The 288358-nt window shown below is 45.6% G+C and overlaps 4 protein-coding genes across 10 annotated transcripts in view; 2 read left to right on the top strand and 2 right to left on the bottom strand.

The window, feature by feature from the left end:
• Positions 1–33329, bottom strand: part of LOC136591074 (uncharacterized) — a 38135-nt gene extending 4806 nt beyond the window's left edge. The window contains exons 1-2 of one of the 4 annotated variants that reach the window (XM_066588472.1): positions 33216–33329; positions 833–1877 (exon numbers count right to left, since the gene is read on the bottom strand). In XM_066588472.1, coding sequence (XP_066444569.1) covers positions 833–1693 — 861 coding nt within the window. In that variant the 5' untranslated portion in view covers positions 1694–1877; positions 33216–33329. Of the gene's footprint in view, positions 1–832; positions 1878–6397; positions 6520–29067; positions 29172–32248; positions 32378–33215 lie in introns of those variants that run through there. The other 3 variants (XM_066588471.1, XM_066588470.1, XM_066588473.1) reach the window with 3 other exon arrangements.
• Positions 33330–51991: 18662 nt separating this feature from the next.
• LOC136591285 (ecto-ADP-ribosyltransferase 5-like) lies at positions 51992–74116 on the top strand. Of its 3 annotated transcripts, none has more exons than XM_066588509.1 (5): positions 51992–52229; positions 54300–54358; positions 66164–66869; positions 68202–68234; positions 73583–74116. In XM_066588509.1, exons 2-5 carry the CDS (start codon positions 54314–54316, stop codon positions 73657–73659), a joined length of 861 nt encoding a protein of 286 aa, XP_066444606.1. In that variant the 5' UTR covers positions 51992–52229; positions 54300–54313; the 3' UTR covers positions 73660–74116. The 3 variants fall into 3 exon arrangements, with proteins under 3 accessions (XP_066444606.1, XP_066444605.1, XP_066444607.1); XM_066588508.1 differs by having other exon boundaries at positions 51993–52193; XM_066588510.1 differs by lacking the exons at positions 51992–52229; positions 54300–54358 and adding an exon at positions 61214–61298.
• A 21497-nt stretch (positions 74117–95613) lies between these two features.
• On the top strand, positions 95614–112054 carry LOC136590991 (ligand-dependent nuclear receptor-interacting factor 1-like). Its single transcript, XM_066588459.1, has 4 exons — positions 95614–95752; positions 99830–101159; positions 104411–104554; positions 106843–112054. The coding sequence occupies exons 1-4, from the start codon at positions 95718–95720 to the stop codon at positions 107263–107265; spliced, it is 1932 nt and encodes a 643-aa protein (XP_066444556.1). The 5' UTR covers positions 95614–95717; the 3' UTR covers positions 107266–112054.
• A 10361-nt stretch (positions 112055–122415) lies between these two features.
• On the bottom strand, positions 122416–260753 carry LOC136590896 (short transient receptor potential channel 2-like). 2 transcript variants are annotated; one of them, XM_066588420.1, is made up of 13 exons: positions 260683–260753; positions 174757–175449; positions 146621–146824; positions 145396–145560; positions 142363–142537; positions 138800–139000; positions 138341–138503; positions 135471–135563; positions 134592–134784; positions 133827–133954; positions 130293–130362; positions 130091–130220; positions 122416–122996 (listed from the first exon to the last, which is right to left on the bottom strand). In XM_066588420.1, the coding sequence occupies exons 1-13, from the start codon at positions 260695–260697 to the stop codon at positions 122659–122661; spliced, it is 2568 nt and encodes an 855-aa protein (XP_066444517.1). In that variant the 5' UTR covers positions 260698–260753; the 3' UTR covers positions 122416–122658. The 2 variants fall into 2 exon arrangements, 1 of the variants encoding a protein (XP_066444517.1); XR_010787778.1 differs by having other exon boundaries at positions 122894–122996; positions 130091–130210.
• Between the last annotated feature and the right edge of the window lie 27605 nt (positions 260754–288358).

Raw genomic sequence — 288358 nt, 5'->3', positions numbered from 1 at the left:
CAGAGGAGTCCTTCTTCCCCGCCAGCCCAATTGAGAACAATGAGTTTTCTCTGCACTGCGAGGCACTTGCTCCCGCATCGCTACAAAAAGTATCGCTAGTGGGTAGTCACCCTTGTCTCTAGCATACCTCTAAAGAGTGCAGCACCATATAATACCAGCTCTACAAAGTGATAGTGATTGCAGTGCAGTTATCTCCAGTAATCACAGGTGACATTTTTTTGATTAGAGTGTCTCATTTTTGTCTTTTTCTTTATCTTGTCCCAGACCGCCATGAAGACTTCCTCCAGCCAGGACTTGTCTCTGCACATGCTTCGTCTCCTGCTGCTCCTTTGCCCCTCAAAGTTATAGTGCCCTCACTGTGTGCCCCAACCCGGTTTTGGACAGATGCAGCAGCCAAACGCTCTAATGCAAAGTACTGTTGGATGCCACATGGCTCCGTGCGGTACACAGCCTCACTCCTCCCCCTTTTACTCTTTATACATTAAAGTGTCAGAGAGTGGGAGGAGTTGGCTATCATTGTACAGATCCGCATGGTGTCTAACAGTACTGTATGTTAATAGTGACCCCCATAGTGGCTCCAGTAGTAACAATGTCCCCATAGTGTTGCAGTAGTAAGTGTCCCCCATAGCTGCCCCAGTAGTAATAGTGCCCCCTATAGTCTCCCCATCAGCAATAGTGACCCTCATATTGGAGCCAGTAGTAATAACAGCCCCAGTCTCAGGTCTCCTCATAGTCGGGGGGCTCCTGAAGCTGGTTCTTTCTTGCACAGCCTGACGCAGTATGTTAGGACATGAACAGTCAGTGCCGTGATGGGAAGTGGTTGGTAACTTACCTGTAGATCGTTCTCAGTTCGAGGACTTGTAGATGGACGGGCACTGCTGGAATTCATTCCTGCTGGTAGATCCCATCGGTCTTCATCCCAAAGTTTCACAAGAGTTGCGCCAACGTCTAATCTGCCACTTTGCTGCTGCAGGCATGGGTTCCTGCTTTGTGCTGTGCCGCCTCGGGCGTCGTGCCTCGGCTCCATATTTGTGCCCCTTTCTTCCATCTTTGACGAGACTATTTCCTGTTTCGTTTTTCCATCTCCGCATTGGCATCCAGCGGTTTCTGATTGCTCACCTTCTTCCCGTTCTTCCTCACTCCTGGTTGTGTTGTTGCTCTCAGGCAGTAAATACATCATGTTGTTGTACATGCACAGAGCTGAAGCGTTCATCTTGATCGCCTGTAGGCCGAGGATGAGGGAGTCACTGAAGGTTTGCAATTCCCCCTCAAGACTCACCGTGTCCTCGTTGCTCACTCGGGACAGTTGTAGTATGGTCAGGGCAGTGTCTTTGCAACATTTCACAGGAACCACCTTAGTGCCATGGTCTTGCCCCGCCGATTTGTTGGCTTTACCAGTAGACCTTCCATCGGATGACTGGTTCTCCAGCTTAGGTTGAGAATGTTCTGCCGCTGTTTGGGTCGCTGTCATTTTGGTTTTGTGGCTATTGGGTAAGTTTTGTATAATAATGGGAGACACGACTATGACATCAGGAGTTTTGGTGTGGCCATCCAGGCGGGATATTCTTTGCTGGACTGAAGAGGACAACATGGAGATCGGGACTCTCTTCACTTCTGCTTTTTCAGGTATCTGAAGATAGTAACCAAGAAGTTCGGGCTTTTGGGGTGGGATATTCTGAGAAGCGGCTGCCATATTCCTGTAGGGTTCTAGTGCTCTTCTGCTACTCTCATATATTCCAGTCAATGTAGAGCTTCATGATATCTCAGCATGCTAGGACTCACTGTAGGTACACTCGTATTGAGAAGATGAACCAAGATGAATGTCAAGGTGCGTTCATGGGATGATTAGATCCACAGGGAACCAGCCATGTTCATGCCTAAGAACGATAGAAGATATAAATACAAGCTTGTAATTCGCAGTGTGGTATAGCTGCACTCTAACATCAGGAGAACATTGGTGCGCTCCGTGAGCTGGGGCTCCCGAGATCCCAATGTAGGGGCCCAGAGTTAATGGGTGCCCTCCAGGATGCTTGATGTTTGTCTTGTTTGTGGGATGCATCAGGTTTATGTGCATTGGATGTCTGCAGGACTGAAAGGGTTAATGTCTGGTATGTTCTGTCCTGTTTGAAAATTGTATGGTTTTGTCTGTTCGTGGATTGGTTGTTGACCAAGTGATATATGTTGGATTTATGCGGTTGAATAGGAAATCCAGAAGGAAAATCACAGAGAGAGAAAGGGGAGACGAGAGACAGAGTGCAGAGTGAGCAGTCAGGGGAGACGAGAGAAGGAGCATGGAAGAGTCAGAGAGGTGGGCTGTTGTTCCCGCCCGGGCCTAGCCTTAGCCACCATCTCCAAAGAAGCGAATGTTCCTAGACTGAGAAGAACGCGTCCGGAGAGAGGGAAAAGAACCGCTAACAAGCGAGAAGTGTGATTGACTGGCAGGAGCGAGTGAAGGAGAGTCACCGGGAGAGTCAAATGCCTACAGATAACTGGGACTGTAGAGATCCGAATACCCCGTGAATCCTCCCTGCGTCACCATTCTAAGAACTGTTTGGACTGTTAATTGGACGTCAGATAACAATGGTTACTACCCCTGTGGTCTCCCCCAGCAGTAACAGGGTTGGGTCCCTGCTACCCTTAGGGAGGAGATGGTGGAGCCCTGTGACAAGGTTAATATCTCTACCCCGCTGTCTCCTCGGCTTAGGGCCTGCTTCTTGAACGCTACACCAGGATGACCCTACATTTTGGGGGTTGGATGAAGATTGCGCCCACACACTTACAGTAGCTGTCTGACTTCCCTATGCACATGTACGCTTGACATGTGTTTTCAATGGGGACAGGAATAAGTTGCTGTCAGACCTCCTCAGTTCTCCCCTAGACTCCTCTGTCCCCCTCTAGACTGCTCTGTTACAACCCAGATTCCTCTGTCTCCTACAGGCCCCTGTATCCTCCTCCAGATCTGTTTGTTCTTTACTGACTCCTCTGTCTTTCTCCAGACCCCCTGACCCTCCAGATGCCTTTATCCTCCTCCAAATCCTTTTGTCCTCCTGCAGAGCCTTCAGTCCTCTTCAGATCCCTCTGTTCTTTACCAACTCCTCTGTCTTCCTCCAGACTCATCTGACCCTTCTATACTCTTCTGTTTCCTCAGACTCCTGTGCCTTATCCAAACCTCTCTATCCTCCTCCAAACTCTTCTGACCTTCCAGAAGCCCCCATCCTCCACCAGATTCCTCTGTCTCCCTAAAGATCTCACTGTCCTCTCCAGACTCCCAGGGGCGTAGCTAAAGGCTCATGGGCCTGGGTGCAGAAGTTTATCTTGGGGTCCCCCAACTTCTCTTAACCCCTTAACACAGAGGTGTAACTTGAAGCTCCTGGGCCCCAATGCAAAACCTGTAACAGGGCCCCCAACTATAATGCTTTATTCATAGTACTGGGCTCCTTAATAGGGGGAAGAGAGGCCTTATTGGCCCTGGGGCCGGGTGCAACCGCATCCCCTATAGCTACACCCCCGCCTCTGTCCCTCTCCAGACTCCTCTGTCTCGCTAGACCCCTCTATCTTCTTTCAGACCGCTCTAAATAAAAAAAAAAGTTACGATATTTTGAACGTGGGGAGGAAAAAGTGAAAGTGAAAAAACAAAAAACATCTGTCATGGAAGGGATCAAAAGTGTTTCTGGTTTTATGTAAATGAACTTAAGGGGGTTTTCCAGGACCTAAAAAAAAATTACATTTTCATTCAGCATAAAATCCATCAATTGGCAGAAGAGCTGATAAGAAGAACCGCACGCTGTGTTCTGCCCGGGAGCGCTGATTACATTGTCTTAGCTGTCAGCCATGCAGCAGAACAAAGGGAATGTATTCAGAGAACAGACCACCCGCTGTTCTCTGAATACAGCTCCCGGCGGCTCACACGCTACATTGGTACCAATTAGGAGTTTATAGAAAACGATCGCTCAAAAGCCATCTTTAAGCAATCATCTTTGTGTGTGAATGGGCCTTAAGTCTGGAGTCCAGGCTATTTAGCTCACAGAGCATTGTCTACACTGCATACAGTTGTATCCACTTCTCGGCTGACAGCAGGACTGGCTGTGTACTCAGTTACTGCTGACAGCAAGCAGAGATCTTTAAAACAGTGAAGAATGTAAAGGGAGTCATTTTATAGGAACGGTGTGTGGGGTCCTAATATGATTTCCACGGGTGCAAGTTGTGCCCAATGTGTGAAGAGGCGCTCAGCCTGGTGACTAAAGAGGTTACATTAAAAAGGTGATTGGAGGCAAATTAATATTGAGAGGAAACAATGACGTTGTAATTAGTATTCTTATTATGTGGGGACACAAAGGGCTGTTAGTGTGCGAGCGCCCAATACCTGAGGGGCACCAAGAGGAGCATTGTTACTGTCTGGAGCACGATTACAAGGCGGTGCGCTACTGCCCTCTGTGGGGTGACATGGAACTACATCGGGTGGGCACCTCTTGCAGGCAGTATGCACACAGCAGGCACAGTAACCGGGCAGATAGGGCGGCAACAGGCATATCACCGGGAGAGCAGCTCATGTACCGTAGGTCGGACAAGGCTTAGTGCGCAGCCGGAAAAGTGGACAGCCGAACATGCTGGTGGTGTAAAACAGAGACATGTCACGACTAGAAGATATATTGTATATACACTCCTTCTAGAGGGGGGATGTTACTGACAATGAGTATATATATATATATATACTCCTTCTAGAGGAGGGATGTTACTGACAATGACTATATATATATATATATACTCCTTCTAGGGGAGGGATGTTACTTTACTGACAATGACTATATATATATATACTCCTTCTAGGGGAGGGATGTTACTGACAATGACTATATATATATATATATATACTCCTTCTAGAGGGGGGATGTTACTGACAATGACTATATATATATATATATACTCCTTCTAGGGGAGGGATGTTACTTTACTGACAATGACTATATATATATATATACTCCTTCTAGGGGAGGGATGTTACTTTACTGACAATGACTATATATATATATATACTCCTTCTAGCGGAGGGATGTTACTGACAATGACTATATATATATATATATATACTCCTTCTAGGGGAGGGATGTTACTTTACTGACAATGACTATATATATATATATATATATACTCCTTCTAGCGGAGGGATGTTACTGACAATGACTATATATATATATATATACTCCTTCTAGAGGGGGGATGTTACTGACAATGACTATATATATATATATACTCCTTCTAGAGGGGGGATGTTACTGACAATGACTATATATATATATATACTCCTTCTAGCGGAGGGATGTTACTGACAATGACTATATATATATATATACTCCTTCTAGAGGGGGGATGTTACTGACAATGACTATATATATATATATACTCCTTCTAGGGGAGGGATGTTACTTTACTGACAATGACTATATATATATATATATATATACTCCTTCTAGGGGAGGGATGTTACTTTACTGACAATGACTATATATATATATATACTCCTTCTAGCGGAGGGATGTTACTGACAATGACTATATATATATATATATATATATATACTCCTTCTAGGGGAGGGATGTTACTTTACTGACAATGACTATATATATATATATATACTCCTTCTAGCGGAGGGATGTTACTGACAATGACTATATATATATATATACTCCTTCTAGAGGGGGGATGTTACTGACAATGACTATATATATATATATATATATACTCCTTCTAGGGGAGGGATGTTACTTTACTGACAATGACTATATATATATATATACTCCTTCTAGCGGAGGGATGTTACTGACAATGACTATATATATATATATATACTCCTTCTAGAGGGGGGATGTTACTGACAATGACTATATATATATATATATATACTCCTTCTAGAGGGGGGATGTTTCTGACAATGACTATATATATATATATATATATACACTCCTTCTAGCGGAGGGATGTTACTGACAATGACTATATATATATATACTCCTTCTAGCGGAGGGATGTTACTGACAATGACTATATATATATATATATATATATATACTCCTTCTAGGGGAGGGATGTTACTGACAATGACTATATATATATATATACTCCTTCTAGCGGAGGGATGTTACTGACAATGACTATATATATATATATACTCCTTCTAGCGGAGGGATGTTACTGACAATGACTATATATATATATATATATATATATATATACTCCTTCTAGGGGGGGGATGTTACTGACAATGACTATATATATATATACACTCCTTCTAGGAGAGGGATGTTACTGACAATGACTATATATATATACTCCTTCTAGTGAAGGGATGTTACTGACAGTGTGTATATAAAGTACATCGTCGTCCACTAAGCTCACATACCCCTTCAGTCGTCCAGCAGGTAGGTGTTTTGGCGGTTGGTAAGTCTTCACAGCCCGGTATTGTGATTAACTGTCACTTTCTCTTTGACTGTTAGCCTATAAGATGGTCCATGACGGACGTGGACGCCATAGTAACCATGGTAACGGTAACGCCGTAGCCTGCGGTGGGGATTGGCGAGCCCCCCTCTGTGAACCATAGACTGGAGACCACCATCCAGTGAAGGGTATTCAACGGACACTAAAAAGAGTTTCAATAGAAGGATCCTCCCAGCACTTCCTTAGGTCATTGGGCCAAACTCAAGCAGGGGGTCAGCATTGTAGACTCTCTCCTAACGCCATCTTTAAGGTCTCACCACGGGGGTCTTTAGTGCTCCCCCAAAGGGGTACTAAGTGCTCTCACCACGGGGGTCCTCAGTGCTCCCCCACAGGGGTACTAAGTGTTCTCACCACGGGGGTCTTTAGTGCTCCCCCACAGGGGTACTAAGTGCTCTTACCACGGGGGTCCTCAGTGCTCCCCCACAGGGGTACTAAGTGCTCTTACCACGGGGGTCCTCAGTGCTCCCCCACAGGGGTACTAAGTGCTCTCACCACGGTGGTCTTCAGTGCTCCCCCACAGGGGTACTAAGTGCTCTCACCACGGAGGTCCTCAGTGCTCCCCCACAGGGGTACTAAGTGCTCTCACCATGGGGGTCCTCAGTGCTCCCCCACAGGGGTACTAAGTGCTCCCACCACAGGGGTCCTCAGTGCTCCCCCACAGGGGTACTAAGTGCTCTCACCACGGGGGTCCTCAGTGCTCCCCCACAGGGGTCCTCAGTGCTCCCACCACAGGGGTACTAAGTGCTCTCACCACGGGGGTCCTCAGTGCTCCCCCACAGGGGTACTAAGTGTTCTCATCACGGGGGTCCTCAGTGCTCCCCCACAGGGGTACTAAGTGCTCTCACCACGGGGGTCCTCAGTGCTCCTCCACAGAGGTACTAAGTGCTCTCACCACGGGGGTCCTCAGTGCTCCCCCACAGGGGTACTAAGTGCTCTCATCATGGGGGTCCTCAGTGCTCCCCCACAGGAGTTCTAAGTGCTCTCATCATGGGGGTCCTCAGTGCCCCCCACAGGGGTACTAAGTGCTCTCATCATGGGGGTCCTCAGTGCCCCCCACAGGGGTACTAAGTGCTCTCACCACGGGGGTCCTAAGTGCTCCCCCACAGGGGTTCTAAGTGCTCTCATCATGGGGGTCCTCAGTGCTCCCCCACAGGGGTTTTAAGTGCTCTCACCATGGGGGTCCTCAGTGCTCCCCCACAGGGGTTCTAAGTGCTCTCATCATGGGGGTCCTCAGTGCTCTCACCACGGGGGTCCTCAGTGCTCCCCCACAGGGGTTTTAAGTGCTCTCACCACGGGGGTCCTCAGTGCTCCCCCACAGGGGTACTAAGTGTTCTCATCATGGGGGTCCTCAGTGCTCCCCCACAGGGGTAATAAGTGTTCTCATCACGGGGGTCCTCAGTGCTCCCCCACAGGGGTACTAAGTGCTCTCATCACGGGGGTCCTCAGTGCTCTCACCACGGGGGTCCTCAGTGCTCTCACCACAGGGGTCTTCAGTGCTCCCCCACAGGGGTACTAAGTGCTCTCATCACGGGGGTCCTCAGTGCTCCCCCACAGGGGTACTAAGTGCTCTCACCACGGGGGTCTTCAGTGCTCCCCCACAGGGGTACTAAGTGCTCTCACCACGGGGGTCCTCAGTGCTCCCCCACAGGGGTACTAAGTGCTCTCATCACGGGGGTCCTCAGTGCTCCCCCACAGGGGTACTAAGTGCTCTCACCACGGGGGTCTTCAGTGCTCCCCCACAGGGGTACTAAGTGCTCTCACCACGGGGGTCCTCAGTGCTCCCCCACAGGGGTACTAAGTGCTCTCACCACGGGGGTCTTCAGTGCTCCCCCACAGGGGTACTAAGTGCTCTCACCACGGGGGTCTTTAGTGCTCCCCCACAGGGGTACTAAGTGCTCTCATCATGGGGGTCCTCAGTGCCCCCCACAGGGGTACTAAGTGCTCTCACCACGGGGGTCTTTAGTGCTCCCCCACAGGGGTACTAAGTGCTCTCACCACGGGGGTCTTTAGTGCTCCCCCACAGGGGTACTAAGTGCTCTCATCATGGGGGTCCTCAGTGCCCCCCACAGGGGTACTAAGTGCTCTCACCACGGGGGTCTTTAGTGCTCCCCCACAGGGGTACTAAGTGTTCTCACCACGGGGGTCCTCAGTGCCCCCCACAGATGGGTGATTTCAAGCTCATTTTAATATTATTCATCACGCTGCGGTTTGAAGTTTATTTTCTATGAGCTTTTTTGGTAGTTAATTCCACCATTGTCCAATATGTAGGTTACTGATGAGTTCAAGGAACTGCAATATACAGGCAACCGGGCTCAATATACAGGCAACCGGGCTCAATATACAGGCAACCGGGCTCCATATACAGGCAACCAGGCTCCATATACAGGCAACCAGGCTCCATATACAGGCAACCGGGCTCCATATACAGGCAACCAGGCTCCATATACAGGCAACCAGGCTCCATATACAGGCAACCGGGCTCCATATACAGGCAACCGGGCTCCATATACAGGCAACCGGGCTCCATATACAGGCAACCGGGCTCCATATACAGGCAACCGGGCTCCATATACAGGCAACCAGGCTCCATATACAGGCAACCAGGCTCCATATACAGACAACCGGGCTCCATATACAGGCAACCGGGCTCCATATACAGGCAACCGGGCTCCATATACAGGCAACCGACTCAATATACAGGCAACCGACTCAATATACAGGCAACCGACTCAATATACAGGCAACTGACTCAATATACAGACAACCGGGCTCAATATACAGGCCACTGGGCTGCAAATACAGGCAACCGACTCAATATACAGGCAACCGACTCAATATACAGACAACCGGTTTCAATATACAGGCAACCGACTCAATATACAGACAACCGGGCTCAGTATACAGGCAACAGGGCTCAATATACAGACAACCGGGCTCAATATACAGACAACAGGGCTCAATACACAGGCAACCGACTCAATACACAGGCAACCGGGCTCAATACACAGGCAACCGGGCTCAATACACAGGCAACCGGGCTCAATATACAGGCAACCGGGCTCAATACACAGGCAACCGGGCTCAATACACAGGCAACAGGGCTCAATACACAGGCAACAGGGCTCAATACACAGGCAACAGGGCTCAATACACAGGCAACCGGGCTCAATACACAGGCAACAGGGCTCAATATACAGGCAACCAGGCTCAATATACAGGCAACCGGGCTCAATATACAGGCAAGCGGGCTCAACATACAGACATCTGGGCTGTATATACAGAAAACCGGGCTCAACATACAGACAAACGGGCTCCATATACAGGCAACCGGGCTCAATATACAGGCAACCTGGCTCAATATACAGGCAACCGGGCTCAATATACAGGCAACCGGGCTCAATACACAGGCAACCGGGCTCAATACACAGGCAACCGGGCTCAATACACAGGCAACCGGGCTGCATATATAGACAACCGGGCTCAACATACAGACAAACGGGCTCCATATACAGACAACCGGGCTCCATATACAGGCAACCGGGCTCAATACACAGGCAACTGGGGTACTAAGTGTTCTCATCACGGGGGTCCTCAGTGCTCCCACACAGGGGTTCTAAGTGCTCTCATCACGGGGGTCCTCAGTGCTCCCACACAGGGGTTCTAAGTGCTCTCATCATGGGGGTCCTCAGTGCTCCCCCACAGGGGTTTTAAGTGCTGGGCTCAGTACGCAGACAACCGGGCTCAATACACAGGCAACCGACTCAATACACAGGCAACCGGGCTCAATACATAGGCAACCGGGCTCAATACATAGGCAACCGGGCTCCATACACAGGCAACCGGGCTCAATACACAGGCAACCGGGCTCAATACATAGGCAACAGGGCTCAATATACAGGCAACAGGGCTCAACACACAGGCAACAGGGCTCAATACACAGGCAACAGGGCTCAATATACAGGCAACAGGGCTCAATATACAGGCAACTGGGCTCAACATACAGACAACTGGGCTCAACATACAGACAACTGGGCTCAACATACAGATAACTGGGCTCAACATACAGACAAACGGGCTCCATATACAGGCAACCGGGCTCAATATACAGGCAACCGGGCTCAATACACAGGCAACCGGGCTCAATACACAGGCAACCGGGCTCAATACACAGGCAACCGACTCAATACACAGGCAACCGATTCAATACACAGGCAACCGACTCAATATACAGGCAACCGGGCTCAATATACAGGCAACCGGGCTCAATATACAGGCAACCGGGCTCAATATACAGGCAACCGGGCTCAGTATACTGGCAACCGGGCTCAGTATACTGGCAACCGGGCTCAATATACAGACAACCGGGCTCAATATACAGACAACCGGGCTCAGTATACAGACAACCGGGCTCAGTATACAGGCAACTGGGCTCCATATACAGGCAACCGGGCTCAATATGCAGGCAACCGGGCTCAATATGCAGGCAACCGGGCTCAATATACAGGCAACCGGGCTCAATATACAGGCAACCGGGCTCAATATACAGGCAACCGGGCTCAGTATACTGGCAACCGGGCTCAATATACAGACAACCGGGCTCAATATACAGACAACCGGGCTCAGTATACAGGCAACTGGGCTCCATATACAGGCAACCGGGCTCAATATGCAGGCAACCGGGCTCCATATACAGGCAACCGGGCTCAATATGCAGGCAACCGGGCTCAATATGCAGGCAACCGGGCTCAATATACAGGCAACCGGGCTCAATATACAGGCAACCGGGCTCAATATACAGGCAACCGGGCTCAATATACAGGCAACCGGGCTCAGTATACTGGCAACCGGGCTCAATATACAGGCAACCGGGCTCAATATACAGGCAACCGGGCTCAGTATACTGGCAACCGGGCTCAATATACAGACAACCGGGCTCAATATACAGACAACCGGGCTCAATATACAGACAACCGGGCTCAATATACAGACAACCGGGCTCAGTATACAGGCAACTGGGCTCCATATACAGGCAACCGGGCTCAATATGCAGGCAACCGGGCTCAATATGCAGGCAACCGGGCTCAATATACAGGCAACCGGGCTCAATATACAGGCAACCGGGCTCAATATACAGGCAACCGGGCTCAGTATACTGGCAACCGGGCTCAATATACAGACAACCGGGCTCAATATACAGACAACCGGGCTCAGTATACAGGCAACTGGGCTCCATATACAGGCAACCGGGCTCAATATGCAGGCAACTGGGCTCAATATGCAGGCAACTGGGCTCAATACGCAGACAACCGGGCTCAATACACAGGCAACCGACTCAATACATAGGCATCCGGGCTCAATACATAGGCAACCGGGCTCAATACACAGGCAACAGGGCTCAATACACAGGCAACAGGGCTCAATACACAGGCAACAGGGCTCAATACACAGGCAACCGGGCTCAATACACAGGCAACCGGGCTCAATACACAGGCAACCGGGCTCAATATACAGGCAACTGGGCTCAATACACAGGCAACAGGGCTCAATACACAGGCAACAGGGCTCAATACACAGGCAACTGGGCTCAATACACAGGCAACTGGGCTCAATACACAGGCAACTGGGCTCAATACACAGGCAACCGGGCTCAATATACAGGCAACCGGGCTCAATATACAGGCAACCGGGCTCAATATACAGGCAACCGGGCTCAACATACAGACAACTGGGCTGTATATACAGACAACCGGGCTCAACATACAGACAAACGGGCTCCATATACAGACAACCGGGCTCCATATACAGGCAACAGGGCTCAATACACAGGCAACAGGGCTCAATACACAGGCAACAGGGCTCAATATACAGGCAACAGGGCTCAATACACAGGCAACCGGGCTCAATACACAGGCAACCGGGCTCAATATACAGGCAACCGGGCTCAATATACAGGCAACTGGGCACAATACACAGGCAACAGGGCTCAATACACAGGCAACAGGGCTCAATACACAGGCAACAGGGCTCAATACACAGGCAACTGGGCTGAATACACAGGCAACTGGGCTCAATACACAGGCAACCGGGCTCAATATACAGGCAACCGGGCTCAATATACAGGCAACCGGGCTCAATATACAGGCAACCGGGCTCAACATACAGACAACTGGGCTGTATATACAGACAACCGGGCTCAACATACAGACAAACGGGCTCCATATACAGACAACCGGGCTCCATATACAGGCAACAGGGCTCAATACACAGGCAACTGGGGTACTAAGTGTTCTCATCACGGGGGTCCTCAGTGCTCCCACACAGGGGTTCTAAGTGCTCTCATCATGGGGGTCCTCAGTGCTCCCCCACAGGGGTTTTAAGTGCTGGGCTCAGTACGCAGACAACCGGGCTCAATACACAGGCAACCGACTCAATACACAGGCAACCGGGCTCAATACATAGGCAACCGGGCTCAATACATAGGCAACCGGTTTCAATACACAGGCAACAGGGCTCAATACACAGGCAACAGGGCTCAATACACAGGCAACAGGGCTCAATACACAGGCAACAGGGCTCAATATACAGGCAACAGGGCTCAATATACAGGCAACAGGGCTCAATATACAGGCAACAGGGCTCAATATACAGGCAACAGGGCTCAATATACAGGCAACAGGACTCAATATACAGGCAACAGGACTCAATATACAGGCAACAGGACTCAATACACAGGCAACTGGGCTCAATATACAGGCAACAGGGCTCAATACACAGGCAACTGGGCTCAATATACAGGTAACCGGGCTCAATATACAGGCAACCGGGCTCAATATACAGGCAACCGGGCTCAATATACAGGCAACCGGGCTCAATACACAGGCAACCGGGCTCAATACACAGGCAACTGGGCTCAATACACAGGCAACCGGGCTCAATACACAGGCAACCGGGCTCAATACACAGGCAACCGGGCTCAATACACAGGCAACCGGGCTCAATACACAGGCAACAGGGCTCAATACACAGGCAACAGGGCTCAATACACAGGCAACAGGGCTCAATATACAGGCAACAGGGCTCAATATACAGGCAACAGGGCTCAATATACAGGCAACAGGGCTCAATATACAGGCAACAGGGCTCAATATACAGGCAACAGGACTCAATACACAGGCAACTGGGCTCAATATACAGGCAACAGGGCTCAATACACAGGCAACTGGGCTCAATATACAGGTAACCGGGCTCAATATACAGGCAACCGGGCTCAATATACAGGCAACCAGGCTCAATACACAGGCAACTGGGCTCAATACACAGGCAACTGGGCTCAATACACAGGCAACCGGGCTCAATACACAGGCAACCGGGCTCAACATACAGGCAACTGGGCTCAACATACAGGCAACTGGGCTCAACATACAGACAACCGGGCTCAACATACAGGCAACTGGGCTCAACATACAGACAACCGGGCTCAACATACAGACAACCGGGCTCAATATACAGGTAACTGGGCTCAATACACAGGCAACCGGGCTCAATACACAGGCAACTGGGCTGTATATACAGACAACTGGGCTCAACATACAGGCAACCGGGCTCAACACACAGACAAACGGGCTCCATATACAGACAACCGGGCTCAATATACAGACAACCGGGCTCAATATACAGGTAACCGGGCTCAATACACAGGCAACCGGGCTCAATACACAGGCAACCGGGCTCAATACACAGGCAACTGGGCTGTATATACAGACAACTGGGCTCAACATACAGACAACCGGGCTCAACATACAGACAACCGGGCTCAATATACAGGTAACCGGGCTCAATACACAGGCAACCGGGCTCAATACACAGGCAACCGGGCTCAATACACAGGCAACCGGGCTGTATATACAGACAACTGGGCTCAACATACAGACAACTGGGCTCAACATACAGACAAACGGGCTCAACATACAGACAAACGGGCTCCATATACAGACAACCGGGCTCCATATACAGGTAACCGGGCTCAATATACAGGTAACCGGGCTCAATACACAGGCAACCGGGCTCAATACACAGGCAAGCAGGCTCAATACACAGGCAACTGGGCTGTATATACAGACAACTGGGCTCAACATACAGACAACCGGGCTCAACATACAGACAAACGGGCTCCATATACAGGCAACCGGGCTCAATATACAGGCAACCGGGCTCAATACACAGGCAACCGACTCAATACACAGGCAACCGACTCAATACACAGGCAACCGACTCAATACACAGGCAACCGACTCAATATACAGGCAACCGACTCAATATACAGGCAACCGACTCAATATACAGGCAACCGACTCAATATACAGGCAACTGACTCAATATACAGGCCACTGGGCTCCAAATACAGACAATCGGGCTCCATAGACAGGCAACCGGGCTCCCTATACAGTCCACCGGGATCGATGTACAGACAACCGGGCTCCATATATAGGCAACCGGGCTCCATATACAGGCAACCGGGCTCCATATACAGGCAACCGGGCTCCATACACAGGCAACCAGGCTCCATAGACAGGCAACCGGGCTCCATAGACAGGCAACCGGGCTCCATATACAGGCAAGCGGGCTCAAACCCTCAGGGGTTCTTATCTTATAGACAAGGTTGTAGTGCAGTGATAAAACCGTATATTTATGCTCTTATCACAGGGACAAGGATATAAAGAGATAATGAGCTGACAGAGTGAGTCAATCACCCGACCTCCGATCGATCGCCTCCGATCATTGTGTCTCCAGGGCTGCTCCCGGCTGATGGACCGCCCCTCCTACAGGAAGATCTCCTGGTTTACACTCCAACAGTTGTTCCCCAAATTTCCATTAGTCTTGCCCCGTGACAGACGTGACCTGTAGTTCGGGGACCTCGTGTTGAAGTCACGGCATCACGTACAGCAGCGGTATAAGAGGACATCAGTGATCGCACCGCTATAAGCGCGCAGTGTAATCCTTGGCTATAAACTCCTTGAGCGAGTATTATACCCCTGCGATAAGATACTGTCACCCAGTGTTACCCCCCTCCCTATGATATCAGATACAGTCACCCCCCCTCCCTATGATATCAGACACTGTCAGCCAGTGTCACCCCCCTCCATATGATATCAGATAGTCACCCAGTGTCACCCCCCCCTCCATATGATATCAGATACTGTCACCCCCCCTCCATATGATATCAGATACTGTCACCCCCGCTCCATATCATATCAGATACTGTCACCCAGTGTCACCCCCCCACACCCCTCCATATGATATCAGATACTATCACCCAGTGTCACCACCCCCACCTCCATATGATATCAGATACTGTCACCCCCCCTCCATATCATATCAGATACTGTCACCCAGTGTCACCCCCCCATATGATATCAGATACTGTCACCCAGTGTCACCCCCCCCCCCTCCATATGATACCAGATACTGTCACCCCCCCTCCATATGATATCAGATACTATCACCCAGTGTCACCACCCCCACCTCCATATGATATCAGATACTGTCACCCAGTGTCAACCCCCCCCTCCATATGATATCAGATACTGTCACCCAGTGTCAACCCCCCCTCCATATGATATCAGATACTGTCACCCAGTGCCAGCCCCCCTGCATATGATATCAGATACTATCACCCAGTGTCACCCGCCCTCCATATGCTATCAGATACTGTCACCCAGTGTCACCCCCCTCCATATGATATCAGATACTGTCACCGAGTGTCACCCCCCCTCCATATGATATCAGATACTGTCACCGAGTGTCACCCCCCCTCCATATGATATCAGATACTGTCACCCAGTGTCAACCTCCCCCCTCCATATAATATCAGATACTGTCACCCAGTGTCACCCCCCCTCCATATGATATCAGATACTGTCACCCAGTGTCAACCCCCCCTTCATATGATATCAGATACTGTCACCCAGTGTCACTCCCCCCTCCGTATGATATCAGATATTGTCAGCCAGTGTCACCCCCCCCATATGATATCTGATACTATTACCCAGTGTCACCCCCCCTCCACATGATATCAGATACTGTCAGCCAGTGTCACCCCCCCTCCATATGATATCAGATACTGTCAGCCAGTGTCACCCCACCTCAATATGCTATCAGATACTGTCACCCAGTGTCACCCCCCACTCCATATGATATCAGATACTGTCACCCAGTGTCACCCCCCCCTCCATATGATATCACATACTGTCACCCAGTGTCACCCCCCCTTCATATATCAGATACTGTCACCCAGTGTCACCCCCCCCCTCCATATGCTATCAGACACAGTCAGACAGTGTCACCCCCCCTCCATATGATATCAGATACTGTCAGCCAGTGTCACCCCCCCTCCATATGCTATCAGATACTATCCCCCAGTGTCACCCCCCCTCCATATGATATCAGATACTGTCACCGAGTGTCACCCCCCCTCCATATGATATCAGATACTGTCACCCAGTGTCACCCCTCCTCCATATGATATCAGATACTATCACCCAGTGTCACCCCTCCTCCATATGATATCAGATACTATCCCCCAGTGTCACCCCCCTCCATATGCTATCAGATACTGTCACCCAGTGTCACCCCTCCTCCATATGATATCAGATACTATCACCCAGTGTCACCCCTCCTCCATATGATATCAGATACTATCCCCCAGTGTCACCCCCCCTCCATATGATATCAGATACTGTCACCCAGTGTCACCCCTCCTCCATATGATATCAGATACTATCACCCAGTGTCACCCCTCCTCCATATGATATCAGATACTGTCACCGAGTGTCACCCCCCCCTCCATATGATATCAGATACTATCACCCAGTGTCACCCCCCCCTCCATATGATATCAGATACTATCACCCAGTGTCACCCCCCCCCTCCATATGATATCAGATACTGTCACTCAGTGTCACCCCCCCTCCATATGATATCAGATACTATCACCCAGTGTCACCCTCCCCCCTCCATATGATATCAGATACTCTGACCCAGTGTCACCCCCCCTCCATATGATATCAGATACTGTGACCCAGTGTCACCCCCCCTCCATATGCTATCAGATACTGTCACCCAGTGTCACCCCTCCTCCATATGATATCAGATACTGTCACCGAGTGTCACCCCCCTCCCTCCATATGATATCAGATACTATCACCCAGTGTCACCCCTCCTCCATATGATATCAGATACTGTCACCGAGTGTCACCCCCCCTCCATATAATATCAGATACTGTCACCCCCCTTCTCCATATGATATCAGATACTGTCACCCAGTGTCAACCCCCCCTCCATTTGATATCAAATACTGTAACCCAGTATCACCCCCCCCCCCCCCCCTCCATATGATATCTCAGCTGGGAACCAGCGGAGGGGACACACATGGACATCTGGGGGAGACCTTGGGGGGCCCCACAAGGCATCACTTTACACCCAAACCGGAGATATACGAGTCACTTTTGGGTGGTTATTTTTGGTTTTGAGCTCAGAATAATCTTATGTAGTTTTTAAAGAACATTAATAAAGTTTATTATTTTTCTTCTCTTCCTGCGGATCAGACCCGGATACACAATGCCCCAATCTACCGGGCCGCTCGTTACGGATCAGACCCGGATACACAGTGCCCCAATCTACCGGGCCGCTCGTTACGGATCAGACCCGGATACACAGGGCCCCAATGTACCGGACCGCTCGTTATGGATCAGACCCGGATACACAGTGCCCCAATCTACCGGGCCGCTCGTTATAGATCAGACCCGGATACACAGTGCCCCAATCTACCGGGCCGCTCGTTATGGATCAGACCCGGATACACAGTGCCCCAATCTACCGGGCCGCTCGTTACGGATCAGACCCAGATACACAGTGCCCCAATGTACCGGACCGCTCGTTACGGATCAGACCCGGAAACACAGTGCCCCAATGTACCGGACCGCTCGTTATGGATCAGACCCAGATACACAGTGCCCCAATCTACCGGGCCGCTCGTTACGGATCAGACCCGGATACACAGTGCCCCAATGTACCGGACCGCTCGTTATGGATCAGACCCGGATACACAGTGCCCCAATCTACCGGGCCGCTCGTTATGGATCAGACCCGGATACACAGTGCCCCAATCTACTAGACCGCTCGTTACGGATCAGACCCAGATACACAGTGCCCCAATCTACCGGGCCGCTCGTTACGGATCAGACCCGGATACACAGTGCCCCAATCTACCGGGCCGCTCGTTACGGATCAGACCCGGATACACAGTGCTCCAATCTACCGGGCCGCTCGTTACGGATCAGACCCAGATACACAGTGCCCCAATCTACCAGGCCGCTCGTTACGGATCAGACCCGGATACACAGTGCCCCAATCTACCGGGCCGCTCGTTACGGATCAGACCCGGATACACAGTGCCCCAATCTACCGGGCCGCTCGTTACGGATCAGACCCAGATACACAGTGCCCCAATCTACCGGGCCGCTCGTTACGGATCAGACACGGATACACAGTGCCCCAATCTACTAGACCGCTCGTTACGGATCAGACACGGATACACAGTGCCCCAATCTACCGGGCCGCTCGTTACGGATCAGACACGGATACACAGTGCCCCAATCTACCGGGCCGCTCGTTACGGATCAGACCCGGATACACAGTGCCCCAATCTACCGGACCGCTCGTTATGGATCAGACCCAGATACACAGTGCCCCAATCTACCGGGCCGCTCGTTACGGATCAGACCCGGATACACAGTGCCCCAATCTACCGGGCCGCTCGTTATGGATCAGACCCAGATACACAGTGCCCCAATCTACCGGGCCGCTCGTTACGGATCAGACCCGGATACACAGTGCCCCAATCTACCGGGCCGCTCGTTACGGATCAGACCCGGATACACAGTGCCCCAATCTACCGGGCCGCTCGTTACGGATCAGACCCAGATACACAGTGCCCCAATCTACCGGACCGCTCGTTACGGATCAGACCCAGATACACAGTGCCCCGATATACTAGACCGCTCGTTACGGACCAGACCCGGATACACAGTGCCCCAATCTACCAGGCCGCTCGTTACAGATCAGACCCGGATACACAGTGCCCCAATCTACCAGGCCGCTCGTTACAGATCAGACCCGGAAACACAGTGCCCCAATCTACTAGACCGCTCGTTATGGATCAGACCCAGATACACAGTGCCCCAATCTACCTGGCCGCTCGTTACGGATCAGACCCGGATACACAGTGCTCCAATCTACCGTGCCGCTCGTTACGGATCAGACCCGGATACACAGTGCCCCAATCTACCGGAACACTGGTTACGGATCAGACCCGGATACACAGTGCCCCGATCTACCGGGCCGCTCGTTACGGATCAGACCCAGATACACAGTGCCCCAATCTACCGGGCCGCTCATTACGGATCAGACCCGGATACACAGTGCCCCAATCTACCGGGCCGCTCATTACGGATCAGACCCGGATACACAGTGCCCCAATCTACCGGGCCGCTCATTACGGATCAGACCCGGATACACAGTGCCCCAATCTACTAGACCGCTCGTTACGGATCAGACCCGGATACACAGTGCCCCAATCTACTAGACCGCTCGTTACGGATTAGACCCGGATACACAGTGCCCCAATCTACCGGGCCGCTCGTTACGGATCAGACCCGGATACACAGTGCCCCAATCTACAAGGCCGCTCGTTACAGATCAGACCCGGATACACAGTGCCCCAATCTACCGGACCACTCATTACGTATGAGACCCGGATACACAGTGCCCCAATCTACCGGGCCGCTCATTACGGATCAGACCCGGATACACAGTGCCCCAATCTACTAGACCGCTCGTTACGGATCAGACCCGGATACACAGTGCCCCAATCTACCAGGCCGCTCGTTACAGATCAGACCCGGATACACAGTGCCCCAATCTACTAGACCGCTCGTTATGGATCAGACCCAGATACACAGTGCCCCAATCTACCTGGCCGCTCGTTACGGATCAGACCCGGATACACAGTGCTCCAATCTACCGGGCCGCTCGTTACGGATCAGACCCGGATACACAGTGCCCCAATCTACCGGAACACTGGTTACGGATCAGACCCGGATACACAGTGCCCCAATCTACCGGACCGCTCGTTACGGATCAGACCCAGATACACAGTGCCCCGATCTACCGGGCCGCTCGTTACGGATCAGACCCGGATACACAGTGCCCCGATCTACCGGGCCGCTCGTTACGGATCAGACCCAGATACACAGTGCCCCGATCTACCGGGCCGCTCGTTACGGATCAGACCCAGATACACAGTGTCCCAATCTACCGGACCGCTCGTTACGGATCAGACCCGGATACACAGTGCCCCAATCTACTAGACCGCTCGTTACGGATCAGACCCGGATACACAGTGCCCCAATATACCGGACCGCTCGTTATGGATCAGACCCGGATACACAGTGTCCCAATCTACCGGACCGCTCGTTACGGATCAGACCCGGATACACAGTGCCCCAATCTACCGGGCCGCTCATTACGGATCAGACCCGGATACACAGTGCCCCAATCTACCGGGCCGCTCATTACGGATCAGACCCGGATACACAGTGCCCCAATCTACTAGACCGCTCGTTACGGATCAGACCCGGATACACAGTGCCCCAATCTACCGGGCCGCTCGTTACGGATCAGACCCGGATACACAGTGCCCCAATCTACCGGACCGCTCATTACGGATCAGACCCGGATACACAGTGCCCCAATCTACCAGGCCGCTCGTTACAGATCAGACCCGGATACACAGTGCCCCAATCTACCGGACCGCTCATTACGTATCAGACCCGGATACACAGTGCCCCAATCTACCAGGCCGCTCGTTACAGATCAGACCCGGATACACAGTGCCCCAATCTACTAGACCGCTCGTTATGGATCAGACCCAGATACACAGTGCCCCAATCTACCGGACCACTGGTTACGGATCAGACCCGGATACACAGTGCCCCAATCTACTAGACCGCTCGTTACAGATCAGACCCGGATACACAGTGTCCCAATCTACCGGGCCGCTCATTACGGATCAGACCCGGATACACAGTGCCCCAATCTACTAGACCGCTCGTTACGGATCAGACCCGGATACACAGTGCCCCAATATACCGGACCGCTCGTTATGGATCAGACCCGGATACACAGTGTCCCAATCTACCGGACCGCTCGTTACGGATCAGACCCGGATACACAGTGCCCCAATCTACCGGGCCGCTCATTACGGATCAGACCCGGATACACAGTGCCCCAATCTACTAGACCGCTCGTTACGGATCAGACCCGGATACACAGTGCCCCAATCTACCGGGCCGCTCGTTACGGATCAGACCCGGATACACAGTGCCCCAATCTACCGGACCGCTCATTACGGATCAGACCCGGATACACAGTGCCCCAATCTACCAGGCCGCTCGTTACAGATCAGACCCGGATACACAGTGCCCCAATCTACCGGACCGCTCATTACGTATCAGACCCGGATACACAGTGCCCCAATCTACCGGGCCGCTCGTTACGGATCAGACCCGGATACACAGGGCCCCAATCTACCGGGCCGCTCGTTACAGATCAGACCCGGATACACAGTGCCCCAATCTACTAGACCGCTCGTTATGGATCAGACCCAGATACACAGTGCCCCAATCTACCGGACCACTGGTTACGGATCAGACCCGGATACACAGTGCCCCAATCTACTAGACCGCTCGTTACGGATCAGACCCGGATACACAGTGCCCCAATCTACCGGGCCGCTCGTTATGGATCAGACCCGGATACACAGTGCCCCCATCTACCGGGCCGCTCGTTACAGATCAGACCCGGATACACAGTGCCCCAATCTACCAGGCCGCTCGTTACAGATCAGACCCGGATACACAGTGCCCCAATCTACCGGACCACTGGTTACGGATCAGACCCGGATACACAGTGCCCCGATCTACCGGGCCGCTCGTTACGGATCAGACCCAGATACACAGTGTCCCAATCTACCGGACCGCTCGTTACGGATCAGACCCGGATACACAGTGCCCCAATCTACCGGGCCGCTCGTTACGGATCAGACCCGGATACACAGTGCCCCAATCTACCGGGCCGCTCGTTACGGATCAGACCCGGATACACAGTGCCCCAATCTACCGGGCCACTCGTTACGGATCAGACCCGGATACACAGTGCCCCAATCTACTAGACCGCTTGTTACGGATCAGACCCAGATACACAGTGCCCCAATGTACCGGACCGGTCGTTATGGATCAGACCCGGATACACAGTGCCCCAATCTACCGGGCCGCTCGTTACGGATCAGACCCGGATACACAGTGCCCCAATCTACCGGACCGCTCATTACGGATCAGACCCGGATACACAGTGCCCCAATCTACCGGGCCGCTCGTTACGGATCAGACCCGGATACACAGTGCCCCAATCTACCGGACCGCTCGTTACGGATCAGACCCGGATACACAGTGCCCCAATCTACTAGACCGCTCGTTATGGATCAGACCCAGATACACAGTGCCCCAATCTACCGGACCACTGGTTACGGATCAGACCCGGATACACAGTGCCCCAATCTACTAGACCGCTCGTTACGGATCAGACCCGGATACACAGTGCCCCAATCTACCGGGCCGCTCGTTATGGATCAGACCCGGATACACAGTGCCCCCATCTACCGGGCCGCTCGTTACAGATCAGACCCGGATACACAGTGCCCCAATCTACCAGGCCGCTCGTTACAGATCAGACCCGGATACACAGTGCCCCAATCTACCGGACCACTGGTTACGGATCAGACCCGGATACACAGTGCCCCGATCTACCGGGCCGCTCGTTACGGATCAGACCCAGATACACAGTGTCCCAATCTACCGGACCGCTCGTTACGGATCAGACCCGGATACACAGTGCCCCAATCTACCGGACCGCTCATTACGGATCAGACCCGGATACACAGTGCCCCAATCTACCGGGCCGCTCGTTACGGATCAGACCCGGATACACAGTGCCCCAATCTACTGGGCCACTCGTTACGGATCAGACCCGGATACACAGTGCCCCAATCTACTAGACCGCTTGTTACGGATCAGACCCAGATACACAGTGCCCCAATGTACCGGACCGGTCGTTATGGATCAGACCCGGATACACAGTGCCCCAATCTACCGGGCCGCTCGTTACGGATCAGACCCGGATACACAGTGCCCCAATCTACCGGGCCGCTCGTTACGGATCAGACCCGGATACACAGTGCCCCAATCTACCGGGCCGCTCGTTACGGATCAGACCCGGATACACAGTGCCCCAATCTACCGGGCCGCTCGTTACAGATCAGACCCGGATACACAGTGCCCCAATCTACCGGGCCGCTCGTACGGATCAGACCCAGATACACAGTGCCCCAATCTACCGGGCCGCTCGTTACGGATCAGACCCGGATACACAGTGCCCCAATCTACCGGGCCGCTCGTTACAGATCAGACCCAGATACACAGTGCCCCAATCTACTAGACCGCTCGTTACGGATCAGACCCGGATACACAGTGCCCCAATCTACTAGACCGCTCGTTACGGAACAGACCCGGATACACAGTGCCCCAATCTACCGGGCCGCTCGTTACGGATCAGACCGGGATACACAGTACCCCAATCTACCGGGCCGCTCGTTACGGATCAGACAGGGGTACACAGTGCCCCAATCTACCGGACCGCTCGTTACGGATCAGACCCTGATACACAGTGCCCCCATCTACCGAACCGCTCGTTACGGATCAGACCCGGATACACAGTGCCCCAATGTACCGGACCGGTCGTTACGGATCAGACCCGGATACACAGTGCCCCAATCTACCGGGCCGCTCGTTACGGATCAGACCCGGATACACAGTGCCCCAATCTACCGGGCCGCTCGTTACGGATCAGACCCGGATACACAGGGCCCCAATCTACCGGACCGCTCGTTACGTATCAGACCCGGATACACAGTGCCCCAAGCTACCGGGCCGCTCGTTACGGATCAGACCCGGATACACAGTGCCCCAATCTACCGGGCCGCTCGTTACTGATCAGACCCGGATACACAGTGCCCCAATCTACCAGGCCGCTCGTTACGGATCAGACCCGGATACACAGTGCCTCAATCTACCGGACCGCTCGTTACGGATCAGACCCGGATACACAGTGCCCCAATCTACCAGGCCGCTCGTTACGGATCAGACCCGGATACACAGGGCGCCAATCTACCGGGCCGCTCGTTACGGATCAGACCCAGATACACAGTGCCCCAATGTACCGGACCGGTCGTTACGGATCAGACCCGGATACACAGTGCCCCAATCTACCGGGCCGCTCGTTACTGATCAGACCCGGATACACAGTGCCCCAATCTACCGGGCCGCTCGTTACGGATCAGACCCGGATACACAGGGCCCCAATCTACCGGGCCGCTCGTTACGGATCAGACCCGGATACACAGTGCCCCAATCTACCGGGCCGCTCGTTATGGATCAGACCCGGATACACAGTGCCCCAATCTACCGGGCCGCTCGTTACGGATCAGACCCGGATACACAGTGCCCCAATCTACCGGGCCGCTCGTTACAGATCAGACCGGGATACACAGTACCCCAATCTACCAGGCCGCTCGTTACGGATCAGACCCGGATACACAGTGCCCCAATCTACCGGACCGCTCGTTACGGATAAGACCCGGATACACAGTGCCCCAATCTACCGGGCCGATCGTTACGGATCAGACCCGGATACACAGTGCCCCGATCTACCGGGCCGCTCGTTACGGATCAGACCCGGATACACAGTGCCCCAATCTACTGGGCCGCTCGTTACGGATCAGACCCGGATACACAGTGCCCCAATCTACCGGGCCGCTCGTTACGGATCAGACCCGGATACACAGTGCCCCAATCTACTGGGCCGCTCGTTACGGATCAGACCCAGATACACAGTGCCCCAATCTACCGGGCTGCTCGTTACGTATCAGACCTGGATACACAGTGCCCCAATCTACCGGGCCGCTCGTTACGGATCAGACCTGGATATACAGTGCCCCAATCTACCGGGCCGCTCGTTACAGATCAGACCCGGATACACAGGGCCCCAATCTACCGGGCCGCTCGTTACGGATCAGACCCGGATACACAGTGCCCCAATCTACCGGACCGCTCGTTACGGATCAGACCCTGATACACAGTGCCCCAATCTACCGGGCCGCTCATTACGGATCAGACCCAGATACACAGTGCCCCAATCTACCGGACCGCTCGTTACGTATCAGACCCGGATACACAGTGCCCCAAGCTACCGGGCCGCTCGTTACGGATCAGACCCGGATACACAGTGCCCCAATCTACCGGGCCGCTCGTTACTGATCAGACCCGGATACACAGTGCCTCAATCTACCGGACCGCTCGTTACGGATCAGACCCGGATACACAGTGCCCCAATCTACCAGGCCGCTCGTTACGGATCAGACCCGGATACACAGTGCCCCAAGCTACCGGGCCGCTCGTTACTGATCAGACCCGGATACACAGTGCCCCAATCTACCGGGCCGCTCGTTACGGATCAGACCCGGATACACAGGGCCCCAATCTACCGGGCCGCTCGTTACGGATCAGACCCGGATACACAGTGCCCCAATCTACCGGGCCGCTCGTTATGGATCAGACCCGGATACACAGTGCCCCAATCTACCGGGCCGCTCGTTACGGATCAGACCCGGATACACAGTGCCCCAATGTACCGGACCGCTCGTTACGGATCAGACCCGGATACACAGTGCCCCAATCTACCGGGCCGCTCGTTACGGATCAGACCCGGATACACAGTGCCCCAATCTACCGGGCCGCTCGTTACTGATCAGACCCGGATACACAGTGCCCCAATCTACCGGACCGCTCGTTACGGATCAGACCCGGATACACAGTGCCCCAATCTACCGGGCCGATCGTTACGGATCAGACCCGGATACACAGTGCCCCAATATACCGGACCGGTCGTTACGGATCAGACCCGGATACACAGTGCCCCAATCTACCAGGCCGCTCGTTACGGATCAGACCCGGATACACAGGGCGCCAATCTACCGGGCCGCTCGTTACGGATCAGACCCAGATACACAGTGCCCCAATGTACCGGACCGGTCGTTACGGATCAGACCCGGATACACAGTGCCCCAATCTACCGGGCCGCTCGTTACTGATCAGACCCGGATACACAGTGCCCCAATCTACCGGGCCGCTCGTTACGGATCAGACCCGGATACACAGGGCCCCAATCTACCGGGCCGCTCGTTACGGATCAGACCCGGATACACAGTGCCCCAATCTACCGGGCCGCTCGTTATGGATCAGACCCGGATACACAGTGCCCCAATCTACCGGGCCGCTCGTTACGGATCAGACCCGGATACACAGTGCCCCAATCTACCGGGCCGCTCGTTACAGATCAGACCGGGATACACAGTACCCCAATCTACCAGGCCGCTCGTTACGGATCAGACCCGGATACACAGTGCCCCAATCTACCGGACCGCTCGTTACGGATAAGACCCGGATACACAGTGCCCCAATCTACCGGGCCGATCGTTACGGATCAGACCCGGATACACAGTGCCCCGATCTACCGGGCCGCTCGTTACGGATCAGACCCGGATACACAGTGCCCCAATCTACTGGGCCGCTCGTTACGGATCAGACCCGGATACACAGTGCCCCAATCTACCGGGCCGCTCGTTACGGATCAGACCCGGATACACAGTGCCCCAATCTACTGGGCCGCTCGTTACGGATCAGACCCAGATACACAGTGCCCCAATCTACCGGGCTGCTCGTTACGTATCAGACCTGGATACACAGTGCCCCAATCTACCGGGCCGCTCGTTACGGATCAGACCTGGATATACAGTGCCCCAATCTACCGGGCCGCTCGTTACAGATCAGACCCGGATACACAGGGCCCCAATCTACCGGGCCGCTCGTTACGGATCAGACCCGGATACACAGTGCCCCAATCTACCGGACCGCTCGTTACGGATCAGACCCTGATACACAGTGCCCCAATCTACCGGGCCGCTCATTACGGATCAGACCCAGATACACAGTGCCCCAATCTACCGGACCGCTCGTTACGTATCAGACCCGGATACACAGTGCCCCAAGCTACCGGGCCGCTCGTTACGGATCAGACCCGGATACACAGTGCCCCAATCTACCGGGCCGCTCGTTACTGATCAGACCCGGATACACAGTGCCTCAATCTACCGGACCGCTCGTTACGGATCAGACCCGGATACACAGTGCCCCAATCTACCAGGCCGCTCGTTACGGATCAGACCCGGATACACAGTGCCCCAAGCTACCGGGCCGCTCGTTACTGATCAGACCCGGATACACAGTGCCCCAATCTACCGGGCCGCTCGTTACGGATCAGACCCGGATACACAGGGCCCCAATCTACCGGGCCGCTCGTTACGGATCAGACCCGGATACACAGTGCCCCAATCTACCGGGCCGCTCGTTATGGATCAGACCCGGATACACAGTGCCCCAATCTACCGGGCCGCTCGTTACGGATCAGACCTGGATACACAGTGCCCCAATGTACCGGACCGCTCGTTACGGATCAGACCCGGATACACAGTGCCCCAATCTACCGGGCCGCTCGTTACGGATCAGACCCGGATACACAGTGCCCCAATCTACCGGGCCGCTCGTTACTGATCAGACCCGGATACACAGTGCCCCAATCTACCGGACCGCTCGTTACGGATCAGACCCGGATACACAGGGCCCCAATCTACCGGGCCGATCGTTACGGATCAGACCCGGATACACAGTGCCCCAATATACCGGACCGGTCGTTACGGATCAGACCCGGATACACAGTGCCCCAATCTACCGGACCGCTCGTTACGGATCAGACCCGGATACAAAGTGCCCCCATCTACCGGACCGCTCGTTATGGATCAGACCCGGATACACAGTGCCCCAATCTACCGGGTCGCTCGTTATGGATGCGGCCATGCCAAACATGCTTTTGTTCTTTTAAACAAATTGGGGGAAAATGCAAAAATGAAGAGTTTTTTTATTACTTTTTTAGTTTTTTATAGCACACCCCACTATACCCGCATGTGCCAGACTGCCCCAGGAAGGGCAATGAAGGAGCAAGAAGGGGGTATGTAAGGGGAGGCAGTGGCCCCGCCCCCGGTACCTGCGGACAGGTGAGCACTCCATGCAGGCGCCGGTCCAGCCATCGCTGTAGCACTGTGCAGGCGAGGAGGCATAGGGCAGGGCGCCATGCTGAAGACCCGGCCGGGACATTCTGCCTCCTGGTGGCTCCCAATAGCCGGAGCCTCCCCGTGACCCGCGCGGAGGGCCCCAATGCTGAGGGCGGCTCCTGACCCGCCGGCGCCCCCGGCCCTCCATGGCCACATATGGTAACAGAGGGATGACTGACCTGCGGGCCGCCATGTGCGGGTATAGCGCCGTGTGATGGCCGCCTCCTCCTCCGCCGCATCACACCAGTCCGTCCGGTTTGGGACTCACTGCACCAGGCAGAGGATTCCCCCGACACCCGCCGCCCTGACAACTCGGGGAGCCCGGCAACCGGCTCCAACAACACGCCCGCCCCTCTCGGGAATGCCATGTATTGCTCGCTGTTATCAGCCATATAAGCCGGGAGGGGCGGCTGTAGGACAGGTGAACACATGGGGCTTATTTACTAAAGCAGGACCTGAAGCCCATGCCCTCTGTGCCCCATCACTAACGCCGCCGCCATCGCCGGGGATCCGCAGACCTCCGCAGGTTAGGGTTACCGTAAGCCAAAAAATGCAACAAATCTTTGGCGCAATTCCTGGCAATTTGGTGCGATTGTTGGCGCAACTCACAGCGCCCCATTTTTGGACGAGTTGTGGAAACTTTGAGCGCTCTGCAGGCCAATGAATCACAGGAGGCGGGACCATCGAGTCCAGAGCCTAATTAGCATAAACATCCGCCATTCACACGATGGGGAGCTGCGTGTGGCGGAAAAACTGCGCTGCTGTTCGGGCGCGAGAGAGATCGCAGCCACCCTAAGGCCGGCTGTCCACGAATGGATTTTCCGCTGCGTTGCCCGCAGCTTTTAGGTTCTATTGAGCCCAATAGCTCAGGGCACACAGCGCGGTATTCCGCACTGTGAATTCACCCGTCCTCACCCGCGGCATGCTCTATTTGCCGCGGGTGTACGCACGGACGGCTTCCATTACAGTCAATGGAAGCCATCCGTTCACGCTATCTCCCGCTGTAACACAGCGGAAGATAGCATGAAAACGCTTTCCTGCCTACCGCCGTCGCGTCATATGACGGTGGGCGGGGAAGCGTCATGTGGAAGCGAAAACACCGGATCCGCTGGTAAGTTTGGGGTCTCTGGGGGGCGCCGCGACGGAATATTCCGCGGCAGAGCCCGTCACGCTCGTGTGAAGCTCTGCCGCGGGAGCTGCTGACGAATCAGCGCCAATCAGCCCTATCTAATAGACAGGCTGACCGCGAAGAATCGGCCGCCGCAAGTGGAGAGTCGCAGTGATTCGTGGACCGGGGCCTAAAGTCCTAGTTGGGCTGAACAGCAAGCTTTAAATGTCCTGATGTAAGCTCCTGTTAGTCCCTGTGGGGATGAAGGGATTCCCCAGGGGTTTCCTTCATTGCTGGGGACACCCTTCGTCTTAGCAGGGCTGGAGGGAATCCCAAGGGATTCCTGCATAGCCTGAAGAGAGAGAGGGCGGGGCTAGAGGGACATCACAGGGATTCCCCCATAGCAGGGAGAGGGTGGGGCTAGAGAGAGGGCGGAGCTAGAGGGAACACCCCCAAGAGATTCCTCCATTGCAGTGAAAAAGAGAGAGTGGGGCTAGAGAGAATGCCCCAAGGGATTCCCCCATAGCAGATAGGGTGGGACTAGAGGAACACCACAGGGATTCCCCAATAGCAGGGTGGGGGTGGGACTCCATGCTGTGGAGAGAAGGGTTACCTGTGGGATGTAATTACACTGACTGTATTATGCCGCTACTGGGTAGTTTAAGGGCTAAAAGGCACAATGAGAGTCGGTGTACTTACCTCCCGCAGGTAACCCTCCTGCTACAGGGAATCCCTCGTTCTCCATTTGCGGTCCGGCTGGCATCGCCTCCCTAGGCGTCTATGGCTACTCCTGCGGGTCCGCTCCTTTCTTTCTGCGCAGCGGGGATTTCAGCTGCTGACTTCCAGGTCTTGTTCTTCGGAGGTGCGACTTTTGTGCGCAGCTAGAATCCCTTCATTGGTTCTAATAGCCACGATATTTTGGCGCGCCAACATCGCAACGCAAGGACGCTCGTGTGGATAAACCCTAAGAGCGCCCACAAGCACAGAGAGGACTCGTTCCCACGGCGTGAGCACAGGTGAGGCCACAACGCTCTGACGCACATTCCGCGGCTCCTGCGTGTTCGTGCTGCCACAACGCTCTTACATTCCGCGGCTCCTGCGTGTTCGTGCACCCGTGTATCACGTGTTCGCGCACGCAAGAAAATTACTCCCAATCACATTGATTTTGCGCATTTATGTGCAGCACACACGGTTTTTCTGCAGATGTTGTGCGCATTTAGGCCCAATGTCCACGGGCGGATTTGATTTGCGGATGCCACACGGGAAAAAAGAAATCGCAGCACGCTGCATTTTTTTCGCTTGCACATGCATTGCGGATCTGTAGGCGGATCCTGGCAGGGAGGAGGAGGAAGGCGGGCACTTTGGGCGTGCGTTTTTTTTTCCGCGTGGACGATCCACAGTGCATCCGCAGAAATTCCGCTTAGGCAGCAAAACCGCTGACCAGTTTGTGATTGCACTTATTGTTGCGCAGTATGTGCGTTTTTTCCGCGGGATGACGAGCGTTTAAATCCACGGCGCTTTTTAAGTATTTCCGGCGTGTTCAGATGCGTTTTTTGCTGCATACATGGAGGCCTATGGACAGAAAAAGGCGCGGAAACGTGCAAAGAATTGACATGCTGCGTCTTTAAAAACCGCGCCGCAACAACATGTCCGCACTGTGAGAACTTTTTGCCTAAACACATTACCCTTAGCCCCCACTGTAAACGCAGCGGTTTGTCCGTCCGCGGCAAATCCGTGATGAATCGGCCGTGTGAACGCAGCCTTAGGGCTACTTCAGATTTGCGCATTCGCAACTATGCTCGCCGTTATGTAGTGTAGTTGCACATAGAAAAAGAGGGGGGTCGGACTATTCAACGCGAGTTTGAAAAAAAAGGCGGGGCGATGGGTCCTGCGGTAACTCCACGTAATATCAGCGGGCGAGAACGGCGCTAGTGAAAACGAAAGCTCCGAAGCAATGGTTTTGGTTCGCCCCGCTGTGCGGCCGTGATTATCGCGCCTGTGTGCCGACGCCCTCGGATATACGCACCAACAAAGGCTTTGGGGATTGAACATATGTGGCAAATACGTCTGTCCGTGCGTATCTGCTGTGTACTGCGCATCTTACACGCCTGAGCAGAGACGTGGGCGGCGCGGGCATCCAACAACGGGCACAGGACCGACACAGATCGGTCTTCATCTACTAGAGAAAGCCGACTCTGGGAACGGCTCCGACTACCGAGCAGCAGCTTCCGATATCAGAACCAGCGGCTCACCTGCGTGCAGCGGGCGCTCCTGCCGCCAGTCCGTGAAGCACGTGCGGAGCTGCTGGTCCTGGCAGCAGACAATAGACTTCAAGAAGAGGGGGGATAGCAGCTTCTTCACACAACTTCCTGTATTACAACGAGACCCGCGGTGAACCGCCCCGTCCGCAGCGGCCGCTCCGGCAACAACTTCTGCTTTTGTCAAAGCTGACTGCAACAAGGAAACACAATGCAGAAGCAGAGCATCCGGACGCCCCTGGCCGCCGCCATCACCATCAGCCAAGTGTCCGCTCGAGGGTTAAAGTCCTGAACGACCTTCAGCAGATTGTGGATCTCCAGGAACAAACAGAAGTGAAGAACAAACCCCCAACTACTGCGAATCTAAGGAAAAACAGCAGTTAGAACTGAACGCGGTAATGGGAAACAGGAAGGTAGTCAGTAAGAGATCAGACAAGGGGGGTAAGACAGCGGCGCTGGATGTCAACTGCCCCTCCATGTGCTGAACGACGACCTGAGCGCGAGCCCACCGGCCCAGGGCAAGCAAAATAAAGCATGTTATTACAGGAGCGTGGAGTCATCTCCGAGGCGCGTTATCTACGCTCTGTGGTTCCGCCCGCAGTATCAGCGATGGCCTCCTTGCATGAGAGGCCGAGCGCCGGGGGGTAACGCTCATCAGGGCGGATATTTTTTTGTTGAAACATTATTTTTTTTCTACAGATTCCTGGAGCCGCGATGGGGTCCGACCTCACCCCCGGATAACTTGTATATAGCATACCTCATGACCCGCCATACGGGGAGCGGTCGGGGCTCGGCATTATCTGGCCAATGGTGGAACTAGTTGTTGATTATCTCACGGCATAATCTGCGTTTGCAGCCCCTTAAAGGGGCGGTCCCACCGCGGAAAGCCAATTTTTCCCATTAATGCGCTGCAGAGTAACAGCATCACAAACTACAGTGTTAGAATCCATATTCTGCTCACCTTCTTATTCCTTATCTTCTCCTTGTAAAGCTGACCTGAAGAATATTTCAAAGCTGTCTCCGCTGGGTAGTTCCCATGATGCACTGCTCTCCCTTTCCTCAGCGTGCGCGCTCCCGATGACGCCGGTCACATGACTGGAAGACCAACATCATTATAGAGACGCACGCTGTGATGAGGAGAGCGATATCGGGCTGTGGGTGACGGCTGACATCGCTCTCTCCCTCTGCGAGTCCCGTAATCTCACTGCTTTCAATGGAGCCGGCAGCCGCCCCGCCCGTTCACAGCAATGAGAGGGCAGTGTGATCTCCTGCTAGAGCTGTGACAGCTGTGGTGGGAGATTCCTTCATGTCCCCTCATCACTGAACACTGGGACACCGCTGTCACATCATTGTCACATCACATCACCAATAATTGCCCCAGCAGTAATAGTGACCCCCCAATAATTGCCCCAGTAATAATAATAACCCCCAATAATTGCCCCAGTAATAATATTAACCCCCAATAATTGCCCCAGTAGTAATAGTGACCCCCCAATAATTGCCCCAGTAATAATAACCCCCAATAGTTGCCCCAGCAGTAATAGGAACACCCAAATAGCTGCCCCAGTAATAATAACCCCCAATAGTTGCCCCAGTAGTAATGGTGACATCCCCTCCCTGACACCCCACCTCCCAGCTGGAGTAGTAATGGTGACAGCCCCGGTATTATTGTATCTTGATGCCACCGGAAGCTAGGGGTTTGACAGGGCTTCCATGCAGGAATGCCCCTGTCACGCCCCTAGCTCCTGATTGGTTGCATTCCGCAAGGACCTGGAAGCTGCGCGTCAACATACAATAATAGCCATACAGGCGGCCGGCGCTTGCAATAATGTCCTGGGCCATGCAGCGGCTCTGAGCGGTGTGCGTGGCCCACCACCAGCGCTGACGTGGGGACGGCCGGCTGTCTCCAGTGGCTTCTGCCACACAGCTTGAGGAGCCGCATGGAGCCTACCAGCGCTCGTCTGCCGACCGCCGGCTGTGTGTACTGCCTTGTAAAGAGGCACAACACCGACAGTGCCCCACTTACAAGCACAGCAAGTGGGACGTTACAGCCGGCGGGGGAGAAGAAGAAGCTGCAGCAGGGAACCTGTGGAGCCTGGGAGAGGAGCCGGGAGTGCATACCTATAGACGGATGCCAGCGGGGATGACGAGCAGCTGCTGCAAAGCACCGACCACACACAGCTGCATCGGGAACCACACAGAACCGCCGGGGAGCTTGCCACAGTAATGGCAGCAGAGAGCAGCTTCAATCACGGCCCGGAGGCACGAATTCACAAAGATACTCTGCTGCCAGGACCTGCAGGGGAGCCGTTGCTGCAGCCAATCAGCATCAGGGGGCGTCACCCCCTGTCAGTCTTGACTCCACCAGGACTTCCTGGTAGCGTCAAGATACAATAATACCGACAGCCCCCCTCCTCCTCCCCCGGTGCGACAAATTACTGTGACAGCCCCGCCGCCCAAGTGACAAATTACTGTGACAGCCCCGCCGCCCAAGTGACAAATTACTTTGACAGCCCCCCACCAACCCAGTGCGACAAAACATAAACAGTCACATACATAGGCCCCCCATCAGGGGCGTAACTATAGAGGATGCAGGGGATGCAGTTGCACCCGGGCCCAGGACCTTAGGGGGCCCATATGGTCTCTCTCCTCCATATAGGGAGCCCAGTACTATGAGTAAAGCATTATAGTTGGGGGCCCCGTTACAGGTTTTGCACTGGGGTCCGGGAGCTTCAAGTTACGCCTCTGCCCCCATCCCAAACTTACCCTTCAGCTGAGGACGGTCGGCAGGTGGAAGCCACTGTTCTTCTTCCTCTTTCAGGTTGGAACAGTCAGGAAGAGCCGTGGGGTGAGCAGACTGCGCATGCGCGCTCCAAAGAGGCGCATTTACGGGGCCCGAAGAGCAGGCAAACGATACTGCGCCTGCGCGAGAAGAAGAGGAGCCACTGCTGGATTTGTCGTATCCAAGGACGGCGGACAGGTAAATACAGGGGGTGGGGCACCCGATCAGGTGAGTATATATCTTTACACAGCAGACAGTATATTACACAGTGCTCTGTCATGGCCTACAGAGGTATATAGATGCACTTATCACCGACGGACAACCCTTTAAAATAACATTCAGATTCCGTTTGTAGACTTGTGATTGAGAGGGGGGAGGGGCATATATTAATTTCTCTATATAGGAAACTCAATTTGGGTAACAGCATCTGACGTGCCAACAGTTGCCATCCCATGCAAACAATCAGAGCCATGCCTGTGGGGGCGCTAGTGAGAGCCAAACGTTCCTGCACTGAGGGAAGACTATAGAGTCTCAGAAAGTGAAAGAATGGAGGAAAGAAGGTATAAGAGATGGATGCTGGAAAGAGCAAGGAGAAGGGTCCGATCAGCGAATAGAACCGACCGATCAGGGGACCAACAGGCCAATAAACAATTGGGTAGACAGTTTTTCTTCGGCATACAGAGTTCAGAAGAATTGAAAAAATATTTTTTCCATACCTCCCCATCTGGAAACAAGATAAAGACGTTACAGTCTATCATAGAGGGGGGTGCACAGTGCGTGCGGAGCGTGGGGGGGGGGCGATATGGAGCGTGGGGGCTGGGGGGGCGATGTGGAGCGTGGGGGCTGCTAAAAAAGCTACATGGAACGGAAAGAAAAACTGTAACACTAAGAATGTTATCTACAATATCGTATGCCCGCAGTGCGCCAAAGTTTATACAGGGTGTACCGCGAGGAAACTAAAAACCAGGATCATGGAACATATTAGAGATACCGGTAATAAAAACAGTAACAGCTCGGCACGGACAGACACTTCTTGGTTCGCCATGATGGTGATCTCGATTCATGCATGTTCCAGGGGGTAGAGGTGGTGAGAGGTATAAGAAGAAAGTCCTAAAGAGAGAGGCATGCTGGATCCTCAAGTATCCTAGAGGCATGAAGAAGAAAACTGATCTATTGTGTATATATTAGAAGGAGGGAGAGAAAGGAAGGAAGAGGAGAAGAAGGAGAAGGGAAGGAAGGAAGAGGAGAAGAAGGAGAAGGGAAGGAAGGAAGAGGAGAAGAAGGAGAAGGGAAGGAAGGAAGAGGAGAAGAAGGAGAAGGGAAGGAAGAGGAGAAGAAGGAGAAGGGAAGGAAGGAAGAGGAGAAGAAGGGAAGGAAGGAAGAGGAGAAGAAGGGAAGGAAGGAAGAGGAGAAGAAGGAGAAGGGAAGGAAGGAAGAGGAGAAGAAGGAGAAGGGAAGGAAGGAAGAGGAGAAGGGAAGGAAGGAAGAGGAGAAGAAGGAGAAGGGAAGGAAGGAAGAGGAGAAGAAGGAGAAGGGAAGGAAGGAAGAGGAGAAGAAGGAGAAGGGAAGGAAGGAAGAGGAGAAGAAGGAGAAGGGAAGGAAGGAAGAGGAGAAGAAGGAGAAGGGAAGGAAGGAAGAGGAGAAGAAGGAGAAGGGAAGGAAGGAAGAGGAGAAGAAGGAGAAGGGAAGGAAGGAAGAGGAGAAGAAGGAGAAGGGAAGGAAGGAAGAGGAGAAGAAGGAGAAGGGAAGGAAGGAAGAGGAGAAAAAGGAGAAGGGAAGGAAGGAAGAGGAGAAAAAGGAGAAGGGAAGGAAGGAAGAAGAGAAAAAGGAGAAGGGAAGGAAGGAATAGGAGAAAAAGGAGAAGGGAAGGAAGGAAGAGGAGAAAAAGGAAAGGAAGAAGAGAAAAGGGAGAAGGAAATGAAGGAAGAGGAGAAGAAGGAGAAGGGGAGAGAAAGGGAAAGGAGAAAAAGGAGAAGGGAAGAGAAAGGAGAAAAAGAAAAATAATTTTTTGTTGCGTTTTTGCAGTGGTATGATGGTGTCATTTCCTCCTGGTAGCGGCGGGATGCCGTGGACTGGCCTGTTACACCAATGAGGTCTTATATTGGTCCAATTAGGGGAAATCACCTTTCTATACTTATTCAAGATAATGGCAGGTTTTAGGCTGTTTCGTATAGATGCTTATGCAGAAGAGGTGTCTCCATGAGGAAAGGGAAGTGTCTGACACGGCCGGTCACTATCAACAACCAAAGACATTCAGCTGGTTTTATTCTTTTGTAGTCAGCTTTGACAAAGGCAGAAGTCGCTGCGGACGAGGCGGTTACCTTTATGTCTTCTGTTCTGAGCATGAATTTATAGTAAAGAAAGAAGTTGTGTGAAGAAGCCGGCAACTCATTCCTTTTCTTGAAGTATACCGAACAATATCCCTCAGTCCGCACGCAAGCAAGATCCTTCTCAAAATCATACACGACAGACTGAGATCAGTAGTTGAAGCGGCGCCCCCTGCTGCGCAGGCAGGAGTCCGGTGAGGACGCGGCACCCGACGCCATATTGTAAACCTGCGATGGACCATGGAAAAAGCAGGAGCATACCAAAAGAATATCTACATGTGCTTCATCGGCCATGACAAGCTATGGCGCCCCCTACAAGAGCTGGGCTATCGGCACATCTAGTCAGGCTGATAAAATCACTTTATACCAATCAGGAAGCCCCTGTGAGAACACAGTATGGGGACACAGATTGGTTTGGGATCGGCAGAGGCCTCCGACAGGGCTGCATTCTCTTAACCTGCTTGTTTAGCTTATATGCGGAAGTGATCATGTGGAAAATGGACCGAGACGGATTGGAAACCGGGGTGAGAATAGGTGGCAGAAACATCAACAATCTCCGTTATGCGGATGGCTCAACTCTGCTGGCAGAAACAGAAGCCGGTCTGAAGCCGCTGATATAGAAGATTAAAGCTGAAAGTGATAAAATGGGCCTCTGCCTGAGTGTAAGGAAGACGAAAATTATGGCAACTGCAAAAAATGGCCAAATTCAAATCAGAATGGACCAGGATGGATAATCTATGCCAGAGATAAAACATAGGAGAGCACTGGGGCGAAGTGCGAGTCTAAACATGGACAAATCTGTAAAAGTAGGGATATCAGTATAACAACTAAACACAGCCCGGTAACCGGTCTCAGGTTCTCTCTCTCTCTCTCTCTCTTTATTTGGGGCTCACTCCTCTCTCATCTCTGGAACATACACTCTCAGGGAACCTCTCTTCTTCCTCCATTCTTCACCACATGAGGGTTGAAGGTACCCCCATGTGGCTGGCACTCTCTCTCTCCAGAACCCAGAAGAAATGGAGTCTGAGAACTCTGCAGAATGGACTCCTTTCCCACTCTCACACACTCCTATTTATATCCACACTCCTACTACGTGACAAGGCAAATTGATATATTGCAAGCATCACCCACACTTTTGCAGACACTTAACTCCTCACTTGCTGCAGCTGTGTAATACACAAGGTAATGCAGCAAAAAGACAAGACACATTTGCACAGCTCACCAACACAAGACATTACATGTATGACAGGAGGGGGCCAGGAGTAGATGTACTGGGCCACTACAGTTCCCCCTACTTAAAAATAAGCCAACCCCGGCGACTCCGAAACAGAGTGTAAGATCCAGAGTCAGACTATCTTCAGTGTGTAACTTTCATTTCCCTTGTGGGGCCTTTGCGCAGTCACGAAGTGTGCAAGGCAAAACCCATAAACACCACTGAGACTAACGGTGAATGGCGCTTTCTGAGTCAGCCAAAAAAGAAATATGGGCTCCCCTCACCAGCAGTATCTCCCAGTGTTGCAGGGAGATCTGAAATTCAACAGGAGCTCCGTCCTCAAACCGCCGACGGCAAACGGCTAAATTGCATATAAAGAAAAATAGGAGTGGAGGGGAGCTGCTACCGCTAAAAAAATGTCATTCTTTATTGAGTAAAAAAAAGCATCCAGCTCACAGGTTCGCGCTGAACGTGTTTCGGCTATAGTAGCCTTTATCAACAGCTATGAGGTATGGAATACACAAGACATTTATCGACCAAATACAAATTAAAATCAAAGGAGCAATACCTGTGTGTGCCAGCTTGTCAGGAGGAGAGATGGCTGAGGATGGTGTGGAGGGTGTGTTCAGGAGTTAATTACACCACATGTTGGAACCAGCATGCAGAGATTTGTTACAAAAAGGTTTAAAACAGACAAACAGAGGAACAGAATGTATGTGGATATCTGGAAAATGGTAATTGAGTACATCTATACAGTGAGAAATAAGTGAGAAATTTAAAGGGAAAAGGAATCTGGGAGGCAAAAATTCCAACAAAGCAAAAGTTCATAAAAAAATAAATAAATTTTTTTTTTTTTTAATACATACTCTTAGATCTCATAGATATATAGTTACATAAATTATATCTGTATAATAATAAAACGATTGCAGGATATATGAGTTCACCAAAATCTACAGAGCAGAAGTCAAGAAAAAATAAAGAAATAAAAAAAATTTTTTTGAATACATCCTCTTAGATCTCATAGATATATAGTTACATAAATTGTCTCTGCATAGTAATAAAACGATTTCTGAGTCTAGCTTTTTTGATTATGACAACATGTAAGGAATAGGACTTGCCAGTACATTTAGGATTTTCTACTAGGCTGAACAGATATCAGGAACACTAGTATAGCTATGGAGCACATATATGACTCTTCTCTCCACAGACAAAAGGAATGAGACAAGTGGAATGACCATCACTTTCTCGGTAAAGAACTGAAACATTCTGCTACTAAACCACAGAATAGAGACGGGTGACTGGCAGGAAAATCAAGATACGAGTGGAATGACCATCACTCTCCCTGAAAAAGTAGTAGTCTATGGTATAGTCAGTAGCTTACATCTATACCCCTATCCGTGACCAAAGAACAAGGTGAAAGGAAGGCTCCACCTACTGGGACAGACTAGACGAAGGGCAAACACTGAGACAGCACGTGGGGACACGAGACCTCCTGTCATACACATAAATCATGCATACCATGCACACAGTTTGACTCACACGGGGCATATTTGAATTAAGCATCACTTTATACTAAGACTATTAGAGCAGAACATAACAAACGCAGTGAAATAAACTTCCTCCTGCACAGAACCTGAGCATTGCAAACAATATATGAAAAACATTAAGTGCATGACTATGTAAAAGGGAAATAACTTTGGATCCTTTTATAAGTAGGGGGCTTAACTGGGAAAAACAGCAACAGTCTCTTACAAAAAAGGACGAGGGTCTATTACTCATGGGTACTTGCACCACGGAGCCTTCTGACGAACTGTGCCGCTGAATTTGGCTGACTTCCTCGTCACCCTCAGATGTTGCAAAACTGGTGGTGCAAGAAGAGACTTGTACGGAACTCCCTTCTGAGGATGAGGTGTCTTGAACAGTGATCGAGGACGTAGCGGGTCTCCTCAGAGGTGGCTGCAGGGATGGGCTGGGAACAGCCTGACGTTCTCCCATCAAGTGAAAAGCAAAGTTGTAGTCTCATGAAGGACCTTAAAAGTTCATGATGTAGTTCCTCACCACTGAATTACGATTGTGGATAAGTATCAACGGAGGGTATTCCGCCTGGGTGGTACCATTGTCTCTCCTGAAAAGGTAGAGGGGATGCGAGGATTCTGTAGCATCCCCGATGGCCACGTCAGGTAGCGGAACAGTAGTAGACAACCTTATAAGCTGGGGATCCTCTTTCCAGTATAAAGGTTGACTCCTAGAAGACCGTCCGGCTGCAACATCTGAGGTATGGCAGAGCCGTAGGTGTCTGCGCACTGGATCCATCTTGTCCAGGTGAAGTCTGGTGACTGATTTACATAAGAAGTCTGCAGCCGCAGTTAACTCCTCCCCTTGGGGGCGGTCTTCAGGTTGGCATCAAGTCCTGCTGATGGGAGTAGTCCTCCCCCCCTACTTCGCGCTCAATCAGGGCGCGGTCCTTTTGGCGCTAAATGTCTGGCGGGCAAATTCTGGCGGGAATGGGGGAGAGAGACAAGAGTAATGGCCAATGGGCGCCATTTTCAGCAGTTTTGGCGGGAACATGAAGCACAAACATTTGTAATTTTCTGGAACGCTATCCAACTATGCACATTTTCTTTTTGGGTAGTACCTCAGCGGTATCGCAGGCAGGAGGTTGCGGCACAGAGGATGCTATCCTATTCGTGATGCAAAGAAGTATGCTACTGCAGTGTTGAGGAGCTGGGAGGGTAGAGTGGTCATTTGACACGGCGGCACTTACCAGGCTCCCTCCTGGAGGGACACACGTAGTCTCAGCCAGAGCAGCACTGGGCCTCTTCCGCACACCCCTAGGAGAGGGATGCCCAATAAACTGGAGAATAGGGATAGCGAATGTCACGGGTGACACCACTGTTCCGTTACCCACTGGTATGACCCACGGCAGTAAATAAATGGAAGTAACGTACCTCCGGTCCCTGGCAACAGTCAGGGCCTGCCAAAAACTTTACTGGAACAACTTCTTGTATACAAGGCACAAATGATAATGATTTGCAGAGCAGATATTAGACAGACTTGAGAGTACCTCCACCTGGTGATCCCAAACTTCAGGACAGCCGGATGTGAAAATCAAATGGGTGTACCTCTACGAGGTGATCCCCGACTTCAGGATGGCTACGTAGGAAAAGATGAGTAAAGAGTACCTCTGCACTAGGCCTTTGAAGTGGCACCTGCTTCCACGTTGTAGTTTTAGTAGAACACTCAGTTCAGCAGCCTTTTATTGCAGCAATTCAGCACTATTCACACTGTTGTAAGAGGCATCACAGGGTATATGCCAAAACAATACCTGGCGGTCTGGCCACTAAAGCCCCATTTAGACGGAACGAATGTCAGGCAAATGATGCTTGACACTTGTCCCTGCATACACTCGCTGTGGCCAGCAGGGGAGCGAGGAGGCTGCAGGAGATATCTATCCTCGCTCTCCCCTGCCCCTCTCCATTGACTTAACACAACAACCGTTCAGTACTGACCGACTGCTATGTACACTGAGCGATCAGTTCATCGCCCATCGTATATGCAGCAAAAACAATGGACGATGATCTGATCGCTCAGTGTACATAGCAGCCATTCAGTACTGAATGGTCGCTATCTTAAGTCAATGGAGAGGGGCTGGGTAACGCAAGGATAGAAATCTCCTGCAGCCGCCCCGCCCCCTGCTGGTCGCTCTGTGAGCCAGCCACCGACACTAGCTCCTCTGCAGGAGCACCAAAGCAAGTATGTGCGGGACGAGTGTCGGGCATCGTTTGCCCAGCACTCATCCTGTCTAAGTGGACCATTAATAACACAGGATCTTCGATCCCAGCTATCAGGCCTCTTGCTATGGGCGCTTTCACACGACAGTTTTTATGTTCAGATTTTCTCTCCACTTCTGCTTTTGGCTCACAAAAAACTGAACATAAAAAATGTTGTGTGAAAGCACCCTAATGCATCAACATATCAAACTCCATTACATTGCAGGATTTTCCTGTCGAGATCTAACCTGCCCTCATCCCAGAGTCTCTTCCAGGCTTGAGGGGGTCAGCAGCCATGAATGTGGCAGGAATCAGTCGTTTTCTTTTCTTCTTACTTCGCCCACACAGGTGTTCTCTCTAATTAGTTTAGTACAGAGGTTCCCAAACTATGCTCTGCGGAGTGTTTAGGGCTCCGCAAGCGATAGTCAGGTGCTCCGACCAAGGGTCTACGTGGTGAGCAGATGACGGCTGCTCACGACTGTACTGATTACCAGCGGGGTGCCGCAGCTCCCCGCTGGTAATCACGCTGTGACGCTGATTCCGGTGCACACTTTGATGTCAGTGTGCAGCCAGGATCCTCCTCCCCTGAGTCCTGTTCTCCTTAGTTACAAAGCAGGAGACAAGGGAGAAAACATTTCAGGCACACACACTGATGTCAGTGTACGCCCGGGATCAGCGCTGAGCTGAGGAAGAGCGGCGCTGGCTACAAGGAGGGGGTAAGTATATGGGTTGGGGGGGGGGATAATATTACTGGAGCATTGTGGGGGTTAATATTACTGAAGAGGTTAATATTACTGAGGCTACTGTGGGGTTAATATTACTGAGGGGGATTAATATTACTGTGGCTACTGTGGGGTTAATATTACTGTGGGGTTAATATTACTGAGGGGGATTAATATTACTGTGGGGTTAATATTACTGTAGGGTTATTATTATTACTTAGGCCACTGTGGGGAGTCACTATTACTACTGGGACCACTGTGGGGGGTCACTATTACTACTGGGACCACTGTGGGGAATGCTATTATTACTGGGGACACTGTGGGGGTCACTATTACTACTGGGGCTCATGTGGGGGGTCACTATTACTACTGGGGCCACTGTGGGGAATGCTATTACCACTGGGGCCACTGTGGGGGTCACAATTACTACTGAGGCCACTGTGGGGAATGCTATTACTACTGGAGCCACTGTGTGGGTCACTATTACTTCTGGGGCCACTGTGGGGTTCACTATTACTGCTGAGGCCACTGTGGGGGTCACTATTACAACTGGGGCCACTGTGGGGGTCACTATTAATACTAAGGCCACTGTGGGAGGTCACTATTAATACTGAGGCCACTGTGGAGGTCACTATTACTACTGGGGCCACTGTGGGAGGTCACTATTACTGCTGGTGCCACTGTGGGGTCACTATTAGTACTAAGGCCACTGTGGGGTCATTATTACTACTGGGGCCACTGTAGGGGTCACTATTACTACTCGGTCCACTGTAGGAGGTCACTATTACTACTGGGGCCACTGTGGGGTCACTATTACTACTAGGGCCACTGTAAGGGTTACTATTACTACTGAGGCCGCAATAGGGGTCACTCTCACTACTGAGGCCGCAATACGGGTCATTCGGGGCAGATTTGCTGTGGAATTCACAGTAGCTGTAGCAGCAAAGTGGAAGAGATTTTGAAAATGTTGGGGGTCACTATTACTACTGAGGCCACAATAGGGGTCAATATTACTACTGAGGCCGCAATAGGGGTCAATATTACTACTGAGGCCACAATAATGGTCAATATTACTACTGAGGCCGCAATAGGGGGTCACTCTTACTACTGAGACCACTGTGGGGGGTCACTATTACTACTGAGGCCACTGTGGGGGACACTTTTACTACTGGGGCCACTGTGAGGCACACTATTACTACTGAGGAGGCAATAGGGGTCACTATTACTACTGGGGCCACCAATATAGAGAGTCACTATTACTACACGGGGCAGATTTGCTGTGGAATTCACAGTAGCTGTAGCAGCAAAGTGGATGAGATTTTGAAAATGTGGGTGGTCACTATTACTACTCAGGCCACTGAAGGGGACACAATTACTACTGGGGCCACTGTGAGGCACACTATTACTACTGAGGCCGCAAAAGGGGTCGCTATTACTACTGAGGCCGCAATAGGGGTCACTATTACTACTGGGGCCACTGTGGGGAATGCTATTACACTGGGGCCACTGTGGGGGTCACTATTACTACTGGGGCCCATGTGGGGGGTCACTATTACTACTGGGGTCACTGTGGGGAATGCCATTACCACTGGGGTCACTATTACTACTGAGGCCACTGTGGGGGACACTATTACTACTCGGGCCACTGTAAGGCACACTATTACTACTGGGGCCACAATAGGGGTCACTATTACTACTGGGGACCATGTAGGGGGTCACTATTACTACTGGGGTCACTGTGGGGAACGCTATTACCACTGGGGCCACTGTGGGGTCAAGTGGCACCTGCTTCCACGTTGTAGTTTTAGTAGAACACTCAATTCAGCAGCCTTTTATTGCAGCAATTCAGCACTATTCATACTGTTGTAAGAGGCATCACAGGGTATATGCCAAAACAATACCTGGCAGTCTGGCCACTAAAGCCCCATTTAGACGGAACGAATGTCAGGCACATGATGCTTGACACTTGTCCCTGCATACACTCGCTGTGGCCAGCAGGGGAGCGAGGAGGCTGCAGGAGATATCTATCCTCGCTCTCCCCTGCCCCTCTCCATTGACTTAACACAAAAACCGTTCAGTACTGACCGACTGCTATTTACACTGAGCGATCAGTTCATCGCCCATCGTATATGCAGCAAAAACAATGGACGATGATCTGATCGCTGATCGCTCAGTGTACATAGCAGCCATTCAGTACTGAATGGTCGCTATCTTAAGTCAATGGAGAGGGGCTGGGTAACGCAAGGATAGAAATCTCCTGCAGCCGCCCCGCCCCCTGCTGGCCGCTCTGTGAGCCAGCCAGTGACACTAGCTCCTCTGCAGGAGCACTGCAGCAAGTATGTGCGGGACGAGTGTCGGGCATCGTTTGCCCAGCACTCATCCTGTCTAAGTGGACCATTAATAACACAGGATCTTCGATCCCAGCTATCAGGCCTCTTACTAAGGGCGCCTTCACACGACAGTTTTTATGTTCAGATTTTCTCTCCACTTCTGCTTTTGGCTCACAAAAAACTGAACATAAAAAATGTTGTGTGAAAGCACCCTAATGCATCAACATATCAAACTCCATTACATTGCAGGATTTTCCTGTCGAGATCTAACCTGCCCTCATCCCAGAGTCTCTTCCAGGCTTGAGGGAGTCAGCAGCCATGAGTGTGGCAGGAATCAGTCGTTTTCTTTTCTTCTTACTTCGCCCACACAGGTGTTCTCTCTAATTAGTTTAGTACAGAGGTTCCCAAACTATGCTCTGCGGAGTGTTTAGGGCTCCGCAAGCGATAGTCAGGTGCTCCGACCAAGGGTCTACGTGGTGAGCAGATGACGGCTGCTCACGACTGTACTGATTACCAGCGGGGTGCCGCAGCTCCCCGCTGGTAATCACGCTGTGACGCTGATTCCGGTGCACACTTTGATGTCAGTGTGCAGCCAGGATCCTCCTCCCCTGAGTCCTGTTCTCCTTAGTTACAAAGCAGGAGACAAGGGAGAAAACATTTCAGGCACACACACTGATGTCAGTGCACGCCCGGGATCAGCGCTGAGCTGAGGAAGAGCGGCGCTGGCTACAAGGAGGGGGTAAGTATATGGGTTGGGGGGGGGATAATATTACTGGAGCATTGTGGGGGTTAATATTACTGAAGAGGTTAATATTACTAAGGCTACTGTAGGGTTAATATTACTGAGGGGGATTAATATTACTGTGGCTACTGTGGGGTTAATATTACTGTGGGGTTAATATTACTGAGGGGGATTAATATTACTGTGGGGTTAATATTACTGTAGGGTTATTATTATTACTTAGGCCACTGTGGGGAGTCACTATTACTACTGGGGCCACTGTGGGGGGTCACTATTACTACTGGGACCACTGTGGGGAATGCTATTATTACTGGGGACACTGTGGGGGTCACTATTACTACTGGGGCTCATGTGGGGGGTCACTATTACTACTGGGGCCACTGTGGGGAATGCTATTACCACTGGGGCCACTGTGGGGGTCACAATTACTACTGAGGCCACTGTGGGGAATGCTATTACTACTGGAGCCACTGTGTGGGTCACTATTACTTCTGGGGCCACTGTGGGGTTCACTATTACTGCTGAGGCCACTGTGGGGGTCACTATTACAACTGGGGCCACTGTGGGGGTCACTATTAATACTAAGGCCACTGTGGGAGGTCACTATTAATACTGAGGCCACTGTGGAGGTCACTATTACTACTGGGGCCACTGTGGGAGGTCACTATTACTGCTGGTGCCACTGTGGGGTCACTATTAGTACTAAGGCCACTGTGGGGTCATTATTACTACTGGGGCCACTGTAGGGGTCACTATTACTACTCGGTCCACTGTAGGAGGTCACTATTACTACTGGGGCCACTGTGGGGTCACTATTACTACTAGGGCCACTGTAAGGGTTACTATTACTACTGAGGCCGCAATAGGGGTCACTCTCACTACTGAGGCCGCAATACGGGTCATTCGGGGCAGATTTGCTGTGGAATTCACAGTAGCTGTAGCAGCAAAGTGGAAGAGATTTTGAAAATGTTGGGGGTCACTATTACTACTGAGGCCACTGAGGAGGACACTATTACTACTGAGGCAGCAATAGAGGTCACTAATATTACTGAGGCCGCAATAGGGGTCATTATTACTACTGGGGCCACTGTGGGGAATGCTATTACCACTGGTGCCACTGTGGGGGTCACTATTACTACTGGGGCCACTGTGGGGAAGGCTGTTACTACTGGAGCCACTGTGTGGGTCACTATTACTGCTGAGGCCACTGTGGGTGTCACTGTTACTACTGGGGCCACTGTGGGATATGCTATTACTACTGGAGCCACTGTGGGGACACTTACTACTGGGGCCACTGTGGAGGACACTATTACTACTGGGGGCCACTGTGGGGACACTATTGCTACTGGGGCCACTGTGGGGAATGCTATTACTACTTGGGCCACTGTGGGGGTCACTATTAATACCTAGGCCACTGTAGGGGACACTATTATTACTGGGGCCACTGTGGGAGGTCACTATTACTACTGGAGCATCTGTAAGGGTCACTGATACTACTCGGGCCACTGTGGGGGACACTATTACTACTAAGGCTACTGTAGGGGACACTATTACTACTGAGGACGCAATAGGGGTCAATATTACTACTGAGGCCACAATAGGGGTCAATATTACTACTGAGGCCGCAATAGGGGTCAATATTACTACTGATGCCACAATAATGGTCAATATTACTACTGAGGCCGCAATAGGGGGTCACTCTTACTACTGAGACCACTGTGGGGGGTCACTATTACTACTGAGGCCACTGTGGGGGACACTTTTACTACTGGGGCCACTGTGAGGCACACTATTACTACTGAGGAGGCAATAGGGGTCACTATTACTACTGGGGCCACCAATATAGAGAGTCACTATTACTACACGGGGCAGATTTGCTGTGGAATTCACAGTAGCTGTAGCAGCAAAGTGGATGAGATTTTGAAAATGTGGGTGGTCACTATTACTACTGAGGCCACTGAAGGGGACACAATTACTACTGGGGCCACTGTGAGGCACACTATTACTACTGAGGCCGCAAAAGGGGTCGCTATTACTACTGAGGCCGCAATACGGGTCACTATTACTACTGGGGCCACTGTGGGGAATGCTATTACACTGGGGCCACTGTGGGGGTCACTATTACTACTGGGGCCCATGTGGGGGGTCACTATTACTACTGGGGTCACTGTGGGGAATGCCATTACCACTGGGGCCACTGTAGGGGCCACTATTACTACTCGGGCCACTGCGGGGAATGCTATTACTACTGCTGCCACTGTGTGGGTCACTATTACTGCTGAGGCCACTGTGGGGGTCACTATTACTACTGGGGCATCTGTAGGGGTCAATAATAGTACTCGGGTCACTGTGGGGGTCACTCTCACTACTGAAACTACTGTGGGGGGGGGGGTCACTATTACTACTGAGGCCACTGTGGTGGGCACTATTACTACTGGGGCCACTGTGAGGCACACTATTACTACTGAGGCCGCAATACGGGTCACTATTACTACTGAATCCGCAATAGGGGTCACTATTACTACTGGGGCCACCAATATAGAGAGTCACTATTACTACATGGGGCAGATTTGCTGTGGAATTCACAGTAGCTGTAGCAGCAAAGTGGATGAGATTTTGAAATTGTGTGGGGTCACTATTACTACTGAGGCCACTGTGGGGGACACTATTACTACTCGGGCCACTGTAAGGCACACTATTACTACTGAGGCCACAATATGGGTCACTATTACTACTGAAGCCGCAATAGGGGTCACTCTTACTACTGAGACCACTGTGGGGAGTCCCCATTACTACTGAGGCCACGGGGCAGATTTGCTGTGGAATTCACAGTAGCTGTAGCAGCAAAGTGGATGATATTTGAAAATCACCTACATGCTGTAGAAAAAATCTGCACAAAACCCGTATGAATACGATTTTTTTTAATGTCCCTGTCCTTTTTATAACGACAAAGGTAAAAATTATATGTCATGATAAACCACGCCTCTAATCCCTCCCCCGACACCAAAAAGGGCTCTCTGGCTAAAAAAGTTTGGGAACCACTGGTTTAGCAGAATGACCACCTTAGAGGCTTCTGCTGGCCACTCTGCTAACTGCACTGTCACAATATCTGTCTCTCCCCTGTTTCTGTGGGAGGGATGTCACTGACAATGACTATATCTATATATATATATATATATATATATATATATATATATATATATATATGTACATACACACACATATACATACACACTCCTAGGGGAGGGATATGACTGAAATAAGTATGTGTGTATATAAATATATATATATATATATATATATATATATATACACATGGGTCTTCGGATCTATTTCACTTAAGCCTGAAGAAGAACCCTGAGAGGTTGGAAAGCTCGCTATAACATCATGTATTTTTGTTAACCATTAAAGGGTCTTATATCTAAAAGATTACTTGGTTTCTCTTGCTTAAACCCCCCCCCCCCCTCCTCCATAGAGGTCAGCAACACACTTTACTGTAGAACACGTGGTAGAACGTTTCACCCCAGCAATGGTGGTTGCCCGCACACAGCCTGAAAGTAACACAAGTGTTGGCCAATATCTTGTCTGACACTGATGGATGAATATGTATTCCTCGGATGTCGGTTCAAGCTTACATATTTGTAACTTGCAGGCCTGTCTGTGTGCACATGTTCGGCCATTCCTGAGGACCCACCTCACTTACATATTTCCAGCGTGTTTGGTGCTGTAATGTAGGTGACGTGTCTTTTGGTATCTGTTGTGGGTACCCCAACTCGCAGAGAGGAGGACAATGTGACTCCTTTGTAGTAGTCTCTATAGCCGAAGTACCTGCAGCTTTGTTTTCTCAGTGATGTCGGTTCTAGTATGTTATGGATCTGTGTCACTGTCCCTCTCTAACAGGCACAGAGTTTCGAGGACACGTCTCAAGCTGTCTCCTCACTCTTTTGTCGTCTTCCTCTCCTGGCAATGCAGTCTCTCTTAAGGCTCAGTACCACTGGTATGGCTCTCCAGCTTGCAGCTCTCTATGATCTCAGGTCTTCCAGATCTCCCAACTGATCTCTGCAGCCAATAGGGAGTAACATACAACACTCCAAAGAAAAATACCCAAACTGCAGTAATGTATGACGGCCAGTAGAGGTCACCCTTATACCACCCAAATTACATAACTGTAGGAACCATAACGGAGCTCATTACAGCACAAACTCAAACCTGGGCTCCCTCCTTGCAAGAACCATAACAATAATGTTTAGAGTCAGACTGAGGAGCCAGGGGACTGCAGTTGAAGTGTTCAGGGCTCCCTGATGGTATTAGGGACCCCAGGATGGTTCAAGGATGAATGGTCTGAGGAGGGTGCAGGATTGTCCAGCCAGATGGGAGCAGGCTATAAGTTCCTGCCACCACCGGGTACCTCTTGGTCACAGTGGGTTTTGCTGGGCCGGTACATAGAGGCAGACATGGCTTGGGTTGGCTGTCAATGAACCCCCGGAATGTGTAGTTTGGAGTTCAGACTTAATTCTGGTGCCACAACTAGGCTTTAAATTAATTTCTTACTTCCTGTGTGCAGTGCTCTCTCGTTGAGGCGGAGTAGTGTGGAGCAGAAGAACCTGTGGATTCTGCCAGACGCCTTAGCAGTGTGCCCATCTTACGGGGTTACTCGGACACATCCAGTATCGGTTCAGGCATGCCGCCTCCTCTTAGAGGGAAAGCAAAATAAAACATCAGGTGGCAGCAACCGTAACGGAAACACATGTACGCTATTCGCACCGGCTATCATTATTGAACATAGCTATAGGAACGATAGGGGGCCCCACTGTATCACCGAAGCTGCAGAATTACAGATATGCATAGGTTATAGAACAAAACTTACACTGAATAACCCCTTTATTGGAGCCCTTGCCCCTTTTATAGAGTCCCCAACCCTTAATTAGAATGGCGTGATCGAAGAAAACCTCCAGCGAAAGAGGATCCTGTCGACGGAAACAACTCATCACTGAAAGGGGTCGGAGGAGGATGTCAGGAATCGTTCTGACCAACAGGCTGCACAGTCAGCTGAATACAACGCTGGGGCTCCAACTAACGTGTCTGAACGCACAACTCGCCGTTCCTCCGCACGGATGGTATAACAGCAGACGACCAGTTCCAGCGCCATTGTGTCTAAGAGGAACAGAAAGACCCCAGCGGGTAAAAGAGCGCAAAACTTGTATCACTGAGCAGCGGAGAAACATCTCCTGGTCAGATGATCCAGATTTGTGTTGCTGATGGGAGGTCAGAATTTGGCACAAGCAGCATAAATCGCTGACCCCTTCCTGTCAGCTGGTCAGAACATGTCAGCACCGCCATCTAATCTGCAGCGACTACAAGAAGCTTCCTGTCCGCAGGGGCCGATATTCCTGCAGGACGATTCAATCACTTGCTGCGGTTCTGAAGGCTGAAACAGGTCCAACATTCTACCAGTTGAGGGGTAATAAAGGGGCCGTCATGAATGCACTTGGGCTCTTCTACTTGCTAAAACTGAAATATAAGAACCTTCTTGTTATACTTTTGTGTCACATCAGAATGGGAACATCAGAAGACAAAAACAAAGTTCAGTGGGGGTCCGGAGAAACGCGTGGAGGTCTGGAGGAGCTCATAGGGGTCCGGAGGAACTCGTCGGGGTCTGGAGGAGTTTGGTGGGGGTCCGGAGGAGTCCTGTCCTCTATGAGTCTACAAAGTCCTCTTTATACTTGTACGTTACTCTTGATGACCCCTCTGCTGCTCGCGCCACCACCGTTGCCCCCTTATGGGACTTTGGTGACACAATAGGAAATGTTATTTCTCTTTCGGATGATTATGGTTTTGTGAGGTTTTCATTTCTTCGTCTTTCGCTTCCTGTAATTCTCATGTGAAGTGACTCCAGGCTGACCGGTCGGGCTACGACAGCGCCAGCTGCTACACGGGGGCTAATTATAGCGGCTGCCAGGAGGAAAGTTCACTCATTGTTAGTGCAGCTTGTCCCAAGACCCAGCAGCCAAGGAAGGGGGAGCGGAGACGCCGGGCATCGGGGCACAGACAGGGTGAGTGGAGACGCCGGGCAGCGGGGCACAGGCGGGGTGAGTGGAGAGACCACCGGCAGATCTTATCCTTCTCTACTGTCTCTACTCCCTCCTGTCTCTAATTTAAGGGCTCCCACCCACTAGCGTTTTTTTACTGCGAAATTCGCAGCGTTTTTTTTTTTTCTGCAGGGGTCTTTGGGCTATGGGAGTTGTAAAGCTAAAATCGCGATTGCGCAAAATCGCGATTTCGTGGTAAATTGCGATTTTGCGCGATCGCGATTTTAGCTTTACAACTCCCATAGACCTCCTGTAGAAAAAAAAAACGTGCGAATTTCGCAGTGAAAAAAAACGCTAGTGGGTGGGAGCCCTAACTCTGAGGTCTCTTAAGATCCCTGTTATGTCTGTTCCCGCGTATGTCTCTTCTTGTCCCCACGTCTGTCTCTTTTCTTGTCTCCGAGTCTGTCTCTTCTTGCTCCTGCATCTGTCTCTTCTTGTCCCCACATCTGTCTCTTCTTGTCCCTATGCCTGTCTCTTTTTGTCCCCACGCCTCTCTTCTTGTCCCTGCATCTGTCTCTTCATGCTCCCATGTCTGTCTCTTCTTGTTCCCACGTATGTCTCTTCTTGTCCCTGCGCCTGTCTCTTCTTGTCCCCGCGCCTGTCTCTTCTTGTCCCCGCGCCTGTCTCTTCTTGTCCCCGTGTGTCTCTTCTTGCTCCCGCGTCTGTCTCTTCATGCTCCCATGTCGGTCTCTTCTTGTCCCCATGTCTGTCTCTTCCTGTCCCCGCTGCTGTCTCTTCCTGTCCCCGCGGCTGTCTCTTCTTGTCCCTGTGTCTGCTCTTCTTGTCCCCGCGGCTGTCTCTTCCTGTCCCCGCGTCTGTCTTTTCCTGTCCCCGCGGCTGTCTCTTCCTGTCCCCGCGGCTGTCTCTTCTTGTCCCCGCGTCTGTCTCTTCCTGTCCCCATGTCTGTCTCTTCCTGTCCCCACAGCTGTCTCTTCTTGTCCCCGCGTCTGTCTCTTCCTGTCCCCATGTCTGTCTCTTCTTGTCCCCACAGTTGTCTCTTCTTGTCCCCGCGGCTGTCTCTTCTTGTCCCCGTGTCTGCTCTTCTTGTCCCCGTGTCTGCTCTTCTTCTCCCCGCGTCTGTCTCTTCCTGTCCCCGCGGCTGTCTCTTCTTGTCCCCGTGTCTGCTCTTCTTGTCCCGGCGTCTGTCTCTTCTTGTCCCCGCGGCTATCTCTTCTTGTCCCCGCATCTGTCTCTTCTTGCTCCCGTGTCTGTCTCTTCATGCTCCCATGTCTGTCTCTTCTTGTTCCCACGTATGTCTCTTCTTGTCCCTGCGCCTGTCTCTTCTTGTCCCCGCGCCTGTCTCTTCTTGTCCCCGCGCCTGTCTCTTCTTGTCCCCGTGTGTCTCTTCTTGCTCCCGCGTCTGTCTCTTCATGCTCCCATGTCGGTCTCTTCTTGTCCCCATGTCTGTCTCTTCCTGTCCCCGCTGCTGTCTCTTCCTGTCCCCGCGGCTGTCTCTTCTTGTCCCTGTGTCTGCTCTTCTTGTCCCCGCGGCTGTCTCTTCCTGTCCCCGCGTCTGTCTTTTCCTGTCCCCGCGGCTGTCTCTTCCTGTCCCCGCGGCTGTCTCTTCTTGTCCCCGCGTCTGTCTCTTCCTGTCCCCATGTCTGTCTCTTCCTGTCCCCACAGCTGTCTCTTCTTGTCCCCGCGTCTGTCTCTTCCTGTCCCCATGTCTGTCTCTTCTTGTCCCCACAGTTGTCTCTTCTTGTCCCCGCGGCTGTCTCTTCTTGTCCCCGTGTCTGCTCTTCTTGTCCCCGTGTCTGCTCTTCTTCTCCCCGCGTCTGTCTCTTCCTGTCCCCGCGGCTGTCTCTTCTTGTCCCCGTGTCTGCTCTTCTTGTCCCGGCGTCTGTCTCTTCTTGTCCCCGCGGCTATCTCTTCTTGTCCCCGCATCTGTCTCTTCTTGCTCCCGTGTCTGTCTCTTCATGCTCCCGTGTCGGTCTCTTCTTGCTCCCGCGTCTGTCTCTTCATGCTCCCATGTCTGTCTCTTCCTGTCCCCGCGGCTGTCTCTTCCTGTCCCCTGTGTCTCTCCCCCGTCTCTCTAGTATTACTTTGGGTGACTCCTGGTGTTTCCTGCAGGTTCTCCTCCGGCAATGACTGGGCGGCTCTTCTGGTTGGTCTTCCTGCTGGCACAACAGGTACACATCTACCATTGCTTCCATCAGTAATGGATGGACATGAGGGGTCCGGTGGCACCGAGGGGAAAAGCTCAATCGATGCGAGAACAAGAAATGTAAAAAGGAACTTTTATTACAAACATATTTTAAAAATGGCGTATTCGGGCCGCAGACGCCACGCAGCAGGACAGGTCAGATTGTGCCGCGCTGCCGTGCCATCGGCGCCCTTAGCCATAGCAAAAAGTTACAACAGAACGAATGTAAAACCCAAACTTGAATCCCAGCTGATATCACTAATTAGGGGTCACATGATCTGAAAACAGGAGGGGCATCAACACTCCTTAAGGGGAGCATCTAGAACACATGTGTCAAACACAAGGCCCGCGGGCCGAATCCGGCCCGCTGCCTCATGTTATGTGGCCCGCGGCATGCCGACGGCCGCTCACCACTGTAGTGATTACCAGCTGGGGTGCCGCAGCTCCCCACTTGTAATCACACTGACAGCGCTGGTCCCTTCTCCCCTGAGTCCCCTGCTCTTCAGTTCCGCAGGAGAGGACTCAGGGAGGAAGCGTGCCGTGCTGCTCACTGTGCACTCGGGCGCATAGGAACTTTTTCCACAAGACTTTTGCACTATTGAGCAATTCCAGCAACGTGATTGGTTGGCTGATTCACAGTGATTGGTTGTCTGGGTTGGCTGATTCACAGTGATTGGTTGTCTGGGTTGGCTGATTCACAGTGATTGGTTGTCTGGGTTCGCTGATTCACCAAGCAACCAATCAGGTTGCTGGAATTGCTCAATAGTGCAGAAGTCTTGTGGAAAAAGATAATATGCCACCCGGGCTCAGCACGATCCGAGGAGGAGCGGCGCTGACCGAAGGAGGAGGTAAGCATATGGCTGGGGAAGGGGGAAGTCAATATTGCTGCTGGGGGGTGGGGAGTTAATATTGTTGTTGCTGGGAGGAGGTTAATATTGCTGCCGGGGGTGAGAGGGTTAATATTGCTGGTGTGTTTGGGGGGGGGGGGGTATTTTGCTGCTGGGAGGGGGTTAATATTGCTGTGGAGGTGGGGTGGTAATATTGCTGGTGGGGGTTAATATTGCTGCTGGGTGGGTGGGGGTTAATATTGGTGCGGGGGGAAGGGGTTAATATTGCTGGTGGGGGTTATATTGCTGCTGGGAGGAGGTTAATATTACTGTGGGGGTCGCTATTACTACTGGGGCCACTGTGGGGTACCCTGTTAATACTGGGGCCACTGTGGGGGTCAATATTTTTACTGGGGCCACTATGAGAGTCACTATGACTACTGTGACCACTATAGGGGTCACTATTTTCACTGGGGCCACTATAGGGGTCACTATGACTACTGCGACCACTATAGGGGTCACTATGACTACTGTGACCACTATAGGGGTCACTATGACTACTGCGACCACTATAGGGGTCACTTATCACTGCGACCACTATAGGGGTCACTATTAGGGTTCATTCACACGGACGTAATTGCATTTCGGTCGCACAAATGCGCTACGTATTTGCGCAATCGAAAATCGCTTATACCTACGTATTTGGGCATGCAGAAAAGAACCCAGACGGGCCCACTGAGATGGTGCGCTAATATGCAGTGAATACATCGGTTTCCTGCGTGGCCCATTCACTTCAATGGCCTATTGCGGAGCATAGTACGCAACAAAATAGGTCATGCTGTGTGACAATATACATCATGGGAATGAAATCACTGAAACCAATGGCTTCTATTCACTGCATATTATGTACGCAAATACGCTTGTGTGAGCCGGCCCTTACTGTGCTGTCTTACAATCGGCCCTTTGAAGGTCACCATAAGCCCGATGTGGTCCTCGGTGAAAATGAGTTTGACACCCCTGATCTAGAAGGAAAGTGAGGAGACTTATAAGGCCCGGCGGCTCCTCTGGGAAATATGCAAATAACTACTGAAAACTACAACTCGACTACAAGCCCTCCGACAGCGCCGGCGATCAGTGAGAGAGTGGGAGGAGAAACTGAAACCGAAAATGGAAAAAAGGGGCGTCCACTAACACCTACGTAGTTACTCACCTCTCTGACTGTCCTCCACCGCCGGCTCCAGTCTCCACTGTCTACTTACAGGGAGCTGTGACACCCCGTAAACCCGCTAGAGCAGGTAATGGCAGCGCTGAGCCCTGAGCGCTGTCATGGGCTGCTGCAGCTTGTTTGTAGCTTCTCCTTTCCCAGCTACATATGACTCAATGAGCTCTATATACTAGAAAGTGAAAGCATTATTTCCATGACGCGATCATGTGACCGCTGGGTGCCCCTAGCACAGCAGAGCTGCAGGGTCCCAGCAGACCCCGATCAGCTCTGGTAGTGACTGATGTCACTGTAGGGGGATGTTTTCCTATGGATGCATGTGACTGACCCCCAGAGGTCTCATATAAATGATGCCATGGGGGTCATAGATGGTAAAAAAAAGTTACAAAAATATGTTAAAAAAATTACAGAATAAATTAAAAACATACATAAAAAATAAAATGACGCACGGCTGCCAAAAACCAGAGCGCTCGCCGCGTGCGCCCTGTAGTCCGAAGCTGTAGATATATATATCAAAATGTCCAAACTGAATGAGCAGCCCGACCCCCTGCTTTACTTCAGCTTAAATATATACTAATTTAAAAAAAAACAACTAGAATTTTTTTTTAATCTTTTTTTAATGTGTACATTTATGGATTTATTTTTTGCGACAGTTTTTGACATTAATTAAACATTAACCCCTTAGTGACCAAGCCTGTTTGTGCCTTAGTGATGCAGCCAAATTTTGGAAATCTGCCAAGTGTCACTTTTTACATAGAATAACTCCGTAAAGGTTTTACATATCCCAGTGATTCTGACATGTTTTTTCGCCACATGTTGGACTTCATTTAGGTGGAAAAAATAGACCAATAGAATTTGTGAATATTTATTAAAAGCGCCAAAATTGGGAACATTTTGAAAAAATTGTCATTTTTTTCACATTTTCAACTGTAATATCTCAAATATGTGCGAACGTACTGCACACATTTTGCTAAGATATATATTTCCATCTGTTTACTTTATTCTGGAAGCACGTTTGAAGAGCTGTCAGTTTTTTAACTATTTAGGAGACGTACAAATTTAACATTACTTTTCAGCATTTTGAGGAACACTTTGTTTTCCGGCACCAAGCCAAGATTGGAAAGGCTCATGAGTGTCAGAATGATAGATACCCCCACAAATTACCCTGTTTTACAAACTACACCCCGTAATTTACTCACTGAGGGGTCAGGAGGATTTTGACCCCACAGTTTATTTTCAGGAATTAATGCAATTTAGAGGAGAAAAAATAAAATTTCATATTTTCACAGGATTTTTTTCTACAGTGCACATAAAAATGAGGATTGAAACCCCAAAATGGATCCCCCCGTTTCTCCCGTGTTCAGAGATATACCCATTGTGGCCCTAATCTTATGTCTGGATGCACAACGGGGCCCAAAATGAGAGGAGCAGCCGGGGGCTTTCAGAACAGACATTTTGCTTGATGGTGATTTAGGCCCCATTACCCACTTGTAGAGCCATTGAGCGGCCAAAACGATAGAGGACCCCCACAAATGACCCCATTTTGAAAACTAGACCCCTTAGCGAATCCCTCTAGGGGTGTACTGTGTATTTTAACCCTACAATTTTTGAATGAATCTGAGCAAAGCAGAATGAAAAAAATTACAATTTTCATTTTTTTGGCAATTGTGTAAATTTAAAAACAGTTTCTTTGTACAGCACACACATGAATGAAGACTTGCACCCCAAAATGGATCCCCATGTTTGTGCCGTATTCAGAAACATACCCATTGTGGCCCTAATCTACTTACAGGACACATGGCTCGGCCTCTAATGGAAGGAGCACCCGTTGGATTTCAGGGCACAGCGGAATTAATTCCAGGCCCCATTACCCACTACTTGCAGAGCCATTGAGCGGCCAAAACAATGGAGCGCCCCCACAAATGAACTCGCTTTGAAAACTAGACCCCTTAACAAATTCATCTAGGGGTGTACTGCGTATTTTGACCCCACAGTATTTAAATGAATCTAAGCAAAGCAGAAGGAAAAAATTACGATTTTCATTTTTTGGGGCAATTGTGTCATTTTAAAAACTGTTTTTTTTTGTACAGTGTACACAGGAATGAAGACATTCACCCCAAAATGGATACCCCCGTTTGTCCCGTGTTCACAAACATCCCCCTTGTGGCCCTAATCTACTTACAGGACACATGGCTAGACCTATAATGGAAGAGCACCCGTTGGATTGCAGGGCACAACTGAATACATTCCAGGCCCCATTGCCCACTGGTCCGGGAAAAAAATTGACTCCTTAATCCCCCCCTCCCTCGCCCCCCCCCACACACACACACTTTCGACGTTCCCCAAATCTTAGATAAAAGTAAAAGTAAACTGTGTGTTTTTTTCGAAGACAGGGGTAATTACGGAGGCTGGTTGGGATGGGCACATGGGGCAATAACATCGGGTATCCCCCTCCTGTCATGCTTTTTGGGGGGTATTTCTTGCCCTCAGTGGCAGGGACGGGGTGTAAAGTGGCGCTCTGTGAGTCTCTGTAAGCTCGCTGAGGTGCGGCGGTCTGACACAGAAGACGCTCAACAAGCTGCTACTGGAACTGCAGGAAGGCGAGCGTTCCCGGGGCTTCTTGTAAATTACAGGTAGCGGTCTGAATAACGCCGGGCTCACACGGCCGTATGCAGAATCCGCTTGCAGAGGCCCGCAGCGGATCCCAGCTGTGAGCCAGACATGGCGCTGTGTATTACCGCGGATCAGACGCATGCGGAATCTAATTCCTATCCGGTCATGTGAGACCGGCCTGGGTAGATCGCTTTTTTTTTATCATGTGACCGGGGACCGCTCAACGAGATCACTGCTCCAGGCTCTCGGTGACCGTTGGCGCTTGGGGCAAAGAGATTTCAAGTTTCCTGGGCTCCCCGCCTCCTGCGCATGTGTACGGTGTTTTGCCGGCGGTCGCATGCGCAGAATTTATGGAAGGTCCATGGAGGAGGAACCCGTCAGGGTTCAAATATGGAGGCCTCCGGTAAAAAGTTTCTTCTCCTCTTACCGATCGCATCGATGAGGGGAGATGAAACTTCAACAGTTTTTTTTACTTTTTTCGTGATCGCCATTATCCATTGGATAACAGCGAACACGGGGTCAGGAACCGCTCACCACGGTCCCCGTGAAATCTCCAGGCTCTCAGCTAAGTTTTGTAGGCAGGAGCAGGAAGATTTTAAATTACCCTGGCAATCCACAGCTTTTGAGCATGCATTTGCTATCTCGGCGAGGGGCGCGTGCGCAGAAGCTGGGGTCTGCAGATAAATCCGGGCTTCTTAGGTATGTACTTTCATCCTCCCTCACGGATATGGGGGGAGATGAAACGTAAGCTTTTTAAACTTTTTCAAACTTTTTTTTTTTTTACTTTTTTACACTTTTTTTTTACTTTACATGATTACTGTTATCCATTGGATAACAGTGATCACATGCTGGGTGACATCCCTCTGCTTCTGACTACACATGGCAGCCAGGAGCAGAGGGATTTTAAATTTCTTGGGGCTCGAGCTCCTCTGTGCACTCGCCCGATGATTGACGTTGGGCGCACATGCGCAGAAGGGGACTTCAGGTCCCGGAAAACTGGGACATCACTGAGGACTGGGGGTGAGTATTTTCACCTCTCTTCATAGATACGATCCATGAGGGGAGGTGAAACTAACTTTTATTTCAACTTTTTCATGATCGCCGCTATCCATTGGGATAGCGGTGATCACGGGCCCAGGGACCGCTCACCGCGGTCCCCGGTGACATCTTCTGGTTCCCGGTTACCTTCAGGTGCTGAGAGCCAGGAGATTTTAAATTTGCCGGGGCCCCCGGCCTTCTGCGCATGCGCGTGATGTCATTCGTCTGGCGCCCATGCGTAGAACAGCGGAGACGGGTCCCTGAGGACCCCTTCACCGCGGGACACCACGGATAAGACAGGTGAGCAATTTCAGCTTCCCTGATGGATCCGATCCATCAGGGCAGCTGAATCTTTAACTTTTATTAACTTTTTTTTCACTGCCGGGGTGGACTGCCCACAGCCCAGGATGACAGCTCCATGTTGTTAGCTATCTGCGGGCACCGACAGCATGGAGCTGTCACGTCCTCAGCCAAGAGGGCTTTAATCCAAAGGGGATGTTTTTACGTCCTCTAGGATTAAAACCCACTTAGTTAGGGTATAAAAAAACAATGGGGCCACCACTAAGGGGTTAAAATCTGCCAGTCTGGAACAGCCACACCCCCTCCCAACAAGCCCCACGCACTTTTCAGAAAAGTGATGGTACCTAATGGACTCAAGACGACACAACTGGACTTCATCGACAGTAGCTGCCTTTCCTGGGTACTGATGGGGTCTCCCAGCATGTAGATATTCCCGGAATTTACAGCTGAGCCAAATTACATGATAGCCAGCAGTCTGGAGCAATAATATGAAACACGTATCAACACTAGCAGGTAACAAAGATGCAGGAATATGAGTTCACCAATAGGTCATAGTGCGGTCTTGTAACCAGAGGATGGTGGTGATGGCAGCCAGATAATGATGGTGAACAGATAGTAAAAACAAACCGACAGCAACAGAGCCTAATGTTAGCTCTCACTAAGGCTTTCCCTAATCAATCCCTTTCAGTGACCCAAACACCAGCCACCGCTGTCCCTGGTTATCCCCAATGGAAACCCTATCTGAAACACTGATTCTGGCACAAAGAATTAGAGGGCACTAAGACCCAGAGACAAGAAAAGCAAGTGGAGCAGAATTAAACTGAAAAGCAAGAAAAGTAGACGTGCAAACAGGGAAAAGAAAGCGAATTACAAGGCTAAGAAGCAAGGACTGAACTAGAAATAGCCACAAGAGCAAAATTACACTGGTAAGAAACAAAGCTAGTCTAGGAGCAAGATATTAGGAGTATACAGGGAATGCTGGATACAAATTCACATAGCTTACACTATAACCAGCAACACACTGCAAAATCAGGAATAATTAAACAGAGGCTAACCAATCAACAACACCTCTGAAAACCAAGGAAGGCTGCAGCAGTGTGGTCAGCTGACCCACTCCACTCCAAGACAGTTACATAGGAAGCAAGCATTGTGCAGTTTCTTTGGAGACGGACAGCGGGTAAGTGAGTATGACAGACACATCCCGGGACTCAGCACCGCTTCTTCTATCAGCCCATAGTTTAGTTTACGGAGCTTATAGGACCTGACAACTCCCTTTTAGGTACCACACTTTCACACTGAAAATGTTGGCGTCATAAGCAGTGTAAACAGCGAAATCATCCCCCAACTGGTTAAAAGACTCTGTAAGGGCGCTGCTATACGAGTACCGTTAATGCTTCCATAATAGCGGTAATTGCCGGCCCGCACCACACTTACAGGTACAGCTGGCATTATCGGGAAACCCCGGGTGCTTGTGGCACTTGCCAGCGCTCGTCTAAAGGGTCTCTAAAGGAGTTTATTCACACAAAGTGCTATAAAAGTGAAGTAAGTAACAGATTAGATCCTTTCGAAACTCCGCCTCCATCACCCAACTGAAGCTTCTTTGGGGGGACATAACCTCTGATGTTACAGGAATCAAAGTATCTAAGTGATTAGATAATGCATTGGATCAAGTGAAGATTATGTCCCCCTGATTGAAAGGGCTCTTTCTTTGAAGAGTCACACATCTAGCCGTCACTAAAGTGCTGATCCTGGGGGCAGAGTTATTACCTATGAGGTACCACTGCAGTACAAGGGGCCACAATTCAGTTGGGGCCAACAGGATTCATCTAGCTCCCCAGAGCCTCTTTATCTGCAGGGTGTCCGGGGGTCTTTCCCTTATTTGCGCTGCTTTTTCCATGTACAATGTGATTATCAGATGCCATCACACTGGGGGTTGGCACCAAAATTAATGCTGTGACCCTGGGGATGTTGGCAGCCATTCACCGCAGGTCCATTCAGTTACTGCTATGGGGTTTTTGTGCTTCCCTTGGAGTGTTGAAGGTGACAGTGAATGGCGCGGCGGTGAGGAGCGCCCCCTGTTGTCTTTGCAGGTTTTCCTCTTTTTGTATTTGCAAGATTACGCTGATGTTGGAAATAACTCCAACTCATCTTCCCTCCTCTGATTCCGCCCTTCAGCTACTCATCTGGTACCATCCGGTAGGAGTGAATGCGGCTGAGCAGTTACACGATCTTTCCCTTAATGTACATCAGTCAATTTAGCTATTACTAAGAATATTGGCAGGGGCCATATACTTTGTATCAAGTGAAATTTATGTCCTGGGGGATCTGTAAGGGCCAGCTGCGACAATTTGTATGTTTGTGCAAACATATATTTGCTTGAGTGAATGTTGTCTCACCAAAACGAAGCTCCATGCCTGAAATTGGCGCAAACTTCCTGAGGACGGGGAACATGAGAGAGAAGCACTTTAGAGAGCAGAGAGAGCTGCCAAGGACTTTGTGTAGCTGTCCAAGGGTAGGGGCAGCTTAGAGACTCAGTGGGCTTCCTACTGTTGTGGGGGCAGCACTGTACTAGGAAGGATTGCTGAGCCTGTACTGCAGGAGTTCGTACTGCGGAACCACAAAGGTCTCATCCAGAGAGACACTGTGGAGCCATTACAGAGACTGACGCTTCCTTTTACAGCTTATCGGAGACCAGGAGTGGACATTCGAGATTTCTTCACCCCCATCACAGTACAGAGGACACTAGAGTTTGTAAGTGAGGAAGTACCTCAGTAAAAACTAAGTGTGTGCACACAACCAGAGTCAGATAGTAAGCAGGCCTGCAGGTAGGGACTCAGACAAACCACATTATTTAGCTAGAACCTTGCTGAGTCTTGGGGTCAGAAGTTATCATCTTTGTTGTTGTGTACAAGTTCTCAGATGACTCCTTTGCCAAATACAGACTGTGTGCGGTAATCGGCCGTGTTCAAGTTCTAGCTTTCTTTAGGAACATTGCTTCCTGATTGTACAGGTGCTTTTCTGTAAAGGTGTGCGCCAACTCTACATCGCTTACTGTATGCACTAAGTGTTGTGATTATTAGATAGTGATTCTCAGGCCCGACTACTGAAAACGTTAGAGTGTTGCATAACAGTTACTCATCCAAAAATAATAATCATCACTTGTCATCAGCAGTTATAATAAGAATCTCTACTTCTGTAAGTCTGATGTCCGCCTTGTATCCTGAACCCTGGTCACCGGCCACCCACCGCAGCATGTGCACATCACATAATCACAGCATGAAAAACCCACAAGGAAAAACATCAAATCCCCACAATAAATAATACAGTAAAAAGCAAATTAGGAAACATAAAAACAAAGATGCTGCGATCTCTGCTGCTTTTTGGGTGAACATTGTGTTAAACGCTCCCTACATCTACGCTGGCGCCTTGGTATATAGCAGAGGGCACTTTGCCCCCTCAGACACCAGAGCCCAGGGGCGCCGACCCCTCTGCCCCCCCTCCCCCCAGGTCTGCCTCCTCTGTACAGTGTAGGCCGGGTGATATTACAGACGACAAGGAGTTATGGGCTCCATATCCATCAGTCTGACTCCATCACAAGGACCCCTTTGTCTTTGCCAGTAATGCACTTCGGTGACCTTTCTGTATTGTTTACTGCAAAATGTCAGCCGATACATAAAGCAGCATGAAATGTAGAGAATATCACCGTCAGTCTCAGAACAAATGAAGAGCTCCAGAATTCTATATGTGTCCCAGTAGATCAGCCATGAAGCTCGGTCTAGCTGTATGGCATTTGGTTGCAGCAGGAGCCCTGCCCCACGGCCCTACTGTTCAGCTCACGTGCCGTGTAGCAAGTAATCAGCCATACCACCACTGAGCTTGGGGATTGGCTGCAGGGAACATGTGATCGTGGTGCCTGGAAATGAGTGCGGGACTGAAGCAGCATGGGCTGTCCGGCGGGAGAATTGATAGCGGAATGTAGATCATTTTATAAATGTTACTGTGTGAAAGGGGGCATTACTGTTATTGTGCAGGGGCACTAATACTGTGAGAGGGACACTAAGGGGTATTATTACTGTGAGGGGCACATTGTTAATGTGAGAGGAACACTAAGGGGCACTATTACTGTGCAGAAGGTCACTGCAGTGCGTTATTACTTTTAGGGGTCTCTTAGGGGCACTATTACTGTGCGAAGGACACTAAGGGGCACTATTACTGTAAGGGGGTCACTGAGGGGCACTATTACTGTGCGAAGGACACTAAGGGGCATTATTACTGTAAGGGGGTCACTGAGGGGCACTATTACTGTGCGAAGGACACTAAGGGGCACTATTACTGTAAGGGGGTCACTGAGGGGCACTATTACTGTGCGAAGGACACTAAGGGGCACTATTACTGTAAGGGGGTCACTGAGGGGCACTATTACTGTGCGAAGGACACTAAGGGGCACTATTACTGTAAGGGGGTCACTGAGGGGCACTATTACTGTAAGGGGGTCACTGAGGGGCACTATTACTGTGCGAAGGACACTAAGGGGCACTATTACTGTAAGGGGGTCACTGAGGGGCACTATTACTGTAAGGGGGTCACTGAGGGGCACTATTACTGTGCGAAGGACACTAAGGGGCACTATTACTGTAAGGGGGTCACTGAGGGGCACTATTACTGTGTGAAGGACACTAAGGGGCACTATTACTGTAAGGGGGTCACTGAGGGGCACTATTACTGTGTGAAGGACACTAAGGGGCACTATTATTGTAAGGGGGTCACTGAGAGGCACTATTATTGTGAAGAGGTCACTGAAGGGCACTATTTTATGGGGTCGTTAATAGGTATGATAACAGTGAGGGGATCACTAAGCAGCATTCTTACTATGAGGGGGTCACCGAGAGGCACAGATACTGTGAGAGGGTCAATTAGGAGAACTATTGCTGTGAGGGGTCAACGAGGAGCAGTATCACTGTGAGAGGATCACTGAGGAGCACTATTACTGTTAGGGGTGACTTAGGGGCAGTATCATTGTGAGAGGTACACTAAGGGGCACTATTGCCATGAGAGGATCACTGAGGGGCACTATTACTATTAGGGATCACTTAAGGGCACTGATGCTATAATAGGGACACTAAGGGGCACTATTATAAGTGGGCTGTGTGGAAACAGCCTTACTGTGAGGCAACAGAAAGGGAGCGGCCTAAAATAAAAAAAGACGATAAAAGATTGGAAAGTATTTGCTGCAGTTCTGGGCTTGTATTTTGGCTTGTATTGCCAGGTTCAGGGAGCTCAAACACAGGTCTGAAGAGCAATGTGGTCAAAGCATGCAAACAGGGTAGCAAAAGGGTCAGGAAGCAACAGGTGTTTTGAAAGGAGCATTGGATGGCCACAGTATGGCATTATTGGGGTACTCTATGGCACAAAATTAGATTTTTAACTCTATCCGTGTGTGCAAAATCTTAACCCCCCCCCCCCCCCCAATCATGTGCCATGTGTAATACTGGTGTTTCCTTATTTGACAGAAGGGCCTTTGAGCCGCCTCTGCCACCAAGTCCCGGCTGTGACTGCTACCTCTCCACCACCTATAGCTGTGCCTTTAAGCCCCCTCTGCCACCAAGACCCGGCTGTGAAGGCTACCTCTCCACCACCTGGCTATCTCTGTTAATGGGGGCTGCTCTAATGACCCTGTAACATTGATGGCGTGTTGGTTTTGTGATGGTGTGGCCATGGCACCACCTTGTTATGTTACTTCTTCATGGGACATTTTCTCTGCTGACCACCACTCCTTTTCCTGTTTTCTAAGGTCTTCTGCCTCCGTGTGCAGCTGGAGATGTACGAGGATTCATTTGACGATCAGTACATTGGATGTGTGGATGAAATGGAGTCAATCGCTCCCGAGTTACTGAGGAAGGAGCGGGCGCAGAGACCAGACCTGGACGCGGCGTGGAACGTCAACTCTGCAGCATGGGAAGAGAAGAAGTCTTTGGCCGGACTCCTTCCCGATAATTTCAGGGATGAATATGGGATAGCGTTATTATTATATACCTATATGGATGTCCCCATGTACAAAGACTTCAACTATGCCGTCCGGGAATATGGACAACATCCCGACTCCTTCATGTTCCACTCATGGCATTTCTATCTTACCAGAGCTCTGTGTTTGCTCCAAGCCGGCTATGATAGGAAACCATGGTCCACATACAGAGGAGCCAGTAGGGTCCAGTTTGAGCCGCCGTCCGACCCTCAGGCCACCATAAGACTGGGCCAGTTTGCTTCCACCTCCACCAACATCAGGCAGGCACAGCAATTTGGCAACGCATCGTTCTTCAATATCACCACGTGCTTCGGGGTGGACATAGAGAAGTTCTCCCACTACCCATCCCAGAAGGAGGTGCTCATACCCACTGGTGAAGTGTTCCATGTCACTAAGTACATTAAGGAGGGGAACAGGCTTGTTCTGCAGACCACCAATAGGAGATGTAGTTACTACAACTGTGCCTACCTGGGGGGTAAGTCAGCAAGACAGCGCCATGTTTAACAATATATTATGTGAGACCCAAAATGGTGGCATTAAAAGAAATACAACTTAGAGCTAAACGATAACATTCTGCCTGCCTGCAGTCACCACTAGGGGCCGCTCATAAGATTACTGTATACTGAGTTATTTTTAATTCTGTATATACTGACTACTACCCCTTTATTAGGACCACGGCTCTTTATTGCAGCTTCTGTCCCCTTTATTACAGCCCCCGGCCCTCTCACGATTGGCGCCCTCTGTACGGTAATTTTCCCTGTGACCTTGGAGTGCAGCATAAAGTTACGTGACAAGTTTTCCGTGGATCAGTTTCAGTGTGAATCCACGTTAGATGGAAAAATCCAGCGATCGGAGTGACTTCTAATGAGGCCGGTCATCGGTGCTAGACTAGCCGGGGTCTCACCGCCAATTGTGGGCGGTTTCTCATGTAACGGTGTGGAGAGTATACAGAGAATGGCGCGTTCGAGGAAAACATCCAGCGAGAGGGGATCCTGTGGACGGAAACAACTCATCACTGAAAGGGGTCGGAGGAGGATGTCAGGAATCGCTCTGACCAACAGGCTGCACAGTCAGCTGAACACAACGCTGGAGCTCCAACTAACGTGTCCGAACACACAACTCGCCGTTCCTCCGCACGGATGGTATAACAGCAGACGGCCAGTTCCAGCGCCATTGTGTCTAAGAGGAACAGAAAGACTCCAGCGGGCAAAAGAGCGAAAAACTTGTATCACTGAGCAGCAGGAAAATATCGCCTGGTCAGATGGAGCCGGATTTATGTTGCTGATGGGAGGGCAGAATTTGGCACAAGCAGCATGAATCGCTGACCCCTTCCTGTCAGCCGGTCAGAACATGTCAGCACCGCCATCTAATCTACAGGGACTACAAGAAGCTTCCTGTCCGCAGGGGCCGATATTTCTGTAGAACAATTCCATTACTTGCTGCGGTTCTGAAGGCTGAAAGAGGTCCAACGTGCTGCTAGATGGGGGTCTCTAATAAAGAGGCCATTTAGTGTATACACTATGCAGTGAGCTCCTCCTAGTGGTGGATGCAGGCGGTGCCAGAAGAACTGATCAAACTGCAATAATTATGTATATGGACTTAATCAGCACAGAACTGAGTCTATATACAAAACAAGACGGCATTCAGGTAGCTTTCACTTTAAGCTCAGTCTGCAAAACTATAAGATAATTTTATACCTCCTGCTACCCCAGCCGCACCTCCTGTCAGACACCTCCTCACTTCTTCTAATAGTGCAAGGGTTCTTAATGAATGTAATGAATGAAATCCGTTTCTTTTGTGTTTTCAGGTAGCAAACGGCAAAGCTGCACCTATAACTCAGGTGAGGAAGTACCTCTATGCACGCAGGTGTGGGTCTACCTGTATGTTCTCATGCATGTATCAGGATGTAGCTGTGTTTTCAGCTGAGGATATACATCCTCAGGTGAGGTCGTACCTTTATGTTCTCATGTGAAGATGCATCTCTGTGTCCTCAGGTAAGAATATACCTGTTAGCTCAGGTGAGGATATACTTCTGTATCTTTAAGTGAAGATGTATCTCTATATCCTCAGGTGAAGATATTCCAGTATATTGTCAGGTGAGGATGTGTCTGGGTCCTTAGGTGAGGATGTACCTTTATGTTCTCATGTGAGGATCTACCTCTGTGTCCTCAGGTGAGGATATAACTGTGGGTATTATTGTATCTTGTCACCACCATGAAGAATGGATGGAGACAAGATGAACGTCCCCCAAGCGACGCCCACAATTTATTGGCTGGCCTGGAGAATAGGTGGGCATTATCTCCCCTCCAGCCTTGTGTCACTCAGCCCTCCAGCACTCTGCCTTGTGCCCTGTAACCGGCTTCTGCACTGTGTATGCCTGCGCTCCTGTCCCCCGCTGACAGCTGTCTGTGCCGCTGTCTCATCTGCACTCCCGCGGACAGCTGTGTATGGCCGCCTGCAGATGAGCGGGTTGGATCCGGCAGCGAGAATTCTCGCCGCGGGACCCGACCCGAGAGCCTGCAGTGACGAGCGCGCACTCACCCGCGCCTGGCGGCCCCGGCTCTTTCATGTGCCGGCTGCGGCGCAGCCGGCGCATGCGCAGACCGGAGCCGGCGGCCGGGTGAGTGCGTGCCCCGCACAAAAATAGGACATGCCGCGGTTTGTTTGCCGCGCGAGATTTCGCGCGGCCAAACCGCGGCCGTCTGCATAGGAGTGCGTATTGTAATGCACTCCTATGCAAACTTTCAGTGGCGGAAATCCCGCGGGAAATAATGCCCGTTTCCGCCCGTTCAGTAATGCCCATTGTGTCTGGCTGCGCTGCCATCCAGGAGCCGCCGCAGCGTCACTGCTAGAGCTGCATCCAGGAGCTGTCCTAGCAGGAGCGGCCGCAGCGGGGCTGCCGGAACCACTTCCAGGAACTTGCTTCGTTGCAGAAGTGGGGGGAGTGCTGGAAGGCTGAGTGACACGAGGCTGGAGGGGAGATGATGCCCACCCATTCTCCAGGCCAGCCAATAAAATTGTGGGCGTTGCTTGGGGGCATTCCTCTTGTCTCCACCCATTCTTCATGGTGACGACTAGATACAATAATACCATAACTGTGTCCTCAGGTATGGATGTACATCTATGTTCTCATTTGAGGTTTTACCTGTGACCTTAGGTGAGGATTGCCACGGGTCAATATATATATATACAAAGGATATACAGAAAGATTGTTACACAGGAGTATAAGGGTACACAGGTATACACAGCAAGACAGTATTTTAAGACAAACAGCAAGGTACCAGATTCAGGATATCTGGCCCTGTGACTGTGCAGAGTCACTGAAGCAATGGGAACAGCCTTAGGCCTCGGTCACACGGGCGTTTTTTCGCTCGATTTGCGGATCGCATGACGGATGCGCATCTGCAAATCGCGTGACCAGGGCTGACGATTCGCCGAAAAATCTGCAGCTAGCAGCATTTTCGGCGAAACGGCCGAGCGCTGCCCGCTATCCTCTGCCACAGCTGTACCACAGCTGTGGCAGAGGAGAACGATGTTCGCCCATTGAATTCAATGGAGCCGGTAATACAGCTGGCTCCATTGAAAGCAATGGGCTGCCGGCGTGCGCGGGATGAATTGTCGGTAAGGGCTTAAAAATATAAGCCCTTCCCTGAAAAGCATCCTGCAAATGTGTAAAAATTAAAAAAAAAATTATACTCACCTTTTCCCTGCAGACGGAGTTCAGCCGCGGCCGTCCGGCAGTTCTCCTGAACTGCTCTGTGTAGTATTCAGCAGGCGGGGATTTAAAATCCCCGCCTGCTGAATGGGCTGCCTCTGATTGGTCACAGCCCTGAGAGCTGCCTCTGATTGGTCACAGCCCTGAGAGCTGCCTCTGATTGGTCACAGCCCTGAGAGCTGCCTCTGATTGGTCACAGCCCTGAGAGCTGCCTCTGATTGGTGAGCTATCTGCGTTGTGTCCTATAATTTATTGCACATCCGCATAAAAAGCGGACATGTGACCAATCCCATTGCGAAGCATTGGGTGTATATATGCGCGGATCGCATGCGCAAATTGCGTGAAAAAACGCCCATCTGACCGAGGCCTCTACGCTGAGGCGTACCTCTGAAGTCTGACCATCGTTCTTTCTGATGCCCCCTCTGATGTCATTCAGGAGGGTTGGGGTGCGCATGTATCCCTTGTGGAAAAATCCTAATTCACCATTGTTCTCTGCAAGCGATCCTCCGATTGGGAATATATGCTGGTCATGATTTCATCTATTCAGCGATACCAAGCATGACACGTAAATGATGCCTGGGTACGCGGATACGAAATTTAGGGGTGTTCTGGGCCTGGCACCCCAATGTGTTTAGGTGCGTTTTGTTCATCTGGCCCGCCCGATTCTGAAAACATAATTCATTTCGGGCTCGGACCGTCACACAACCAATAACTCTTATTAAACGATTTTTCCCTAATCTGACTTTCGGCTCCGGCGCCTGCGAGAAGCCATCTGCCAGGTGAATGATTCTTCTAAGACCTCATTAACAAGTACAGGGACACACAATGGGGCTCACGCATGCTAATCCTACACCTACAGATACAGGTGGGAATAGAGGAAAAGGGGTTATTGACCCGCTTACAGCTCTTGTCCGGGGGAATGTCAGGTAACTGTGAATATCTAGAGGCAGGAGTGAGTAATAAGTGGAGGGGGAGAGCTGGACACTTATACTGCAGTCTCACCACTTAAGGCCTGAATGAGATAACAGTGGCACAACATGGGTAATGATATGGATTTCACTGAGTCCAGAGGTAAGGATATACCTTGCTGTCCTCAGGTGAGGATGTAGCTATGTATTCTCAGGTGAGGGTGTACCTATGTATGCTCAGGTGAGGATGTACCTATGTATGCTCAGGTGTGGATGTACCTATGTATTCTCAGGTGTGGATGTACCTATGTATTCTCAGGTGTGGATGTACCTATGTATCCTCAGGTGTGGATGTACCTATGTATTCTCAGGTGTGGATGTACCTATGTATCCTCAGGTGAGGGTGTACCTATGTATTCTCAGGTGTGGATGTACCTATGTATTCTCAGGTGTGGATGTACCTATGTATCCTCAGGTGTGGATGTACCTATGTATTCTCAGGTGTGGATGTACCTATGTATCCTCAGGTGTGGATGTACCTATGTATCCTCAGGTGAGGGTGTACCTATGTATTCTCAGGTGTGGATGTACCTATGTATCCTCAGGTGTGGGTGTACCTATGTATCCTCAGGTGTGGATGTACCTATGTATGCTCAGGTGTGGATGTACCAATGTATGCTCAGGTGTGGATGTACCTATGTATCCTCAGGTGTGGGTGTACCTATGTATCCTCAGGTGTGGATGTACCTATGTATGCTCAGGTGTGGATGTACCAATGTATGCTCAGGTGTGGATGTACCAATGTATGCTCAGGTGTGGATGTACCAATGTATTCTCAGGTGTGGATGTACCTATGTATTCTCAGGTGTGGATGTACCTATGTATTCTCAGGTGAGGGTGTACCTATGTATCTTCAGGTGTGGATGTACCTATGTATCCTCAGGTGTGGATGTACCTATGTATCCTCAGGTGGGGATGTACCTATGTATGCTCAGGTGTGGATGTACCTATGTATGCTCAGGTGTGGATGTACCAATGTATGCTCAGGTGTGGATGTACCTATGTATCCTCAGGTGTGGATGTACCTATGTATCCTCAGGTGTGGGTGTACCTATGTATCCTCAGGTGTGGATGTACCTATGTATTCTCAGGTGTGGATGTACCTATGTATCCTCAGGTGAGGGTGTACCTATGTATTCTCAGGTGTGGATGTACCTATGTATCCTCAGGTGTGGGTGTACCTATGTATCCTCAGGTGTGGATGTACCTATGTATGCTCAGGTGTGGATGTACCAATGTATGCTCAGGTGTGGATGTACCTATGTATCCTCAGGTGTGGGTGTACCTATGTATCCTCAGGTGTGGATGTACCTATGTATGCTCAGGTGTGGATGTACCAATGTATGCTCAGGTGTGGATGTACCAATGTATGCTCAGGTGTGGATGTACCAATGTATTCTCAGGTGTGGATGTACCTATGTATTCTCAGGTGTGGATGTACCTATGTATTCTCAGGTGAGGGTGTACCTATGTATCTTCAGGTGTGGATGTACCTATGTATCCTCAGGTGTGGATGTACCTATGTATCCTCAGGTGGGGATGTACCTATGTATGCTCAGGTGTGGATGTACCTATGTATGCTCAGGTGTGGATGTACCAATGTATGCTCAGGTGTGGATGTACCTATGTATCCTCAGGTGTGGATGTACCTATGTATCCTCAGGTGTGGGTGTACCTATGTATCCTCAGGTGTGGATGTACCTATGTATGCTCAGGTGTGGATGTACCAATGTATGCTCAGGTGTGGATGTACCAATGTATGCTCAGGTGTGGATGTACCAATGTATTCTCAGGTGTGGATGTACCTATGTATTCTCAGGTGTGGATGTACCTATGTATTCTCAGGTGTGGATGTACCTATGTATTCTCAGGTGAGGGTGTACCTATGTATCTTCAGGTGTGGATGTACCTATGTATCCTCAGGTGTGGATGTACCTATGTATCCTCAGGTGGGGATGTACCTATGTATGCTCAGGTGTGGATGTACCTATGTATGCTCAGGTGTGGATGTACCTATGTATCCTCAGGTGAGGGTGTACCTATGTATCCTCAGGTGTGGATGTACCTATGTATCCTCAGGTGTGGATGTACCTATGTATCCTCAGGTGAGGGTGTACCTATGTATCCTCAGGTGTGGATCTACCTATGTATGCTCAGGTGTGGATGTACCTATGTATTCTCAGGTGAGGATGTACCTATGTATATTTAGGTGTGGATGTACCTATGTATCCCCAGGTGTAGATGTACCTATGGATCCTCAGGTAAGGGTGAACTTTTGTCCTTATTTGAGGGTGTACCTCTATATCTGTAACCATAAGAAGATCTGAGGATCTTTAGGACAATATGTTAAGAATGCACAATATGCGTCTGTTAGGGCATGCTGGAAGTTGTAGTCTCCCTGCAGCTGAAGACTACTATGCAGACTACAAATGGAATATCGTTATGGAGCGGGGAATTGTCCTAAAAAATCATATTCTGATACTTTTGTTTTTTCCTATTTCTCAGCTCCAGCCATACTAACGCCCCTGCTGGTGATGATGAGTATTGTAGTCATCTCAGCTACAAGGTTTCTGATCAGCTGAAGCCTCCGATTGGGATTCGCCAATCATCAAGTTGAAGGATGCTCCATGATAGAACCTGCGATCTGTGAAGAATATTCCCCCCCCCCCCCCTGTTTTCCCCATAATGGTGCTGCGCATATCCACTATGGAGATGTAGATGTCCAGATGCTCGGGACCTCGGGGGCGGGGCTGCATATAATACCACGGTACTCCTTACTGCCAGGCTGACTGGTACTCAACTTGTCCATGGATAGGGGGAGAGCGGGATGAAAAAGATGGACGTCCTGAAGGTGTTTTACCCGGGATAAATGGACTCTCAGCTGCATTACAATGTATTATGGTGTATTATTGCTACACAAGGCACATACCGGGGAGGGACGAGTTTTGTGCCGTTGGTGCTTCGCCAGGTCTTGTAGAGGTGGAGCTTACACGGTTCTTTACACGCTAAATAGAAACACGAACGTCTGCTTTCACCAAAGTTTTGATGTGAGATTAAGTAGAAACATGCTCCCCCCATGCGGATCGGCCCGTGATCTCGGTTCACTTTAATCCCCCGATATTGGAGGATGAGACTCCTTGATCTAAGTTCAATTGCTGAAATCCAAGATGGCAGACTAGGCTGATAACCCGGGATTCCTGGGTAGTGAAATTACACCCACATTTGCTGCTGGTAGCGGCCATGATTTTACTGTTGCAATGAATGCTGGGAAGATCACCTGACTACAGTCCCCAATCACTTAGATCAAAAGGTGTTGGTGCAACTAGCCCTTAATCAGGTTCATGTACTAGTTGGCGCAGAGATCACCTGTTTCCATGTATGTAAGTAGATAAAAGGTTAAAGGGATGGTCTATCTTTAGGCAGGGCTCCGTCACCTGGGATCCCCTTCAAATAGATGAGTGCTAGGCTGTGGAACTTGTGTTCTGAGCTGATTTCTGCAGGAAGCGGACAGCTCTGTTCTTACTGCAGTGTCCAGGCTTGGTATTGCAAGCTAAGCTTTCAGTGAAATGAATGCTGTAATACCAGGTTTGGCCACTACAGTTAGTATGGAGCTGTCTGCATCCAGCAGAAATCAACTCAGTGAGTGCACAAACATGCCAGACCAGTGAACAGCTGATCAGTGGGTGTCTCGAGCGACAGCCCTCTGCCAATCTACTACCGATGACCTATCCTACGAATAGGCCATTGATTCTTTACAGTAGGACAACCCCTCTAAGGGCGGATTGCATGAACCATGCTGTTGATCCAAGCTGAGTTAAACTGTGATCAGCTGCTGAATTTGGTTTAAAGGAAGTCTGTTACCTAAACTCGGCCTGTTCCCCCAATATACTGTTCTGTAGGAGCCCCCGTTACCCTCATCTTCTGCTATGTGAAGATATCGGCCAATAAGTTTTTCCTACGCCGTATGCAAATGAGCCCCATCCGATGGGCGGAGATCACCTGTGTGCTGCAGGTACAGAGGAGGTTAGAGAGAAGAATACAAGGTGAAGAGATCACCAGCTTACTGACTGTTTCCAGCCTCCATCCAGGGAGCATTTACACAAGCTTCCCACTTGGTCTCTCTGCATTGTGAGATGTAAAAGAATTAGAGATGAGCGAGCACCAAAATGCTCGGGTGCTCGTTACTCGAGACGAAATTATCGCGATGCTCGAGGGTTCGTTTCGAGTAACGAACCCCATTGAAGTCAATGGGCGACCCGAGCATTTTTGTATATCGCCGATGCTCGCTAAGGTTTTCATTTGTGAAAATCGGGGCAATTCAAGAAAGTGATGGGAACGACACAGTGACGGATAGGGCAGGCGAGGGGCTACATGTTGGGCTGCATCTCAAGTTCACAGGTCCCACTATTAAGCCACAATACCGGCAAGAGTGCCCCCCCCCCCCCAACAACTTTTACTTCTGAAAAACCCTCATTAGCAGTGCATACCTTAGCTAAGCACCACACTACCTCCAACTAAGCACAATCACTGCCTGCATGACACTCCGCTGCCACTTCTCCTGGGTTACATGCTGCCCAACCGCCCCCCCTCCCCCCCACAGCGCACACCAAAGTGTCCCTGCGCAGCCTGCAGCTGCCCTCATGCCACACCACCCTCATGTCTATTTATAAGTGCGTCTGCCATGAGGAGGAACCGCAGGCACACACTGCAGAGGGTTGGCACGGCTAGGCAGCGACCCTCTTTAAAAGGGGCGGGGTGAAAGCCCACAATGCTGTACAGAAGCAATGAGAAATATAATCCTGTGCCACCGCCATCAGGAGCTGCACACGTGGGCATAGCAATGGGGAACCTATGTGCCACACACTATTCATTCTGTCAAGGTGTCTGCATGCCCCAGTCAGACCGCGGTTTTTTATAAATAGTCACAGGCAGGTACAACTCCGCAATGGTAATTCCGTGTGCACCCACAGCATGGGTGGCTCCCTGGAACCCACCGGCGGTACATAAATATATCCCATTGCAGTGCCCAGCACAGCTGATGTAACGTCAGCTTTAATGCAGGTGGGCAAAAAATTAATTTGATTACACTGTAGGCGAGGGCCCCCAAAAAATTGGTGTACCAACAGTACTAATGTACCTCAGAAAAATTGCCCATGCCCAACCAAGAGGGCAGGTGAAACCCATTAATCGCTTTGGTTAATGTGGCTTAAAGGGGTTGTCCCGCGCCGAAACGGGTTTTTTTTTTTTTTTAACCCCCCCCCCCGTTCGGCGCGAGACAACCCCGATGCAGGGGTTAAAAAAACAACCCGCACAGCGCTTACCTGAATCCCGGCGGTCCGGCGTCTTCATACTTACCTGCTGAAGATGGCCGCCGGGATCCTCTGTCTCCGTGGACCGCAGGGCTTCTGTGCGGTCCATTGCCGATTCCAGCCTCCTGATTGGCTGGAATCGGCACGTGACGGGGCGGAGCTACACGGAGCCGGCATTCTACACGAGCGGCCCCATAGAAGACTGCAGAAGACCCGGACTGCGCAAGCGCGGCTAATTTGGCCATCGGAGGGCGAAAATTAGTCGGCTCCATGGGAACGAGGACGCCAGCAACGGAGCAGGTAAGTATAAAACTTTTTATAACTTCTGTATGGCTCATAATTAATGCACAATGTACATTACAAAGTGCATTAATATGGCCATACAGAAGTGTATACCCCCACTTGCTGCCGCGGGACAACCCCTTTAAGTGGTAACTAGGCCTGGAGGCAGCCCAGTTAAAATAAAAATTGGTTCAGGTGAAAGTTTCAACGCTTTAATGAGAATTGAAACGTATAAAAATTGTTTACAAAAATTATATGACTGAGCCTTGTGGGCCTAAGAAAAATTGACTGTTCGGCGTGATTACGTGAGGTTTCAGGAGGAGGAGGAGGATGAATATTATACACAGATTGATGAAGCTAAAAGGTCCACGTTTTGGATGGTGATAGAGAACGATGCTTCCATCCGCGGGTGCAGCCTACGTATTGCTTAGGTATCGCTGCTGTCCGCTGGTGGAGAAGAGAAGTCTGGGGAAATCCAGGCTTTGTTCATCTTGATCCCAGGCTCTGACTCTGTCCCAGCCTCCACTAAATTCACCCAATGTGCCGTCAGGGAGATATAGTGGCCCTGCCCGCCTGTGCTTGTACACGTGTCCGTTGTTAAGTGGACCGTGGCAGTAACCGCGTTGGTGAGGGCGCGTACAATGTTGCGGGAGACGTGGTCGTGCAGGGCTGGGACGGCACATCGGGAAAAGTAGTGGCGACTGGGAACTGAGTAGCGCGGGGCCGCCGCCGCCATCATACCTTTGAAAGCCTCCATTTCCACAACCCTATACGGCAGCATCTCCAGGCTGATAAATTTGGCTATGTGGACGTTTAACGCTTGAGCGTGCGGGTGCGTGGCGGCGTACTTGCGCTTGCGCTCCAACACTTGCGCTAGCGACGGCTGGACGGTGCGTTGAGAGACATTGGTGGATGGGGCCGGGCACAGCGGAGGTGAGGGTATGGGTGCAGGCCAGGAGACGGTAGTGCCTGTGTCCTGAGAGGGGGGTTGGATCTCAGTGGCAGGTTGGGGCACAGGGGGAGAGGCAGGGGTGCAAACCGGAGGCGGTGAACGGCCTTCGTCCCACCTTGTGGGGTGCTTGGCCATCATATGCCTGCGCATGCTGGTGGTGGTAAGGCTTGTGGTGGTGGCTCCCCGGCTGATCTTGGCGCGACAAAGGTTGCACACCACTGTTCGTCGGTCGTCTGCACTCTCAGTGAAAAACTGCCAGAACTTTGAGCACCTCGGCCTCTGCAGGGTGGCATGGCGCGAGGGGGCGCTTTGGGAAATAGTTGGTGGATTATTCGGTCTGGCCCTGCCTCTACCCCTGGCCACCGCACTGCCTCTTCCAACCTGCCCTGCTGCTGCACTTGCCTCCCCCTCTGAAGACCTGTCCTCAGTAGGCGTAGCAAATCAGGTGGGGTCAGTCACCTCATCGTCCTGCTGCTCTTCCTCCGAATCCTCGGTGCGCTCCTCCCTCGCACTTACTGCCCTTACTACTACCTCACTGCAAGACAACTGTGTCTCATCGTCATCGTCCTCCTCACCCACTGAAAGGTCTTGAGACAGTTGCCGGAAGTCCCCAGCCTCATCCCCCGGACCCCGGGAACTTTCCAATGGTTGGGCATCAACAACTAACTAAACTAAAACTGAGGGTCCCTTCTTCTGTGAGACGAAATGAAAAGAGAGAGAAAAATAATTCTGCAGATACAACAATCTCCACTATTGCTAAAACGCTACGGACTTCAAAGTACAAATAGACTACAGACTAGTTCCTGGGTGACCTATTGGTGCGCTTATCACGGTCAGTGGTCCGTGACGGCAAATCCGAAGCCCACGAGTTACCATGTAGAACTCTTAACCCAACCCGTCCGGTCACAAAACACAGATAGTCCCTCCTGCTGCAAGACTCTCAGTGTAAAACACAACATAAATATATGCCAGTCTTACCTGGAGTTCTGTGAGTTGATCAGGCTCGGTTTGCAGCAGGACGGCTTCCCCGTGGCGTGGATCCGGGTGGACTGCGCTGCACAGCTCCGGTTTTACCGCCCCACCTTGTTGGGCGCCATTTGTCAGGGAAATCTCTGCGTACAGCACCAATCAGGCCCACCCCAATGCCCCGCTGCCGGCGGTAAAGAAGAGACACCACACACGGAGGTCTGGTATAGTTCCTCACACGGGGACATAACTGCGCACTTTATTACAGATTACATGGGATCTTATACCCTTTGGTCTCATCACTAGGAATGGGTGATGGTCTCATTGGCTCAAATCCACCGCATAACCATATATGGGAAGTCCGGATTTCCGCCTGAGACAGTGAAAATCATATACGTAGTTAAACAGTCGTTATCTAGATACGGCGCTTCTGGGAAAACAGCCAAGCACACGGCCTTCGTATCCGGTTCTTCCTTGCGGTGTTTAAGATACATTTTGTCTTCGCCTTGCAAGGCTTTTGGAATATCTGATGTAAGGCGACAGATTAAGTTTTTCTCATTTTAGCATTGAATAGGACTTGCATACAGGTATAAAAGCATAAAAAAACATATGGCAATATATACATATACCCTCACACTTTGACTGCCAATTCCATCGCATCATTGAGTGTCATGAGTAGATCCTTGACCACATCAGAAAGACCCAACAAAAACACATCTTTAAGGGGGCCATCGTTCCAAGAGGTTTTACCTGCATACTGTCTAAATTTAGAGCAATAGTCCTCTACCCACTGCTGCCCCTGACATAGAGACATGAGATGAGATACCGCCAACCCCGCATGGTGCGGCTCATCAAAAATACCTCCAAGATCCTTAAAAAACAAATCAACTGACTGCAGGCAAGCCGAACTCTCGGGTAAGGAGTAGGCCCATGTCTGGGGGGGGACCCCGAAATAAGGACATAATCAATCCAACTTTCTGGGATTCTGAGCCGGAGAATCGGTGCCGCATCTGAAAATACAGGCTACGCGCCTACTCTCCCCTGAAAATACCTCAGGAAGCAGACACTTGGGCTCGGGAATAGAAGGGGCGGTAGAAGCATGCACTAACTCTCGCTGCTCCTGGGCCACCATACGACCGGACAGGTCTTGGATCACGACCAGTAAATCCTGCAACTGACTTGTGAGGGTACTCATGGCCTCCATTGGAGAGCAATTTTAAGGGCCAGTTATTATGTTACAGTATACTACCCTTGATACGCCAGCCCAGGTGCCCTGGATCTCACCCACAACCCCTGTCCCTGCCTACTTGCCTCCACTCCTGGCTAACCCCAGGCGGGCAACTGGGCGGCGGTCCCTACTCTCACTAGGGACCAAAAAAAGGGATGCTGGTGTACCTGGATGGAAAGGGTAGAACACCAACAGAACAGGCAGATGTAAATAACCAACACGAACAATACTAAGCAGAACTGAGGCAAATGGGAAAAACCTGGCAGATGATAGCAAGGTATTGTGGATATATATATATATATATATATATGTCTATTCAAGGTGAAATGTCTATTTCACTATCTGAGCCAGTAGAATAGAATGGAACGTGCCGACACATCCTGTACTGCTAACCATTATCAGAATATGCAGCTTGATAGAAACACACGCTCATAACCTCAGGGCACACTTTTTACCTCTCACTTTTAACCCTCAGGCGTCATTTGACGACACATTGCTCATTCCCGCCCCTGCCCCCTCCATCAAACTCAGAAAGATGGCGGTGGCTCATCTGAAAACACGTGATGTCCGACGTCCACGACGACAGCAACTCACGCAGGACCGGATACAAAAAGACCATATTTGGACCACCCAATCCCATACTTTGATTTCCAACCACAAATTGCTTCCTGCTGCCCATAAAGGGCAATTAACCCTTAATGCTATAAAAGATGCTTTACGCCTACTAATAAACAGAGTCCAGGAAGACTTTCTACACTGACAGTCTTGTCTCCTTGTGATCTCTTCCTTTGGAAGCACAATCTCTGAACGTAAATCTGGAAGGGTGCAAACATTCCTATTGATTACACTGTGGACCCCAAAATAAATCCACAACAGTATAGCAGACAAGCTGACAGAGGCAGGAGACCAACAGAGGCAAACTAGCTAGCACACTGAGGGAAACCAATAACTGGCAGTGATTGCCAGTCTCTGCCCGACCTTTAAACAAAAGCCTCCGCCCAGGGGTGGAGAGAGGGAGACAGCCAACTCCCAACAGAACATAATAAAAGGGAGCTCGTGCATGACAGCTGCACTCACAGGTGCACGCTCGCCACCAGCGCCACATGGCCAGGCACCCACGCCCCTTGTCACGGGGGACGCGCCCAGGCCGCCGTATACCACCTCCCCAGGAGGACCAGCAACTGCCGTATGGTATCACCCTTGCTGTAGAGATCCCCCTGGGCTCGGTCCTCAGCCGCCTCCCTCCTCTTCCCCTTGCTGTAGAGATCCCCCTGGGCTCGGCCCCCTCCCTCCTCTTCCCCTTGCTGTAGAGATCCCCCTGGGTGCGGTCCTTGGCCCCCTCCCTCCCCTTCCCCTTGCTGTAGAGATCCCCCAGAGCTCGGTCCTCGGCCCCCTCCTTCCTCTTCCCCTTGCTGTAGAGATTCTCATGGGCTCAGTCCTCAGCCCACTTCTTCCTCTTCCCCTTGCTGTAGAGATCCCCCTGGGCTCGGCCCCCTTCCTCCCCTTCCCCTTGCTGTAGAGATCCCCCAGAGCTCGGTCCTCGCCCCCCTCCTTCCTCTTCCCCTTGCTGTAGAGATCCCCCTGGGCTCGATCCTCGGCCCACTCCCTCCTCTTCCCCTTGCTGTTGGGGTACCCCAGGGCTTGGTCCTTGGACCCCTTCTCTTCTCTATCTATACTGCCCCAATTGGACAAACCATCCGCAAATTCGTCCTCCAATACCATCTCTACGCTGACGACACCCAACTATACACCTCCTCTCGTGGGCTCTATGGACCATTCCTCCAAAATATCACCAACTGTCTGTCCGCTCTAACACTATGTCCTCCCTTTTTCTCAAACTAAACCTCTATAAAACTGACCTCCTTGCCTTTCCACCTTCCAACCGACCTCCCCTCAACATCTCCATTCCAGTGACTGGCACCATCATAACCCCCAGATGGCATGTCCGATTCCTTGGGGTCACACTGGACTCTGACCTCTCCTTTGCCCCCCATATCCAATCTCTGGCCGAACATGCCACATGCACCTCAAGAATATTGCTAAAATCTGTCCGTTCCTCACCAGGCATGCTAAAGACACTCGTGGTTGCCCTCATCCACTCCCGGCTTGACTACTGCAACTCGCTACTCATTGGCCTCCCCCGCACTAGACTCGCTCTGCTCCAATCCATACTATATGCGGCAACTAGGCTCATTTTTCTATCCAGTCGTTACTCAGACGCCTCTGCATTATGCCAGTCGCTGCATTGGCTGCCCATCCACTGCAGAACTAAATTTAAACTCCTCTACCTCACTCACAAAGCTCTGCATGGCGCTGCGCCACCATACATCGCCTCCCTACTGTCCGTACACCACCATACATCGCCTCCCTACTGTCAGTACACCACCCAGCCCGCTCACTCCGATCGGCTAACACACTTAGACTAAACACCCCTGTAATACGAACCTCACATGCTCGCCTACAGGACTTAACCAGAGCAGCACCCATCCTCTGGAATGCTCTACCCCAAGGCATCCGGACAATCCCTGATGGACTGAACTTCAAACGCGCCTTAAAAATGCACCTCTTCAGGGAGGCACACCATAACCCCTGACCTAGTCCCCCGCCCCTCCCTATGGCTCCCCACACCTTCCACCCTGCACATAAGACCTCTAGCCCTGCACCTCCTTACCGCCCCACACCGTTTGCCTCCTAATAACTGATTTCCACATGAAATCCCCTACTGCCTGTGTCCCCTGCCTCGCTCCCTCCCCCCTTGTACCTCCTGTACCACCCCCACCCAATTGTGTTAAGCTGATTGTATATCACAAGTAATTGTTGTATTGTTTTGCATTTATCCATGCCTGAAAGCGCTGCGGAATAAGTTGGCGCCATACAAATAAAGATTATTATTTATTACACTCATTGTCAGCAACATCCCTCCCTAGGAGTATATATATCTATATATTTAAAGACGAAAGCCCTCACTGACTGACTGACTGACTGTCTCACCACTAATTCTCCAACTTCCCGATGTCGTAGAAACATGAAATTTGGCACGAGCATAGATTATCTCCAAAATAGGAAAAGCTAATGGGTCCCACCTTGATTATTCAATTCTAGCGCAAAAGAATTAGCGTCCACATTTTACGTACGAAATCTAATTCTCTCACTTCCCAATGTCATAGAAACTTGAAATTTGGCAGGAGCATTGATTATGTCATAAATAGGAAAAGTTAATGGGTCCCAACTCGATTATTCAATTCTATGTGCAAAAGAATTGGCGTCCAAATTTTACGTACGGAATCTAATTCTCTCACTTCCTGATGTCATCTATATATATAAAAATGAATGTATGTCAGTCTGTCTATCTGTCTGTGTGTCTGTCTGTTTGTCCTTTATGCATTACTACACCATTCATCCGATCGCCATGAGACTTTGGGAAGTTGCTGAGTACACTCCTGGGAAGATTATAGGCATAGTACATCTATCCTACAATAGGTGGCGCACGTGCGAGCGTCGTCGACAGTTATGCCCCCCAGACAAAGATCGTTTGATTTCCATCTCAAGCACGAAAGCAAAAGGCATTACGAGCAACGGGAGGCGTGTTCAACTACAAAATGATGCATCCGCCAAACGTATCACAAGACAATTGCTGGATATTGAGAATGCTGAGGTAACATGAAAGCTGTGCTGTGATTGGTTGTTATATATTATACTGCTGAGGTAACATGAAAGCTGCGCTGTGATTGGTTGTTATATATTATACTGCTGAGGTAACATGAAAGCTGTGCTGTGATTGGTTGTTATATATTATACTGCTGAGGTAACATGAAAGCTGTGCTGTGATTGGTTGTTATATATTATACTGAGGTAACATGAAAGCTGCGCTGTGATTGGTTGTTATATATTATACTGCTGAGGTAACATGAAAGCTGTGCTGTGATTGGTTGTTATATATTATACTGCTGAGGTAACATGAAAGCTGTGCTGTGATTGGTTGTTATATATTATACTGAGGTAACATGAAAGCTGTGCTGTGATTGGTTGTTATATATTATACTGCTGAGGTAACATGAAAGCTGTGCTGTGATTGGTTGTTATATATTATACTGCTGAGGTAACATGAAAGCTGCGCTGTGATTGGTTGTTATATATTATACTGCTGAGGTAACATGAAAGCTGCGCTGTGATTGGTTGTTATATATTATACTGCTGAGGTAACATGAAAGCTGCGCTGTGATTGGTTGTTATATATTATACTGAGGTAACATGAAAGCTGCGCTGTAATTGGTTGTTATATATTATACTGCTGAGGTAACATGAAAGCTGCGCTGTGATTGGTTGTTATATATTATACTGAGGTAACATGAAAGCTGCGCTGTGATTGGTTGTTATATATTATACTGCTGAGGTAACATGAAAGCTGTACTGTGATTGGTTGTTATATATTATACTGAGGTAACATGAAAGCTGTGCTGTGATTGGTTGTTATATATTATACTGAGGTAACATCAAAGCTGCGCTGTGATTGGTTGTTATATATTATACTGCTGAGGTAAAATGAAAGCTGCGCTGTGATTGGTTGCTATATATTATACTGAGGTAACATGAAAGCTGCACTGTGATTGGTTGTTATATATTATACTGAAGTAACATGAAAGCTGTGCTGTGATTGGTTGTTATATATTATACTGCTGAGGTAACATGAAAGCTGCGCTGTGATTGGTTGTTATATATTATACTGCTGAGGTAACATGAAAGCTGCGCTGTGATTGGTTGTTATATATTATACTGCTGAGGTAACATGAAAGCTGCGCTGTGATTGGTTGTTATATATTATACTGCTGAGGAAACATGAAAGCTGTGCTGTGATTGGTTGTTATATATTATACTGCTGAGGTAACATGAAAGCTGCGCTGTGATTGGTTGTTATATATTATACTGCTGAGGTAACATGAAAGCTGCGCTGTGATTGGTTGTTATATATTATACTGCTGAGGTAACATGAAAGCTGTACTGTGATTGGTTGTTATATATTATACTGAGGTAACATGAAAGCTGTGCTGTGATTGGTTGTTATATATTATACTGCTGAGATAACATGAAAGCTGCGCTGTGATTGGTTGCTATATATTATACTGCTGAGGTAAAATGAAAGCTGTGCTGTGATTGGTTGTTATATATTATACTGCTGAGGTAACATGAAAGCTGCGCTGTGATTGGTTGTTATATATTATACTGCTGAGGTAACATGAAAGCTGCGCTGTGATTGGTTGTTATATATTATACTGCTGAGGTAACATGAAAGCTGTGCTGTGATTGGTTGTTATATATTATACTGAGGTAACATGAAAGCTGCGCTGTGATTGGTTGCTATATATTATACTGCTGAGGTAAAATGAAAGCTGCGCTGTGATTGGTTGCTATATATTATACTGCTAAGGTAACATGAAAGCTGTGCTGTGATTGGTTGTTATATATTATACTGCTGAGGTAACATGAAAGCTGTGCTGTGATTGGTTGTTATATATTATACTGCTGAGGTAACATGAAAGCTGTGCTGTGATTGGTTGTTATATATTATACTGAGGTAACATGAAAGCTGCGCTGTGATTGGTTGCTATATATTATACTGCTGAGGTAAAATGAAAGCTGCGCTGTGATTGGTTGCTATATATTATACTGAGGTAACATGAAAGCTGCACTGTGATTGGTTGTTATATATTATACTGAGGTAACATGAAAGCTGCGCTGTGATTGGTTGTTATATATTATACTGCTGAGGTAACATGAAAGCTGTGCTGTGATTGGTTGTTATATATTATACTGCTGAGGTAACATGAAAGCTGCGCTGTGATTGGTTGTTATATATTATACTGCTGAGGTAACATGAAAGCTGCGCTGTGATTGGTTGTTATATATTATACTGCTGAGGTAACATGAAAGCTGTGCTGTGATTGGTTGTTATATATTATACTGCTGAGGTAACATGAAAGCTGTGCTGTGATTGGTTGTTATATATTATACTGCTGAGGTAACATGAAAGCTGTGCTGTGATTGGTTGTTATATATTATACTGAGGTAACATGAAAGCTGCGCTGTGATTGGTTGTTATATATTATACTGCTGAGGTAACATGAAAGCTGTGCTGTGATTGGTTGTTATATATTATACTGAGGTAACATGAAAGCTGCGCTGTGATTGGTTGTTATATATTATACTGCTGAGGTAACATGAAAGCTGTGCTGTGATTGGTTGTTATATATTATACTGAGGTAACATGAAAGCTGCGCTGTGATTGGTTGTTATTAGAGATGAGCGAACGTGTCCGTAACGGACACATCCGCACCCGGACACCGGCTTTAGCGAACACTGGAGTGTTCGCGCGTAAGTGTCCGGGTGCCGCCGGGGGGCGGGGAGATGCGCGGCGGCGCGGGCGGCAGTAGCGGGGAACAGGGGGGAGCCCTCTCTCTCTCCCTCTCCCCCCCACTCCCCGCCGCACCCCCCCGCGCTGCCACGGCGGCCCCCGAACTTTTTCGCCCGAACACCGGGGTGTTCGCAAAGTTCGGTGTTCGGGCGAAAAAGGGGCGGGGCCGAACGTGTTCGCTCATCTCTAGTTGTTATATATTATACTGAGGTAACATGAAAGCTGCGCTGTAATTGGTTGTTATATATTATACTGCTGAGGTAACATGAAAGCTGCGCTGTGATTGGTTGTTATATATTATACTGAGGTAACATGAAAGCTGCGCTGTGATTGGTTGTTATATATTATACTGCTGAGGTAACATGAAAGCTGTACTGTGATTGGTTGTTATATATTATACTGAGGTAACATGAAAGCTGTGCTGTGATTGGTTGTTATATATTATACTGAGGTAACATGAAAGCTGCGCTGTGATTGGTTGTTATATATTATACTGCTGAGGTAAAATGAAAGCTGCGCTGTGATTGGTTGCTATATATTATACTGAGGTAACATGAAAGCTGCACTGTGATTGGTTGTTATATATTATACTGAAGTAACATGAAAGCTGTGCTGTGATTGGTTGTTATATATTATACTGCTGAGGTAACATGAAAGCTGCGCTGTGATTGGTTGTTATATATTATACTGCTGAGGTAACATGAAAGCTGCGCTGTGATTGGTTGTTATATATTATACTGCTGAGGTAACATGAAAGCTGCGCTGTGATTGGTTGTTATATATTATACTGCTGAGGAAACATGAAAGCTGTGCTGTGATTGGTTGTTATATATTATACTGCTGAGGTAACATGAAAGCTGCGCTGTGATTGGTTGTTATATATTATACTGCTGAGGTAACATGAAAGCTGCGCTGTGATTGGTTGTTATATATTATACTGCTGAGGTAACATGAAAGCTGTACTGTGATTGGTTGTTATATATTATACTGAGGTAACATGAAAGCTGTGCTGTGATTGGTTGTTATATATTATACTGCTGAGATAACATGAAAGCTGCGCTGTGATTGGTTGCTATATATTATACTGCTGAGGTAAAATGAAAGCTGTGCTGTGATTGGTTGTTATATATTATACTGCTGAGGTAACATGAAAGCTGTGCTGTGATTGGTTGTTACATATTATACTGCTGAGGTAACATGAAAGCTGCGCTGTGATTGGTTGTTATATATTATACTGCTGAGGTAACATGAAAGCTGCGCTGTGATTGGTTGTTATATATTATACTGCTGAGGTAACATGAAAGCTGTGCTGTGATTGGTTGTTATATATTATACTGAGGTAACATGAAAGCTGCGCTGTGATTGGTTGCTATATATTATACTGCTGAGGTAAAATGAAAGCTGCGCTGTGATTGGTTGCTATATATTATACTGCTAAGGTAACATGAAAGCTGTGCTGTGATTGGTTGTTATATATTATACTGCTGAGGTAACATGAAAGCTGTGCTGTGATTGGTTGTTATATATTATACTGCTGAGGTAACATGAAAGCTGTGCTGTGATTGGTTGTTATATATTATACTGAGGTAACATGAAAGCTGCGCTGTGATTGGTTGCTATATATTATACTGCTGAGGTAAAATGAAAGCTGCGCTGTGATTGGTTGCTATATATTATACTGAGGTAACATGAAAGCTGCACTGTGATTGGTTGTTATATATTATACTGAGGTAACATGAAAGCTGCGCTGTGATTGGTTGTTATATATTATACTGCTGAGGTAACATGAAAGCTGTGCTGTGATTGGTTGTTATATATTATACTGCTGAGGTAACATGAAAGCTGCGCTGTGATTGGTTGTTATATATTATACTGCTGAGGTAACATGAAAGCTGCGCTGTGATTGGTTGTTATATATTATACTGCTGAGGTAACATGAAAGCTGTGCTGTGATTGGTTGTTATATATTATACTGCTGAGGTAACATGAAAGCTGTGCTGTGATTGGTTGTTATATATTATACTGCTGAGGTAACATGAAAGCTGTGCTGTGATTGGTTGTTATATATTATACTGAGGTAACATGAAAGCTGCGCTGTGATTGGTTGTTATATATTATACTGCTGAGGTAACATGAAAGCTGTGCTGTGATTGGTTGTTATATATTATACTGAGGTAACATGAAAGCTGCGCTGTGATTGGTTGTTATATATTATACTGCTGAGGTAACATGAAAGCTGTGCTGTGATTGGTTGTTATATATTATACTGAGGTAACATGAAAGCTGCGCTGTGATTGGTTGTTATTAGAGATGAGCGAACGTGTCCGTAACGGACACATCCGCACCCGGACACCGGCTTTAGCGAACACTGGAGTGTTCGCGCGTAAGTGTCCGGGTGCCGCCGGGGGGCGGGGAGATGCGCGGCGGCGCGGGCGGCAGTAGCGGGGAACAGGGGGGAGCCCTCTCTCTCTCCCTCTCCCCCCCACTCCCCGCCGCACCCCCCCGCGCTGCCACGGCGGCCCCCGAACTTTTTCGCCCGAACACCGGGGTGTTCGCAAAGTTCGGTGTTCGGGCGAAAAAGGGGCGGGGCCGAACGTGTTCGCTCATCTCTAGTTGTTATATATTATACTGCTGAGGTAACATGAAAGCTGCGCTGTGATTGGTTGTTATATATTATACTGCTGAGGTAACATGAAAGCTGCGCTGTGATTGGTTGTTATATATTATACTGAGGTAACATGAAAGCTGCGCTGTGATTGGTTGTTATATATTATACTGAGGTAACATGAAAGCTGCGCTGTGATTGGTTGTTATATATTATACTGCTGAGGTAACATGAAAGCTGCGCTGTGATTGGTTGTTATATATTATACTGCTGAGGTAACATGAAAGCTGTGCTGTGATTGGTTGTTATATATTATACTGAGGTAACATGAAAGCTGCGCTGTGATTGGTTGTTATATATTATACTGCTGAGGTAACATGAAAGCTGCGCTGTGATTGGTTGTTATATATTATACTGCTGAGGTAACATGAAAGCTGTGCTGTGATTGGTTGTTATATATTATACTGCTGAGGTAACATGAAAGCTGTGCTGTGATTGGTTGTTATATATTATTCTGAGGTAACATGAAAGCTGCGCTGTGATTGGTTGTTATATATTATACTGAGGTAACATGAAAGCTGTGCTGTGATTGGTTGTTATATATTATACTGCTGAGGTAACATGAAAGCTGTGCTGTGATTGGTTGTTATATATTATACTGCTGAGGTAACATGAAAGCTGCGCTGTGATTGGTTGTTATATATTATACTGCTGAGGTAACATGAAAGCTGCGCTGTGATTGGTTGTTATATATTATACTGCTGAGGTAACATGAAAGCTGCGCTGTGATTGGTTGTTATATATTATACTGAGGTAACATGAAAGCTGCGCTGTAATTGGTTGTTATATATTATACTGCTGAGGTAACATGAAAGCTGCGCTGTGATTGGTTGTTATATATTATACTGCTGAGGTAACATGAAAGCTGCGCTGTGATTGGTTGTTACATATTATACTGCTGAGGTAACATGAAAGCTGCGCTGTGATTGGTTGTTATATATTATACTGCTGAGGTAACATGAAAGCTGTGCTGTGATTGGTTGTTATATATTATACTGCTGAGGTAACATGAAAGCTGCGCTGTGATTTGTTGTTATATATTATACTGCTGAGGTAACATGAAAGCTGTACTGTGATTGGTTGTTATATATTATACTGAGGTAACATGAAAGCTGTGCTGTGATTGGTTGTTATATATTATACTGTTGAGGTAACATGAAAGCTGCGCTGTGATTGGTTGCTATATATTATACTGCTGAGGTAAAATGAAAGCTGCGCTGTGATTGGTTGCGATATATTATACTGAGGTAACATGAAAGCTGCACTGTGATTGGTTGTTATATATTATATTGAAGTAACATGAAAGCTGTGCTGTAATTGGTTGTTATATATTATACTGCTGAGGTAACATGAAAGCTGCGCTGTGATTGGTTGTTATATATTATACTGCTGAGGTAACATGAAAGCTGCGCTGTGATTGGTTGTTATATATTATACTGCTGAGGTAACATGAAAGCTGTACTGTGATTGGTTGTTATATATTATACTGAGGTAACATGAAAGCTGTGCTGTGATTGGTTGTTATATATTATACTGCTGAGATAACATGAAAGCTGCGCTGTGATTGGTTGCTATATATTATACTGCTGAGGTAAAATGAAAGCTGCGCTGTGATTGGTTGTTATATATTATACTGAGGTAACATGAAAGCTGCGCTGTGATTGGTTGCTATATATTATACTGCTGAGGTAACATGAAAGCTGCGCTGTGATTGGTTGTTATATATTATACTGCTGAGGTAACATGAAAGCTGTGCTGTGATTGGTTGTTATATATTATACTGCTGAGGTAACATGAAAGCTGTGCTGTGATTGGTTGTTACATATTATACTGCTGAGGTAACATGAAAGCTGCGCTGTGATTGGTTGTTATATATTATACTGCTGAGGTAACATGAAAGCTGTGCTGTGATTGGTTGTTACATATTATACTGCTGAGGTAACATGAAAGCTGCGCTGTGATTGGTTGTTATATATTATACTGCTGAGGTAACATGAAAGCTGTGCTGTGATTGGTTGTTACATATTATACTGCTGAGGTAACATGAAAGCTGCGCTGTGATTGGTTGCTATATATTATACTGCTGAGGTAACATGAAAGCTGTGCTGTGATTGGTTGTTATATATTATACTGCTGAGGTAACATGAAAGCTGTGCTGTGATTGGTTGTTATATATTATACAGCTGAGGTAACATGAAAGCTGTGCTGTGATTGGTTGTTATATATTATACTGAGGTAACATGAAAGCTGCGCTGTGATTGGTTGCTATATATTATACTGCTGAGGTAAAATGAAAGCTGCGCTGTGATTGGTTGCTATATATTATACTGAGGTAACATGAAAGCTGCACTGTGATTGGTTGTTATATATTATACTGAGGTAACATGAAAGCTGCGCTGTGATTGGTTGTTATATATTATACTGCTGAGGTAACATGAAAGCTGTGCTGTGATTGGTTGTTATATATTATACTGCTGAGGTAACATGAAAGCTGCGCTGTGATTGGTTGTTATATATTATACTGCTGAGGTAACATGAAAGCTGCGCTGTGATTGGTTGTTATATATTATACTGCTGAGGTAACATGAAAGCTGTGCTGTGATTGGTTGCTATATATTATACTGCTGAGGTAACATGAAAGCTGTGCTGTGATTGGTTGTTATATATTATACTGCTGAGGTAACATGAAAGCTGTGCTGTGATTGGTTGTTATATATTATACTGAGGTAACATGAAAGCTGCGCTGTGATTGGTTGTTATATATTATACTGCTGAGGTAACATGAAAGCTGCGCTGTGATTGGTTGTTATATATTATACTGCTGAGGTAACATGAAAGCTGCGCTGTGATTGGTTGTTATATATTATACTGAGGTAACATGAAAGCTGCGCTGTAATTGGTTGTTATATATTATACTGCTGAGGTAACATGAAAGCTGCGCTGTGATTGGTTGTTATATATTATACTGCTGAGGTAACATGAAAGCTGCGCTGTGATTGGTTGTTATATATTATACTGAGGTAACATGAAAGCTGCGCTGTAATTGGTTGTTATATATTATACTGCTGAGGTAACATGAAAGCTGCGCTGTGATTGGTTGTTATATATTATACTGCTGAGGTAACATGAAAGCTGCGCTGTGATTGGTTGTTACATATTATACTGCTGAGGTAACATGAAAGCTGCGCTGTGATTGGTTGTTATATATTATACTGCTGAGGTAACATGAAAGCTGCGCTGTGATTGGTTGCGATATATTATACTGAGGTAACATGAAAGCTGCACTGTGATTGGTTGTTATATATTATACTGCTGAGGTAACATGAAAGCTGTACTGTGATTGGTTGTTATATATTATACTGAGGTAACATGAAAGCTGTGCTGTGATTGGTTGTTATATATTATACTGAGGTAACATGAAAGCTGCGCTGTGATTGGTTGCTATATATTATACTGCTGAGGTAAAATGAAAGCTGCGCTGTGATTGGTTGCTATATATTATACTGAGGTAACATGAAAGCTGCACTGTGATTGGTTGTTATATATTATACTGAAGTAACATGAAAGCTGTGCTGTGATTGGTTGTTATATATTATACTGCTGAGGTAACATGAAAGCTGCGCTGTGATTGGTTGTTATATATTATACTGCTGAGGTAACATGAAAGCTGCGCTGTGATTGGTTGTTATATATTATACTGCTGAGGTAACATGAAAGCTGTACTGTGATTGGTTGTTATATATTATACTGAGGTAACATGAAAGCTGTGCTGTGATTGGTTGTTATATATTATACTGCTGAGATAACATGAAAGCTGCGCTGTGATTGGTTGCTATATATTATACTGCTGAGGTAAAATGAAAGCTGTGCTGTGATTGGTTGTTATATATTATACTGCTGAGGTAACATGAAAGCTGTGCTGTGATTGGTTGTTACATATTATACTGCTGAGGTAACATGAAAGCTGCGCTGTGATTGGTTGTTATATATTATACTGCTGAGGTAACATGAAAGCTGTGCTGTGATTGGTTGTTACATATTATACTGCTGAGGTAACATGAAAGCTGTGCTGTGATTGGTTGTTATATATTATACTGCTGAGGTAACATGAAAGCTGCGCTGTGATTGGTTGTTATATATTATACTGCTGAGGTAACATGAAAGCTGCGCTGTGATTGGTTGTTATATATTATACTGCTGAGGTAACATGAAAGCTGTGCTGTGATTGGTTGTTATATATTATACTGAGGTAACATGAAAGCTGCGCTGTGATTGGTTGTTATATATTATACTGCTGAGGTAACATGAAAGCTGTGCTGTGATTGGTTGTTATGTATTATACTGAGGTAACATGAAAGCTGCGCTGTGATTGGTTGTTATATATTACACTGCTGAGGTAACATGAAAGCTGTGCTGTGATTGGTTGTTATATATTATACTGAGGTAACATGAAAGCTGCGCTGTGATTGGTTGCTATATATTATACTGCTGAGGTAAAATGAAAACTGCGCTGTGATTGGTTGCTATATATTATACTGCTGAGGTAACATGAAAGCTGTGCTGTGATTGGTTGTTATATATTATACTGCTGAGGTAACATGAAAGCTGTGCTGTGATTGGTTGTTATATATTATACTGCTGAGGTAACATGAAAGCTGTGCTGTGATTGGTTGTTATATATTATACTGAGGTAACATGAAAGCTGCGCTGTGATTGGTTGCTATATATTATACTGCTGAGGTAAAATGAAAGCTGCGCTGTGATTGGTTGCTATATATTATACTGAGGTAACATGAAAGCTGCACTGTGATTGGTTGTTATATATTATACTGAGGTAACATGAAAGCTGCGCTGTGATTGGTTGTTATATATTATACTGCTGAGGTAACATGAAAGCTGTGCTGTGATTGGTTGTTATATATTATACTGCTGAGGTAACATGAAAGCTGCGCTGTGATTGGTTGTTATATATTATACTGCTGAGGTAACATGAAAGCTGTTCTGTGATTGGTTGTTATATATTGTACTGCTGAGGTAACATGAAAGCTGTGCTGTGATTGGTTGTTATATATTATACTGCTGAGGTAACATGAAAGCTGTGCTGTGATTGGTTGTTATATATTATACTGAGGTAACATGAAAGCTGCACTGTGATTGGTTGTTATATATTATACTGCTGAGGTAACATGAAAGCTGTGCTGTGATTGGTTGTTATATATTATACTGAGGTAACATGAAAGCTGCGCTGTGATTGGTTGTTATATATTATACTGCTGAGGTAACATGAAAGCTGCGCTGTGATTGGTTGTTATATATTATACTGCTGAGGTAACATGAAAGCTGCGCTGTGATTGGTTGTTATATATTATACTGCTGAGGTAACATGAAAGCTGCGCTGTGATTGGTTGTTATCTAGATATATAAAAACGAATGAATGTCTGTCTGTCTTTGCAGCAACGCGCAACGGGTGAGCTAGTTTTATATAAAGGAAACGTCACATGGTTACCTCCCCGTGGTGTTTTCTGGGTAACGCAGAGAACTATGCAAAATGGTGAACATATGTTTTTCCTCGGTATCTCTAAAGTAACCACGACTTCATAAGATTTTCCGTGTGAACACCAGATAAACACCAGTACCAAATTAACTCGGGCGAAGCCGGGTATATCAGCTAGTATAGATATATACACACACTCATTGTCAGTAACATCCCCCCTAGGAGTATATATATATATATATATATATATATACACTCATTGTCAGTAACATCCCCCCTAGGAGTATATATATATACACTCATTGTCAGTAACATCCCCCCTAGGAGTATATATATATACACACTCATTGTCAGTAACATCCCCCCCTAGGAGTATATATGTATTATCTTTGTCAGTATCTCTCCACAGGTAAGCGCCTTGCGGTCCCTACAGTCGCGGGGACAGAGCTGCAGTACCGCGGTCGCCCGTGTGTTAGAGGCCCCAAGATACGTCCCGGGTGGCGGGTACTTCCTTCCTGCTCATGGCGCAGACGCTGTGATTGGCAGCCAGCGTGGAGCTCTGTGGGAACACGGATCCCCGCTGTTAACCCCTTCCATGCCACAACCAGTGCTGATCACAGCATGTAAAGGGTTGATGGGTCACCGTGGCATACGATCGCTAGCAAAAGCGATAATACATTGCAGTACAGACCTGCTGCAACGCATCCTCGCAGCGATCGTATGGTCGGGGGTTCAAGTCCCCTACAGAGACAGAAAAAAACTGTATATAAAATTAGCAGTAAAAAACAGAAACACCTTTTTTCCCACTTTCCAATTTTTAAAATAAATGAAGCGCCCATTTGGCGTCGCTGCGTCCGTGACGATCCCTACAATCATACCCTGCACTGAATAAAAATGTGAAAAATAATTACAAACAGCGGAAACACATATTGTGTTCGTTTTGTCACCAAAAACGTGATTAAAAAAATAAATGTATGAATCCCACAGCTCGCCACGTGAAGAGCGTCCACCGTGTGGCTGCGGGGGGACCATAAAGACGGAGAAGAAGATCCCCACAACGGCTCCACCCCCACCAGAACAGGCGCCGTCATTAATGGGTTAAAATAAGCCGCCAGCTGGAAGCAGCATTTGGCCCCGCCTCCATGCATCACGTTACCCGGAAGTACCTAGGGGTATAGGTGCCGACGGTAGCGTCCAGCCAATGAGCTTGCAGTGGGCGGGGCTAGTCCGGAATTGCTTCCTGTCTGCGCTGTGTAGGCCGCCATTGTCCGGAGCTCCGTCAGCCTTACCGACACCTCAAGGACCCCGCGGCGAGGAGATCCGGAGAGCCGCTCCATGTCTCACCATCAGGCGGCGCCCGCCAACCACTGGTGAGTCATGGACTGAGGCTGTGCGCCCCCTAGTAATGCAGCCGCCGACGGCAGTGGTGGAGGCCCCCGGCTCTGCCTCCCCCAATGACGGTAAGCCGGCAGACTCCCCCGTATGTCAGTAGTGGCTTAGACCACACTGAACCCCCTCCCCCCACCTTGTGGTGGTAGTGGTGGCAGGCAGCGCCCCCTCCTGGCTGGGGCAGTAGTTGTGTAGTGACGGCGCTCCGGTCATCGCCTCGCGCTCCTGTGGTGGCGGCAGGCAGCGCCCCCTCCTGGCTGAGGCAGTAGTTGTGTAGTGACGGCGCTCCGGTCATCGCCTCGCGCTCCTGTGGTGGCGGCAGGCAGCGCCCCCTCCTGGCTGAGGCAGTAGTTGTGTAGTGACGGCGCTCCGGTCATCGCCTCGCGTTCCTGTGGTGGTGGCAGGCAGCGCCCCCTCCTGGCTGAGGCAGTAGTTGTGTAGTGACGGCGCTCCGGTCGTCGCCTCGCGCTCCTGTGGTGGCAGGCAGCGCCCCCTCCTGGCTGAGGCAGTAGTTGTGTAGTGACGGCGCTCCGGTCATCGCCTCGCGCTCCTGTGGTGGTGGCAGGCAGCGCCCCCTCCTGGCTGAGGCAGTAGTTGTGTAGTGACGGCGCTCCGGTCATCGCCTCGCGCTCCTGTGGTGGCGGCAGGCAGCGCCCCCTCTTGGCTGAGGCAGTAGTTGTGTAGTGACGGCGCTCCGGTCATCGCCTCGCGCTCCTGTGGTGGTGCTGGCAGGCAGCGCCCCCTCCTGGCTGAGGCAGTAGTTGTGTAGTGACGGCGCTCCGGTCATCGCCTCGCGCTCCTGTGGCGGTGGCAGGCAGCGCCCCCTCCTGGCTGAGGCAGTAGTTGTGTAGTGACGGCGCTCCGGTCATCGCCTCGCGCTCCTGTGGTGGCGGCAGGCAGCGCCCCCTCCTGGCTGAGGCAGTAGTTGTGTAGTGACGGCGCTCCGGTCATCGCCTCGTGTTCCTGTGGTGGTGGCAGGCAGCGCCCCCTCCTGGCTGAGGCAGTAGTTGTGTAGTGACGGCGCTTCGGTCATCGCCTCGCGCTCCTGTGGTGGCGGCAGGCAGCGCCCCCTCCTGGCTGAGGCAGTAGTTGTGTAGTGACGGCGCTCCGGTCATCGCCTCGCGCTCCTGTGGTGGTGGCAGGCAGCGCCCCCTCCTGGCTGAGGCAGTAGTTGTGTAGTGACGGCGCTCCGGTCATCGCCTCGCGTTCCGGTGGTGGTGGCAGGCAGCGCCCCCTCCTGGCTGAGGCAGTAGTTGTGTAGTGACGGCGCTCCGGTCATCGCCTCGCGTTCCGGTGGTGGTGGCAGGCAGCGCCCCCTCCTGGCTGAGGCAGTAGTTGTGTAGTGACGGCTCTCCGGTCATCGCCTCGCGTTCCTGTGGTGGTGGCAGGCAGCGCCCCCTCCTGGCTGAGGCAGTAGTTGTGTAGTGACGGCGCTCCGGTCATCGCCTCGCGCTCCTGTGGTGGTAGTGGCAGGCAGCGCCCCCTCCTGGTTGAGGCAGTAGTTGTGTAGTGACGGCGCTCCGGTCATCGCCTCGCGCTCCTGTGGTGGCGGCAGGCAGCGCCCCCTCTTGGCTGAGGCAGTAGTTGTGTAGTGACGGCGCTCCGGTCATCGCCTCGCGCTCCTGTGGTGGCGGCAGGCAGCGCCCCCTCCTGGCTGAGGCAGTAGTTGTGTAGTGACGGCGCTCCGGTCATCGCCTCGCGCTCCTGTGGTGGTGGCAGGCAGCGCCCCCTCCTGGCTGAGGCAGTAGTTGTGTAGTGACGGTGCTCCGGTCATCGCCTCGCGCTCCTGTGGTGGTGGCAGGCAGCGCCCCCTCCTGGCTGAGGCAGTAGTTGTGTAGTGACGGCGCTCCGGTCATCGCCTCGCGTTCCTGTGGTGGTGGCAGGCAGCGCCCCCTCCTGGCTGAGGCAGTAGTTGTGTAGTGACGGCGCTCCGGTCATCGCCTCGCGCTCCTGTGGTGGCGGCAGGCAGCGCCCCCTCCTGGCTGAGGCAGTAGTTGTGTAGTGACGGCTCTCCGGTCATCGCCTCGCGTTCCTGTGGTGGTGGCAGGCAGCGCCCCCTCCTGGCTGAGGCAGTAGTTGTGTAGTGACGGCGCTCCGGTCATCGCCTCGCGCTCCTGTGGTGGTGGCAGGCAGCGCCCCCTCCTGGCTGAGGCAGTAGTTGTGTAGTGACGGCGCTCCGGTCATCGCCTCGCGCTCCTGTGGCGGTGGCAGGCAGCGCCCCCTCCTGGCTGAGGCAGTAGTTGTGTAGTGATGGCGCTCCGGTCATCGCCTCGTGTTCCTGTGGCGGTGGCAGGCAGCGCCCCCTCCTGGCTGAGGCAGTAGTTGTGTAGTGACGGCGCTCCGGTCATCGCCTCGTGTTCCTGTGGTGGTGGCAGGCAGCGCCCCCTCCTGGCTGAGGCAGTAGTTGTGTAGTGACGGCGCTTCGGTCATCGCCTCGCGCTCCTGTGGTGGCGGCAGGCAGCGCCCCCTCCTGGCTGAGGCAGTAGTTGTGTAGTGACGGCGCTCCGGTCATCGCCTCGCGCTCCTGTGGTGGCGGCAGGCAGCGCCCCCTCCTGGCTGAGGCAGTAGTTGTGTAGTGACGGCGCTCCGGTCATCGCCTCGCGTTCCTGTGGTGGTGGCAGGCAGCGTCCCCTCCTGGCTGAGGCAGTAGTTGTGTAGTGACGGCGCTCCGGTCATCGCCTCGCGCTCCTGTGGTGGTGCTGGCAGGCAGCGCCCCCTCCTGGCTGAGGCAGTAGTTGTGTAGTGACGGCGCTCCGGTCATCGCCTCGCGCTCCTGTGGTGGCGGCAGGCAGCGCCCCCTCCTGGCTGAGGCAGTAGTTGTGTAGTGACGGCGCTCCGGTCATCGCCTCGCGCTCCTGTGGTGGTGGCAGGCAGCGCCCCCTCCTGGCTGAGGCAGTAGTTGTGTAGTGACGGCGCTCCGGTCATCGCCTCGCGCTCCTGTGGTGGCGGCAGGCAGCGCCCCCTCCTGGCTGAGGCAGTAGTTGTGTAGTGACGGCGCTCCGGTCATCGCCTCGCGCTCCTGTGGTGGTGGCAGGCAGCGCCCCCTCCTGGCTGAGGCAGTAGTTGTGTAGTGACGGCGCTCCGGTCATCGCCTCGCGCTCCTGTGGTGGTGGCAGGCAGCGCCCCCTCCTGGCTGAGGCAGTAGTTGTGTAGTGACGGCGCTCCGCCTGCGTGTGGCGCTCCGATGGGGGGACCGGTTCTGGAATCTCTTCGGCGTCCCGCGCTCTAACTCCGTTTGTTGGCGGGGTTAAATCCGTGTCTCACAGCTGCGGGCCGGGGGGCCGGGGTCACAGGGTCTTATTTTCAGTGGAAATCTGGCCTTTTTGCTGCAGTGAAAAACTGCGAGATTTCTGCGGGGAAAGCGCAGCTGCAGCACCGAGCCACGAGCCTTGGAGCGGCCGGGCCACATGCTTTTACGTTGCGGCCGGCGCTCCCAATAGAGAGGAGCGCGGCCGCAACGGGGGGAAAAAACACATGCTGTTGCCGTGGAATCCGCGCCGCAGTGCCGGCTTTGCTGTCTGTAACCGTACCCCGGGGGTTCGCTGCCGGTGGGTGCGCAGCGGACGCCGCCCTCCTACTGGTCACTGAACCTCACCGCAGCTGCTGTGTGTGACCGTACCCAGGGGGATCGCCGCCGGTGGGTGCGTAGCGGACGCCGCCCTCCTACTGGTCACTGATCTAGCGTGTTCGGACGGCCCTATCACGGATGCACCCAGCGTAAGACATGTTAGGTGGAGGAGGGATTTCTTTACCCTCCATTACACCGGTGAGCTGCGGGCACAACATTCTAACAACCTTATGGCTATCTGCGATGTTTTCGGCGCTGGCGAGCTCTCGTGTTGTTGTTTGGGGCCTCCTGCTGCGATACTTTGTTAGCATTCGTGCGTTTACACGTAACAATTGTCGCCCACTGTCATTGTTTGGATGAACTTTGAGTGGCAGTCGTTGCGTGTAAACGGGCCATTCGTGTTTGCCCCAGTGTACCTGGCGGTGTGCTTGTAGCGGCACGTGGCACAGCACTGTATAATACGCCCCCTATAACCTGTCCTTGTTGTCAGTCTTACAGGTTGCCTCTATCAGGTCGTTCAGACCACCGGGCTGCAAGGGTCCAACGTCCTGAAGCTCCTCCCAGTACTGAAATCGAAGGACAATCCAATCCCTGCGGTGACCTCTCCACAAACGCCCAGCAGCGCGCCAACACTAAATGTACCTGCGGCAGTTATATCCTCACCACCACCACCACCGGTCTCCATCATACCCCGACGGCCCGGTCCTGTGAGCGTGCCCCTAGTGCAGGCGCCCACCTTGGGGAACTATATCATCGCGGCGCGGAATAATCTCACCAACACGCTCCACATTGAGAATCCCTTCCCTCTGAGTCCGGAAACCACCTTGTTTTTGGATAACAGACAACTGACTCTTCCGACAAATTCCGTGCCGGGAAACCCAACGCTCATCATGATGAACAGGAAACCGGTCAGTCCCGTCAAACCCATAACGATGTTACCCCCCGGGCACTCCATCCAGATCCCCTCCCACGCCGAGGTGCTCTCTGTTCCCGTGTCCTCCCTGCCCCTCTCCATCCAGCAAAAAATACTGTCCCAGACCAGCAGCACAGACTCCAAAAAGCTCCCCACCGTCATCTACGTCTCCCCGGTGAACACCATCAAGAACAATAACTACAACGCCCCGCCTCACTCCACCCCAAATACCTCCAGTGTGACCTCCGGAGCAAAGTCGCCGCCGCAGCAGAGGCCGCCGTTCAGCGGGAGTGAAGCTCCTAAAGGGCCCATGAAGTGGGTCGTCCAGCAGAACCAGGAGTCCGCCGCCTGCCTGGTCCCCATGAGGTCCTCCACAGACACGGCCTCAAAGATTCTACAGATGCTGTCAAAAACAAAGATGGAAGAAATCAACCTGAACAACTCGGACCGCTCGAAGGTCGTGCAAATAAAGGAGAACGCGCTGGTCATGTGCGAGGATAAAATATTCTTCTTAACCAAAAAAGGTGCAGATCTCACGGACACGGGGAGTAAAGATCCCCAACCTCCGCAGTACTGCTCACCAGGCAAGCCGCCGGCACCGAGCGAACCTGTGAAAGACTTGGCCAGTAAAGCAGTCAAAGTAGTAGCTCCCAAAATGAAGCCGCCGCCTCCTCCTATCACGGAAGAGTCGGTCCAGTCCAACGTGGTCAGTACTGCCAAACCCAAAAGAAAGAGTTCCACGCCTCGAGCCGTGAGAGACGACCCGAACATCATATACATCACGGATGATGACGACTGCAGTCAAGTCTCTGCCAACCCTCGGGACGTCCCATGGCCGTCAAATCCCACCGGCGCCTCCACGGTAAACGCTGCTAATAAAGGTGACGCTGCGAAGAAATACTATCAGGTGGGTGTAAGATTAATACTGGATACATGAATGCGTGCGTCCGAGGCCGTGAGCGCGGTTATGGCGCCTGCTCTCCAGCTCTCGCTTTCTTCTAGAGAGTTGTCTCTCTCGTCTTGCACAATCTATCTCCTATTATCACCCATTTCAAGGTTCAACAGCGGATACAACAAATTACCCGGGAGCCGTTGGCTACTAAACTGAAGCATTTAGGAGCCCAACTAAAATTTTTAGACCCCAAATTTAAATCTGTAACACATTACCCATCGGTCGGCGGGGGGGGGGGGGGGGGGGAGGGGCCTCTGTTAGAGCTGCCGCTGCTGAATTCCGTTAAGCATTTCAGTCCGCAGAATGCATATTTACATCATGGAGTGCAGAGCTTGTGTAGATTGTGAGTCAATCCGGCTTCTTTTCACAGTCTTCACCCCACCCCCACAGCCACGATCAGCATATACGCTGATCACAGCTGTTAACTCTTTAAATGCCCTGAACACTATTCAGGGGTCTCACACAACCCCCACCCCTTCCCCTACGCAAGGTGCCGTTCAGTTGCCAGGGCTTCTATGACTGATTGTCTGCTAGACTGCCTGTCAGAACACCCTAGGATGCAATACTACAGTACTGCATTACACTCTGAGTGACCAAACGATCGCAAGTTCGAGTCTCTTGTGGGACTAAAAAATGTAAATGAGTTTTTTTTGTTTTTTTTTTATTTGATAAAAAGGTAATGACTAACAGATCGCTCTGTCTTGGTCCGATCTCATGCAGGAGCTCCTCTGTGATGGAGGGGAATAAGGAATGACAAATACAGGGAGATTAATGTCCCCTTGGGGAGTTTACTCATTTGTAGGTTATTGCTGTTATGTATAATCCTAGTTGCTGGAGGCCCCGGCCTTCAGGGTCCCATTAGAACATACTGTGTACTCCTGCCTCTACCCCTTCTGCGTCGGGATCGGTTGGGCGTTGTTGATCCCGCTGTTTTAATCTTTGTACTCTCCTTTTTTTTTGTTTTTCACCTCAAAAAGTTAATAAAAGGAGAATATTCAAAAAAATCTGACTATTTGGTATCGCCACCTCCGTAACGTCCGGTCTACCAGTTCTGCGTTATTTAGCCGCGCAGGGAATGCTGTGAGGGACAAAAATACACATCAGATTTAGTCATTTATATTTATTGTTTGGTCGGCCCGTCTCCAAGGAAAAAGTAGTTGGCAATCAAAAAGTTAGATGTACTCCAAAACAGTACCATAGAACTTAGAGGGCGTCCTGCGAAGAACGAGCCGCTCCAACCCTGCGGACGGAGGCATCCAGGAAGTCATGATAGTCAGAAGATGACGGCCGAAAATGGATATTTTCCCAAAGATTGTATCGCTGTAATCGTTCCGACTCGCAGGATAAACTTATCATTTTTGTCGCAGTACGTACACCATAAGAAACACCCAAAGACGGCAGAATTGCAGGGTTTTTTTTCTATTTCCCTCCACTTACACATTTTTAAGCTTTCCAGTATATTCGGTACATTAAACTGTTGCCCGAGTCGTACCGTTCCTGGACAGCCCTTTCCCCATGCCCTAACATAATGACTCTGCTCTCCCCACTCCCGCTGTGTTCCGCGTCGGTCCCCCGCTCTTGTCTGACAGTTGTAGCCCCGCCCCCTCTATGGGACTTCACAGGGGCTGCAGCCAATGATGATCAGCGATCGCATAGGCGTGCCAGGTCGGCAGCCCCTCGATGTTAGGTACCTCTGGAAGAGCGCAGCATGGTGCTCGGGGGCAGGACGGGCCAGAGAGGACAAGTTATCTGGTTTTCTCCCACATTACTGTGGGCGGCGCCGCCTCTCGCCTTCTGATTCCTTCTTTTCCACTTTCACCCCTTGAGGATCCCCCCTCCCCTGTTCCTCCCCTGTTGCCGTCGCTCTGGGGGTGTTTTTTGTGGGATGAGTTGTGTTTTTCAATGGTATTATAATGTACTGAAAAACATCTATTTGGGTTGAAATGGGGAAAAAAACGCAATTCTGCCATCCTGCGGGCGGCCCGCTGTTCAAGGCGTACAAACTGCTGCAAAAACGCCATTGTCTTCTGTTGGCCGTGTGATTACACTCCAGGCACGAGGCCAAAGCTATTTAGTTTTTCTGTACTATTAAAAAAAGCTTCCTGTCTCCTCGGTACAGTTGTGCGCGGGTAAAGCTTATTGCTCACACAGTATAATGTAATACCAGAGTATTGCAGTATATCGCTTTCTGACAGGCAGTCGATTAAGCCATGCCACAGGCATGCAAACCAAACAGGACCTCACAATCTCTTTGCGAAGGGGGGGGGGGGGGGGGGGCGTTTTGGAATTTGTCAGAATTGACATCTGCATTTTAGGGTGTAGCAGCTGCGATCAGCGGTCGACTGCTCCCACCTACTGCTGGATTCAGCCACTGTCATTGTACGCTGCAGCAGTGATCAGACCGCCCCTGCGGAGCAACTCCACATCCAGCGTCATCTCGCGTACAGAAGTGACCGCAGACTACTGCAGAGCAACACAACATCATCTGTATTCTCTGCACAAGTGATCAGACCACCCCTACGGACCAACCAAACATCCAGCTTCATCTCTCCCTGCAGAAGTGCTCAGACCCCGCCCCTGCGGAGCAACACGGCAGCTGTCTTATAAAGTAATCTCTCCTCAGACGGCCTGTGTGGAAATGGGCCTTTTAAGATCTATCCAGGCCTGATGTAGTCTGTTACCAGTTGCCATACGGATGGTTACTCGGCTTTCCACAAACCCTGAATGGCACATAAATTGTCATTATGTTGAGTCCCTTTTGTGCTGCACTGCTTACATGCAGGTGTAAGAACTATAGTAAGGGCTGAACGGTTCTGGGGGACCCTGATACAATGTGTACATGGGATATCTAAGTGAGTATATTATCCAAAAATGACATTTCTCTGCCAATTAAAGGGGTTGTCCAGGAAGGTAGAATCCTTACTCTTGCTAAGAGCGGAACAGCCGGCCCCCTACGGCCGCTGAGAGTCCATATCCCTTGGCCCATTGTCACTGGTATCAATACCACAGGTCTGCGTAAGGATTCTGCCTCCGGACAACCCCTTTAGCTCCCATTGACTGCAGAAGCCATAAAGCGCATACCCCGCTGCATTGTCCCTACAGGTAGGTAGTGTCTCCAACATGGCCGCTCCAGACCGTGACCGTTTATAACTCGCCTGTGGTGTATCAGGCTGTAGACATTTTATTCTCCGTCTGCCTTCTTGCAGCTGCAGCCAAAGTTGGAAGAGGTGGAAGTGACGGCTGCGAAGACTGACGGCAGCTGGAGGCTGGAATATGGCTTGTTGAAGAAAGAGAAGATCATCCTAAGGAGGATTCCCCTGATCCAGGCGGAGGATCCCCCGAGTCCTGCTGTGAGTAATGGCTGATCGTTACCGCTGTGTTTGTAGCTGCCTCTTGTTTAGGTCCATCCTGAGGCCTCGGATGTAGAGCTGCAGTGCGGTTAGGATCAGGAAAGCTTCGGGAACGGCCTTACTGACTAATAGTTGGGATCCCGTCCTTGGCTAGAACTACTTTTAGGGCTTCTTTGACTTTTATTTTTAGCAAAATGGCCATCCCTGTGAAAAAACTAATGAAGGTGTTTATACGCTCCTCTCCCTGCTTACTGCTGTGTCCAGCGCCACCGCTCTGGGTTCCCCCTCCGGCGTAATGTTTACAGGCTGCAGCAGCCTGTGTACTGCATGTGCCCGGCTGCAGCAGCCAATGACGAGGCTCGGCACTCAGTCGTAGATGTTTTGTTAAAGGGGTTTTCTGGTACTAATAAAAAAAAAAAAATAATACTAATAATGAGCGCAGGGAAGTTAATGGTGTAAAACAGAAGAAAATGGACTCCCCCCTCATGGTGGCTTCAGTCTAGTGCCTGGCTACTGCTGCCCTCTCCACTAAAGCAGGCATCAGTGATGTCCCATTCATCACTCTGACAGCTGCAGCCAATAGCTGGCCTCCGGCCGCCATGTTTGGTTTCTTCTTTTACGCCATTTCCTGCCCTGGCGCCTTTTTTTTTTTTCTCCAAGTTTCGGGGAGCGTCTTGCTGGGGCCGCCAGGATGTAAGTCTTGTGCGGTCCTGAGCGGTCTACAATCTATGGTAGCACTGGAGGGTTGGTCGATGGAGGTAGTCTGGGTCCTCTGAGATTGACGCTCGCCTTCAGACTATAATAAGAGACGTCCCTTCCTTGGGGTCAGCAGCGCACCCCCACTGACACATGGGGAGGCCCTCGGCTGTGCGCCCTATAGATGGTGCGTTGAGGCGTTTGCTGGGCGGCACACTGATCCTTCTTAGGAATGTTCTTGCCTGAGCCGGCAGATGCTTAACCCCTTGTGGCCGCGGCCGTTCTGTCTTCTTCCCGCCCCCCTCGCTGTCGGACGGTTTCTTGTAGTTAATGAACTGAAAAACTTTTAGACCTTTCTATGTGGAGTGAAAGGGGGAGAAACGCAGTCTGGCCGTTCCCCGGGGTCTTGTTTTTACAGCGCACACACGATGGCATCCATGCCGGTCGCTGCGATTCCGATGATAAACGTATTTAGATCTTTGCTGCACTAGTCTAAATATATATATATATACACACATAGCTTTTGAAAGAAGTCTCCTCCTATTCCGGCCCCCAGAGCTCTACTCTTCCATGCCTAAAGCTGGGTCTCCCCAATCTTCTATTGGTTCCTTTTTCATACAACGTCTTGATGGCTTTTTATTTAAAGAAATCTTTTTTGGGGACCGTTGGACCAAAAATGTACAATTCTGGTGGACCTTTATATTATTATAAATATGGGGAAAAGGGGTTAAATAAAAACAACCTGTAACTGTCTGCACCCTTTCCTGCTCTCTGTGCCCCGTCGGCGGCGGTATCTCGGGTCGACTCTTCTTGGCGTATGAAGTCGGATGCACAGAAGTCTATAGAAGTCTATGTGTCCATCTTCCGCTCTAGAGGAGAGCTGACAAGTTCGGGGCGCGGAGCACTTCTCTCCTTGATTGCAGCACTCGGTGGTGGTCTTGGCATCGGGGACCCCCAGTGATTAAAACTTCTATCATGTCGTTAAGTGCAATTGCTGTTTAACCCCTTCACGCCCCACGGCATACATTACGTCCCGGTCAAGTGGGGCTTATAGAGAGCGGCCGCTGTGGATGCTGCCTGTCTTTGACAACTAACAGCTGCGATCAGCATGAACATTGAGCATGGTGGTTAACCCTTTAAACGTCTGTCAATTCTGACAGTTGCATTTAAATACCTCGATTGGTATTAAGGGGCACCAAACCCGTCCCCCTGCAATCAGCTGGCAAGGGGTCGTTCAGTTGCCATGTTAGCTTGGGGCCTTCGGCAGGTATATCATTATACTGCATGAGTGATCCAGCGATTGCAAGATCCAGTCTCCTGTAGGGACTAAAAAAAGTAACGAAAAACAAAAAAAAAGATTAAAATTCTAAACTTTTTTTTTCTAATTAAAACAAAATGGGGGGGGGGGGGGGCATACTCTCATGCTGCAGATCTGCCCCTCCTTAGCACAAGCCCTCGTCTTACTATTGCATATTTTTGTATCTCAGTTTGTCGTTCACTTACAGAAAGCAAAACTTATAAAACTAGTGACAATCTCATCCAGAGGTCGACGGCCGTCCTGACCTGAACTTGTGCCTTTTGTCCCCTCGCAGGATCCACAATTGCATCTATCAAAACGAAGGTCCTCCAGCAGCCCGACTGTGACCGCTTCAAAGAGGCAGAAGAGCGCAGAGGAGGGCGGTGCGAACCCCGCCAATCTGGAGTCTACTGACCCTCCATCCGCCTCCACTGTACCGAGGGAGGTAAATCCTCCTGACCCCAGCGAGAGGTCCGGCTTCACTTGGTCACCAACTTACTACGGGGGCGAAGCTTCTTATCCTCCGGACATTGCAGACTTCCAGGCCGACCAGGATGTGGCAGGACCCTTCACGGACGTCTCACTACCAAGTCAGAGATTTCACATTGACTCTATGTACGCCGATGAGACCACCAAGGATGAAAAGATCCAGAGACTTAAGGAAGTGTTAAAGGAGCGTGAGAAGGCGCTGGAAGCTCTGCGCCGCCCGAAGACTTAGAAGCCCCGATGGTGACCAACAGACAGTCGGTGGCGCTAACTTCTTAGTGTCTGTGTTTCTTGGGGACCACAAGAGGGCGGCAGCTCGATACTATTTGTAGTCTTAATGCGGCCGTCGACCTGCCGATAATTTTGTTAGTCCTGACTGAAGACCTGCCTCCACTGAAACACTTTCCCCCCACCACCCATGTATTACACCAGTGCGTGTGCGAGCGCCTTCACCTTAATGCTGATCGCGGGGCAGCCATTTAAATGGCAACTTCAAGAGGCGGATCCAAGTGACTGATATGTGCCACATAAAGCTGTTCGGGGGGAGTATTGTGGTCCTTTTTGTTGACCCCTCTCCCAGTGTGACTTCCTCCATCTGTGAACTACTTGAATGCCAAATTTCTCAAACTTTCTGATACTGTTCTAATTTTGTATTATCTTAAAGGGAACCTGACCCCTCCGATCAGCACCGTAAACTAAGGGCCCTTCTCAACAGGACGTTGGTCGGGGGGCTGATGCACCAAAAAGTCGTCCCATTAATGATGGCTCTGGTGCTTTTACACAGGAGCAATCCTCATTATCGCCTCCTGTCCACGGGCGCTGGGTCACTGCGTTATCTGTGGTGATAATCCGGCCGCGAGTAACGCAGTGGAATCTCTCCATAGACTTAACTGTGGAAAGCGCAGCCCGACAAACGCGAGCGGAGAATCATTGCGATTCTCCGCGGTGAGCCTGTCATTTCTCCTCCTGCTTCCCCTTGGTGGAATATTGCTAGTGATATTCCGCCTCGCCCGTGGATAGGCAGTCTAAACGGCGGCGGAGTGGGTTTGAGATCTCTACCATCATAGTAAGCGGTCCTAGATGTTTACACGGCTGCTTGTCTGGTCATCCTTCAGTTTCTGCAGGCATTAAAACAAACAAATGATTAGTTCCTTCCGTCGCTCCAGCATTTCCGCTGAATAATAATCATTGGGGATCCAGTGAGGATGTGACCGATTATAGGTAAAAGGGCCCCAAGTTCAGAGAGCCGAGGGAGGCCATGTTTATATTCACCAGCTCCTCTACAGTGGCCGCCACGTCCACGCGGTCGGACAATCCGCTTCTCTTCAGAGCGCTGTGAGGTCTACAGGTCGGCCGTGCTCGGAGGTCTACAGAGCGGTGCTGTCCGGCGTGGCAGGTTCCCCCTGAATATCTGTGATTGAACAGATGTCTATTCGCTGACCGCACATAAGCCGGGGTAATCCTACCAGAACACCTCTTGGGCCTCAGTCACACAGGCCCCTGTGCGCTGTGTATTACGCAGGGCTGAAACCCCTTGATCTTACTTTTTTTTTATGCACTTGAAAAACTTGCATCATGTCCAATTTTGGTCCATATTAGGTACAAAATAGGCCATTAAAGTAAATCTGCATAGGACGTGTTTATTCACTGTGTTTGCGCAGAAGATCAGTGGGGCGTCTTGCCTTTTTTTTTTTTGTGTACATAAAAACACGTGTCCAAAAAAACTGCAATATGCAGGGAATACGCAGAGTTTCGGTCCATGATGATGCTCTCGGAGGTGCTTGATTTTTAGAAGAACGGTCGTGCCATGTAAGCTGGGGCTGCTCAATGTCTGAGGCATTCCTGTTTACTGAACAGGTAGAGCGATCATTGGCCGTCACTCGCTCTTGTGTGAAGCACAGGAACGATAGCCTGGCGGTAGTCCGTGGGGCGCTTGTGGGCCTGGCGGTAGTCCTGTGTACCTTTTCAGCTACCTGGTGCAGATTTTTCCATGCACACATGAGGACTGATACTTCTGGCCGTGGACGAATTATTGAACAAGAGGAAAATCCAAGTGCCGATCGCCGCTGCTGGAATGCAAATCCGTGTCTGAAATCCACCTGCAGATTTTTTTTCCTGGAGTTTTCCATTGGATTTTATCTGAACGCACCCTAAAACTCTTTGTAGCTCCCAATGGATTGTCTATACTGGGTACAATTGTAACAAACCCGCAGCTTTCAAGCGTTGGACATCCCTACGTGTCCTCATCATGAGGAGGTAAACGGTGTTTCCATCCACTAACTGTAAGGAGGAATCGTAAAATCAGGAGATGTTGGACCAGTCTTTGGGCAGCTTGACGCAGGCGTCTTACTGGCGTATTTCTGTGTCCGTAACCCGGTGTGTCCCGGGTTGACTGCTGGTCTGTTGATTTGGACCCAGACTACGATGCTATAAGTTAAGAGCAGTAGCCTGGCGGTTGGTCTGGGACACTTGGCCGTAATACAGATGCGTACGTTTTCTAATAACACACATGTGAAGCTGAGCAGAGAGAAGGCGGCAGAACTTACACCTCAAAGTGATAATTCCCTGTAAGGCTGAGCAAAAATGTCCCAAAGATAGAGCCGTCCACTTCCTCCGGCGGAACGTCTGTTGCACAGTGGCCCAGCTTTATACTGCAGGCTGAGTCTTACTGAAGAGAATGGTCCTCGGCCCGCAGTACATCAACCCTTTAAAGGGGTTTTCCAAGCAGCGCCGGCTGTCAGTACCTTTAACTACTTGGGCACCACCACAGAAAATATCGTGGTCATCTGATTGTCTTGCTACGACTGCATCCAGAGCACTTTTCTTCTTGTGCATATTGATGGGAGTTGGCACCCCTCTTTACAGAAGCCATGTTGTATAAAAAAGTAAAAATAATATAATCCAGACTACATTTATTTGCGAAGTTAAATTTGTCCTAAAGGGGTTGATCAGAATGACAGGAGCCCCCCTCTAAGTAAGGGCCTAATCGAGATGAGACAGTGCATAGGATGATAGGGGTGAAGGAAAAAGGGTGGGTTGAACATCTCAAAAACGAGAAGAAAAAATGGTAGATTAGACTTAATCGGCTTTTTAGGAAGTCTCCACAACGGCACACCTATGAGCGCTCTCCCTGATATTCCTGATGGCAGGAATATGCAGAGAGGGTTACAGCGCCGCCCCTTTACCCACTCTCCTCAGTGGTTGATAATGGACAGACAAGGGTTGGAGCGTAACTGAAGTACCTACCTATAGTGGTGCGCTTAAGAGTGTAGTAAAGTGCTCCTTGCTGTAGAAGGTGTAATTGGGATTTCGTGCCCGAGGTTACTAGAAAGTTTTGTTTGGGGTGAGAGAGGAGTTCTATCTGGTACCATTTTATAATTTTGGGCAGCCAGGCATGCTCACAAAGCTGTACCCATCTCTTCTAAAAGGCTTGCAATCTCGCCCCACTGGGATGGCATCATGCTCTTGATCTTTGAGGCTCCCCCTGATTGTGGTTGAAGAGGACTTGCTCACACGGGGTTTTATTCTGGATGTGTAGCTCTAGGTGACTCAGCCGTTGAGCGTTCTGGTCACACACGTGGTTGCCATGCCAGGACTAAACGGGCTTGTGGCTGCCTCCTGCGTTTTCTTCAGGAGGCTCTCTGCTTTCGGTCCACAGCGCCTCCAAAAGTATGGACTTGTGCTAAGCCAATTTTGCCACTGGGAGGTCCACCTTAGGCCCAACCTCCCAGTCAGTGCAATCCTCTGAGGAAGGGACAGCACCTTTTAATGCCCCTGGAGATGAAGGAGCCTGTCTTGGGTCTACTCCATTTCTTCTTCATCAGCTTCTGAATTTTGGATCGGGAACATGTGTTTGTGTCTCTTGCCCATCCCCCTCAAAACTTCATCCTGGATGGTTCTCATTTTTTTGGTTTTTTTTGTTGTTGTTCCTTCGTATTAAGGGTAGCCCTGACTGCCTTGAGTAGCTCACTTAAGTCTTCGGGATTAAAGAGGAATTTTTCGTCATCCTCGTTATTTGAAGACTAGTTTCAGATTTATGTCCTCCTTACCCATCTTGGAACAGAGGAAGTAGGTGGTGGTGCTTCCTGGGACGCTTGGGCTGAGCGGAACTCGTGGCCTGATATGCTCCATCAAGCCGCCAGATTCTTCTTTAATAGTTTGGACTAGGCATAACTAGCACAACAGCTTGGGGTCTGCTGGCGGAAACATTTTCACGTAAGCTGCGTATTTTAGCAGGAAAAAGATATAAATGTATGTATACAGATACGTTAGTTTTCATGAGGCAACCAACGGACTTACAACACCAGGGGTAACAGCCGGTTCAGGGACATCCGACACTGGAGTGCTCCCCTATAACCACCTTGGCCCTGATAAGAAAGAATCTGGCTTGGGATAACTGCCCCTGCAGCAACCCGGGAGACTAACCTCAGCAAGGGAGAACAGCGCCTGCTACCTCTGAGCCGTGGGATCTTCAATCTTCATGCCAGCAACTCCTGAGCCCCAAGCACCTCTTTCGTACCTACTGGCAAGACAGAAAATGGGGGGAGCTGTAACCGTCCCTGTGTTCCTGCCCTACCAGGTGGAGGCGATCTCAGGTAGTGCTGACGGGAAGAAAGAGGGGCAGCCGCCTGGAGTGATGCTGTGGCATGCTAGATCAGCAAGGGGGACATCTGGTATGGTGGCTTCTTTCAGCTTGGTATACTGGTAGGCCAAGGGCAGCTTAGTGTTGGGTAGATGTGATGAAGAGGAAGGCTTGGGTCCTTGTAGAATTGCGGCATGGATCGATGTGTGGTGACATCTGAGCGCTCTACTTCTTTGTAATATTTCAGATTAAACCCCTGGAGCCGAATCCTGGGTATTTGATGAGCATCTTGTTAGCGCCCCTCCTGTGCGCTGACAGTATTGTTATTTTGTATTATGTCCTTCACTTTTGCATCAGATTGGGATTTGTTTTTTCTCCTTAAAATTTGTATCATAAGACAAAAAACCCAAAAGATCCATTAAACCTATTTGGTTTGAAATTTTGTTAGCCCCTCGGCAAATTTGTCTTCATATGTGAGGCCGCGCCCATAGACCTCACGTATGTGAGGCCGCGCCCATAGATCTCACGTATGTGATGCGGCGATACAGATCCTGAAGATGGCGGCACCGCAGTCCTCTGAAAAGGAAAGGAAAACCAAAAAACTTTGCAACAATTCATTTGTGTGTCTTTTCCTGCCTCAGTCATGGCTAAACATGATGTACAGGGATGTGGTGGCTCTCCCAACAGCAGGTTGTTTAACCCCTTAGTGACCGGGTTTTTTTGCTTTTTTCCATTTTTGTTTTTTTCCTACTCCCTTTTAAAGAAATCGTAGCTCCTTTATTTATCCATCGACGTCGCTGTATGAGGGCTTGTTTTTTGCGGGACGAGTTGTATTTTTCAATGGCACTATTCCATATAATGTACTGAAAAACTTTTTAAAAATTCTTAGCGGAGAGAAATGGAAAAAAAAACGACATTCCACTATCTTTCGGTGCGTCCTGTTTCTACGGCGCACAAACTGCAACAAAAACGACCTGATATTTTTATTCTATGGGTCAGTACGATTGCTACGATACCAAACTTATATCGTTTGTTTTTTTTTTTGCTGTAGTACTTGTATTTTTTTTTTTTTTTTTTTAAGATATTAAAATTTTTTTCAATTTTCTGCGGTCATTTTGTGCCCGCGATAACTTTTTTATTTTTCCGTCGATGTAGTTGAGCGAGGGCTCATTTTTTGCGGGATGTCCTGTAGTTTCCGATAGTATCAATTTGGAATACATACGACTTTTTGATCGCTTTTTATTGCGTTTTTTCTGGGAGACAGGGTAACTAAAAAAATGTATTTCTGGCGTTTCTTTATTTTTATTTTTCGGACGACGTTCACCGTGCAGAAAAAATAATGCACTACTTTGATAGTTCGGACTTTTATGGACGCGGCGATACCAAATACATATTTTTATTTTATGATTTAGATTTTTAATAATAGATATGGCAAAAGGGGGGGTGATATAAAAGTTTAAAACTTTTTTTTTTTTACAATTTAAAAATTTTTATTGATCTTTTTTTTAACTTTACGTTGAAGTCCCCCTGGGGGACTTTAACATGCGATGCTTTGATCGCTCCTGCAGTATGACGTAATGCTACAGCATTACGTCATGCTGCTTTTTTACAGGCAGTCTTTCAAGCCACCCTGTGTGGATGGCTTGATAGGCAGTCTGCTAAGGCAGCCCTGGGGCCATTCATTAGGCCCCCGGCTGCCATGACACCTGCACGGATCCCCCGATCTCACCGCGGGGGGGCCGTGCGGGACCCCCAAACAGTGTTCGGGGGGATTTAAATTCTGACAGCGGCATTTAAAGGGTTAATAGCCGAGAACGGCCGAGCGTGGCTATTGCCCGCGGGTGTCAGCTGTTATAAACAGCTGACGCCCGCGCTGTATGGCGGGAGATAGCAGCGCTACCTCCCTCCATACACGTCCTGCAGCTGCAGGACGTAAAAACACTATGGCCCGGTCGTTAAGGGGTTAATGATTAACTCAGTGACTCCATCAGCAGAATACACACACTTCAATATGCAGAACTGTGTACATACATTACTTATCCTGTACTGATCCTGAGTTACATCCTGTATTATACTGCAGAGCTGCGCTCACTATTCTGCTGGTGGAGTCACTGTGTACATACAGGATGTAACTCAGGAGCAGTACAGGATAAGTAATGTATGTACACAGTGACTCCACCAGCAGAATAGTGAGTGCAGCTCTGGAGTATAATACAGGATGTAACTCAGGATCAGTACAGGATAAGTAATGTATGTACACAGTGACTCCACCAGCAGAATAGTGAGTGCAGCTCTGGAGTATAATACAGGATGTAACTCAGGAGCAGTACAGGATAAGTAATGTATGTACACAGTGACTCCACCAGCAGAATAGTGAGTGCAGCTCTGGAGTATAATACAGGATGTAACTCAGGAGCAGCACAGGATAAGTAATGTATTATACTCCAGAGCTGCACTCACTATTCTGCTGGTGGAGTCACTGTGTACATACATTACTTAGTTAAATGCTATTGTCAGGGCTGGTTTTGGAATGAGTGACTGGAAGTCCCTACAACTAACCATCTCCCCTGTCCCTACCTACTTGCCCCCCAGGGCAACAACTGGGCAGCAGTCCCTACTCTGCACTGATGGGGATCCCGATGACAGGGAAAGGAGAGACCAACTAACCAGAAGGCAGAATGTAACCAAATCCAAGACAGAACTAGAAAACCAAATAACAAAGGGACAGGCAAGATCCAGATCAGCACCAACTGGGTCTGTAGACTGGAACGAGCAAACGGAGCGGGTGTTAGCTGGAGAACCATTAGCAAACACTGGCAAGGACTGACCGTGTCTGCGGGGCTTAATACCAAAAACCCAGCCTAGGTCGGGGCAGAGCCCGATGACACGCCGGCCGGCAATGCATAAAACCTGGACCTCCTCTGGGCACGGCCCCCCAACGGAAACTCCAAGCCCGGCCGCCGAAGCCTCACCCAGCAGCGGACCCCACGCCGCAAGCTGACCCGGACGCCGAGTGCGCGCCAGGCAGCACCACAGCCTAGGGTAAATCGCCTCCTGCCACCTGTATTATCCTCCAGAGCTGCACTCACTATTCTGCTAGTGCAGTCACTGTGTACATATATTACTTTTCCTGTACTGACCCCCTCACCACCGAAAGGACAAAAGGTTTCAATAATGACTTATGAAAAACCCTGTGAACGCTCCATGTAGCTGGCAAATCAAGTTTATAAGCGAGCGGATTACTACCTGCGTGATGACAAAGGGGCCGACGTAATGCTGCACCAGATTCAAAGACAACCTTCAATTTGAGATTTCTAGAAGACAAATATACCTTCTGCCCCATCCTGTAAGGTTCAGATACTGACAGACTCCTCCCATGTCGCAGCTGCATTTGAGCCGCTGTTGCTTCCAGGTTCTTCTGTACTTCTTTCCATACCCCCTTGCAGCGCATCTGTGGCGGCGACAGCTGCAGGACAGGCCAACATTAGAAATAGCTGTAAGGAAGCGAGGATGCTGACCGTATACGCACAGGAATGGAGATACCCCAGTGGAAGAACAAGTACGGTTGTTTAGTGCAAACTCTGCCAACGGCAGGAACTCCGCTAGCGAAAAGGCTCATCAATGGGCAAACAACTGTAAATATTGCACTTAATCCTGGTTCTTCCGCTCAGTCTGACAATTAGTCTGCGGATGGAATGCTGACGAGAAGGAAAGCGACGTTCTCAGGTTTTTATAGAAGGCTCGCCAAAATTGCGCAACAAACTGAGCCCCGCGATCAGATACAATGTTCTCGGGAACCCCATGTAGACGAATGATTTCTTTTACAAAAATCTTGGAAAATTCTATCGCAGAAGGTAGCTTCTTTAACGCCACGAAATGTGCCATCTTTGAGAAACGGTCTACAACAACTAGGATAGAGGTGAACTTCTGAGACTCGGGTAGATCAGTGATAAAATCTACCAATAAATGCGACAATGGATGAAAAGGCACTGGTAATGGTCTCAGAGGCCCCTCCGGATGACGCCGCCGACTTTTACTGCGTGCATAGACAGAGCATCCCCTAACAAAGTCGCTGATCTCCCGAGACATGCCTGGTCACCAGTAGTGTCTAGTACAAAGATCCAGGGTCCCCTGAGCCCCCGGATGGCCTGCGAGAACAGATAAGTGAGACTCTTCAATGACTCTGAGACGCAAGGTCTCTGGTACAAACCATCTGCCCTCCGGCACCCCCGAGGGAGCGTCCTGCTGACAATTTTGTAGATGAGGAATGAGACCAGATTCTACAGCTACCACCACCCCAGGTACCAAGATATTCGCTGGAGCCACTGTCTCACTTTCCGGCAAACTGAAACTCCATAAGAGGGCGTCTGCCTTCACGTTCTTCTCCCTTGGAATATATGTAACGACGAGGTTAAACCTGGCAAAAAACAACGCCCACCTGGCCTGACGAGCCGTGAGTCTCTCTGCATTGGCGAGATATACCAAGTTTTTATGATAGGTATACACAGTAATGGGATGCCTTTACCCCCTCAAGATGGTGCCGCCACTCTTCCAGTGACCACTTAATCGCCAATAACTCACGATTACCCACGTCTTAGTTATGTTCCGCCGAACTGAACTTTTGCGAGAACGCACATGGACTATACCCGCTGACTATCTCCCGCTGACTTCCTGAGACAATACAGCCCCCACCTCAGACGCATCGACTTCAATGAAAAACGTTTGCCGCGTGTCAGGCTGCACAAGCAGCAGTAAACGCTCTTTTGAGACAACTAAAAGCCTCTAGGGCCTCATGTGACCATCTTACCAAGCTGGCACCCTTTTTGGTAAGATCGGTCAGGAGTTGAGCAATAACAGAATAATTCTTAATGAATTTACGGTACAAATTTGCGAAACCTAAAAACCGCTGGAGAGCTTTCAGGTTATCTGGTCTGAGCCATTGGGAGATTGCCACCACTTTATCAGACTCCATTTGAATCTCTGTGGGTGAAAACACATAACTAGAGATGAGCGTGTATACTCGCTAAGGGCAAATACTTGAGCGAGTATTGTCCTTAGCGAGTACTTGCCCGCTCGTGAGAAAAGATTTGGGTGCCGGCGCGGGAGAGCGGTTGGGGGGGAGATCTACATCAACAGACATCCTTTCCATTACCAAGAACGACAGATTCTCAGAATGGAGAACACCCACAGTGAACTGTAACACGGGAGTCCTCCATTGTACAACCCCTGCAGACAGAGGGGTGGAATCAATACTAGTGAAGCGAATGGGAATTTTTAACGCCGAGAACTCAGTCATCAGAGGTCTGACAAAACTTAAACTAATCAAATTGGCGTCAGCACCCGAATCAAAAAAGCTTGACCGGACCAAGTGAAATTCCGGAAGCCAATCTGACAAGGCACCAACAACTTAGGGAGTACCTGTGATCCTAGGTGATCCTCACAGAGATCGCGTAGGATCTGAAGTTTTCCGCCAGTTCAGACTGATGTTGTAGACGCTTCTGAGGATAGGTCGCTACACGATGTCCAGCTTTCCCACAATAGAGGCAGAGACGATGAGTCATCTGGAACCATCGCTGTTCCTCGGGACTTAGCTGATCCACTTCCATAGGTTCGGCACCAGAAGTTGGCATAGGAGAAGGGGGAGCGGGCCTGCCGGACTCTCTAGCCTTACAGGCCTGACGTTCCTCTTTTCTAGATCTCAGCCTCCTGTCACCTTGGACCGCCAATTCCATCGCCTCATTGAGTGTCACGGGAGCGGGATGAGAAATGAGTAGATCCTCGACAGCGTCAGAAAGACCCAACAAAAACACATCTTTAAGGAGGCCATCGTTCCAAAAGGTTTCACCTGCATACAGTCTAAATTTAGAGCAATAGTCCTCCACCCACTGCTTCCCCTGACGTAGAGACATGAGATGAGATACCGCCAACCCCGCACGGTGCGGCTCAACAAAAATACCTCCAAGATCCTGAAAAAACAAATCAACTGACTGCAGGCAAGCCGAAATCTCTGGTAAGAAGTAGGCCCATGTCTGGGGGGGACCCCGAAGTAAGGACATAATTAATCCAACTTTCTGGGATTCTGAGCCGGAGGAGCGGGGCCGCATCCGAAAATACAGTCTACACGCCTGCTGAAAAAGAAAAAACTTGCTCCTCTCCCCTGAAAATACCTCAGGAAGCAGACACTTGGGCTCGGGAATAGAAGGGGCGGTAGAAGCATGCACTAACTCCCGCTGCTCCTGGGCCACCATACGACCAGACAGGTCTTGGATCATGACCACTAAATCCTGCAGCTGACTTGTGAGGGTACTCATGGCCTCCATTGGAGAACAATTTAAAGGGCCAGTTATTATGTTACAGTATACTACCCTTGATATGCCAGCCCGGGTGCCCTAAATCTCACCCACAACCCCTGTTCCAGCCTACTTGCCTCCACTCCTGGCTAACCCCAGGCAGGCAACTGGGCGGCGGTCCCTACTCTCATTAGGGACCGAAAAAAGGGACCCTGGCGTACCTGATGGAAGGGTAGAATACTGACAGGAAAGACAGATGTAAATTACCAACACGAATAATACTAAGCAGAACTGAGGAAGAAGAAAAACCTGGCGGACAATAGCAAAGTATAGCAGACAAGCTGACAGAGGCAGGAGACCAACAGAGGCAGACTAGCTAGCACACTGAGGGAAACCAATAACTGGCAGTGATTGCAAGTCTCTGCCCGACCTTTAAACAAAAGCCTCCGCCCAGGGGCGGAGAGAGGGAGAAGCCAACTCCCAACAGAACATAATAAAAGGGAGCTCGTGCACGGCCGCTGCACTCACAGGTGCGCGCGTGCACAGCGCTGCATGCCACCAGCACCACGCCGGCCAGGCACCCGTGCCCCCGGCAGCCGGACAACAAACCATGGGGACGCGCCGCGACCACGGGACCCCGCACACCGCCGCCCCGGGAGGACCAGCAACCACCGCATGGTAACAGTATTATACTCCAAGGCTGCACTCACTATTCTGCTGGTGTAGTCACTGTGTACATACATTACTTATCCTGTACTGATCCTGAGTTACATCCTGTATTATACTGCAGAGCTGCGCTCACTATTCTGCTGGTGGAGTCACTGTGTACATACATTACTTATCCTGTACTGATCCTGAGTTACATGCTGTATTATACTCCAGAGCTGCACTCACTATTCTGCTGCTGGAGTCACTGTGTACATACATTACTTATCCTGTACTGATCCTGAGTTACATGCTGTATTATACTCCAGAGCAGCACTCACTATTCTGCTGGTGGAGTCACTGTGTACATACATTACTTATCCTGTACTGATCCTGAGTTACATGCTGTATTATACTCCAGAGCTGCACTCACTATTCTGCTGCTGGAGTCACTGTGTACATACATTACTTATCCTGTACTGCTCCTGAGTTACATCCGGTATTATACTCCAGAGCTGCACTCACTATTAAGGTTCGTCATTAAGTAAACACCCCTTTATCCTGCTGACAATATTTATCTACCAGATTTATAGGGTGATCGACGCGTAACAGTCGAATTGTGCCCCCCCAAAATATATATATACGCCGTAGCGAAAAACTGCAAGATTTCCGCAGGATAAGCACAGTTTCAAAACCTTCGGAACTCAGCTGCGGGTTTTAGAGCGGCTTTGCCGTATGCTTTTCCGTTGCGTCCGTCTCTCCCATAGGGAGGAGTGGGAATCCACGCCACAGCGCCGGCTTTGCCGCGATGGATTGTCTGCCCCGTGTGGACGAGATGTCTTGACGAAGTAGATTAGCGGCCGCAGGCAGATTTGCTGCAGTGAACTTCCACAGGGAAATTGCGTGGCAAATCCGCCCTGTGTGACTCCAGCCTAAGAGTAAAACACAATTTGTAAAGTTGAAGAGTAGCACATGAGAGGCATCGGCGTCCCGTAGCACTGCCACTAGGACAGAGGTAAGTGACTGTTGGTCAGGGAAGATGGTGAACCTCATCTTCATCCACCTGACACCATGGCTGGACATAGTGAGCTGCATGGATGGGGCATTTATCATCCTGGACAATCACAACACTGCCAGGAAACAATGTCTCCAGCATTGGATGGACTGGACCGGCCAAAATGTCAGTGTAGTCCATAGAAGACACTGTACCATGACAAGGGATCCTGTAGCGAGCCATGAGACTGCTGTCCAAACCACAATGGATCCACCACCTTGCTTGACTGTATGAAGCAAGACCGGTACGATCGTAGGCTTCATGTTGGTATTCACCCGGCATCAACAAAGGAGGATTTGTCAGTCCACACCCCGTTTCCAGTCATTTGCAGACCAGGGTGCATATATTTATATTCCACAACACTTCTGCTCGAATCAACCCAAACAACCAATCACTGTGAATCAACCAACCGCAACAACCAATCAGGTTGTGAATCGAGCAGAAGTGTTGTGGAGTATAGATATATGCCACCAGGGTGTATGCTCGTGACGCCATTGTACGCCTGTGGAGTATAGATATATGCCACCAGGGTGTATGCTCGTGACGCCATTATACTCCTCTTCGTGCATTCGTTTGTCTAACAAGTGGTTTGAGTTCTTGCTGTAGTGGAGGGGAGGCTGGAAAGGAGGATTGTGCTCGGCTGCCACCCCAGCTGCCATTGTCTTAAAGTTAAGGGTCAACATCTGCTTCAACACCCTTCTGTCACTGAGGTTACGCTTTTGGCCACTATTGCATGATGTTTTATGTATAATGTATATTATCATGACTTTTTGATGCCGTACATCTGGGTTTACCAAGTGAACGGCTGGTTTTCCTGACACAACTTGACGGGCACCAACTATCTGCCCTCTGAAAGTCTGTGAGGTCAGACCTCTGGCATGATGCACAACACAACGCACTGTATGCAGATGAACTGCTGCTGTGTTACTGGTGATCTGCGTAGGCCCTACACACGTTAACAACACACGGGTGTAAGGGGCCATAGTATTACTACATGCCTTACCAAGAGCATTATCCATCCTAAGTACTTCTACTATTTTGATAAAGCCCTGTATTGTTGGACACATTCAATAAAGTTACATATCACTAGTTCCCTTACGTCCCACAGCAGCACAATGATGGGGTATTTTGCCCCTGTGGACTGGTAGGACGGATGGAATTTTTAATAAATTCAAGCAATTAACATAATTAACTCCTACCCTATTCTTCATAGTACCTTTTGTGCTTTGTTGTTTTTTTCTGCCCTGGACCTTGCTGCCCTGTTTAAAGGCTCCCCGCACAGCGCTTCACATAGTAAGCAGGGAGCAAGAAGCCTGCGAGCCGCCAGCACTTTCAGTATGAATTCTCTGCACCAGTGCTGACTACCTTAGCGGAGAGGTCAGCGCTCATGCAGTCGTCCCGTCGGCCTGTGACTGTTGGCTCGTGTAAAAGGGCCTTAAAAGAAAACAAGATTAACAAAACGTGATCAAAACTTCCTAAAATACAGTCAAAATATAATTCATATTTTTGTAATTTTCTAGCCCCAACTTGTTGCTACCATGGCATCCTCAGCCTTTAGGTCATCAGGATGTTCTGGGATGGTTGATCCAGTAGAACTGCTAGAGGTTGCAGCTATTAATCTCAGAATTTCCATTTGGACTCCAGCCTCCCCCATCATCACTACTTGGTTACACATCTCTAGTGCTGAGAACCTCCAGCGATGTGACTAATACCAGGCGCTCCTCTTACAATGCCGGTGTGTTATTCAATCCCAGGGAAATATGGGTGCCCTCCGGTCTCCCCTTTCCCAGTTCGAACAACTCTGTGTGTCACCCACGCCAATCAAATCAGGGGTCTCAGTGATCTACCACCTCCTTGTGTGGGCAGAGACTCACAACGATACAATTAAATACGTGGGGAACTGGGAGAGGGACATGGGAAAACCCTTCTCAGAAGAGGACTGGCTTAGATCCTTCACATTAGCACACACCTTTACAATCTCATCCAAACTCCAGGAAACTAACTACAAGCTATTATCTCTGGTATAGAACTCCCACAAGTCTGGCCAAAATATACCCCCAGACCCCAGACACCTGCTGGCGCTGTTCCCAAGGAAAAGGCAGCTTCCTTCATATATGGTGGGACTGCCCGCTGATATCTCCCATCTGGGCTGATATAATAAACCTCTACAATACGATCTTCAGAGACTCGGTGGTCCTTACACCGGAAGCGGCCCTGTTATCTAGACTACCTGGTTCCATAGCTAAAAACAAAAAGAGACCACTTAATTTCTTTCTAATAGCTATGAGACAAATCATTCCAAGGCTCTGGAAATCTTCCTCACCCCTCACGAGAATCTTATGGATGGAAACTATGGACCACATAGCTCAAATGGAAGAAATAATCGCAAACGACGAGAATAAAAGAGAAAAATACTACTCAACCTGGTCAGCCTGGATACTCTTCTGCAACTCAAAGGACCTGAAGATATAGGTATTAATTTGGGACAACACCTGATTGGCGCCATAACTCCCATTGTCTACGCTGCGTTAATTGAGAGCTGATCCTGCGACGCCGGGGGCACTCCCCACCTCCCTCCCCCCCGCCACCCCACCTTCCGACCCCTTACCTGTCTTTCACTTAACTTTTACTCCCTCTCTATAGAAGTGAAAGATACTCTGACAGTTAAATAGTTAATCTCTTTTCACAAATGTTATCTGTTCACACTTAATGGAAATAGAACCAGTGAGAAACAAACACTTTAATGTTAACATGACTCAAAAACCCAATAAAAGCATTTTGAACAATAATGCGGGTGTGCACTGTGGGTCTGTTATATTACCTGGCCCCTAATACCAGTCTTAGCCTTACCACAAGGTGGGGGATAACTGCGTAGGCAGATGACTGAAATGTGTTATTAATGCAATATGGAGGAAAGTGCAAGAATACTAGATGAGCTACGAGATGTCGGATTTACTCTGATGACCCACCACCATTCCCAGTCCAGTAATCCTTCCTGGCGTCTGTGTTTCTAAGTACATTAGCTTCTATATATGTTATGAATCCTCTAGTAATTCACATGTCCTCTCCGATTTCTACATTGTCCTCTGGTGGGTCCAGGTCATCAGCCATCGGCACGTCTTGGTACGGGGGGCAGGTATCCTCCGGGAGAATGCTCTGGAAACTATCTTGGTGAACCGTGACTTCTGAAGAATCCTTCCCGGAGCCGACCGACTCTTGGTCATAATTCTGGAAATTGTTCTTCACTTTCATTATGTAGCTGCTCAGCACATTTTCATTGTCTTTAGGAGCGATGTTGGCTCCAGTGTCGTTTAGGGAACGTCTCAAGTGCTTCACGTCTGAATGGAGGCGGATGACATTCTTATTTAGCTCTGTGATACGGTTCCCAAGATCTGTAGACATAAAACAAAAGAAAGGTTCAGGGTGAAGTGAAGGTGACCAGGCATCTGCAGAAGAATCTGCCCCGGACGAATCCTGTGCTATGTCCAGTTGTGCAGAGTGAGGGCGCTAGAGGTCATGCAGGTAGTTTACCCTACCACAGCTATGACAGCACCACAGAGAGAATTGCCCATATGTAGGGCAGGAATAACAACTGGGTACCAGAAACAGACCAAGAATTTTCAGCTATTTTGTTGGGATGCGAGAAGGGAAGCCGAAGTTATGGCATGAGAAGTTATGAAGACACCTCATCTGGACTGAGCAGGTACCAAGCAGTGGTCCTAGAAGCCCCCTGCAGCATCAGCATTCAGTGGACACATATACAAGCCTGAATATCTGGTTCTGACAGGTGGCGAAGAATGTTGATTTGTCTTCCCACTGGTTGCTAGATGCTAGCCGAGTGCTCGAACTCTTATCTCCAGTGGTCCTACGGAAGTGAATGGAGATGGTGTGTAGGCACGACCCTTCTGCTCCTTGAGGGCTCTTTCACACTACCGCATAAATGGCGACAGCGTTTTTACGCCCGCTCCGTATAAGTGCCTGAATGGACGGTTTTCCGCGATCACGGACAGCGTTTATTCGTCCATTCATACGACCTTGAGCATCGTTTTTAGCGAAAAAATACGCCACACCCCGGAAAACCCTCGCTTTGCCAAAATCCTCGGGATGCCTTCCAGTGTCTATATAGAGGCACCTGTAAGCTTTTCACAGCATTGGCCACTGCATAAATGCCTCCCCCTCCCTTCTCTTTACCTGCTCCCATAGGAGTCTATAGGACCCGCCGGCGTATATTGGCCAAAGCATAGCTCCACAACTATCTTTTAGCTGAGTGTATACGTGCCGGCTGCGTATATGTTCTAATTTTTATGCGACCGGGCTATTTATGCACCGTGTATTTACTGAACGGATGCATTGAAAATCAATACCTTTCATGGGTGTGTATATACCCCCGGGCGTAAAAACACGCTGTATATGCCCTCGTGTGAAAGAGCCCTTAGGATGTATTCCAGATATTTGCTGTGGTGAGGCAACCCTTTGAAGTGACACAATTTCTGGCTGCATATACACGGTGTAGGTAAGGATCACTTTCTTTATTCAAATCAAAACGGCAACGTTTCGACCTCGCAGGGTCTTTATCAAGCATAAAAGCTTTTGTGCATGATAAAGACCCTGCGAGGTCGAAACGTTGCCGTTTTAAATTGAATATTGAGGAATAAAGAAATGTATTTTTACCTACATCCCATGTCTGCCACCTTATTGCTAAGGACTGTATTTGAATCAAAGGTTCAGATTCCCTTGTGGCATTTCCTCGCCCTGTTGGGTTACTTCACCACTTGTGCTGCTGCTGCGCCATTTATTTATCCAACCCTTTGAAGTGACTGACTTGTTAGCTGGTGCCTGAGCAAATGAGGTCTATAATCTAATGCTTAATCATATGACTCTGGTCCAAGAGAGAAGGAGCCCCTGGTCAAACTCTACAGGCGAAAAGACGAAAATGGGCACCTAAGCCCATTCTGATGACTGAAGTGGGACACCGTTTACATCCATGCACACTATACACGATCAGTGATGGCTTGCAGGCCTTCCATTGGCCAAGGATGCAGCGATTTCCCTTTGTATAGTCATCAAGCATTCTCACGTTGAGCCACTGACTCATACACTTTGTTGACAAAAGCATTAGAAGGTAATGAAATTTGATGATATTCACATTTTTCAATCCGGTGTTGGGTCATCTTTGGTCTTAATGACTACTAGGCTGCTTTCAACCAAATTCCGATAGATGTGTGGAGGGATTTGCCTCCATTTCTGGGGGAGAGCTTCAGATGCGGGGATGATGGGTGTGTTGGGCGCACGGATTTGGTGTTCTAATTCATCCCAAAGATGCTCGATCTGATTGAGATCCGACTTTGAGCCAACCAGTGAAGTTTGCAGACATTCTGCTCCTCAACACTGTGAGCTGCATGACTTGGTGCTCAGTCATGCTTTACCCAAGTACTGACATAGGGTGGGTAATGCGATATTGTCCAGAATATCTCTGTATCCATTGGCATTGAGTGGATGTCACTAAAACAATGTCTCTAGTCCTTCCTAACAGAAACACTCCCACATCATTGTTTCCACTCATTTAGGGCTTCTACCCGCTAGCATTTTTTTTATTGCTGCATTTTTTTTTCAATGGGACTTTCCAATGTTAAAATCGCATCACACAAAAATTGCAAAAACTTGGGATTTTTGTCCGATTTTAACATTTGAAAGTCCCATTGAAAAAAACCGCGATATCGCAGTGTTAAAATAAACGCTCGTGGGTAGCATCCATTAGAGTCCAAAAACAACCCTAGAAGTCTCATTGCAGGCGCTCCTGTGTATTCACTGCTGTGATGGTGTGTGCAGCCGCTCGTCCATGGTTATTCGTTGCATGCAGTTCCCTACAGATGCTTCTGGTGCTAATGGATGCTCCACTGGCCTGTGAGAGTTTCTCAGCAAGTGTATTTGCAGATGGTACAAGGCTTCGTTGTCCACATTCTGTCAGTTTATGAGGTCTCCCTGAACGCAGAGGCACCGCACACATCGGATAGCTTCCATCTCCCAATAACATGGCCAACGGTGGACTCTGGAAGGTCCAGAAACTGCAATATCCTATACTGATTGGTTGCTGACATCCCCCCACCAGACCCCGTTGTCAGCGCTACACCTGGTGATATCCTCCTGACTAGACCTCGTTGTCAGCTCTACGCCTGGTGACATCCTCCCGACCAGACCCCGTTGTCAGGTCTACGCCTGGTGACATCCACCCGACCAGACCCCATTGTCAGCTCTACCCCTGGTGACATCCCCCCGACCAGACCCCATTGTCAGCTCTACCCCTGGTGACATCCCCCCGACCAGACCCAATTGTCAGCTCTACCCCTGGTGACATCCCAACGTCAGACCCCATTACCATCTCTACCCAGGGTGACATCCCACCGTCAGACCCTGTTGTCAGCTCTACACCTAGTGACATCCCACCGCCAGACCCCGTTGTCAGCTCTACCCCTGGTGACATCCCACTGTCAGACCCCGTTGTCAGCTCTACACCTGGTGACATCCCCCCGACCACACCCCGTTGTCAGCTCTACACCTGGTGACATCCCACCGCCAGACCCCTATGTCAGCTCTACACCTGGTGACATCCTCACGACCAGACCCCGTTGTCAGCTCTACACCTGGTGACATCCCCCCACAAGACCCCATTGTCAGCTCTACGCCTGGTGACATCCCACCGCCAGACCCTATTGTAAGCTCTACATATGGGGGCATATTCTCCCCCAGACCCCGTTGTCAGCTCTACACCTGATAACATCTCACCGTCAGACCCCATTGTCAGCTCTACACATTGGGGCATCCCACCGTCACACTCTGTTGTCAGCTCTACCTCTGGTGACATCCCACCGTCAGACCCCATTGTCAGCTTAACTCCTGGTGAAATCCCACCGTCAGACCCCGTTGTCAGCTCTACCCATGGTGACATCCCACCGTCAGACCCCGTTGTCAGCTCTACCCCTGGTGACATCCCACCGCCAGACCCCATTGTCAGCTCTACACCTGGTGACATCCCACCATCAGACCCCATTACCAGCTCTACACCTGGTGACATCCCACTGCCAGACCCCGTTTTCAGCTCTACCTTTGGTGACATCCCACCGTCAGACCCCGTTGTCAGCTCTACCCCTGGTGACATCCCACAGTCAGACCCCGTTGTCAGCTCTACACCTGGTGACATCCCACAGTCAGACCCCGTTGTCAGCTCTACACCTGGTGACATCCCCCCGACCAGACCCGATTGCCAGTGCTACGTCTGGTGACATCCCACCGTCAGAACCAATTACCAGCTCTACCCCTGGTGACATCCCACCATCAGACCCCATTACCAGCTCTACCCCTGGTGACATCCCACCGTCAGACCCCGTTGTTAGCTCTACCCCTAGTGACATCCCACCGTCAGACCCCGTTGTCAGCTCTATGTCTGGTAACATCCCCCCAACCAGACCCCATTGTCAGCTCTACGCCTGGTGACATCCCACCGCCAGACCCCATTGTAAGCTCTAGATATGGGGGCATACTCTCCCCCAGACCCCGTTGTCAGCTCTATGTCTGGTAACATCCCCCCAACCAGACCCCATTGTCAGCTCTACACCTGATAACATCCCACCGTCATACCCTATTGTCAGCTCTACACATTGGGGCATCCCACAGTCACACTCCGTTGTCAGCTCTACCCCTGGTGACATCCCACCGTCAGACCGCATTGTCAGCTCTACTCCTGGTGACATCCCACCAACAGACCCCATTGTCAGCTCTACACCTGGTGACATCCCCCCGACCACACCCCGTTGTCAGCTCTACACCTGGTGACATCCCACCGCCAAACCCCTATGTCAGCTCTACGCCTGGTAACATCCCCCCAACCAGACCCCGTTGTCAGCTCTACGCCTGGTAACATCCCTCCAACCAGACCCCGTTGTCAGCTCTACACCTGGTGACATCCCCCCACAAGACCCCATTGTCAGCTTTACGCCTGGTGACATCCCACCGCCAGACCCCATTGTAAGCTCTACATATGGGGGCATACTCTCCCCCAGACCCCGTTGTCAGCTCTACACCTGATAACATCTCACCGTCAGACCCCATTGTCAGCTCTACACATTGGGGCATCCCACCGTCACACTCTGTTGTCAGCTCTACCCCTGGTGACATCCCACCATCAGACCCCGTTGTCAGCTCTACACCTGGTGACATCCCACCGTCAGACCCAGTTGTCAGCTCTACCCCTGGTGACATCCCACAGTCAGACCCGGTTGTCAGCTCTACCCCTGGTGACATCCCACCATCAGACCCCGTTGTCAGCTCTACACCTGGTGACATCCCACCGTCAGACCCAGTTGTCAGCTCTACCCCTGGTGACATCCCACAGTCAGACCCGGTTGTCAGCTCTACCCCTGGTGACATCCCACCGTCAGACCCCCTTGTCAGCTCTACACCTGGTGACATCCTCCCGACCAGACTCCGTTGTCAGCTCTACATCTGGTGACATCCTCCCGACCAGACCCCGTTGTCAGCTGTACCCCTGGTGACATCCCCCCGACCAGACCCCATTGTCAGCTCTACCCCTGGTGACATCCCGCCGACCAGACCCCATTGTCAGCTCTACCCATGGTGACATGCCACCGTCAGACCCCGTTGTCAGCTCTACCCCTGGTGACATCCCATCGTCAGACCCCATTACCAGCTCTACCCCTGGTGACATCCCACCATCAGATCCCATTGTCAGCTCTACTTCTGGTGACATCCCACCTTCAGACCCCGTTGTCAGCTCTACCCCTGATGACATCCCACCACCAGACCCCATTGTCAGCTCTACTCCTGGTGACATCCCACCATCAGAACTCATTGTCAGCTCTACCCCTGGTGACATCCCACCGTCAGACCCCATTATCAGCTCTATACGTGGTGACATCCCACCGTCAGACCACGTTGTCAGCTCTACCCCTGGTGACATCTCAACATCAGACCCCATTGTCAGCTCTGCCCCTGGTGACATCCCACTGTCAGACCCCGTTGTCAGCTCTACCCCGGGTTACATCCTCCCGACCAGACCCCGTTGTCAGCTCTACACCTGGTGACATCCCACCGCCAGACGCCATTGTCAGCTCTACATATGGGGGCATACCCTCTCCCAGACCCTGTTGTCAGCTCTACCCCTGGTGACATCCCACCGTCAGACCCCATTGTCAGCTCTGCCCCTGGTGACATCCCACTGCCAGACCCCATTGTCAGCTCTGCCCCTGGTGACATCCCACTGCCAGACCCCGTTGTGAGCTCTACCCCGGGTTACATCCTCCCAACCAGACCCTGTTGTCAGCTCTACACCTGGTGACATCCCACCGCTAGACGCCATTGTCAGCTCTACATATGGGGGCATACCCTCCCCCAGACCCCGTTGTCAGCTCTATACCTGGTGACATCCCACCGTCAGACCCCCTTTGTCAGCTCCACCACTGGTGACAACCCACCGTCAGACCCTGCTGTCAGCTCTACCACTGGTGACATCCCCCCACCAGACCCCATTGTCAGCTCTACCACTGGTGACATCCCCCCACTAGACTCCATTGTCAGCTCTACACCTGGTGACATCCCCCCACCAGACCCCGTTGTCAGCTCTACAGCTGGTGACATCCCACCATCAGACCCCATTGTCAGCTCTACAGCTGGTGACATCCCACCGTGAGATCCTATTGTCAGCTCTACCCCTGGTGACATCCCACCATCAGACCCCATTTTCAGCTCTACACCTGGGGACATCCCACCATCAGACCCCATTGTCAGCTCTACACCTGATGACATACCACCCTCAGATCCCGTTGTCCGCTCTACCCCTGGTGACATCCCACCACCAGACCCCGTTGTCAGCTCTACACCTGGTGACATCCCCCCACCAGACCTCGTTGTCAGCTCTACTCCTGGTGACATCCCACCACCAGACCCCGTTGTCAGCTCTACACCTGGTGACATCCCACCATCAGACCCCGTTGTCAGCTCTACAGCTGGTAGCATCTGATGGTTTCTGTACTGGGGCCTCCTGTGTGATCCTCTCCTTTATACTTAATGCTCACACATCCGGTTTGTATTTACACTTTGCCTGACAGCACAGGATCGGTGGGGGCCCAATCCTTTTGCCAACAGTGTATTTGCACTTGGCTGCTCAGAGGGATACTATACTGGTGGTCTTGTCTTGGTGATCTAGGAGCTTTCACAGATGAGAAAAAAATGAAGATAATAATCATAGGGATTGTTGAGTTATCGATAGGTGGATTCAGGCAATCCAATCACTGAGGGTAAATTAACATTTTTTAGATATTTTGAGCCAAAAAAAGCAAAAACAAAATTTTTATTGGATCAGTTTCTTTTACATGAGGACAAATATTGCAAGTGGAATAAATCCATATAAAATAATCCCCTTCAGATAATGATGCATGAAGGAAGCTCTCGGCTCGGACACATCCTTTGTTACCTTTCCGTTTGGCTTCTTCAAATTCCCTCCTGGCTGTATCTATGTATCTCTGAATCAGGACCTTGATCACCTGCAGACGGTACGAGGTACGGCTCTCACCGAAAGGCTCTTCACCAACCCCTGCATTGGACTGAAGCAATAGAGACAATGTCATACAACTGATGTAACAGTCAGTGAGATGGTGGAGGACACGGGCACTTACGATTGTGGTGATCGGAGGATACTCTTGTTTCTTCCTCGGTTTGTAGCAGCATATGAATTTGAAAATCCCTCTGCGATAACGAAAACATGGAATTTATTAATCCTCTCATGAATGTAGCGGTGTGTGCCGCAATGTTGTCTATTAGTAGGCGTGGAATGTGATAAAGGGACAACCTACTTGGAGACATTTCTTGGGAAAAGCAGCAGCCAGATGTGGAACGTTAACCACCATCTAGACCTTAAATGCTGGTGGACTGCAGCCACCTCTGCACGGCGTGTTAGCACCTCCTGCGCTGTTGTGATGCTGGCACCCCCTGCTGCATCGGAGCTCTGTCGTCCCGCCGTCAGCAGGCAACCATGCAGAGCGTCGCGGGAGAACCTCCCACTGCTGAGATCTTCGATTCTACATCAGCTGAACCTCCCACTGTGATCACTACGACCGTCGGAGATCACATGCCCAGAGCATGCGCTGACCAATCGCCAGGCGTGTGATCGCTAACAACTAGTCACAGCCAACAGGAGGCGCTCCTGCCCCGATACATCGAAGCTCTGTGCCCCTGCTATACAGATAGCTGAGCTCATGGATCCCGACAGCTTTGCCTGCAATTAAAAACATAAAAGTTTTTAATTACAGGGAAAAAAATGTTCATCTGTAAAAAAAATAAATAAATAAAATAAACTTTTGTTTCAATAAAAAAATTTTCATCTATAAAAAAAAATGTTCAACGAAAGTTCAGTTTGTAGGGAAAAAAGTGTGGAAACAGCCGATCCCCTATATGATAGAAGTTAGTAAAAAACATCTGCCGACTCCTGCGGCGTCCCAGAAAAAAGGCTTCACAACTGAAAACCTGCAGGAAAAAGGACATTTCTTGTAAATTTTGCCCACATTTTAACCCTTTAATGCTTTAGAGCGGGATTTAAATCAAACTTCCTAAATGCTGAGATGAAGGGAAGTCGTTTTGGGGTGATTTATGGGGGTTTCTGACGCACCGGCCCCTGAAAACCACTTGACACTGACCTAGTCCCTAAGACAATGGAGTCGGGGAATGTCGTCAGAATGTATAAATTGGTGCTTTACTTAGAGTGCTGCCGACATGATGCGGACACACGGTAAAGGTTACTGCTCAGCTATCTTGTGCCGTACGACTAATATATATATATTATAAGCAGAAAAGGTAACATTTTGAAAAATGCGAATTTTTCCAAATTTTAATATTTTTAGAATTACATGCAGGACAAACCGACGGAGCTTCCCCTGGATATAAAGCACAAAGCGTCTCAAACCGACTTCAGGACGACTTGGATGAGTAACAGCACTCCGGCCGTAAACCCCTTCTGCCCGCGCCTGTCCCTTTAAGTGCTTTCACTTTGTACTTTACTTACAGGTGAGTTTCGGTCGATACGTTTTGCAGTTATTTACAAAGTCCTAAACTACCAGACAATCTGCCATTTTCACACGTTTTTCTTCTGGTATGACAGATAACACTGATTAACAAAGATTTTGCTGCTGGGAGTAAAAAGTGTTATTTACATGAAATCGAGTGCGCTGAATGCGAATCTGAAGCTCGGTAGATTGGCCCACATACTGATGCATGGCCACATTATAACTGCTGCATCCTGCCTTCCAGCACCTCCTGTAACACCTCCTGGCAGCAGCAGGTTCCTGCGGTGTCTGGGCACACCTGAGCAGGTTGGTAAGCCGATGGTAGCGGTTGCTGGGCCTATATAATGCCAGGCGGGCCGAGCGCAGGCTTCTGACAACACTGTGTTCTTATATCGCCAGTATGTCTGCTTCAGCCTACAGATGAGCCGGCGGCGCCATCAACCATCCAGACGACTAGTGCTACATTGTGGTGAATACACGGCATGCGTTCATGGAGTGAAGAGCGCTTACAAGTATTATTAAAGGTGTAAAGTTGGAGACAACAGGCGGGCGCCTCACATCCGCCGCACCGTGTGCCGCTCCGACCTCACAGAGGCTCCATGGCCAGAGGATGGCAATGCCGGGTGCTGGGCCTCTGATTTGTCACGAACCCAAAGATCATCCTGCGGACGGCCGTTCCTGCATGACTGCTGTTGCTGGATAGTCTCTGCTGCTTGTGAGCGATCCTTACAAAGTGGCGCAGCCGCCGCCGGAGCTGAGCGCACTGCTGGCAGATACAATGAGCTACATGCATCACTGGTTGGTCTAATGACCGTGTACCAGCCACCGCTTCACATTGACCAGCCTGATGGGAAACCATCGTGGTCACAGACCATAACTGAAATGGTTTCCAGTATCTGAAGGACAAGACTGAAAAAACCAAAACGGAAGCCGAACTAAAAGCAGGAATTTTTGTTGGCCCCAAAATCCATGAATTATTGTGTGACGACCCATTCAGATCCAAACTGAGCGCCTGAACCCACCGCTTGGGATGTATTTGTGCTGGTTGTACAAGACTTTCTTGGCAACCAATGGTCCGACAGCCAAAGGGCCAATATCCAATGGGCTGACAGCCAACAGTGTTACATCCAACAGGCCGACATCCATCGGGCCGACAACCAATGGGCCGACAGCCAACAGGGTTACAACCATCGGGGCGACAACCAACGGGCCAAAGCCATCGGGCCGACATCCAATGGGCCGACAGCCAACAGGGTTACAACCATCGGGGCGACAACCAACGGGCCAAAGCCATCGGGCCGACAACCGCGCTGAACTAGTAAGCAACATGTTAGCAGTGGATCAGTAACTTGGCTGCCGAATGTCGCTCAGAACTCATGTCTTACATTCTCATCTGGTGTGTTGGGTGCCGTGATGATGAACACGGGGCAGACTCCGCCAGGATATTACCGCCATGGAAGAAAGACATGAAGGCCACTTCAGCCCCAACATGATGGCGGCTCCGGCTGGTTCCTGCAGCAGACACTCCTGCAGCCCTTGTGAACAGTCTGAGCGGCGTGGAAAGACTCAGGGGGACCTCTTATTTACACGTATGTCTTATTTCATCAATGTGACGTCTCTGTAATCTCTCACAGTTTTCTAGCACAATCTAGTTATATACAGCGGCCGGATAACCAACATGAAATCAGATTCTTGCATCTATATGAACGGCCAATGACACGTGTAGAACTGCGGACCCCGACGGCAACATCCGACTACAAATTTGGAAAGAGGGAGCCCTCTCCTAACCCTCTACATGCCACTGTTCACATGGGCGGCAGCAGCTAAAGGGTTAAGTCTAAGCTATGTTCGATCATGTTAATTGTACGAAAGGGCTAAAGTGAAAAACGTCTAATTTGAAAAATGGGGCGCAGTGACATGGGCCAAAACTGGCTTGGGTGCAAAATGGTTAATTGGTGCCCAGATGTCAACAACTAACCTAACCGTAAAACCCCATCAAGGATTAACCTCATAGACCGACCCAAGAGACTCTGAACAGCCAAGGCTTTACGGAGACCCGATGATTTCCATCTGAAGACCAATGAAGTGATGCCAGAGCTGATCTCTCTAATCACGGAGATGATGGTGGGATCAGAGCGATGGAGTCCATACCTGACGATGTAGAAGAGCGCTTTTGGAGTAGGGATGATATTAAATGGAACCGGGAGCGTCAGTCCTTCTCGGAAATAGGAAAGATACAACTTGGAGCGAGCAAATTTCCATTCAACATCAGCATCATCCTGTAAAAGACAGCATCAATGGACCTTGATGGAGAGGACAATACACATCTAGAGAGACATGAGAACCGCACACCTTATGCTACAGTAGCAGCCATTCGCCTATCAGAGCTGACAACCAGCCTCTAGCTTATGTGTGAGAGGTTGTCACCGCTCCGTGATATGGTTGTGCGCCATTGAATACCAGATATTCTAAGGATGTAACAGTTTTCCGGTGCCAACAGCTTCCAAGTCATGATGGACTGGGGGGGGGGGGGGGGGGGGTCATCCTGAACGCCTCAAACACATTCAGTGGGATGATATGTAGCAGAAGAAACACCATCAGTGGAACTGCTAGATGGAACCATGACTGAAGCTCCTGAAACCAGAAATGATGTCCAAATGTAGCTACTCAACCATATAGCAGTATACAGAGCAATGCGTTTCAACTCTCTCTCGGGTCTTCATCAGGTTATGTCAGTTTAGGGACTGATAAATAGGGTCGAAACATGATGTACTTTATACCGCCATATGGTTCAATAAATACCCTTGGATATACAGGCATTTCTAGTGGTGAGAGCTTCCAGTCACGGTTCCATGCAGCAGCACCATTGGTGGTGTTTGCTCTACAATATATCATGAGGCTGAAGTAGGAACTCACCTCGATCTTCTGGAATGAGTTAGTGATCATAGCAATAAGCATGTTGAGAAGGACGATGACCATGACAATAGTAAACAGACCATACAATATCCGTCCAACAAACTCTGCCACCACGTAGTGATTCATGTCCACAGACTGCCTGTCCACCATCTGAAACATGGTCCAGAAAAGAAACTGGATGGTCTCGTTAAAACTGCAAGATACCAAAAGAGACAACACAACGTGTGAGGCTCTGGGCTCTTCTAAGTACTCAATTCCTGTTGAGATCCATATCAAGGATATTAGAATGACAAGCTTTGCCTACTGCAGACTAAAGGCCCATTTACATGCAACAAATATTGCTCAAAGTTCATTTAAACGACCATAAATAAGCGATAATCGTTACATGTAAATGCTGCCTTTGTGCACTTTTTTTAAAATCTCAACGATGATTTTAAGGTGAACTTAAAATGCATCCTTCAGCCGCACAGAGATAAAGTCTCTCTCAACAGACCGCATGCTGTGTTCTCCACAAGAGACGGAGATTACATTGTATTCTGCAGGCAGCCCAACCGAGAACAATGCAGCTGTGTGCAGAGCCCAACCTGTGTTTAATCACATGCTGGGCTCTGCAAACAGCTCCTGCATGCAAATGAAGATGATAAAGTGTTAATAGACATTAGTGTCCATTACCACTTTATGCAAAAAGATTGCTAAAACTTTCAATCGTTTGAAAGATTATGCTTTGCCTGTAAATGGGCCTCAACACTAAGCTCAATGGCTACATGTATTCTCTCCATTACTGATAGCTGAGACATTGTGGCCATGTGAGGTCTTCCTGATGACTCCCTTGACAAGAAGACTATGACAAACTGTATGGCAAGACAATGCGATACATACTTCCCCAGCTTCTCTGCGTCATTGTAGTTGACATAGATGTTGTTGAGGCCACAGAGGAAGGCAGTGAGGATGATCATCAGGATAAACATGAACCTGGGCACAGGAGACATGGTAATAGCAGTATATTAGCTCACTTACAACAGATGTAGGACCATCCCTTCACACTGCCATGGGGGCTGAATCCAGCAAGTTAGTGACTATAGAATAGGAAGACTAGATTAGGCCGGCGGTCTACAGGCTGTGGCAAAGATATAACTCAGCTTCTGGGAATTGTGGAGCCACAGATTGAAGACCACTGGGCAAAGACAGACATCAAAGTCTTTCTCAACTAACACTCATGGAAAATCCTGGGAACATTCCAACCCTATAAAAGTTGGTAAAATGAAATATCCACCGAGGGTCTTCAAGAAGAAGGTCGTGGCCAAGATCCTAAGATCATAAAAACTGGGATTTCTGAGTATCAATGTTCTTTAACCCCTTAAAGGGGTTGGCCAGGGTTGAACAGAACATGGATGCTTTCTCCAAACACAGTGCCACCCTTGTCCGTTGGTTGTGTCTGGTAGTGCAGCTCAGCTCTCATTCACTTCAATGGATTTTTCTCTTAACTTTTATTACCTTTTATTTTATCTAATAATTAATAAAGTTTCTCTCTTTTTTTAATTAATTTTCACATCTTCATTTTAGTCCCCGCAGGGAACTTGAACTTGCAATGGCTTCATTGCTCATACAGTATAATGTAATACCATTGTAGTACGTTATACTGCATTTTAACAGACAGTCTACCATGGCATTCATTCATGGCAGTCCTAGAGGCCTACAGAAGGTCCCAGGCTGCCATGGCAACCGAACGACACCTCGCAATGACATCACGGGGGAATAATTCGGGACCCCAAAACACCAATTGGGGCATTTAATTGCAGCTATCAGAATTGACAGTGGCATTTAAAGAGTTAACAGCCACAATTGGCATGAATGCTGATCGTGGATGTATATGCCATCAAAGACATCTGGTGCCCGCCTTGTATGGAGCGGGATCAGCATCCAATCCTACTCCATACAAACCCGACCCGCCCAGGATGCAGATGTATGCCCTGGAGTAAAGGGGTACAAGAAGAACCATGCGTTTGGTTGTATACAGCAATGGACATGCCACAAGATGGCTTCAGTGGGGTCTATAGAACCATTACAATTCCCGAAATAAAACTCAAAAAGTCCAAATCCCTTTAATTTTGTCCAGTGTGAAGCTACACAGTCGGGTCCCATCTATTATGAGCAGCTCCTACTTTCAATGTCGGTAGCATATAGTCCATGAACTGATGTGTGGGCTGGCCTGGTGGGTATATAAGGTGGGCGCAGGCCGTCTGCTCTCATATCACTCGTTGGGTAAAAGGGACGATTTATCAGAGTTGCAAAAAGGGATAATTAATGGCTTTCAGGCCAAGAGTGGAGGCACTGGCGTAACTATGGGGGATGCATCCAGGCCGAGGAGCTTTAGGGGGCCCATAAGGTCTCTCTCCTCCATATAGGGAGCATAATAGTTACAGGCTTTGCATTGGGGCTCAAGAACTTCAAGTTACACCTCTGTGTTAAAAGGTTAAGAGAAGTTGGAAGGCCCCAAGATAAACTTTTGCACCCGGGCCCCTGAGCCCTCAGCTACACCCCGGGGGGCGGTATTTCTCAGACAGCACAGTTTATGAACGGCTTACATACTGCTGTGGTGAAAGCGTATGGTGAGTGGACAGATAGCACCATTGGGACTGACTGATGTGGAAACTACGGAGCCATTGATGTGGGCGGTGAATGTCGGCTACAAAGGTGTGCAGTGGAGCAGCTCACCATGAAAATGAACCAGGGGGCGACCAGACGTGTGTGTGAAACAGTTGAGGGAATCCCACCACATATGGGGCTCTGGAACAGACGGATGGTCACTGCAGCTATGCTAACAGACGGGCTTTGGAAGAAAAGGCTTTAACCCGCACAGCAGTATCGGAATTGGACCACTGCTGATTGGTACAGGGTTGCCATCTCCGATGAGTCATGTATCTACTTCATTGATAGCATGGATGTTGGCGCGTCCGGCGAGAAATATGAGAGAACAAACACCCTGCATTGCTGGAAGAACACAAGCCATTGGTCGCAGCATTATAGTCGTGGCGTTCTCTGGGCCGCTCATCCATGTTGAAGGCACTCTGAACCAATCTGCTTACGAATCCCTCCTTGTGGATCATGTACGCCCATACATGCTGTTTGTCTTCTCTTGAGCAGGCGGGATCATCCAGCAAGACAATACGACTTGTCACGTGACTAGAGATGTCCGACAGCAGCTGAAGGAGCACAACCAAGACCTCCAGGTACTTCCCTGCCACCTAATTCACCAGACTTGAACCCAACTGAGCATCTGTGGGACCAGCTCGATCGTTGTGTTCGCTCTATGGATCCTCCCCATGCACCCTGTAGTAACTGTGAGATGTACTGCAGTCAGAATGGCTCCAGATATCTGAGACCACCTACCTGCACCTTACTGAGTCACTCCCAGCCCATCTAGCTGCTGTCCATGTGGCACATGGTGGTTACTCTGGATATTAGCTGGTGGTCATAATAATGTTATTCGACTCTATGTGTCTTCCCCTCTACAAATAAAGCCATATAATATCATATGACTTACAGCCCTGTAGTCCTAACTCCCTACGTTGAAGAACCTTGGTCGGGTCATCACTATCGTCCTGAGTGGCACTCCGGGGAATTATGTAGATAAGGTTTTTGCACCAACTAGTTGAGCTTTGATAAGACACCATATGGATGATGTAATCTGAAGGACACCTCTCCTGGGGCTACTACCTTGAAGGACTTGGCTGAGTGGGATTCCTCACCGTATCATGTCATCAATCATTTTCCCTATAGAAATCTGTAGTGTGCCAAGCTTCTCATGGGCAGGAAGGATGTAAGCCAGACGGGTGAAGCTCAGCATACTGGTCACAGCAAATAAGACCTCAGCAATGAACTGTGGGTCCTCCGTGTTCCAGTCCGGACGTCCTACAAAACAGTTCAAACAGTTATAACCCATTCTAGATTCATCTGCAGATGCCTCAATCTAAAGAGAAGACACAAGTATCACCAGCACGATAATGTCTGGGATTTACAATGTTACAAAGTATCCAATGAGCATGAAAAGGGTTTAGGTACTTTGGAGAACTCATGGAACCACTCCAGTAAGGGATAGGTGAGGGATGGAGAAGAGGAACCTTCACCAATCACAATCAAGGAGCAGCCGGGGCATCTAATCCCCCCAAACCACCAGAAACAGCGATAAGATAACGTACGAGTCTCACCTGCTTTAGTGTAATAGAAGCAAACATCTGACTCAGGATCATTGTTACAGGTGACATAGCCCTTCACTGCCACCAGGATCCGCAGAGAGAACGACGCCAGGTACATACTGATAGTGACAATGTCCAGAAAGTTCCACCAGTCAAGAAAATAGCTTCTCAACCCCTCAATCCAAACCTCTTTACACTCATGCCAGAGAAAACCTGCAGACACAGAGAAAATTCTTAAATACAGGGGGCAGTATAATAGTAGTTATGTTCTTGTACATAGGGGCAGTATTATAGTAGTTATATTCTTGTACATAGGGGGCAGTATTATAGTAGTTATATTCTTGTACATAGGGGGCAGTATTATAGTAGTTATATTCTTGTACATAGGGGGCAGTATTATAGTAGTTATATTCTTGTACATAGGGGGCAGTATTATAGTAGTTATATTCTTGTACATAGGGGGCAGTATTATAGTAGTTATATTCTTGTACATAGGGGGCAGTATTATAGTAGTTATATTCTTGTACATAGGGGCAGTATTATAGTAGTTATATTCTTGTACATAGGGGGCAGTATTATAGTAGTTATATTCTTGTACATAGGAGGCAGTATTATAGTAGTTATATTCTTGTACATAGGGGGCAGTATTATAGTAGTTATATTCTTATACATAGGGGCAGTATTATAGTAGTTATATTCTTGTACATAGGGGGACAGTATTATAGTAGTTATATTCTTGTACATAGGGGGCAGTATTATAGTAGTTATATTCTTGTACATAGGAGGCAGTATTATAGTAGTTATATTCTTGTACATAGGGGGCAGTATTATAGTAGTTATATTCTTGTATATTGGAGGCAGTATTATAGTAGGTATATTCTTGTACATAGGAGGCAGTATTATAGTAGTTATATTCTTGTACATAGAGGGCAGTATTATAGTAGTTATATTCTTGTATATTGGAGGCAGTATTATAGTAGGTATATTCTTGTACATAGGGGGCAGTATTATAGTAGTTATATTCTTGTACATAGGGGGACAGTATTATAGTAGTTATATTCTTGTACATAGGGAGCAGTATTATAGTAGTTATATTCTTGTACATAGGGGGCAGTATTATAGTAGTTATATTCTTGTACATAGGGGGCAGTATTATAGTAGTTATATTCTTGTACATAGGAGGCAGTATTATAGTAGTTATATTCTTGTACATAGGGGGCAGTATTATAGTAGTTATATTCTTATACATAGGGGCAGTATTATAGTAGTTATATTCTTGTACATAGGGGGACAGTATTATAGTAGTTATATTCTTGTACATAGGGGGCAGTATTATAGTAGATATATTCTTATACATAGGGGCAGTATTATAGTAGTTATATTCTTGTACATAGGGGGCAGTATTATAGTAGTTATATTCTTATACATAGGGGCAGTATTATAGTAGTTATATTCTTGTACATAGGGGGCAGTATTATAGTAGTTATATTCTTGCACATAGGAGCAGTATTATAGTAGTTATATTCTTGTACATAGGGAGCAGTATTATAGTAGTTATATTCTTGTACATAGGAGGCAGTATTATAGTAGTTATATTCTTGTACATAGGGGCAGTATTATAGTAGTTATATTCCTGTACATAGAGCAGTATTATAGTAGTTATATTCTTGTACATAGGAGGCAGTATTATAGTAGTTATATTCTTGTACATAGGAGCAGTATTATAGTAGTTATATTCTTGTACATAATGGGCAGTATTATAGTAGTTATATTCTTGTACATAGGGGGCAGTATTATAGTAGTTATATTCTAATACATAGGAGCAGTATTATAGTAGTTATATTCTTGTACATAGGGGGCAGTATTATAGTAGTTATATTCTTGTACATAGTGGGCAGTATTATAGTAGTTATATTCTAATACATAGGAGCAGTATTATAGTAGTTATATTCTTGTACATAGGGAGCAGTATTATAGTAGGTATATTCTTGTACATAGGAGCAGTATTATAGTAGTTATATTCTTGTACATAGGGGGCAGTATTATACTAGTTATATTCTTGTACATAGGAGCAGTATTATAGTAGTTATATTCTTGTACATAGAAGGCAGTATTATAGTAGTTATATTCTTGTACATAGGGAGCAGTATTATAGTAGTTATATTCTTGTACATAGGGGGCAGTATTATACTAGTTATATTCTTGTACATAGGGGGCAGTATTATAGTAGTTATATTCTTGTACATAGGGGGCAGTATTATAGTAGTTATATTCTTGTACATAGGGAGCAATATTATAGTAGTTATATGCTTGTACATAGGGGCAGTATTATAGTAGTTATATTCTTGTACATAGGGGCAGTATTATAGTAGTTATATTCTTGTACATAGGGGCAGTATTATAGTAGTTATATTCTTGTACATAGGGGCAGTATTATAGTAGTTATATTCTTGTACATAGGGGGCAGTATTATAGTAGTTATATTCTTGTACATAGGGGGCAGTATTATAGTAGTTATATTTTTGTACATAGGGGGCAGTATTATACTAGTTATATTCTTGTACATAGGAGGCAGTATTATAGTAGTTATATGCTTGTACATAGGGAGCAGTATTATAGTAGTTATATTCTTGTACATAGGGGGGCAGTATTATAGTAGTTATATTCTTGTACATAGGGGGCAGTATTATAGTAGTTATATTCTTGTACATAATGGGCAGTATTATAGTAGTTATATTCTTGTACATAGGAGGCAGTATTATAGTAGTTATATTCTTGTACACTGGGGGCAGTATTATAGTAGTTATATTCTTGTACATAGGAGGCAGTATTATAGTTATATTCTTGTACATAGGAGCAGTATTATTGTAGTTATATTCTTGTACATAGGAGCAGTATTATACTAGTTATATTCTTGTACATAGGGGGCAGTATTATAGTAGTTATATTCTTGTACATAGGGGGCAGTATTATACTAGTTATATTCTTGTACATAGGGGGCAGTATTATAGTAGTTATATTCTTGTACATAATGGGCAGTATTATAGTAGTTATATTCTTGTACACTGGGGGCAGTATTATAGTAGTTATATTCTTGTACATAGGGGGCAGTATTATAGTAGGTATATTCTTGTACATAGGGGGCAGTATTGTAGTAGTTATATTCTTGTACACAGGCAGCAGTATTATAGTAGTTATATTCTTGTACATAGGAGGCAGTATTATAGTAGTTATATTCTTGTACATAGGGGGCATTATTATAGTAGTTATATTCTTGTACATAGGGGGCAGTATTATAGTAGTCATATTTTTGTAGATAGGGGGCAGTATTATAGTAGTTATATTCTTGTACATAGGGGGCAGTATTATAGTAGTTATATTCTTGTACATAGGGGGCAGTATTATAGTAGTTATATTCTTGTACATAGGGGGCAATATTATAGTAGTTATACTCTTGTACATAGGGGGCAGTATTATAGTAGTTATATTCTTGTACACTGGGGGCAGTATTATAGCAGTTATATTCTTTTACCAAGGGGTAGTATTATAGCTATACCGTTGTACTGTAGACTGACCTGCCACCCAGACCATGTGTAGAGAGTTCTGCCATATGGTCTGGTCTCTGCCCACATATATATCATGTCTTCTCTCCATGATTAAGGACTCCACCAGGAGAAATATCAGGAACCACAAGTATGAGGCCGAGTGAAGGAGAAACTTTATGACAGGAATCTTAAGGACTTTTCCAACCTGAATAATAATAGAAAAATGTATTCTCACGAAGAGCGATTAACACTTTGTCATACCACAGCTGATCACTTAGAGGGCTCTGGTAACAGATCTCCTAAATTCTACATGAAGCTAATCCTCTTTTTTTCTATGATCTGAGCTGAAAAAAACCCATTTTATTTGTTTCCATAACTCCCCTGTGGGTATTGCTTGAATCGTGTGTCTCGGTGACAGCTCCTTGCTTCTACAATAGTGTTCCCAGCGCTTGGTTCTCGATAAAAGGTAACAATAACATTATTGTTTTCAATATCTCCTTTGAGGAAAAAGTCCAGAAAGGAGGTTTGTGAGGAGCGAACCTCCATCGAAAATCTTATATTAATAACTAGCGTACCCGTCGCGCGTTGCTGCGAAGACAGACAGACATACATACATTCGTTTTTATATATCTAGATGACGGCAGCAGCGACCACTGAGGTTTTGTAGGCCGCTGCTTCCCCCTTGCAGGCTGAATAAAATAGCCGTTGTGTGGAACATCCAATTTATCCGGCTGCTGTGGCTTCTTGGGAAGATAGCCTAGTACATGTTTGCCCACTTCCAACTCCAATGGAGACTGACTGTAAATGGCTGGCGTGCTCTAGTATTTATGGTTTCAAGCTGTACGTGTCATTGCATACAGTCTATCTATCTATCTATCTATCTATCTATCTATCTGGGTTATTGCATACAGTCTATCTATCTATCTATGACATCAGGAAATGAGAGAATTAGATTCCGTACGTAAAATTTGGACGCTAATTCTTTGGCGCTTTGAATTGAATAATCGAGTTGGGACCCATTAGCTTTTCCTATTTATGACAATCAATGCTCGAGCCAAATTTCAAGTTTCTATGACATTGGGAAGTGAAAGAATTAAATTCCGTACGTAAAATTTGGACGCTAATTCTTTTGCGCTTAGAATTGAATAATCGAGTTGGGATGAGACATAAGGCCTTGCCCATAAGCATTCCCCAACCTCCAAGAACTGAACCTACCTACCTGAATGAGATTTTGTAGGCCGCTGCTTCCCCCTTGCGGGCTAAATAAAATAGCCGTTGGGTGGAACATACAATTTATCCGGCTGCTGTGGCTTCTTAGGAAGATATCCTAGTACTTGTTTACCCACTTCCAACTCCAATGGTAATTGGCTGGCGTGCTCTAGTGGTTCCAAGCTGTACGTGTCATAATAGAGCCTTAATGACATCACAATGCAGCTTTATAGAACATGTTGGGGCATGTTCAAGGGCGTCCGATGTTGATGACATCAGTGATGACATCACAATAGCAGGTGGCTTACTTATTCGATCTACGTGGGGGGGGGGGCGTAACTTTCGACGACGCTCGCGCGCCATTTATCGTAGGATATTTGTACTATGCCTATAATCTTCCCAGGAGTGTACTCAACAACTTCCCAAAGTTTCATGGCGATCGGATGAATGGTGTAGTAGCGCATAAAGGACAAACACGCACGCACGCACACACGCACGCACGCACGCAGACAGACATACATTCAATTTTATATATATAGATAATGATTATAATCTATTTCAAAAAAGTGTCCAATATGTTGGTATTTTTAGTTATGGTTCCCTTACTACACAACACACTTCAAGGAGCTGGAATGATCCGGAACAAAACCCAAACCTGTTTAATACTGATGTGATTCGGGTGAGAAGCAGTGCGGTCTGACATAATGTCATCACCTACTGTCTCCGTCTGATGGGATCGCGTTTTCTGGCGTCTTTTGATGATGCAGAGTAACTGATTGTTCCCACCTGATTGGGACTATCCAAGCGGGATGGATCATATGTATTGTCCCAGTTGTCCAGCTCAGATGAAGGGAAGGTGACTCTGTGGGGGGTTATGTGTATCCCTCTCCTGTGTGGACGTTGTTTTCCAGCTATATACCACATTCTCCGTTTAATCTCTCTTATCCCTCTCAGACTTCGAGCGTTTAATGTTTATGATGGATTCCTCTAATGGTTTAACATGATCTTATAGCAATATATATATATATATTTGGTGTTCACAATATCTCCTATTTATGTCCCAAAGCACATTTATTCATAGTTCTTGTATGATACACCCGGCACACAAAGGGTGTATACAGCCGGCTCTGATGGACACTCAGCAGAACTCCAGAGCGGCGATCACAGCGATCCATACGGGTGATTTTCGGTCCCAGTCTTTCAGTTCTGTATATCTCTATGTGCGGACATGATGCTCCAGCCATTTGTTTAGCCGAAGCGCGTTCAGCGTGACGTCCGGCCGGTCTTAACCTGGGAATCATAAAGGGACGTTTTGGTTGGAGAAGCCGCCATGTTTTTTGGATTCTCTTTCCTCACGCCTTAGTAAACGGATGGAGCTGGCGGATCACCAGGCCAGCGCTCCAGCCTCGCCTCGCACAGCGCCCTCAGCAGGTGAGCCCCATACACTGACTGTATTCCTATTGAACAATACAACAACTCAGACAGCTACACCAATAGGAAAGCTAAAGAGCTGTGACTCTGCAGGGCGAGCGCCCACTTGTGTTTTTGTCACTGCGGCATCGCAGGTCGGTACGTTGCATTTTTTGTGCGATGCGATTTTAACATTGGAAAGTCCCATTGACAAATGCGTGGAAGAACGCAGCGATATCGCAGCGTTAAAAAAACGCAATTGGGCAGGAGCCCTAAAAGTGGGGAGAAAAACCAAAAAGGGCAACAAAGAAAGGGCCGCGTCATTAAGGATTAAAGACACCATAGAGGGGTTATTTCACAAACAAACATGAGATATAAAACTGTTGGCTGGTCTAGAAGGGGTTAAACAATACAATTCTGTATATACAGTGTTATCCTGTTTACCTTAGACTTTGGAACCAACCAATAGACGAGGCACAGGACTGGCATGGTGAGGAAGATGGCGCAGGCAATGAAGAGCTTCCAGATGGTGTTACTGCCCCTCCAGCCCGACAGCTTCCCGCTCCAGATAGAGGACAGGACTTGTTGACAAATGGGATGAGCCACAAACTGGTGGAGACGGATAACGAAGGCTATTATAAATCCTCCTAATATACTCTGATCCCTCATACATGGCGACCAATAGGGGGCAGAGTGGGGTAGATGGTGGGGTCTTGGTCAGGGGTGCCCCAATAGTAATGGTGACCCTGTTAGTGGCTCCAGTAGTAATAGTTACCCCAATAGTAATAGTGGCCCTATTAGTAATTGTGATCCCCTTAATGGCCCCAGTAGTAATAGTAACCCCAGTCATAATGCTGACCCTGTTAGTGGCTCCAGTAGTAATAGTGACCCCTTTAGTGTCCTCAGTAGTAATATTGGTCCCCTTAATGGCCTCAGTAATTCGCACTTTGTTAGTGGCTCCAGTAGTAATAGTGACCCCAATAGTAGTCACCCCCAGTAGTCACCCCATGATTAATAGTTTCCCTTGTAGTTTACTTCCAGCCGGGCAGCGACTCGTAGGCATTCGACTAATTCACCCCGTTGCTTCCATCTGCCAGTGGCTGCAGCTGCTTTGATCAGAGTGCAAATTCTGAATTCTCCACCCATCGTCTGGGGCAAGGGTTCAGGGGTCACATTCTGATCGCAGCAGCTGCCACCAGGCGGGAGCGGCAGGGCAAGTCAGCTGAATGCTTGTCGGGTTGCTGCCCAGTCGGTTTGCAGGCACAGCTGGCAAAAAATAAAATTCCGATGGGTGGAAACCCACCTTCCCTCTGAGGCCCTTCAGACTGCTGCCTGAGGAGACACCCTGGTCTTGGTAAGGCACAAACTACTGTACACCATAGGAGGTAAACACTACATTTACCCCAATGCACCACAGCAGAGCATGCTGGGAATTGACAGGAGGCTAGCAAAATGATGGCAGCTGTGAACGTATTGGAGCGAAACAAATGAGATCAGTAAGAAAGTGAGTTATTAGCAGGAGAAAATGAGATATTAAGGGTTAATATAAAATATATACGGAAGTATCACACATCGGTATAACGAGTTTCAATGTCATAATCCACATGGGCCCTTGTTTATTAAGGGCCACTTCAGTGTAGGCATGTGGGCTGAATATAGAGCAGGTTACCCGCTTCTGGTTGTGGTGCACAGCGAGCCGAAGTCGGGCCAGGTTGGGGATTCCTTCCTCAAACGCCTGATTGTCCATCTCTTCTTCATCGCTGTCATCTCCACAGTCATTGAGAACGGCAGTGACTTCGCTCTGGTTACGACACATTCCTAGCAGCTCCACTGCAAATTCTTGACACAGGTCCTCCAAGCTCAGGTACTCGGGCTGCAGAGATCACAGGACAGGGGGAGTATACACATGCTGCAGAGATCACAGGACAGGGGGAGTATACACATGCTGCAGAGATCACAGGACAGGGGGAGTATACACATGCTGCAGAGATCACAGGACAGGGGGAGTAGGTATTAGCGTATATTGACGCCACCTGAACTGTGGGTGGTGACAAGCTACATGCTGCTTGACAGACTAGCCACGCCCCCCCCCCCCCCCCATTTCTCATTGGCTGCGGGCCTGCCTCCCCCTGTTCCAGCTCCCAGATCCTGCCAGTGATTATGAGCGGCTTCTTCGTTGTATCCGGCGTCTGTGACAGCGGCTTCACAGTACAGTGAGAATGGGCCATGCCACGCTGCAGCTCTCTCACTGTCTGCCACTTCTCTGTGGTGCCACGTATGCTGGCAGTGCAGGATAAGAAGCAGCTGTTCGGTCATGGAACCGGCGGTGGACCCTGAGACTGCGTCTGCGGCCCGGCAGTCTCCGCGAAGGCTGTATAGTCACACATCCTGGGCTGCTGTCAGCCGTCCTGCTGCTCATGGTATGGGGGAGAAGACACTGCACACAGCCGATGGCCGCCACATCTGAGCACTGTGGAGAAGCCACCGGACACAGCCGACAGCTGGCACATGTGAGCGCTGCAGAGCTTCAGTCGTGCGCCTGAGGCAGTGGCGGAGAAGCCCCTGGACAAACCCGCTGCTCCATGCAAGCGCTTTTGACCCCCCGCTACAGCCGCCTGCCGCAGAGTAACGCAACAGAGACCATACAGGGTAGGGGCAACATTCACTCCCTACCCCAGGGAGGCCGCGGCCGCAGCCGCAGGGAGGCAGTCAGCGACAGCCGGCGGCTGCAATATCATTTATCCAAGGACCTTCCAGGACCTTTATCTTGTACCTATCGGGAGCTAGAGGTGTGACAGGGGCGTTCCTCCATGGAAGCACTGTCACACCCCTACCTTCTGGTGGCCTCAAGATACACTAATACCGGGGAAGTATATGGGGGTGGCAGAGATAACAGGACAGGGGAAGGATACATGGGCTGTAGAAATCACAGGACAGTGGGAGTATACGGGGGCTACAGAGATCAAAGGACAGAGGGAGTATACATGGGCTGTAGAGATCACAGGACAGAGAGAGCTTACGGAGGCTGCAGAGATAACAGGACAGGGGGAATATATGGGGGCTACAGAGATCACAGGACAGGGGGAGTATATGGGGCTACAGAGATCAACGGAGAGGGTAGTATATGGGGCTACAGAGATCACAGGACAGGGGGAGTATATGGGGCAACAGAGATCACAGGACAGGGGGAGTATATGGGGGCTGCAGAGATCACAGGACAGGGGGAGTATATGGGGGCTGCAGAGATCACAGGACAGGGGGAGTATATGGGGGCTACAGACATCACAGGACAGGGGGAGTATATGGGGGCTGCAGAGATCACAGGACAGGAGGAGTATATGGAGGCTGCAGAGATCACAGGACAGGGGGAGTATATGGGGGCTACAGAGATCACAGGACAGGGGGAGTATATGGGGGCTACAGAGATCACAGGAGAGGGGGAGTACATGGGGCTACAGAGATCACAGGACAGGGGAAGTATATGGTGGCTACAGAGAAAATGTATTATTATTATATTTGTATAGCGCCAACATATTCCGCAGCGCTTACATAGACGGGGGGGGGATACAGAAAGACAAAAGTACAAACATTACAGAACCATGGTTACATAGTAATCAATTGATGGAAACAATAGGGGTGAGGGTCCTGCTCCAACGAGCTTACATACTACAAGTAATGGGGTGATACAGAAGGTAAAGGGGCTGGAGATGTGCACGGTATGGCGAGGTGGAAAGTGAGGGGTGATATACACATAGACAATGGTCAGACATTTAGCCGTGTGACGGCAGAAACAGTGTGACTGCAGGAGCGGTTTATGATGGCTAGCAGGGATTGCAGTCAGTAGGTCAGGGAGCATGTTATCAGGCGGAGTACAGAGGGGTTTATTTAGGGAATTCGGTATGCCTCCCTGAAGAGGTGCGTTTTTAGAGCACGCCTGAAGTTCTGCGAGGCCTGGATTGCTCGGGTAGCCTTTGGTAGTGCGTTCCAGAGGACCGGTGCTGCTCTGGAGAAGTCTTGGAGGTGGGAATGAGAAGTTCGAATTAAAGGGGCACTCAGTCTGGTTTCGTTAGCAGAGCGGAGAGCCCGGGCTGGTTGATGGATTGAGATTAGGGAGGCAATATAGGGGGGCGCTGCACTGTGGATGGGGGATACAATGTAGGGCGGCGCAGTGCTGTGGATGAGGGATACAATATCGGGGGCGCTGCGCTGTGGAGGGCTTTGTGGATGAAGGTGGCGAGTTTAAATTGAATTCTGTATTTAACGGGCAGCCAGTGCAGTGACCGGCACAGGACAGAGGCGTCCGAGTAGCGACTGGACAGGAAGATGAGCCTGGCTGCCGCATTCAGGATGGATTGGAGGGGGTAGAGTCTGGTGCAGGGGAGGCCGATCAGCAACAAGGTGCAATAATCGAGCCGGGAGTGGATAAGGGCAACAGTAAGCATTTTTAGCGTGTCCACAGTGAGAAGAGAGCGGATTCTTGCGATGTTCTTGAGGTGCAGCTGACATGTTCGGGCCAGAGATTGGATGTAGGGGGTAAAAGAGAGATCAGAGTCAAATATGACCCCAAGGCAGCGGGCATGATGTCTAGGAGTTATGGTGGCGCCACACACTGAGATGGAGATGTCAGGAGGAGGGCGGTTAGTGGAGGGCGGAAATACCAGCAGGTCAGTTTTAGAGAGGTTTAGTTTTAGGTAGAGAGAGGACACAGTGTTAGAGACAGCGGACAGACAGTCAGTGATGTTTTGGAGTAAAGGTGCAGAGATGTCACGGGAAGAGGTGTACAGCTGGGTGTCATCAGCATAGAGGGGGTATTGGAGGCCAAATCTCCTGATGGTTTGTCCAATAGGGGCTGTGTAGATAGAGAAAAGGAGGGGGCCGAGGACTGAGCCTTGGGGGACCCCAACAGCAAGAGGAAGAGGAGGGGAGGTAGAGCCAGCAAAGGGGACACTGAAAGAGCGGTCAGATAGGTAGGAGGAGAACCAGGAGAGAGCAGTGACCTTTAGGCCAATGGAGCGAAGCATACTGAGGAGGAGTTTGTGGTCAACAGTGTCAAATGCTGCGGAGAGGTCGAGGAGGATCAGTAGGGAGTAATCGCCCCTCGATTTGGCTATCAGTAGGTCATTGGATATCCTTGTAAGGGCAGTTTCTGTTGAGTGTTGAGGTCGGAAGCCAGACTGTAGGGGGTCTAGGAGAGAGTGCTCTTATAGATAGCTTACAAGGCGGGAGTAAACCAGGCGTTCTAGTAGTTTGGAGATGAAGGGGAGGTTTGAGATGGGTCGGTAGTTGGCAGCATCGGTCGCGTCCAGAGTCGGCTTCTTTAGCAGTGGGGATATGATGGCGTGTTTGAAAGAAGAGGGAAAGATGCCAGAGGTCAGAGAGAGGTTGAAAATACTGGTGAGATCACAGGACAGAGAGAGTTTACGGAGGCTGCAGAGATAACAGGACAGGGGGAGTATATGGGGGCTACAGAGATCACAGGACAGGGGGTGTATATGGGGCTACAGAGATCACTGGGCAAAGGGAGTATATGGGGGCTACAGAGATCACAGGACAGGGGGAGTATATGGGGGCTACAGAGATCACAGGACAGGGGGAGTATACATGGGCTGCAGAAATCACAGGACAGTGGGAGTATACATGGGCTGTAGAGATTACAGGACAGAGAGAGTATACGGAGGCTGCAGAGATAATAGGACAGGGGGGTATATGGGGGCTATAGAGATCACAGTACAGCGGGAGTATACGGAGGCTACAGAGATCACAGGACAGGGGGAGTATATGGGGGCTACAGAGATCACAGTACAGCGGGAGTATACGGAGGCTACAGAGATCACAGGACAGGGGAAGTATATGTGGGCTATAGAGATCACAGGACAGAGAGAGTTTACGGAGGCTGCAGAGATAACAGGACAGGGGGAGTATATGGGGGCTACAGAGATCACAGGACAGGGGGTGTATATGGGGCTACAGAGATCACTGGGCAAAGGGAGTATATGGGGGCTACAGAGATCACAGGACAGGGGGAGTATATGGGGGCTACAGAGATCACAGGACAGGGGGAGTATACATGGGCTGCAGAAATCACAGGACAGTGGGAGTATACATGGGCTGTAGAGATTACAGGACAGAGAGAGTATACGGAGGCTGCAGAGATAACAGGACAGGGGGGTATATGGGGGCTATAGAGATCACAGTACAGCGGGAGTATACGGAGGCTACAGAGATCACAGGACAGGGGGAGTATATGGGGGCTACAGAGATCACAGTACAGCGGGAGTATACGGAGGCTACAGAGATCACAGGACAGGGGGAGTATATGGGGGCTATAGAGATCACAGTACAGCGGGAGTATACGGAGGCTACAGAGATCACAGGACAGGGGGAGTATATCGGGGCTATAGAGATCACAGTACCGAAGGGAGTATACGGAGGCTACAGAGATCACAGGACAAGAGGAGTATATAGGGGCTACAGAGATCACAGGACAGGTGGAGTATATGAGGCTACAGAGATCACAGGACAGGGGGACTATATGGGGGCTACAGAGATCACAGGGCAGAGGGAGTGTATGGGGGCTGCAGAAATCATAGGATAGAGGGAGTATATGGGGGCTACAGAGATCACAGGGCAGGGGGAGTATATGAGGGCGGCAGACATCACAAGATAGGGGGAGTATATGGGGCTACAGAGATCACAGGGCAGGGGTAGTATATGGGGTCTACAGAGATCACAGGACAGGGGGAGTATATGGGGGCTACAGAGATCACAGGACAGGGGGAGTATATGGGGGCTACAGAGATCACAGGACAGGGGGAGTATATGGGGGCTACAGAGAACACAGGACAGGGGGAGTATATGGGGGCTACAGAGATCACTGGGCAGTGGGAGTATCTGAGCCTACAGAGATCACAGGACAAGGGAGTATATGGAGCTACAGAGATCACAGGGCAGGGGGAGTATACATGGGCTGCAGAAATCACAGGACAGTGGGAGCATATGGGGGCTATAGAGATCAAAGGACAGAGGGTGTATATGGGGCTACAGAGATCACTGGGCAAAGGGAGTATATGGGGGCTACAGAGATCACAGGACAGGGGGAGTATATGGGGGCTGCAGAAATCACAGGACAGTGGGAGTATACATGGGCTGTAGAGATTACAGGACAGAGAGAGTATACGGAGGCTGCAGAGATAACAGGACAGGGGGGTATATGGGGGCTATAGAGATCACAGTACAGCGGGAGTATACGGAGGCTACAGAGATCACAGGACAGGGGGAGTATATGGGGGCTATAGAGATCACAGTACAGCGGGAGTATACGGAGGCTACAGAGATCACAGGACAGGGGGAGTATATCGGGGCTATAGAGATCACAGTACCGAAGGGAGTATACGGAGGCTACAGAGATCACAGGACAAGAGGAGTATATGAGGCTACAGAGATCACAGGACAGGGGGACTATATGGGGGCTACAGAGATCACGGGACAGGGGGAGTATATGGGGGCTACAGAGATCACAGGACAGGGGGAGTATATGGGGGCTACAGAGATCACAGAACAGGGGGAGTATATGGGGGCTACAGAGATCACAGGACAGGGGAGTATATGGGGGCTGCAGAAATCATAGGATAGAGGGAGTATATGGGGGCTACAGAGATCACAGGGCAGGGGGAGTATATGAGGGCGGCAGAGATCACAGGACAGGGGGAGTATATGGGGGCTACAGAGATCACTGGGCAGTGGGAGTATCTGAGCCTACAGAGATCACAGGACAAGGGAGTATATGGAGCTACAGAGATCACAGGACAGGGGGAGTATATGGGCGCTACAGAGATCACAAGATAGGGGGAGTATATGGGGCTACAGAGATCACAGGGCAGGGGGAGTATATGGGGGCTACAGAGATCACAGGACAGGGGGAGTATATGGGGGCTACAGAGATCACAGGACAGGGGGAGTATATGGGGGCTACAGAGAACACAGGACAGGGGGAGTATATGGGGGCTACAGAGATCACTGGGCAGTGGGAGTATCTGAGCCTACAGAGATCACAGGACAAGGGAGTATATGGAGCTACAGAGATCACAGGGCAGGGGGAGTATATGGTCGCTACAGAGATCACAAGATAGGGGGAGTATACATGGGCTGCAGAAATCACAGGACAGTGGGAGCATATGGGGGCTATAGAGATCAAAGGACAGAGGGAGTATACATGGGCTGTGGAGATCACAGGACAGAGAGAGTTTACGGAGGCTGCAGAGATAACAGGACAGGGGGAGTATATGGGGGCTACAGAGATCACAGGAGAGGGTGGAATACGGGGCTACAGAGATCACAGGACAGGGGGAGTATATGGGGCTACAGAGATCACTGGGCAGTGGGAGTATCTGGGGCTACAGAGATCACAGGACAGGGGGAGTATATGGGGGCTACAGAGATCACAGGACAGGGGGAGTATATGGGGCTACAGAGATCACAGGACAGGGGGAGTATACGGGGGCTACAGAGATCACAGGACAGGGGGAGTATATGGGGCTACAGAGATCACAGGACAGGGGGAGTATATGGGGGCTACAGAGATCATAGGACAGGGGGAGTATACATGGGCTGCAGAAATCACAGGACAGTGGAAGTATATGGGGGCTACAGAGATCAAAGGACAGAGGGAGTATACATGGGCTGTAGAGATTACAGGACAGAGAGAGTATACGGAGGCTGCAGAGATAACAGGACAGGGTGAGTATATATTGGGGCTACAGAGATCACAGGGCAGGTGGAGCATACGGGGGCTACAAAGATCACAGGACAGGTGGAGTATATGGGGTCTACAGAGATCACAGGACAGGGGGAGTATATGGGGGCTATAGAGATCACAGGACAAGAGGAGTGTATAGGGGCTACAGAGATCACAGGACAGGGGGAGTATATGAGGGTGGCAGACATTACAAGATAGGGGGAGTAAATGGGGCTACAGAGATCACAGGGCAGGGGTAGTATATGGGGTCTACAGAGATCACAGGGCAGGGGAAGTATATGGGGGCTACAGAGATCACAGGACAGGGGGAGTAAATGGGGGCTACAGAGATCACAGGACAGGGGGAGTATATGAGGGCTACAGAGATCACTGGGCAGTGGCAGTATCTGGGGCTACAGAGATCACAGGACAGGGGGAGTATATGGGGGCTACAGAGAAAACAGGACAGGGGGAGTATATGAGGGCGGCAGGAATCAAAGGACGGGGGAGTATATGGGGGCTACAGAGATCACAGGACAGGGGGAGTATACATGGGCTGCAGAAATAACAGGACAGTGGGAGTATATGGGGGCTACAGAGATCACAGGACAGAGGGAGTATACATGGGCTGTGGAGATCACAGGACAGAGAGAGTATAAGGAGGCTGCAGAGATTACAGGACAGGGGGAGTATATGGGGGCTACAGAGATCACAGGACGGGGAGTAAATGGGGCTACAAAGATCACAGGACAGGGGGAGTATATGGGGCAACAGAGATCACAGGACAGGGGGAGTATATGGGGGCTACAGAGATCACAGGAGAGGGGGAGTATATGGGGGCTACAGAGATCACAGGACAGGGGGAGTATATGGGGGCTACAGAGATCACAGGACAGGGGGAGTATATGAGGGCTACAGAGATCACTGGGCAGTGGGAGTATCTGGGGCTACAGAGATCACAGGACAGAGGGAGTATATGGGGGCTACAGAGAAAACAGGACAGGGGGAGTATATGAGGGCGGCAGGAATCAAAGGACGGGGGAGTATATGGGGGCTACAGAGATCACAAGACAGGGGGAGTATATGGGGCTACAAAGATCACAGGACAGGGGGAGTATATGGGGGCTACAGAGATCACAGGGCAGGGGGAGTATGTGGGGGCTACAGAGATCACAGGACAGGGGGAGTATACATGGGCTGCAGAAATAACAGGACAGTGGGAGTATATGGGGGCTACAGAGATCACAGGACAGAGGGAGTATAAGGAAGCTGCAGAGATTACAGGATAGGGGGAGTATATGGGGGCTACAGAGATCACAGGACGGGGAGTAAATGGGGCTACAAAGATCACAGGACAGGGGGAGTATATGGGGCAACAGAGATCACAGGACAGGGGGAGTATATGGGGGCTACAGAGATCACAGGAGAGGGGGAGTATATGGGGGCTACAGAGATCACAGGACAGGGGGAGTATATGGGGCTACAGAGATCACAGGACAGGGGTAGTATATGGGGGCTACAGAGATCACTGGGCAGTGGGAGTATCTGGGGCTACAGAGATCACAGGACAGGGGGAGTATATGGGGGCTACAGAGATCACAGGACAGGGGGAGTATATGGGGCTACAGAGATCACAGGACAGGGGGCGTATACATGGGCTGCAGAAATCACAGGACAGGGGGAGTATACATGGGCTGTAGAGATTACAGGACAGAGAGAGTATACGGAGGCTGCAGAGATAACAGGACAGGGTGAGTATATGGGGGCTACAGAGATCACAGGAGAGGGGGAGTATATGGGGGCTACAGAGATCACAGGGCAGGGGGAGTATACGGGGGCTACAGAGATCACAGGATAGGTGGAGTATATGGGGTCTACAGAGATCACAGGACAGGGGGAGTATATGGGGGCTACAGAGATCACAGGACAGGGGGAGTATATGGGGGCTACAGAGATCACAGGACAGGGGGAGTATATGGGGGCTACAGAGATCACAGGACAGGGGGATATATGGGGTTACATAGATCACAGGATAGGTGGAGTATATGGGGTCTACAGAGATCACAGGACAGGGGGAGTATATGGGGGCTACAGAGATCACAGGACAGGGGGAGTATATGGGGCTACAGAGATCACAGGACAGGGGGAGTATATGGGGGCTACAGAGATCACAGGACAGGGGGGTATATGGGGGCTGCAGAGAACACAGGACAGGGGGAGTATATGGGGGCTACAGAGATCACAGGACAGGGGGAGTATATAGGGGCAACAGAGATCACAGGATAGGGGGAGTATATGGGGGCTACAGAAATCACAGGACAGGGGGAGTATATGGGGCTAAAGAGATCACAGGACAGGGGGAGTATATGGGGGCTACAGAGATCACAGGACAAGGGGAGTATATGGGGGCTACATAGATCACAGGAGAGGGGGAGTATATGGGGGCTACAGAGATCACAGGGCAGAGGGAGTATATGGGGGCTACAGAGATCACAGGGCAGGGGAAGTATATGGTGGCGGCAGAGATCACAGGACAGGGGGAGTGTATGGGGGCTACAGAGATCACAGGACAGGGGGAGTGTATGGGGGCTACAGAGATCACAGGACAGGGGGAGTATATGGGGGCTACAGAGATCACAGGACAGGGGGATATATGGGGTTACATAGATCACAGGGCAGGGGTAGTATATGGGAGCTACAGAGATCACAGGAGAGGGAGATTATATGGGGGCTACAGAGATCACAGGAGAGGGGGAGTACATGGGGCTACAGAGATCACAGGAGAGGGAGAGTATATGGGGCTACAGAGATCACAGGGCAGGGGGAGTATATGGGGCTACAGAGATCATAGAATAGGGGGAGTATATGGGGCAACAGAGATCACAGGACAGGGGGAGTATATGGGGGCTACAGAGATCACAGGACAGGGGTAGTATATGGGGGCTACAGAGATCACTGGGCAGTGGGAGTATCTGGGGCTACAGAGATCACAGGACAGGGGGAGTATATGGGGGCTACAGAGATCACAGGACAGGGGGAGTATATGGGGCTACAGAGATCACAGGACAGGGGGCGTATACATGGGCTGCAGAAATCACAGGACAGGGGGAGTATACATGGGCTGTAGAGATTACAGGACAGAGAGAGTATACGGAGGCTGCAGAGATAACAGGACAGGGTGAGTATATCGGGGCTACAGGGATCACAGGAGAGGGGGAGTATATGGGGGCTACAGAGATCACAGGGCAGGGGGAGTATACGGGGGCTACAGAGATCACAGGACAGGTGGAGTATATGGGGGCTACAGAGATCACAGGACAGTGGGGTATATGGGGGCTGCAGAGAACACAGGACAGGGGGAGTATATGGGGGCTACAGAGATCACAGGACAGGGGGAGTATATAGGGGCAACAGAGATCACAGGATAGGGGGAGTATATGGGGGCTACAGAAATCACAGGACAGGGGGAGTATATGGGGCTAAAGAGATCACAGGACAGGGGGAGTATATGGCGGCTACAGAGATCACAGGACAGGAGGAGTATATGGAGGCTGCAGAGATCACAGGACAGGGGGAGTATATGGGGGCTACAGAGATCACAGGACAGGGGGAGTATATGGGGGCTACAGAGATCACAGGAGAGGGGGAGTACATGGGGCTACAGAGATCACAGGACAGGGGGAGTATATGGGGGCTACAGAGATCACAGGAGAGGGGGAGTACATGCGGCTACAGAGAACACAGGACAGGGGGAGTATATGGGGGCTACAGAGATCACAGGACAGGGGGAGTATATGGGGGCTACAGAGATCACAGGGCAGGGGTAGTATATGGGGCTACAGAGATCACTGGGCAGGGGTAGTATATGGGGCAACAGAGATCACAGGACAGGGGGAGTATATGGGGGCTACAGAGATCACAGGAGAGGGGGAGTACATGCGGCTACAGAGAACACAGGACAGGGGGAGTATATGGGGGCTACAGAGATCACAGGACAGGGGGAGTATATGGGGCAACAGAGATCACAGGACAGGGGGAGTATATGGGGGCTACAGAGATCACAGGAGAGGGGGAGTACATGCGGCTACAGAGAACACAGGACAGGGGGAGTATATGAGGGCGGCAGGGATCACAGGACGGAGGAGTATATGGGGGCTACAGAGATCACAAGACAGGGGGAGTATATGGGGCTACAAAGATCACAGGACAGGGGGAGTATATGGGGGCTACAGAGATCACAGGACAGGGGGAGTATACATGGGCTGCAGAAATCACAGGACAGGGGGACTGTATGGGGGCTACAGAGATCACAGGACCGGGGCGGGTATATGAGGGCTACAGAGATCACAGGAGAGGGGGAGTATATGGGGGCTACAGAGAAAACAGGACAGGGGGAGTATATGAGGACGGCAGGGATCACAGGACGGAGGAGTATATGGGGCTACAAAGATCACAGGACAGAGGGAGTATATGGGGGCTACAGAGATCAAAGGACAGGGGGAGTATATGGGGCTACAGAGATCACAGGACAGAGGGAGTATATGAGGCTACAGAGATCACAGGACAGGGGGAGTATATGGGGGCTACAGAGATCACAGGACAGATGGAGTATACATGGGCTGTGGAGATCATAGGACAGAGAGAGTATAAGGAGGCTGCAGGGATCACAGGACGGGGGGGTATATGGGGGCTACAGAGATCACAGGAGAGGGGGAGTACATGGGGCTACAGAGAACACAGGATAGGGGGAGTATATGGGGGCTACAGAGATCACAGGACAGGGGGAGTATATGGGGGCTACAGAGATCACAGGACAGGGGGAGTATATGGGGCTACAGAGATCACTGGGCAGTGGGAGTTTCTGGGGCTACAGAGATCACAGGACAGGGGGAGTATATAGGGGCTACAGAGATCACAGGACAGGGGGAGTATATAGGGGCTACAGAGATCACAGGACAAGGGGAGTATATGGGGGCTACATAGATCACAGGAGAGGGGGAGTATATGGGGGCAACAGAGATCACAGGACAGGGGGAGTATATGGGGGCTACAGAGATCACAGGACAGGGGGATATATGGGGTTACATAGATCACAGGGCAGGGGTAGTATATGGGAGCTACAGAGATCACAGGACAGGGGGAGTATATGGGGCTACAGAGATCACAGGACAGGGGGAGTATATGTGGGCTATAGAGATCACAGGACAGGGGGAGTATATGGGGCTACAGAGATCACAGAACAGGGGGAGTATATAGGGGCTAAAGAGATCACAGGACAAGGGGAGTATATGGGGACTACAGAGATCACAGGAGAGGGAGATTATATGGGGGCTACAGAGATCACAGGAGAGGGGGAGTACATGGGGCTACAGAGAACACAGGACAGGGGTAGTATATGGGGCTACAAAGATCACAGGACAGGGGGAGTATATGGGGGCTACAGAGATCACAGGACAGGGGGAGTATATGGGGCTACAGAGATCACAGGACAGAGGGAGTATATGGGGGCTACCGAGATCACAGGACAGAGGGAGTATATGGGGCTACAGAGATCACAGGACAGAGGGAGTATATGGGGGCTACAAAGATCACAGGACAGGGGGAGTATATGGGGGCTACAGAGATCACAGGACAGGGGGAGTATATGGGGCTACAGAGATCACAGGACAGGGGGAGTATATGTGGGCTATAGAGATCACAGGACAGGGGGAGTATATGGGGACTACAGAGATCACAGGACCGGGGCGGGTATATGAGGGGTACAGAGATCACAGGAGAGGGGGAGTATATGGGGGCTACAGAGAAAACAGCACAGGGGGAGTATATGAGGGCGGCAGGGATCACAGGACGGAGGAGTATATGGGGGCTACAGAGATCACAAGACAGGGGGAGTATATAGGGGCTACAAAGATCACAGGACAGGGGGAGTATATGGGGGCTACAGAGATCACAGGACAGGGGGAGTATATGGGGGCTACAGAGATCACAGGACAGGGGGAGTATACATGGGCTGCAGAAATCACAGGACAGTGGGAGTATATGGGGGCTACAGAGATCACAGGACAGATGGAGTATACATGGGCTGTGGAGATCACAGGACAGAGAGAGTATAAGGAGGCTGCAGGGATCACAGGACGGGGAGTATATGGGGCTACAAAGATCACAGGACAGGGGGAGTGTATGGGGCAACAGAGATCACAGGACAGGGGGAGTATATGGGGGCTACAGAGATCACAGGAGAGGGGGAGTACATGGGGCTACAAAGAACACAGGATAGGGGGAGTATATGGGGGCTACAGAGATCACAGGACAGGTGGAGTATATGGGGGCTACAGAGATCACAGGGCAGGGGTAGTATATGGGGCTACAGAGATCACTGGGCAGTGGGAGTATCTGGGGCTACAGAGATCACAGGACAGGGGGAGTATATAGGGGCTACAGAGATCACAGGACAGGGGTAGTATATGGGGCTACAGAGATCACTGGGCAGTGGGAGTATCTGGGGCTACAGAGATCACAGGACAGGGGGAGTATATGGGGCTACAGAGATCACAGGACAGGGGGAGTATATGGGGGCTACAGAGATCACAGGACAGGGGGAGTATATGGGGCTACAGAGATCACAGGACAGGGGGAGTATATGGGGCTACAGAGATCACAGGACAGGGGGAGTATATGTGGGCTATAGAGATCACAGGACAGGGGGAGTATATGGGGACTACAGAGATCACAGGACAGGGGGAGTATATGGGGGCTACAGAGATCACAGGACAGGGGGAGTATATGGGGGCTACAGAGATCACTGGACAGGGGGGTATATGGGGGCTGCAGGGAACACAGGACAGGGGGAGTATATGGGGGCTACAGAGATCACAGGACAGGGGGAGTATATGGGGGCTACAGAGATCACAGGACAGGGGGGTATATGGGGGCTGCAGAGAACACAGGACAGGGGGAGTATATGGGGGCAACAGAGATCACAGGACAGGGGGAGTATATGGGGGCAACAGAGATCACAGGACAGGGGGGTATATGGGGGCTGCAGAGAACACAGGACAGGGGCAGTATATGGGGGCAACAGAGATCACAGGGCAGGGGTAGTATATGGGGTCCACAGAGATCACAGGGCAGGGGAAGTATATGGGGGCTACAGAGATCACAGGAAAGGGGGAGTATATGGGGGCTACAGAGATCACAGGACAGGGGGAGTATATGGGGCTACAGAGATCACAGGACAGGGGGAGTATATGGGGGCTACAGAGATCACAGGACAGGGGGGTATATGGGGGCTGCAGAGAACACAGGACAGGGGGAGTATATGGGGACAACAGAGATCACAGGACAGGGGGAGTATATAGGGGCAACAGAGATCACAGGACAGGGGGAGTATATGGGGGCTACAGAGATCACAGGACAGGGGGAGTATATGGGGCTACAGAGATCACAGGACAGGGGGAGTATATGGGGCTACAGAGATCACAGGACAGGGGGAGTATATGGGGGCTACAGAGATCACAGGACAAGGGGAGTATATGGGGGCTACATAGCTCACAGGAGAGGGGAGTATATGGGGGCTACAGAGATCACAGGACAAGGGGAGTATATGGGGGCTACATAGATCACAGGGCAGGGGTAGTATATGGGAGCTACAGAGATCACAGGAGAGGGAGATTATATGGGGGCTACAGAGATCACAGGAGAGGGGGAGTACATGGGGCTACAGAGATCACTGGACAGGGGGAGCATATGGGGGCTACAGAGATCACAGGACAGGGAGAGTATATGGGGCTACAGAGATCACAGGACAGGGGGGGCATATGGGGGCTACAGAGATCACAGAACAGGGGGAGTATATGGGGCTACAGAGACCATAGAATAGGGGGAGTATATGGGGCAACAGGGATCACAGGACAGGGGGAGTATATGGGGCTACAGAGATCACAGGACAGGGGGAGTATATGGGGGCTACAGAGATCACAGGACAGGGGGAGTATATGGGGGCTACAGAGATCACAGGACAGGGGGAGCATAAGGGGGCTACAGCGATCACAGGACAGGGGGAGTATATGGGGGCTACAGAGATCACAGGACAGGGGGATATATGGGGTTACATAGATCAGAGGGCAGGGGTAGTATATGGGAGCTACAGAGATCACAGGGGAGGGGGAATACATGGGGCTACAGAGAACACAGGACAGGGGGGGTATATGGGGCTACAGAGATCACAGGACAGGGGGAGTATATGGGGGCTACAGAGATCACAGGACAGGGGGAGTATATGTGGGCTATAGAGATCACAGGACAGGGGGGAGTATAAAGCGACTACAGAGATCACAGGACAGGGGGAATATATGGGGGCTACAGAGATCACAGGACAGGGGGAGTATATGGGGCTACAGAGATCACAGGACAGGGGGAGTATATGGGGGCAACAGAGATCACAGGACAGGGGGAGCATATGGGGGCTACAGAGATCACAGGACAGGGGGAGTATATGGGGCTACAGAGATCACAGGACAGGGGGAGTATATGGGGGCAACAGAGATCACAGGACAGGGGGAGCATATGGGGGCTACAGAGATCACAGGACAAGGGGAGTATATGGGGCTACAGAGATCATAGAATAGGGGGAGTATATGGGGCTACAGAGATCACAGGACAGGGGGAGTATATGGGGGCTACAGAGATCACAGGACAGGTGGAGTATATGGGGACTACAGAGATCACAGGACAAGGGGAGTACATGGGGGCTACAGAGATCACAGGACAGGGGGAGTATATAGGGGCTACAGAGATCACAGGACAGGGGTAGTATATGGGGCTACAGAGATCACTGGGCAGTGGGAGTATCTGGGGCTACAGAGATCACAGGACAGGGGGAGTATATGGGGCTACAGAGATCACAGGACAGGGGGAGTATATGGGGGCTACAGAGATCACAGGACAGGGGGAGTATATGGGGCTACAGAGATCACAGGACAGGGGGAGTATATGGGGCTACAGAGATCACAGGACAGGGGGAGTATATGTGGGCTATAGAGATCACAGGACAGGGGGAGTATATGGGGACTACAGAGATCACAGGACAGGGGGAGTATATGGGGGCTACAGAGATCACAGGACAGGGGGAGTATATGGGGGCTACAGAGATCACTGGACAGGGGGGTATATGGGGGCTGCAGGGAACACAGGACAGGGGGAGTATATGGGGGCTACAGAGATCACAGGACAGGGGGAGTATATGGGGGCTACAGAGATCACAGGACAGGGGGGTATATGGGGGCTGCAGAGAACACAGGACAGGGGGAGTATATGGGGGCAACAGAGATCACAGGACAGGGGGAGTATATGGGGGCAACAGAGATCACAGGACAGGGGGGTATATGGGGGCTGCAGAGAACACAGGACAGGGGCAGTATATGGGGGCACCAGAGATCACAGGGCAGGGGTAGTATATGGGGTCTACAGAGATCACAGGGCAGGGGAAGTATATGGGGGCTACAGAGATCACAGGAAAGGGGGAGTATATGGGGGCTACAGAGATCACAGGACAGGGGGAGTATATGGGGCTACAGAGATCACAGGACAGGGGGAGTATATGGGGGCTACAGAGATCACAGGACAGGGGGGTATATGGGGGCTGCAGAGAACACAGGACAGGGGGAGTATATGGGGGCAACAGAGATCACAGGACAGGGGGAGTATATAGGGGCAACAGAGATCACAGGACAGGGGGAGTATATGGGGGCTACAGAGATCACAGGACAGGGGGAGTATATGGGGCTACAGAGATCACAGGACAGGGGGAGTATATGGGGCTACAGAGATCACAGGACAGGGGGAGTATATGGGGGCTACAGAGATCACAGGACAAGGGGAGTATATGGGGGCTACATAGATCACAGGAGAGGGGGAGTATATGGGGGCTACAGAGATCACAGGACAAGGGGAGTATATGGGGGCTACATAGATCACAGGGCAGGGGTAGTATATGGGAGCTACAGAGATCACAGGAGAGGGAGATTATATGGGGGCTACAGAGATCACAGGAGAGGGGGAGTACATGGGGCTACAGAGATCACTGGACAGGGGGAGCATATGGGGGCTACAGAGATCACAGGACAGGGAGAGTATATGGGGCTACAGAGATCACAGGACAGGGGGGGCATATGGGGGCTACAGAGATCACAGAACAGGGGGAGTATATGGGGCTACAGAGACCATAGAATAGGGGGAGTATATGGGGCAACAGAGATCACAGGACAGGGGGAGTATATGGGGCTACAGAGATCACAGGACAGGGGGAGTATATGGGGGCTACAGAGATCACAGGACAGGGGGAGTATATGGGGGCTACAGAGATCACAGGACAGGGGGAGCATAAGGGGGCTACAGCGATCACAGGACAGGGGGAGTATATGGGGGCTACAGAGATCACAGGACAGGGGGATATATGGGGTTACATAGATCAGAGGGCAGGGGTAGTATATGGGAGCTACAGAGATCACAGGGGAGGGGGAATACATGGGGCTACAGAGAACACAGGACAGGGGGGGGTATATGGGGCTACAGAGATCACAGGACAGGGGGAGTATATGGGGGCTACAGAGATCACAGGACAGGGGGAGTATATGTGGGCTATAGAGATCACAGGACAGGGGGGAGTATAAAGCGACTACAGAGATCACAGGACAGGGGGAATATATGGGGGCTACAGAGATCACAGGACAGGGGGAGTATATGGGGCTACAGAGATCACAGGACAGGGGGAGTATATGGGGGCAACAGAGATCACAGGACAGGGGGAGCATATGGGGGCTACAGAGATCACAGGACAGGGGGAGTATATGGGGCTACAGAGATCACAGGACAGGGGGAGTATATGGGGGCAACAGAGATCACAGTACAGGGGGAGCATATGGGGGCTACAGAGATCACAGGACAAGGGGAGTATATGGGGCTACAGAGATCATAGAATAGGGGGAGTATATGGGGCTACAGAGATCACAGGACAGGGGGAGTATATGGGGGCTACAGAGATCACAGGACAGGTGGAGTATATGGGGACTACAGAGATCACAGGACAAGGGGAGTACATGGGGGCTACAGAGATCACAGGACAGGGGGAGTATATGGGGGCTACAGAGATCACAGGACAGGGGGAGTATATGGGGGCTACAGAGATCACAGGACAGGGGGAGTATATGGGGGCTACAGAGATCACAGGACAGGGGGAGTATATGGGGGCTACAGAGATCACAGGGTAGAGGGAGTGTATGGGGGCTACAGAGGTCACAGGGCAGAGGGAGTATATGGGGGCTACAGAAATCACAGGGCAGGGGAAGTATATGGTGGCGGCAGAGATCACAGGACAGGGGGACTGTATGGGGGCTACAGAGATCACAGGACCGGGGCGGGTATATGAGGGCTACAGAGATCACAGGAGAGGGGGAGTATATGGGGGCTACAGAGAAAACAGGACAGGGGGAGTATATGAGGGCGGCAGGGATCACAGGACGGAGGAGTATATGGGGGCTACAGAGATCACAAGACAGGGGGAGTATATGGGGCTACAAAGATCACAGGACAGGGGGAGTATATGGGGGCTACAGAGATCACAGGACAGGGGGAGTATGTGGGGGCTACAGAGATCACAGGACAGGGGGAGTATAAGTGGGCTGCAGAAATCACAGGACAGTGGGAGTATATGGGGGCTACAGAGATCACAGGACAGATGGAGTATACATGGGCTGTAGAGATTACAGGACAGAGAGAGTATACGGAGGCTGCAGAGATAACAGGACAGGGTGAGTATATGGGGGCTACAGAGATCACAGGACAGGGGGAGTATATGGGGGCTACAGAGATCACAGGACAGGGGGAGTATATGGGGGCTACAGAGATCACAGGGCAGGGGTAGTATATGGGGCTACAGAGATCACTGGGCAGTGGGAGTATCTGGGGCTACAGAGATCACAGGACAGGGGGAGTATATAGGGGCTACAGAGATCACAGGACAGGGGTAGTATATGGGGCTACAGAGATCACTGGGCAGTGGGAGTATCTGGGGCTACAGAGATCACAGGACAGGGGAGTATATGGGGCTACAGAGATCACAGGACAGAGGGAGTATACATGGGCTGTAGAGATTACAGGACAGAGAGAGTATACGGAGGCTGCAGAGATAACAGGACAGGGTGAGTATATGGGGGCAACAGAGATCACAGGACAGGGGGAGCATATGGGGGCTACAGAGATCACAGGACAGGGGGAGTATATGGGGCTACAGAGATCACAGGACAGGGGGAGTATATGGGGGCAACAGAGATCACAGTACAGGGGGAGCATATGGGGGCTACAGAGATCACAGGACAAGGGGAGTATATGGGGCTACAGAGATCATAGAATAGGGGGAGTATATGGGGCTACAGAGATCACAGGACAGGGGGAGTATACGGGGGCTACAGAGATCACACGACAGGGGGAGTATATGGGGTCTACAGAGATCACACGACAGGGGGAGTATATGGGGGCTATAGAGATCACAGTATAGGGGGAGTATACGGAGGCTACAGAGATCACAGGACAAGAGGAGTATATAGGGGCTGCAGAGATCACATGACAGGGGGAGTATATGAAGGCGGCAGACATCACAAGATAGGGGGAGTATATGGGGCTACAGAGATCACAGGGCAGGGGTAGTATATGGGGTCTACAGAGATCACAGGGCAGGGGAAGTATATGGGGGCTACAGAGATCACAGGAAAAGGGGAGTATATGGGGGCTACAGAGATCACAGGACAGGGGGAATATATGGGGCTACAGACATCACATGACATGGGGGGTATATGGGGGCTACAGAGATCACAGGACAAGGGGAGTATATGGGGGCTACAGAGATCACAGGACAGGGGGAGTATATGGGGCTACAGAGATCACAGGACAGGGGGAATATATGGGGCTACAGAGATCACAGGACAGGGGGAGTATATGGGGGCTACAGAGATCACAGGACAAGGGGAGTATATGGGGGCTACATAGATCACAGGAGAGGGGGAGTATATGGGGGCTACAGAGATCACAGGACAGGGGGAGTATATGGGGGCTACAGAGATCACAGGACAGGGGGAGTATATGGGGGCTACAGAGATCACAGGACAGGGGGATATATGGGGTTACATAGATCACAGGGCAGGGGTAGTATATGGGAGCTACAGAGATCACAGGAGAGGGAGATTATATGGGGGCTACAGAGATCACAGGAGAGGGGGAGTACATGGGGCTACAGAGAACACAGGACAGGGGGAGTATATGGGGCTACAGAGATCACAGGACAGGGGGAGTATATGTGGGCTATAGAGATCACAGGACCGGGGGAGTATATGGGGACTACAGAGATCACAGGACAGGGGGAGTATATGGGGGCTACAGAGATCACAGGACAGGGGGAGTATATGGGGCTACAGAGATCACAGGACAGGGGGAGCATAAGGGGGCTACAGAGATCACTGGGCAGGGGGAGTATATGGGGGCTACAGAGATCACAGGACAGGGGGAGTATATGGGGCTACAGAGATCACAGGACAGGGGGAGTATATGGGGCTATAGAGATCACAGGACCGGGGGAGTATATGGGGACTACAGAGATCACAGGACAGGGGGAGTATATGGGGGCTACAGAGATCACAGGACAGGGGGAGTATATGGGGGCTACAGAGATCACAGGACAGGGGGGTATATGGGGGCTGCAGAGAACACAGGACAGGGGGAGTATATGGGGGCAACAGAGATCACAGGACAGGGGGAGTATATGGGGGCAACAGAGATCACAGGACAGGGGGAGTATATGGGGGCTACAGAGATCACAGGACAGGGGGAGTATATGGGGCTACAGAGATCACAGGACAGGGGGAGTATATGGGGGCAACAGAGATCACAGGACAGGGGGAGTATATGGGGGCAACAGAGATCACAGGACAGGGGGAGCATATGGGGGCTACAGAGATCACAGGACTGGGGGAGTATATGGGGCTACAAAGATCACAGGACAGGGGGAGTATTTTGGGCTACAGAGATCACAGAATAGGGGGAGTATATGGGGCTACAGAGATCACAGGACAGAGGGAGTATATGAGGCTACAGAGATCACAGGACAGGGGGAGTATATGGGGCTACAGAGATCACAGGACAGGGGGGTATATGGGGCTACAGAGATCACAAGACAGGGGGAGTATATGGGGGCAACAGAGATCACAGGACAGGGGGAGCATATGGGGGCTACAGAGATCACAGGGCAGGGGTAGTATATGGGGTCTACAGAGATCACAGGGCAGGGGAAGTATATGGGGGCTACAGAGATCACAGGAAAAGGGGAGTATATGGGGGCTACAGAGATCACAGGACAGGGGGAGTATATGGGGGCTACAGAGATCACACGACAGGGGGAGTATATGGGGCTACAGAGATCACAGGACAGGGGGAGTATATGGGGGCTACAGAGATCACAGGACAGGGGGGTATATGGGGGCTGCAGAGAACACAGGACAGGGGGAGTATATGGGGGCAACAGAGATCACAGGACAGGGGGAGTATATAGGGGCAACAGAGATCACAGGATAGGGGGAGCATATGGGGGCTACAGAAATCACAGGACAGGGGGAGTATATGGGGCTAAAGAGATCACAGGACAGGGGGAGTATATGGGGGCTACAGAGATCACAGGACAAGGGGAGTATATGGGGGCTACATAGATCACAGGAGAGGGGGAGTATATGGGGGCTACAGAGATCACAGGGCAGAGGGAGTATATGGGGGCTACAGAGATCACAGGGCAGGGGAAGTATATGGTGGCGGCAGAGATCACAGGACAGGGGGAGTGTATGGGGGCTACAGAGATCACAGGACAGGGGGAGTGTATGGGGGCTACAGAGATCACAGGACAGGGGGAGTATATGGGGGCTACAGAGATCACAGGACAGGGGGATATATGGGGTTACATAGATCACAGGGCAGGGGTAGTATATGGGAGCTACAGAGATCACAGGAGAGGGAGATTATATGGGGCTACAGAGATCACAGGAGAGGGGGAGTACATGGGGCTACAGAGATCACAGGAGAGGGAGAGTATATGGGGCTACAGAGATCACAGGGCAGGGGGAGTATATGGGGCTACAGAGATCATAGAATAGGGGGAGTATATGGGGCAACAGAGATCACAGGACAGGGGGAGTATATGGGGCTACAGAGATCACAGGACAGGGGGAGTATATGGGGGCTACAGAGATCACAGGACAGGTGGAGTATATGGGGGCTACAGAGATCACAGGACAGGGGGAGTATATGGGGGCTGCAGAGATCACAGGACAGGTGGAGTATATGGGGGCTGCAGAGATCACAGGACAGGGGGAGTATATGGGGGCTGCAGAGATCACAGGACAGGGGGAGTATATGGGGGCTTCAGAGATCACAGGGCAGAGGGAGTGTATGGGGGCTACAGAGATCACAGGGCAGAGGGAGTATATGGGGGCTACAGAGATCACAGGGCAGGGGAAGTATATGGTGGCGGCAGAGATCACAGGACAGGGGGAGTGTATGGGGGCTACAGAGATCACAGGACAAGGGGAGTATATGGTGGCTACAGAGATCACAGGACAGGGGGAGTATATGGGGGCTACAGAGATCACAGGACAGGGGGAGTATATGGGGGCTACAGAGATCACAGGACAGGGGGAGTATATGGGGCTACAGAGATCACAGGACAGGGGGAGTATATGGGGGCAACAGAGATCACAGGACAGGGGGAGTATATGGGGGCAACAGAGATCACAGGACAGGGGGAGCATATGGGGGCTACAGAGATCACAGGACTGGGGGAGTATATGGGGCTACAAAGATCACAGGACAGGGGGAGTATTTGGGGCTACAGAGATCACAGAATAGGGGGAGTATATGGGGCTACAGAGATCACAGGACAGAGGGAGTATATGAGGCTACAGAGATCACAGGACAGGGGGAGTATATGGGGCTACAGAGATCACAGGACAGGGGGGTATATGGGGCTACAGAGATCACAAGACAGGGGGAGTATATGGGGGCAACAGAGATCACAGGACAGGGGGAGCATATGGGGGCTACAGAGATCACAGGGCAGGGGTAGTATATGGGGTCTACAGAGATCACAGGGCAGGGGAAGTATATGGGGGCTACAGAGATCACAGGAAAGGGGGAGTATATGGGGGCTACAGAGATCACAGGACAGGGGGAGTATATGGGGGCTACAGAGATCACAGGACAGGGGGAGTATATGGGGCTACAGAGATCACAGGACAGGGGGAGTATATGGGGGCTACAGAGATCACAGGACAGGGGGGTATATGGGGGCTGCAGAGAACACAGGACAGGGGGAGTATATGGGGGCAACAGAGATCACAGGACAGGGGGAGTATATAGGGGCAACAGAGATCACAGGATAGGGGGAGTATATGGGGGCTACAGAAATCACAGGACAGGGGGAGTATATGGGGCTAAAGAGATCACAGGACAGGGGGAGTATATGGGGGCTACAGAGATCACAGGACAAGGGGAGTATATAGGGGCTACAGAGATCACATGACAGGGGGAGTATATGGGGGCTACAGAGATCACATGACAGAGGAAGTATATGGGGGCTACATAGATCACAGGAGAGGGGGAGTATATGGGGGCTACAGAGATCACAGGGCAGAGGGAGTATATGGGGTTACATAGATCACAGGGCAGGGGTAGTATATGGGAGCTACAGAGATCACAGGAGAGGGAGATTATATGGGGGCTACAGAGATCACAGGACAGGGGGAGTACATGGGGCTACAGAGATCACAGGAGAGGGAGAGTATATGGGGCTACAGAGATCACAGGGCAGGGGGAGTATATGGGGCTACAGAGATCATAGAATAGGGGGAGTATATGGGGCAACAGAGATCACAGGACAGGGGGAGTATATGGGGCTACAGAGATCACAGGACAGGGGGAGTATATGGGGGTTACAGAGATCACAGGACAGGTGGAGTATATGGGGGCTACAGAGATCACAGGACAGGGGGAGTATATGGGGCTGCAGAGATCACAGGACAGGTGGAGTATATGGGGGCTGCAGAGATCACAGGACAGGGGGAGTATATGGGGGCTTCAGAGATCACAGGGCAGAGGGAGTATATGGGGGCTACAGAGATCACAGGGCAGGGGAAGTATATGGTGGCGGCAGAGATCACAAGACAGGGGGAGTGTATGGGGGCTACAGAGATCACAGGACAGGGGGAGTGTATGGGGGCTATAGAGATCACAAGACCGGGGGCGTATATGGGTGCTCACATTGTATACACAGTTATTTAATATTCTTCATGATGTGCAGGTAGTGATGGTCAGGAGGCAATCAATTTTTAGGGATTTTCATGCTTCTCCGTCGACGCGGCCGTATGAGGCTTGTTTCTGCGTGGTGCACTGTAGTTTTTATTGGTACTATATTTGGGTTCATAAAATGTATTGTAGAACTTTAAAAACTTTTTTGGGAGAGCTGGGAGAGAAAACATCAATTCTGCCATGGCTTGTTTTTTTCTACAGCGCTAGTCACAAAGCATAAATGACATGATACATTTTCTGTGGTGCGGTGCGATTACGGCAATACCAAAATTATATGGATATTTTTAGGTTTTTCCCCTTTTACACAATAAATCCACTTTTTGCTGAAATTTTTTTTTACACTGCTACATTCCTAATTCCATAAATTTTTTATTTTCCCATGGTCGGAGCTCTGTGAGGACTTGCATTTTGTGTGACGAGCTATAGTTTTTATTGGCACCACTTTGGGGTACCTGTAGCTTTTTTAACCACTTTTATTGTGTTTTCTTGGGAGGCAAAATGAATAAAAACACAATGTCTTCATTTTTTTAGCATGAGTTTTTTGTTGCTTTTTTAAAGGAGGGAGTTTTTTTTATAACTATTTTTGCACATTTTTCATGTCCCTGTAGAGGATTTGAACGTGTGATGTTATGCAGTACTTCTGTACTGCAGTGTATTATTACTAATAACGGCAATTACAGACCAAGGCATACAAAGACACCGGTAATGGCATCCAGGGGGCATTAATGGGCCATTAATGGCAGGACAGCAGTGATCACAGCACTAAACCACTATCAACCAAGGACTAGAACACTAAACCACCGGACACTAAGGAATTGAGCACTAAATGACTAGAAACAAAGGACTGGAATACTACATTACTGGACAACAGAGACTAGAGCACTAAACCAGTATAAATCAGAGACTGGGACACTAAACCATGGGATACTATGGGATTGAGCACTAAATCATTAGACTGGAGCACTAAACCACTGCCCACCAGGGACAAAGATACCAAACTATTGGACATCAGGGTCTTGGCAACTACAACACAGGACATAAGAGACAGTGGCACTAAGTGTCCAAACACCACAGAACATAACCCCAAACTTCTGAACCCCAAACAGTAAACCAGTGGAAAATAGGGATTGATACACTAACCCCCTTGACACCAGGGATTGTAGTACTACACACTGAACATTAGGGACAAGGATCCAAAACCACTGGACAGAGACTAACACTAAACCACTGGAAAACAGCTACTCACATACTAAAACAATGGAAACCAGGGACACTAGATCACAAATTGCTTTTCAATGTTTTAGAGACTCGTGGGACGTCAGTCATTTTGTGTGTGTGTCAGGCTTTAGACCTATATTCAGCATCCATTTTTGTATCGGCTGTATAACGAAATCAGATTAAGTGCACCTTTAACTTGAACCTCTCATTCCCGACTCCAAGACTTCTCCAGAACAGCACCAGTCCTCTGGAATGTGCTACCCCAAACGATCCAAGCAATTCCTGACTCACACAACTTCAGGCATGCTCTATAAATGCCCCTCTTCAGGGAGGCATACCATATCCCCTAAACGAGTCCTACCGACTGCAATCCCTGCTACCCATAACCAACCACTCCCTGCAGTCATACTGATTCAGCCACTATACAGCCGACAATTGTCTGTGTATAGTGTGGTAACCCAAAGGGCCTCTCAGGACATGAGGCCCACGCTGAGAAGCTTCAAGGGTTAGAGGTGTCACATGTCATGGTGGCTCTTACCAGACTTCGCCCCGGAGGGACACACTCAACCTCAGCCCAAGTACCACTAGGCTTCTTACGGACACCCCTCGCACAAGGATGGCCTATAAAACGTGTGGTGGTTTGCATATTTGTCATGTGACGCCACCGTTCCTTACTCACCTTAATGAAACTTGGCGGAGAAATAAAAGGAAGTCCCCACACACAGTAACTTTTTAAATCCCTCAGTCCCTTGGAACGGTCGGGCTGGTAAAACTTTACTTGTAGCTTTAGCAGTATACATCCTACAACACACCAGTGCAGCCAGGACTAAAGACTTGAGGTCAGGGAGGAAGCTCAGGATGATATCGATCCTACAGTCCAGGTACCGCTCTCAGAAAGAACACTCGCTGAGGGGATAGGGGTAGGGTCACTCAACAGACACTCACTTGATAAAGATTCTGTGCACGGTGGACTCATCACTCTACTTCACTCAGCTCTCTCTCTTAATGGTCCATGGCATTAGGGACCTCAGTATACATCTCTTTCTCTTCAATCACTCTTCACCACATGAGGGTTGAAGGTACCCCCATGTTGCCTGCACTCCACTCCTCTCTACCGTTGAAGTAAATAAACCCCACCTTGCTCTCAGACACTCATACTTATAGTGTCCAGCATATCACATAACAGGACATACATTAATACTTTTGCAGACATATCCCAGCCACATTCAGACATTAACTCTTCACTTGCTGTAGTTGTGCAATACACATAACAGGAGACTAGACAGTTTGCATAGTGCATCCACACAAAAGACATGACAAGTATGACATTTATGGAGGGGCCAGAAATAGGTGTTTCGGGCCACTACAATAGCATTCACACTCTCCACCCAACCATACAGGGAAAATCTCCAGCACCTTAACCTTCTGTATCCCCCCATTATCTGTAGTCGCTGAGTAGATAAAATCATGACCAGAAATATGCCAGGCACATATTCCCAATCAGAGGATCTCCTGCGGAGATATTATCGAAATGAGGAATTATGGTTTTTCACAGGTACCAACGCATATACCCCACCCTCTCTGAATGACCTCGGAGGGGGCGGGCAAAGATGTGTTCTGGGGAAAGTTTAAAAACATCCCAAATCTGGAATCTTTCTTGTATTTCCTCCTTGTTTTATTTTAAGTATTGTCCCTTGTGTATGTCTGTAAACCTTATCTCCACTGTAACATCTTCTTCTGTATATTTTTGTATATTTATAAATATTTAGCATTACTAGTCTTTTTAAGAATAAATCTGCAATTTATTAGTCAAACCTTGTCTGTTTTAAAACGAACCATAACTCCGAAAATTGTGTTAATAATTCTTAGTCCAGGAATTACCTGGGAAAACAAAAATGATCGATCGAGGCTCTGCCATGACAAGTGGTCATAGCGGTGAGAACGCTCGGTTTCGTCAATCCATCAAAAGATGGTGATAGAGGCAGGGTTAAGAGGGTTGGCTCCTTTTCTCTCCGTGACACAATTATTAACACACGAAGAGACTAAGAGTAGGAAACCAAACCACCTGACATTAGGAAGTTCAAAACCACCGGCCAGCGGAAACAGGAGCAATAAACCCCCTGACATCGGAGATTGTAGTGAGACTCTAAACCATCAAGTAAAGTGCTGCGTAATATGCATTCACTATATAAAGGCAAATTACAAGGCAAAAGGAACTGTAGCATTAAACCACTGAAGACCAAGAAAACAAACCACTAAAAGCTAAAACTATATTACTAGACACCATGGATGAAGATATTGAACAAAGAGCACCAAAACTACTGGACACCAGGGACATGGGAATTAAAAGCCATCAAATAGCAGGGACTTTGCCACTAAACCCCTAGGTACCAGGATCTGAAAATCACCAAATCAGGCCAATAATGCACAAAAGAAATATTTGGCTAGTGACCAACCTTAAACTCCGGTTCCTTCCTTGAAAGCCTTTTAAGTTCCCGACTCAACTTGAAAGCTCTCAACATGGCGTCTTCACTGGCGATGGACAGATATGCCCTACTGGCGATTCCTTTGTATGTGTTGATTCTAGACAGTGAGAACTTAAGTAGGTCATATTTGCGTCCGTTGCTGCACTCCAGACATGCGCAGGAGATCTTGTGCGGTGTGGTAATCACATGGCCTTTCTTCATGAGCATCTCAACAATTTCATAGAGGTCCTTCTCACAGGCCAAGGTGAGTGGAGTTACTCCAGGAGCAAAGCGGGAGTTGTCAATGGAGTTGTCAAAGAAAGCCAATGAGAATGACTTGATGTCCATCTTTAGCCCTTTCTCTTGGTCCAATCGATCCAGTAACATCTTAACTACATGAGGTTGGTTGGTGTCAACAGCCACAAGGAGAGCTTCATGGATCTGTCTGAAATCAAACTTCACACAATGCAACAAGGTCTTCATGATATCCTCATTTCCTGTACGGATAGCAAGATTGAGAGCCTCCCGCCACGATCGGTCTTCACTATCATCCAACTGTCGCAGGATACCATCACTGACCTGTAGAAGTTGCTGCACCTGACGAAGGTTACCTTCATGTATAGCATTGATGAGAGCAACAGGAAACTTCAGTTTCTTATTCACGATTTCTCTCCAATTAGCTTGCTAAAAAAGTGCAAGATTACAATTACTTTGATAAATACTGTCCCCCCATGTACAAGAATATAACTACTATAATACTGCCCCCTATGTACAAGAATATAACTACTATAATACTGCCCTATGAAGAAGAATAGTACTACTATAATACTGCCTCCTATGTACAAGAATATAACTACTACAGTACTGCCTCCTTTATACAAGTATATAACTACTATAATACTGCCTCCTATGTACAAGAATATAACTACTATAATACTGCCTTCTATGTACAAGAATATAACTACTATAATACTGCCTTCTATGTACAAGAATATAACTACTATAATACTGCTCCTATGTACAAGAATATAACTACTATAATACTGCCCCCCTATGTACAAGAATATAACTACTATAATACTGCCCCCCTATGTACAAGAATATAACTACTATAATACTGCTCCTATGTACAAGAATATAACTACTATAATACTGCTCCTATGTACAAGAATATAACTACTATAATACTGCCTCCTATGTACAAGAATAAAACTACTATAATACTGCCCCCTATGTACAAGAATATAACTACTATATAACTACTATAATACTGCCCCCTATGAACAAGAATATAACTACTATGATACTGCCTCCTATATACAAGAATATAACTACTATAATGCTGCCCACTATGTACAAGAATATAACTACTATAATACTGCTCCTATGTATAAGAATATAACTACTATAAAACTGCCCCCTATGTACAAGAATATAACTACTATAACACTGCCCCCTATGTGCAAGAATATAACTACTATAATACTGCCCCCTATGTACAAGAATATAACTACTATAATACTGCCCCTATGTACAAGAATATACCTACTATAATACTGCCTCCTATGTACAAGAATATAACTACTATAATACTGCCTCCTAGGTACAATAATATAACTACTATAATACTGACCCAATGTACAAGAATATACCTACTATAATACTGACCCAATGTACAAGAATATACCTACTATAATACTGACCCCTATGTACAAGAATATAACTACTATAATACTGCCCCCTATGTACAAGAATATGACTACTATAATACTGCCCCCAATGTACAAGAATATAACTACAATAATGCTGCTCCTATGTACAAGAATATAACGACTATAATACTGCCCCATAAGTACAAGAATATAACTACTACAATACTGCCCCCTATGTACAAGAATATAACTACTATAATACTGCCCCAATGTACAAGAATATAACTACTATAATACTGCCCCCTATGTACAAGAATATAACTACTATAATAGTGCCCCCTATGTACAAGAATATAACTGCTATAATACTGCCCCCTATGTACAAGAATATAACTACTATAATATTGCCCCCAATGTACAAGAATCTTACTACTATAATGCTGCTCCTATGTACAAGAATATAACTACTATAATACTGCCCCGTATGTACAAGAATATAACTACTATAATACTGCTCCTATGTACAAGAATATAACTACTATAATACCGCTCCCATGTACAAGAATATAACTACTATAATACTGCCCCCTATGTACAAGAATATAACTACTATAATACTGCCCCCGATGTACAAGAATATAACTACTATAATACTGCCCCCTATGTACAAGAATATAACTACTATAATACTGCCCACTATGCACAAGAATATAACTACTATAATACTGCTCCTATGTACAAGAATATAACTACTATAATATTGCTCCTATGTACAAGAATATAACTACTATAATACTGCTCCTATGTACAAGAATATAACTACTATAATACTGCCCCCTATGTACAAGAATATAACTACTATAATACTGCCCCCCTATGTACAAGAATATAACTACTATAATACTGCTCCCTATGTACAAGAATATAACTTCTATAATACTGCTCCTATGTACAAGAATATAATCACTGTAATACCGCTCCTATGTACAAGAATATAACTACTATAATACTGCCCCCTATGTACAAGAATATAACTACTATAATACTGCCCCCGATGTACAAGAATATAACTACTATAATACTGCCCCCTATGTACAAGAATATAACTACTATAAAACTGCCCACTATGCACAAGAATATAACTACTATAATACTGCTCCTATGTACAAGAATATAACTACTATAATATTGCTCCTATGTACAAGAATATAACTACTATAATACTGCTCCTATGTACAAGAATATAACTACTATAATACTGCCCCCTATGTACAAGAATATAACTACTATAATACTGCCCCCTATGTACAAGAATATAACTACTATAATACTGCCCCCCTATGTACAAGAATATAACTTCTATAATACTGCTCCTATGTACAAGAATATAACTACTATAATACTGCCCCCTATGTACAAGAATATAACTACTATAATACTGCCCCCTATGTACAAGAATATAACTACTATAATACTGCCTACTATGTACAAGAATATAACTACTATAATACTGCTCCCAAGTACAGGAATATAACCACTATAATACTGCCCCCTATGTACAAGAATATAACTACTATAATACTGCTCCTATGTACAAGAATATAACTACTATAATACTGCCCCCTATGTACAAGAATATAACTACTATAATACTGCCCCCTATGTACAAGAATATAACTACTATAATACTGCCCCCTATGTACAAGAATATAACTACTATAATACTGCCCGCTATATAACAGAATATAACTACTATAATACTGCCCCCTATGTACAAGAATATAACTACTATAATACTGCTTCTATGTACAAGAATATAACTACTATAATACTGCCCCCTATGTACAAGAATATAACTACTATAATACTGCTCCTATGTACAAGAATATAACTACTATAATACTGCCCCCTATGTACAAGAATATAACTACTATAATACTACTTCTATGTACAAGAATATAACTACTATAATGCTGCCCCCTATGTACAAAATATAACTACTATAATACTGCTTCTATGTACAAGAATATAACTACTATAAATACTGCCCCCTTTGTACAAGAATATAACTACTATAATACTGCTCCCTATGTACAAGAATATAACTACTATAATACTGCCCCCTATGTACAAGAATATACCTACTATAATACTGCCCCCCTATGTACAAGAATATAACTACTATAATACTGCCCCCTATGTACAAGAATATAACTACTATAATACTGCTCCTATGTACAAGAATATAACTACTATAATACTGCCCCTATGTACAAGAATATAACTACTATAATACTGCCCCTATGTACAAGAATATAACTACTATTATACTGCTCCATATGTACAAGAATATAACTTCTATAATACTGCCCCCTATGTACAAGAATATACCTACTATAATACCGCCCCCCTATGTACAAGAATATAACTACTATAATACTGCCCCCAATGTACAAGAATATAACTACTATAATACTGCTCCTATGTACAAGAATATAACTACTATAATACTGCCCCTATGTACAAGAATATAACTACTATTATACTGCTCCATATGTACAAGAATATAACTACTACAATACTGCCCCCTATGTACAAGAATATAACTACTATCATACTGCCCCTATGTACAAGAATATAACTACTATAATACTGGCCCCCATGTACAAGAATATAACTACTATAATACTGGCCCCCATGTACAAGAATATAACTACTATAATACTGTCCCCTATGTACAAGAATATAACTACTATAATACTACCCTCTATGTACAAGAATATAACTACTATAATACTGCCCCTATGTACAAGAATATAACTACTATAATACTGCCCCCTATGTGCAAGAATATAACTACTATAATACTGTCCTCAATGTACAAGAATATAACTACTATAATACTACCCCCTATGTACAAGAATATAACTACTATAATACTGCCCCTATGTACAAGAATATAACTACTATAATACTGCCCCTATGTACAAGAATATAACTACTATAATACTGCCCCCTATGTAGAAGAATATAACTACTATAATACTGCCCCCTATGTACAAGAATATAACTACTATAATACTGCCCCCTATGTGCAAGAATATAACTACTATAATACTGCCCCTATGTACAAGAATATAACTACTATATTACTGCTCCTATGTACAAGAATATATCTACTATAATACTGCCCCCTATGTACAAGAATATAACTACTATAATACTGCCCCCTATGTACAAGAATATAACTACTATAATACTGCCCCCTATGGACAAGAATATAACTACTATAATACTGCCCCCTATGTACAAGAATATAACTACTATAATACTGCCTCCTATGTAGAAGAATATAACTACTATAATACTGCCCCCTATGTACAAGAATATAACTACTATAATATTGCCTCCTATGTACAAGAATATAACTACTATAATGCTGCCCTTATGTACAAGAATATAACTACTATAATACTGCCACTATGTACAAGAATATAACTACTATAATACTGCCTCCTATGTACAAGAATATAACTACTATAATACTGCCCCCTATGTACAAGAATATAACTACTATAATACTGCCCCCTATGTATAAGAATATAACTAGTATAATGCTGCCCCCTATGTACAAGAATATAACTACTATAATACTGCTCCCTATGTACAAGAATATAACTACTATAATACTGTCCTCTATGTACTAGAATATAACTACTATAATGCTGCCCCCTATGTACAAGAATATAACTACTATAATACTGCCCCCGATGTACAAGAATATAACTACTATAATACTGCCGCCTATGTACAAGAATATAACTACTATAACACTGCCCACTATGCACAAGAATATAACTACTATAATACTGCTCCTATGTACAAGAATATAACTACTATAATACTGCCCCCTATGTACAAGAATATAACTACTATAATACTGCCCCCGATGTACAAGAATATAACTACTATAATACTGCCGCCTATGTACAAGAATATAACTACTATAACACTGCCCACTATGCACAAGAATATAACTACTATAATACTGCTCCTATGTACAAGAATATAACTACTATAATATTGCTCCTATGTACAAGAATGTAACTACTATAATACTGCCCACTATTCACAAGAATATAACTACTATAATACTGCTCCTATGTACAAGAATATAACTACTATAATACTGCGCCCTATGTACAAGAATATAACTACTATAATACTGCTCCTATGTACAAGAATATACCTACTATAATACTGCTCCTATGTACAAGAATATAACTACTATAATACTGCCCCCTATGTACAAGAATATAACTACTATAATACTGCCCCCTATGTACAAGAATATAACTACTATAATACTGCCTACTATGTACAAGAATATAACTACTATAATACTGCTCCCAAGTACAGGAATATAACCACTATAATACTGCCCCCTATGTACAAGAATATAACTACTATAATACTGCTCCTATGTACAAGAATATAACTACTATAATACTGCCCCCTATGTACAAGAATATAACTACTATAATACTGCCCCCTATGTACAAGAATATATCTACTATAATACTGCTCCCTATGTACAAGAATATAACTACTATAATACTGCTCCCTATGTATAAGAATATAACTACTATAATACTGCCTCCTATGTACAAGAATATAACTACTATAATACTGCCCCCTATGTACAAGAATATAACTACTATAATACTGCTTCTATGTACAAGAATATAACTTCTATAATACTGCCCCCCTATGTACAAGAATATAACTACTATAATACTGCTTCTATGTACAAGAATATAACTACTATAAATACTGCCCCCTTTGTACAAGAATATAACTACTATAATACTGCTCCCTATGTACAAGAATATAACTACTATAATACTGCCCCCTATGTACAAGAATATACCTACTATAATACTGCCCCCCTATGTACAAGAATATAACTACTATAATACTGCCCCCTATGTACAAGAATATAACTACTATAATACTGCTCCTATGTACAAGAATATAACTACTATTATACTGCTCCATATGTACAAGAATATAACTACTATAATACTGCCCCCTATGTACAAGAATATAACTACTATAATACTGGCCCCTATGTACAAGAATATAACTACTATAATACTGCCCCTATGTACAAGAATATAACTACTATAATACTGCTCCTATGTACAAGAATATAACTCCTACAATACTGCCCCCTATGTGCAAGAATATAACTACTATAATACTGCCCCTATGTACAAGAATATAACTACTATAATACTGCCCCCTATGTACAAGAATATAACTACTATAATACTGCTCCTATGTACAAGAATATGACTACTATAATACTGCCCCCTATGTGCAAGAATATAACTACTATAATACTGTCCTCTATGTACAAGAATATAACTACTATAATACTACCCCCTATGTACAAGAATATAACTACTATAATACTGCCCCTATGTACAAGAATATAACTACTATTATACTGCTCCTATGGACAAGAATATAACTACTGTAATACTGCCCCCTATGTGCAAGAATATAACTACTATAATACTGCCCACTATGTACAAGAATATAACTACTATAATACTGCCCCTATGTACAAGAATATAACTACTATAATACTGCCACTATGTACAAGAATATAACTACTATAATACTGCCCTTATGTACAAGAATATAACTACTATAATACTGCCCCTATGTACAAGAATATAACTACTATAATACTGCCCCCTTTGTACAAGAATATAACTACTATAATACTGCACCCTATGTACAAGAATATAACTACTATAATATTGCCTCCTATGTAGAAGAATATAACTACTATAATACTGCCCCCTATGTACAAGAATATAACTACTATAATACTGCCCTTATGTACAAGAATATAACTACTATAATACTGCCCCCTATGTACAAGAATATAACTACTATAATACTGCCCCCTATGTACAAGAATATAACTACTATAATACTGCCCCCTATGTATAAGAATATAACTACTATAATACTGCCCCCTATGTACAAGAATATAACTACTATAATACTGCCCCCTATGTTCAAGAATATAACTACTATAATACTGCCTACTATGTACAAGAATATAACTACTATAATACTGCCCTCTATATACAAGAATATAACTACTATAATACTGCCTCCTACGTACAAGAATATAACTACTATAATACTGCCCCCTATGTACAAGAATATAACTACTATAATACTGCCACTATGTACAAGAATATAACTACTATAAAACTGCCCTTATGTACAAGAATATAACTACTATAATACTGCCACTATGTACAAGAATATAACTACTATAATACTGCCTCCTATGTACAAGAATATAACTACTATAATACTGCCCTCTGTGTACAAGAATATAACTACTATAATACTGCCCCCTATGTATAAGAATATAACTACTATAATACTGCCCCCTATGTACAAGAATATAACTACTATAATACTGCCCCCTATGTATAAGAATATAACTACTATAATGCTGCCCCCTATTTACAAGAATATAACTACTATAATACTGCTCCTATGTACAAGAATATAACTACTATAATACTGCCCCCTATGTACAAGAATTGAACTACTATAATACTGCCCCCTATGTATAAGAATATAACTACTATAATGCTGCCCCCTATGTACAAGAATATAACTACTATAATACTGCTCCTATGTACAAGAATATAACTACTATAATACTGCTCCCTATGTACAAGAATATAACTACTATAATACTGCCCCCTATGTACAAGAATATAACTACTATAATACTGCTCCTATGTACAAGAATATAACTACTATAATACTGCCCCCTATGTACAAGAATATAACTACTATAAAACTGCTCCTATGTACAAGAATATAACTACTATAATACTGCCCCCTATGTGGAAGAATATAACTACTATAATACTGTCCTCTATGTACAAGAATATAACTACTATAATACTACCCCCTATGTACAAGAATATAACTACTATAATACTGCCCCTATGTACAAGAATATAACTACTATAATACTGCCCCCTATGTACAAGAATATAACTACTATTATACTGCTCCTATGGACAAGAATATAACTACTATAATACTGCCCCCTATGTGCAAGAATATAACTACTATAATACTGCCCATTATGTACAAGAATATAACTACTATAATACTGCCCCTATGTACAAGAATATAACTACTATAATACTGCCCCCTATGTACAAGAATATAACTACTATAATACTGCCCCCTATGTTCAAGAATATAACTACTATAATACTGCCTACTATGTACAAGAATATAACTACTATAATACTGCCCTCTATATACAAGAATATAACTACTATAATACTGCCTCCTACGTACAAGAATATAACTACTATAATACTGCCCCCTATGTACAAGAATATAACTACTATAATACTGCCACTATGTACAAGAATATAACTACTATAAAACTGCCCTTATGTACAAGAATATAACTACTATAATACTGCCACTATGTACAAGAATATAACTACTATAATACTGCCTCCTATGTACAAGAATATAACTACTATAATACTGCCCCCTGTGTACAAGAATATAACTACTATAATACTGCCCCCTATGTACAAGAATATAACTACTATAATACTGCTCCTATGTACAAGAATATAACTACTATAATACTGCCCCCTATGTACAAGAATATAACTACTATAATACTGCCCCCTATGTATAAGAATATAACTACTATAATGCTGCCCCCTATTTACAAGAATATAACTACTATAATACTGCTCCTATGTACAAGAATATAACTACTATAATACTGCCCCCTATGTACAAGAATTGAACTACTATAATACTGCCCCCTATGTATAAGAATATAACTACTATAATGCTGCCCCCTATGTACAAGAATATAACTACTATAATACTGCTCCTATGTACAAGAATATAACTACTATAATACTGCCCCCTATGTATAAGAATATAACTACTATAATGCTGCCCCCTATGTACAAGAATATAACTACTATAATACTGCTCCTATGTACAAGAATATAACTACTATAATACTGCCCTCTATGTACAAGAATATAACTACTATAATACTGCCCCCTATGTACAAGAATATAACTACTATAATACTGCCCCCTATGTACAAGAATATAACTACTATAATACTGCCCCCTATGTACAAGAATATAACTACTATAATACTGCCTCCTATGTAGAAGAATATAACTACTATAATACTGCCCCCTATGTACAAGAATATAACTACTATAATATTGCCTCCTATGTACAAGAATATAACTACTATAATGCTGCCCTTATGTACAAGAATATAACTACTATAATACTGCCACTATGTACAAGAATATAACTACTATAATACTGCCTCCTATGTACAAGAATATAACTACTATAATACTGCCCCCTATGTACAAGAATATAACTACTATAATACTGCCCCCTATGTATAAGAATATAACTAGTATAATGCTGCCCCCTATGTACAAGAATATGACTACTATAATACTGCTCCCTATGTACAAGAATATAACTACTATAATACTGTCCTCTATGTACTAGAATATAACTACTATAATACTTCCCCCTATGTACAAGAATATAACTACTATAATACTGCCCCCTATGTTCAAGAATATAACTACTATAATACTGCCCCCGATGTACAAGAATATAACTACTATAATACTGCCCCCTATGTACAAGAATATAACTACTATAATACTGCCCCCTATGCACAAGAATATAACTACTATAATACTGCTCCTATGTACAAGAATATAACTACTATAATATAGCTCCTATGTACAAGAATGTAACTACTATAATACTGCCCACTATGCACACGAATATAACTACTATAATACTGCTCCTATGTACAAGAATATAACTACTATAATACTGCCCCCTATGTACAAGAATATAACTACTATAATACTGCTCCCAAGTACAGGAATATAACCACTATAATACTGCCCCCTATGTACAAGAATATAACTACTATAATACTGCTCCTATGTACAAGAATATAACTACTATAATACTGCCCCCTATGTACAAGAATATAACTACTATAATACTGCCCCCTATGTACAAGAATATAACTACTATAATACTGCCCGCTATATAACAGAATATATCTACTATAATACTGCCCCCTATGTACAAGAATATAACTACTATAATATTGTTTCTATGTACAAGAATATAACTACTATAATACTGCCCCCTATGTACAAGAATATAACTACTATAATACTGCTTCTATGTACAAGAATATAACTACTATAATACTGCCCCCTATGTACAAGAATATAACTACTATAATACTGCTTCTATGTACAAGAATATAACTACTATAAATACTGCCCCCTTTGTACAAGAATATAACTACTATAATACTGCCTCCTATGTACAAGAATATAACTACCATAATACTGCCCCATATGCACAAGAATATAACTACTATAATACTGCTCCTATGTACAAGAATATAACTACTATAATACTGCTCCATATGTACAAGTATATAACTACTATAATACTGCCCCCTATGTACAAGAATATAACTACTATAATACTGCTCCTATGTACAAGAATATAACTACTATACTACTGCCCCCTATGTACAAGAATATAACTACTATAATACTGCTTCTATGTACAAGAATATAACTACTATAATACTACCTACTATGTACAAGAATATAACTACTATAAATACTGCCCCCTTTGTACAAGAATATAACTACTATAATACTGCCTCCTATGTACAAGAATATAACTACCATAATACTGCCCCATATGTACAAGAATATAACTACTATAATACTGCCCCCTATGTACAAGAATATAACTACTATAATACTGCTCCCTATGTACAAGAATATAACTACTATAATACTGCTCCCTATGTACAAGAATATAACTACTATAATACTGCTCCTATGTACAAGAATATAACTACTATAATACTGCTCCCTATGTACAAGAATATAACTACTATAATACTGCCCCCTATGTACAAGAATATACCTACTATAATACTGCCCCCCCTATCTACAAGAATATAACTACTATAATACTGCCCCCTATGTACAAGAATATAACTACTATAATACTGCTCCTATGTACAAGAATATAACTACTATTATACTGCTCCATATGTACAAGAATATAACTACTATAATACTGCCCCCTATGTACAAGAATATAACTACTATAATACTGCCCCCTATGTACAAGAATATAACTACTATAATACTGCCCCTATGTACAAGAATATAACTACTATAATACTGCTCCTATGTACAAGAATATAACTACTATAATACTGCCCCCTATGTGCAAGAATATAACTACTATAATACTGCCCCTATGTACAAGAATATAACTACTATAATACTGCCCCCTATGTACAAGAATATAACTACTATAAAACTGCTCCTATGTACAAGAATATAACTACTATAATACTGCCCCCTATGTGGAAGAATATAACTACTATAATACTGTCCTCTATGTACAAGAATATAACTACTATAATACTACCCCCTATGTACAAGAATATAACTACTATAATACTGCCCCTATGTACAAGAATATAACTACTATAATACTGCCCACTATGTACAAGAATATAACTACTATCATACTGCCCCTATGTACAAGAATATAACTACTATAATACTGCCCCCTATGTACAAGAATATAACTACTATTATACTGCTCCTATGGACAAGAATGTAACTACTATAATACTGCCCCCTATGTGCAAGAATATAACTACTATAATACTGCCCATTATGTACAAGAATATAACTACTATAATACTGCCCCTATGTACAAGAATATAACTACTATAATACTGCCCCCTATGTACAAAAATATAACTACTATAATACTGCCCCCTATGTACAAGAATATAACTACTATAATACTGCCCCCTATGTACTAGAATATAACTACTATAATACTGCCCCCTATGTACAAGAATATAACTACTATAATACTGCCCCTATGTACAAGAATATAACTACTATAATACTGCTCCTATGTACAAGAATATATCTACTATAATACTGCCCCCTATGTACAAGAATATAACTACTATAATACTGCCCCCTATGTACAAGAATATATCTACTATAATACTGCCCCCTATGTACAAAAATATAACTACTATAATACTGCCCCCTATGTACAAGAATATAACTACTATAATATTGCCTCCTATGTAGAAGAATATAACTACTATAATACTGCCCCCTATGTACAAGAATATAACTACTATAATACTGCCCTTATGTACAAGAATATAACTACTATAATACTGCCCCCTATGTACAAGAATATAACTACTATAATACTGCCCCCTATGTACAAGAATATAACTACTATAATACTGCCCCCTATGTACAAGAATATAACTACTATAATACTGCCTTCTATGTACAAGAATATAACTACTATAATACTGCCCTCTATGTACAAGAATATAACTACTATAATACTGCCTCCTACGTACAAGAATATAACTACTATAATACTGCCCCCTATGTACAAGAATATATCTACTATAATACTGCCCTTATGTACAAGAATATAACTACTATAATACTGCCACTATGTACAAGAATATAACTACTATAATACTGCCCCCAATGTACAAGAATATAACTACTATAATACTGCCCCCTATGTACAAGAATATAACTACTATAATACTGCCACTATGTACAAGAATATAACTACTATAATACTGCCCTTATGTACAAGAATATAACTACTATAATACTGCCACTATGTACAAGTATATAACTACTATAATACTGCCCTTATGTACAAGAATATAACTACTATAATACTGCCCTTATGTACAAGAATATAACTACTATAATACTGCCACTATGTACAAGAATATAACTACTATAATACTGCCCTTATGTACAAGAATATAACTACTATAATACTGCCCTTATGTACAAGAATATAACTACTATAATACTGCCACTATGTACAAGAATATAACTACTATAATACTGCCCCCAATGTACAAGAATATAACTACTATAATACTGCCTCCTATGTACAAGAATATAACTACTATAATACTGCCACTATGTACAAGAATATAACTACTATAATACTGCCCTTATGTACAAGAATATAACTACTATAATACTGCCACTATGTACAAGAATATAACTACTATAATACTGCCTCCTATGTACAAGAATATAACTACTATAATACTGGCCCCTGTGTACAAGAATATAACTACTATAATACTGCTTCTATGTACAAGAATATAACTACTATAATACTGCCCCCTATGTACAAGAATATAACTACTATAATACTGCTTCTATGTACAAGAATATAACTACTATAAATACTGCCCCCTTTGTACAAGAATATAACTACTATAATACTGCTCCCTATGTACAAGAATATAACTACTATAATACTGCCCCCTATGTACAAGAATATACCTACTATAATACTGCCCCCCTATGTACAAGAATATAACTACTATAATACTGCCCCCTATGTACAAGAATATAACTACTATAATACTGCTCCTATGTACAAGAATATAACTACTATAATACTGCCCCTATGTACAAGAATATAACTACTATAATACTGCCCCTATGTACAAGACTATAACTACTATTATACTGCTCCATATGTACAAGAATATAACTACTATAATACTGCCCCCTATGTACAAGAATATACCTACTATAATACTGCCCCCCTATGTACAAGAATATAACTACTATAATACTGCCCCCAATGTACAAGAATATAACTACTATAATACTGCTCCTATGTACAAGAATATAACTACTATAATACTGCCCCTATGTACAAGAATATAACTACTATTATACTGCTCCATATGTACAAGAATATAACTACTACAATACTGCCCCCTATGTACAAGAATATAACTACTATCATACTGCCCCTATGTACAAGAATATAACTACTATAATACTGCTCCTATGTACAAGAATATAACTACTATAATACTGCCCCCTATGTGCAAGAATATAACTACTATAATACTGCCCCTATGTACAAGAATATAACTACTATAATACTGCCCCCTATGTACAAGAATATAACTACTATAATACTGCTCCTATGTACAAGAATATAACTACTATAATACTGTCCTCTATGTACAAGAATATAACTACTATAATACTACCCCCTATGTACAAGAATATAACTACTATAATACTGCCCCTATGTACAAGAATATAACTACTATTATACTGCTCCTATGGAAAAGAATATAACTACTATAATACTGCCCCCTATGTGCAAGAATATAACTACTATAATACTGCCCACTATGTACAAGAATATAACTACTATAATACTGCCCCTATGTACAAGAATATAACTACTATAATACTGCCCCTATGTACAAGAATATAACTACTATAATACTGCCCCCTATGTACAAGAATATAACTACTATAATACTGGCCCCCATGTACAAGAATATAACTACTATAATACTGTCCCCTATGTACAAGAATATAACTACTATAATACTACCCTCTATGTACAAGAATATAACTACTATAATACTGCCCCTATGTACAAGAATATAACTACTATAATACTGCCCCCTATGTGCAAGAATATAACTACTATAATACTGTCCTCTATGTACAAGAATATAACTACTATAATACTACCCCCTATGTACAAGAATATAACTACTATAATACTGCCCCTATGTACAAGAATATAACTACTATTATACTGCTCCTATGGACAAGAATATAACTACTATAATACTGCCCCTATGTACAAGAATATAACTACTATAATACTGCCCCTATGTACAAGAATATAACTACTATAATACTGCCCCTATGTGCAAGAATATAACTACTATAATACTGCCCCTATGTGCAAGAATATAACTGCTATAATACTGCCCCTATGTGCAAGAATATAACTGCTATAATACTGCCCCTATGTACAAGAATATAACTACTATAATACTGCCCCTATGTACAAGAATATAACTACTATAATACTGCCCCTATGTGCAAGAATATAACTACTATAATACTGCCCCTATGTACAAGAATATAACTACTATAATACTGCCCCTATGTGCAAGAATATAACTACTATAATACTGCCCCTATGTGCAAGAATATAACTACTATAATACTGCCCTATGTGCAAGAATATAACTGCTATAATACTGCCCCTATGTACAAGAATATAACTACTATAATACTGCCCCTATGTACAAGAATATAACTACTATAATACTGCCCCTATGTACAAGAATATAACTACTATAATACTGCCCCCTATGTAGAAGAATATAACTACTATAATACTGCCCCCTATGTAGAAGAATATAACTACTATAATACTGCCCCCTATGTGCAAGAATATAACTACTATAATACTGCCCCTATGTACAAGAATATAACTACTATATTACTGCTCCTATGTACAAGAATATATCTACTATAATACTGCCCCCTATGTACAAGAATATAACTACTATAATACTGCCCCCTATGTACAAGAATAGAACTACTATAATACTGCCCCCTATGGACAAGAATATAACTACTATAATACTGCCCCCTATGTACAAGAATATAACTACTATAATACTGCCTCCTATGTAGAAGAATATAACTACTATAATACTGCCCCCTATGTACAAGAATATAACTACTATAATATTGCCTCCTATGTACAAGAATATAACTACTATAATGCTGCCCTTATGTACAAGAATATAACTACTATAATACTGCCACTATGTACAAGAATATAACTACTATAATACTGCCTCCTATGTACAAGAATATAACTACTATAATACTGCCCCCTATGTACAAGAATATAACTACTATAATACTGCCCCCTATGTATAAGAATATAACTAGTATAATGCTGCCCCCTATGTACAAGAATATAACTACTATAATACTGCTCCCTATGTACAAGAATATAACTACTATAATACTGTCCTCTATGTACTAGAATATAACTACTATAATACTTCCCCCTATGTACAAGAATATAACTACTATAATACTGCTCCTATGTACAAGAATATAACTACTATAATACTGCCCCTATCTACAAGAATATAACTACTATAATACTGCCCCTATGTACAAGACTATAACTACTATTATACTGCTCCATATGTACAAGAATATAACTACTACAATACTGCCCCCTATGTACAAGAATATAACTACTATCATACTGCCCCCAATGTACAAGAATATAACTACTATAATACTGCTCCTATGTACAAGAATATAACTACTATAATACTGCCCCTATGTACAAGAATATAACTACTATTATACTGCTCCTATGTACAAGAATATAACTACTATAATACTGCCCCTATGTACAAGAATATAACTACTATTATACTGCTCCATATGTACAAGAATATAACTACTACAATACTGCCCCCAATGTACAAGAATATAACTACTATAATACTGCCCCCAATGTACAAGAATATAACTACTATAATACTGCTCCTATGTACAAGAATATAACTACTATAATACTGCCCCTATGTACAAGAATATAACTACTATTATACTGCTCCATATGTACAAGAATATAACTACTACAATACTGCCCCCTATGTACAAGAATATAACTACTATCATACTGCCCCTATGTACAAGAATATAACTACTATAATACTGCTCCTATGTACAAGAATATAACTACTATAATACTGCCCCCTATGTGCAAGAATATAACTACTATAATACTGCCCCTATGTACAAGAATATAACTACTATAATACTGCCCCCTATGTACAAGAATATAACTAATATAATACTGCTCCTATGTACAAGAATATAACTACTATAATACTGTCCTCTATGTACAAGAATATAACTACTATAATACTACCCCCTATGTACAAGAATATAACTACTATAATACTGCCCCTATGTACAAGAATATAACTACTATTATACTGCTCCTATGGAAAAGAATATAACTACTATAATACTGTCCCCTATGTGCAAGAATATAACTACTATAATACTGCCCACTATGTACAAGAATATAACTACTATAATACTGCCCCTATGTACAAGAATATAACTACTATAATACTGCCCCTATGTACAAGAATATAACTACTATAATACTGCCCCCTATGTACAAGAATATAACTACTATAATACTGGCCCCCATGTACAAGAATATAACTACTATAATACTGTCCCCTATGTACAAGAATATAACTACTATAATACTACCCTCTATGTACAAGAATATAACTACTATAATACTGCCCCTATGTACAAGAATATAACTACTATAATACTGCCCCCTATGTGCAAGAATATAACTACTATAATACTGTCCTCTATGTACAAGAATATAACTACTATAATACTACCCCCTATGTACAAGAATATAACTACTATAATACTGCCCCTATGTACAAGAATATAACTACTATTATACTGCTCCTATGGACAAGAATATAACTACTATAATACTGCCCCTATGTGCAAGAATATAACTGCTATAATACTGCCCACTATGTACAAGAATATAACTACTATAATACTGCCCCTATGTACAAGAATATAACTACTATAATACTGCCCCTATGTACAAGAATATAACTACTATAATACTGCCCCCTATGTAGAAGAATATAACTACTATAATACTGCCCCCTATGTAGAAGAATATAACTACTATAATACTGCCCCCTATGTGCAAGAATATAACTACTATAATACTGCCCCTATGTACAAGAATATAACTACTATATTACTGCTCCTATGTACAAGAATATATCTACTATAATACTGCCCCCTATGTACAAGAATATAACTACTATAATACTGCCCCCTATGTACAAGAATATAACTACTATAATACTGCCCTCTATGGACAAGAATATAACTACTATAATACTGCCCCCTATGTACAAGAATATAACTACTATAATACTGCCTCCTATGTAGAAGAATATAACTACTATAATACTGCCCCCTATGTAGAAGAATATAACTACTATAATATTGCCTCCTATGTACAAGAATATAACTACTATAATGCTGCCCTTATGTACAAGAATATAACTACTATAATACTGCCACTATGTACAAGAATATAACTACTATAATACTGCCTCCTATGTACAAGAATATAACTACTATAATACTGCCCCCTATGTACAAGAATATAACTACTATAATACTGCCCCCTATGTATAAGAATATAACTACTATAATACTGCCCCCTATGTACAAGAATATAACTACTATAATACTGTCCTCTATGTACTAGAATATAACTACTATAATACTTCCCCCTATGTACAAGAATATAACTACTATAATACTGCCCCCTATGTACAAGAATATAACTACTATAATACTGCCCCCGATGTACAAGAATATAACTACTATAATACTGCCGCCTATGTACAAGAATATAACTACTATAACACTGCCCACTATGCACAAGAATATAACTACTATAATACTGCTCCTATGTACAAGAATATAACTACTATAATACTGCCCCCTATGTACAAGAATATAACTACTATAATACTGCTCCTATGTACAAGAATATAACTACTATAATACTGCCCCCTATGTACAAGAATATAACTACTATAATACTGCCCCCTATGTACAAGAATATAACTACTATAATACTGCTCCCAAGTACAGGAATATAACCACTATAATACTGCCCCCTATGTACAAGAATATAACTACTATAATACTGCCCCCTGTGTACAAGAATATAACTACTATAATACTGCCTCCTATGTAGAAGAATATAACTACTATAATACTGCCCCCTATGTACAAGAATATAACTACTATAATATTGCCTCCTATGTACAAGAATATAACTACTATAATGCTGCCCTTATGTACAAGAATATAACTACTATAATACTGCCACTATGTACAAGAATATAACTACTATAATACTGCCTCCTATGTACAAGAATATAACTACTATAATACTGCCCCCTATGTACAAGAATATAACTACTATAATACTGCCCCCTATGTATAAGAATATAACTAGTATAATGCTGCCCCCTATGTACAAGAATATGACTACTATAATACTGCTCCCTATGTACAAGAATATAACTACTATAATACTGTCCTCTATGTACTAGAATATAACTACTATAATACTTCCCCCTATGTACAAGAATATAACTACTATAATACTGCCCCCTATGTTCAAGAATATAACTACTATAATACTGCCCCCGATGTACAAGAATATAACTACTATAATACTGCCCCCTATGTACAAGAATATAACTACTATAATACTGCCCCCTATGCACAAGAATATAACTACTATAATACTGCTCCTATGTACAAGAATATAACTACTATAATATAGCTCCTATGTACAAGAATGTAACTACTATAATACTGCCCACTATGCACACGAATATAACTACTATAATACTGCTCCTATGTACAAGAATATAACTACTATAATACTGCCCCCTATGTACAAGAATATAACTACTATAATACTGCTCCCAAGTACAGGAATATAACCACTATAATACTGCCCCCTATGTACAAGAATATAACTACTATAATACTGCTCCTATGTACAAGAATATAACTACTATAATACTGCCCCCTATGTACAAGAATATAACTACTATAATACTGCCCCCTATGTACAAGAATATATCTACTATAATACTGCCCCCTATGTACAAGAATATAACTACTATAATACTGCCCGCTATATAACAGAATATATCTACTATAATACTGCCCCCTATGTACAAGAATATAACTACTATAATATTGTTTCTATGTACAAGAATATAACTACTATAATACTGCCCCCTATGTACAAGAATATAACTACTATAATACTGCTTCTATGTACAAGAATATAACTACTATAATACTGCCCCCTATGTACAAGAATATAACTACTATAATACTGCTTCTATGTACAAGAATATAACTACTATAAATACTGCCCCCTTTGTACAAGAATATAACTACTATAATACTGCCTCCTATGTACAAGAATATAACTACCATAATACTGCCCCATATGCACAAGAATATAACTACTATAATACTGCTCCTATGTACAAGAATATAACTACTATAATACTGCTCCATATGTACAAGTATATAACTACTATAATACTGCCCCCTATGTACAAGAATATAACTACTATAATACTGCCCCTATGTACAAGAATATAACTACTATAATACTGCCCCTATGTACAAGAATATAACTACTATAATACTGCCCCCTATGTAGAAGAATATAACTACTATAATACTGCCCCCTATGTAGAAGAATATAACTACTATAATACTGCCCCCTATGTGCAAGAATATAACTACTATAATACTGCCCCTATGTACAAGAATATAACTACTATATTACTGCTCCTATGTACAAGAATATATCTACTATAATACTGCCCCCTATGTACAAGAATATAACTACTATAATACTGCCCCCTATGTACAAGAATATAACTACTATAATACTGCCCTCTATGGACAAGAATATAACTACTATAATACTGCCCCCTATGTACAAGAATATAACTACTATAATACTGCCTCCTATGTAGAAGAATATAACTACTATAATACTGCCCCCTATGTAGAAGAATATAACTACTATAATATTGCCTCCTATGTACAAGAATATAACTACTATAATGCTGCCCTTATGTACAAGAATATAACTACTATAATACTGCCACTATGTACAAGAATATAACTACTATAATACTGCCTCCTATGTACAAGAATATAACTACTATAATACTGCCCCCTATGTACAAGAATATAACTACTATAATACTGCCCCCTATGTATAAGAATATAACTACTATAATACTGCCCCCTATGTACAAGAATATAACTACTATAATACTGTCCTCTATGTACTAGAATATAACTACTATAATACTTCCCCCTATGTACAAGAATATAACTACTATAATACTGCCCCCTATGTACAAGAATATAACTACTATAATACTGCCCCCGATGTACAAGAATATAACTACTATAATACTGCCGCCTATGTACAAGAATATAACTACTATAACACTGCCCACTATGCACAAGAATATAACTACTATAATACTGCTCCTATGTACAAGAATATAACTACTATAATACTGCCCCCTATGTACAAGAATATAACTACTATAATACTGCTCCTATGTACAAGAATATAACTACTATAATACTGCCCCCTATGTACAAGAATATAACTACTATAATACTGCCCCCTATGTACAAGAATATAACTACTATAATACTGCTCCCAAGTACAGGAATATAACCACTATAATACTGCTCCCTATGTACAAGAATATAACTACTATAATACTGCCCCCTGTGTACAAGAATATAACTACTATAATACTGCTCCTATGTACAAGAATATAACTACTATAATACTGCCCCCTATGTACAAGAATATAACTACTATAATACTGCCCCCTATGTACAAGAATATATCTACTATAATACTGCTCCCTATGTACAAGAATATAACTACTATAATACTGCTCCCTATGTATAAGAATATAACTACTATAATACTGCCTCCTATGTACAAGAATATAACTACTATAATACTGCCCCCTATGTACAAGAATATAACTACTATAATACTGCTCCTATGTACAAGAATATAACTACTATAATACTGCCCCCTATGTACAAGAATATAACTACTATAATACTGCTTCTATGTACAAGAATATAACTACTATAAATACTGCCCCCTTTGTACAAGAATATAACTACTATAATACTGCTCCCTATGTACAAGAATATAACTACTATAATACTGCCCCCTATGTACAAGAATATACCTACTATAATACTGCCCCCCCTATGTACAAGAATATAACTACTATAATACTGCCCCCTATGTACAAGAATATAACTACTATAATACTGCTCCTATGTACAAGAATATAACTACTATTATACTGCTCCATATGTACAAGAATATAACTACTATAATACTGCCCCCTATGTACAAGAATATAACTACTATAATACTGCCCCCTATGTACAAGAATATAACTACTATAATACTGCCCCTATGTACAAGAATATAACTACTATAATACTGCTCCTATGTACAAGAATATAACTACTACAATACTGCCCCCTATGTGCAAGAATATAACTACTATAATACTGCCCCTATGTACAAGAATATAACTACTATAATACTGCCCCCTATGTACAAGAATATAACTACTATAATACTGCTCCTATGTACAAGAATATGACTACTATAATACTGCCCCCTATGTGCAAGAATATAACTACTATAATACTGTCCCTATGTACAAGAACATAACTACTATAATACTGCCCCCTATGTACAAGAATATAACTACTATAATACTGCCCCTATGTACAAGAATATAACTACTATAATACTGCTCCTATGGACAAGAATATAACTACTACAATACTGCCCCCTATGTGCAAGAATATAACTACTATAATACTGCCCCTATGTACAAGAATATAACTACTATAATACTGCCCCCTATGTACAAGAATATAACTACTATAATACTGCCCCTATGTACAAGAATATAACTACTATAATACTGCTCCTATGTACAAGAATATAACTACTACAATACTGCCCCCTATGTGCAAGAATATAACTACTATAATACTGCCCCTATGTACAAGAATATAACTACTATAATACTACCCCCTATGTACAAGAATATAACTACTATAATACTGCCCCTATGTACAAGAATATAACTACTATTATACTGCTCCTATGGACAAGAATATAACTACTGTAATACTGCCCCCTATGTGCAAGAATATAACTACTATAATACTGCCCACTATGTACAAGAATATAACTACTATAATACTGCCCCTATGTACAAGAATATAACTACTATAATACTGCCACTATGTACAAGAATATAACTACTATAATACTGCCCTTATGTACAAGAATATAACTACTATAATACTGCCCCCTATGTACAAGAATATAACTACTATAATACTGCCCCCTATGTACAAGAATATAACTACTATAATACTGCACCCTATGTACAAGAATATAACTACTATAATACTGCCCTTATGTACAAGAATATAACTACTATAATACTGCCCCCTATGTACAAGAATATAACTACTATAATACTGCCCCCTATGTACAAGAATATAACTACTATAATACTGCCCCCTATGTATAAGAATATAACTACTATAATACTGCCCCTATGTACAAGAATATAACTACTATAATACTGCCACTATGTACAAGAATATAACTACTATAATACTGCCCTTATGTACAAGAATATAACTACTATAATACTGCCCCCTATGTACAAGAATATAACTACTATAATACTGCCCCCTATGTACAAGAATATAACTACTATAATACTGCCCCCTATGTACAAGAATATAACTACTATAATACTGCCCCCTATGTATAAGAATATAACTACTATAATACTGCCCCCTATGTACAAGAATATAACTACTATAATACTGCCCCCTATGTTCAAGAATATAACTACTATAATACTGCCTACTATGTACAAGAATATAACTACTATAATACTGCCCTCTATATACAAGAATATAACTACTATAATACTGCCTCCTACGTACAAGAATATAACTACTATAATACTGCCCCCTATGTACAAGAATATAACTACTATAATACTGCCACTATGTACAAGAATATAACTACTATAAAACTGCCCTTATGTACAAGAATATAACTACTATAATACTGCCACTATGTACAAGAATATAACTACTATAATACTGCCTCCTATGTACAAGAATATAACTACTATAATACTGCCCCCTATGTACAAGAATATAACTACTATAATACTGCTCCTATGTACAAGAATATAACTACTATAATACTGCCCCCTATGTACAAGAATATAACTACTATAATACTGCTCCTATGTACAAGAATATAACTACTATAATACTGCCCACTATTTACAAGAATATAACTACTATAATACTGCCCCCTATGTATAAGAATATAACTACTATAATGCTGCCCACTATTTACAAGAATATAACTACTATAATACTGCCTCCTATGTACAAGAATATAACTACTATAATACTGCTCCTATGTACAAGAATATAACTACTATAATACTGCCCCCTATGTACAAGAATTGAACTACTATAATACTGCCCCCTATGTATAAGAATATAACTACTATAATGCTGCCCCCTATGTACAAGAATATAACTACTATAATACTGCTCCTATGTACAAGAATATAACTACTATAATACTGCCCCCTATGTATAAGAATATAACTACTATAATGCTGCCCCCTATGTACAAGAATATAACTACTATAATACTGCTCCTATGTACAAGAATATAACTACTATTATACTGCCTTCTATGTACAAGAATATAACTACTATAATACTGCCCCCTATGTACAAGAATATAACTACTATAATACTGCCCCCTATGTACAAGAATATAACTACTATAATACTGCCCCCGATGTACAAGAATATAACTACTATAATACTGCCCCCTATGTACAAGAATATAACTACTATAATACTGCCCCCTATGCACAAGAATATAACTACTATAATACTGCTCCTATGTACAAGAATATAACTACTATAATATAGCTCCTATGTACAAGAATGTAACTACTATAATACTGCCCACTATGCACACGAATATAACTACTATAATACTGCTCCTATGTACAAGAATATAACTACTATAATACTGCCCCCTATGTACAAGAATATAACTACTATAATACTGCTCCCAAGTACAGGAATATAACCACTATAATACTGCCCCCTATGTACAAGAATATAACTACTATAATACTGCTCCTATGTACAAGAATATAACTACTATAATACTGCCCACTATGTACAAGAATATAACTACTATAATACTGCCCCCTATGTACAAGAATATATCAACTATAATACTGCCCCCTATGTACAAGAATATAACTACTATAATACTGCCCGCTATATAACAGAATATAACTACTATAATACTGCCCCTTATGTACAAGAATATAACTACTATAATATTGTTTCTATGTACAAGAATATAACTACTATAATACTGCTCCTATGTACAAGAATATAACTACTATAAATACTGCCCCCTTTGTACAAGAATATAACTACTATAATACTGCTCCTATGTACAAGAATATAACTACTATAATACTGCCCCCTATGTACAAGAATATAACTACTATAAATACTGCCCCATATGTACAAGAATATAACTACTATAATACTGCTCCTATGTACAAGAATATAACTACTATAATACTGCTCCATATGTACAAGTATATAACTACTATAATACTGCCCCCTATGTACAAGAATATAACTACTATAATACTGCTTCTATGTACAAGAATATAACTACTATAATACTGCCCCCTATGTACAAGAATATAACTACTATAATACTGCTTCTATGTACAAGAATATAACTACTATATATACTGCCCCCTTTGTACAAGAATATAACTACTATAATACTGCCTCCTATGTACAAGAATATAACTACCATAATACTGCCCCATATGTACAAGAATATAACTACTATAATACTGCTCCTATGTACAAGAATATAACTACTATAATACTGCTCCCTATGTACAAGAATATAACTACTATAATACTGCCCCCTATGTACAAGAATATACCTACTATTATACTGCCCCCCCTATCTACAAGAATATAACTACTATAATACTGCCCCCTATGTACAAGAATATAACTACTATAATACTGCTCCTATGTACAAGAATATAACTACTATTATACTGCTCCATATGTACAAGAATATAACTACTATAATACTGCCCCCTATGTACAAGAATATAACTACTATAATACTGCCCCCTATGTACAAGAATATAACTACTATAATACTGCCCCTATGTACAAGAATATAACTACTATAATACTGCTCCTATGTACAAGAATATAACTACTATAATACTGCCCCCTATGTGCAAGAATATAACTACTATAATGCTGCCCCTATGTACAAGAATATAACTACTATAATACTGCCCCCTATGTACAAGAATATAACTACTATAATACTGCTCCTATGTACAAGAATATAACTACTATAATACTGCCCCCTATGTGCAAGAATATAACTACTATAATACTGTCCTCTATGTACAAGAATATAACTACTATAATACTACCCCCTATGTACAAGAATATAACTACTATAATACTGCCCCTATGTACAAGAATATAACTACTATTATACTGCTCCTATGGACAAGAATATAACTACTATAATACTGCCCCCTATGTGCAAGAATATAACTACTATAATACTGCCCACTATGTACAAGAATATAACTACTATAATACTGCCCCTATGTACAAGAATATAACTACTATAATACTGCCCCCTATGTACAAGAATATAAGTACTATAATACTGCCCCCTATGTACAAGAATATAACTACTATAATACTGCCCCCTATGTACAAGAATATAACTACTATAATACTGCCCCCTATGTACAAGAATATAACTACTATAATACTGCCCCTATGTACACGAATATAACTACTATAATACTGCCCCCTATGTACAAGAATATAACTACTATAATACTGCCCCCTATGTACAAGAATATAACTACTATAATACTGCCCCCTATGTACAAGAATATATCTACTATAATACTGCCCCCTATGTACAAGAATATAACTACTATAATACTGCCCCCTATGTACAAGAATATAACTACTATAATACTGCTCCTATGTACAAGAATATAACTACTATAATATTGCTCCTATGTACAAGAATGTAACTACTATAATACTGCCCACTATGCACAAGAATATAACTACTATAATACTGCTCCTATGTACAAGAATATAACTACTATAATACTGCTCCTATGTACAAGAATATAACTACTATAATACTGCCCCCTATGTACAAGAATATAACTACTATAATACTGCCCCCTATGTACAAGAATATAACTACTATAATACTGCTCCCAAGTACAGGAATATAACCACTATAATACTGCCCCCTATGTACAAGAATATAACTACTATAATACTGCTCCTATGTACAAGAATATAACTACTATAATACTGCCCCCTATGTACAAGAATATAACTACTATAATACTGCCCCCTATGTACAAGAATATATCTACTATAATACTGCTCCCTATGTACAAGAATATAACTACTATAATACTGCTCCCTATGTATAAGAATATAACTACTATAATACTGCCTCCTATGTACAAGAATATAACTACTATAATACTGCCCCCTATGTACAAGAATATAACTACTATAATACTGCCCCTATGTACAAGAATATAACTACTATAATACTGCCCCCTATGTACAAGAATATAACTACTATAATACTGCTCCTATGTACAAGAATATGACTACTATAATACTGCCCCCTATGTGCAAGAATATAACTACTATAATACTGTCCTCTATGTACAAGAATATAACTACTATAATACTACCCCCTATGTACAAGAATATAACTACTATAATACTGCCCCTATGTACAAGAATATAACTACTATTATACTGCTCCTATGGACAAGAATATAACTACTGTAATACTGCCCCCTATGTGCAAGAATATAACTACTATAATACTGCCCACTATGTACAAGAATATAACTACTATAATACTGCCCCTATGTACAAGAATATAACTACTATAATACTGCCACTATGTACAAGAATATAACTACTATAATACTGCCCTTATGTACAAGAATATAACTACTATAATACTGCCCCCTATGTACAAGAATATAACTACTATAATATTGCCTCCTATGTACAAGAATATAACTACTATAATGCTGCCCTTATGTACAAGAATATAACTACTATAATACTGCCACTATGTACAAGAATATAACTACTATAATACTGCCTCCTATGTACAAGAATATAACTACTATAATACTGCCCCCTATGTACAAGAATATAACTACTATAATACTGCCCCCTATGTATAAGAATATAACTAGTATAATGCTGCCCCCTATGTACAAGAATATGACTACTATAATACTGCTCCCTATGTACAAGAATATAACTACTATAATACTGTCCTCTATGTACTAGAATATAACTACTATAATACTTCCCCCTATGTACAAGAATATAACTACTATAATACTGCCCCCTATGTTCAAGAATATAACTACTATAATACTGCCCCCGATGTACAAGAATATAACTACTATAATACTGCCCCCTATGTACAAGAATATAACTACTATAATACTGCCCCCTATGCACAAGAATATAACTACTATAATACTGCTCCTATGTACAAGAATATAACTACTATAATATAGCTCCTATGTACAAGAATGTAACTACTATAATACTGCCCACTATGCACACGAATATAACTACTATAATACTGCTCCTATGTACAAGAATATAACTACTATAATACTGCCCCCTATGTACAAGAATATAACTACTATAATACTGCTCCCAAGTACAGGAATATAACCACTATAATACTGCCCCCTATGTACAAGAATATAACTACTATAATACTGCTCCTATGTACAAGAATATAACTACTATAATACTGCCCCCTATGTACAAGAATATAACTACTATAATACTGCCCCCTATGTACAAGAATATATCTACTATAATACTGCCCCCTATGTACAAGAATATAACTACTATAATACTGCCCGCTATATAACAGAATATATCTACTATAATACTGCCCCTATGTACAAGAATATAACTACTATAATATTGTTTCTATGTACAAGAATATAACTACTATAATACTGCCCCCTATGTACAAGAATATAACTACTATAATACTGCCCCCTATGTACAAGAATATAACTACTATAATACTGCTTCTATGTACAAGAATATAACTACTATAAATACTGCCCCCTTTGTACAAGAATATAACTACTATAATACTGCCCCATATGCACAAGAATATAACTACTATAATACTGCTCTTATGTACAAGAATATAACTACTATAATACTGCTCTTATGTACAAGAATATAACTACTATAATACTGCTCCATATGTACAAGTATATAACTACTATAATACTGCCCCCTATGTACAAGAATATAACTACTATAATACTGCTCCTATGTACAAGAATATAACTACTATACTACTGCCCCCTATGTACAAGAATATAACTACTATAATACTGCTTCTATGTACAAGAATATAACTACTATAATACTGCCCCCTATGTACAAGAATATAACTACTATAATACTGCTTCTATGTACAAGAATATAACTACTATAAATACTGCCCCCTTTGTACAAGAATATAACTACTATAATACTGCCTCCTATGTACAAGAATATAACTACCATAATACTGCCCCATATGTACAAGAATATAACTACTATAATACTGCCCCCTATGTACAAGAATATAACTACTATAATACTGCTCCCTATGTACAAGAATATAACTACTATAATACTGCTCCCTATGTACAAGAATATAACTACTATAATACTGCTCCTATGTACAAGAATATAACTACTATAATACTGCTCCCTATGTACAAGAATATAACTACTATAATACTGCCCCCTATGTACAAGAATATACCTACTATAATACTGCCCCCCCTATCTACAAGAATATAACTACTATAATACTGCCCCCTATGTACAAGAATATAACTACTATAATACTGCTCCTATGTACAAGAATATAACTACTATTATACTGCTCCATATGTACAAGAATATAACTACTATAATACTGCCCCCTATGTACAAGAATATAACTACTATAATACTGCCCCCTATGTACAAGAATATAACTACTATAATACTGCCCCTATGTACAAGAATATAACTACTATAATACTGCTCCTATGTACAAGAATATAACTACTATAATACTGCCCCCTATGTGCAAGAATATAACTACTATAATACTGCCCCTATGTACAAGAATATAACTACTATAATACTGCCCCCTATGTACAAGAATATAACTACTATAAAACTGCTCCTATGTACAAGAATATAACTACTATAATACTGCCCCCTATGTGGAAGAATATAACTACTATAATACTGTCCTCTATGTACAAGAATATAACTACTATAATACTACCCCCTATGTACAAGAATATAACTACTATAATACTGCCCCTATGTACAAGAATATAACTACTATAATACTGCCCACTATGTACAAGAATATAACTACTATAATACTGCCCCCTATGTACAAGAATATAACTACTATAATACTGCCCCCTATGTACAAGAATATAACTACTATAATACTGCCCATTATGTACAAGAATATAACTACTATAATACTGCCCCTATGTACAAGAATATAACTACTATAATACTGCCCCCTATGTACAAAAATATAACTACTATAATACTGCCCCCTATGTACTAGAATATAACTACTATAATACTGCCCCCTATGTACAAGAATATAACTACTATAATACTGCCCCTATGTACAAGAATATAACTACTATAATACTGCTCCTATGTACAAGAATATATCTACTATAATACTGCCCCCTATGTACAAGAATATAACTACTATAATACTGCCCCCTATGTACAAGAATATATCTACTATAATACTGCCCCCTATGTACAAGAATATAACTACTATAATACTGCCCCCTATGTACAAGAATATAACTACTATAATATTGCCTCCTATGTAGAAGAATATAACTACTATAATACTGCCCCCTATGTACAAGAATATAACTACTATAATACTGCCCTTATGTACAAAAATATAACTACTATAATACTGCCCCCTATGTACAAGAATATAACTACTATAATACTGCCCCCTATGTACAAGAATATAACTACTATAATACTGCCCCCTATGTACAAGAATATAACTACTATAATACTGCCTTCTATGTACAAGAATATAACTACTATAATACTGCCCTCTATGTACAAGAATATAACTACTATAATACTGCCTCCTACGTACAAGAATATAACTACTATAATACTGCCCCCTATGTACAAGAATATATCTACTATAATACTGCCCTTATGTACAAGAATATAACTACTATAATACTGCCACTATGTACAAGAATATAACTACTATAATACTGCCCCCAATGTACAAGAATATAACTACTATAATACTGCCCCCTATGTACAAGAATATAACTACTATAATACTGCCACTATGTACAAGAATATAACTACTATAATACTGCCCTTATGTACAAGAATATAACTACTATAATACTGCCACTATGTACAAGTATATAACTACTATAATACTGCCCTTATGTACAAGAATATAACTACTATAATACTGCCCTTATGTACAAGAATATAACTACTATAATACTGCCACTATGTACAAGAATATAACTACTATAATACTGCCCTTATGTACAAGAATATAACTACTATAATACTGCCCTTATGTACAAGAATATAACTACTATAATACTGCCACTATGTACAAGAATATAACTACTATAATACTGCCCCCAATGTACAAGAATATAACTACTATAATACTGCCTCCTATGTACAAGAATATAACTACTATAATACTGCCACTATGTACAAGAATATAACTACTATAATACTGCCCTTATGTACAAGAATATAACTACTATAATACTGCCACTATGTACAAGAATATAACTACTATAATACTGCCTCCTATGTACAAGAATATAACTACTATAATACTGGCCCCTGTGTACAAGAATATAACTACTCTAATACTGCTTCTATGTACAAGAATATAACTACTATAATACTGCCCCCTATGTACAAGAATATAACTACTATAATACTGCTTCTATGTACAAGAATATAACTACTATAAATACTGCCCCCTTTGTACAAGAATATAACTACTATAATACTGCTCCCTATGTACAAGAATATAACTACTATAATACTGCCCCCTATGTACAAGAATATACCTACTATAATACTGCCCCCCTATGTACAAGAATATAACTACTATAATACTGCTCCTATGTACAAGAATATAACTACTATAATACTGCCCCTATGTACAAGAATATAACTACTATAATACTGCCCCTATGTACAAGACTATAACTACTATTATACTGCTCCATATGTACAAGAATATAACTACTATAATACTGCCCCCTATGTACAAGAATATACCTACTATAATACTGCCCCCCTATGTACAAGAATATAACTACTATAATACTGCCCCCAATGTACAAGAATATAACTACTATAATACTGCTCCTATGTACAAGAATATAACTACTATAATACTGCCCCTATGTACAAGAATATAACTACTATTATACTGCTCCATATGTACAAGAATATAACTACTACAATACTGCCCCCTATGTACAAGAATATAACTACTATCATACTGCCCCTATGTACAAGAATATAACTACTATAATACTGCCCCCTATGTGCAAGAATATAACTACTATAATACTGCCCCTATGTACAAGAATATAACTACTATAATACTGCCCCCTATGTACAAGAATATAACTACTATAATACTGCTCCTATGTACAAGAATATAACTACTATAATACTGTCCTCTATGTACACGAATATAACTACTATAATACTACCCCCTATGTACAAGAATATAACTACTATAATACTGCCCCTATGTACAAGAATATAACTACTATTATACTGCTCCTATGGAAAAGAATATAACTACTATAATACTGCCCCCTATGTGCAAGAATATAACTACTATAATACTGCCCACTATGTACAAGAATATAACTACTATAATACTGCCCCTATGTACAAGAATATAACTACTATAATACTGCCCCTATGTACAAGAATATAACTACTATAATACTGCCCCCTATGTACAAGAATATAACTACTATAATACTGGCCCCCATGTACAAGAATATAACTACTATAATACTGTCCCCTATGTACAAGAATATAACTACTATAATACTACCCTCTATGTACAAGAATATAACTACTATAATACTGCCCCTATGTACAAGAATATAACTACTATAATACTGCCCCCTATGTGCAAGAATATAACTACTATAATACTGTCCTCTATGTACAAGAATATAACTACTATAATACTACCCCCTATGTACAAGAATATAACTACTATAATACTGCCCCTATGTACAAGAATATAACTACTATTATACTGCTCCTATGGACAAGAATATAACTACTATAATACTGCCCCTATGTGCAAGAATATAACTGCTATAATACTGCCCCTATGTACAAGAATATAACTACTATAATACTGCCCCTATGTACAAGAATATAACTACTATAATACTGCCCCTATGTACAAGAATATAACTACTATAATACTGCCCCCTATGTAGAAGAATATAACTACTATAATACTGCCCCCTATGTAGAAGAATATAACTACTATAATACTGCCCCCTATGTGCAAGAATATAACTACTATAATACTGCCCCTATGTACAAGAATATAACTACTATATTACTGCTCCTATGTACAAGAATATATCTACTATAATACTGCCCCCTATGTACAAGAATATAACTACTATAATACTGCCCCCTATGTACAAGAATATAACTACTATAATACTGCCCCCTATGGACAAGAATATAACTACTATAATACTGCCCCCTATGTACAAGAATATAACTACTATAATACTGCCTCCTATGTAGAAGAATATAACTACTATAATACTGCCCCCTATGTACAAGAATATAACTACTATAATATTGCCTCCTATGTACAAGAATATAACTACTATAATGCTGCCCTTATGTACAAGTATATAACTACTATAATACTGCCACTATGTACAAGAATATAACTACTATAATACTGCCTCCTATGTACAAGAATATAACTACTATAATACTGCCCCCTATGTACAAGAATATAACTACTATAATACTGCCCCCTATGTATAAGAATATAACTAGTATAATGCTGCCCCCTATGTACAAGAATATAACTACTATAATACTGCTCCCTATGTACAAGAATATAACTACTATAATACTGTCCTCTATGTACTAGAATATAACTACTATAATACTTCCCCCTATGTACAAGAATATAACTACTATAATACTGCTCCTATGTACAAGAATATAACTACTATAATACTGCCCCTATGTACAAGAATATAACTACTATAATACTGCCCCTATGTACAAGACTATAACTACTATTATACTGCTCCCTATGTACAAGAATATAACTACTATAATACTGCCCCCTATGTACAAGAATATACCTACTATAATACTGCCCCCCTATGTACAAGAATATAACTACTATAATACTGCCCCCAATGTACAAGAATATAACTACTATAATACTGCTCCTATGTACAAGAATATAACTACTATAATACTGCCCCTATGTACAAGAATATAACTACTATTATACTGCTCCATATGTACAAGAATATAACTACTACAATACTGCCCCCTATGTACAAGAATATAACTACTATCATACTGCCCCTATGTACAAGAATATAACTACTATAATACTGCTCCTATGTACAAGAATATAACTACTATAATACTGCCCCCTATGTGCAAGAATATAACTACTATAATACTGCCCCTATGTACAAGAATATAACTACTATAATACTGCCCCCTATGTACAAGAATATAACTAATATAATACTGCTCCTATGTACAAGAATATAACTACTATAATACTGTCCTCTATGTACAAGAATATAACTACTATAATACTACCCCCTATGTACAAGAATATAACTACTATAATACTGCCCCTATGTACAAGAATATAACTACTATTATACTGCTCCTATGGAAAAGAATATAACTACTATAATACTGCCCCCTATGTGCAAGAATATAACTACTATAATACTGCCCACTATGTACAAGAATATAACTACTATAATACTGCCCCTATGTACAAGAATATAACTACTATAATACTGCCCCTATGTACAAGAATATAACTACTATAATACTGCCCCCTATGTACAAGAATATAACTACTATAATACTGGCCCCCATGTACAAGAATATAACTACTATAATACTGTCCCCTATGTACAAGAATATAACTACTATAATACTACCCTCTATGTACAAGAATATAACTACTATAATACTGCCCCTATGTACAAGAATATAACTACTATAATACTGCCCCCTATGTGCAAGAATATAACTACTATAATACTGTCCTCTATGTACAAGAATATAACTACTATAATACTACCCCCTATGTACAAGAATATAACTACTATAATACTGCCCCTATGTACAAGAATATAACTACTATTATACTGCTCCTATGGACAAGAATATAACTACTATAATACTGCCCCTATGTGCAAGAATATAACTGCTATAATACTGCCCACTATGTACAAGAATATAACTACTATAATACTGCCCCTATGTACAAGAATATAACTACTATAATACTGCCCCTATGTACAAGAATATAACTACTATAATACTGCCCCCTATGTAGAAGAATATAACTACTATAATACTGCCCCCTATGTAGAAGAATATAACTACTATAATACTGCCCCCTATGTGCAAGAATATAACTACTATAATACTGCCCCTATGTACAAGAATATAACTACTATATTACTGCTCCTATGTACAAGAATATATCTACTATAATACTGCCCCCTATGTACAAGAATATAACTACTATAATACTGCCCCCTATGTACAAGAATATAACTACTATAATACTGCCCCCTATGTACAAGAATATAACTACTATAATACTGCCTCCTATGTAGAAGAATATAACTACTATAATACTGCCCCCTATGTACAAGAATATAACTACTATAATATTGCCTCCTATGTACAAGAATATAACTACTATAATGCTGCCCTTATGTACAAGAATATAACTACTATAATATTGCCACTATGTACAAGAATATAACTACTATAATACTGCCTCCTATGTACAAGAATATAACTACTATAATACTGCCCCCTATGTACAAGAATATAACTACTATAATACTGCCCCCTATGTATAAGAATATAACTAGTATAATGCTGCCCCCTATGTACAAGAATATAACTACTATAATACTGCTCCCTATGTACAAGAATATAACTACTATAATACTGTCCTCTATGTACTAGAATATAACTACTATAATACTTCCCCCTATGTACAAGAATATAACTACTATAATACTGCCCCCTATGTACAAGAATATAACTACTATAATACTGCCCCCGATGTACAAGAATATAACTACTATAATACTGCCGCCTATGTACAAGAATATAACTACTATAACACTGCCCACTATGCACAAGAATATAACTACTATAATACTGCTCCTATGTACAAGAATATAACTACTATAATATTGCTCCTATGTACAAGAATGTAACTACTATAATACTGCCCACTATGCACAAGAATATAACTACTATAATACTGCTCCTATGTACAAGAATATAACTACTATAATACTGCCCCCTATGTACAAGAATATAACTACTATAATACTGCTCCTATGTACAAGAATATAACTACTATAATACTGCCCCCTATGTACAAGAATATAACTACTATAATACTGCCCCCTATGTACAAGAATATAACTACTATAATACTGCTCCCAAGCACAGGAATATAACCACTATAATACTGCCCCCTATGTACAAGAATATAACTACTATAATACTGCTCCTATGTACAAGAATATAACTACTATAATACTGCCCCCTATGTACAAGAATATAACTACTATAATACTGCCCCCTATGTACAAGAATATATCTACTATAATACTGCTCCCTATGTACAAGAATATAACTACTATAATACTGCTCCCTATGTATAAGAATATAACTACTATAATACTGCCTCCTATGTACAAGAATATAACTACTATAATACTGCCCCCTATGTACAAGAATATAACTACTATAATACTGCTTCTATGTACAAGAATATAACTACTATAATACTGCCCCCTATGTACAAGAATATAACTACTATAATACTGCTTCTATGTACAAGAATATAACTACTATAAATACTGCCCCCTTTGTACAAGAATATAACTACTATAATACTGCTCCCTATGTACAAGAATATAACTACTATAATACTGCCCCCTATGTACAAGAATATACCTACTATAATACTGCCCCCCCTATGTACAAGAATATAACTACTATAATACTGCCCCCTATGTACAAGAATATAACTACTATAATACTGCTCCTATGTACAAGAATATAACTACTATTATACTGCTCCATATGTACAAGAATATAACTACTATAATACTGCCCCCTATGTACAAGAATATAACTACTATAATACTGCCCCCTATGTACAAGAATATAACTACTATAATACTGCCCCTATGTACAAGAATATAACTACTATAATACTGCTCCTATGTACAAGAATATAACTACTACAATACTGCCCCCTATGTGCAAGAATATAACTACTATAATACTGCCCCTATGTACAAGAATATAACTACTATAATACTGCCCCCTATGTACAAGAATATAACTACTATAATACTGCTCCTATGTACAAGAATATGACTACTATAATACTGCCCCCTATGTGCAAGAATATAACTACTATAATACTGTCCTCTATGTACAAGAATATAACTACTATAATACTACCCCCTATGTACAAGAATATAACTACTATAATACTGCCCCTATGTACAAGAATATAACTACTATTATACTGCTCCTATGGACAAGAATATAACTACTGTAATACTGCCCCCTATGTGCAAGAATATAACTACTATAATACTGCCCACTATGTACAAGAATATAACTACTATAATACTGCCCCTATGTACAAGAATATAACTACTATAATACTGCCACTATGTACAAGAATATAACTACTATAATACTGCCCTTATGTACAAGAATATAACTACTATAATACTGCCCCCTATGTACAAGAATATAACTACTATAATACTGCCCCCTATGTACAAGAATATAACTACTATAATACTGCACCCTATGTACAAGAATATAACTACTATAATATTGCCTCCTATGTAGTAGAATATAACTACTATAATACTGCCCCCTATGTACAAGAATATAACTACTATAATACTGCCCTTATGTACAAGAATATAACTACTATAATACTGCCCCCTATGTACAAGAATATAACTACTATAATACTGCCCCCTATGTACAAGAATATAACTACTATAATACTGCCCCCTATGTATAAGAATATAACTACTATAATACTGCCCCCTATGTACAAGAATATAACTACTATAATACTGCCCCCTATGTTCAAGAATATAACTACTATAATACTGCCTACTATGTACAAGAATATAACTACTATAATACTGCCCTCTATATACAAGAATATAACTACTATAATACTGCCTCCTACGTACAAGAATATAACTACTATAATACTGCCCCCTATGTACAAGAATATAACTACTATAATACTGCCACTATGTACAAGAATATAACTACTATAAAACTGCCCTTATGTACAAGAATATAACTACTATAATACTGCCACTATGTACAAGAATATAACTACTATAATACTGCCTCCTATGTACAAGAATATAACTACTATAATACTGCCCCCTATGTACAAGAATATAACTACTATAATACTGCTCCTATGTACAAGAATATAACTACTATAATACTGCCCCCTATGTACAAGAATATAACTACTATAATACTGCTCCTATGTACAAGAATATAACTACTATAATACTGCCCACTATTTACAAGAATATAACTACTATAATACTGCCCCCTATGTATAAGAATAGAACTACTATAATGCTGCCCACTATTTACAAGAATATAACTACTATAATACTGCCTCCTATGTACAAGAATATAACTACTATAATACTGCTCCTATGTACAAGAATATAACTACTATAATACTGCCCCCTATGTACAAGAATTGAACTACTATAATACTGCCCCCTATGTATAGGAATATAACTACTATAATGCTGCCCCCTATGTACAAGAATATAACTACTATAATACTGCTCCTATGTACAAGAATATAACTACTATAATACTGCCCCCTATGTATAAGAATATAACTACTATAATGCTGCCCCCTATGTACAAGAATATAACTACTATAATACTGCTCCTATGTACAAGAATATAACTACTATAATACTGCCTTCTATGTACAAGAATATAACTACTATAATACTGCCCCCTATGTACAAGAATATAACTACTATAATACTGCCCCCTATGTACAAGAATATAACTACTATAATACTGCCCCCTATGTACAAGAATATAACTACTACAATACTGCCCCTATGTACAAGAATATAACTACTATATTACTGCTCCTATGTACAAGAATATATCTACTATAATACTGCCCCCTATGTACAAGAATATAACTACTATAATACTGCCCCCTATGTACAAGAATATAACTACTATAATACTGCCCCCTATGTACAAGAATATAACTACTATAATACTGCCCCCTATGTACAAGAATATAACTACTATAATACTGCCTCCTATGTAGAAGAATATAACTACTATAATACTGCCCCCTATGTACAAGAATATAACTACTATAATATTGCCTCCTATGTACAAGAATATAACTACTATAATGCTGCCCTTATGTACAAGAATATAACTACTATAATACTGCCACTATGTACAAGAATATAACTACTATAATACTGCCTCCTATGTACAAGAATATAACTACTATAATACTGCCCACTATGTACAAGAATATAACTACTATAATACTGCCCCCTATGTATAAGAATATAACTAGTATAATGCTGCCCCCTATGTACAAGAATATGACTACTATAATACTGCTCCCTATGTACAAGAATATAACTACTATAATACTGTCCTCTATGTACTAGAATATAACTACTATAATACTTCCCCCTATGTACAAGAATATAACTACTATAATACTGCCCCCTATGTTCAAGAATATAACTACTATAATACTGCCCCCGATGTACAAGAATATAACTACTATAATACTGCCCCCTATGTACAAGAATATAACTACTATAATACTGCCCCCTATGCACAAGAATATAACTACTATAATACTGCTCCTATGTACAAGAATATAACTACTATAATTAAGCTCCTATGTACAAGAATATAACTACTATAATACTGCTCCCAAGTACAGGAATATAACCACTATAATACTGCCCCCTATGTACAAGAATATAACTACTATAATACTGCTCCTATGTACAAGAATATAACTACTATAATACTGCCCACTATGTACAAGAATATAACTACTATAATACTGCCCCCTATGTACAAGAATATATCAACTATAATACTGCCCCCTATGTACAAGAATATAACTACTATAATACTGCCCGCTATATAACAGAATATAACTACTATAATACTGCCCCCTATGTACAAGAATATAACTACTATAATATTGTTTCTATGTACAAGAATATAACTACTATAATACTGCCAATTATGTACAAGAATATAACTACTATAATACTGCTCCTATGTACAAGAATATAACTACTATAATACTGCCCCCTATGTACAAGAATATAACTACTATAAATACTGCCCCATATGTACAAGAATATAACTACTATAATACTGCTCCTATGTACAAGAATATAACTACTATAATACTGCTCCATATGTACAAGTATATAACTACTATAATACTGCCCCCTATGTACAAGAATATAACTACTATAATACTGCTTCTATGTACAAGAATATAACTACTATAATACTGCCCCCTATGTACAAGAATATAACTACTATAATACTGCTTCTATGTACAAGAATATAACTACTATAAATACTGCCCCCTTTGTACAAGAATATTACTACTATAATACTGCCTCCTATGTACAAGAATATAACTACCATAATACTGCCCCATATGTACAAGAATATAACTACTATAATACTGCTCCTATGTACAAGAATATAACTACTATAATACTGCTCCCTATGTACAAGAATATAACTACTATAATACTGCCCCCTATGTACAAGAATATACCTACTATAATACTGCCCCCCCTATCTACAAGAATATAACTACTATAATACTGCCCCCTATGTACAAGAATATAACTACTATAATACTGCTCCTATGTACAAGAATATAACTACTATTATACTGCTCCATATGTACAAGAATATAACTACTATAATACTGCCCCCTATGTACAAGAATATAACTACTATAATACTGCCCCCTATGTACAAGAATATAACTACTATAATACTGCCCCTATGTACAAGAATATAACTACTATAATACTGCTCCTATGTACAAGAATATAACTACTATAATACTGCCCCCTATGTGCAAGAATATAACTACTATAATGCTGCCCCTATGTACAAGAATATAACTACTATAATACTGCCCCCTATGTACAAGAATATAACTACTATAATACTGCTCCTATGTACAAGAATATAACTACTATAATACTGCCCCCTATGTGCAAGAATATAACTACTATAATACTGTCCTCTATGTACAAGAATATAACTACTATAATACTACCCCCTATGTACAAGAATATAACTACTATAATACTGCCCCTATGTACAAGAATATAACTACTATTATACTGCTCCTATGGACAAGAATATAACTACTATAATACTGCCCCCTATGTGCAAGAATATAACTACTATAATACTGCCCACTATGTACAAGAATATAACTACTATAATACTGCCCCTATGTACAAGAATATAACTACTATAATACTGCCCCCTATGTACAAGAATATAACTACTATAATACTGCCCCCTATGTACAAGAATATAACTACTATAATACTGCCCCCTATGTACAAGAATATAACTACTATAATACTGCCCCCTATGTACAAGAATATAACTACTATAATACTGCCCCTATGTACACGAATATAACTACTATAATACTGCTCCTATGTACAAGAATATATCTACTATAATACTGCCCCCTATGTACAAGAATATAACTACTCTAATACTGCCCCCTATGTACAAGAATATATCTACTATAATACTGCCCCCTATGTACAAGAATATAACTACTATAATACTGCCCCCTATGTACAAGAATATAACTACTATAATACTGCTCCTATGTACAAGAATATAACTAGTATAATATTGCTCCTATGTACAAGAATGTAACTACTATAATACTGCCCACTATGCACAAGAATATAACTACTATAATACTGCTCCTATGTACAAGAATATAACTACTATAATACTGCCCCCTATGTACAAGAATATAACTACTATAATACTGCTCCTATGTACAAGAATATAACTACTATAATACTGCCCCCTATGTACAAGAATATAACTACTATAATACTGCCCCCTATGTACAAGAATATAACTACTATAATACTGCTCCCAAGTACAGGAATATAACCACTATAATACTGCCCCCTATGTACAAGAATATAACTACTATAATACTGCTCCTATGTACAAGAATATAACTACTATAATACTGCCCCCTATGTACAAGAATATAACTACTATAATACTGCCCCCTATGTACAAGAATATATCTACTATAATACTGCTCCCTATGTACAAGAATATAACTACTATAATACTGCTCCCTATGTATAAGAATATAACTACTATAATACTGCCTCCTATGTACAAGAATATAACTACTATAATACTGCCCCCTATGTACAAGAATATAACTACTATAATACTGCCCCCTATGTACAAGAATATAACTACTATAATACTGCCTCCTATGTACAAGAATATAACTACTATAATACTGCCCCCTATGTACAAGAATATAACTACTATAATACTGCTTCTATGTACAAGAATATAACTACTATAATACTGTCCCCTATGTACAAGAATATAACTACTATAATACTGCTTCTATGTACAAGAATATAACTACTATAAATACTGCCCCCTTTGTACAAGAATATAACTACTATAATACTGCTCCCTATGTACAAGAATATAACTACTATAATACTGCTCCCTATGTACAAGAATATAACTACTATAATACTGCTTCTATGTACAAGAATATAACTACTATAATACTGCGCCCCCTTTGTACAAGAATATAACTACTATAATACTGCTCCCTATGTACAAGAATATAACTACTATAATACTGCCCCCTATGTACAAGAATATACCTACTATAATACTGCCCCCCCTATGTACAAGAATATAACTACTATAATACTGCCCCCTATGTACAAGAATATAACTACTATAATACTGCTCCTATGTACAAGAATATAACTACTATTATACTGCTCCATATGTACAAGCATATAACTACTATAATACTGCCCCCTATGTACAAGAATATAACTACTATAATACTGCCCCCTATGTACAAGAATATAACTACTATAATACTGCCCCTATGTACAAGAATATAACTACTATAATACTGCTCCTATGTACAAGAATATAACTACTACAATACTGCCCCCTATGTGCAAGAATATAACTACTATAATACTGCCCCTATGTACAAGAATATAACTACTATAATACTGCCCCCTATGTACAAGAATATAACTACTATAATACTGCTCCTATGTACAAGAATATGACTACTATAATACTGCCCCCTATGTGCAAGAATATAACTACTATAATACTGTCCTCTATGTACAAGAATATAACTACTATAATACTACCCCCTATGTACAAGAATATAACTACTATAATACTGCCCCTATGTACAAGAATATAACTACTATTATACTGCTCCTATGGACAAGAATATAACTACTGTAATACTGCCCCCTATGTGCAAGAATATAACTACTATAATACTGCCCACTATGTACAAGAATATAACTACTATAATACTGCCCCTATGTACAAGAATATAACTACTATAATACTGCCACTATGTACAAGAATATAACTACTATAATACTGCCCTTATGTACAAGAATATAACTACTATAATACTGCCCCCTATGTACAAGAATATAACTACTATAATACTGCCCCCTATGTACAAGAATATAACTACTATAATACTGCACCCTATGTACAAGAATATAACTACTATAATATTGCCTCCTATGTAGAAGAATATAACTACTATAATACTGCCCCCTATGTACAAGAATATAACTACTATAATACTGCCCTTATGTACAAGAATATAACTACTATAATACTGCCCCCTATGTACAAGAATATAACTACTATAATACTGCCCCCTATGTACAAGAATATAACTACTATAATACTGCCCCCTATGTATAAGAATATAACTACTATAATACTGCCCCCTATGTACAAGAATATAACTACTATAATACTGCCCCCTATGTTCAAGAATATAACTACTATAATACTGCCTACTATGTACAAGAATATAACTACTATAATACTGCCCTCTATATACAAGAATATAACTACTATAATACTGCCTCCTACGTACAAGAATATAACTACTATAATACTGCCCCCTATGTACAAGAATATTACTACTATAATACTGCCACTATGTACAAGAATATAACTACTATAAAACTGCCCTTATGTACAAGAATATAACTACTATAATACTGCCACTATGTACAAGAATATAACTACTATAATACTGCCTCCTATGTACAAGAATATAACTACTATAATACTGCCCCCTATGTACAAGAATATAACTACTATAATACTGCTCCTATGTACAAGAATATAACTACTATAATACTGCCCCCTATGTACAAGAATATAACTACTATAATACTGCTCCTATGTACAAGAATATAACAACTATAATACTGCCCACTATTTACAAGAATATAACTACTATAATACTGCCCCCTATGTATAAGAATATAACTACTATAATGCTGCCCACTATTTACAAGAATATAACTACTATAATACTGCCTCCTATGTACAAGAATATAACTACTATAATACTGCTCCTATGTACAAGAATATAACTACTATAATACTGCCCCCTATGTACAAGAATTGAACTACTATAATACTGCCCCCTATGTATAAGAATATAACTACTATAATGCTGCCCCCTATGTACAAGAATATAACTACTATAATACTGCTCCTATGTACAAGAATATAACTACTATAATACTGCCCCCTATGTATAAGAATATAACTACTATAATGCTGCCCCCTATGTACAAGAATATAACTACTATAATACTGCTCCTATGTACAAGAATATAACTACTATAATACTGCCTTCTATGTACAAGAATATAACTACTATAATACTGCCCCCTATGTACAAGAATATAACTACTATAATACTGCCCCCTATGTACAAGAATATAACTACTATAATACTGCCCCCTATGTACAAGAATATAACTACTACAATACTGCCCCTATGTACAAGAATATAACTACTATATTACTGCTCCTATGTACAAGAATATATCTACTATAATACTGCCCCCTATGTACAAGAATATAACTACTATAATACTGCCCCCTATGTACAAGAATATAACTACTATAATACTGCCCCCTATGTACAAGAATATAACTACTATAATACTGCCCCCTATGTACAAGAATATAACTACTATAATACTGCCTCCTATGTAGAAGAATATAACTACTATAATACTGCCCCCTATGTACAAGAATATAACTACTATAATATTGCCTCCTATGTACAAGAATATAACTACTATAATGCTGCCCTTATGTACAAGAATATAACTACTATAATACTGCCACTATGTACAAGAATATAACTACTATAATACTGCCTCCTATGTACAAGAATATAACTACTATAATACTGCCCCCTATGTACAAGAATACAACTACTATAATACTGCCCCCTATGTATAAGAATATAACTAGTATAATGCTGCCCCCTATGTACAAGAATATGACTACTATAATACTGCTCCCTATGTACAAGAATATAACTACTATAATACTGTCCTCTATGTACTAGAATATAACTACTATAATACTTCCCCCTATGTACAAGAATATAACTACTATAATACTGCCCCCTATGTTCAAGAATATAACTACTATAATACTGCCCCCTATGTACAAGAATATAACTACTATAATACTGCCCCCTATGTACAAGAATATAACTACTATAATACTGCCCCCTATGCACAAGAATATAACTACTATAATACTGCTCCTATGTACAAGAATATAACTACTATAATATAGCTCCTATGTACAAGAATGTAACTACTATAATACTGCCCACTATGCACACGAATATAACTACTATAATACTGCTCCTATGTACAAGAATATAACTACTATAATACTGCCCCCTATGTACAAGAATATAACTACTATAATACTGCTCCCAAGTACAGGAATATAACCACTATAATACTGCCCCCTATGTACAAGAATATAACTACTATAATACTACTCCTATGTACAAGAATATAACTACTATAATACTGCCCACTATGTACAAGAATATAACTACTATAATACTGCCCCCTATGTACAAGAATATATCAACTATAATACTGCCCCCTATGTACAAGAATATAACTACTATAATACTGCCCGCTATATAACAGAATATAACTACTATAATACTGCCCCCTATGTACAAGAATATAACTACTATAATATTGTTTCTATGTACAAGAATATAACTACTATAATACTGCCCCTACGTACAAGAATATAACTACTATAATACTGCCCCCTATGTACAAGAATATAACTACTATAATACTGCTTCTATGTACAAGAATATAACTACTATAATACTGCCCCCTATGTACAAGAATATAACTACTATAATACTGCTTCTATGTACAAGAATATAACTACTATAATACTGTCCTCTATGAACAAGAATATAACTACTATAATACTACCCCCTATGTACAAGAATATAACTACTATAATACTGCCCCTATGTACAAGAATATAACTACTATTATACTGCTCCTATGGACAAGAATATAACTACTATAATACTGCCCCCTATGTGCAAGAATATAACTACTATAATACTGCCCACTATGTACAAGAATATAACTACTATAATACTGCCCCTATGTACAAGAATATAACTACTATAATACTGCCCCCTATGTACAAGAATATAACTACTATAATATTGCCCCCTATGTACAAGAATATAACTACTATAATACTGCCCCCTATGTACAAGAATATAACTACTATAATACTGCCCCTATGTACACGAATATAACTACTATAATACTGCTCCTATGTACAAGAATATATCTACTATAATACTGCCCCTATGTACAAGAATATAACTACTATAATACTGCCCCCTATGTACAAGAATATATCTACTATAATACTGCCCCCTATGTACAAGAATATAACTACTATAATACTGCCCCCTATGTACAAGAATATAACTACTATAATACTGCTCCTATGTACAAGAATATAACTACTATAATATTGCTCCTATGTACAAGAATGTAACTACTATAATACTGCCCACTATGCACAAGAATATAACTACTATAATACTGCTCCTATGTACAAGAATATAACTACTATAATACTGCCCCCTATGTACAAGAATATAACTACTATAATACTGCTCCTATGTACAAGAATATAACTACTATAATACTGCCCCCTATGTACAAGAATATAACTACTATAATACTGCCCCCTATGTACAAGAATATAACTACTATAATACTGCTCCCAAGTACAGGAATATAACCACTATAATACTGCCCCCTATGTACAAGAATATAACTACTATAATACTGCTCCTATGTACAAGAATATAACTACTATAATACTGCCCCCTATGTACAAGAATATAACTACTATAATACTGCCCCCTATGTACAAGAATATATCTACTATAATACTGCTCCCTATGTACAAGAATATAACTACTATAATACTGCTCCCTATGTATAAGAATATAACTACTATAATACTGCCTCCTATGTACAAGAATATAACTACTATAATACTGCCCCCTATGTACAAGAATATAACTACTATAATACTGCTTCTATGTACAAGAATATAACTACTATAATACTGCCCCCTATGTACAAGAATATAACTACTATAATACTGCTTCTATGTACAAGAATATAACTACTATAAATACTGCCCCCTTTGTACAAGAATATAACTACTATAATACTGCTCCCTATGTACAAGAATATAACTACTATAATACTGCCCCCTATGTACAAGAATATACCTACTATAATACTGCCCCCCCTATGTACAAGAATATAACTACTATAATACTGCCCCCTATGTACAAGAATATAACTACTATAATACTGCTCCTATGTACAAGAATATAACTACTATTATACTGCTCCATATGTACAAGAATATAACTACTATAATACTGCCCCCTATGTACAAGAATATAACTACTATAATACTGCCCCCTATGTACAAGAATATAACTACTATAATACTGCCCCTATGTACAAGAATATAACTACTATAATACTGCTCCTATGTACAAGAATATAACTACTACAATACTGCCCCCTATGTGCAAGAATATAACTACTATAATACTGCCCCTATGTACAAGAATATAACTACTATAATACTGCCCCCTATGTACAAGAATATAACTACTATAATACTGCTCCTATGTACAAGAATATGACTACTATAATACTGCCCCCTATGTGCAAGAATATAACTACTATAATACTGTCCTCTATGTACAAGAATATAACTACTATAATACTACCCCCTATGTACAAGAATATAACTACTATAATACTGCCCCTATGTACAAGAATATAACTACTATTATACTGCTCCTATGGACAAGAATATAACTACTGTAATACTGCCCCCTATGTGCAAGAATATAACTACTATAATACTGCCCACTATGTACAAGAATATAACTACTATAATACTGCCCCTATGTACAAGAATATAACTACTATAATACTGCCACTATGTACAAGAATATAACTACTATAATACTGCCCTTATGTACAAGAATATAACTACTATAATACTGCCCCCTATGTACAAGAATATAACTACTATAATACTGCCCCCTATGTACAAGAATATAACTACTATAATACTGCACCCTATGTACAAGAATATAACTACTATAATATTGCCTCCTATGTAGAAGAATATAACTACTATAATACTGCCCCCTATGTACAAGAATATAACTACTATAATACTGCCCTTATGTACAAGAATATAACTACTATAATACTGCCCCCTATGTACAAGAATATAACTACTATAATACTGCCCCCTATGTACAAGAATATAACTACTATAATACTGCCCCCTATGTATAAGAATATAACTACTATAATACTGCCCCCTATGTACAAGAATATAACTACTATAATACTGCCCCCTATGTTCAAGAATATAACTACTATAATACTGCCTACTATGTACAAGAATATAACTACTATAATACTGCCCTCTATATACAAGAATATAACTACTATAATACTGCCTCCTACGTACAAGAATATAACTACTATAATACTGCCCCCTATGTACAAGAATATAACTACTATAATACTGCCACTATGTACAAGAATATAACTACTATAAAACTGCCCTTATGTACAAGAATATAACTACTATAATACTGCCACTATGTACAAGAATATAACTACTATAATACTGCCTCCTATGTACAAGAATATAACTACTATAATACTGCCCCCTATGTACAAGAATATAACTACTATAATACTGCTCCTATGTACAAGAATATAACTACTATAATACTGCCCCCTATGTACAAGAATATAACTACTATAATACTGCTCCTATGTACAAGAATATAACTACTATAATACTGCCCACTATTTACAAGAATATAACTACTATAATACTGCCCCCTATGTATAAGAATATAACTACTATAATGCTGCCCACTATTTACAAGAATATAACTACTATAATACTGCCTCCTATGTACAAGAATATAACTACTATAATACTGCTCCTATGTACAAGAATATAACTACTATAATACTGCCCCCTATGTACAAGAATTGAACTACTATAATACTGCCCCCTATGTATAAGAATATAACTACTATAATGCTGCCCCCTATGTACAAGAATATAACTACTATAATACTGCTCCTATGTACAAGAATATAACTACTATAATACTGCCCCCTATGTATAAGAATATAACTACTATAATGCTGCCCCCTATGTACAAGAATATAACTACTATAATACTGCTCCTATGTACAAGAATATAACTACTATAATACTGCCTTCTATGTACAAGAATATAACTACTATAATACTGCCCCCTATGTACAAGAATATAACTACTATAATACTGCCCCCTATGTACAAGAATATAACTACTATAATACTGCCCCCTATGTACAAGAATATAACTACTACAATACTGCCCCTATGTACAAGAATATAACTACTATATTACTGCTCCTATGTACAAGAATATATCTACTATAATACTGCCCCCTATGTACAAGAATATAACTACTATAATACTGCCCCCTATGTACAAGAATATAACTACTATAATACTGCCCCCTATGTACAAGAATATAACTACTACAATACTGCCCCCTATGTACAAGAATTGAACTACTATAATACTGCCCCCTATGTATAAGAATATAACTACTATAATGCTGCCCCCTATGTACAAGAATATAACTACTATAATACTGCTCCTATGTACAAGAATATAACTACTATAATACTGCCCCCTATGTACAAGAATTGAACTACTATAATACTGCCCCCTATGTATAAGAATATAACTACTATAATGCTGCCCCCTATGTACAAGAATATAACTACTATAATACTGCTCCTATGTACAAGAATATAACTACTATAATACTGCCCCCTATGTATAAGAATATAACTACTATAATGCTGCCCCCTATGTACAAGAATATAACTACTATAATACTGCTCCTATGTACAAGAATATAACTACTATAATACTGCCCCCTATGTATAAGAATATAACTACTATAATGCTGCCCCCTATGTACAAGAATATAACTACTATAATACTGCTCCTATGTACAAGAATATAACTACTATAATACTGCCTTCTATGTACAAGAATATAACTACTATAATACTGCCCCCTATGTACAAGAATATAACTACTATAATACTGCCCCCTATGTACAAGAATATAACTACTATAATACTGCCCCCTATGTACAAGAATATAACTACTACAATACTGCCCCTATGTACAAGAATATAACTACTATATTACTGCTCCTATGTACAAGAATATATCTACTATAATACTGCCCCCTATGTACAAGAATATAACTACTATAATACTGCCCCCTATGTACAAGAATATAACTACTATAATACTGCCCCCTATGTACAAGAATATAACTACTATAATACTGCCCCCTATGTACAAGAATATAACTACTATAATACTGCCTCCTATGTAGAAGAATATAACTACTATAATACTGCCCCCTATGTACAAGAATATAACTACTATAATATTGCCTCCTATGTACAAGAATATAACTACTATAATGCTGCCCTTATGTACAAGAATATAACTACTATAATACTGCCACTATGTACAAGAATATAACTACTATAATACTGCCTCCTATGTACAAAAATATAACTACTATAATACTGCCCCCTATGTACAAGAATATAACTACTATAATACTGCCCCCTATGTATAAGAATATAACTAGTATAATGCTGCCCCCTATGTACAAGAATATGACTACTATAATACTGCTCCCTATGTACAAGAATATAACTACTATAATACTGTCCTCTATGTACTAGAATATAACTACTATAATACTTCCCCCTATGTACAAGAATATAACTACTATAATACTGCCCCCTATGTTCAAGAATATAACTACTATAATACTGCCCCCGATGTACAAGAATATAACTACTATAATACTGCCCCCTATGTACAAGAATATAACTACTATAATACTGCCCCCTATGCACAAGAATATAACTACTATAATACTGCTCCTATGTACAAGAATATAACTACTATAATATAGCTCCTATGTACAAGAATGTAACTACTATAATACTGCCCACTATGCACACGAATATAACTACTATAATACTGCTCCTATGTACAAGAATATAACTACTATAATACTGCCCCCTATGTACAAGAATATAACTACTATAATACTGCTCCCAAGTACAGGAATATAACCACTATAATACTGCCCCCTATGTACAAGAATATAACTACTATAATACTGCTCCTATGTACAAGAATATAACTACTATAATACTGCCCACTATGTACAAGAATATAACTACTATAATACTGCCCCCTATGTACAAGAATATATCAACTATAATACTGCCCCCTATGTACAAGAATATAACTACTATAATACTGCCCGCTATATAACAGAATATAACTACTATAATACTGCTTCTATGTACAAGAATATAACTACTATAAATACTGCCCCCTTTGTACAAGAATATAACTACTATAATACTGCCTCCTATGTACAAGAATATAACTACCATAATACTGCCCCATATGTACAAGAATATAACTACTATAATACTGCTCCTATGTACAAGAATATAACTACTATAATACTGCTCCATATGTACAAGTATATAACTACTATAATACTGCCCCCTATGTACAAGAATATAACTACTATAATACTGCTTCTATGTACAAGAATATAACTACTATAATACTGCCCCCTATGTACAAGAATATAACTACTATAATACTGCTTCTATGTACAAGAATATAACTACTATAAATACTGCCCCCTTTGTACAAGAATATAACTACTATAATACTGCCTCCTATGTACAAGAATATAACTACCATAATACTGCCCCATATGTACAAGAATATAACTACTATAATACTGCTCCTATGTACAAGAATATAACTACTATAATACTGCTCCCTATGTACAAGAATATAACTACTATAATACTGCCCCCTATGTACAAGAATATACCTACTATAATACTGCCCCCCCTATCTACAAGAATATAACTACTATAATACTGCCCCCTATGTACAAGAATATAACTACTATAATACTGCTCCTATGTACAAGAATATAACTACTATTATACTGCTCCATATGTACAAGAATATAACTACTATAATACTGCCCCCTATGTACAAGAATATAACTACTATAATACTGCCCCCTATGTACAAGAATATAACTACTATAATACTGCCCCTATGTACAAGAATATAACTACTATAATACTGCTCCTATGTACAAGAATATAACTACTATAATACTGCCCCCTATGTGCAAGAATATAACTACTATAATACTGCCCCTATGTACAAGAATATAACTACTATAATACTGCCCCCTATGTACAAGAATATAACTACTATAATACTGCTCCTATGTACAAGAATATAACTACTATAATACTGCCCCCTATGTGCAAGAATATAACTACTATAATACTGTCCTCTATGTACAAGAATATAACTACTATAATACTACCCCCTATGTACAAGAATATAACTACTATAATACTGCCCCTATGTACAAGAATATAACTACTATTATACTGCTCCTATGGACAAGAATATAACTACTATAATACTGCCCCCTATGTGCAAGAATATAACTACTATAATACTGCCCACTATGTACAAGAATATAACTACTATAATACTGCCCCTATGTACAAGAATATAACTACTATAATACTGCCCCCTATGTACAAGAATATAACTACTATAATACTGCCCCCTATGTACAAGAATATAACTACTATAATACTGCCCCCTATGTACAAGAATATAACTACTATAATACTGCCCCCTATGTACAAGAATATAACTACTATAATACTGCCCCTATGTACACGAATATAACTACTATAATACTGCTCCTATGTACAAGAATATATCTACTATAATACTGCCCCCTATGTACAAGAATATAACTACTATAATACTGCCCCCTATGTACAAGAATATATCTACTATAATACTGCCCCCTATGTACAAGAATATATCTACTATAATACTGCCCCCTATGTACAAGAATATAACTACTATAATATTGCCCCCTATGTACAAGAATATAACTACTATAATATTGCCTCCTATGTAGAAGAATATAACTACTATAATACTGCCCCCTATGTACAAGAATATAACTACTATAATACTGCCCTTATGTACAAGAATATAACTACTATAATACTGCCCCCTATGTACAAGAATATAACTACTATAATACTGCCCCCTATGTACAAGAATATAACTACTATAATACTGCCCCCTATGTACAAGAATATAACTACTATAATACTGCCTCCTATGTACAAGAATATAACTACTATAATACTGCCCTCTATGTACAAGAATATAACTACTATAATACTGCCTCCTACGTACAAGAATATAACTACTATAATACTGCCCCCTATGTACAAGAATATATCTACTATAATACTGCCCTTATGTACAAGAATATAACTACTATAATACTGCCACTATGTACAAGAATATAACTACTATAATACTGCCCCCAATGTACAAGAATATAACTACTATAATACTGCCCCCTATGTACAAGAATATAACTACTATAATACTGCCCTCTATGTACAAGAATATAACTACTATAATACTGCCTCCTATGTACAAGAATATAACTACTATAATACTGCCACTATGTACAAGAATATAACTACTATAATACTGCCCTTATGTACAAGAATATAACTACTATAATACTGCCACTATGTACAAGAATATAACTACTATAATACTGCCTCCTATGTACAAGAATATAACTACTATAATACTGCCCCCTGTGTACAAGAATATAACTACTATAATACTGCTTCTATGTACAAGAATATAACTACTATAACACTGCCCCCTATGTACAAGAATATAACTACTATAATACTGCTTCTATGTACAAGAATATAACTACTATAAATACTGCCCCCTTTGTACAAGAATATAACTACTATAATACTGCTCCCTATGTACAAGAATATAACTACTATAATACTGCCCCCTATGTACAAGAATATACCTACTATAAAACTGGCCCCCCTATGTACAAGAATATAACTACTATAATACTGCCCCCTATGTACAAGAATATAACTACTATAATACTGCTCCTATGTGCAAGAATATAACTACTATTATACTGCTCCATATGTACAAGAATATAACTACTATAATACTGCCCCCTATGTACAAGAATATAACTACTATAATACTGCCCGCTACGTACAAGAATATAACTACTATAATATTGCCTCCTATGTAGAAGAATATAACTACTATAATACTGCCCCCTATGTACAAGAATATAACTACTATAATACTGCCCCTATGTACAAGAATATAACTACTATAATACTGCTCCTATGTACAAGAATATAACTACTATAATACTGCCCCCTATGTGCAAGAATATAACTACTATAATACTGCCCCTATGTACAAGAATATAACTACTATAATACTGCCCCCTATGTACAAGAATATAACTACTATAATACTGCTCCTATGTACAAGAATATAACTACTATAATACTGCCCCCTATGTGCAAGAATATAACTACTATAATACTGTCCTCTATGTACAAGAATATAACTACTATAATACTACCCCCTATGTACAAGAATATAACTACTATAATACTGCCCCTATGTACAAGAATATAACTACTATTATACTGCTCCTATGGACAAGAATATAACTACTATAATACTGCCCCCTATGTGCAAGAATATAACTACTATAATACTGCCCACTATGTACAAGAATATAACTACTATAATACTGCCCCTATGTACAAGAATATAACTACTATAATACTGCCCCCTATGTACAAGAATATAACTACTATAATACTGCCCCCTATGTACAAGAATATAACTACTATAACACTGCCCCCTATGTACAAGAATATAACTACTATAATACTGCCCCCTATGTACAAGAATATAACTACTATAATACTGCCCCTATGTACAAGAATATAACTACTATAATACTGCTCCTATGTACAAGAATATATCTACTATAATACTGCCCCCTATGTACAAGAATATAACTACTATAATACTGCCCCCTATGTACAAGAATATAACTACTATAATACTGCCCCCTATGTACAAGAATATAACTACTATAATACTGCCCCCTACGTACAAGAATATAACTACTATAATATTGCCTCCTATGTAGAAGAATATAACTACTATAACACTGCCCCCTATGTACAAGAATATAACTACTATAATACTGCCCTTATGTACAAGAATATAACTACTATAATACTGCCACTATGTACAAGAATATAACTACTATAATACTGCACCCTATGTACAAGAATATAACTACTATAATACTGCCCCCTATGTACAAGAATATAACTACTATAATACTGCCTCCTATGTACAAGAATATAACTACTATAATACTGCCACTATGTACAAGAATATAACTACTATAATACTGCCCTTATGTACAAGAATATAACTACTATAATACTGCCACTATGTACAAGAATATAACTACTATAATACTGCCTCCTATGTACAAGAATATAACTACTATAATACTGCCCCCTGTGTAGAAGAATATAACTACTATAATACTGCTTCTATGTACAAGAATATAACTACTATAATACTGCCCCCTATGTACAAGAATATAACTACTATAATACTGCTTCTATGTACAAGAATATAACTACTATAAATACTGCCCCCTTTGTACAAGAATATAACTACTATAATACTGCTCCCTATGTACAAGAATATAACTACTATAATAATGCCCCCTATGTACAAGAATATACCTACTATAATACTGCCCCCCCTATGTACAAGAATATAACTACTATAATACTGCCCCCTATGTACAAGAATATAACTACTATAATACTGCTCCTATGTACAAGAATATAACTACTATTATACTGCTCCATATGTACAAGAATATAACTACTATAATACTGCCCCCTATGTACAAGAATATAACTACTATAATACTGCCCCCTATGTACAAGAATATAACTACTATAATACTGCCCCTATGTACAAGAATATAACTACTATAATACTGCTCCTATGTACAAGAATATAACTACTATAATACTGCCCCCTATGTGCAAGAATATAACTACTATAATACTGCCCCTATGTACAAGAATATAACTACTATAATACTGCTCCCTATGTACAAGAATATAACTACTATAATACTGCTCCTATGTACAAGAATATAACTACTATAATACTGCCCCCTATGTGCAAGAATATAACTACTATAATACTGTCCTCTATGTACAAGAATATAACTACTATAATACTACCCCCTATGTACAAGAATATAACTACTATAATACTGCCCCTATGTACAAGAATATAACTACTATAATACTGCTCCTATGTACAAGAATATAACTACTATAATACTGCCCTTATGTACAAGAATATAACTACTATAATACTGCCCCCTATGTACAAGAACATAACTACTATAATACTGCCCCCTATGTACAAGAATATAACTACTATAATACTGCCCTTATGTACAAGAATATAACTACTATAATACTGCCTCCTATGTGCAAGAATATAACTACTATAATACTGCCCACTATGTACAAGAATATAACTACTATAATACTGCCCCCTATGTACAAGAATATAACTACTATAATACTGCCCCCTATGTACAAGAATATAACTACTATAATACTGCCCCCTATGTACAAGAACATTACTATAATACTGCCCCCTATGTACAAGAATATAACTACTATAATTCTGCCTCCTATGTACAAGAATATAACTACTATAATACTGCCACTATGTACAAGAATATAACTACTATAATACTGCCCTTATGTACAAGAATATAACTACTATAATACTGCCCTTATGTACAAGAATATAACTACTATAATACTGCCCCCTATGTACAAGAACATAACTACTATAATACTGCCCCCTATGTACAAGAATATAACTACTATAATACTGCCCTTATGTACAAGAATATAACTACTATAATACTGCCTCCTATGTGCAAGAATATAACTACTATAATACTGCCCACTATGTACAATAATATAACTACTATAATACTGCCCCCTATGTACAAGAATATAACTACTATAATACTGCCCCCTATGTACAAGAATATAACTACTATAATACTGCCCCCTATGTACAAGAACATTACTATAATACTGCCCCCTATGTACAAGAATATAACTACTATAATTCTGCCTCCTATGTACAAGAATATAACTACTATAATACTGCCACTATGTACAAGAATATAACTACTATAATACTGCCCTTATGTACAAGAATATAACTACTATAATACTGCCACTATGTACAAGAATATAACTACTATAATACTGCCTCCTATGTACAAGAATATAACTACTATAATACTGCCCCCTGTGTACAAGAATATAACTACTATAATACTGCTTCTATGTACAAGAATATAACTACTATAATACTGCCCCCTATGTACAAGAATATAACTACTATAATACTGCTTCTATGTACAAGAATATAACTACTATAAATACTGCCCCCTTTGTACAAGAATATAACTACTATAATACTGCCCCCTATGTACAAGAATATAACTACTATAATACTGCCCTTATGTACAAGAATATAACTACTATAATACTGCCCCCTATGTACAAGAATATAACTACTATAATACTGCCCCCTATGTACAAGAATATAACTACTATAATACTGCTCCTATGTACAAGAATATAACTACTATTATACTGCTCCATATGTACAAGAATATAACTACTATAATACTGCCCCCTATGTACAAGAATATAACTACTATAATACTGCCCCCTATGTACAAGAATATAACTACTATAATACTGCCCCCTATGTACAAGAATATATCTACTATAATACTGCCCTTATGTACAAGAATATAACTACTATAATACTGCCACTATGTACAAGAATATAACTACTATAATACTGCCCTCTATGTACAAGAATATAACTACTATAATACTGCCCCCTATGTACAAGAATATAACTACTATAATACTGCCTCCTATGTACAAGAATATAACTACTATAATACTGCCACTATGTACAAGAATATAACTACTATAATACTGCACTTATGTACAAGAATATAACTACTATAATACTGCCACTATGTACAAGAATATAACTACTATAATACTGCCTCCTATGTACAAGAATATAACTACTATAATACTGCCCCCTGTGTACAAGAGTATAACTACTATAATACTGCTTCTATGTACAAGAATATAACTACTATAATACTGCCCCCTATGTACAAGAATATAACTACTATAATACTGCTTCTATGTACAAGAATATAACTACTATAAATACTGCCCCCTTTGTACAAGAATATAACTACTATAATACTGCTCCCTATGTACAAGAATATACCTACTATAATACTGCCCCCCCCTATGTACAAGAATATAACTACTATAATACTGCCCCCTATGTACAAGAATATAACTACTATAATACTGCTCCTATGTACAAGAATATAACTACTATTATACTGCTCCATATGTACAAGAATATAACTACTATAATACTGCCCCCTATGTACAAGAATATAACTACTATAATACTGCCCCCTATGTACAAGAATATAACTACTATAATACTGCCCCTATGTACAAGAATATAACTACTATAATACTGCTCCTATGTACAAGAATATAACTACTATAATACTGCCCCCTATGTGCAAGAATATAACTACTATAATACTGCCCCTATGTACAAGAATATAACTACTATAATACTGCCCCCTATGTACAAGAATATAACTACTATAATACTACCCCCTATGTACAAGAATATAACTACTATAATACTGCCCCTATGTACAAGAATATAACTACTATTATACTGCTCCTATGGACAAGAATATAACTACTATTATACTGCTCCTATGGACAAGAATATAACTACTATAATACTGCCCCCTATGTGCAAGAATATAACTACTATAATACTGCCCACTATGTACAAGAATATAACTACTATAATACTGCCCCTATGTACAAGAATATAACTACTATAATACTGCCCCCTATGTACAAGAATATAACTACTATAATACTGCCCCCTATGTACAAGAATATAACTACTATAATACTGCCCCCTATGTACAAGAATATAACTACTATAATACTGCCCCCTATGTACAAGAATATAACTACTATAATACTGCCCCTATGTACAAGAATATAACTACTATAATACTGCTCCTATGTACAAGAATATATCTACTATAATACTGCCCCCTATGTACAAGAATATAACTACTATAATACTGCCCCCTATGTACAAGAATATAACTACTATAATACTGCCCCCTATGTACAAGAATATAACTACTATAATACTGCCCCCTATGTACAAGAATATAACTACTATAATACTGCCCCTATGTACAAGAATATAACTACTATAATACTGCTCCTATGTACAAGAATATATCTACTATAATACTGCCCCCTATGTACAAGAATATAACTACTATAATACTGCCCCCTATGTACAAGAATATAACTACTATAATACTGCCCCCTATGTACAAGAATATAACTACTATAATACTGCCCCCTATGTACAAGAATATAACTACTATAATACTGCCTCCTATGTACAAGAATATACCTACTATAATACTGCCCCCCCCTATGTACAAGAATATAACTACTATAATACTGCCCCCTATGTACAAGAATATAACTACTATAATACTGCTCCTATGTACAAGAATATAACTACTATTATACTGCTCCATATGTACAAGAATATAACTACTATAATACTGCCCCCTATGTACAAGAATATAACTACTATAATACTGCCCCCTATGTACAAGAATATAACTACTATAATACTGCCCCCTATGTACAAGAATATATCTACTATAATACTGCCCTTATGTACAAGAATATAACTACTATAATACTGCCACTATGTACAAGAATATAACTACTATAATACTGCCCTCTATGTACAAGAATATAACTACTATAATACTGCCCCCTATGTACAAGAATATAACTACTATAATACTGCCTCCTATGTACAAGAATATAACTACTATAATACTGCCACTATGTACAAGAATATAACTACTATAATACTGCACTTATGTACAAGAATATAACTACTATAATACTGCCACTATGTACAAGAATATAACTACTATAATACTGCCTCCTATGTACAAGAATATAACTACTATAATACTGCCCCCTGTGTACAAGAGTATAACTACTATAATACTGCTTCTATGTACAAGAATATAACTACTATAATACTGCCCCCTATGTACAAGAATATAACTACTATAATACTGCTTCTATGTACAAGAATATAACTACTATAAATACTGCCCCCTTTGTACAAGAATATAACTACTATAATACTGCTCCCTATGTACAAGAATATACCTACTATAATACTGCCCCCCCCTATGTACAAGAATATAACTACTATAATACTGCCCCCTATGTACAAGAATATAACTACTATAATACTGCTCCTATGTACAAGAATATAACTACTATTATACTGCTCCATATGTACAAGAATATAACTACTATAATACTGCCCCCTATGTACAAGAATATAACTACTATAATACTGCCCCCTATGTACAAGAATATAACTACTATAATACTGCCCCTATGTACAAGAATATAACTACTATAATACTGCTCCTATGTACAAGAATATAACTACTATAATACTGCCCCCTATGTGCAAGAATATAACTACTATAATACTGCCCCTATGTACAAGAATATAACTACTATAATACTGCCCCCTATGTACAAGAATATAACTACTATAATACTACCCCCTATGTACAAGAATATAACTACTATAATACTGCCCCTATGTACAAGAATATAACTACTATTATACTGCTCCTATGGACAAGAATATAACTACTATTATACTGCTCCTATGGACAAGAATATAACTACTATAATACTGCCCCCTATGTGCAAGAATATAACTACTATAATACTGCCCACTATGTACAAGAATATAACTACTATAATACTGCCCCTATGTACAAGAATATAACTACTATAATACTGCCCCCTATGTACAAGAATATAACTACTATAATACTGCCCCCTATGTACAAGAATATAACTACTATAATACTGCCCCCTATGTACAAGAATATAACTACTATAATACTGCCCCCTATGTACAAGAATATAACTACTATAATACTGCCCCTATGTACAAGAATATAACTACTATAATACTGCTCCTATGTACAAGAATATATCTACTATAATACTGCCCCCTATGTACAAGAATATAACTACTATAATACTGCCCCCTATGTACAAGAATATAACTACTATAATACTGCCCCCTATGTACAAGAATATAACTACTATAATACTGCCCCCTATGTACAAGAATATAACTACTATAATACTGCCCCTATGTACAAGAATATAACTACTATAATACTGCTCCTATGTACAAGAATATATCTACTATAATACTGCCCCCTATGTACAAGAATATAACTACTATAATACTGCCCCCTATGTACAAGAATATAACTACTATAATACTGCCCCCTATGTACAAGAATATAACTACTATAATACTGCCCCCTATGTACAAGAATATAACTACTATAATATTGCCTCCTATGTACAAGAATATACCTACTATAATACTGCCCCCCCCCCTATGTACAAGAATATAACTACTATAATACTGCCCCCTATGTACAAGAATATAACTACTATAATACTGCTCCTATGTACAAGAATATAACTACTATTATACTGCTCCATATGTACAAGAATATAACTACTATAATACTGCCCCCTATGTACAAGAATATAACTACTATAATACTGCCCCCTATGTACAAGAATATAACTACTATAATACTGCCCCTAAGTACAAGAATATAACTACTATAATACTGCTCCTATGTACAAGAATATAACTACTATAATACTGCCCCCTATGTGCAAGAATATAACTACTATAATACTGCCCCTATGTACAAGAATATAACTACTATAATACTGCCCCCTATGTACAAGAATATAACTACTATAATACTGCTCCTATGTACAAGAATATAACTACTATTATACTGCTCCATATGTACAAGAATATAACTACTATAATACTGCCCCCTATGTACAAGAATATAACTACTATAATACTGCCCCCTATGTACAAGAATATAACTACTATAATACTGCCCCCTATGTACAAGAATATATCTACTATAATACTGCCCTTATGTACAAGAATATAACTACTATAATACTGCCACTATGTACAAGAATATAACTACTATAATACTGCCCTCTATGTACAAGAATATAACTACTATAATACTGCCCCCTATGTACAAGAATATAACTACTATAATACTGCCTCCTATGTACAAGAATATAACTACTATAATACTGCCACTATGTACAAGAATATAACTACTATAATACTGCACTTATGTACAAGAATATAACTACTATAATACTGCCACTATGTACAAGAATATAACTACTATAATACTGCCTCCTATGTACAAGAATATAACTACTATAATACTGCCCCCTGTGTACAAGAGTATAACTACTATAATACTGCTTCTATGTACAAGAATATAACTACTATAATACTGCCCCCTATGTACAAGAATATAACTACTATAATACTGCTTCTATGTACAAGAATATAACTACTATAAATACTGCCCCCTTTGTACAAGAATATAACTACTATAATACTGCCCCCTATGTACAAGAATATAACTACTATAATACTGCCCCCTATGTACAAGAATATAACTACTATAATACTGCCCCCTATGTACAAGAATATAACTACTATAATATTGCCTCCTATGTACAAGAATATACCTACTATAATACTGCCCCCCCCCTATGTACAAGAATATAACTACTATAATACTGCCCCCTATGTACAAGAATATAACTACTATAATACTGCTCCTATGTACAAGAATATAACTACTATTATACTGCTCCATATGTACAAGAATATAACTACTATAATACTGCCCCCTATGTACAAGAATATAACTACTATAATACTGCCCCCTATGTACAAGAATATAACTACTATAATACTGCCCCTATGTACAAGAATATAACTACTATAATACTGCTCCTATGTACAAGAATATAACTACTATAATACTGCCCCTATGTGCAAGAATATAACTACTATAATACTGCCCCTATGTACAAGAATATAACTACTATAATACTGCCCCCTATGTACAAGAATATAACTACTATAATACTGCTCCTATGTACAAGAATATAACTACTATTATACTGCTCCATATGTACAAGAATATAACTACTATAATACTGCCCCCTATGTACAAGAATATAACTACTATAATACTGCCCCCTATGTACAAGAATATATCTACTATAATACTGCCCTTATGTACAAGAATATAACTACTATAATACTGCCACTATGTACAAGAATATAACTACTATAATACTGCCCTCTATGTACAAGAATATAACTACTATAATACTGCCCCTATGTGCAAGAATATAACTACTATAATACTGCCCCTATGTACAAGAATATAACTACTATAATACTGCCCCCTATGTACAAGAATATAACTACTATAATACTGCTCCTATGTACAAGAATATAACTACTATTATACTGCTCCATATGTACAAGAATATAACTACTATAATACTGCCCCCTATGTACAAGAATATAACTACTATAATACTGCCCCCTATGTACAAGAATATATCTACTATAATACTGCCCTTATGTACAAGAATATAACTACTATAATACTGCCACTATGTACAAGAATATAACTACTATAATACTGCCCTCTATGTACAAGAATATAACTACTATAATACTGCCCCCTATGTACAAGAATATAACTACTATAATACTGCCTCCTATGTACAAGAATATAACTACTATAATACTGCCACTATGTACAAGAATATAACTACTATAATACTGCACTTATGTACAAGAATATAACTACTATAATACTGCCACTATGTACAAGAATATAACTACTATAATACTGCCTCCTATGTACAAGAATATAACTACTATAATACTGCCCCCTATGTACAAGAATATAACTACTATAATACTGCTTCTATGTACAAGAATATAACTACTATAAATACTGCCCCCTTTGTACAAGAATATAACTACTATAATACTGCTCCCTATGTACAAGAATATACCTACTATAATACTGCCCCCCCCTATGTACAAGAATATAACTACTATAATACTGCCCCCTATGTACAAGAATATAACTACTATAATACTGCTCCTATGTACAAGAATATAACTACTATTATACTGCTCCATATGTACAAGAATATAACTACTATAATACTGCCCCCTATGTACAAGAATATAACTACTATAATACTGCCCCCTATGTACAAGAATATAACTACTATAATACTGCCCCTATGTACAAGAATATAACTACTATAATACTGCTCCTATGTACAAGAATATAACTACTATAATACTGCCCCCTATGTGCAAGAATATAACTACTATAATACTGCCCCTATGTACAAGAATATAACTATTATAATACTGCCCCCTATGTACAAGAATATAACTACTATAATACTACCCCCTATGTACAAGAATATAACTACTATAATACTGCCCCTATGTACAAGAATATAACTACTATTATACTGCTCCTATGGACAAGAATATAACTACTATTATACTGCTCCTATGGACAAGAATATAACTACTATAATACTGCCCCCTATGTGCAAGAATATAACTACTATAATACTGCCCACTATGTACAAGAATATAACTACTATAATACTGCCCCTATGTACAAGAATATAACTACTATAATACTGCCCCCTATGTACAAGAATATAACTACTATAATACTGCCCCCTATGTACAAGAATATAACTACTATAATACTGCCCCCTATGTACAAGAATATAACTACTATAATACTGCCCCCTATGTACAAGAATATAACTACTATAATACTGCCCCTATGTACAAGAATATAACTACTATAATACTGCTCCTATGTACAAGAATATATCTACTATAATACTGCCCCCTATGTACAAGAATATAACTACTATAATACTGCCCCCTATGTACAAGAATATAACTACTATAATACTGCCCCCTATGTACAAGAATATAACTACTATAATACTGCCCCCTATGTACAAGAATATAACTACTATAATACTGCCCCTATGTACAAGAATATAACTACTATAATACTGCTCCTATGTACAAGAATATATCTACTATAATACTGCCCCCTATGTACAAGAATATAACTACTATAATACTGCCCCCTATGTACAAGAATATAACTACTATAATACTGCCCCCTATGTACAAGAATATAACTACTATAATACTGCCCCCTATGTACAAGAATATAACTACTATAATATTGCCTCCTATGTACAAGAATATACCTACTATAATACTGCCCCCCCCCCTATGTACAAGAATATAACTACTATAATACTGCCCCCTATGTACAAGAATATAACTACTATAATACTGCTCCTATGTACAAGAATATAACTACTATTATACTGCTCCATATGTACAAGAATATAACTACTATAATACTGCCCCCTATGTACAAGAATATAACTACTATAATACTGCCCCCTATGTACAAGAATATAACTACTATAATACTGCCCCTATGTACAAGAATATAACTACTATAATACTGCTCCTATGTACAAGAATATAACTACTATAATACTGCCCCCTATGTGCAAGAATATAACTACTATAATACTGCCCCTATGTACAAGAATATAACTACTATAATACTGCCCCCTATGTACAAGAATATAACTACTATAATACTGCTCCTATGTACAAGAATATAACTACTATAATACTGCCCCCTATGTGCAAGAATATAACTACTATAATACTGTCCTCTATGTACAAGAATATAACTACTATAATACTACCCCCTATGTACAAGAATATAACTACTATAATACTGCCCCCTATGTGCAAGAATATTTCTACTATAATACTGCCCCTATGTACAAGAATATAACTACTATAATACTGCCCCCTATGTACAAGAATATAACTACTATAATACTGCTCCTATGTACAAGAATATAACTACTATAATACTGCCCTTATGTACAAGAATATAACTACTATAATACTGCCCCCTATGTACAAGAACATAACTACTATAATACTGCCCCCTATGTACAAGAATATAACTACTATAATACTGCCCCCTATGTACAAGAACATAACTACTATAATACTGCCCCCTATGTACAAGAATATAACTACAATAATACTGCCCCTATGTACAAGAATATAACTACTATAATACTGCTCCTATGTACAAGAATATATCTACTATAATACTGCCCCCTATGTACAAGAATATAACTACTATAATACTGCCCTTATGTACAAGAATATAACTACTATAATACTGCCACTATGTACAATATAACTACTATAAGACTGCCCCCTATGTACAAGAATATAACTACTATAATACTGCCTCCTATGTACAAGAATATAACTACTATAATACTGCCTCCTATGTACAAGAATATAACTACTATAATACTGCCCCCTATGTACAAGAATATAACTACTATAATACTGCGACCTATGTACAAGAATATAACTACTATAATACTGCCTCCTATTTACAAGAATATAACTACTATAATACTGCCCCCTATGTACAAGAATATAACTACTATAATACTGCCCCCTATGTACAAGAATATATCTACTATAATACTGCCTCCTATGTACAAGAATATAACTACTATAATACTGCCCCCTATGTACAAGAATATAACTACTATAATACTGCCCCCTATGTACAAGAATATAACTGCTATAATACTGCCCCCTATGTACAAGAATATAACTACTATAATACTGCTCCCTATGTACAAGAATATAACTACTATAATACTGCCCCCTATGTACAAGAATATAACTACTATAATACTGCCCCCTATGTACAAGAATATATCTACTATAATACTGCCTCCTATGTACAAGAATATAACTACTATAATACTGCCCCCTATGTACAAGAATATAACTACTATAATATTGCCCCCTATGTACAAGAATATAACTGCTATAATACTGCCCCCTATGTACAAGAATATAACTACTATAATACTGCTCCCTATGTACAAGAATATAACTGCTATAATACTGCCCCCTATGTACAAGAATATAAATACTATAACACTGCCCCCTATGTACAAGAATATAACTACTATAATACTGCTCCCTATGTACAAGAATATAACTACTATAATACTGCCCCCTATGTACAAGAATATAACTGCTATAATACTGCCCCCTATGTACAAGAATATAACTGCTATAATACTGCCCCCTATGTACAAGAATATAACTACTATAATACTGCCCCCTATGTACAAGAATATAACTACTATAATACTGCTCCTATGTACAAGAATATAACTACTATAATACTGCCCCCTATGTACAAGAATATAACTACTATAATACTGCCCCCTATGTACAGGAATATAACTACTATAATACTGCCTCCTATGTACAAGAATATAACTACTATAATACTGCTCCTATGTACAAGAATATAACTACTATAATACTGCCCCCTATGTACAAGAATATAACTACTATAATACTGCCCCCTATGTACAAGAATATAACTACTATAATACTGCTCCTATGTACAAGAATATAACTACTATAATACTGCCCCCTATGTACAAGAATATAACTACTATAATACTGCCCCCTATGTACAGGAATATAACTACTATAATACTGCCTCCTATGTACAAGAATATAACTACTATAATACTGCTCCTATGTACAAGAATATAACTACTATAATACTGCCCCCTATGTACAAGAATATAACTACTATAATACTGCCCCCTATGTACAAGAATATAACTGCTATAATACTGCCCCCTATGTACAAGAATATAACTACTATAATACTGCTCCCTATGTACAAGAATATAACTACTATAATACTGCCCCCTATGTACAAGAATATAACTACTATAATACTGCCCCCTATGTACAAGAATATATCTACTATAATACTGCCTCCTATGTACAAGAATATAACTACTATAATACTGCCCCCTATGTACAAGAATATAACTACTATAATATTGCCCCCTATGTACAAGAATATAACTGCTATAATACTGCCCCCTATGTACAAGAATATAACTACTATAATACTGCTCCCTATGTACAAGAATATAACTGCTATAATACTGCCCCCTATGTACAAGAATATAAATACTATAACACTGCCCCCTATGTACAAGAATATAACTACTATAATACTGCTCCCTATGTACAAGAATATAACTACTATAATACTGCCCCCTATGTACAAGAATATAACTGCTATAATACTGCCCCCTATGTACAAGAATATAACTGCTATAATACTGCCCCCTATGTACAAGAATATAACTACTATAATACTGCCCCCTATGTACAAGAATATAACTACTATAATACTGCTCCTATGTACAAGAATATAACTACTATAATACTGCCCCCTATGTACAAGAATATAACTACTATAATACTGCCCCCTATGTACAGGAATATAACTACTATAATACTGCCTCCTATGTACAAGAATATAACTACTATAATACTGCTCCTATGTACAAGAATATAACTACTATAATACTGCCCCCTATGTACAAGAATATAACTACTATAATACTGCCCCCTATGTACAAGAATATAACTACTATAATACTGCTCCTATGTACAAGAATATAACTACTATAATACTGCCCCCTATGTACAAGAATATAACTACTATAATACTGCCCCCTATGTACAGGAATATAACTACTATAATACTGCCTCCTATGTACAAGAATATAACTACTATAATACTGCTCCTATGTACAAGAATATAACTACTATAATGATCTTTTTATTTAAAACTTGCAACAAAATTATTACAATATACTAACTATAAACACATAAGAGTCAACAACGAAAACAGAACAACAAAACAGAAAAACAGAACAAAATAACCTTCAGCACACCCGCACAGAAGTTGGTACCCGGATTCTCCTCCAGTTTATACTATGTACATTGTTTCTGTTCTTAGTCTTTACACTGTTCACATTTATAGAGCAGACTCTCAAAACTCATCTAAGTCACTGGTCTTTCTTGCTTTTCCTCCTCCGTCCGCTGCTGTCACCTGCAGAGCCCCATCTTTTGGTGGACACTGATGGTTGAGGTTCCTCTTCCTGAAGGTCGTCATCAGAGTTATGTAAAGAGACACATTCTTTTTCTGACTTCTCTGATTCTTCTCCCAGCACTCCATACTGTCCGGAGGTTATGGCCGGCACCGGCTGATCATTGGTTCTTCTCCCAGCACTCCATACTGTCCGGAGGTTATGGCCGGCACCGGCTGATACGGGATTTTCTTTGCAAATCCTGCTCGAAACATCACCGCAGCAGTTTTATTCTTTCTTTTCACCACCTGGAACCCCTCTTCATCCACAGAGGGGCGTCTGGGCCTTGCGGCTCGGTCGGAGGGTTCTGTAGCCATACATGGCTGCTGTTCAGGTGATTTAGCAACAGATTTACTGGATATTTTCTTCCTTTCATGAGGTTTCTCTTCAATAGCTGGTGCTTGTAGTACAACAGGGGATATTTCACTTCTTACAGCAAGGATTTTTCTTTTTCCATCAGATGCATTCTCGGTGGCTGGTACTTGTACTGTAGTGGGAGGACCATCCATCTCTCCCTTTGCTGGTACTTGTAGTGCAGCAGGTGAGTTATCAGTCTCTAAAGCAGGGTCACTGGTACTTGGCACTACATTAGTATTAGGACTGTTGGATTCTGGGGCTGTATCTGCTCTTGCGGTGACGTCCTCTTTACCTTCCTCCATGGGCTCTATGTAGATATCATCACCTCCTTTATTGTGCTCTGCATGTGGACACTCCCGGAATGTATGACCTGCTCCTAAACACAGGTTACAGATGACGGGTCCTCTACAATCACTTTTTGAATGTCCAAACTGTCCACATAATGAACACTTGACTCGAGAGCAGTTAAAAGCGAGGTGTCTGCCCCCACACCTATGACATAGACGAGGCTGTCCAGGGTAATAGCATATTCCTCTCTCTGAGCCTAGATAGAAGGAGTGCGGTAGATGTCTGGTCACACCATTGGCTCGCTCTAATTGGATCTTTACAGTGTATCCACCATTCCAGATTCCCTCCTCATCATAGATTTTTTCTGGATAGTTCATGATCATACATTGCCTACTCAGCCAGTGCTCCAGATCTGCCAGCGCCACCACCTCAGACTGGAACAATATGGTGGCCCTCACCACCTGAGGCTTGGACAGCTGGATCACCTGGAGATACTCCCAGATTGACTGTCCCCTTGTGTCATTATATATACTCCAGAATGCATCCAAGTCATATTGCAGCTTAAAGCAGATGTCGTAGATCCTGCTGGAGGGGATATGGATCAGAGCGTACACCTCAGAGGCTTTAAACTTCATAAAGTCTTTTAGGAGGCTCTTCCCAATGTACAGTCTGGAGGGAATGTTCTCCTCTGGCCCCGTGTACTTAATCCTGACAGCGTTTCTCCTCTGTGGGGAAGGGGGAGCTGAATTTGTGACATTGGAGAATAGTCTGTTGAATTGTGGACGGTCAGCAGAGGGATGAGTGCCTGACCTTTCCTCATCAGCAGGCTTACTGACTCCTGATTGATCTGCAGACACACCTGCACTGGCATCACACTGTCCTGCAGACACACCTGCGGTGGTTTCACACTGTCCTGCAGACACACCTGCGGTGGTATGAGACTGTCCTGCAGACACACCTGCGGTGGTTTCATACTGTCCTGCAGACACACCTGCGGTGGTTTCACACTGTCCTGCAGACACACCTGCGGTGGTATGAGACTGTCCTGCAGACACACCTGCGGTGGTTTCACACTGTCCTGCAGACACACCTGCGGTGGTATGAGACTGTCCTGCAGACACACCTGCGGTGGTATGAGACTGTCCTGCAGACACACCTGCGGTGGTTTCACACTGTCCTGCAGACACACCTGCGGTGGTATGAGACTGTCCTGCAGACACACCTGCGGTGGTTTCACACTGTCCTGCAGATACACCTGCGGTGGTATGAGACTGTCCTGCAGACACACCTGCGGTGGTTTCACACTGTCCTGCAGACACACCTGCGGTGGTATGAGACTGTCCTGCAGGTTGCTGTACACACACCTCTGCAGATGGCTGAGAACCTTCACTAATCTCCACCATATCTGCTCCGGACGGTGTAGTTGTCTCTTCACTCATGACACTGCACAGTGTTTCATTTACAATGTCAGTCCCTGAAGCATACACCAGATTACTACTTGCATTCATTTCATCAGCACTGCAAACAGAGTCCTTTGCAATTAACCCCTTATTGGCTGTCACATTTTGCTCCTCAGTATTAGCAGCATTTTCAGAGTCTGATAGCTCAGCTCCCATACTCAGTGACCCTCCAGGTGCTGCACCCACACATCTCAGAGGGGTTCCCTGCTCCACCATACTATACACAACATTATAGTCAGTACCTTTTTCCTCAATGACTAGAGATGAGCGAACACCAAAATGTTCGGGTGTTCGTTATTCGGAACGAACTTCCCGCGATGTTCGAGGGTTCGTTTCGAACAACGAACCCCATTGAAGTCAATGGGCGACCAGAACATTTTTGTATTTCGCCGATGCTCGCTAAGGTTTTCATGTGTGAAAATCTGGGCAATTCAAGAAAGTGATGGGAACGACACAGAAACGGATAGGGCAGGCGAGGGGCTACATGTTGGGCTGCATCTCAAGTTCACAGGTCCCACTATTAAGCCACAATAGCGGCAAGAGTGCCCCCCCCCCCTCCCAACAACTTTTACTTCTGAAAAGCCCTCATTAGCAATGGCATACCTTAGCTAAGCACCACACTACCTCCAACAAAGCACAATCACTGCCTGCATGACACTCCGCTGCCACTTCTCCTGGGTTACATGCTGCCCAACCCCCCCCCTCCCCCCCACAGCGCACACCAAAGTGTCCCTGCGCAGCCTTCAGCTGCCCTCATGCCACACCACCCTCATGTCTATTTAGAAGTGCGTCTGCCATGAGGAGGAACCGCAGGCACACACTGCAGAGGGTTGGCACGGCTAGGCAGCGACCCTCTTTAAAAGGGGCGGGGCGATAGCCCACAATGCTGTACAGAAGCAATGAGAAATAGAATCCTGTGCCACCGCCATCAGGAGCTGCACACGTGGGCATAGCAATGGGGAACCTATGTGCCACACACTATTCATTCTGTCAAGGTGTCTCTGCATGCCCCAGTCAGACCGGGCTTTTTAATTCATAGACACAGGCAGGTACAACTCCCTATTGTGAAGTCCCTGTCGACCGACAGCATGGGTGGCTCCCTGGAACCCACCGGCGGTACATAAATATATCCCATTGCATTGCCCATCACAGCTGAGGTAGTAATGTCATGTTTAATGCAGGTGGGCTTCGGCCCACACTGCATGCCCCAGTCAGACTGGGGTTCTTTAGAAGTGGAAACGGATGCATTTATAATTCCCTGTGGACCCACAGCATGGGTGGGTGCCAGGAAGCCACCGGCGGTACATAAATATATCCCATTGCAGTGCCCAACACAGCTGATGTAACGTCAGCTGTAATGCAGGTGGGCTAAAAATTCATTTGATTACACTGTAGGCGAGGGCCCACAAAAATTGCTGTACCAACAGTACTAATGTACATCCCAAAAATTGGCCATGGCCAACCAAGAGGGCAGGTGAAACCCATTAATTGCTTTGGTTAATGTGGCTTAAGTGGTAACTAGGCCTGGAGGCAGCCCAGTGTAACGAAAAATTGGTTCAAGTTAAAGTTTCAACGCTTTTAAGCGCATTGAAACTTTTAAAAATTGTTTAGAAAAATTATTTGAGTGAGCCTTGTGGCCCTAAGAAAAATTGCCCGTTCGGCGTGATTACGTGAGGTTTCAGGAGGAGGAGCAGGAGGAGGAGGAGGAATATTATACACAGATTGATGAAGCAGAAATGTCCCCGTTTTGGATGGTGATAGAGAACGATGCTTCCATCCGCGGGTGCAGCCTACGTATTGTTTAGGTATCGCTGCTGTCCGCTGGTGGAGAAGAGAAGTCTGGGGAAATCCAGGCTTTGTTCATCTTGATGAGTGTTAGCCTGTCGGCACTGTCGGTTGACAGGTGGGTACGCTTATCCGTGATGATTCCCCCAGCCGCACTAAACACCCTCTCTGACAAGACGCTAGCCGCAGGACAAGCAAGCACCTCCAGGGCATACAGCGCGAGTTCAGGCCACGTGTCCAGCTTCGACACCCAGTAGTTGTAGGGGGCAGAGGCGTCACGGAGGACGGTCGTGCGATCGGCTACGTACTCCCTCACCATCCTTTTACAGTGCTCCCGCCGACTCAGCCTTGACTGGGGAGCGGTGACACAGTCTTGGTGGGGAGCCATAAAGCTGGCCAGGCCCTTAAAGACTGTTGCACTGCCTGGGATGTACATGCTGCTCGATCTCCGCGCCTCCCCTGCTACCTGGCCCTCGGTACTGCGCCTTCTGCCACTAGCGCTGTCGGATGGGAATTTTACCATCAGCTTGTCCGCCAGGGTCCTGTGGTATAGCAACACTCTCGAACCCCTTTCCTCTTCGGGAATGAGAGTGGGCAGGTTCTCCTTATAGCGTGGGTCGAGCAGTGTGTACACCCAGTAATCCGTAGTGGCCAGAATGCGTGCAACGCGAGGGTCACGAGAAAGGCATCCTAACATGAAGTCAGCCATGTGTGCCAGGGTACCAGTACGCAACACATGGCTGTCTTCACTAGGAAGATCACTTTCAGGATCCTCCTCCTCCTCCTCCTCAGGCCATACACGCGGAAAGGATGACAGGCAATCAGCCGGTGTACCGTCAGCAGCGGGCCAAGCTGTCTCTTCCCCCTCCTCCTCATCCTCCTCATGCTCCTCCTCCTCCTCCTGTACGCGCTGAGAAATAGACAGGAGGGTGCTCTGACTATCCAGCGACATACTGTCTTCCCCCGCCTCTGTTTCCGAGCGCAAAGCGTCTGCCTTTATGGTTTGCAGGGAATTTCTCAAGATGCATAGCAGAGGAATGGTGACGCTAATGATTGCAGCATCGCCGCTCACCACCTGGGTAGACTCCTCAAAATTACCAAGGACATGGCAGATGGCTGCCAACCAGGCCCACTCTTCTGAAAGGAATTGAGGAGGCTGACTCCCACTGCGCCGCCCATGTTGGAGTTGGTATTCGACTATAGCTCTCCGTTGTTCATAGAGCCTGGCCAACATGTGGAGCGTAGAGTTCCACCGTGTGGGCACGTCGCACAGCAGTCGGTGCACTGGCAGCTTAAAGTGATGTTGCAGGGTGCGCAGGGTGGCAGCGTCCGTGTGGGACTTGCGGAAATGTGCGCAGAGCCGGCGCGCCTTTACGAGCAGGTCTGACAAGCGTGGGTAGCTTTTCAGAAAGCGCTGAACCACCAAATTAAAGACGTGGGCCAGGCATGGCACGTGCGTGAGGCTGCCGAGCTGCAGAGCCGCCACCAGGTTACGGCCATTGTCACACACGACCATGCCCGGTTGGAGGCTCAGCGGCGCAAGCCAGCGGTCGGTCTGCTGTGTCAGACCCTGCAGCAGTTCGTGGGCCGTGTGCCTATCATCGCCTAGGCTGAGTAGTTTCAGCACGGCCTGCTGACGCTTGCCCACCGCTGTGCTGCCACACCGCGCGACACCGACTGCTGGCGACGTGCTGCTGCTGACACATCTTGATTGCGAGACAGAGGAGGAGGAGGAGGAGGAGGAGGGTGCTTTAGTGGAGGAAGCATACACCTCCGCAGATACCAGCACCGAGCTGGGGCCCGCAATTCTGGGGGTGGGTAGGACGTGAGCGGTCCCAGGCTCTGACTCTGTCCCAGCCTCCACTAAATTCACCCAATGTGCCGTCAGGAAGATGTAGTGGCCCTGCCCGCCTGTGCTTGTCCACGTGTCCGTTGTTAAGTGGACCTTGGCAGTAACCGCGTTGGTGAGGGCGCGTACAATGTTGCGGGAGACGTGGTCGTGCAGGGCTGGGACGGCACATCGGGAAAAGTAGTGGCGACTGGGAACCGAGTAGCGCGGGGCCGCCGCCTCCATGATACTTTTGAAGGACTCAGTTTCCACAACCCTATACGGCAGCATCTCAAGGCTGATAAATTTTGCTATGCGGACAGTTAACGCTTGAGCGTGCGGGTGCGTGGCGGCGTACTTGCGCTTGCGCTCGAACACTTGCGCAAGCGACGGCTGGACGGTGCGCTGAACTACACTGCTGGATGGGGCCGAGGACAGCGGAGATGAGGGTGTGGGTGCAGGCCATGAGGCGGTAGTGCCTGTGTCCTGAGAGGGGGGTTGCATCTCAGTGGCAGGTTGGGGCACAGGGGGAGAGGCAGGGGTGCAAACCGGAGGCGCTGAACGGCCTTCGTCCCACCTTGTGGGGTGCTTGGCCATCATATGCCTGCGCATGGTGGTGGTGGTGAGGCTGTTGGTGTTGGCTCCCCGGCTGAGCTTTGCGCAACAAAGGTTGCACACCACTGTTCGTCGGTCGTCAGGCGTCTCTGTGAAAAACTGCCAGACCTTAGAGCACCTCGGCCTCTGCAGGGTGGCATGGCGCGAGGGGGTGCTTTGGGAAACACTTGGTGGATTATTCGGTCTGGCCCTGCCTCTACCCCTGGCCACCGCACTGCCTCTTGCAACCTGCCCTGCTGATGCCCTTGCCTCCCCCTCTGAAGACCTGTCCTGAGTAGGCGTTGCACACCAGGTGGGGTCAGTCACCTCATCGTCCTGCTGCTCTTCCTCCGAATCCTCTGTGCGCTGCTCCCTCGGACTTACTGCCCTTACTACTACCTCACTGCAAGACAACTGTGTCTGATCGTCATCGTCCTCCTCACCCACAGAAAGTTGTTGAGACAGTTGGCGGAATTCCCCAGCCTCATCCCCCGGACCCCGGGAACTTTCCAATGGTTGGGCATCAGTGACTATAAACTCCTCTGGTGGGAGAGGAACCGCTGCTGCCCAATCTGAGCAGGGGCCCGAGAACAGTTCCTGGGAGTGTTCCCGCTCCTGAGCAGGTGTCATTGTAGTGGAGTGAGGAGGCTGGGAGGAAGGAGGAGCAGCAGACAGAGGATTCGGATTTGCAGCAGTGGACGGCGCAGAACTGTGGCTGGACGATAGGTTGCTCGAAGCACTTTCTGCCATCCAGGACAGGACCTGCTCACACTGCTCATTTTCTAATAACCGTCTCCCGCGTGGACCCATTAATTGGGCGATGAATGTGGGGACGCCAGAAACGTGCCTCTCTCCTAATCGCGCAGCAGTCGGCTGCGACACACCGGGATCAGGAGCTCGGCCTGCGCCCACACCCTGACTTGGCCCTCCGCGTCCTCGGCCGCGTCCACGTCCTCTAGGCCTACCCCTACCCCTCAGCATGCTGTATTACCAGTGATTTGATTTCACAGGCAGGAAATAAATTGGCGCAAGACTGCAGGCCAAATATAATTTTTTCCCTTTTTGGAAAACGAAAGGCCCCACTGCCTCTAGTGAATGAATAATCTAAGTTTAATAACTGTGCTGTGGCCCTGCTAATGTGTCACAGAACTTGAGGGTAGCAGAGTTATTATAACTCTGGCAGAGCAGGTATTTTTTTCCCAATTAAGGAAAGCAAATGGCGAAGCCAGCAGTAAAGCGTAGCTGGGTGCGTCTGATTTTTCAACGTTGTTCACGCAGCTCACACGTGTCCACAGCCCTTAGGACGGACAGAGGCTGGACAAATACAATTTTTTTCAGTTGTTTTACAAGCAAAAGGCCGCACTGCGTATATTCAATGAATAATAACTGTGTTGTGGCCCTGCCTATACAATTCTTTCCCTGCAGTATCAATGGAGGGTGCAATGCTCTGCAGAGGCGATTTTGAGAAGAAAAAAAATATGCAGCACAGCTAACAGCAGCCTGAACAGTACTGCACACGGTTAAATATGGCCCTAGAAAGGACCGTTGAGGTTCTTGAAGGCTACACTCACTCCTAACACTCTCCCTGCCTATGCAGCACTTCTGTCCCTAATGCCGGGTGCAACGCTCTGCAGAGCCGATTTTGAGAAAAAAAAATAATTGCCACTGCTAACAGCAGCCTGCACACAGCTATCAGTGGCCCTAATAAGGACCTTTGGGGGTCTTGAAGCCTACACTAACTACCAATTCTTTCCCTACAGCAGCTCCGGTACAAACAGCACTGTCCCTCATCTAACTCACCAGGCATCTGAGGCGAGCCGCGGGAGGGGCCGACTTTTATGTTCGGGTGACACCTGATCTTCCCAGCCACTCACAGCAGGGGGGTGGTATAGGGCTTGAACGACGCTGGGGGAAGTTGTAATGCCTTCCCTGTCTTTCAGTTGGCCAGAAAAGCGCGCAAACGTCTCAGGGAAGGAAGTGAAAGTAACCAGAACACCGCATGGTGTTCGTTACGAATAACGAACATCCCGAACACCCTAATATTCGCACGAATATCAAGCTCGGACGAACGCGTTCGCTCATCTCTATCAATGACTTCTTTAATCTTCATGTTTTGCACTCTGGCCTCCCTCTTCATGTTTTGCACTCTGGCCTCCCTCTTTTTCTCCATTGCCCAGTTTTCTACTTTAGGTATTGCATTTGCTTCCTTGTCTAGTCGCTCCTTTAGTATAGCGAGCTCACGTGTGCAATTATCCAGGCACTCACACTTCATCAGCTTTGTCTTTGCATCCGTCTCTATCTTAATCTCTTCTCTTAACTTCAAAATTTGTCTTTCCAGTTTAAATAAACTTTTCTTAGTCACTTTCATACTCAATCCAAATGCTTTACATGATTCAGTAATCTCACCAGCCACCATTTCCTGATTACCACTTTCTTGATCTCCATGCTGCAAGCCACACTCCAGGCTCTGGGCTCTCCCAGGATCCACAGCCCAGCTGCCCTCACTTCCTCCAGGGTCAGAGGCCATGCCTCCTCCCTACTGGGAGCTCACAAGCACACGTCTATCCTCTCCTATGGACAAGAATAGAACTACTATAATACTGCCCCCTATGTACAAGAATATAACTACTATAATACTACCCCCTATGTACAAGGATATAACTACTATAATACTGCCTCCTATGTACAAGAATATAACTACTATAATACTGCCACTATGTACAAGAATATAACTACTATAATACTGCCCTTATGTACAAGAATATAACTACTATAATACTGCCACTATGTACAAGAATATAACTACTATAATACTGCCCCCTGTGTACAAGAATATAACTACTATAATACTGCCCCCTATGTACAAGAATATTACTACTATAATACTGCCTCCTGTGTACAAGAATATAACTACTATAATACTGCCACTATGTACAAGAATATAACTACTATAATACTGCTCCTATGTACAAGAATATAACTACTATAATACTGCCCTCTATGTACAAGAATATAACTACTATAATACTGCCTCCTATGTACAAGAATATATCTACTATAATACTGCCCCCTATGTACAAGAATATAACTACTATAATACTGCTCCTATGTACAAGAATATAACTACAATAATACTGCCCCCTATGTACAAGAATATAACTACTATAATACTGCCCCCTATGTATAAGAATATAACTACTATAATGCTGCCCCCTATGTACAAGAATATAACTACTATAATACTGCTCCTATGTACAAGAATATAACTACTATAATACTGCTCCTATGTACAAGAATATAACTACTATAATACTGCCCCCTATGTACAAGAATATAACTACTATAATACTGCTCCTATGTACAAGAATATAACTACTATAATACTGCTCCTATGTACAAGAATATAACTACTATAATACTGCCCCCTATGTACAAGAATATAACTACTATAATACTGCTCCCTATGTACAAGAATATAACTACTATAATACTGCTCCCTATGTACAAGAATATAACTACTATAATACTGCCTATGTACAAGAATATAACTACTATAATACTGCTCCCTATGTACAAGAATATAACTACTATAATACTGCCCCTATGTAGAAGAATATAACTACTATAATACTGCCCCCTATGTACAAGAATATAACTACTATAATACTGCCCCCTATGTACAAGAATATAACTACTATAATACTGCCCCTATGTACAAGAATATAACTACTATAATACTGCCTCCTATGTGCAAGAATATAACTACTGTAATACTGCTCCTATGTACAAGAATATAACTACTATAATACTGCCCCCTATGTACAAGCATATAACTACTATAATACTGCTCCTATGTACAAGAATATAACTACTATAATACTGCCTCCTATGTATAAGAATATAACTACTATAATACTGCCCCCTATGTATAAGAATATAACTACTATAATGCTGCCCCCTATGTACAAGAATATAACTACTATAATACTGCTCCTATGTACAAGAATATAACTACTATAATACTGCTCCTATGTACAAGAATATAACTACTATAATACTGCCCCCTATGTACAAGAATATAACTACTATAATACTGCTCCCTATGTACAAGAATATAACTACTATAATACTGCTCCCTATGTACAAGAATATAACTACTATAATACTGCCTCCTATGTACAAGAATATAACTACTATAATACTGCCCCCTATGCACAAGAATATAACTACTATAATACTGCCCCTATGTACAAGAATATAACTACTATAATACTGCCCCCTATGTACAAGAATATAACTACTATAATACTGCCCCCTATGCACAAGAATATAACTACTATAATACTGCCCCCTATGTACAAGAATATAACTACTATAATACTGCCCCCTATGTACAAGAATATAACTACTATAATACTGCTCCCTATGTACAAGAATATAACTACTATAATACTGCCCCCTATGTACAAGAATATAACTACTATAATACTGCTCCCTATGTACAAGAATATAACTACTATAATACTGCCTCCTATGTACAAGAATATAACTACTATAATACTGCCCCCTATGCACAAGAATATAACTACTATAATACTGCCCCTATGTACAAGAATATAACTACTATAATACTGTCCCCTATGTACAAGAATATAACTACTATAATACTGCCCCCTATGTACAAGAATATAACTACTATAATACTGCCCCCTATGTACAAGAATATAACTACTATAATACTGCTCCCTATGTACAAGAATATAACTACTATAATACTGCTCCCTATGTACAAGAATATAACTACTATAATACTGCCTATGTACAAGAATATAACTACTATATTACTGTCCCCTATGTACAAGAATATAACTACTATAATACTGCCTCCTATGTGCAAGAATATAACTACTGTAATACTGCTCCTATGTACAAGAATATAACTACTATAATACTGCCCCCTATGTACAAGCATATAACTACTATAATACTGCTCCTATGTACAAGAATATAACTACTATAATACTGCCCCCTATGTACAAGAATATAACTACTATAATACTGCTCCTATGTACAAGAATATAACTACTATAATACTGCTACTATGTCCAAGAATATAACTACTATAATACTGCCCCCTATGTACAAGAATATAACTACTATAATACTTCCCCCTATGTACAAGAATATAACTACTATAATACTGCCTCCTATGTACAAGAATATAACTACTATAATACTGCCCACTATGTACAAGAATATAACTACTATAATACTGCTCCTGTGTACAAGAATATAACTACTATAATACTGCCTCCTATGTACAAGAATATAACTACTATAATACTGCTCCTGTGTACAAGAATATAACTACTATAATACTGCCTCCTATGTACAAGAATATAACTACTATAATACTGCCCACTATGTACAAGAATATAACTACTATAATACTGCTCCTGTGTACAAGAATATAACTACTATAATACTGCCTCCTATGTACAAGAATATAACTACTATAATACTGCTCCTGTGTACAAGAATATAACTACTATAATACTGCCCCCTATGTACCAGAATATAACTACTATAATACTGCTCCTATGTGCAAGAATATAACTACTATAATACTGCTTCCTATGTACAAGAATATAACTACTATAATACTGCTCCTGTGTACAAGAATATAACTACTATAATACTGCCCCCTATGTACAAGAATATAACTACTATAATACTGCCCGCTATGTACAAGAATATAACTACTATAATACTGCCTCCTATGTACAAGAATATAACTACTATAATACTGCCTCCTATGTACAAGAATATAACTACTATAATACTGCCCACTATGTACAAGAATATAACTACTATAATACTGCCCCCTATGTACAAGAATATAACTACTATAATACTGCCTCCCTATGTGCAAGAATATAACTACTATAATACTGCCCCCTGTGTACAAGAATATAACTACTATAATACTGCTCCTATGTACAAGAATATAACTACTATAATACTGTTCCCTATGTACAAGAATATAACTACTATAATACTGCCCCCTATGTACAAGAATATAACTACTATAATACTGCTCCCTATGTACAAGAATATAACTACTATAATATTACCTCCTATGTACAAGAATATAACTACTATAATACTGCCTCCTATGTACAAGAATATAACTACTATAATACTGCCTCCTATGTACAAGAATATAACTACTATAATACTGCCTCCTATGTACAAGAATATAACTACTATAATACTGTTCCCTATGTACAAGAATATAACTACTATAATACTGCCCCCTATGTACAAGAATATAACTACTATAATACTGCTCCCTATGTACAAGAATATAACTACTATAATATTACCTCCTATGTACAAGAATATAACTACTATAATACTGCCTCCTATGTACAAGAATATAACTACTATAATACTGCCTCCTATGTACAAGAATATAACTACTATAATACTGCCTCCTATGTACAAGAATATAACTACTATAATACTGCCCCCTATATACAAGAATATAACTACTATAATACTGCCCCCTATGTACAAGAATATAACTACTATAATACTGTCTCCCATGTACAAGAATATAACTACTATAATACTGCTCCTATGTACAAGAATATAACTACTATAATACTGCCCCCTATGTACAAGAATATAACTACTATAATACTGCTCCTGTGTACAAGAATATAACTACTATAGTCTATTATACACTAGCAGTTGTATTTGGGTGATTAGTTAGTTTTGCTCTCAGTATATTGCGGTATGTTACATATTACAGTTTTGTGTATGCCGGACATGAATACATTTTGTTGTTTGGGGGCTCCCTGTCTCTGGGGCGTGCAGGTAATCTATTGTATGGGGAGAGGTGGCTAGTACAGTAGGATGGCAGAACATTGAGTGGTACTGTGTTATGGTGCCAGTGGTTAGCACAGTGGTATGAGGAAAGCTGACATGCTGCTATGAGGTGTAGTGCCTGGTGCAATGTTGGGGGGCAGTGGCTGGAACAGTATGGGGGGGCATTGGCTTTCACAGTTTTATAGAGACTTGCACAATGAAATGGAGGGTAGTGGCTGGCACAATGCCATGGGAGGGCACTGGCTGGTGCAATTTTATGGGGGGCAATGACTGGCACAATGCTGTAGAGAGCAGTGACTGACACAGTGTTATGGGAGGACATTGACTGGTAAAATGTTATTAGGAGCAGTGACTGGCAGAATCTTATAAGGGTACATTGGCTGGCACAATATTATGAGGGCTTGTGACTGGCACTAGGTTATAGGGCGGCATTCACTGGCACTCTGTTATAAGGGGAGATTAGGAAGCACAGTGTTAAAGGGGGGCAGTGACTGGCATAACATTATAGGGGGACATTGGCTGGCACACCGTTATAGAGGTCAGCTACTGGAATAATGTTACAGGGGGGACTTGGCTGGCACAGTGCTATTGGAGCAGTAACTGTCACAGTGATAGAGAGGGACACTGGCTGGCACACTGTTAGGCAGGGGTCATTGGCTGGCACACGGTTATGGGGGACACTGGCTAGCACACTGTTATAGGGGGTCATTGGCTGGCACACTGTTATGCGGGGGTCATTGGCTGGCACACTTATGGGGCAGTAGCTGACACAGTGTTATAGGATGCTGTGCCTGGCACAATGTTTTAGGGGTGCAGTGACTGGTACAGTGTTTTAGGTGGCGGTGGTTGGCAGCTACCTATATGGAGTATCTCAGTAAGGGCGCTTTCATACGACAGTTTTTGTCTTCAGTTTTTTGTGAACCAAAACCAGGAGTGGAGAGAAAGTAGAATGGAAGGACCTGCAGTTTTTCTATATTTTGGCCCCCTCCTGCCGTGTGAACGCGCCCCGGGCGCATGCTCTGCCTTGATTTGATGCCAGCTGGTAAATATAAAACGTATCAGATTGAAATATCGCTGTAGAAAATTGCGGGGGCTTCTGACTGGATGGCGGAATATATAACATCCTAACCCCAGCGGTGGGTTGGCATTTAGGGGGTCATCGGTGCAGCGCACGATGGGGGTAGAGCATATTTCACGTGCCGGGCGCTATGACGTACGTGACTTTAAATTAAAAGGCTGTCATGCTCTTGGCTTTGGCTCAATCAGGCAGATGAAGGGTTAACACTCACCGTGAAGTTTTCCATGGTCGCGGCTTCGTCTCTTGCCTTCTCCCCATGTAAGAAAAGGTCCGCTTGCTGCCACTGCAGTCTGGTGTTGCTCTCGTGTCTCACCTGCGCCTCCGCTCCCTCTCCCTCGGGGCATTATGGAAAGTGTAAGTCTGTGTTCTGCTCCTCGGCCCCCGGGGACACCCAGAGAGAACAGTAAATCTATAATTTTGGTTGCTGTTTTTTTCTCTTTATCGTTAACCCCTGTAGTGCCACAGAGGTGTCAGCATCAACACCTGTTGACATGCAGGGCAGGGACAAGGTGACCTCATGGATGTCATTCCACACTACAAGCAGCATTCTCCCCCTTACCACCCCTCCCTCACTGACAGCAGCATGCTCCTCCTTACCACCCCTCCCTCACTGACAGCAGCATGCTCCCCCTTGGCCCCCTTCCTCACTGACAGCAGCATTCACCCCTTACCACCCCTCCCTCATTGGCATCAGCATTCACCCACTTACCACCCTTCCCTCACTGGTGGCAGCATTAAACTCTTACAATGCCTTCCTCACTGGTGGCAGCATTTAACCCTTACCCCCCCCCCCCCCTTCCTAACTGGCAGCAGCATTCTTGCCCTTACCACCCCTCCCTCACTGAAAGCAGCATTCTCCCCCTTACCACACCTCCATAACTGGCAGCAGCATTGACCCCGTTACCACCCCTCGCTCACTTGCAGCAGCATTCTTCCCCTACCACCCCTTCCTCACTGGCAGCAGCATTCTTCCCCTTACCACCCCTCCCTCACTGGCAGCAGCATTGACCCCGTTACCACCCCTCCCTCACTGGCAGCAGCATTTTCCCCCTACATCCCCTCCCTCACTGGGAGCAGCATTCTCCCACTTACCACCCCTCCCTCACTAAAAGCAGCATTCTCCCACTTACCACCCCTCCCTCACTAAAAGCAGCATTCTCCCCCTTACCATCCCTCCCTCACTAGCAGCAGTATTCGTGCCCTTACCACCCCTCCCTCACTGAAAGCAGCATTCACCCCTTACCACCCCCCCCCCCCACTTGCATCAGTATTCTCCCACTTACAACCCCTCCCTCACTGAAAGCAGCATTCTCCCCATTACCACCACTCCTTCACTGGTGGCAGCATTCAACACTTACCACCCCTCCCTCACTGTCAGCAGCATTCTTCCCCCTGCCAACCCTCCCTCATTTGCAGCAGCATTCTTCCCCTACCACCCCTTCCTCACTGTCAGCAGCATTTACCCCCTTGCCACCCCTTCCTCACTGGCAGCAGCATTCTTGCCCTTACTACCCCTCCCTCACTGTAAGCAGCATTCTTCCCCTACCACCCCTCCCTCACTGGCAGCAGCATTTACCCCCTTTCCACCCCTCTCTCACTGGCAGCAGCATTCTTCACCCTACCACCCCTCCCTCACTGGCAGCAGCATTCTTCCCTTCACACCCCTCCCTCACTGGCAGCAGCATTCACCCCTTTACCACTCCTCCTTTACTGGCAGCAGTATTCTCACCCTTTCCACCCCGCCCTCACTAGCAGTAGCATTCTTCCCCTTGCCACCACTTCCTATCTGGAAGCAGCATTCTCCCCCTTACCACCCCTCCCTCACTGACAGCAGCATTCTCTCCCTTACCACCCCTCCGCAACTTGCAGCAGCATTCTCCCCCTTACCACCCCTCCCTCACTGGCAGCAGCATTTTCCCCCTACATCCCCTCCCTCACTGGGAGCAGCATTCTCCCCCTAACCACCCCTCCCTCACTAGCATCAGCATTCTCCCACTTACCACCCCTCCCTCACTAAAAGCAGCATTCTCCCCCTTACCATCCCTCCCTCACTAGCAGCAGTATTCGTGCCCTTACCACCCCTCCCTCACTGAAAGCAGCATTCACCCCTTACCACCCCCCCCCACTTGCATCAGTATTCTCCCCCTTACCACCCCTCCCTCACTGACAGCAGCATTCTCTCCCTTACCACCCCTCCGCAACTTGCAGCAGCATTCTCCCCCTTACCACCCCTCCCCAACTTGCAGCAGCATTCTCCCCGTTACCACCCCTCCCTCACTGGCAGCAGGATTCTCCCGCTTACTACCCTCTACACAGCAGCAACATCATTCTCATATCCTACCAGCAGCAGCATTCTCCCACTTCCCACTAACACCCCACAGCATTCTCCCCCTTCCTATACCTTCTCTACTGGCAGCAGTATTCTCCCTCACCTCCAGCTGCCTGCTCCCTCTTCACCCATCTCCTGCTGCAATTAACCTGGAATAAACTATGGCAGGCAATCGATGTACAAAGATTTATTCACACATTTCCTATTGATCCTATTGAGAGCTCCACATCAGGTGACTGTCCATGTGAATATACTTCTATAGCCCCTCCCCCCCCCCGCCATTCTGTATTGTGCGCATTTCATGTGTTGTTTTTTTTAAAGAAGCGTCATAATTTGTATTTAACATGTAATCCAGTAATAATGTTGTACTGTAGTGTCATCCTGTGATAGGAGGCGACAGCTCATTTGTACTGTCTCGCTTGTCATTGCAGCCACCTGCTGCCATAGCTTGTTCTCACCTGTGCAGGTAGGACAGATGTTTGTGGTGGTCTCGGGGAGAGCGGTGCTACGTCAGGACTGTCACACTATCTCATCGGTGACAGCTGTCTCTCGCTCTTTTTGACAGTGGAGATATTATATACTGTATAATCAGCTGTCACATCTCTCACCATGAGCTTAGCTGCTGCTGCCTGACACTGTGCTGCACCTGATGTCAGGAAGGGTCTACTGCTACATCAACCCTGCACTCTGCGGAACTGCACGGCGGGAGATGTAGTGTTCACTACATGTGGAGGTCAGTCTGTAGTACCCAGAGAGCCCACTGACCAAACACTGAACCAGCAGGGAGATGCAGATGCTAACAGGAAAGCTTCAGAATTGTGATTGCAGCTCTGGATGTGACTGCAGTACAAGACCTAATGCAACAGCTGAATAGTGACTGACAAACTGTAACAGAGAAACAGTGACTGCAGCTCTGGATGTGACTAGAGTATGAGACATGATGTAAAGCATAATTAGCGCCCACTTTAGGGTATGTTCACATGGTGGAACGAGATGCCGCCTCTAAAACTACACAGAAATTTGTAGCCAGACTTTCATTTCTTCACACGGTCAGACATCCCGCTTCTGGATTCTGCCGATTACGAGGGATAAAACTGCTTGAGGATCCACAGCAAAATCTGCAGCAAAAGAGCGAGGATCATTGTGGTGGCTTTAGAGGCAGAATCAGATCTCCATGTCAGCAAACCCCAAGTGTTAATTCATAAGTCCCACCTCCACAACGCGATGACTGTGATTGGTTCTCAAGTGCTGCATTAATTGGCTAAGTAGTGGTAGAGAACCAATCACAGTCATCGCTTCCTGGAGGCGGGGTTTATGAATCCCATAACCAGGAAGTGATCTTCTGTGGGTGGTCGAGGACTGCAGGAAGCGTCCCAGAGCTCTGGAGAGCAGCGGGAGGAACCCGAACCGAGCCTGCTAGGTTAAGTATAGAAAGACATCCCGAAAAGAAGACCCTGTTCCTCGTTAACATAACACAGGTTCGGATATTTGGGGATACACAATATATAAACCCTTTAGGGGATGGATGTTACTAACAATGAATATATGAGTTGATATATATTATACTAGCTGATATACCCGGCTTCGCCCGAGTTAATTTGGTACTGGTGTTTATCTGGTGTTCACACGGAAAAGCTTATGAAGTCGTGGTTACTTTAGAGATACTGAGGAAAGAAAATGTGTTCACCATTTTGCATAGTTCTCTGCGTTACCCAGGAAACACCACGGGGAGGCAACCATGCGACGTTTCCTTTATATAAAATGACATCAGGAAGTGAGAGAATTAGATTACATACGTAAAATTTGGACGCTAATTCTTTTGCGCATAGAATTGAATAATCGAGTTGGGACCCATTAACTTTTCCTATTTATGACATAATCAATGCCCGTGCCAAATTTCAAGTTTCTATGATATTGGGAAGTGAGAGATTAAGATTATGTACGTAAAATTTGGACACTAATTCTTTTGCGCTAGAATTGAATAATCGAGTTGGGACCCATTAACTTTTCCTATTTATGACACAATCAATGCTCGTGCCAAATTTCCCGTTTCTATGACACCGGAAAGGGAAGAAATTACATCCCGTACGTAAAATTTGGACGCTAATTCTTTTGCGCATAGAATTGAATAATTGCGTTGGGACCCATTATCTTTTCCTATTTATGTCATAATCAATGCCTGTGCCAAATTTTAATTTTGTAAGGCATTGGGAAGTGACAGATTTAGATTATGTATGTAAAATTTCGACGCCAATTCTTTTGCGCTAGAATTGAACAATCGAGTTGGGACCCAATTACTTTTCCTATTTTGGAGATAATCTATGCTCCTGCCAAAATTCATGTTTCTACGACATCGGGAAGTTGGAGAACTTTTGGCGAGTCAGTCAGTCAGTCAGTCAGTGAGGGCTTTCAGCTTTATATATATAGATACACATTCTGCAGAGGGACATCGGTACCTGCACCCTGAGGAGTTTCTAACGCTCCTCTATGTGGACACATATTTTATTCCTTGGTTCCTCTAAAGTAACCACGACCTCATAAAATTTTCCATGCAAACAACAGGTGGACACCGGTACCGAATTAACTCAGGCAAAGTTGTTTTTATATATATAAGCAAGTTGGGATCATTCGAATACATCACAGGTAGACACCAATAGGTTAGACTCCAAATTCTTATTTCAGCACAGCTCTTTATCAAATAACTTAAAGGGGTTGTCCCGCGCCGAAACGGGTTTTTTTTTTAATTCAATAGGCCCCCCGTTCGCACGAGACAAACCCAAGGGATGGGTTAAAAAAAAAAAAAGTTTATTACTTACCCGAATCCCCGCGCTGCGGCGACTTCTTTCTTCCTTTACCACGATGGCCGCCGGGATCTTCACCCACGATGCACCGCGGGTCTTCTCACATGGTGCACCGTGGGCTCGGTGCGGTCCATTGCCGATTCCAGCCTCCTGATTGGCTGGAATCGGCACACGTGACAAGGCAGAGCTACAAGGACCAGCTCTCCGGCACAAGCGGCCCAATTCACCAGGGAGAAGACCGGACTGCGCAAGCGCGTCTAAAAACGCCAGAAGACAGCGAATTTAGACGGATCCATGGCGACGGGAACGCTAGCAACGGAGCAGGTAAGTGAATAACTTCTGTATGGCTCATAATTAATGCACGATGTATATTACAAAGTGCATTAATATGGCCATACAGAAGTGTATAACCCTACTTGATTTCACGAGACAACCCCTTTAAATGTCCTTTCACTCCAGTATTTTAATAATCAGTCCAACTGTGCTCCTCACCCACTCATAGAGTTCTCCTCATTTCGGGCCTCAAACAGCTTTTCCTCAGTAACGCTTCACCCAACTTTCCTGAGGTGCACAATCAGACTTTTCAGTGTCCAGGTCTCTCTTTGTACCTGTTTCTGGCTCTCAGCCCAGGTTTCTCTCTCTCTCTGGCTCTCAGCCCAAGTCCCTCTCTATAGACCTCTTGCTCTGGCTCTCAGCCCAGGTCCCTCTCTCTCTGGACCTCTTGCTCTGGCTCTCAGCCCAGGTCCCTCTCTCTCTGGACCTCTTGCTCTGGCTCTCAGCCCAGGTCCCTCTCTCTCTGGACCTCTTGCTCTGGCTCTCAGCCCAGGTCCCTCTCTCTCTGGACCTCTTGCTCTGGCTCTCAGCCCAGGTCCCTCTCTCTCTGGACCTCTTGCTCTGGCTCTCAGCCCAGGTCCCTCTCTCTCTGGACCTCTTGCTCTGGCTTTCAGCCCAGGTCCCTCTCTCTCTCTGGACCTCTTGCTCTGGCTCTCAGCCCAGGTCCCTCTCTCTCTGGACCTCTTGCTCTGGCTCTCAGTCCAGGTCCCTCTCTCTCTGGACCTCTTGCTCTGGCTTTCAGCCCAGGTCCCTCTCTCTCTGGACCTGTTGCTCTGGCTCGCAGCCCAGGTCCCTCTCTCTCTGGACCTCTTGCTCTCAGCCCAGGTCCCTCTCTCTGACCTCTTGCTCTGGCTCTCAGCCCAGGTCTCTCTCTGGACCTCTTGCTCTGGCTTTCAGCCCAGGTCCCTCTCTCTCTGGACCTGTTGCTCTGGCTCTCAGCCCAGGTCCCTCTCTCTCTGGACCTCTTGCTCTCAGCCCAGGTCCCTCTCTCTGACCTCTTGCTCTGGCTCTTAGCCCAGGTCTCTCTCTCTGGACCTCTTGCTCTGGCTCTCAGTCCAGGTCCATCTCTCTCTCGACCTCTTGCTCTGGCTCTCAGCCCAGGTCCCTCTCTCTGGACCTCTTGCTCTGGCTCTCAGCCCAGGTCTCTCTCTCTCTCTGGACCTCTTGCTCTGGCTTTCAGCCCAGGTCCCTCTCTCTCTCTGGACCTGTTGCTCTGGCTCTCAGCCCAGGTCCCTCTCTCTGGACCTCTTGCTCTGGCTCTCAGCCCAGGTCCCTCTCTCTCTGGACCTCTTGCTCTGGCTCTCAGCCCAGGTGCCTCTCTCTCTGGACCTCTTGCTCTGGCTTTCAGCCCAGGTCCCTCTCTCTCTGGACCTCTTGCTCTGGCTCTCAGCCCAGGTCCCTCTCTCTCTGGACCTCTTGCTCTGGCTCTCAGTCCAGGTCCCTCTCTCTCTGGACCTCTTGCTCTGGCTCTCAGCCCAGGTCCCTCTCTCTCTGGACCTCTTGCTCTGACTCTCAGTCCAGGTCCCTCTCTCTCTGGACCTCTTGCTCTGGCTCTCAGCCCAGGTCTCTCTCTGGACCTCTTGCTCTGGCTTTCAGCCCAGGTCCCTCTCTCTCTGGACCTGTTGCTCTGGCTCTCAGCCCAGGTCCCTCTCTCTCTGGACCTCTTGCTCTCAGCCCAGGTCCCTCTCTCTGACCTCTTGCTCTGGCTCTTAGCCCAGGTCTCTCTCTCTGGACCTCTTGCTCTGACTTTCAGCCCAGGTCCCTCTCTCTCTGGACCTGTTGCTCTGGCACTCAGTCCAGGTCGCTCTTCCTCTGGACCTCTTGCTCTGGCTCTCAGCCCATGTCCCTCTCTCTGGACCTCTTGCTCTGGCTCTCAGCCCAGGTCTCTCTCTCTCTGGACCTCTTGCTCTGGCTTTCAGCCCAGGTCCCTCTCTCTCTGGACCTGTTGCTCTGGCTCTCAGCCCAGGTCCCTCTCTCTGGACCTCTTGCTCTGGCTCTCAGCCCAGGTCCCTTTCTCTAGACCTCTTGCTCTGGCTTTCAGCCCAGGTCCCTCTGTCTCTGGACCTGTTGCTCTGGCTCTCAGTCCAAGTCCCTCTCTCTCTGGACCTCTTGCTCTGGCTCTCAGCCCAGGTCCCTCTCTCTGGACCTCTTGCTCTGGCTCTCAGCCCAGGTTTCTCTCTATCTCTGGACCTCTTGCTCTGGCTTTCAGCCCAGGTCCCTCTCTCTCTGGACCTGTTGCTCTGTCTCTCAGCACAAGTCCCTCTCTCTCTGGACCTCTTGCTCTGGCTCTCAGCCCAGGTCCCTCTCTCTCTGGACCTCTTGCTCTGGCTCTCAGCACAGGTCCCTCTCTCTCTGGACCACTTGCTCTGGCTCTCAGCCCAGCTCCTTCTCTCTGTCTGGACCTCTTGCTCTGGCTTTCAGCCCAGTTCCCTCTCTCTTTGGACCTCTTGCTCTGGCTTCCAGCCCAGGTCCCTCTCTGGACCTCTTGCTTTGGCATTCAGCCCAGGTCCCTCTCTCTGGACCTCTTGTTCTGGCTCTCAGCCCAGGTCCCTTTCTCTGGACCTCTTGCTCTGGCTCTCAGCCCAGGTCTCTCTCTCTGGACCTCTTGCTCTGGCTTTCAGCCCAGGTCCCTCTCTCTCTGGACCTCTTGCTCTGGCTTTCAGCCCAGGCCCCTCTCTCTCTCTGGACCTCTTGCTCTGGCTCTCAGCCCAGGTCCCTCTCTCTCTGGACCTCTTGCTCTGGCTTTCAGCCCAGGTCCCTCTCTCTCTGGACCTCTTGCTCTGGCTTTCAGCCCAGGCCCCTCTCTCTCTCTGGACCTCTTGCTCTGGCTCTCAGCCCAGGTCCCCCTCTCTCTCTGGACCTCTTGCTCTGGCTCTCAGCCCAGGTCCCTCTCTCTCTCTGGACCTCTTGCTCTGGCTTTCAGCCCAGTTCCCTCTCTCTTTGGACCTCTTGCTCTGGCTCTTAGCCCAGGTCTCTCTCTGGACCTCTTGCTCTGGCTTTCAGCCCAGGTCCCTCTCTCTCTGGACCTCTTGCTCTGGCTCTCAGCCCAGGTCCCTCTCTCTCTGGACCTCTTGCTCTCAGCCCAGGTCCCTTTCTCTGGACCTCTTGCTCTGGCTCTCAGCCCAGGTCTCTCTCTCTGGACCTCTTGCTCTGGCTTTCAGCCCAGGTCCCTCTCTCTGTGGACCTGTTGCTCTGGCTCTCAGTCCAGGTCCCTCTCTCTCTGGACCTCTTGCTCTGGCTCTCAGCCCAGGTCCCTCTCTCTCTGGACCTCTTGCTCTGGCTTTCAGCCCAGGTCCCTCTCTCTCTCTGGACCTCTTGCTCTGGCTCTCAGCCCAGGTCCCTCTCTCTCTGGACCTCTTGCTCTGGCTCTCAGTCCAGGTCCCTCTCTCTCTGGACCTCTTGCTCTGGCTCTCAGTCCAGGTCCCTCTCTCTCTGGACCTCTTGCTCTGGCTTTCAGCCCAGGTCCCTCTCTCTCTGGACCTGTTGCTCTGGCTCGCAGCCCAGGTCCCTCTCTCTCTGGACCTCTTGCTCTCAGCCCAGGTCCCTCTCTCTGACCTCTTGCTCTGGCTCTCAGCCCAGGTCTCTCTCTGGACCTCTTGCTCTGGCTTTCAGCCCAGGTCCCTCTCTCTCTGGACCTGTTGCTCTGGCTCTCAGCCCAGGTCCCTCTCTCTCTGGACCTCTTGCTCTCAGCCCAGGTCCCTCTCTCTGACCTCTTGCTCTGGCTCTTAGCCCAGGTCTCTCTCTCTGGACCTCTTGCTCTGGCTCTCAGTCCAGGTCCATCTCTCTCTCGACCTCTTGCTCTGGCTCTCAGCCCAGGTCCCTCTCTCTGGACCTCTTGCTCTGGCTCTCAGCCCAGGTCTCTCTCTCTCTCTGGACCTCTTGCTCTGGCTTTCAGCCCAGGTCCCTCTCTCTCTGGACCTGTTGCTCTGGCTCTCAGCCCAGGTCCCTCTCTCTGGACCTCTTGCTCTGGCTCTCAGCCCAGGTCCCTCTCTCTCTGGACCTCTTGCTCTGGCTCTCAGCCCAGGTCCCTCTCTCTCTGGACCTCTTGCTCTGGCTCTCAGCCCAGGTGCCTCTCTCTCTGGACCTCTTGCTCTGGCTTTCAGCCCAGGTCCCTCTCTCTCTGGACCTCTTGCTCTGGCTCTCAGCCCAGGTCCCTCTCTCTCTGGACCTCTTGCTCTGGCTCTCAGTCCAGGTCCCTCTCTCTCTGGACCTCTTGCTCTGGCTCTCAGCCCAGGTCCCTCTCTCTCTGGACCTCTTGCTCTGGCTCTCAGTCCAGGTCCCTCTCTCTCTGGACCTCTTGCTCTGGCTCTCAGCCCAGGTCTCTCTCTGGACCTCTTGCTCTGGCATTCAGCCCAGGTCCCTCTCTCTCTGGACCTGTTGCTCTGGCTCTCAGCCCAGGTCCCTCTCTCTCTGGACCTCTTGCTCTCAGCCCAGGTCCCTCTCTCTGACCTCTTGCTCTGGCTCTTAGCCCAGGTCTCTCTCTCTGGACCTCTTGCTCTGGCTTTCAGCCCAGGTCCCTCTCTCTCTGGACCTGTTGCTCTGGCACTCAGTCCAGGTCGCTCTTCCTCTGGATATCTTGCTCTGGCTCTCAGCCCATGTCCCTCTCTCTGGACCTCTTGCTCTGGCTCTCAGCCCAGGTCTCTCTCTCTCTGGACCTCTTGCTCTGGCTTTCAGCCCAGGTCCCTCTCTCTCTGGACCTGTTGCTCTGGCTCTCAGCCGCGGTCCCTCTCTCTGGACCTCTTGCTCTGGCTCTCAGCCCAGGTCCCTTTCTCTAGACCTCTTGCTCTGGCTTTCAGCCCAGGTCCCTCTGTCTCTGGACCTGTTGCTCTGGCTCTCAGTCCAAGTCCCTCTCTCTCTGGACCTCTTGCTCTGGCTCTCAGCCCAGGTCCCTCTCTCTGGACCTCTTGCTCTGGCTCTCAGCCCAGGTCTCTCTCTATCTCTGGACCTCTTGCTCTGGCTTTCAGCCCAGGTCCCTCTCTCTCTGGACCTGTTGCTCTGTCTCTCAGCACAGGTCCCTCTCTCTCTGGACCTCTTGCTCTGGCTCTCAGCCCAGGTCCCTCTCTCTCTGGACCTCTTGCTCTGGCTCTCAGCACAGGTCCCTCTCTCTCTGGACCACTTGCTCTGGCTCTCAGCCCAGGTCCCTCTCTCTCTGTCTGGACCTCTTGCTCTGGCTTTCAGCCCAGGTCCCTCTCTCTTTGGACCTCTTGCTCTGGCTTCCAGCCCAGGTCCCTCTCTGGACCTCTTGCTTTGGCATTCAGCCCAGGTCCCTCTCTCTGGACCTCTTGTTCTGGCTCTCAGCCCAGGTCCCTTTCTCTGGACCTCTTGCTCTGGCTCTCAGCCCAGGTCTCTCTCTCTGGACCTCTTGCTCTGGCTTTCAGCCCAGGTCCCTCTCTCTCTGGACCTCTTGCTCTGGCTTTCAGCCCAGGCCCCTCTCTCTCTCTGGACCTCTTGCTCTGGCTCTCAGCCCAGGTCCCTCTCTCTCTGGACCTCTTGCTCTGGCTTTCAGCCCAGGTCCCTCTCTCTCTGGACCTCTTGCTCTGGCTTTCAGCCCAGGCCCCTCTCTCTCTCTGGACCTCTTGCTCTGGCTCTCAGCCCACGTCCCTCTCTCTCTCTGGACCTCTTGCTCTGGCTCTCAGCCCAGGTCCCCCTCTCTCTCTGGACCTCTTGCTCTGGCTCTCAGCCCAGGTCCCTCTCTCTCTCTGGACCTCTTGCTCTGGCTTTCAGCCCAGTTCCCTCTCTCTTTGGACCTCTTGCTCTGGCTCTTAGCCCAGGTCTCTCTCTGGACCTCTTACTCTGGCTTTCAGCCCAGGTCCCTCTCTCTCTGGACCTCTTGCTCTGGCTCTCAGCCCAGGTCCCTCTCTCTCTGGACCTCTTGCTCTCAGCCCAGGTCCCTTTCTCTGGACCTCTTGCTCTGGCTCTCAGCCCAGGTCTCTCTCTCTGGACCTCTTGCTCTGGCTTTCAGCCCAGGTCCCTCTCTCTGTGGACCTGTTGCTCTGGCTCTCAGTCCAGGTCCCTCTCTCTCTGGACCTCTTGCTCTGGCTCTCAGCCCAGGTCCCTCTCTCTGGACCTCTTGCTCTGGCTCTCAGCCCAGGTCCCTCTCTCTCTCTGGACCTCTTGCTCTGGCTCTCAGCCCAGGTCCCTCTCTCTGGACCTCTTGCTCTGGCTTTCAGCCCAGGTCTCTCACTATCTCTGGACCTCTTGCTCTGGCTTTCAGCCCAGGTCCCTCTCTCTCTGGACCTGTTGCTCTGGCTCTCAGCCCAGGTCCCTCTCTCTCTGGACCTCTTGCTCTGGCTCTCAGCCCAGGTCCCTCTCTCTCTGGACCTCTTGCTCTGGCTCTCAGCACAGGTCCCTCTCTCTCTGGACCACTTGCTCTGGCTCTCAGCCCAGGTCCTTCTCTCTCTCTGGACCTCTTGCTCTGGCTTTCAGCCCAGTTCCCTCTCTCTTTGGACCTCTTGCTCTGGCTTCCAGCCCAGGTCCCTCTCTGGACCTCTTGCTTTGGCATTCAGCCCAGGTCCCTCTCTCTGGACCTCTTGTTCTGGCTCTCAGCCCAGGTCCCTTTCTCTGGACCTCTTGCTCTGGCTCTCAGCCCAGGTCTCTCTCTCTGGACCTCTTGCTCTGGCTTTCAGCCCAGGTCCCTCTCTCTCTGGACCTCTTGCTCTGGCTTTCAGCCCAGGTCCCTCTCTCTCTCTGGACCTCTTGCTCTGGCTCTCAGCCCAGGTCCCTCTCTCTCTGGACCTGTTGCTCTGGCTCTCAGTCCAAGTCCCTCTCTCTCTGGACCTCTTGCTCTGGCTCTCAGCCCAGGTCCCTCTCTCTGGACCTCTTGCTCTGGCTCTCAGCCCAGGTCTCTCTCTATCTCTGGACCTCTTGCTCTGGCTTTCAGCCCAGGTCCCTCTCTCTCTGGACCTGTTGCTCTGGCTCTCAGCACAGGTCCCTCTCTCTCTGGACCTCTTGCTCTGGCTCTCAGCCCAGGTCCCTCTCTCTCTGGACCTCTTGCTCTGGCTCTCAGCCCAGGTCCCTCTCTCTCTGGACCACTTGCTCTGGCTCTCAGCCCAGGTCCTTCTCTCTCTCTGGACCTCTTGCTCTGGCTTTCAGCCCAGTTCCCTCTCTCTTTGGACCTCTTGCTCTGGCTTCCAGCCCAGGTCCCTCTCTGGACCTCTTGCTTTGGCATTCAGCCCAGGTCCCTCTCTCTGGACCTCTTGTTCTGGCTCTCAGCCCAGGTCCCTCTCTCTCTCTCTGGACCTCTTGCTCTGGCTCTCAGCCCAGGTCCCTCTCTCTCTCTCTCTGGACCTCTTGCTCTGGCTTTCAGTCCAGTTCCCTCTCTCTTTGGACCTCTTGCTCTGGCTCTCAGCCTAGGTCCCTCTCTCTCTCTGGACCTCTTGCTCTGGCTCTCAGCCCAGGTCCCCCTCTCTTTGGACCTCTTGCTCTGGCTCTCAGCCTATGTCCCTCTCTCTCTGGACCTGTTGCTCTGGCTCTCAGCCCAGGTCCCTCTCTCTCTGGACCTGTTGCTCTGGCTCTCAGTCCAGGTCCCTCTCTCTCTGGACCTCTTGCTCTGGCTCTCAGCCCATGTCCCTCTCTCTGGACCTCTTGCTCTGGCTCTCAGCCCAGGTCGCTCTCTCTCTCTGGATCTCTTGCTCTGGCTTTCAGCCCAGGTCCCTCTCTCTCTGGACCTGTTGCTCTGGCTCTCAGCCCAGGTCCCTCTCTCTGGACCTCTTGCTCTGGCTCTCAGCCCAGGTCCCTTTCTCTGGAGCTCTTTCTCTGGCTCTCAGCCCAGGTCTCCCTCTCTCTGGATCTCTTGCTCTGGCTTTCAGCCCAGGTCCCTCTCTCTCTGGACCTCTTGCTCTGGCTTTCAGCCCAGGTCCCTCTCTCTCTGGACCTGTTGCTCTGGCTCTCAGTCCAGGTCCCTCTCTCTCTGGACCTGTTGCTCTGGCTCTCAGTCCAGGTCCCTCTCTCTCTGGACCTCTTGCTCTGGCTCTCAGCCCATGTCCCTCTCTCTGGACCTCTTGCTCTGGCTCTCAGCCCAGGTCTCTCTCTCTCTGGATCTCTTGCTCTGGCTTTCAGCCCAGGTCCCTCTCTCTCTGGACCTCTTGCTCTGGCTCTCAGCCCAGGTCCCTCTCTCTGGACCTCTTGCTCTGGCTCTCAGCCCAGGTCCCTTTCTCTGGAGCTCTTGCTCTGGCGCTCAGCCCAGGTCTCTCTCTCTGGACCTCTTGCTCTGGCTTTCAGCCCAGGTCCCTCTCTCTCTCTGGACCTGTTGCTCTGGCTCTCAGCCCAGGTCTCTCTCTCTCTGGACCTCTTGCTCTGGCTTTCAGCCCAGGTCCCTCTCTCTCTGGACCTGTTGCTCTGGCTCTCAGCCCAGGTCCCTCTCTCTCTGGACCTCTTGCTCTGGCTCTCAGCCCAGGTCCCTCTCTCTCTGGACCTGTTGCTCTGGCTCTCAGTCCAGGTCCCTCTCTCTGGACCTCTTGCTCTGGCTTTCAGCCCAGGTCCCTCTCTCTCTGGACCTGTTGCTCTGGCTCTCAGCCCAGGTCCCTCTCTCTCTGGACCTCTTGCTCTGGCTCTCAGCCCAGGTCCCTCTCTCTCTGGACCTCTTGCTCTGGCTCTCAGCACAGGTCCCTCTCTCTCTGGACCACTTGCTCTGGCTCTCAGCCCAGGTCCTTCTCTCTGTCTGGACCTCTTGCTCTGGCTTTCAGCCCAGTTCCCTCTCTCTTTGGACCTCTTGCTCTGGCTTCCAGCCCAGGTCCCTCTCTGGACCTCTTGCTTTGGCATTCAGCCCAGGTCCCTCTCTCTGGACCTCTTGTTCTGGCTCTCAGCCCAGGTCCCTTTCTCTGGACCTCTTGCTCTGGCTCTCAGCCCAGGTCTCTCTCTCTGGACCTCTTGCTCTGGCTTTCAGCCCAGGTCCCTCTCTCTCTGGACCTCTTGCTCTGGCTTTCAGCCCAGGCCCCTCTCTCTCTCTGGACCTCTTGCTCTGGCTCTCAGCCCAGGTCCCTCTCTCTCTGGACCTCTTGCTCTTGCTTTCAGCCCAGGTCCCTCTCTCTCTGGACCTCTTGCTCTGGCTTTCAGCCCAGGCCCCTCTCTCTCTCTGGACCTCTTGCTCTGGCTCTCAGCCCACGTCCCTCTCTCTCTCTGGACCTCTTGCTCTGGCTCTCAGCCCAGGTCCCCCTCTCTCTCTGGACCTCTTGCTCTGGCTCTCAGCCCAGGTCCCTCTCTCTCTCTGGACCTCTTGCTCTGGCTTTCAGCCCAGTTCCCTCTCTCTTTGGACCTCTTGCTCTGGCTCTTAGCCCAGGTCTCTCTCTGGACCTCTTGCTCTGGCTTTCAGCCCAGGTCCCTCTCTCTCTGGACCTCTTGCTCTGGCTCTCAGCCCAGGTCCCTCTCTCTCTGGACCTCTTGCTCTCAGCCCAGGTCCCTTTCTCTGGACCTCTTGCTCTGGCTCTCAGCCCAGGTCTCTCTCTCTGGACCTCTTGCTCTGGCTTTCAGCCCAGGTCCCTCTCTCTGTGGACCTGTTGCTCTGGCTCTCAGTCCAGGTCCCTCTCTCTCTGGACCTCTTGCTCTGGCTCTCAGCCCAGGTCCCTCTCTCTGGACCTCTTGCTCTGGCTCTCAGCCCAGGTCCCTCTCTCTCTCTAGACCTCTTGCTCTGGCTCTCAGCCCAGGTCCCTCTCTCTGGACCTCTTGCTCTGGCTTTCAGCCCAGGTCTCTCACTATCTCTGGACCTCTTGCTCTGGCTTTCAGCCCAGGTCCCTCTCTCTCTGGACCTGTTGCTCTGGCTCTCAGCCCAGGTCCCTCTCTCTCTGGACCTCTTGCTCTGGCTCTCAGCCCAGGTCCCTCTCTCTCTGGACCTCTTGCTCTGGCTCTCAGCACAGGTCCCTCTCTCTCTGGACCTCTTGCTCTGGCTCTCAGCACAGGTCCCTCTCTCTCTGGACCACTTGCTCTGGCTCTCAGCCCAGGTCCTTCTCTCTCTCTGGACCTCTTGCTCTGGCTTTCAGCCCAGTTCCCTCTCTCTTTGGACCTCTTGCTCTGGCTTCCAGCCCAGGTCCCTCTCTGGACCTCTTGCTTTGGCATTCAGCCCAGGTCCCTCTCTCTGGACCTCTTGTTCTGGCTCTCAGCCCAGGTCCCTTTCTCTGGACCTCTTGCTCTGGCTCTCAGCCCAGGTCTCTCTCTCTGGACCTCTTGCTCTGGCTTTCAGCCCAGGTCCCTCTCTCTCTGGACCTCTTGCTCTGGCTTTCAGCCCAGGTCCCTCTCTCTCTCTGGACCTCTTGCTCTGGCTCTCAGCCCAGGTCCCTCTCTCTCTGGACCTGTTGCTCTGGCTCTCAGTCCAAGTCCCTCTCTCTCTGGACCTCTTGCTCTGGCTCTCAGCCCAGGTCCCTCTCTCTGGACCTCTTGCTCTGGCTCTCAGCCCAGGTCTCTCTCTATCTCTGGACCTCTTGCTCTGGCTTTCAGCCCAGGTCCCTCTCTCTCTGGACCTGTTGCTCTGGCTCTCAGCACAGGTCCCTCTCTCTCTGGACCTCTTGCTCTGGCTCTCAGCCCAGGTCCCTCTCTCTCTGGACCTCTTGCTCTGGCTCTCAGCACAGGTCCCTCTCTCTCTGGACCACTTGCTCTGGCTCTCAGCCCAGGTCCTTCTCTCTCTCTGGACCTCTTGCTCTGGCTTTCAGCCCAGTTCCCTCTCTCTTTGGACCTCTTGCTCTGGCTTCCAGCCCAGGTCCCTCTCTGGACCTCTTGCTTTGGCATTCAGCCCAGGTCCCTCTCTCTCTGGACCTGTTGCTCTGGCTCTCAGCCCAGGTCCCTCTCTCTCTGGACCTGTTGCTCTGGCTCTCAGCCCAGGTCTCTCTCTCTCTGGAGCTCTTGCTCTGGCTCTCAGCCCAGGTCTCTCTCTCTCTGGAGCTCTTGCTCTGGCTCTCAGCCCAGGTCTCTCTCTCTGGACCTCTTGCTCTGGCTTTCAGCCCAGGTCCCTCTCTCTCTGGACCTCTTGCTCTGGCTCTCAGCCCAGGTCCCTCTCTCTGGACCTCTTGCTCTGGCTCTCAGCCCAGGTCCATTTCTCTGGACCTCTTGCTCTGGCTCTCAGCCCTGGTCCCTCTCTCTCTCTGGACCTCTTGCTCTGGCTCTCAGCCCAGGTCCCTCTCTCTCTGGACCTCTTGCTCTGGCTCTCAGTCCAGGTCCCTCTCTGGCTGGATCTCTTGCTCTAGCTCTCAGCCCAGGTCCCTCTCTCTGGACCTCTTGCTCTGGCTCTCAGCCCAGGTCCCTCTCTCTCTCTGGACCTCTTGCTCTGGCTCTTAGCCCAGGTCCCTCTCTCTCTGGACCTCTTGCTCTGGCTCTCAGCCCAGCTCCCTCTCTCTCTCTCTGGACCTCTTGCTCTGGCTCTCAGCCCACGTCCCTCTCTCTCTCTGGACCTCTTGCTCTGGCTCTCAGCCCAGGTCCCTCTCTCTCTCTCTGGACCTCTTGCTCTGGCTTTCAGCCCAGTTCCCTCTCTCCTTGGACCTCTTGCTCTGGCTCTTAGCCCAGGTCCCTCTATCTAGACCTCTTGCTCTGGCTTTCAGCCCAGGTCCCTCTCTCTCTAGACCTGTTGCTCTGGCTCTCAGCCCAGGTCCCTCTCTCTCTGGACCTCTTGCTCTCAGCCCAGGTCCCTCTCTCTGACCTCTTGCTCTGGCTCTCAGCCCAGGTCTCTCTCTCTGGACCTCTTGCTCTGGCTCTCAGTCCAGGTCCATCTCTCTCTCTCGACCTCTTGCTCTGGCTCTCAGCCCATGTCCCTCTCTCTGGACATCTTGCTCTGGCTCTCAGCCCAGGTCCCTCTCTCTGGACCTCTTGCTCTGGCTCTCAGCCCAGGTCTCTCTCTCTCTGGACCTTTTGCTCTGGCTTTCAGCCCAGGTCCCTCTCTCTCTGGACCTGTTGCTCTGGCTCTCAGCCCCGGTCCTTCGCTCTGGACCTCTTGCTCTGTCTCTCAGTCCAGGTCCCTTTCTCTGGACCTCTTGCTCTGGCTCTCAGCCCAGGTCTCTCTCCCTGGACCTCTTGCTCTGGCTTTCAGCCCAGGTCCTTCTCTCTCTGGACCTGTTGCTCTGGCTCTCAGTCCAGGTCCCTCTCTCTCTGGACCTCTTGCTCTGGCTCTCAGCCCAGGTTCCTCTCTCTGGACCTCTTGCTCTGGCTCTCAGCCCAGGTCTCTCTCTCTCTCTGGACCTGTTGCTCTGGCTCTCAGCCCAGGTCCCTCTCTCTCTGGACCTCTTGCTCTGGCTTTCAGCCCAGGTCCCTCTCTCTCTGGACCTCTTGCTCTGGCTCTCAGCCCAGGTCCCTCTCTCTCTGGACCTCTTGCTCTGGCTCTCAGTCAAGGTCCCTCTCTCTCTGGACCTCTTGCTCTGGCTCTCAGCCCAGGTCCCTCTCTCTGGACCTCTTGCTCTGGCTCTCAGCCCAGGTCCCTCTCTCTCTCTCTGGATCTCTTGCTCTGGCTCTCAGCCCAGGTCCCTCTCTCTCTCTGGACCTCTTGCTCTGGCTCTTAGCCCAGGTCCCTCTCTCTCTCTGGACCTCTTGCTCTGGCTCTCAGCCCAGGTCCCCCTCTCTTTGGACCTCTTGCTCTGGCTCTCAGCCCATGTCCCTCTCTCTGGACCTCTTGCTCTGGCTCTCAGCCCAGGTCCCTCTCTCTCTCTCTGGATGTCTTGCTCTGGCTTTCTGCCCAGATCCCTCTCTCTCTGGACCTGTTTCTCTGGCTCTTAGCCCAGGTCCCTCTCTCTCTGGACCTCTTGCTCTCAGCCCAGGTCCCTCTCTCTGACCTCTTGCTCTGGCTCTTAGCCCAGGTCCCTCTCTCTGGACCTCTTGCTCCGGCTCTCAGCCCAGGTCTCTCTCTGGACCTCTTGCTCTGGCTTTCAGCCCAGGTCCTTCTCTCTCTGGACCTGTTGCTCTGGCTCTCAGCCCAGGTCCCTCTCTCTCTGGACCTCTTGCTCTCAGCCCAGGTCCCTCTCTCTGACCTCTTGCTCTGGCTCTTAGCCCAGGTCTCTCTCTCTGGACCTCTTGCTCTGGCTTTCAGCCCAGGTCCCTCTCTCTCTGGACCTGTTGCTCTGGCTCTCAGCCCAGGTCCCTCTCTCTCTGGACCTGTTGCTCTGGCTCTCAGCCCAGGTCCCTCTCTCTCTGGACCTGTTGCTCTGGCTCTCAGCCCAGGTCCCTCTCTCTGGACCTCTTGCTCTGGCTCTCAGCCCAGGTCTCTCTCTCTCTGGAGCTCTTGCTCTGGCTCTCAGCCCAGGTCTCTCTCTCTGGACCTCTTGCTCTGGCTTTCAGCCCAGATCCCTCTCTCTCTGGACCTGTTGCTCTGGCTCTCAGTCCAGGTCCCTCTCTCTCTGGACCTCTTGCTCTGGCTCTCAGCCCAGGTCCCTCTCTCTGGACCTCTTGCTCTGGCTCTCAGCCCAGGTCCCTCTCTCTCTGGACCTGTTGCTCTGGCTCTCAGCCCTGGTCCCTCTCTCTCTGGACCTCTTGCTCTGGCTTTCAGCCCAGGTCCCTCTCTCTCTGGACCTCTTGCTCTGGCTCTCAGCCCAGGTCCCTCTCTCTGGACCTCTTGCTCTGGCTCTCAGCCCAGGTCCATTTCTCTGGACCTCTTGCTCTGGCTCTCAGCCCTGGTCCCTCTCTCTCTCTGGACCTCTTGCTCTGGCTCTCAGCCCAGGTCCCTCTCTCTCTGGACCTCTTGCTCTGGCTCTCAGTCCAGGTCCCTCTCTGTCTGGATCTCTTGCTCTAGCTCTCAGCCCAGGTCCCTCTCTCTGGACCTCTTGCTCTGGCTCGCAGCCCAGGTCCCTCTCTCTCTCTCTGGACCTCTTGCTCTGGCTCTCAGCCCAGGTCCCTCTCTCTCTGGACCTCTTGCTCTGGCTCTCAGCCCAGCTCCCTCTCTCTCTCTGGACCTCTTACTCTGGCTCTCAGCCCACGTCCCTCTCTCTCTCTGGACCTCTTGCTCTGGCTCTCAGCCCAGGTCCCTCTCTCTCTCTGGACCTCTTGCTCTGGCTTTCAGCCCAGTTCCCTCTCTCCTTGGACCTCTTGCTCTGGCTCTTAGCCCAGGTCCCTCTATCTGGACCTCTTGCTCTGGCTTTCAGCCCAGGTCCCTCTCTCTCTAGACCTGTTGCTCTGGCTCTCAGCCCAGGTCCCTCTCTCTCTGGACCTCTTGCTCTCAGCCCAGGTCCCTCTCTCTGACCTCTTGCTCTGGCTCTTAGCCCAGGTCTCTCTCTCTGGACCTCTTGCTTTGGCATTCAGCCCAGGTCCCTCTCTCTGGACCTCTTGCTCTGGCTCTCAGCCCAGGTCTCTCTCTCTCTGGACCTCTTGCTCTGGCTTTCAGCCCAGGTCCCTCTCTCTCTGGACCTCTTGCTCTGGCTCTCAGCCCAGGTCCCTCTCTCTCTGGACCTCTTGCTCTGGCTCTCAGCCCAGGTCCCTCTCTCTCTGGACCTCTTGCTCTGGCTCTCAGCCCAGGTCCCTCTCTCTCTGGACCTCTTGCTCTGGCTCTCAGCCCAGGTCCCTCTCTCTCTGGACCTCTTGGTCTGGCACTCAGCCCAGGTCCCTCTCTCTCTGGACCTCTTGCTCTGGCTCTCAGTCCAGGTCCCTCTCTCTCTGGACCTCTTGCTCTGGCTCTCAGCCCAGGTCCCTCTCTCTGGACCTCTTGCTCTGGCTCTCAGCCCAGGTCCCTCTCTCTCTCTGGACCTCTTGCTCTGGCTCTCAGCCCAGGTCCCTCTCTCTCTCTGGACCTCTTGCTCTGGCTCTCAGCCCAGGTCCCTCTCTCTCTCTCTCTGGACCTCTTGCTCTGGCTTTCAGCCCAGTTCCCTCTCTCTTTGGACCTCTTGCTCTGGCTTCCAGCCCAGGTCCCTCTCTCTGGACCTTTTGCTTTGGCATTCAGCCCAGGTCCCTCTCTCTGGACCTCTTGCTCTGGCTGTCTGCCCAGGTCCCTTTCTCTGGACCTCTTGCTCTGGCTCTCAGCCCAGGTCTCTCTCTCTGGACCTCTTGCTCTGGCTTTCAGCCCAGGTCCCTCTCTCTCTCTCTCTGGACCTCTTTCTCTGGCTCTCAGCCCAGGTCCCTCTCTGTCTGGATCTCTTGCTCTGGCTCTCAGCCCAGGTCACTCTCTCTGGACCTCTTGCTCTGGCTCTCAGCCCAGGTCCCTCTCTCTCTGGACATCTTGCTCTGGCTCTCAGCCCAGGTCCCTCTCTCTCTCTGGACCTCTTGCTCTGGCTCTCAGCCCAGGTCCCTCTCTCTCTCTCTCTGGACCTCTTGCTCTGGCTTTCAGCCCAGTTCCCTCTCTCTTTGGACCTCTTGCTCTGGCTCTTAGCCCAGGTCCCTCTCTCTGGACCTCTTGCTCTGGCTCTCAGCCCAGGTCTCTCTCTGGACCTCTTGCTCTGGCTTTCAGCCCAGGTCCCTCTCTCTCTGGACCTGTTGCTCTGGCTCTCAGCCCAGGTCCCTCTCTCTCTGGACCTCTTGCTCTCAGCCCAGGTCCCTCTCTCTGACCTTTTGCTCTGGCTCTTAGCCCAGGTCTCTCTCTGGACCTCTTGCTCTGGCTTTTAGCCAAGGTCCCTGTTTCCTTGTGCTGCTGGGACCTGTAGTACTAAGGTTTCTAGCAGCGCTCCACAGAGCAAGCGCGCCCGTGGGTCATGGCAACACGACGCGGCGCCAGACGGCACCCACCGCGTCCCGAGCAACCCAGCTACCTAGGCTCCCACCCCCTGAGCATGGGAGAGCGCGCCTAGAGCCAGTGTCCAGGATTACCACGACCAGGGTAGGTCACCAATACCGGGGCTTCCCTGCCAGTCCATAGCTTCACCCTGGTTCTTAACTTAGCTGTAGACACTGACCCCGTTACGGGGGGGCATAAAAGGCTGCAGCTCCCAAGGAGTCAGTGTCTGACCAGCTGAGGAGGAAACCCTCTGAGCCCCCTGCGTGGTGCAGCATTTCACCTGTTATATTTCATGGACGTTTAGGCTGCTGTTTTGTGACCTGACAAGCTGAGGAGAGACATACAGCCCTGCAGCAGGACCTGAGCCCCCCGCGTGGTGCATAGTGGCAGATATTATATGGGCTTTGCTGTTTTGTTTGGCTTGGAGTCTACCTTAAAATAAAACTGACATAAGTTTTATTTCACCTTCTAGTCCAGTGAGTCTTTGCCGCCCCCTGGAGGCCGTTCTTACAATGTACACTCCTTATAGGGAGGATGTTACTGACAATGACTGTGCTCTAATAGCCTAGAAGGTGTTTTATCGCACATACGTTATATACATTATTCACAGAGCTGCGGGACATTAAGAATTTGATAGAAACATAATTTTGGGCACCGAAAGATAAAATAACGTATTTCATCTCCACTTATCCAACAATACATAAACTCCATCATGACGCGCTCCTGGCAGTGCGGACAGCGACGTCCATCCGCATACGGGGAAGAGAAAGGAGAAAAGGTCACAACTGAATCCCAAGGATGTTACATGATGTAACATAATGCAGGGTGCGCGCAGGAAGCAAAGCGCAACAAGGCATCACAGCGACACCTACAGGCAGAAACTTATTATTGCATGTCATTTCTAGGGAAAAAAATTTGATTGTTCCCAGCAAGAAAAACGACGTAATCCTGTAGATATGAGACCTTTTAATGGCTAACAAAAATACATGATGTAATAGCGAGCTTGTGAACCAACGCAGGGTACTTCTTCAGGCTTATGGATTGGATCTGAAGAGGTATGGATACTTATACACACTTATAACATACATACTTATGACAAGGCACAGATACGGATACACACACATATATATATATATACTTATGACAAGGCACAGATATGGATGGGATTGGTTCGCACTTAAAAGGAATTCTGCAACAGCAAACAAACTTTTTTGTCTAGGCACTGATAGCGGAGTGAAAGTTTTATGGTCCCTGAATTACTGTTGCGGGGGTTCATCATGCCAGGAATGCTACAAGAGGTACACTGACATTTTTAGCTAAACACTGATAAGGGAGTGACAGTTTATGGTCCCTGAATTACTGTTGATGGGGGTCTTATCTGTGCAATAAATGTCTCACACTTCCCATTCACGCATAAATCCTGGGGAATAATTTAACCCCGTATTCAGCGGGTCAAAGGTTGTTATCAATTTATATTCCCAAATTCTGGTTTTGTGACTTGAAACCACCCTTCAATATCATAACTCTCATATCTCCTATGTCATGTCCATGGTTAGAGAAGTGCTCGGCCACAGGGAATTCTCTTTTTCTGTGTTCAATCGTGTGGCGATGAGATCTCATCCTGGCTTTCAGTTTTTGTCCTGTTTCTCCAACATAAAGACCCCCAACAGGACATTTACTGCACATGATCAGGTACACAACATTGGACGAGGAACATGTGAATGTCCCCGGGATCTTATATATTTCTAGGAAAGTAGCACTTCTAATTTAATTAACCCCTTAGTGACCACCTATACGTGTTTCCACATCCTGGGTATCTGGGCTTTAATCTACAGAGCCGTAAAAACATGCGATCCTGTGGGCCTAAGCCCCCGGGTCTGTGCGTGTCTGGAAGTAGCCGATAGCCTGGAGCTGTCATGGGGGCCGCGGTGGAGAACGGCGATCTGTGCGTGTCTGGAAGTAGCCGATAGCCTGGAGCTGTCATGGGGGCCGCGGTGGAGAACGGTGATCGCATAAAAGTAAAAATGAAGTTAAATAAAGTTAAAGTTTCCTCCCCTCTCACGGATCGTATCCACCAGGTGAGATGAAACTACTCACCTCCATCCTCCATGATGTCCCGCGTTGTTCTGGTCCTGTAAGGAGATGACGCCGCCTTCTGCGCATCCATGCCAGACGTAAAATGTCAGGCGCATGCACAGAAGGCCAGAGAGCCCGCAGCTTCTCTGCAATGGAAAAATGGCAGATGCATGCACAAAGCCGGGGATTGCCCGGGATATTTAAAGTCTCCCTGCTCCTGGCTACCGAACATGGCCGAGAGCCTGGAGATGTCACGGGGGGCGCCGTACGCAGTCCCTGGTCACATGATTGCCGGTATCCATCATGAAAAAGTAAAAAAAAAAAACTATGATCCATAAGCGGAGGTGAAATTACTTACCTGAGGCCCCGCTTGGATCTTTATCCGCAGACCTTTCCCCGGATTCTGCACAAACGCCATTCGCAAAATGCCAGACGCAAGCACAGAAGCAGGGAGATGTAAAATCCTGGCTACTTAAGGTTACTGAGAGCCTGGAGCGGTGAGCGGTGGCCTCGTCGAGCGGTCCCTGGTCATGTGATCAAAAGGTGGCGATCTAAATTAGGCAGGCCTCGCACGACCGGATAGAAATTGCGGATTCCACAAGCGTTTGATCTGAGGTTATCCGTGGATCAATCAGATGCATCAGATTACACAATTCCGCTAAGTGGATTGAAATTACGTAATCCAATCGCAAAAAACAGAACGCAGCAGGTTCTATTTTACCGCAGATTTCCACGACATGGAGCCCATTGTGCTCCGTGGTCACAGATATACCGGCAGCCCATACACGTATACGGGCTGCGGGTACTCGGGTCATCGCTAAGCGACGGCGCGGGAAATACAAACATAAAATGGTGTACAGCGCATGACCGCCCGTGTGAATAGGCAGTTATGTGCAGTACATTATGCGGCCGTACGCAGGGTCACAGCCGGGCTCACAGCTGGGATTCGCTGCGGGCCTCCACAAGCAGACTCCACAAGCAGACTCACAGATCCGGCTGTGTGAGCCCGGCGTTATTCAGACCGCTACCTGTAATACGCAATTTACAAGAAGCCCCGGGAACGCTCGCCTTCCTGCAGTTCCAGGAGCAGCTTGTTGAGTGTCTTCTCTGTGAGACCGCTGCACCGCAGCAAGATTACTGAGACTCACAGAGCGCCACTTTACACCCCATCCCCACCGCTGAGGTCAAGAAATACCCCCAAAAAGCATGAGAGGAGGGGGGATACTGGTTTTATTGCCTCATGTGCCCATCCCACCCAGCCTCCGTAATTACCCATCGGGGGAAAAGATTCTTTTTAGGGAGTTCATTTTTATTCCGTACAACTGAGCAGTGGGGCCCGGAATGTACTCAGCTGTGCCCTGCAATCCAGCGGCTGGTCCTCCATTATGGGCCGAGCCGTGTGTCCTGTAAGCAGATTAGGGCCACAATGGGGGTATTGCTGAATACAGAAGAACGAGGGTTATAACATTTGGGTCGCGTCTCCTCAGTTTTCCCTGCGGAAACAAAGGAAGAACTGCCATGAAAAGGGACATTTATGGAAAAAAATTATTTAATTTTTTTCATCTGCTTTATAAACATTTTTTGCAAACAAATGTGGGGTGAGAATGCCCAGCGCAGCTGGATGAATGGGCTGAGGGGTCCAGGTGTCAGAATGGGGTCACTTGTGGGGGGTTCTACATCATTATGGCTGCTCAAGGGCTCTACAAGTGGGCAATGGGCCTAAATCACCATCATGCAAAGTGTCTGTTCTGAAAGCCACCGGCTGCTCATCCCGGTCTGGGCCCGTTGTAGACATATGCGCTGCCGGCAGAGGCCGTATATGGCATTACACATATCACACACGCGCCGGCAGAGGCCGTATATGGCATTACACATATCACACACGCGCCGGCAGAGGCCGTATATGGCATTACACATATCACACACACGCCGGCAGAGGCCGTATATGGCATAACACATATCACACACACGCCGGCAGAGGCCGTATATGGCATAACACATATCACACACACGCCGGCAGAGGCCGTATATGGCATTACACATATCACACACACGCCGGCAGAGGCCTATATGGCATTACACATATCACACACACGCCGGCAGAGGCCGTATATGGCATAACACATATCACACACACGCCGGCAGAGGCCGTATATGGCATTACACATATCACACACACGCCGGCAGAGGCCTATATGGCATTACACATATCACACACACGCCGGCAGAGGACGTATATGGCATTACACATATCATACACACGCCGGCAGAGGCAGTATATGGCATTACACATATCACACACGCCTGCAGAGGTTGTATATGGCATCACACATATCACACACACGCCGGCAGAGGCCGTATATGGCATTACACATATCACACACACGCCGGCAGAGGCCGTATATGGCATCACGCATATCACACACATGCAGTGGGACTTTTCTTCTAAACTCTCCGCTGAGAGCTGTGAGGCGGATGAAGACGCTGCCCATAAATAATGTATTGTGTACGGACAGGTAACATATACAAATGTATAGGACTCACACTGCATGGGGCGCAGAGATATACAGCATGCTGCGATATACTTCCCCAGTGTATCAATAAGCAGTGTCTACACGCCGGCGTGCATGGATCAATGGAACAACCCCATGCTGGCTGCGGGTAATTACGGCAATCTCATCCATGTGCTTCATGTTCAGATCATGTATTCCTCTGTGTGAGGACATTCGTACTGCGGGGTCAGGGTCGCCATAACACGGGTCGCCATAAATCCTGTTCATACAGCTCGAAGTTAACACATCTAGACGGGGTTCAGGAGAGGACTGATGGCCACTGAGGAAGAGACTGTGTTTGTTGGAAACTCGTCCGGCAGAGAATTTATAACCTCTTCGGTGGACTGTAAAAGGGAATGTGACGGTCAGCCATGATACTGCGATCCGTGCCGAGGAGACCTGAACGCAACGCAGCAGAATCAGTGTGATCCGAGCGCAGGGAACTACAGGCCTGCACCAGCCTGCTAATGGGCTCCGTGCATGCAGTATGTACTCCGCCCGCTATACAATCTGGGGGGGTCCCAGCAGCGACGGACTGCGGGAAACACCAATATTACACCATAATTGCTGGGGGTTCCTCTGGAAGAGACTTGCTGCCAATGAAGGAACTCAGTTGTCTTGTAAGAAGCTTCTAACAGTACATTGTCAGCAGTACTGCACTTATTAGTTAAAGGGGTTGTCCCGCGAAACAAAGTGGGTCTTTACACTTCTGTATGGCCATATTAATGCACTTTGTAATGTACATTGTGCATTAATTATGAGCCATACAGAAGTTATTCACTTACCTGTTCCGTTGCTGGCGTCCTCGTCTCCATGGAGCCGTCTAATTTTCAGCGTCTAATCGCCCGATTAGACGCGTTTGCGCAGTCCGGTCTTCTCCCTTCTGAATGGGGCCGCTCGTGCCAGAGAGCTGCTCCTCGTAGCTCCGCCCCGTCACGTGTGCCGATTCCAGCCAATCAGGAGGCTGGAATCGGCAATGGACCGCACAGAAGACCTGCGGTCCACCGAGGGTGAAGATCCCGGCGGCCATCTTCGTAAGGTAAGTAAGAAGTCACCGGAGCGCGGGGATTCGGGTAAGTACTATCCGTTTTTTTTTAAACCCCTGCATCGGGTTTGTCTCGCGCCGAACGGGGGGGCACCCCAATAACACCCGGCCCAGACAATGACACATTATAGCATGGGGAGCTGGGATAGCAAACCAGTTTAATAAGTCATATAGACCTACAAGCATTACCAATAAAACTACAAGTTGTCCCACAGCGCCGCCTACTGGACAATCGATGCTGCGGTCAGGGAATGCGGCGCCGCACAAAGCCTTACTGTAGATAAAAAAGGGTTTATATTCAGCAAAGTGGTAAAACACAATCAAACCCCTATAAAGGTGGTGATCTCATAATCACAATGACCGGGAGAATGAAGGACATGATGATCATAACGCACCGTGAGCGCCAGGCAGGTAAATACCGAAAACTAACAAACTTATTCAACACATTATATGGACCCGGGATGGGTGTCTACAACTAGAACTCATCCCGCCAGATACAAGAACTCACAAAAATAAAACAGTCATGATCGTTGGGACACAAAAGGGTAAATGATGAAGGCTAAAATGAGTAATGCCACTAATGGGTTAAAAATGCTCGAGGAGATTGAGTTCTGAGCCAAGGAAAGTTATAGGAGATGAATTCCAAAGAGGGAGATGGTTCCCTAATTTTTCTTTGTTTGCATTGATGCATGTTGTTTCTGTAGGTGTGAACAGCGATGTGTTTTGGGTGTCTGTGCAGGTGACTGGACTTGAACAGTCCTGTCCCATGTTGTATGCATCCCATTGTGTCTTGGTGTGAACTATGTCCTGTTCTGCTTGAATAGTTTACCATCTAGGGCGAGTTAGGTCCTCAGGACCATCACCCCGCGCATGCAGGCAGGATTCATGGGGTAAGTTGTGTTGTGAGAGTAGAGACCTTCGAGATGAGGACCCTTGTTGAGGGCTCATGGGCTTAAGTATATTGGCCAAAATACAAACCAATACCTCATGCATACGTAGGGTCAGCTAGTGGCCTAGGTATATGGTCAGAATCGCCATTCTCAGGGCAGGCTACCTGCATGTAAGCAGGTCTCTTTTTTGGGTAGGTTCTTTAGGGACAGCATTTCCCTCGTTGCGGTTGTCTTTACTGTTTACCACTGATGGTTGT

Source organism: Eleutherodactylus coqui, chromosome 1 (genome assembly GCF_035609145.1).
Source record: "Eleutherodactylus coqui strain aEleCoq1 chromosome 1, aEleCoq1.hap1, whole genome shotgun sequence".
NCBI lineage: Eukaryota > Metazoa > Chordata > Amphibia > Anura > Eleutherodactylidae > Eleutherodactylus > Eleutherodactylus coqui.
Note: the sequence above shows the minus strand (reverse complement) of the source record. Positions and strands in the feature narration are given on the sequence as shown.

What these genes read in the sequence shown, in the direction of transcription:
- LOC136590991 (XM_066588459.1), top strand. Translation starts at nt 95,718, where the DNA reads ATGTCTCACCATCAGGCGGCGCCCGCCAACCACTG. An exon ending in CTGCGAAGAAATACTATCAG is followed by an intron (nt 101,160 to 104,410) that starts GTGGGTGTAAGA and finishes GCCTTCTTGCAG; the next exon opens with CTGCAGCCAAAGTTGGAAGA. An exon ending in AGGATCCCCCGAGTCCTGCT is followed by an intron (nt 104,555 to 106,842) that starts GTGAGTAATGGC and finishes GTCCCCTCGCAG; the next exon opens with GATCCACAATTGCATCTATC.
- LOC136590896 (XM_066588420.1), bottom strand. An exon ending in ATGATTGATGACATGATACG is followed by an intron (nt 135,564 to 138,340) that starts GTGAGGAATCCC and finishes TCCTGTGCCCAG; the next exon opens with GTTCATGTTTATCCTGATGA. An exon ending in ACTCATTCCAGAAGATCGAG is followed by an intron (nt 133,955 to 134,591) that starts GTGAGTTCCTAC and finishes TGTCTTTTACAG; the next exon opens with GATGATGCTGATGTTGAATG.
- LOC136591285 (XM_066588509.1), top strand. Translation starts at nt 54,314, where the DNA reads ATGACTGGGCGGCTCTTCTGGTTGGTCTTCCTGCTGGCACAACAG. An exon ending in TCTTCCTGCTGGCACAACAG is followed by an intron (nt 54,359 to 66,163) that starts GTACACATCTAC and finishes CTGTTTTCTAAG; the next exon opens with GTCTTCTGCCTCCGTGTGCA. An exon ending in AAGCTGCACCTATAACTCAG is followed by an intron (nt 68,235 to 73,582) that starts GTGAGGAAGTAC and finishes CCTATTTCTCAG; the next exon opens with CTCCAGCCATACTAACGCCC.